Here is a 285,306-nt window from a genome sequence, read left to right on the forward strand (position 1 = left end):
CAGCCTGGAATCCCACCCACTGCCAGAACCTATCTACAGAGAAGAGGCTGCCTCCCCATCTTCTATCTCCTTTCCATCCCCAAATTTAACACCAGGCTTTGCTTTACACCAAGATCTGTATCTTAAGTCATTCCATGTCATCCCATTCCACTTACCACAAACACTGTCATAATCAAAGCATAAAAAGAAGGGAGAAATAGAAAGAGAGAGAGAGAGATCCCCCCAGCACGTATCTGTGACAGGAACCATTCATGTGCCTGTAGACCAGCAGAAAAGAACCCACCAGCTGAAGAAGGAACACAAAAATGGCAGCATGAGTGATTTTTAAGAACAAACAGGAGAGGAAAACCATGGCCACAATACAAGAAACCACTTTTCAAGCTACTGAAGACAGAATAAAACACAAGAATAGCTTCTCCTCTGGCCTCTGCCTGCAGCAGGCCAGCAACAAACTTGAACAAAACCCTGGTTGGTTTCCAGGTCTGATGCATTTAGGGAAGACGTGTGCTGTCCCTAAAAGACCCTGCCACTCCAGGCACAGCACACACTGCCACAGACACCCTTTGGCTCCCACAGTTACTAAATTTACTAAAAAGCCTAAGCAAAACTGCATTTCCCAGCAATAAAACCCCCTCTCTGATGGCATCACTGGAGATCCCACTTGTGCATTAATTCAGAGGCTGCCCATTACCTATTAATTATAGGACACTAATATGCAAATAATGACAATTAATTAAACCTTCACTTATTAATCTAATACAGTTTCTTCCTTGCTGTTCTCAAATACACCCCAGGCAAGCAGCTACAATTTTTTAACTATAAAAGTGGCAGTCTATGGGCTGACACTTCTTCAAAGAATGTCTTTAATATCAAAATAAAGTAAAACTGCCTTGTCTCCTGAGTGCAACTGCAGTAATTAGATGTTAAACCCAATCTCTCCCAGCCTGCTGGGCTGACGGAGATGCGATGTTTCCTTCCCAAAAACTTCATCCTTCTCCTAGGAGACTGCTTCTCCTCACTGAGCATATCTGGGCATACACAGTCCTGGCTTGGTATTTCTCTGGCTCTCACCCAAATCACCTTTATAGGAAACACAGAGCTCCTGGGAATCACAGAATCCTAGAATTTCACGTTGGAAGGGATCTTTAAAAGTCATCTAGTCCAACATCCCTGCCATGGGCAGGGACATCTTCAAGTACACCAGGTTCAGAGTCTGGCCTGCACTAATCTTGAATATTTTTGAGGATGGGCCACCCACCACTTCTCCAGGCAGCATTGGGAGGCACCATTGCATCCCTCTTCCTCCTCCTCATCCAACACCCACATCTTTGCACTGCTTCAGCACCCTGTGTTGCAGGGAGAAGGTGCCTCCTGAACCACAGCCTCCTCCTGAGATGCACCACCTCCCCTGACTGCCACGTGTCCTGCTGTGCTCATGTGTGTGCTCTACACCACACCTCGGACCTGCAACACAGCCCTGTGTCACACACATCTTTTATGGAAAATCCTTTCCTTAGGATTCTTCCTCCTGAGAAGCTGAGAGGCCTCAGGAACAAAATGTAAACAATGGTTATCTGCTGCTGTGGAATGCAACAGGTGCATCTGTGATTGGCCCATGTTCGTTGTTTCTAATGAATGGCCAATCACAGCCCAGCTGGCTCGGACAGAGAGCCGAGCCACAAACCTTTGTTATCATTCTTTCCTATTCTATTCTTAGCTAGCCTTCTGATGAAATCCTTTCTTCTATTCTTTTAGTATAGTTTTAATGTAATATATATCATAAAATAATAAATCAGCCTTCTGAAACATGGAGTCAGATCCTCATCTCTTCCCTCATCCTCGGACCCCTGTGAACACGGTCACAACCCTGAGACAATTTTCAAGAGCCACACTTACTGTCACCATGGCAAATCACCCTCTGGCTCGTGTTTTACCCCTTGCATTTCTTTTTCCTACCAGACAGGGCCCTCGTTTTTCCCAGGCAGTGTGTGCAGAGCCAGGGCACGGCAGGCAGGGCTGGGAGTGCTCTTCCTCACCGATGTCATCGTCTGCCAGCGTGAGGGATGGGGGCGCCTTGCTCTGCAGCTCCTGACGTGACTCAGAACAGCCTGGGAATTACACTTGGAACAAGTGATTAAAAGCCCTGACTTACTCCTCCACTACCACGCAGAGGCAACGCTCTCGGCAGCACCGATCAGAGCTGTGCCCTTCTAAAGGAGAGCAAAATGAGGAGAAACGGGAGCTGCTACTCCTCCAGACTGCTCCCTGGGTATGTGGAGGTGGGAATAAGGGCTTGGAAAGCCCTCAGAAGGGAATCACCAGCACGCATTTCATCACTCCCTGAACCCCAGCACAGACTCACCTCCTTGAAAAAATACTTCTCCACAATGCCAGCCTCCTCCAGGCCAGTCACTGCAGGCAGCAGCTCTTTGGAAAAAACAGAGGCACTGCAGTCATTTTGATATGCAGGTGCCCAGACCCGCAATCAGATGTTATATCTATCTCAAACATTAAAATAAGCAGCTTGGATTCTCTTGGTAGGGAGGGAATCCTGGTGGGAAGAAGGAAACAGGATTTCAGAGGAGGAAATGCAGAGCAAAGGAAGGGTTTGAAGGGGAAGGGAGGAGGCCCCTTGACCAGAAGCAAAAAACTACAGCAAAATAAACTTGCTCAGATGGTCTCCTGGGGATTTGTGGCCTGAAATTCCAGCCACCTCCACCCATGGACGAGAAAAGACCTGGAGCAGCAGAGACCTGGAAGATCCACCCTCAGCAGTCTGTGATCACAGGCATCAGCTGCCTTTACAAACCTCAATCACAAGGAGTATCTTGGCGAATTCCCCTCTATTTTTTTCTGAAAAGCTCCGTGCTGTTGCAGCCCCATATTCCCATGTGCTTCATAAATTTCCCAGAGCTTGGGAGAAAAGTATTGTCTCTGCCTTCCCCAGGTGGAAATAAGTGCTCAGGAATTCAATTAGCATGTAAGAATGCTCAAGCCTCTGTGCTTGAGTCTCCCACATGGAATTAACTTATGGGCTTCACAGCTGAGGACCAGGTAAACAAGAGATTCCAGCCCTTCATTTAGGTACCCACCAAAATCAATTCATATAAGGCAGCCTAGAGTGGCTTGGTCAAGGTCATGCATGGAGCCTGAGCAGAAATTAATTGTGAAGAACCCAAAGAAGATTTAAAAGGGAGAATAAAAGCACTTTTCTTCCCAGATCTGAATTACTTTGCATTAACCCAAGCCTGTTCTGAAGCACCAAGCCACCCATGGAGGAGCTGGACCTCAAGGCTTGCCCTTTGCTCATCATCAGAAATGAGCCCCAGCACAACACTGAGCTCCATCCTCCTGGCAGAACAGACTGAGCTGTGTGCTCCTGCCTTGGCTGCCAATTCCACAGCCCAAGCCCTCTCCTTCTGCAGCCATTCCCACCTCCCACCAGCTACACTGTACACAATCATGATACCACATGCCAGTGGGATCAGAGAATCCCAGAAGAATTCAGGTTGGAAAAGATCTCACAGACCATCCAGTCCAGCCTGTGCCTGTCCTCCACATTGTCACCAAAGTACTCAGTGTCACACCCAGGCATTCCTTGGACACCTCCAGGGATGGGGAGTCCAACACCTCCCTGGGCAGTCCCTCCCAATGTCTGACCACCCTTTTCATGAAGATGGACATTCCTTGGCCATAGTTAGGATGGTTGGATGGCCAGCAATCTAAGGCTTCCCATCTCCTTTTCACTGCCCCAAAACTCCCCCATTTACCTCTTCCCTTCCAGGTGATTGTCCCACCCATGCCAATTCCATCACTGCCTTCTATAAAGTTTTCAAGGATCAAAGTAACAAACTTTGGGGTTCCTTGTGTTTGAAAGGAAAGGGGAAAAATCCAAGCCATTTGTTTTTTTTTTAATTTGGCATTTTGTGCAAGTTTTATGAGGCAACTATCTAAAAGTATGGAAAATTAGTGTAAGTCAGGATCATTTCACTGCAGACCTTAACATCCTCCACCTCCTTAAGGACAGAGACATCAGAAGAACCACAGATACCGGTTTGGGCATTGCCTGGATGTTGTATCCTTACAATTCCCTGACCATATTAGAGAGAGGCCCACAGACCTTGCCAGGAGGGTACATTATCATGCTAGGCCAGCTACCACTGCTTCACTTTCAACATCAAAAACATTTTCTGCCCTAGAAAAGGAGAGAGATGCTCCACAAGCAAGGCAGTGGAAACACAAAACCTGGAGTGACCAGTTGTGGTCACACAGGCAGGCAGTGGCCAAAGGAGGGAAACACCCCAGTGTCCCTCCAGGGAACTGTCACCTCCTGGGATGAATTACAGCCCTCAACATCAACTTTTTGCCATTTGTCCTCACCTTACTTCCTCCCAAGCTGACCTGTTCTGCAGCAAGTGTGGAGATCAGCAGCATTCCCAGATGGAAGTAAGAGCTGACTGATGCCAGGATCCAGGAGGAATCACAGACAGGTGAGAGGTGGAAGTGGCATTTAAAGGTCCTCTAATTCAACACCCTGCCATGAACAGGGACATCTACAACCAGACCTTGTTGCTCAGAGCCCCATGCAATCTGGCCTTGAATGCCTCTAGGGATGGAGCACGCATTACCATCCCGGGCAACATGTGCCAGTGTTTCACCAGCCTCATTGCAAAAACCTTCATCATTTTGCCCACTTTAAACAGACCCTCTTTTAGTTTAGAACTGTTCTCTCTTGTCCTATTGCAACAGGCCCTGCTAAGAACTCTGTCCCCATCTTTCATGAAGACCCTTCAGGCACTGGAAGGGACTCTGGGGTCTCCCTGGAGAGAGGCTGAATGCTCCCAGTTCTCCCAGCTTTTCCCATGGCAGAGATACTCCATCTTATCCCAGTCCCCTGCAAGCCAAGGTGATCTCAGCAAGTTCCAGCCAGCACATGGGGCAGGCACACACTTTTACATTCCAACATGGATATAAAAGTGTGTGCAGGGTGCTTGTGTGTGCCTTTGTGCTTGTGAGAGCACAGACTGTGCAGCCACCTCCTCCCAGACTCACACCAGCACCTCCCCACCTCCTCCAATACCGAGCACAGCCCTGCTTGGTGTAAATCCAGGATGTGAATCCACACCAACTCCAACTCCTTCATCGCTCAGCCCCGTCCTTCTGCCTACCACAGAATGGGAAACAGCCTTGAAATAATGACTGTAATTACAGTTTGGTAGGTCTTAAAAGTAGCAGAGAAAGACAGCCCTCCTCTTCATGACATTCCCAGTATAACATGTCACAACAAACGGCCCAAGGGAAATATGTGGAGCTGGACGTAAATATTTTGATGTGCTTGTGATAAAGATTCTTGGTACTTACTGTCCACTGTTAAAAAATTGGGCTGCTCTCCATGCTTGCAGCTCTACCCAGGCATGCACCCTCATCTGCTGCACACCAAGGGTGAAAAATCCACCTGCTCCTAGGAGTATTTATGACTTTCCACTGAAAGAGGGCTATGTTCCTTTTCTGTTTCATTTAAAATAAAATAAAAAATTAGAGAGTGGACAGGCGGCTAGGAATTTCTGAGGTTTGACAGCCCATAATCAGAGATGAACTTGCCTGAAATAGAAGGAAACAAGAAGGAAACAAGCCCCTGAACTGCTCCCCATTCATTTTTAGCAAGCAAACCAGGTGAGCACAGCAACTGCTATTTAGCCTCTGAGTCACAGGAAACAGCACCAAGATGCTTTGCCAAAGCTTTGCAAGACAGTAAAAAAAATTAAATAAAAAAAAAAATCACACAAACTATTTGAGGCAGGTCTCAGAGCTTGCAAATTCCCTGTGAAATCCAGGCTTGGGATAATGAAGAGCCCCAGGGCTGAGGTCAGGCTGCTGCTGAGCACCTGCACTTAGCAATGCATCATTGACCGAATTCTGCTCGGGGCATCAAAGCCCCACAGACGTCACTGGCTGCACAGTCTGGCCCAGTAACCCGTAATTTCCCTGTAATCAGAAGCAACAGGGTGAGAGTTTGAGTGGCCATGCATAATGCATGTCCTCTGGCACGGCTCAGGGAGCGGGAGATGAGCACCACAGCTGGCAGCACCAGCCACAGCGCTGGAGAACAGGACACCCCAAAACCCACAGAACAGCTCCAAGTGCCCTCTAACACCCAAAAGGTTCCCCTCCCCTCCCTGCTCCCAGCTTTTTCCCCATTTTCCCCATGCAGCAGTCACACAAGGACGATTTCACTGTGGCTGGTACCTACCTGCTTGTGGGCATCTGCTGCTCCTCGGGCTGGGTGAGGGCTGAGCATACTGCTCAAACACATCACCCCCTCTCACAGAGTGTGGAAAAAGCCAGTTGAATAGTTTATCAGCTGTAAGCACCACTCACTTTCCAGGTATGACACACCCCACACTCAAAGTCCTTGGTAGTTTCACAGCACTCTGTGGAATTGCTCCCTTACAGGCTGTTGCTGATACTTTTCTTTCCATTCCCCCTACCAATCCACCATCAACTTCATCATCATCATCAGCCCAGACACCCTCATGCCATCCACCATCCAGAACACACCCCTAGACATCAAGTTCCAGCCCTTACCCCAGCTGTGACATCCCCATTCTTATCCCCACATGAAGGGAAGCTGGTTTTATTCTGCTTTTCCCTTTATTTTCCCTCATGTGTTCTTCCCCAGCCCTCTGATTCCTCATTTCCTGTACTCTTGGCCCTTCCCTAAAAATCCCAGTCAGTTTTAGACATCCTGGGAACCCCTAGGGCATCTTATAGCAAGTTCTACACAGTCCGAAAACACTCTTCTCCCCAAAACTGTAATAAACTCACTCCACCAAGGGCAACCAAGCCGTTCAGCTCACGTGGCTTTCCAGAAAGAGCCTTCCTCACCTGGACACCCACAGGTGGGTTTCATTCCAGGGCCAAGGTTCTACCAGGTCCCTTCCCCATGCAGAGTCACAACTCCACTGGCACAGAAACCAAACTGGGAGCACTTACCAGAGATTCACTCCTCTGTTTTTTATCAAAAAGGCACAGGACTGAGCCCAGAAATCATCCAGGTCCACCTGCCTGGGACACCAGCTACAATGCCAAATTTGGCCCCACCACGGTGAAGGAGAAACTCCTTCAAAAGGTTACTGTAAGCCAAGGATGTGGCAGCTGCAAGCAGCAGGAACCTTCTGCTGGAAAATGGCAGCCAATAAAACTCCCCAGAATGGTGGTTAGGTCCTTCCTGCTGCAGCTAAAAGATGTGGGTTTGTCTGGCAGGAGGGCTCTGCCCGATCACAGAATTATCAGCCTTTCATTTACCACCAGGGTGTCACCTTTAAATACACCTCCTTCAAGTGATCAGTGCTGAGCACAGCCCGTGCCATCACTGCTGGAAGAGGATCAAGTGAAATCATGACAGACCTACCAAAAAAAACCACGTGAATAGAGCACCTGGACAGCACTGGGTGCTCCCCAGCCCAACCTTGAGCCAGGACCAGCGCTCAGGGAGCAAGGAAAGAATCAAAATTTGAGGTTGCTGAAGCAGAGCAGACCAGACAGCCAACATCAAGTGATGTTTGCTACTGCAAATCTGCCAGCAAAGAAAGGGAAAGCCCACCTGACAGACACCTCAGGCTGTGAGGCTCAGCACATCCAGGGAAGGTCAGCAGACAGCGAGTGGGAGAGAGGAGGGCAGATGGAACAAACTGGGACCTACTGGAAAATGCCTGCAAGAACTGATTTCCTGCAGAAAACAGGGTCTCTAGCAACAATCCTCTTTGTGAAGACAGCTCCAAGTGCTGCTCAGGAGATATGGTTCCAAAAATTTCACTCCAAGTCGAGGTTTGCTGTTGGGAAGGAAGACTGGTGTATCTCTGCCCTTGCTCAGGCTACATCTCTCTGCTCAGAGGATGAGACACAAGAGCCTTCCCACACCACCAACAGCATCCTGCCTTTCTCTGGTCTGAACTTGTGCTACCTGGCAGCTATCACACACTTCTATCCAAGCTGCAGAAAGGGGTGGGTGAGCCCCATGCATCAGCTGGGGTGCAAGACCCTAAAACAATCTTGGTCAGACCCTGTGACATTGCCTGTGTGGTTTGTAGAAATAAATTGATGGGGACCCAAGGAGTTGAAGGGGATTTCAGAGGGGGAAAACCCAGTGACAGATCTACAGCTTGAATAAGCTTTACCAGGCTCTGCCACTGTCACCAGCCAAGGACCTTCTCCCAGGATGTGGGGCCACCACAAGCTCTTCCCATGCATGTTCCTCCCCACTCTCAAGAGCAGAGAGGTTTATAGACACAAACAAACACCTCTGGCTTGCCAGGAAACAAAATAGTTTTGGGAAGTGCACCACACCTCCAAAGACCCGTGTCCTTCACCCCACTCCATGTCCTGCCATGCCAGCACACCAACACACAAAATACAACCTCAAGCCCAAAAAACACACTATTACGTAAACCCTCCATCCCCTCCCTCCCCACACGCTGAGCAGATCACAGGCATCACTCTCCAGGGCATGCCTGGTACTGGGTTATAGGGGTTAAACTTTATGGCCTCAAAATCAACATTTTAAACCCAAAGGAGCAGGTGGAAGGGCGTGACAACATGCCATGCCCTAAGCTGCGTGCTCCTGCACTCAGAGAAGTATCACCTGAATTTTTACACAAACCCACCCGAGCCCCGCAGGTGCACCAAGGAAATTAAAGCAAAAACTGAGAAAGTGAAAATAAAACCTGAGAAAACTAAAATTAAACCTAAGAAAATTAAGATGCAAGCTACCTCCTGCGATATGACGGCTCCCTGGATCAGTTGCTGTACGTCCTCGGGAGTTTTTGGGGAGAACACCTCCACATCAGCAAACCAACAGTGCCGAAATGACTGACCCCCATCTTCTGCCTGCAGAACCTCCAGCTGGTGGGATTTTTTCCCTTTTTTTCCCTACAGCTGTTTGACTCAGAGGTCTGGCCAGACTCACAGCTCTCAAATTCGTTTAATAAATCATCTCCTAACCCCGCCCAGAAGCAAAAGGCAAATCTCTGTCTCCCAGGCACCTCCTGATTGGACTAACGTGCCTCTTGCTAATGACCCTGCGAGGAGTAGCACGGCTTGAGTGACGTGTTTATGAAGATAAATATTTTAACTTCACAGTTTAGCGCTGCAAACTCGTTCCAGACGGGGAGTCTCTTTAAGTTGGTTCCAGGAGAAAATGCCTCGATAATTAATTTTTTTTTTTAATTCTCCCCTTTTTTTTCTTTTTTTTCTTTTTTTTAAGCTATGAAGTATTAATTGCAGTGAAATACGTGGCGTATCTTTCAGGTGCAATTAGTGGCTGCTGGTGGATGGGAAAAAAACCTGGCTGGTGAAGCCCAGGGAAGGGATGGGAGTGATTTCTCCCCTCAGCAGAGGGAATGCAGCACTTTGCCCTATCTAATCTCACTATAGCAACGGGAAGACTTTGGCAACCCCGATCTTTACGGTTATTAAGATGGGAGCGGGAAGAGTCGGGAGCACAGTGCCGAGGGATGCTCGGCCAGGAGCCCGGCTGCCGAGGAAATAAAGCATCCTGTCTGGCTCGGGGGGATGCAGGGTCTGCCAAGCTCCCAGGGTGGGGCAGTAGCCCAAGGCTGGCTCCCCAAAACTTTTTTTTGCAGTGGCTTTTTATGCCAAAGAGCATTTTCATGCATCTTCTCATCACAGCCTGGAGAAGGACCTACAACTCCTGATGCATGGACCTGCTGGAGGAAGCCACAGAAATGCTCCAAGGGCTGGAGCCCCTCTACTCTGGAGCCAGGCTGGAGGTGTTCACCTGGAGAAGAGAGGTCCTTTTTCTCTCTTAGAGCACCTGCCAGTAGCTAAAAGAGGTTTATAGAAAAGAGTGGGACAAACCTCTTAGCAGGGCCTATGGCAATGATGATATTAAATTTAGAGAAGGTAGGTTTCAACTAGGTAGAAGGATTGAATTTTTACACTGAGGATGGGTGAAGCTCTGGCACAGGTTGCCCAGAGAAGTTGTGGCTGCTCCATCCCTGGAAGTGTTCAAGTTCAGGCTGGGTGGAGCTCTGAGCAACCTGGTCTATTTCAAGACATCTCTCCTCATTGCAGCGGGTTGGAGAAGATGATCTTCCAACCCTATTCCATCATTCCCTAATTCCACCAAGGATCTGAGAAGATGCTGCTCTTAGGACCAGGGGGTCAAGTCTGCATGCAGCTGCTGTCCTTCATGCCCAGATTCAGGCACAAGGACATGCCCAGACAGGATGGGGACAAGTAGGCTCCCCCATAGCTGCCACCCAGCCCAGGGCTGCCAGCAACCTGCCCCACTGCCATTTCCAGAGATTGCTCACTCTCAGTTCCCACCAGGATGATTCACACTCAAATGCAAAGGCACAAAGTGCTCAGATCAGTTTATTGCAAAATAGAACATCCTGGTGACTGTCTGGCCCAGAGCCACTCCAGTCCCAGGCTCCTAGACAGCGGGGACAGCCCCAGGGCTAACCTGGAGGCCACCAGCTCTGCCCACAGCTTGGTCCCCCCTGGACAGAGCAGAGAGCTGTGGGAGCTCTTCCCTATCAAAAAGGGATACTTCACTAAAACCTCATTAGTCCTGTGCCCTCCTAAAAGGGGACTTCAGACTGCTAGAATCTGAAAAAGAGACCCTACAGCTCACTGACCAACCCTGAGTACCTCCCACCCCTTCTGCTGCACCCACTCACCATGACAGGCTACTGACTCGGGGGGGCTGCCTGGGGACCCTCCAAGGCTCAGCTGCTTCCACTGCCATCCACACTGCCAGTGAAATAACACCAAGAATCCATTACAAACTTCCAAGGCAGCGTGAGTCAGTCTTTTTGGTGGCAGAAGTTGTTTGTCTCCAGCTCTGCTCTTCTTGGCACCTCAAAGTCCTGGGATCACGTTCCTCCCACAGCTTCCTCCACTATCAATTTCCACACAAATTGAGCTATTTCCTTCCTTCCAGCAGCCTGATTAGCCCAAGGTTTCTTCACCAGGTTCTGAAGAACTGCCCCACAACCCAGCCCTAGCAGAGGTGCATGCCCCCAGCTCACAGCAGCTGGGACAGCCCTTGGTGCTCCGTGATACCTTCTACTCCCCAGCCAGAGAACTGGAACTTTCCCCACCACCAAAGTCCCCAGCTGACAGTTCCAGCCACATTCCTCGTGATCCCAGTGCTAACTCCTCCAGGGTTTTGCCAGCATTACAACATAAAGCAGGCAACTGGGCCAACTCCAGACAGAACTAGATGCTGCTGGTCATTTTTTCCAAGGAAAAGAAAGAGAGGAAACCCCCACTTAGCTCTGTTGGGTGAAAAACATCAAGGCAGGCAGTGTTAAAATACCATTATGAATGAAGAAGCAGCAGGAAAAAAAATGCTAGATTAGACAAAGCAATTTGATTCCCATTTAAGAAAAACTTTGATCCCCACCCAGCAGCCAGCTCCTCAAAAGGTGAATATTGACCAGCTTCCATGGAGCTCTTCAGATGGTGAATATTGACCAAATTACATGGAGCTCTGCTGATAGCCACCTATACATCCAACCCCTCAGGACTTTCCTGAGTGTACAAAAGAGGTTTTCCTCGCTTCTATTTTTTATTTTTGACTGGGCTGGAAAGCACTTCAGTGAAAACACACAGTGCCCTTGGTGCACATTAAAACCAAAAGCTCTCAAAGATAAATGTCAAGATTTTAATAATTTGACCTTATCTGGCCAAAACCAGCATGCTGCCACCCTCCCCGTGTCCCCTCCATCCGGGTAGGGATCAGGGCTGCCAGGCCACGTCCCAGCAGTGGGAATGCTGCTGGATAGAGAGCAGAGGTGGTAAATCAAGAGACAGTGTATCATCCCAGGGCCCGTTCCAGCCTCAGACACCCGCCAGCAGCAGGGACCAGCAGCCTCTTTATCTTGTCACCGGTGACTAAGAGCATCCCTGGCATGACGGTGCCACAAAAATACAGGTGACAGGAAATGGCCCTTTTCCAAGGAGGGACAGATCCTTTATTACATCCTGTTTATCTCCCACATTACTGAGGGGAAAGCCACGAAGCATGCGATCCTTTCAGGTTCTCTGAATCCACTTAGATTTTATCTCTGGAGCTGGAGCTTTCCAGGAATGAAATAGCTGCAAGACACAATGTGGATGAAACGAAATCAAATGGAGAGTCTCCAACATGAAAGGCAAACTAAAAGGATGACAGCACTAGTTATACGGAAGGAGAAATAAGGAGGAAAGGAAATTAAAAGCAATTAAAGGGAATTAATTAGAAGGTATGATGGAGCTCTGAAAGAGGAAAAACAGCTATGCAGAGTTCACTAAATACCCCCAAACTTTTAATTGTCACACTTGGAACTGCAAACCCTGGAGGTTCAAAACCCCCCTGGCAGTTTCCAAACGAAAAAAATTCCCATGGCTTAAACAAATTACTTCTTTGCCTCTAAGTCTGAATGGCAGACAAGATTCTGAGCTTCTACTCCAAACCATGAAGACAGAAGTTCATTCTGCTCCCTTCTTCAGTCCACTGACCAGGGTGGACAGCCCACTCCATCGTCCAACACCAGAAGTTGGAACTTTAAGCAGAATGTTGATGCTGCAGTGCCAAGATTTGGGCTGAATCATTTGCATCTACCCAACATTCCTGGTAAGGTTTTCACAGGGCCCTGGGGGTTTTGGGGCCACCGTCTGTGCCTGAAGTCACCAGGAGGAGACTTGCTGCTGGGTTAGTCCTGGGGGAGACGGCTGGCACCTGGAGCATCTCACCTCTCATCAAAATGCACTGTCTGCACTTCCACTCAAACATAACAGTCCTTTCCACGGGACCACAGCATGGTTTGGGTTGGAAGGAACCTTACACATCACCTCAGCCATCAGCAGGGACACCTTCCACTGTCCTGGGTTGCCCCAAGGCTCATCCAGCCTGGCCTTGGACACTTCCAGGGACCCAGGAGCAACCACAGCTTCTCTGGGAAACCTGTGCCAGGGCCTCACCACCCAAAGAAGAATTTCTTCCCAATATTCCACCTAACTCTGCCCTCTGGCAGTTAAAAAACTTGATCATCCCCAGTTCTGAGCCAGAATGAGGTTCTAAATCAAAACATTCCCTTGCAAGGAGCTGCAGGGAGCAGGAGTCCCCTGTTTCTCCAGGCCTCCCCTTTGCCAACCACCTTGGTTTTAACCCTGAGAAGTGAGGAAGTTCCCTCTGGAGATCAAAAAGTCCCTTATTAAGGGAAAAGTGGTGACGGCTGGGAGGAGCAACAAGAGGTCGTAAAAAAAGCAGGCAGACAGTGTTTGTCTTGGCCTCCTGGACATGTATTATTTTCCTGGGATGCAAGCTCCAGCCCCACACTGGAGGCAAGGATGCATGAAACAGAGACGGGGCTGCCTTGCTAACATGGAGTTTGTTTCGGAAGAAACCCACCCGGCATTTCCGTGCAGGAAGGAGACAGTGGGGCTGCACAGCCTGGGCTCTGGAGGGGGCCTGGGAAGCACCGCCAGATTCTCCAGGCTTGGGGTACATGCACAGGGGCCAGGCAGCACCCCAAAAAACCCACACGGGGAGGCGGGCAAAGTTTAAAGCTCCCTGTGGTCTTCCCATGCTCTCCATCCATCCATCCATCCATCCATCCATCCATCCATGCATCCATCCATCCATCATCCATCCATCCATCCATCCATCCATCCATCCATCCATCCATCCATCCATCCATCCATCCATCTATCCATCCATCCATCCATCCATCCATCCATCTATCATCCATCATCCATCCATCATCCATCCATCCATCCATCCATCCATCCATCCATCCATCCATCCATCCATGGCAGATCATGTACAGGTCTCCAGGGACTGTGCCAAAGGCTCTGTCCCCATCCCCTGCACCAGCCCTGCCACCCCCTCTGCCTCAGCCACCACTCCACTGAGGTCTCCAGACACCCACAAAGCCCTGGCTCTGTTTAATTAAGTGACCTCACACTGATTTACACAACAATAACCTGGTTTCCTAACATACCAGCTTCAGGCAGCTCCCTCCAGTGACAGAACCACACCACTCCAAGGAAAGGGAGAACTTCATTATCAAGTACCCATTACAATTCAGAATTTTAAAAAATCTCCTTTATATTAAAGGCACAGCTAATGTGACACAAAAGTCAACTCATTTTCAATACAAACCTAGGAATGAATATTTTCTTCTTTTTTTTTTTCATTGCTTGGACTATTAAATGCTTTGAAGTTAATTGTAAGTATTTAGCTTTATACATCACTTGCTCAGAAAGTTACAAGCCTCCCAGGTCTCCCTGGTTTATTTGGGACCAGGGTTTGGAAGTCACAGCTGTCTCTAGCCCAACTTCCATTAGGGAGATTAATCTTCCCCGAGATGTGTCTTTGGGAAGGTCTGAATCACAGGGCTGGATCCTGCTCTTGGTTACAGAGATACAAGAATTGCAAGAAGGGGAGGAAAAACAAAGCTGGGCTGGACTGGCGAGCATCAAGCCTCCCGCTGTGGGACTGGACAAGGGCATTTGGGACTTTTGAGCAGAATGTTTATGCCCTATGCAGCAAAGCAGAGCCCTGTCCCAGTGCTGGATATGCCAGGCACTGGAGCAAGTTAGTAGAATTAACAGCAATAACCAAATTGTGCTTGGGAAAGTCAACAGAGCATCCACTGTTGGCCTTGCCTGTGCGATGGACGGAAAAGTTTTAGCTGCAGGTCCCTGGTGATGCTCAGGGAGACCCTCTTCCACTCTGGGGCGTGCCATGGGTGACATTCCTCACTCCTAAACTAGGGGAACCTCCTATTCCTCAGTGCCAAATTAACTCAAACAAAGCAGTGAGGGAACAGCCCATCCATGGCAAACGCCAGGCACAGCTGGGACAACCACGTTTAGAACAACCCTTTGCAAACAGCCTGCACCTCCTTCTCCTCTACCCCTACCAGCCCATCATCCACCCACAGGAGCAAAATAAAAGCTTTGGGCTTCTAGCTAAAAGAGAAGAGCATCAAACCAGGGTCTTGCCATCCACATTGAGAGCACAGGCAGCACCTACAAGGAAGAAATAAGTTTAAACCACCAGATCTCTGTCCAATTCCAACCAAATCCTGAAGAGTCACCAAATCACTCTTACATAACCCTACACACACAGGCACCAAAGGGACAAAAGGGAATGCCAGGCAGGGGAGGAAATGGAACAGCTTCAAGAGAAGGGCGGCAGTCACAGGGGACTTGGTACAAAGAGGTGTCAGTGTGCAGTGCCTCCTCCCTGGCTCTGCTGCCTGCAATATGCAGGGAAACACAAACCAAGAGCAGGTTTTGTGCTGGAGCAGAATCTGCTGGAAGATTTTCTCAGTGCATCTCAGAGGTAGGTAGTAGACTTTCAGCAATTGCCAACCTGAAAATCCAGGAGAAAGCCACGTGTGGTGAGGTTCTGATGCAGGTTAGTGCAAGGAGAGCATCACTGCTGTGGAACCAGGTGTGGAATGGGCTGGTGGTGTTCACACCCCTGCAGTAAGGTTTTGAGGAGAACAGCATTTGATTTGGGTTGGGTTCTCTGCCTGCTGAGTCAGGTTGCTTTGTGAATCAGCCCAATTCTTGCAGGGAGCCAGGGCAGGAACCCAAAAGATACAACTCAGCTGCACCTCTAGCTAACACCACAGGAGTCGGAGAGTGCAGGGAGATGCACACCTTTAATTTGGGGAACCTGCAATGGATCAACATCACTTTTTCCTTATCAAAGCAGCAGAAATTTCCAGCTTACAAATTAAAAGGCTTCAGCCTGTAAGCAATCAGCATACACTTCCCACTGCATAAGGCTATCATCACCAAAAAACGGTAAACCTCTTTTTTTAAAGCACAGAAATATTCTGCCTCGGCTCCACTGAGCTTGCAGGGCCCTGTATTTGATCCTCAGCTGAGACAGTTGCAAGTTAAGCTCTGAATGGCGGTGTTGCTGCTACAGGGATTGTGCAGCTAAATAATTCAGTAACCAATTACTGTGTAACAATATCCCTCCCCATCATCCCAGCGTCGATCCATCATCCCAGGCCAAGAGAGCCCAGCAGAAAGGAGGCAGTGAGAGGCCTCCTTGTGATGTAAACACATTGACTCGTGTATAATATACAACTTATTGATCAGAAGACAAGGTATACGGCACATTTTATTGCATGCTAAATGAGGGCTGTAATGAATTGCTGCTTGCCTCCAGGTCATTTGTTTGATTGCCACCTAAGCAAACTGGTGAGGGCGAAAGGTCCTGCCTCTGGGGCAGGTCCTCGGTGAAATGAGCTGCTGATCAAGAGAAACACGAGAAACAGAAAACAGGACAGTCTAATGCTCTTTCTGTGCACGAGGAACAGGGAAGCTGGTCTGTTCCCTCATCCCCAAAATGAACAATACACAGTTGTAGCTGATGCTTTCACCAAGAGCATCAGGGCCACTGCAGCCAACCAGGTCTTCAGCAAGGGCTCCCCAGCTCAGATTCACCCTGCTCAGTACCTGATCCTCCCAGCCTGTCACTGTGCCTGCACTGGCATCTGAAAACAAAAAAAAAATGGGATATGAAGAGCTGACTTCACATTTAAAGAGTCAGGGATACAGAGCACACATGGCCAGCTGCCCCCTGGCTATGAGACAAGGGCTGAACCTGTGCTGGGCATCACCAGAGCTCACCCAGCTTTTCCCCACCACCCTGGCTCTGCAGAGAAACACGCCTGGTTTTTAAAGATATCCCTCCTGCCTGCTCCGTTCCTCCTTTGTGTGGCTCTAAAGCTTTCTTCTGCGCAGCTATAAAAGGGTGTGAGAAAACTTGGAAAGGAAGCCCTGGGTGGTACAGACAACTGGAACAAGGAGCAATCTGTGCCCGGGGCAGGGGAGGGGGTGGCAGAGCCCACATGGTGCCAGGCTGAATGGCTGCCGGGGAGGAAATGACACACCACACTATCCTGCTTTTGTCCAGTGGCGAGACCAAAACGCTCCAGAGGAAAAAGAAAAACCAAAAAGGGATTATTCTGCCTTGTGCTCTCCCTCCCCTCGCCCCCCTGCCACCCCCAAGCAGGCTACAGGTGACTGCCTCCGCATCCTCGCTCCAGTGGACCGCGGGGCATCGTGATCTGAGCAGCATCTGGTTTGCTTTAGCATCAGGCTTATCCTCTCATGCTCCTCAGGTTTCTCCCTGCTTTTTAATTAGGAATCACGGCCACGAGGCCGCCCATTGCTGGGTCTGGCTGGGGCTGCAGAGCCCAGGTGCAGGAACAGCCCCTGCCCTGCTGCTCCCACCGGAGCTGCCAGGGAAATGCCGTGGGCAGGGGGGACAGGCAGCGTCCTCAGCCCTGCCTGTGGGCAAGGTGACACCCAGTTGAGGTGACCACACTGGTGGCCTCCCCAAACCCTGTCTCCCAAAGGGTTGTGGCTCCAGCAGAGTCCTGGCTGCACTCTCTGGAAAAATGAAGACTCAGAAACTTTTTGGCCTCGCTTTTCCAAGGTTAAGCTCAAAACTTGGGTGTTTTCCAATCCCTCCACTCTCAATTCTCCTGCTCCCATATGAGTGGTCCCTCCTTCACAACAGCTGTGGGATTTCCACAGTCCATCACTGGGATAATCCTGTCCCCAGTGACTTGTCTCCTCCTTCCGCACAACTGAGACTTGTCCTAGAGTCAGATCCTTCACAGCTGCAGCTCATGAACCATCTCCCAAATGCCCAAACAACTTCTGAAGCTTCACCCCACCATATCACATGGGTTTCTTTTCAATCTCTTCACTTTTTCCCAGCGTTTTGGTATCTCACCTATTGCGTCTTCCCTTGCAAAAGGACCAGAACTGACACTTTTTTACTTAGCCAGAACACTCCCTGTATCTGGGCCACCTGTCACTCCTCACTTCAAGCATAATGGAAACAAGCAAGAAACAAATCCATTTTCAGAAAAATGAAGAAGCCCACCCTGAAAGGGACAAAAATCTCTAATGTACATATTTATACTGATGGTACATCTCATACTGACGGTGCATCTCATTAAAAACAAAAACCCCAGAAGAACCCCAACTAAACAACTGTCCACAAACACAAGTTCTCCCCCTGCATCACATGAGCACGTCTAAAGGGAAATACCAGGAAGAAATTCCTCCCTGTGAGGGTGGGCAGGTCCTGGCACAGGGTGCCCAGAGCAGCTTGGCTGCCCCTGGATCCCAGGGAGTGTTCCCATGGATCCAAGGGCAGCCAAGGATTCCAGGCCAGGCTGGATGGGGCTTGGAGCAGCCGGGGACAGTGGAAGGCATCCCTGCCCTCCAGCTTGAGCTGGTATAAATCATCATAGCAGCCCTTCAGACCAGCTCTCACTCTTGCACCCACCAGTTCTCTGACTACAGGAGCTGTAAAACCTTCTGTCCATGCCACACCTGGCTGGGGCCCTCAGTGCTAGAAGCTGTAAACAACAAAAAGACCCCAAAATTAGCTATTGCAGCAGGCATATCCAGGGCATACTTTTCTTCTTCTGCATGCCAGAGTTTTTTCCTCTTTAAAGAAAACTCAGTGCTTCCCCTTTTATTCCTCTTTCAACTAACAACTTCCAAGCTTTAAAGTCAAAACAACAACAAAAAAACCCAGCTCTTCACCCCATCCTTAGTTTAGTATCAGGTGGAGGACAGTAGGCCTTGCAAAGCTGCACAGTGAGTTGGTTGATGGAAATAGTCTGGCTTTTTCCCATTCAATTAATTTTTGTAGGGTTGATGTGTAATCCCACCACAGCCACCAGCAAAGAGGAGGATGGGCAGGGGGCAAGCACATGGCTTGGGGATTTCAGTGCCTTCTCAGGTGTGAGTGAGCCCCAGTGAGCTACAGCCCTTCTGCAAACAAAAAACAGAGGCAGAGGAGGGTCAGAAATGGTGCAGGTGTCTCAGCTGACATTGCACCACCACAAGGTCACCTTGCTGAGTACACCTGGGTGAGGAACAACCTAAGAAAAGCCTGAAGATCTGCCACCTCTACATGGATCCAATCTTGAACAAGAAGGGCTTGAGCATGGAGGGCAAACCTCACACATGGGGCTCTGCCGTGCCCAGTCTGGGATGAGGAGGGTTCTCTTTTCCTTTTGCCCTCCATGAAGACTCACCTTGAGCACCTTCAGCTCCAAGGAAGAGCAAAACCTTGTGGTATTTTTGGGGTCCCCCATTGTGGGGAGGAAAGATGAATCTGACTCCACGTTTTTAGAAGGATTATTATATTGTATTGTATTGTATTGTATTGTATTGTATTATATATATTACATTACATTACATCATATCATATCGTATCGTATTATGCTATGCTAAAACTATACTAAAGAATAGAGAAAGGATACTTAGAGAAGGCTAAAAAGATAATAATAAAAAACTCAAGACTCTTTTCAGAGTCCTCATATAGCTGGATTGTGATTGGTCATTAAGTTAAAACAATTCACGTGAAACCCATGAAACAACCACCTGTTGGATAAACAATTTTCAAACCCCATTCCAAAGCAGCAAAACACAGGAGAAGCAAATGATATCATATTGTTTTCCTTCTTCTCTGAGGCTTCTCAGCTTCCCAGGAGAAGAATCCTGGGCAAGGAGATTTTTCAAAAAATATGATAGTGACAAAACCTGACCATGGTCACTGTGGAAAACACATCCAGGGGCAGCACCAGCACAGCCACCTATCACAACCTCCTCATCAGCACCCATCCCTCATCCACAGAGAAAAGCTGCTCCATGCAGATACACAACCTTGTTACATCCTTAATTAATCACTATTGATAACCAATCAGTGTGGCTGGCCAGCCAACCTGCCATGCCTGCAGCAGAGCCTCCTCCTGCTCAACTGATGAAGGACCTGACCTGGACGGGGCTGCACAGAGAGCTCTGCCTCTGGGGAGGGATGAGGAGAGCCCACGGGAAGGTGGGGAAAGCATAACCCTGGGGAGAACCCACAGGCACAGGGTCAGAGTGATGGAGACACTGGAGATGGGTGAGCAGGAGAGGACAACCCTGAGCATGAGGCACGGCAGTAGGAAGGAAGATTTACCCCTCTGGGTCACCTCAATCACCTGGGTGTCCCCAGGACATGACTCACCAGACACTCCTTAGTCAGCCCAGGCACCACCAGCCCCGGGGCCAGTGCGGAGCCCTGGGGAAGCACTGAAAGGAGCCGCCAGCCTCAGGGTGCACTGTCTGCACGTCTGCATGCTGGAAACCACTTTAAAACACCCCCCAACACCAATAAAAATGGTGTAAGAGCAAAGGGATGCAAACACACAACTGCAAATACACTGGGGGCAAACATCCCCCACCAAAACCTCCAAAGATGTCCCCATCCCCACAAGTTCATGGTGCAGCATCAGATGAGGCAGAGGGTGAAAAGAAAAGGTGTTCACCAGTATTCAGTGTGACAGAAAAAATGGTTTGTGGGTTGGGGTTTGGTGTTTTTTTTTGGTTTTTTTTTAAACCACACCTGCAGCTCATCCACCCATTTGTGCCCCTCCAGACTCATCCACACTCTCACCACTTGCAAGCTGCTTCCCAACAAGGACCAACTTTGTTACGAAAAAGTACAGGGCCTGAGGCAAAATTAGCTTTTTTTGTCTCCCAAACAGGCAATTATCTCTTGCACAACTATGCAAGTCTAAAACGAAGGAGAGGCAATATTAAGCTTCACTAAAATGGTGCCTTTAAAGTACAAATTGTTACAACATGTGAAAATAACATGGGGGAATTGCAGTCGTGGAAAATTTGGAGAACTTTTTATTTCTTTTTATTTTATAGTTTTCAAGGATACCAGGCTCCCAGTCGAGGTGACCCAAAAAAAAATCACTACTTTCAGCTGTGCTACACATAGCACCCCATTTTTAGACTATTTGAGAGGAGGTAAAGTGATCTGTTTCTCTGTTCCTCCTGAAGACCCACAGATATGTTCCTTTCAATATTTAAAGGGAGCTTATAAAAAGGATGGAAAGGGACTTTTCACATGGGCATGTAGTGATAGGTTTTAAAGTCAGAGTTTTAAATTTAGATTAGATGTTACAAAGAAATCCTTTCCTGAGAGGGTGGAGAGGCCCTGGCACAGGTTTCTCAGAGTAGCTGTGGCTGCTCTATCCCTGGAAGTTTCCAAGGCCAGGCTGGACAAGGCTTGGAGCAGCCTGGGATAGTGGAAGGTGTCCTGAATGAGCTTTGAGAATCTTGCCAACCCAAACCATTCTATAGAAGACCTTAAAAAAGGCATCAAAACATAACACAGACTGTGCTACAGGAGTATGTACATACATGTACAGACAAATCTGTTTAAATGGGATACTCAAGTTGCATCAGCATCACAAAAAATTAAGTTAACAAACTTTTTCAGATTTTGAAGAGGAAGCCTAAAACGGGTAATTTCTAACCTGATGCCATTAATTTACCTGTCCATGTTTGTTTAGTGAAGCCTGTCTGTCCTGGGTCATTTTAACCTTAAAACCTGAACATGGGAAATTAACACAGTGCAGTATTAATTATATGTTATGCAAGGAGTCATTTTACAGCCTAATAGTTTGAAACAGTTAAAAGAAACCCTGCTGTTTGCGTCCTGCTTACAATTCACATGGCAACTCTGTGCTTCCGATCTGCCTGCCCAAGAAGTGTTTATCTTCTGGTGGGGAAAACAAACAACTGCATATCAGACATCAATTTAATTAATCCAGGGTACCAGCCCTGCACCACAGAAGAACAGAATGAATTCCCTGACCTGGGAAGACCCACAAGGACCATCAAAGCCCCACTCCTGGCCCTGCAGGACAGCCCAAATTATCACCGTGCTTGGTCTACTTTGGGCAGGAGAGAAGATCAAGGTCCCCAGTACAGAATTCCAGCCTCAAAGAGAATCTCCAAAGTGGAAACATGCAAAGAAGAGGACAGCTCACAGAGGCCAGGCTGGCCAGTAACAGCACTGGCCACAAATCCCTGTGGAGTAACCTCAGTGACTTCCAACACTCACACTTCTCCTCTCCCCCATTTGATTCACAATCAGGATGCTCAGAAGCAACAGTGAATACCCCGAATGTGCTCTCCCACATCTCCTGGACTCCAGCCTGCTGAGCTGGCAGAGGTCACCATGCTCCTGCCCACCCTCTCCTCGGCGTCCCTTTGATCGCGCGCTCACCGCAGAGCAAGGCAACCCAAAAACAAAGGCCCCAGAGGGATCCATATTTCAAACCTGCCAGTGGCTCCTGCCTCGTGCCCCTGTGCCAAGGCACAACAGGCTCTACAGAAGGGCTCATCTCCGCGGCAGTCATGGAGTTCATCTCCTGCCAGTTAGCTTGAGGTTCCTGCATTTGCTAATGCTGATTTGGTTACTGCCATCAGACTGGATCGAGCATGCAAATCTTCAGGTCTCACGCTAGACAAAGCCTGGAGAAAGGAGAAGGCTGGAGCAAGCAAATATGTAAAAATAGGATTTCTTTATTAAAATGGAAAAGAAAAGGGGGGGGAGAGCAAGACGTAAACTTTTCTCCTCCCTCCCGACCTCCTCCTCTGATGTGTGCTCTGAAACATGATGCAATGAGAGGGCTCCCACAGCACTGGACAAGCTCCTGCCACCAGGAACAGAGTCCAAGAGGTCCCACAGGGCAAAGGCCAGCTGCAGACTGGTAGATATGGTGCTCATTAGTCAGAATGTCTGCAAAAGGCAGCAGCAGCAGGTTGAGAGGCTTCACTTTTCACTTTTCTTCAGTTTTCTCTCAGCCAATCAGTAACCCATAAGGCTACTTAGGGCTTGATTAGCAGGTCATGGGAGAAAATTCTGCCTTTTCTACTCTGCTCAGGGAACAACCCACCTGCAGAGCTGTCCCTAGCTCTGGGGTCCCCAGCACAGGAAGGACCTGGAGCTGCTGGAATGAGTCCAGAGGAGGCCATGGAGCTGCTGCCAGGGCTGGAGCCCCTCTGCTCTGGAGCCAGCCTGGCCCAGCTGGGGCTGTTCAGCTGCACCAGAGAAGCTCCAGGGACACCTCAGAGCCCCTGCCAGGGCCTCCAGGGGCTCCAGGAGAGCTGCACAGCCCCTGGGGACAAGGCAGGCAGGGACAGCACCCAGGCAATGGCTCCCACTGCCACAGGGCAGGCACAGATTTTGGCACATTGGGAATTAGGAATTGCTGGCTGGGAGGGTGGGCAGGCCCTGGCCCAGGGTGCCCAGAGCAGCTGTGGCTGCCCCTGGATCCCTGGCAGTGCCCCAGGCCAGGCTGGATGGGGCTGGGAGCAGCCTGGGACAGTGGGAGGTGTCCCTGCACATGGCAGGGGCTGGGGCCGGATGAGCTTTAAGGTCTGTCCCAGCCCAAACCATTCTATAACTTTCTAGACCATCACACACCCCACAACCCAAAGGAGACCATTTCTCTTGGCTGGCAAAGGCGACAACTTTCAGATAAGCTGTAGAGCTGCTGATTTTACCCACTGAAAGACACAAATAAAATGTCCACGTTATGTCCATAGGGGCGTCCAATAGTTTCCAACAAGGTTCACGCTATCTGTGGACCCAAATTTTCCCTGGAGCTACAAGCAGAAGAAGTAATCTTGCATTTAGGGTCCTGAACCATGGTGCAGCTTTGTTATTAAACAGGTGACAGTACCCTGAAGCCTGCGCGCAGCGTTTTATGTGCATGTGAGAGTTTACAGAGCATTTGTGTGTCATTTCTGATGAATGGCGCTGCATAAATGTTAGATCTTCAACCCACTGCTCTCACAAATACTATTTCTTCTCTTATTTATTTGTATTGCTGTAATTCATTCAGGTGCCAACCATGACTGAGGCTGTGCCATCAATATGCAGCCTGACAGCAGCAGCAGGAAACAACAGCAGCTGCACAGATCACGCAGGAGAACAGGAAGCATCCTGGCTGGTGCTGGTGGGGAATGGTTGGAAAGGCAGAGAATGTCCTCAAATCCCATGGAAAACCCCAGCAAAGCAAAAGCAAACGGAGCTTTCATGCACAGAGCACCAGTCTAAGTGTTTAATCAGAAGAGGCACATAGGCCCCACCTGTGGCACAACTTGGGGCCACCATGTCCTCTTTCAAATGGAGGTGTGTGTGCCACCAAAACACCTGGGCCATGAGGAACTACAGGCCAGCAGCTCAGGCCTCTGCAAAGCCAGTTCCAGAACCACAGAATTCCTTTTTTAAGGCTGGAAAAGCTCCCTAAAATTGAGTCCTAACGTTCCCCCAGCACTGGTAAGCCCAACACCAACCCATTGTGTCAGCAGCCATGTTCACATGGCTTCTAAATCCCTCCAGGCATGGGGACTCCACCACTGCCCTGGGCAGATTCTGTCAACATCTTCCAACTTTCCATGAAGAAATTTTCACTAATATGGAATCTAAACTGCCCTGGTGCAACTTGAGACCATCTCATCTTGTCCCTGTGGTTTGTCCTAGCTGTGACAGCCTCCCTAGCTGCCCTGGAGACCTGCTTTCCTGCAGGAGCAACGAACACACGCCCCAGTGCTGGTTTGTACGGACCAGCAGGATGAGATGCTATCAGCCCACAGCTCTCCTCTGCTCCAAAAGCAGCCCGAGGCAGCGTGCAAGCCCTGCTGCTGCTGCTGCTGCTGGGGAGCAGTGCAGCAGCTGCATTTGCAACACCCCAGCTCTGGCCTGGCAAGGTGTGGTGGCCCTGCAGTGTCCCTGGTGAAGCCAGCACCATGTCCAGAAGCAGGCTGATGTGGTCCAGCAGCACCCCTGGGGACGTGGGCCAGCTCATGCCAGTCACTGTGCCACCTCCTGTGTCCCTGCCAGATGTGGCACCTGCATGTGGACAGCCACCAAGCTGAAAAAGTGTCACCAGGGTGGGCAGGACCTCCCAGGCATGAAGGTCTGCCAGTATCCAGTGCTGCTCCCTAGGAATTGCACCACACTCGCAACAGCAGCAGAGCTGGCTCCTGGCTGTCCTTGCCACCTGGACAAGGTGGCAGTGCCACTCCACCCTTTTAGTTCCTTCTTCTGAGCTCTGTTCTTGGAGCATCCCCTCTTTGGTGCTGGAGAAGGAGCCAGCAGCCTGACAAGGACCACCACTCCCCACTCACCTGCTTCTTGCTCCTCCAAAAAACCCAAATGCAAAGAAATTTCAACCAAACAGGTTACAAAAATAAGCAAGGCATCTCAGAGACAGCAATGGAGAACTAATATCTCATTAAATGAAACAGATTAATGATAAGAGTGACTTGTTTCTTGAGCTGGTCATGGTGAGATAAAAAGCAAAGCAAAACCCGGATCCCTTTTCATAGAGTGCTGTAAAAAGAGTGGCACAGACTCAGCAGAGCTTAAAATACAAGGCAAGACACACTTTTCCCTCCAAACATACCTGATACTTCTTCTCTGCCCTTCTTTTTATCTCCCATACCACTCTGAAAATCCAAACTTCATTCATAACAGAACCAAACTACTTCCTTTTTTATTCTAATATTTTCTTGTTTTTTTAATAGGCGACCATCTGGGAGTGGGGGAGTAGAAAGGAAGCCCTGAAGCTTTTCAGACACAATAAATAAATTATAAAAAAAAAAAAAAGAAGTATGATTAAAACCAAAAAGCATAACAAACAAACCATGTTACCCAGAATAATGACTTCAGGGAAAAGCGCCAAAAAAATTGTATAAGCTTCTGAGCGTGGCAAGAGAAAAGAGAAGAGAGAGAGAAGAGAAGAGAAGAGAAGAGAAGAGAAGAGAAGAGAAGAGAAGAGAAGAGAAGAGAAGAGAAGAGAAGAGAAGAGAAGAGAAGAGAAGAGAATGAGAAGAGAAGAGAAGAGAAGAAGAGAAGAGAAGAGAAGAGAAGAGAAGAGAAGAGAAGAGAAGAGAAAGAGAGAGAAGAGAAGAGAAGAGAAGAGAAGAGAAGAGAAAAGTCCTCACTGCTGAGGAGAATGTGCCACTGCAATGGGACAGAGGCTGGGACTACAGGGATGCCCTGGGCAAGCCAGGAAAGAGAAGAGTTTCACAGAGACTTGGATCCCAAATTTGTCTTCAGGCACCTGATTTTGATAACTGCAAGCCCCAGTCTAGGCACTCTTAGACCTTTTTATTTTCAAATTTTAATTGCATCTGCTCCTCTCTGGTGAGAGCCCACCCGGAGTCAAGCTTGGGAATCCTCAGTGTATGAAGGACCTGGAGCTGCTGGAGGGAATCCAGAGGAGGCCACGGAGCTGCTGCCAGGGCTGGAGCCCTCTGCTCTGGAGCCAGCCTGGCACAGCTGGGGCTGTTCAGCTGCACCAGAGAAGCTCCAGGGACACCTCAGAGCCCCTGCCAGGGCCTCCAGGGGCTCCAGGAGAGCTGCACAGCCCCTGGGGACAAGGCAGGCAGGGACAGCACCCAGGCAATGGCTCCCACTGCCAGAGGGCAGGCACAGATTTTGGCACATTGGGAATTAGGAATTGCTGGCTGGGAGGGTGGGCAGGCCCTGGCCCAGGGTGCCCAGAGCAGGCTGTGGCTGCCCCTGGATCCCTGGCAGTGCCCCAGGCCAGGCTGGATGGGGCTTGGAGCAGCCTGGGATGGTTGAAGATGGCCCTGCTCATGAGGCTCCCTTGGGCCCGCTTCTCGAGCTTCTCCAGGTCCCTATGGATGGCATCCCATCACTCAGGCACGTCAGCCACACTCAGCTCAGTGTCATCTGCAACACAAACCCTCTGAGCTATTCCTGCTCTGCAGCTCATCATTTTTGGCAGCAGCATGCCATATTCTTCAGGGATGACAACAGGGGGGCACACAGGGTGGATGGCATTGCACAGAACAGATCTGATTTCTCTCTGGCAAGCAGGCAGCATGGACGGATGCACCCATTGCTCCTGTCCTAGCAGGGAAGCATTTTGGGGGGATTCTTGGCTCTCAGGGGTCTCCACCCTGATGCAGAGCATTAAAAGTAATGGGGGAAAGCTGTGGTGAGGAGGAGAGGGACTGTGTGCAGCACTGAGACAGGGCTGGCAGAAAATGGGGCAGCACAGGCAGCCACGCTCCTGAGACACTGACACTGCAGTAGGGAAGATAAATGACTGGCCCAAGGCCACGCAGCCAGGCAGTGTCCCCTCTACATGACTTTCAGTCCCTGCTCCAGCACAGGACTGCTGAGGGATCCTTCAACAAAATGCTATATTGGCTTCGAAATCGTGAGATTTATTTTACACCTGAACACACTCACACATATAAATGTTCTTTTTTTCCTGCCTCTTTCTCTTGCCTCTACGCAGACGCACCCAAGCACATCTTACAACCTCTCTGAATAACCAGAAAAAGTAAAAACTTTTTATTTCCCCACTAATGGAGAGAACTCACAGGGGTTAACTTGACTCCAGGAGCTGGGGCTTCACAATGAAGGAGGACGCTGTCAGCAGTCCCACCTGGCAAATCAGTGTCTGTATTTACAATTGTATGCCCAGAGACTTTGCAAATATTTCCTAGAAGCTATAAACCCCATCCCAACAATTGCAACGGGAGCAGGGATAAATTAGCTGAAGCCTGTCACTTGGTGAAGTCACGCTGGAGGAGATCCATCCAGGTAATCCATCTTTCTGCTGTGTTATACAATGACACAGTAATGGCCAGCCCAGAGGGATTTCCTTCAGGAAAACTCAACTGTTACTAAAATGGTAAGTTAATACCAAGCAAGAACTCAGCCGTCATTAGACCAAAGGATAGACATGACAGGGAATAAAATATTACAGTCCCCACTCAAATATTTTTATTTACAAGAGCATGGATAGACCTATCTGTAGGCTGCAAAGAGAGGAGGCTGGGATTAAAGGAGTAAAGGAAAAAAAAAAAGACCTGCACGCATCGATTTCATCTTTGCCATTTTTCCTAATAAATAGCCTGGCACGGCTGTGCTGATGGGTAGCTGGGGTGGAGGAGGGCACGCTGCCCAGCTCTCACAGGGACACAGGACACAAATCTGAGCTCAGGCTCTGCCCTTTTGTGTTGATTAAAAAAAAAAAAAACACCCTTAAGAAGAAAGGAAGAAAGCAAGAAAAGTTATGTGGCTAATAAAGGGCTCTATTGTGCCATCAATTTTTTAAGCTTTAATGATTTCGGGAGGAAGTTCAGCTCAGCAATCAATAGCACAATATGGGCAGGAGGGCTCGGAGGAAATTCAGCGCTGGAGCTGCGGCGAGGGCTGGCAGAAAGGGGGGCTCACAGGAAAGGGGGTTCCCCTCCTTCAGTGGGCAGGGGGCTCCCAGCACCGCGTACAGGAACCCTGTCCCCTCCTGTTTGCCCACGGGGTGTGAGCTCCCTCTCCTGCGGCACAGCAGCCAGGGGACAGCACGGACATTTGGGGATACCACAGCTGCTGCCACGGCAAGGGAGCTGGAAAAGCACCCACGCCAGCTGGGATGCTCACCCCACACCTGATGGGACTGAGCACACCCCAGGGATGCTCACAGCACACCAGGGACAGCCCAGGGACCATCACCCCACACTGTGCATATCCCAGGAATCTTCACCCCACACCCGGATGAGTACATCCCAGGGATGGTCACCGTACACTGAGCATATCCTAGGGATCATCACCCCACACTGAGCATATCCCAGGGATGGTCACCGTACACTGACCATATCCTAGGGATCATCACCCCACACTGAGCATATGCCAGGGATCATCATCCCACACTGAGAATATCACAGAAATTATCACCCCACACCAAGCACATGCCAGGGATCATCGCCCCACACTGAGCACATCCCAAGAATTATCACCCCACACTCCCCACAATGGGACTGAGCACATCCCAGGGATGGTCACCCCACACCAGGCACATCCCAGGGATCATCACCCCACACTCCCCACCCTACACTGAGCACATCCCAGGGATCATCACCCCACACAGAGCATATCCCAGGAATCTTCACCCCACACCGGGGCTGACTCTGGGTTCAGCACATCCCAGAGACGCTCACCCCACACCATGCCCCTCCCCGGGATGCTCATCCCACACTCCCCACAGCCGGGCTGTGCCCATCCCAGGGATACTCTCCTCCAGGCCCACCTGTCCCTGAATCCCACAGCCCGCGGCACACCGGCAGCCTCCCCCTACCCCGGGGAGCGCCGCTCCTGCCCGCAGCAGCAGCAGACGTACCGCATCGCCGAGGCTCGGTGCTGCCGCCGGGATGCGGGGCTCTCCGGGGGATGATCCCGCGCCGGGCAAACCTAAGAGACACGGTGATACAGCGTGAGGCTCTCCAGCATCAGCGGGGACAGCGCCTCGCCCGAGGTGTCACCCTGGACAGGAGCCACAGCCGCCTCCCAGCTCTCACAGGCACGGGCAGCAGCTGGGTAAAAACCGGGATAAAAACCCACGGAGAGCTTCCCAGCAATGGGGGGATCCCGAGACGTCGGGTGCCTGTCCCGCTGTGAGGTGCAGGGGAGAAAAGATGGGATGGGGTGGGACAGGACAGGATGGGACGGTTCGGGATCACCCCGCGCATCCCGTCCTTCAGCGCAAGGAAAAGTCGATTCCGCAAGTGGATCCCAAACGTCTGGGAGCGCTTCGCGGAGCGGGACCACACCGGCTGCACCCGCGGGCAGCGGGAACTCGGGCGAAAGTTTTGCCACGATCCAGGGGATAATAATAAAAATTATTAATAGTAATTAATCGGGAAAAAAATAATAGCAATTAATCAATAAAAACTAACGAGCGTTGGAGAAGAAGAAAGGGGGAATGTCCGACCTGGGAGCCGGGAGCGCCGGTGACAGCAGCGCTGCCTCTGCGTGATGCTGCCGCAGCTCGGGGACCCAGCGGGAGGACCGGGCACAGTCCCCTGGCACCGGGAGGGACGGAGGGAGGGACGGCAGGGGAGGGGAGATGGAGGAGGGGGGGCCGCCACCACCGCCTGCCCCCGCAGGAGGGTCCTGGCGGGGCTGGGGATGGAGGGACCCCCGGTCCGCCCCCGTCGGTGAAGGCAGCGGCTCCCACCCGGCAATTCCGGGAGGGAGGAAACAGAGCATTATTTTAAAACAGCAAACAAAACGGAAAATAAATAAATAAATAAATAAATAAATAAATAATCAGAACTTACTGTCTAAAACGAATCAGGAGGGAGGGATCCGCGGGCAGCGCAGCGAGGGGAGCATCGCCCCCGCCGTGGGACGGGACGCGACGGGGCGGGGCGGGGCAGCTCCGCGCACCTCGAGGGGGGCAGCGGCGGCGGATGGCGACGGACAGAGCACCGCGGCGGGCACGGCGGCACCGCCCGCCCCGTCCGGCGGCGCTGGCCCGCGGCTCGGGCGGCTCGGCGGCGGTGGCGAGCCGAGGGCCCGGATGTCGCTGGCCCCGCGCCGGGGGGGGCCACACGGGACGCAGCCGTGAGGGGAAGGGGGGGGGGGGGGGTCCTGCCCGCCCCGTCGGGGCGCCGGGCGCTGCCACGTGGGACCGCCGGGGGGGGGCGCCCCACCCTTCTGGCTCCCGCTCTCCGTCTCTGTCTCGCTGTCACCCCCCCCCCCCCCGCTCCCCCCCCCCGAGCCGGGCTTGACAGGTCCACGCGACCAAACAAACCGCGGCGGACGGGCGGGCGGCGCGGCCAATGGGAGCGCGCGACGGAGAGGAGCAGCCAATGGGAGCGCGCGCGGGGCGGGACCGCCTGAGGGGAGCGCGGCGGAGGCGCCGCCCCGGGGTCGGAGCGCCGCCCGCTGCCCTCGGGGTGCGGGGCTGGGGGTCGTGAGGCGTGGGATCGCAGGGAATGGCCTGGGTGGGAATGGGCCCGAGAGAGCATCCCCTCCTACCTCCTGCTATGGTCAGGGACACCTTCCACTGGCCCAGCTTGCTCCAAGCCCCGTCCGTTCTGGCCCTGGACACTTCAGGGATGGGGCAGTCACAGTTTCTCTAGGAAACCTGTGAGGCCAGGGGTTTACCACTAGCATCCTCCAGTTCTTCTCCCAGAGCTGCTCTTTATCCCCAGCCTGGATTCACCCCGGGAGTCACCTCGCCTCAAGTACAGCTTCGGCTCTTGAGCTTGTTAAACCTCAGAGATTCCCACGGCCGGGCTTCTCACGTCCCACACTGTTTGATGACTCCAGATGAATAAACCTAGCATAGTATTGTAAAAAAAAAAAGCCAATACATGGAGCATGGTGGTACTCCAGCATGGTCATCCTGCTGCGAGACCCCCATTCTCCCATTCACCCCCATTGTGGGTGAGCGCTTGGTGGAGTGGAGCACAGCTGATGGTATTGCTCTGTTCCTGCAGGGATCCAGCAGCTCTGGATCCTCTCTGCATCCCCCTCCTAATTGCCTCACTCTGCCTGCGTTCTCCAGTGAGAAAGAAAGCTTCCTGATGTGTTTGGTTTCCATGTTCAGGTGGATTGCAAGGTTCAAGTGCTGCCAGGTGCCATGAGTGTTGTTAGACAATCATCCCTCAAGCCAACCTGAGAAAACCTGTGGGTGATCCTTTATCACTCCTCAGCCTTTCAAGAATTGCGTGAGGGAAGAAAATATGATTTGAAGGGAAAATAGACAAAGAACACACCCAAATCCAGGAAATCCATTTTGAAATTTCAATCCATATTGAAATTTGGATATAAAGAAGCCCTCCTTATGCATCTAATGATCTTGGTCCCAAAATTGGTATTCTAAAAGACACCATTTTTTTTCTTTTGAATGGTTTTCTTTGGCAGGATGTTTTGGAAATTTGGGGTTTTGACTTCCTTCTATTTTTTTTTTTAAAGAGACCTAGCCAACAATCACAATTTGCTTTTTTATTTCATCTGCTCTCCTACCCTGTCATCAGGCTCCTGTGCTTTCCCACTGGGTCCCTGAGTGCAGTCGGCACGGTGCTGAGTCACAGAAGAGCATTGTCAGCTTAGACTCTGAGCAGGGAGGCTTCCCCCTCAGTATCAACTACTCAGGGAGAGCCTCCCTGTGTGCGTTCAGAACATTTCCAGCATATTTGCACTTTATTTTTTTAGGACTCTCATCAAAATGTTTCCAGTGAAACACCATTTGAGGATGTTCTTTAAGGGTTTGTTGTTCTGCAGTCCATCTGTTTCAGGTGGAGGAGCCCGGCATGGCAATCCAGCCTGGGATCTCTGCTGTAATACCCAGTAAAACCATTGCTAGCAGCTGATCCAGCCTGGGATCTGATTCTGAGTGCCTTAATTAGTCAAAAGTCCCCAGCTTTAGTCAAAATCCACCACTAGTAATGTGTTTTTAGATTTAAGGGGAAGGTTTAAATTAGGAGCAGTAGGAGCAGCTGCTGTGAATTTGCTTGTAGAGGAATGTGTGCTCCTAACAAAAAGCAGAGGCAGGATTTGCCATCTTTCTTATCCAGAGGAAAGATGACATCCAGCTACAAAGCCCTTCATAAGGGGCAGAGGGGATTTTCTGCCCCTCTCTGCCTCCTAGGAAACACTCCCAAGCTTCATCTCATTCTCTAGATCCAAACTTAGCACCTGATTATTTTTAAAACAACAAACTTGTATAAAACACACTGACAGGAGCAACGTGATGCTGCTGCCTGATCTCCCCGCTACATCTCCTGCCTTCAAAACCACGTGGAGGTGGAATCAAGAGTCCAAGCCCACTGCAGCCAAAAGCACCTTGGAGAGAGTGAGTGACACAAGAGTGAGATGTACTCAGGATTTCCTCATGCCTTTGTCTGGCAAACACTCACCAGCACAGCAGGGAAGAGGCTGGGAGGGATGGGAGCTTTGGATGGAGGTGTCATGAGGCAGAAAGTGATGCTTGTGTCTGCTTGTGGTTGTTTGCTCCTCCTGCCCAGCCACAGGCAAACCTGAGATGGGATGAAACCAGGGAAGATCCCAGCATGAGATTGGAAATGGATGAAATAGAAATATAACTTTTCCTGCTTCACTTTGCTTTTAGTTGTTTTTCAGGGTCCTGAGTGTATTAATTGGTATTAATTACCCTGACCAACTTCACCTCCACCCATTAGTCCAGAGGCTCTAAATAGCACCCACCACTCATTAGTCCAGAGGCTCTAATTAAGCTCTGAGCACTTTCCTGAGCTGTGTTGTTGTAGTACTTGGCTGTAGTCCTGCCTGGGATTCTGTCTTGGGTGAGCATCATACCCATGTTGTCCCCTTGTTCGCAGTCCCGCTCCTGCTCTTTCCAAGTGGATCCTGGATCCAGTTCATGTTCTTACCTTGCCTAGGATTCCTGGTAGTTCCTTTTTACCAGACCTGGCCCTGATGTTCCTCTTCAGATCCAGTGGGATGACATCCCTGCCTGTGCTGTGGTCATCCATGGCTCTTGGCTCGCCTTAGCATGGCAGGAAGCATCACTGAACCTGAATGCCCACAGCACCTGGGAGCCATAAGCGCACTGTTCCTAGACCACATTCCCTTCCTGGCTCTCCAGAGCACATCTTGTGTCTGTAGGACTCGGCTTGTGGGATCAGGAAGCTGTGGGCACCCCTCTCTTACTGCCATGTTTGGTCCATTTGTACTTGGTCAAGTACTCTCAGGAATTTCCCAGCAGATTTCTGATGTGTCAGGTTTATCCCCTCCTGAGAGCAGTAACTCAGCTCTGCTGGGAATGGCTCAGCTCCAGCACCCGCTTGTAATGTAATTGAGTGTGGAAATTGGCAGGAGAGGTAGGGAGCTACCTCATCTTCATGCACATAATCAATAGCAAATCATTACTTAAAAAGTAAAGTGGTTGATGGTGTTTCTGTAGGGCAAGACATGCCCTGCATTTTCAGTCTTTGATTCACAGCGCTTAGCATGCCATGAGATGGGGCTCGGCGAGTGACTCACATTGTAAAAGCTCTCCAGTTAGCTCCTGGTGCTCCCTCTCAGCAAGTGTGTCATGATTGCTTCAGCATGTCTGTGTCTGTTCTCCAACCCAGCTCCCAAAGCCTTCAAGGCCCTTTTAGGGATTTCCCTAAGTCCAGACGCTGGAGGGGTGGCACCAAAGCATGCACGAAGCTCCTGCCAGGATCAAGGCACTCTTACTCTGGATTAGGTCCAGCCTGCATGAAGCAGAGCATGATACAGTTCAGTCCACCTGCAGACCTGGGATGGCTGAGGGAGCTGGGCAGGGGCTGAGCCTGGAGCAAAGGAGGCTCAGGGGGGACCTTGTGGCTCTGCACAGCTCCTGACAGGAGAGGACAGCTGGGGAGGTCAGGCTCCACTCCCAGGGAACAGGGACAGGAGCAGAGGGAATAGTCTCAAGTTGCACGAAAAGTTTAGATTGAGTATTAGGGAAAATTTCTTCACTAAAAGATTTTCCAGACTTGGCACAACTGCCCAGGGCTGTGATGGCATCCCTGTCCCTGGAGGGATTTAAAAGCTGTGTTGAAGTGGCTCCTGGGGACATGGGGCAGTGGTGGCCTTGGCAGTGCTGGGGAAATGGTTGTACTTGATGGTCTTGGAGGTTGCTTCCAACCTGAATGATTCCATGATTCTCTGATAGGAAATCCACAGCTTGGGGAGCACAAGCTGTGGCAATCTACTCCATCTTGCAGGAGAAAGGAGCCTTGCTCCTGACTTCCACCACATATGAGGGAAAAACCGTTCCCTTATGAAGAGGGTAACATGCTGAAGCTGTGTTCTCTGTGTTAGTATTGTCACATCCATTGCAGATGCACCTTGGTGCTCCTGAATTGTCCTAAACACGAGCTGCCCATCAGGGTGCTCCTGCTCCAGGGAGGGATTCAGCCAAGGAATCCAATCATCCTTCTCTTACCGTTGCAAGTTGTTTGCTGTACTTCCATAACCTTGTCACTGATTTTAGTCTGGAGTTGCCCCTTCAAAAAGTGACAAAGGTTGGTAGGATTCTTTATTTAGACACTGAGAATGCAGGGAGTGTTCCTTCATTGTTGCTTCCTGTTCTCTCCTTGCACTGACAGCCAGCTGACTCTGCTTTGGTTCCCTGGAGCTACACTGGGGTTTCTGTAAGTTTGGGTGTGTCCTTGGACAAGAGGTGGAGCTGGGAGACCCTGGAACCAGGCTGCTTTGGCTGAGAGGAGGGCAGCACGGAGGAAGGGCAGCAGCTTACTTGGGGCTTGCAAGATCTGCAGGCAGCAATGGCCTAAGTTGCCCTCTCTGGGTTTGCAGCAGGACAGAGGTGCTGGCATGTGACCCTATCCCAGAATCTCAGGGTAGCTTGGGCTGGGAGGGACCTTAAAGCTCATGTCCCATGGGCAGGGACACCTTCCACTATCCCAGGTTGCTCCAAGCCCTGTCCAGCCTGGCCTTGGACACTTCCAGGGATGGGGCAACCACAGCTGCTCTGGGCACCCTGTGCCCGTGTCTCACCTCCCTCACAGTCAGGAATTTCTTCCAAATATCTAATCTAAACCTCCACTCTTTAGGACCATTAATCCTCCAGAGGACGCTGCTCGTTTTCTCTGGACCCCTAAACCAAAAGCAGTGACAGAGTTCCAGCTGAGCTCCGGGGGAGCGTGAAGGGTTACGGAGAGCTGTGCGGTGACAGGCGGTCCTGGGCAAGGCTGAGCACGTCCTGTGGAGGCCAGCCAGCAGGGCTGACCTGATCTAACAGGGAGCTGGCGCTGGATGCTTAACTTCAAATGGCCCAGGGACTGAACAGATGGCTCCTCTTTATTTGCATGCTACTTGGATTTGTGAGTCAAACAGAAGAATAACTTAATTTTTGACATTTGCTTCTCCTCAGAGCCCGGCACAATTTATGTTATACTGGCATTTGCGTGAAGGATGTTGCTTTAGGCACTAAACCCATCCTGGCTTTAACCCTAAAAGGAGCCAAATAGGCAGGAATCATATTCCTCCCCAGCTCTTTTGTAGGCTCTGCCAAGGGATATCACACTTACCCAGTGACCAAAGAATCAGCAGAAAACAGTCATTTGGGGCTTGTGGAAGGAAGGAGCAGGGTTGGAGTTAAACTGGACTGGAAAATATCTCATATGTAGGCCTGAAATGAGAAACTGTTTGTGGATGAGGTTTACCTCCTATTAAAAATACCCTTCAAGGCCTGTGCAGTTAGTCTTGAGCACAGGGGATAAATTTAGAAGAGTCTTGTTCCTGCTGACATAAACTTAAGTGAAAATAATATATATAGCCAGGGCACAACATCTGCAAGCCAATTAAAAACCTGGCAGATCGCACCCCAGATGACAGTTGCCATGACTAGTGTGTCTGCGTGCCACCCCTTGGAGAGGGAAAAAACAGATCCTTGGCTGTGCAGCATCTCTATACATCTTCCAATGCCCACAACAGCCAGTGGTGATTATTTGATAGCTGGAGCCCCAGCAGCATGTCCTCCTCGCCCTAACGCCTGTGCCTGCTGTCCCCAGTAATCCTTTGTGGCCACATATCTGATATTCATGGGTCTGACTGTAGGTCAGTTATAAAAGTCACAGGATAAGAGAATAAAGCTCATTTTCTGGCCTTATTGTAAAGACATGAGAGCCTGGGTAAGGATGTGTGTGCTTTGACCAATGAAAACACATTTTTTTCAAAGGCTGTATTTGAAATACTTAGCACAAAGAGATGGTCTTTGTTTTCTAGCAGGCAAAGTGCAGTTCTCCTTCACCTGTAATTTTAAACGAAATATCAAGTGCTGTTTTTGTGGATGGAAGATAAAGCAGGCAGAACAGGGAGACCCATACTCTTGAATTCTGGTGCTACAATACCTTTTCCAGACTGTTTGCAGCATCTCTTGCATTCACTGTGATCCCCCTCTTGTGGTTAGTCCAGTGCCTGCAAAATTTCCATGTCCATGCCTGTCAAGGCTCAGTGGCTTTGGGTTCCCTGGCCAGTGCAACTGAAATATGGTGGCTTCACAGTCAGCTGCCCCTCAGCTGGGCTGCTGTGGCCATCCTGCTGTGCTCAAGAGGACAACCCCAGTTGTGAGGCAAAGAGCATTGTCCCAAACCTCTCCCATAGACTGTTGCCCCAACAGCCTCAGTTTGTCAACCTGTTGAGAAGGTGCTGGCCTTGTGTAAGCTCTTGAGATGCTCCTGTTGGGAAGTAAAAGATGCTTTAAACCATATATGTGCAAGCAGACACATTTTCCTCTGCCACATGGACAGGCCATGAGCACGTAAAGGAAGGATTTAACAGCCCAGCTCATGGGCTGTAATGTGTTATTTTACAATAACTTGGTCCTGTCTGATGGCATGTTTCACAATTGGCCTGAGCCCTCAGTGCATAAAACATGCCCGGAGCACACAGCGACTGCAGCGTTGCTTGGATGCAAATAAATCTCCTGTATCATTCTCTCTACATCCCATGGGAAGCATGGATTGGATTTTAGATTGGATATTGGGGAAAATTTCTTCACTGTAAGGGTAGTCAGGCATTGGCACAGGCTGCCCAGGGCCGTAGTGGAGTCCTTATCCCTGAAGGGATTTCAAAGCCCTGTAGATGTGGCACTTGTGGCACTTGTGTGACAGTGCTGGGGGAGCGGTTGGACTAGACAAAGGGTCTTTTCCACTCTAAATGATTCTGTGATTCTGTGAAAAAGCTCCTTTTCAGTTCTGACCCTACTGGGTTGTTCAGCTTGAAAATTAGACTGACCCCAGCGTTCAGGTGGAAGTACTTGGGCTGGGAACCACGGCGTGGAGTTCTGATTCCCCTGAGTTAGCCCATCATCTCTCTTGTGTCTTCTGGGAGGCCAGAATCGTTGTGGATTGAATTCTGCTTTTGGCTATCAAGTGACTTTTCAAAGCCTGTTCTTCCCCCTTCCTTTGGTGCTACAAGGAGCTGGGACAGATGCTCTGTGCTCTAGGTCCTCTTTGGGATCCATCCTTGTCTGCAGGTCCCATCTACAGACATCCAGCAACAAGACCTCTTCAAATCTCCTCATAACTTTCCATCTCCTAGGTTGGTCTGGGTTTTTTTGTTTCAGAATCAAGATGCCCAGTGTTGAAATAGCCTGACTTTTCATGAGGGCTCTTTGTGAGATGTGACAAAAGCGTATCATGATTCTTTGTCATTTTCTCCATGGCTCTCATCGTGTGAGACTCTCCACAGCCCCAGGCCTGCACCAGACCCACACACAGCTGAAAAACAGCTCATAGCCGGAGGGCTGCTGTGATTAGGAGCAGCGGGGCTGTGCTGCGTGGGGAGAATAAGGAACTGCACTCCCTCTCGTGGCTGTGCTCTCCCCTACCTTTTCTTGCAGTAGAAGACCCTAAAACTTCACTCACAGAGCCAGTGCAATATCCCCAGCATATTCCAGAGCTAGCAGCACAACACAGCCCAGCATTCAAGGCGCTGGGAGTTCAGCTGAAAGTTTTGTCAAACTATTAATTGTTTGGGGAAAAAAAATAAAAACAGTTCATGCCAGATGTCTGCCTTAGGCTGAAGTTCTCTGGAAAGTTTCAGCCAAAGTATTATGTCCATTTCCAAGAATGAGGGGAAAGCACAGTGTTTTGCCCAGTTTTGAAAAGGAATAATTCCATGAAATTGTAATAACAGAGAAAAACCTCCATCTATTGAAGAAAGAGCATGCAATTTGGCCCTGCTGTCATAAAAGTGCCATTTGCTACTTCCAGGAAAGTTTGTTTAATTTTGAATTAGTTATAAACTCTGAAAATCATGGTTAGCATGTGCTCGACAGATCCAGTCACAGATTAACAGCTCTGTTCTCTGAGGACTGTCTGCAGCAGGCACGCTCCAACTCAGGCCTGAAAAGGCTAGAGTATGGAATGGCTGCTTCCAGCACTGGAAATAAGAACCAAGGAGGTCAGGAAAGCTGGGAAGAATAGAAGGTTCAGACATGAATGTTGTGATGGGGTCAGGAACAAGTAGGTGCTGTTGGAGGGCTCTTATGAGAGGGCTAACACCAGCTGGCCTAGGAAAAGATAATAATGAAAAAGCTGCTGTGACAGTTAGACCAGGCACCTTCTCCTGCTCCTCCATAAATGCTTCCCTTGGTGCAGAGAAAGGAAGGACAGGTTCCACCAGGTCAAAAAAGGTGATCCTGCCCCTGTGCCCCTGGGCTCAGGTGAGAGCCCACCTGCAGAGCTGCCCCAGCCCTGGCTCCAGCAGCACAAGGAGCTGGAGCTGCTGCAGCCAGTGCAGAGGAGGCCACGGAGCTGCTGCCAGGGCTGGAGCCCCTCTGCTCTGGAGCCAGCCTGGCCCAGCTGGGGCTGTTCAGCTGCACCAGAGAAGCTCCAGGGACACCTCAGAGCCCCTGCCAGGGCCTGCAGGGGCTCCAGGAGAGCTGCACAGCCCCTGGGGACAAGGCAGGCAGGGACAGCACCCAGGCAATGGCTCCCACTGCCAGAGGGCAGGCACAGATTTTGGCACATTGGGAATTAGGAATTGCTGGCTGGGAGGGTGGGCAGGCCCTGGCCCAGGGTGCCCAGAGCAGCTGTGGCTGCCCCTGGATCCCTGGCAGTGCCCCAGGCCAGGCTGGATGGGGCTGGGAGCAGCCTGGGACAGTGGGAGGTGTCCCTGCCCATGGCAGGGGGTCAAAGGAGGTGAGCTCTAACTCTTCCCAGTCAGAGCATTTAATGATTCTAAGATCCTATGCCCCCAACATTGGGTCACCTCCTGAGCTTAGCAACCTTCCCATGCAGGGAGAGTTTCTTCTCAGAGTTTGGTTGCCACGCCATCATCCCAAAGGCAATTTCAGAGGGAAAGCAGGAGTGCCTCAGGAGCATGTCTGGAATGCTTTGGTATGTGATGGAGATGTACTGACTGATCCAGGGTGTCCATGGGAGCATTTTCCATCCAGCAGCATGGCATTGCAGAGACTTGGGGCAAACTGACTGGAGCTCTGGGCTGCTCCTCCCGGCAGCCTGCCTCTGACATCTGAAGCTTGCACCGGGTGTCTGGACACAGCCCTGCAGCGTGCCCCGTGGACTCGAGTGCAGATGGCATCTGACTCCCTTGGCCTGCCAAGAAGATTGCCTTGCTTTATAACGCTGCCATCCAGATGCCAAAAACACACTTTTGCCATCCAGCGGAGGGAAGGTTGTTAAGAATGGAGGCATTGACACAACCTGCCTTTGGGGAAAATGGCACGGAGCAGCATCCCTAGTTCAAGAGGCTGTCTGAGTTTAGCAATAGTCTCTTGTTCCCAGGCTCTGAGCCAGGATAAATGGGCTGCAGTGTGCTTTGGGAAGGATGGTTTTGCCTCCAGGAGAAAAAGAGCTTAGCACAGCTCTGCTGGGAGTACCTCTTAAGCTCTTCCACACAAAGGGTTGGGTGCCAGTGCCTCAGATGGGCTTGTTGCTGGCCTTCCCTGGGTGTAGCATAAGCTGCTGTTAGCAGGTACAGTGAGAAGGGGATTGAGAACCAAGACGGGACCATGGGTTTAATTTGCTTTTATGAATTAGTCTGAGTGGATGCAATGGCCTCTCCATGATGGGAAGGAGAGGAAGGCAGAGATTAGGATGACTCCTGTCTCTGTGCTGCAAGATTTGCGTGTTCCTCACCATGCCAAGTATTTTAAAGCCTCACACGGTATCTGGGAACAATCAGAGAACAAAGAGCACCAGCCCTACTCCCTGCCCAGCCCCTGCTGCCCTGGATGCAGCCCTGCCCCTGAGTCTGGGTGGTGGATGAGGCAGGAGCCAGGCAAGGCCTGGCCTAATCAAGACGTCTTGGGAGCTTCTCCATGGGCTCCATCCAGCTGCTTTGTCCTGGAAACCTTCAGGTTTCAGGATTGTTTCCCCTGCAAGGGAATTGGAACAGGCACAAGAGCTGGAGTCTCATGGCCCACATGGTTCCCATCCCCACTGGAGAGGAGCATGGCTGTAGCTCAGAGCTGTGTGTGGCCGAAAAAAGGGTCTTTTCTGTTAACTGAGATGTTTGAGGCCATCTTTGGCCTTGCCTCAGCCACCACTCCATGACAAATCTCCTCTGAGCCTGTGTCATGCCCACCAGTCTCTGTCTCGGTACCTAAAGCATCTCACATGGCATTGGAGACCAACCTTTAGGTGGATGAGGTAAACCCTTGCTGTTCATGCACCTCTTGGTGTTCATGCAACCCTGATTGTCCTGGGATGGGCTATTTCTGCTGCTCAGCTCAGCATTAACTTTCCCAGGTGTTCTGTTCAGCCAGGTTTTCTGGATGAATGGACCATGGGAGAGTGGTGGGATGTTCAGTCACCCCTTCCCAGAGAGACTCCACAAGTCTCCAGGAGAGATGTCCCCAAAATCTGTGGCAGGGAGCAGAACAAGCTTCATTTCCCCACCCTGGATTTCAACCTTACCTGCACACAGAAACAAAATCTCCATTTCCTACTTGAGAAGCAGTAGGATGGAGACCAAAGATGATGTCTTTTAATGGTTTTTACCTAGAGCAGATTTTTGTATGTAAATTGCATACACTTTTAAAAATAAAGGGTAACAGCTTCTTGAAAGTCCTAGGCTTATTACACTCTACTAAATTTCCTTAATTACTGAGTTTGCAAATGTTACCAGAGCAGTGGAGCAGTCACACTCAAGGTGAAGCTCTGGTTTATTGAGGAACTGCTGCACCTTTTGACAGAAGCCAACTTCTCCACGGTTGGAGAGACTATTTATTCCATTTCCATTTTCTTGCCTAGCTCAGCTCAATGGCTTCTTCATCGAAGGCTCTGAAGAGAATAGGCCACTGAAACAAACAACAAAGTATGCTTTAAATAAGAAACATAACATGTATTAATCCTGCAGGGATAAAGAAAATGAGGTGTGAAAATCCACTAGTTCTAAAAATCTTGTTTGTGGTTGCTACATACATCTGTCAGTTGGGTCATGGACAACAAGACTTTCTTCATTTAAGTTGGTTTTAAAACAAAGTGGTGTTTTCTTTTCTATTTATCTGACACATTTAGGCGTCATCCCCAAAAGCTCTGGCTGGGAGCAGCCCATGTCCGTGATCTTTGACTCTCTCATCCTTCAAAGCAGGGTGGTCCCCTGCAAACTGCTTGCTGGGGTGTGGGTCTCACGGGTCCACGAGAATAAGTTTGAATAAACTCATTAATAACCCATTTGTCCACTGCATTAAAGTCCACTAAATTCTGTGATTTAGGGCAAATGGGTAAATACATATGCAACTTCCATTGTTCCATAATGCAAAACATTTATGTTTTAAAATGCTGAAAAATGGGTATTCATTTGTATGGTGACCAAAATATGTGTTTCTGTCCCAGAGTCATCACAAGACAGAGCTAGGAGAGATCTCAGCTGTTGACCTCATTAATTCCCTATACCCCAGACAAGCTTTGTGTAATTTTTTATTTTTTGCCCATTCTTCTTATTTGTTATTACTCATCTCTGGTGATGCATATTCCATGATCTCCACTTTGATGGCATACCTCCTACTAGCCAAAATGTACTGAAATATAATTAGCCTAGAAAAAAACAATTCTCATGGCAAAACAAGATTAAAAATAACGTTTTCTAACACGACTGCATTTTAAAATTTACTTAATTTGATTGAAACTGTTCTTGGCACCAGACCGCTTTATTTTTCACCTGGATCAGTTCAGTGATCTGCCTAGGACAATTGAAAAGCACAGGGTGATGTAGAGAGCAGTCAGGGTGGGAGAGAAACAATTCTTTCAGCTGGCATTGCTGAAAGGGAGACAGTCCCTGCTTTGAGCCATCCTGTTGCCGGTCCAGCGCGCCTGCTTTGCTCCCCTTCCCCTTCACCCAGCAGGCTGCCTGTCCTCACCAGCCAGTTAAAGCAGAGGAGAGCTGCCAGGGATGGGCTCAGGGTCTCCTGTTCTTGAAAAGTCACAGCAAAGCATTTTGCTTTTCATACACTCGTCTAACCCAACAGGAATAATTTGCGAAGGAATCCTGACTCTACTTGCTGTTCGGTTCATTATCTTTATGATCCTGTCCCTAAAAACACTTAATGGTTAATAAACCTTAAGGAAATACAATCTTACAGGCAAATGTTTTGGCTGAGCATCTGCTTCAATACTGGGAAGGGCTGGTCTTTTGTATCTTTAATTACCTTTTTGACCTTTTCAGAATACAGAGTTTTGCATTAGCCGCAGGACAGCTGCGCAGAATCGGTGACACTGAACCCCTGGCTACACGTCCCCCACAGATGCTCTTGCTCCACAGCTATTTTCATGCTAACCTTTCTGCAGGTTCTGTTATTCATCCTAGAAAGGCTCTTTAAAAGCCCCAAGGAAGTGTCCTGGCATTTCCAACATGTCCATAGGGAGGCCCAGCGGCAGTTTGGAAGAAATCTGAGTTTTGTGATGCCAGCTCTCCAGCCTGTGTCAAGATATGAGTGCAGAGCCTCATTTGCATAGATGCAAGTGCTTCAGAGGAGAGCTCAGCTTTGTGCTCCACATTTGTAGGAGACCCTCAGTCCCATGTGAGGTGATCTTTGTGGTCAAAGCTGGACTGCACCACAGGGGGAAGAGTTTCAAAGATCAGCCTAATGCCATCTTCGTCTGAGCTTGAGAATTCACAGCAGACACAGTGGGTAAATCTAATCCTGAGTGCAGCTCTGGCTGTGTGCTTAACTGATCAAATCATCATGGTCTGAGTGCTGTGACCATCTCAGCTGCCTGGGAGGAGATGAGGTGACCATGGGGATGATGAGACCATGGGGAGCACAGAGGTGTTCTTGTCCTCCAAGGACTGTGTGCTGCTCCCCCTCCTGCAGATTAATGCACAAGCCCACTCTTTCTTGCAGAACAGCTCCATGGGGAAGCTGCCCCTTTTTACTCATGAACCATGGGTCAGCACACCAATCTGGAGGTGCCTGAGGAGACCTTGAAGACCCTTCCCAACTTTGAGGAGATGAGCAACCTGGCAAGTTATTCTGGAGTGGGGCTTGTTCAGCTTCTTTCTCTATTTTGTATAAAATAATTAACTGGTGAGGAGAGAGAGACAGAGAGAGCATGTGAGTTTGCAGCTCATTGCCTAGGCATTAATTGAGAAGGAGAAGACCAAGTCCCTGCTCTTAGGACTGTTCAAGTTAAAGAGGAAACTGCCACAGCTCCACAGACTCTGCCCAAGGACCTTCTTTGTACACAAAGGAAACCAGAAGTTAAACCACGACTAATGAGGAGCAATGACTGTGGAATTTCTGGATCAACAGTGTCCTCCTTCATGTCTCTGCCCAGGGAGCAATGGAGCCTGAGGAACACGTATCTCAGCTGCAGACCTCCGGCCCTTAAATCTTTCTATGGACTGAATGTCAACAACACGGCCAAGCATTTTGAAAGTACTTTTGAAAGTACTTGCATTTTGAAAGTACTTCCTAGCTCAACATCTAAGAACAAAATAGGAAAATACTCGTTTCCATTAGTAAGCACCCAGCAGATTATCCCCACAAGTCAGGAAGGTGAGGAAGCAGGGAATTTCCTGGCACAGCACCTCCACAGCCACATGGGTTCAGGCAGAGAGCCTGCAGTGGTGCTGGCTCTGCCTTTCCCTGTGTTCCTTGGCTGCACTGTCTCTGGCAGGGTTGGCATTGTCTGTGTCCTCTTGAGCAGCAGCCTCGGGTTCAGGGGTTCAGCTGGTGGTGGTGAGGTGAAATGTGGATGCAGCTCTGTCCTGCAGGAAGGAGCTCAGGGATTTCTGCTGTTTCTGAATGGCAAAGCTGATGTCCAGGCAGTAGAAGGCATTTCACCAGCTGGAACACTAAATTAATTTCCTTCCTAGCTACCAATATCTGTTAAAGGCAGATGGGAATGGAGAGGGGAATACCCTCATTCCTGCCCAGTTTTAGAGTGAGAGGCCCTGGAGGAAATGTTTGCCCTTACTGTAGACATGATTTAGCTGGAGCTGCCTCCTGCCTTCCATCAATGATATGTCACTGCAATGCGAGCCCTTAGATAGAGGTGTGTTTATAGAGCCTTTGTTCTCGTGTTCACTGAATTGATCTCCATCTGAGAAAGTATCACTCACTGTCAGAATTAAAAAACAGCCCATGAAAAAGAAAAGGAGCAGCCTGACTTCAAAGGGCTGTGGTTCTTTTCTTGTGGCCTCTCCTAACCTGCATGCAGCTGAAAAACTTGTTTGACCCAATTCATTTCAGGCCTCCTTCCTCCCCTCCAACAGACAAAGACTCACAAACAATAAGCTCATTCAGGTGCAGGAGAGGGAGGGAAGCCCAGAGAGCCAGGCGAGGCTCCTGCTGCACACACCCTGTTCCCACAGATAAGCACAAAGCTGGAGGAGTGACAGGTTATCTCGAGCAGATCCAGCTACATGCAAGGTCTCCTTGAAGTCAGTGGTGTGTGTCTGTCGAGAGATGATATCTTTTATTCGGCCAACTGGTAGAGTCAGAAAAACTAGACAAGCTCTCTGGGGCCCAAAACCTTCTCCAGGCCAGAGAAGTATCTGGGTCACCTGAAGACAGGAGGTGCAAGAGATGTTGTAGGGTAGGACGAGGGTAGAGGTTGAGTACCTTTAGTGTCTGGTGGGTTGGCTTGGCATAAAGTGAGGTTTTATAATGACCTTCCAGTGCCTAACGGGACTCAGAGAGAGCTGCACAGCCCCTGGGGACAAGGCAGGCAGGGACAGCACCCAGGCAATGGCTCCCACTGCCAGAGGGCAGGCACAGATTTTGGCACATTGGGAATTAGGAATTGCTGGCTGGGAGGGTGGGCAGGCCCTGGCCCAGGGTGCCCAGAGCAGCTGTGGCTGCCCCTGGATCCCTGGCAGTGCCCCAGGCCAGGCTGGATGGGGCTGGGAGCAGCCTGGGACAGTGGGAGGTGTCCCTGCCATGGCAGGGGGTCAGTACTACACAGATGATGTTTAAGGCCCTTCCAACACAACCCATTCTGATATTCTGTGATGTTTAAGGGATTTTTTTTTTTTCTTTGAGGGGTACCGATTTAGCTTCTGACTCGTCTCATCTCTGACTGGCGTGTGGCCAAGGGTGGGACTGCAGCAGCAAACCCTCCCGTCAGTTCAGACTGCCTTGAAAAGGTCCTTCAAGGTCAGTGCCAGGCATTAACAGGGTGCCTGGCCTGGCAGCTGTGACCTTGGAGTTTCCAACACCTGATAACATGCTCAGGAGAGTTATCTCTGCAGCAGAGGTACCAAACCACTCCCAGGCAGGGCTGACTACAGCAGACAGCCCTTTCTTCCAGCAGGAACACAACCTCATACAGGGAAGATCTCTGGATGCTTTCCCCGCCTCTTTCTATTTTTAAATGTGCTCCAAGCTGAAATCTTCATTTTTTTCTCTTCAGTGATGCATGTGTCTGCATTTCCTTGAGCTGATATTCATCCCTTTCTCCCTTTTCTTTTCCAGGAGAAATGTCTTAACATTTGCCAAAAGTAACTATTGTTTTTGCAGTTTAGAAATGTGAATGTGTCACTAAAGCAATTATCTCTAAAACCTAACTAAACAGGCATAATGCTGCTTATTAGGAACTTTTCGCCTCTGAGCACTTTTCTCTTCGTTAATGAGTCACTGCAAAGCAAATTACCACTGGTGTCACTGTCTCAGTCCTGCTTCACTGCAGCTGGATGTGGCATTGCCTCGGTGAAGGCAGAGCTCAGCCACGGATCTGCCCTGTGTGAGGCAGAAGCTCTTTATTAAGTTCTTTATTAGGTGTTGATGATAAGATGCAAGAAGAGCAAATAAAACCTGCCACAGGGCAGCAGCAGCCTGGTGAGCATGGGTACCAATTTCCAGGTGCCTGAGAGGGTTTGGTGACTGGTCCAAAACAGCCAGGAACAGGCTGATAACATGTGCAGGATCTGGGTTTGGAGATTATACAGCTGGGAAGAGGGATAAGGGACAAAACCAGCATGGACACTGAACACCTTGAGCTTTGAGGTGCTTCCCCAAGGCTGTAAAATCTGCCTTGGCCCTGGTTTCCATCACTTGGTGACCAACACCAAGGAGATGCTCTGCGCTGTTACACACAGCATTAGTGAATGCAGCAGATACAACTCCAACCAGCCCAGTCCAGTAAATAACCATGCACAAAAAGCTGTTTGTGAACCTACTTCCTATGGCCTAGAAATGAGTTTATCTCAGTCGTGCTGAATCACCTAGCTAGACTTATTCAAGGAGGAGTCCTCAGAGATTTTCCATAGGTGGTCACACCTACAGGTAGAGCTCTTTGCAGGCATCAGTGAAGCTCTGCTAGGAGACAGCACCTTGAGTGATTTTAAGCTTTCACATCAAGGCCAGGTTGGGAGCAATCTGGTCTAGTGGAATATGCTGGTGCTCATTGCAGGACGGTTGGACTAGTTGATCTGTAAAGGTCTCTTCCCAAAACATTTGATAATTCCGTGAGCTCTGAGAGGCAAAAGGATTGATCACTGAATTCTCAATCACCAGCAGAGCTGTGGTTTCTGTGTCTGTGCTCTATATCTGTTTCCCTTTTGTTAGTGATCACTCATTAATGTGTTGAGATACCTGGCACTTCCTGTGGGCTTAGATCACATGTGAGGAGAGTTACTCAGCTGTGGTAGGATGTCATTAAGCTTCTCCAATTAGCTGTGCTGGCGCTCTCAGCTTCCTTATTTTCATAGAGTCATGGAATCCTGGAATTCTTTGGATCAGAAGGGACCTTTACAGGTCATCAAGTCCAACTCACCTGCCATGAGCAGGGATACCTTCCACTAGACCAGGTTGCTCAGGGTTTGTCTGTCTGTCATTCCTGTGTGTTCCTGTTTGCATGGTCATTGCACTAGAAAGGGCTGCAGAGCTAGGTGAGAGGAGCAATTCTCTCTTCTGATGGCATTTCCTTGGACAAGGGTTAGGAAGGTGATACACAGATTTATCTCTCCTGCCTAGAAGGTGGTGACAGTCCTTGTGTCTGTCACCTGAAGGTTTCCCTTGAGCCCCGATAATCTCAAGTGTTATAACTCATAACTATTACCAGGCACTTCCAGAATAGCCAGGGTAGGAAGACCTTCCCCAGCAAGCGCCCTGCTTGCTGCTCCCACCTCTCATGCTCCTGAAAGAGAAATAATCTCCTGCCAAGATCTTTCACTCTAGTGGCAGAAAGATTTGGGAAGGGAGGCTAATCCTGGCATTCATCTCCACAAGGCTTCAAACCCTCGAGCCTCATGTACAGCTCTGAAAGGTGTCTTTGAGCCAGTCCCAGCAGTGTGGTGCATTAGACTCCCTCAGAGCCAGCACACACATCCCTGGGCAGCCTGTGGGATGAGCAGTTTATCGTTTGTCCCTCTGTGAGCCTTTGCCCAAGGTCCAGATGATGACTCCTGGATCCCCACGCCCAGCTCAATCCCACGCCTGCTGCTCCGCTGTAGCCTTGCAATTCCTGAGCTATCTATCACGGCACATTTATTCTGACACCCCGTGAGTGCACAGGTTAGTGCTGCTCTGCCAGGCTCAGCACAGGCTTCTAAATATATTAGTGAAGGGGAAAGATCTGGGATGGCTTCCAATTTTAACCAAGGTCACATTGGCGAGTGCTGGTGTGCAGCACGAGGATATTATCCACAGCATCTTTCATTGAGCTGTGTTCCAGCTGCTATGTGCAGCATTCCTGTGCTGCAACAGAAGGAGATGGGAAAGCATGGCAGCAGCAAGGAACCTGGGATATAGCTAAAATTTTGCTGCAGGTGTGGTGTGCACTTGAGGATCTTTGCTCCTCTGGTTATTTTTCTACCAAAAAACCCCAAACGCAAACCGTGTTGCTTACCTGCCTCAAACTGTAGACTTCAGGCGTAATGTTTTTCAAAGAGCTCAGAGCTTTGGGCTCTTGGATTCATCCTAGCAGACAATTTTCCCATTAGGAGACAGCCAAATGCTCCAGGGAAACATACATTGCTGGAAACGGCACCTGCATTCCAGATTTACCCAAGTCTCTTGATGATGCATCCTAAGAAGAGCTCTCTTCCTAGCCACAAGAAAGGGCTGGGAAAGTTTAGGCAAGGCCAAGGACTGGAGGTGAGACACATCACAGAAGGAGGTTTGAAATCCCCCCTCTGGCAGCAGTGACTCTGCGACTCTCTCCATGGGAAACGGACGAGATCTGGACTTTTAATTGCAGCCCTGGATTGGAGGAGGAGACCCAGGAGGAGCAGAAAGGGTGAGGAGTAAAGAAGAGAGGTGCATAATTTGAGAGAGCAAGGAATGAGGCTGGAGGCTCCAGCTGAGGACACTGCTCAGCAGAGGCAGTTTATGAGCCTGGCAAAAACAGCATGAGGAGGTTTCCTTGTTGGCTTTTGGTGAGGCTCAGGAGCCCCTTAAGGCTGGGACAACTTCCCCGTTCCTGCAGGCAGGCAGTGAAGAGCCCTGTGCTCCCCTGTGAGTGAAGGGCAAAGTCTGGGGCAAAAAGGGACAGGTTGCCATAAATTCCATCCTTTCTGGGCTCAGTGACCAAGAGCTGTGCTGGGGTCTCACTTAACCCTGATAAATGTGGTGTTGGGAAGGATGCTGGGAACATCCTGGCAATGTGTTTTCCTATGATCATTCATCCACGGTGAGGCAGGAAATGGGCAAGAGTCAAATTTATTTTCTTAGAGAAACTCCATCTAGTGCCTAACTCCCCCTCTAAAGCTATTAGGTGCGTTTCAAGATGGTGAAGGGCTAGGAATCCCAAAGGTACCCTTATGCCTTAGATGCAAATAAAGCACCAGGCAGAAAACCAATAGCTTTTCTGTGTCTCAGCACGGGGAAGGCTGTCAGGGGAGGTTCCTGAAACGTGCATAAGGCAGAGCAGTGTCGTGGAGTCCCTTGGCCACGGGATGAGCAGCGGGCAGGCTGTGCAGCATCCAGCTGTGCCACGCTAATCTGCTTCTCTGAGGCCACACTTGGTTACTAATGTGGTTTGTCAGGAGAAAGGGCAATGTTTTATCTTTACTTGCCTCTATTTTTAGCTGCCTTGGGTCAGCAAAACCACTCAGACAGCAGCGCTGGGGGACCTGCATCTCCAGATCCAATTGTCCAGCTCTGAGCCATCCCCTACACGGAGAGCAGCCTGAAATCCATAATTTCTCCTTTCTCCCAGCTCATCCTGCTCCCACTCAGCAGTGCCCACCTCCTCCTGGTGGTCCCAGCTCGTGGCTGTGCTACACTGCCCCAGCCTGATGGTGTAGAGATCTCCAGAACTGGTGCTCCAGGTCTGCTCATGGCACAATCCTACAATTGTTCCGAGGTTTTGCACGTGAGCTGAGTGCCTGAGGTACTGAGGGGCACACCCCTGATGGGCTGTGTGCATCTTGCTCCTGCCCCTGCATTGGGATTCCCAGGCAGAGGAGTACCCCTGCTCTGTGAAACCCACAGGCTGTGAAACCCACAGGCTTTCCTCCATCATCTGAAGAACTTAATTGTTATTAACATGCTGCATTAAGTGCTGGGAGGGGTTGCAGAGGCTTTCTGTGGATTTGTCCCCAAGTTAGATTGCACCTGAAATGACTGTACGCCTTTGGAGCAGCAGATGTTCAGGATCAGTGCCTGCTCCAGTACTGCTCTGTGTTTCCAGTGCTGGCTGTAGGGCAAGGGATGTTGGTCTGCAGTTATCCTTCATTCCATTCCTGAACAGAGGTTTAAAAATCAATGTCACACGGTGCAGTCGGAGCAGGGTTGCATGGACTCTCTGAACGGAAGCATAGTTTTGGTCTAGAAATAAACTAGCAGTGTCTTGCAAAACTTCCAGGATTTCATGATCTGGACTGGAACAGAAATGCCACAGGCAGTGCTGCCAACCCTGAGCATTCAAATGCCATGAGTCAGCCCCCCCATCCTCCCTGACTCTTCCAAGAGTCTTTTCCTTTAAGGGTTTTTTTTAACAGTGAGGTTAAACTTGGTTCTATTTTCCAGGTTTCTCTGCTCCTCTTCTCCCCCGCCTTTTGGGGAGGCTGGAAACTTAACTGTTTTGGGAGCGAGGAGACTGTTTCTATAATGAAGAGGAAATGCAATTCTCTGAGCCCCTGGAGCGGGGCCCTGAGTAACGTTGTTATGTGGCTTTATGATAAATTTGGGAGATTTGGCAGCGCTTCAGTCTGGCTCCTTGTTTAATTGCCTGCAGATCCTGCCTTGTCATTAACACAAGAGGTCAAGGTACTGGCAGGAGTTCTGTGATTTGTGGAGGCATACTTAGCTTATAAAAACACCTCTGTCTTTGCCTCCCAGCGAGCTTTCCTTGTTCATCCAGCTGTTACTGTTGTTCTCCCCCTCTCCTGAGCTCCTTCAGCAGACTCTTCCTTGCCTTTGTGAGGTGCCTTATGCAATGCCTGTGCTCAAGCTCACTTCTGGCCAGCTACACACCCGCTGCAGCGGCATCTGGGCATCTGAAATGCTCATTAAACTTGGTATATTTTAATAATTGTGGTCCAGGAAATGTCTTCTTCCTCTAAGGAAATGGAGCAGAGAGGATGGCAAGGGAGCAGAGCCCAAGGAGCATCCAGCGAGATCTTTGGATAAAGAAGGAACATCTGCCAGGATACAGCACACATGCAACAAGCAGCACACGAGTCTACTGCATGACAGATATTTAGGTTGAAAAAGACCTTTAAAAGTGTTGCGTCCAACCCTTCACTCACTGCCAAGACCACCACTAAACCACATCCCCGAGTGCCACCTCTACACCTGTCCGGTCTTTCTCAGTTCTCCCTGAAAATCAGGGCTTGAGGAGGCTGACAATTCACTCAAAACCAGGATGTGCTCATTATTTATTGCTCTAAGCCCTGTATTACTCCTTTTGTCCACAAATACTTACTGCCATCTGACAACACAACAAGAAGATGTTACTCCAAAGGGACAGGACTTGGCTATGCAGCATCCAGCATTATTCTTATTTTATTACTAGATTGTTGAAGGGTTGATTTGCCTGGGCTTTAGGGTATCCTAGTACTTAAAGGGAAGTAATGAAAAATACGGAGAGAGATTTTTTTATGTGGGAAGATAGTGATAGGCAATTGGGAAAGGTTTTAAACTGAGGGATGTGATATTTAGATTAGCTATTAGGAGGAAATTATTCCCTGGGAGGGTGGGCAGGCCCTGGCCCAGGGTGCCCAGAGCAGCTGTGGCTGCCCCTGGATCCCTGGCAGTGCCCCAGGCCAGGCTGGATGGGGCTTGGAGCAGCCTGGGACAATGGGAGGTGTCCCTGCACATGGCAGGGGGTGGAGTGGGATGAGCTTTATGGTCCTTCAAGGTCCTTTCCAAGCCCAGCAGTTCAGGGTTCTGTACAGCTCCGTGTCCTGCTCTGCCCTGAAAGCGCCGCTCAGTCCCGCAGCCGCCCGTCGCTCCAACATTTCCAGCAGTGCTGCAGCCACAGCTTGCCAGCTCTGGAGGGGCTGCAGGGCCCGGGATGTTCCTCACAGGGCACCGTGTGGGCTGCAGCAGCCACAGGAGAGTGCAGGATCAGGGCTCAGTGTGGGATGAGGGATAGATGGATGGATGGGTGGGTGGATGGATGGATGGATGGATGGATGGATGGATGGATGGATGGATGGATGGATGGATGGATGGATGGATGGATGGACGGATGGACGGATGGATGCTGCGCGCAGTCTCTGGCACCCCTGTGTGGCCACCTGCACAAGCACAGCCCAGGCAAACACCTCAGCCTTCCCCGACAGCTGCTGCCTGGTCAGAAAAGCCCGGGAACCATTTCCAGGCGGTCTGGAGGGGATATTAAATCCTGGCTGGTGAGGCAGCAAGTCCCTGTGAAGAATAGGAGCCCTGTTATCCTCTGTGGAAGGCCAGGAGGACACCAGGAACCAAGAGAGCCACAGAATTGCTGAATCCAGGAATGGTTTGGGTTGGAAGGAACCCTAAAGTCCATGCAGTGCCACCCCCTGCCATGGCAGGGACACCTCCCACTGTCCCAGGCTGCTCCCAGCCCCATCCAGCCTGGCCTGGGGCACTGCCAGGGATCCAGGGGCAGCCACAGCTGCTCTGGGCACCCTGGGCCAGGGCCTGCCCACCCTCCCAGGGAATAATTTCTCCCCAAAAAAGAAGAGCTAAGGAAGGGACCAGCCCTTCCTGTTTCCTGTCCCTTTGGTGTTTACCTGGCTGTTGCGTTCCTACAGCTGGGGCAGGGAGAAGGAAAATAAGGATTTTGTTACTTTGATTGGCTCCCATCAGTGGAGATATAAACTGTACCTGCACAGAGAGCTTACAGTGGTGGCTGTAACTAGACTAAAATAGCAGAAAGCTGCTGTGCACAGCTGTGGATGCATAGCAGTGATGCTGTCAGCTGGGTTTAACCCTCTTGTCCATCCCTCCCCAAAATTACTTCCTTGGTAAAATGGCTGAGAAACCAAAATTAAGGAAAACTACAGCTGCAGTGCTGCAAGCTGGCTGCCCACAGCCAGGCCAGCACCAGGGAGCACAGCCAGAGCTGAGAACCCACCTTTATACAAAATCAGGAGATCCCTGAGGCCTTCCAGTCCTCTTCCAGTCCCTCCCATCAGCACATCCCAGCAGGCAAGCAGGACCCTACTCCCAAGGTTTGGAGGCAGCGTGTTCCAGCCCCATGCCTTCAGCAATGGACATGGAGCCCCTCCTTCCCCTCTCTTTCATCCGGCCTCCACCTTATCCTGCTGTTTAACACAGTCCTCATGTTATATTTGCTGACCAAGCTACCTTCCTATCTTAATTTCCATTCCTAGGGAACTCATGAAAGGTGGATTTTCCCCAACCCTAATTTTCTACCCCTCTTTGTGCTTCTTGGGGGAGGCAGAGAAGGACTTGGAGGGGTTGCCGAGGTGTTAGGGTTGGGAGCAGGACACTGATTCCTGTCCTCTTGACAAGTGCTGACCTGAGCCAAAGGCAGGCCCTGAGAACACTGGAATGCTCAGGGACACCTGGAGCATGTGCCACATCCAGCTGTGCCTTGTGTGTGGGCACCAGGTGAAGGACAGGGAGGTGGTGGCAAGAGCAAGAAGAGCCTGGACAGACTCTTCTCCAAGTGGTGGAGAGAGTAGATAAGAACCCCATAGCACAGAACAGGGGCCTTGGCCCAGATGCATTTGGAGAAAAAGAGCTCTGTGGGCTCAGTGTCACTGCAGTGCCACCAAATGCCATGCTCTGTGTGGCACCAGGGCCACTGACTCTCGGGTTTTGGTTGATAATTGCTGCCCTGAGATGTGCAGGGTGTCTCTGCTTCGGCCCGCGCAGCTGAAGAACGAGTCTGGACTCTTCACTTTTCAGTCTTGAGGTTGTTTATTAATTCTTATCTATAAAATTTTTCTTTCTGCCCAGCCGAGATCTGCTCAGCAGGGCAGCCACAGGCACTCTGTGTTGTCCTTTTATACTACAAACTACATATAACATATTTACACTTAATTCCCAATACCCATCACCTATGTTAGACAGTGCACTTCTACTCTAAACCAATCCCAAAGTGCCAACATCAGTGCAGAAAATGGAGAACAAGAGGAAGGAGGAAGGCTGGACACGCCCAGATTCCTCCATCTTGTCCCCATAACCCCCATACCAAAAATCCCAAAATCTGCATTATCACCCTGTGCATATATTTTATTACACTATTCAAGCCTGTGTGACTTTCACATCCTCATACAAAGTTGGCCACTTGCTCCAAGGGTCAAAATCGAACCCCCAGGTGCTGTGGGCAGCATGCCAGGGTCTCTGAGCCCCCCAGCAGGGTCCTCAGCAACTCTGGACACCCAGAGGGATGTGCTGACAACTGAGAGGGTGCTGTGGCCACTGAGAGGGTGTTGTGGCCATCAAGGGGGAGCTGTGGCCATTGAGGGGGCGCCTGAGCCCCGCAGAGCTGCCTGCGCACCACCCACCCCACCAGCATCCATCAGAGCACCAGCCTCATCAGCCACGGGCACATGGAGGCTCCTCGTTGAACACCCACGGCTCTCTGGCTTTGGGATGCTGTGTGGATGTCCAGGAGCACAGAGGAGAGCCTGGCACAGAGCAGGGCAGGGAGCTGGGCAGCTGCTCCAGCAGGGAGGCCAGCTCCACACAGACACGGCTCTGGAGTGTTTCCTGTGTGTGGAGCAGCTTCCTAGTGCCCCACCAGACCCTGGCTTTGGGGCAGAGTCCTGCACTTGGAAATTATTTGTCATTATTTGAAATAAGCTGCAGCCCCAATTACATCTCACAGCACTTTCCCCAGTGCTCAGGGAAGTGGAACAGGTTTTGAGCTGTGCCCACAAAGTCTGAGAGCAGAGAGGACACAATGACATATGGGTGTGGAGACAGGCTCTGGAGAACAAAACACTCATTACTTGCAGGGGAAGAATGAGACAGGATGTTGAGGAGCGAGTTAAAGCAAATTTTAAAGTATCTTCTTGCGAAGATGCAGCTATGGATCTTGTCACTGCAGTGTGTCTCTGCCTGACTCCAAGAAGGCTCTGAGCTGTGTTCCGGCAGGAGGGGTGGCCAGAGGAAAATGAGTTGGGAGCTGCATCCAATGCACACTCATGGCTGCTGGAAGCTTGGTCACTTCTTCATGTGCTGTTCCTGGCATTTTCCCAAGCAGTCCCCACTCCTGAAGGATTAGGAGGTGACACCTAATGTCACGTCAGTCCCCATGATGTCCCTGATGTGCCACCCTGAGCTCTGCGGCCCTTGCAGCCAGGCTGGTTCCTGGTCCACACTGGCTCTGACCACAGCGAGCCCCGCAGGGATCTCACAGGTTTGCCTTCACCCTCAGGGTGCCTTGGGCAGGGGAAGCCACCCCTGAACTGCTCTCAGGAGCTCAGGGCCCTGGATGGATCCTGGAATCTCAGTGGTGAACATCTCTGCAGTGATGAGAGCTGCCTCAGCATCCAGAATGGCCAGGCACCTCCAGCCTGCCATGGAGGTAGCTGGGAGTGGGGCAGGTGCAGGGGGATTTTCTGCTGATCTCCATCATCATCTGTGGGTTTTGCCTGCTGGCCATTCCCTTTCCCAAGATTTTCCCCAAAAGTAGTGCTACCTCTTAAAGCTCCAAGCAAGAAATCCTCAAACCTTCCTCTGACACCCTGTCAGGATGGTCTGACACTGAGGTGGCAAAGGGACCCACTTGTTTGTCACATTTCAGGTTACCTGGGAAAGGAACGTCCCCAGGGATGGCAGGGAACACACCAGAGTGGGCTGTGCTCCCACCCTGACCCCTCTCAGTGTCCTTCCCACTCTCATCCCATTATCAACAGCCTGGATGAGGGGATCAAACTGATCACCCTCAGTCAGTTTGTAGGTGACACCAAGCGGGGTGGGAGTGTTGGTGTGCTGGGGGCAGGAAGGCTCTGCAGAAGGGCCTGGACAGGCTGGATCCATGGGCTGAGGCCAGTGGGCTGAGGGCCAACAAGGCCACGTGCTGGGTGCTGCCCCTGGGTCACACCAATCCCATGGAATGCTCTGGAAAGCTGGGAAAGGCCCTGAGGGTGCTGGGGCCAGTGGATGAGCACAGGTGTGCCCAGGAGGCCAATGGCCCCTGGGCTGTCCCAGCCAGGCTGTGACACAGCCCCAGGGCAGGGCCTGTCCCTGTGCCGGCCCTGCTGAGGCAGCTCCAGTGCTGGGGACAGCTCTGGGCCCTCAGCACAAGAGAGACACCGAGGGGCTGGAGCGTGTCCAGGGCAGGGAACGGAGCTGGGAAGGGGCTGGAGCCCCAGGAGAGGCTGAGGGAGCTGGGCAGGGGCTGAGCCTGGAGCAAAGGAGGCTCAGGGGGGCCCTTGTGGCTCTGCACAGCTCCTGACAGGAGGGGACAGCTGGGGGGGTCGGGCTGTGCTCCAGGGAACAGGGACAGGAGCAGAGGAACGGCCTCAAGAGGCACCAGGAGAAGTTTAGATTGAGTATTAGGGAAAATTTCTTCACTGGAAGGATTTTCCAGGCTTGGCACAGCTGCCCAGGGCTGTGATGGCATCCCTGTCCCTGGAGGTGTTTAAAAGCTGTGTGGATGTGGCACTTGGGGACACGGGACAGTGGTGGCCTTGGCAGTGCTGGGGAAATGGTTGGACTCAATGGTCTCAGAAGGCTTTTCCAACCTAAATGATTCCATGATTCTACGATCTTCCCATGGGATATTCCGTAACACTGGGAGGCCCCATCCCCAGGGTGCTGTAGGGAAGGTTTGGGAGGTGTCATTGTGGGTTGATGTGGAAAGGATCCCTGGAGCCATCTGGCTGGAACTGGGAGCTGTGGGTGTGCAAGCAGGGATTGGGGGTGCAGGCAGGGGTTGGGGGGTGCAGGCAGGGATTCGGGGTGCAGGCAGGGGTTGGGGGGTGCAGGCAGGGATTTGGGGGTGCAAGAAGGGATTGGGGGTGCAGGCAGGGATTCGGGGTGCAGGCAGGGATTCGGGGGTGCAAGAAGGGATTGGGGGTGCAGGCAGGGATTGGGGGTGCAGGCAGGGGTTCGGGGGTGCAAGAAGGGATTGGGGGGTGCAGGCAGGGGTTGGGGGTGCAGGCAGGGATTGGGGGTGCAGGCAGGGGTTCATGATGGGGGCAGGCTCAGGTTTGGGGTGCAGGGAGGGGTTCATGGTTGCAGGCAGAGGTTCAGGGGTGCAGGCAGGGGCTGGGGAGGTGGGCAGCTGTTGAGGGGTAGAGCAGGTGTTTGGGGGGTGCAGTCAGGGGCTTGGAGGGCAGGCAGGGTCTTGGGGGACAGGCAGGGGTTTAGGGGACAGGCAGGGGTTTGGGGGGCTGTTAGGGGTTTGGAGGGCAGGTAGCAGTTTGAGGGGCCGTAAGGGGTTTAGGGTGCAGGCAGGGGTTTGGGGAATAGGTAGGGGTTGGGGAGCTGTTAGGGGTTTGAGGTTTGGAGGACTGTTAGGGGTTTGGGAGGCAAGCTATGGTTTGGGGTTTGGGGGGGCTAGCAGGGGTTTGAGGGGCAGGCTGGGGTTTGGGGTTTGGGGGACAGGCAGAGTTTGGGCTTTGGGCTTTGGGGGGCTGGAAGGGGTTTGAGGGGCAGGCTGGGGTTTGGGGTTTGCAGGGATTTTGGGTTTGGGGTTTGCAGGGGTTTGGAGTTTGGGGGCCTGGCAGGGTTTGGGGTCTGGGGGGAAGGCAGGGTTTAGGTTTGGGGAACTGGCAGGGTTTGGGTTTTGGGGGATTGGCAGGGGTTTGGGGTTTGGACTTTGGGGGGCTGGAAGGGGTTTGAGGGGCAGGCTGAGGTTTGGGGTTTGGGGGCTGTCCGGGGTTTAGGGTTTGCAGGGTTTGGGCTTTGGGGGCTGTCCTGGGTTTGGGGTTTGCAGGGGTTTGGGGGGATGGCAGGAGTTTGGGGTTTGGGGGGCTGGCAGAGGTTAGAGGAGCCGGCTGGGATTTGGAGTTTAGGGGCCCGGCAGAGTTTGGGCTTTGGGCTTTGGGGTCTGTCCGGGGTTTGGGGTTTGCAGGGTTTGGGGTTCGGGGTCTGTCCGGGGTTTGGGGTTTGCAGGGTTTGGGGTTCGGGTTCTGTCCGGGGTTTGGGGTTTTCAGGGTTTGGGGTTCGAGGTCTGTCCGGGGTTTGGGGTTTGCAGGGTTTGGGGTTCGGGGTCTGTCCGGGGTTTGGGGTTTGCAGGGTTTGGGGTTCGGGGTCTGTCCGGGGTTTGGGGTTTGCAGGGTTTGGGGTTCGGGGTCTGTCCGGGGTTTGGGGTTTGCAGGGTTTGGGGTTCGGGGTCTGTCCGGGGTTTGGGGTTTGCAGGGTTTGGGGTTCGGGGTCTGTCCGGGGTTGCGCGGTCGGGCCGAGGCGCTGCCTGCAGTTCCCGGCAGCCGCCACCAGAGGGAGGCAGAGCGTCACAGGCCTGCGGTACCGGGAGGGCGGGGCCGGGAATGGGAATCCTGGGATGGGAATACTGGGATGGGGATACTGGGATGGGGATACTGGGATGGGGGACAGGGATGGGGATACTGGGGTGGGGATACTGGGATGGGGGACAGGGATGGGGATACTGGGATGGGGATACTGGGATGGGGATACTGGGATGGGGATACTGGGATGGGGGACAGGGATGGGGGACAGGGATGGGGATATTGGGATGGGGATACTGGGAGGGGGACAGGGATGGGGATATGGGGTGGGGATACTGGGATCGGGATACTGGGATGGGAATCCTGGGATGGGGATACTGGGATGGGGATATTGGGATGGGGATACTGGGATGGGGGACAGGGATGGGGGACAGGGATGGGGATACTGGGATGGGGATACTGGGATGGGGATACTGGGATGGGGATATTGGGATGGGGATACTGGGATGGGGATACTGGGATGGGGGACAGGGACGGGGATACTGGGGTGGGGATACTGGGATGGGGATATTGGGATGGGGATATTGGGATGGGGATACTGGGATGGGGATACTGGGATGGGGGACAGGGACGGGGATACTGGGATGGGGATATTGGGTTGGGGATATTGGGATGGGGATACTGGGATGGGGATATTGGGATGGGGGACAGGGATGGGGATACTGGGATGGGGATACTGGGATGGGGATACTGGGATGGGGATACTGGGATGGGGGACAGGGATGGGGATATTGGGATGGGGATGTTGGGATGGGGATACTGGGATGGGGATATTGGGATGGGGATACTGGGATGGGGGACAGGGATGGGGGACAGGGATGGGGATACTGGGATGGGGATACTGGGATGGGGATACTGGGATGGGGATATTGGGATGGGGATATTGGGATGGGGGACAGGGATGGGGATACTGGGATGGGGGACAGGGATGGGGATACTGGGGTGGGGATAGTGGGATGGGGATACTGGGATGGGAATCCTGGGATGGGGATACTGGGATGGGGATACTGGGATGGGGATATTGGGATGGGGATATTGGGATGGGGGACAGGGACGGGGATACTGGGATGGGGATACTGGGATGGGGATATTGGGATGGGGATACTGGGATGGGGATACTGGGATGGGGATATTGGGATGGGGATACTGGGATGGGGATACTGGGATGGGGATACTGGGATGGAGGACAGGGATGGGGATACTGGGATGGGGATACTGGGATGGGGGACAGGGATGGGGATACTGGGATAGGAAAACAGGGGTAAGGACACTGAGATGGGTGTTTTGGAATGGGGGTACTGGGATGGGGTTATAACACTGAGGGAACAGGGGCAGGGTAGAGGGATGGGGAAACAGGATAGAGGATATTGGAATGGGGATGCTGGGATGGGGGAACTGGGAAGGGTTACCAGGATGGGGGAACTGGCATGGGGGTATTAATATGGGGGAACTGGGATTAGGAATTGCAGTGGGGGTATTGGGATGATGGCATTGGGATGAGGATACTGGGACAGAGGTGCTGGGATGAAGGAACTGGGATGGGAGTACTGGGATGGGGACACTGGAATAGTGGTGTTGTGTTGGGGGGACCAGTGGGAGGTGAGTACTAGGATGAAGGAGAACCAGGATGGAGGAAGGTGATGGGATGGAAGCTCACCAGGGTGCAGGAACACTGGGATGTGGTCTGGAATGGGAGTTCTGGGATGGGGGGAGCACCAGGGTGAAGGAGCACCAATATCATGGAAGGTATCCTGGAATGCACTGCAGGAACACCAGGATGGGGGGATTACAGAGCACCAGGATGTGGAATATCATGATGGGGAGGCTGCTGGGACGCAGGAGAATGTGGGTGGGGGGATCACCAGGTTGGAACAGCACCAGGCACAAGCCCACTTGCACCCCATCTGTAGCAAAGACTGCAGATGGAATAGCTGAGGCAGGACACAGGGATGGGCTGTGTGGGTGTGCTGTGGTGCCAGAGCCCTGTGAGCACCCTGTGGTCCCAGCTGCCTCTGCAAGGTGCCACAGGCTCTGCTCAGAGGGCAGCAAGCACCAAATACTCTGATTTAACAGAGTATTTTAACAGTTTTTTCTTGTCCTGTCTCTCCACTCGTGAGGGAGGCAGTTCTCCTCCTCTGCCCACCCCTGCACAAAGCACTTGCACAGCTGGACTGGGTTTGCCCAGGAGTGTCGGTTTCTCGGCTGTTTAGGTGACCTGGAAAGGCCCGGGGCGGCCTTGGGCAGCCCGCGCTTCAAAGCACGAGAAGAGGCTTCAGGTCTTTTCTCGGTCTCGGTGTTTATTAATTGTTTATCTAAAAGATTTTCTCTTGGCCTAACAGAGGTCTGCACAGCAGCCAGCCATGAGCACACTGAGAGCCCCCGGGGCGGTCACCTATTTTTATACTCAAAGTTACGTATACAATATTTATCAATTTTCCTCAATGCCTTTTACTTTTATTAACCAGTGCACTTTTAGTAATAACCAATCCCAAAGTGCCAACATCACCACAGAAAATAGAAGCCAAGAAGAAGAAGAAGAAAAACAAGACACGCCTCAATTCTTCTATCTTACTTCTTTAGACTCCCCTGTACAGAAATCTTAAACTGTGTTTTACACTAATTAACTTATCCCTTCACCATTTACCCCAGTGAAATCTTCTCATCCTCATACAGGTGTCGTCTCCCTTGTAAGATCAAAGTCTAGCCACCAAACACTTCTAGCAATATTCCAAGACTCCCGAGCCCCCCAAAGGTGGACTGCACATCAGTCCTGAAGTGCTGAGGTCCCACACAGGAGACCCTGCAGGATGAAGGTTGTCCTGGATGGGCTATGTGCAGGAGGTATGCTGAGAGAAAAGTCTAATTTTTAGGGAGCAATTATCTGTTTTGGCCCCTCCCTGGGATTACAGCGCCACAAGCCCTTGGGCAGCAAGTTGTTTGCTTCCAGCTCTGCTGTTTAATGGGTAATAAGTAAAATCCTCCCTTGGAGCTGTTAGAGCAGGAACTCACGGAATGGTTTGGGTTGGAAAAGAGCTTCAAAGATCACCAAGTTCAACCCCTGCCATGGCAGGGACACCTCCCACTGTCCCAGGCTGCTCCCAGCCCCATCCAGCCTGGCCTGGGACACTGCCAGGGATCCAGGGGCAGCCACAGCTGCTCTGGGCACCCTGGGCCAGGGCCTGCCCACCCTCCCAGCCAGCAATTCCTAATTCCCAATGTGCCAAAATCTGTGCCTGCCCTCTGGCCGTGGGAGCCATTGCCTGGGTGCTGTCCCTGCCTGCCTTGTCCCCAGGGGCTGTGCAGCTCTCCTGGAGCCCCTGGAGGCCCTGGCAGGGGCTCTGAGGTGTCCCTGGAGCTTCTCTGGTGCAGCTGAACAGCCCCAGCTGTGCCAGGCTGGCTCCAGAGCAGAGGGGCTCCAGCCCTGGGGCTGGGTGGTTTGAGCCTGAGATCTGCCTGTTCTGAATTCCTGAAGGACACACTCATTCAAGATCATTCAAAGACGGTTCAGTTCAATGCTGTAGTTAATGGCAACCACTTCTGATGGCGTTGGTTTGCTTGCAGGATTTTTTCTCTTCTATCTAGAATGTGTGTCAAATGTGATCTCACAGATATGCCAATTCTACATTTAATGGCACTTTTCATCCCATCTTCTCATGGACAGACTCATGGAGAAACAGGATTCCTCACTTAAAATAAAACATGCTTTTTGCCACTCTATACCCTACTCAGTTTTAACCACCTGAACACTGAACCTTGTTTATTTCCTATTTTTGCCCTTCCTGTTTTTCCATCCACCTCACTCATAGGCAGGGTAAACCTTAAACCTTGGGCTTCGGGCTTGCTCGGACTGAAAAGCATTTGGAACCAGCAGTGCAACAGTGCTTTTGTTAACACAGCCAGGGGGTCTGGGCTTTTGGGATTTGAAGGATTCAGCTGACTGGGAGCATCTCAAATCCTAAAGCTTGGTGAGGCCAAAGGGGCAGGGGGATCCCTGTCAGGCAAACACAGAGGAGGTGCCCCCAGTCACCCCCAGGACAGAAGTTTGCTCCATTCCCTGTGCTCCAGGCAGAGGTTGGGAATCTCCCAAGGAGGTTCCTGCCCTACCCAAGGCTGTGTGGTGCAGGCTGGAGTTGGGGTGCACAGCAGAGTCCCCTTCCCTCCCTGCTTTCAGGATGGCCACATGGTGGAGGTGGGCAAAAACCAGGGGGGCTGCAATAGGTGAGGTTGGAGAGGGAAAGTGAACCTTAGTGTGGACTGAGTGTGACTTTCCAATGTTTCCTTGGTTTGTGTTGGGCCCAGACATGTGTTTTGGGCTTGCAGAGCTTGATTTTGGTTTAGAAACTGAGGTATTTTAGAGATCTCTCTAAGATCCCTCCTCCTGGTCCTGGAGGTGCTCTGTCATCCCTGTGCCCAGGCAGGATGTCTCTGATGGCACAAAACATCAGTGTTTGGGCAACCAAGCAGAGCCATTTCCATTTGTGATGTTGGTCCCATTTTGGGTACAAACCAGCATCCCCAGGACTCGCATCTGAACAGCAAATGCCATTCTGCAGCACAGGAATGTTTGGGTTTGTGCTTAACCAAAGAGAGAGTCAATAAAGGGGCATTCCACCACACTTAACTCTGACTAGGAGGAAAAGGTTTATACACTAGACAGACCAAAAATCTTTTTTTTCTTTTTTTAAAATTTGTTTGTTTTGTTTTTTTTTAACAAAATGAGATTCCTCCCCCGACTCTCCCAAATCTATAGGGAAAATATCCTGATGTCCATTCTGCATGTAACTGCTGCCAGACGGAAGATGGGATGGGAATAATGGCAGCAACATCTGTAATGGAAAAGTGGAATATGGCAGGAATATGGTACTGGAATATGGCAGGAATATGGTTACTGCATGGCTGGAGATGCTGAGGGTTATGGTCTCTGAGAATCAGAGAATCCAGAATGGTTTGGGTTGGAAGGGACCCTAAGGTTCTCCGTGTTCCACCCCTGCCAAGGACAGGGACACCTTTCTCTAGACCAGATTGCTCCTCATCCAACCTGGCCCTGCAGAGACACTGCCCAATGGTCCAAGAAAAATTAATAAATTGTGTGTTTCAGCAGCATTCATGGAGAAATGTGTCTCCAGGTGAGTTTTCTGAGCACCCAGGAGAACACACCAGGAATTGTGTTTCTGCTGGGTGTCCTCGGGCCAGGTTCTGAACAGGAATAACCTCTGTGAGCAAACACATCCAAGGCAGGGACAAGTGAGGGGAACAAGACCTGCTCCTCTGAGTGCTTATTCAGACCTGACTCAGGTGTCTCTGAGGCTTGGCCGCTGCCAGCAAAGGCTCAGATGTGGGAAAAGGGCTGGAAGAGGAGGACACTGCTGTGTCAAGGTCACTGTTCTGAGAGGCTATTCTCACTGAGATCACAAGAATGCCTATAATTTATTCTCTGCGTGACAAACTATGGCACAAATCCTTTACAAAGCCAAGAAAATAGAAAATATCAGCTCTAGAGCTGATGTCTCAGAGGCAGAAATGCAGCTCTGTTTGACTATGCTTTATGTAAACTTTGCTGCCACGTTTCACCTGCTGTGAACTGCAGCAGGAGCCCAGGGCGTTTCCAAGGGTGATGCCTGCTTTGTTCCAAGCTGGAGCTGCCCTTGGATGGGGTGTGGGATGTGCTGCTGCTGGGGCAGGACAGGCAGCCAGCGCCCTTCTCTCGTCTCAGGCAGGTGGTGGTGCTAAAGGGAGGGAAGGGGATGGGGAAGGATGGGGCTGTGGGTCTCAAGGACGTGTGCTGGACATGGAGTTTGTGAGTCCAGTGGGAGCAGGGAGGAGCTCCTCAGTCTGGCTCTTGCTGGAGGTGTTGCTCTCCCAGTGACAGAAAGGGCTTCTGCTGCTCTGAGCATTTCAATATTCCCATTTTTATGAGGAGTAACACCAGAGAATCAGAGAGTCTCAGAATGGTTTGGGTTGGAAGGATCTTAAAGCTCATCTCATTCCACCTCTGCCATGGGCAGGGACACCTTCCACTATCCCAGGCTGCTCCCAGCCCCATCCAGCCTGGCCTGGGGCACTGCCAGGGATCCAGGGGCAGCCACAGCTGCTCTGGGCACCCTGGGCCAGGGCCTGCCCACCCTCACAGCCAGCAATTCCTTCCTGTATGTTCTCCCTTATATTTCTTCCTAGTATATTCCATATATTATGTGGGTGTGGTGTACAGCACCTCTGCCGTGCCCTTTGACCCCACAGGAATCAGGCAGCAAAAGGCAAAGACACAGAGAAACCACAATTTAATGCTGAAAATGGTTAACAGAAACCTCCTTATATGTTTTGAAAACATCTTATCTGCTTGTGGCCATTGTGTGTGTTACCTGGTCTCTGGGATTGCCAACACTGTGAGGGATCACAGAATTCCATTCTGCAGAGACCCCAAGGATCGCAAGGTCCAAACTTTCTTGGCAGAAGAAACATTCATTCCTACAAACCCACATCTATCAAAACCCAAAACTCTTCTCTGTCCAGACAGAATCCCTGGAAGTGTCCAAGGCTAGGTTAGACAGGGCTTGGAGCAACCTGGGCTAGGAAAAGGTGTCCTGCCCATGGCAGGGGGTTGGACTAAAAGAACTTTAAGGTCCTTTCTTAAGGAAAAGATTAACCTGGGGTTCTGTATCTTTTTTTAATAGATTTTTTTTTTTTCATTTTTCACGTGTGTTTTCTCCCCAGTCCCTCCAGTGGGACAGTGCCCTGGCAGGGTGGCCACGGCCCTGCCCCAGCCAGGGGTGCCACAAGGTTTGGTGCTTCCCTTTGCCCCTGAGCACGCCCAAATAATCCATCCAGGATTTCCGAGGCGCTGTCTGCAGGTGGATCTCTCCCAAGGTGAGCAGGAACAGGCTTGCTGAGCCAAGGCCAGCAGGGATGGTGTCCTCTGATGTCTTCTCTCCCACAGCCCACAGAGCCCCACCCTGTAATCCCCAAACAATGCCCACCGATTCACTAAAGCCCCAGCACACTGTTTCAGAAGCCTCTATTAAATGCACCTGAAAAAAAAAAAAAAAAAAAGAAGGAGAAACAACTTGATTAAAGACTGCAGATGATGAGGAATCCACCACAGCCCCAGGTCCCACACCCTTAATTTCCTTTGCTCTTAAATTCTTGCAACTAAATTTGTCCATCTTTCATTTCCTGCCATGCATACCTGTATTTCTTGATAATTTCTTGTTCAATTTAAATTGCTGTGTCCTGGAGAGAACAAATAGAAGATTTATTCAGTGTTTTTGCAGCAAAGTTAATTCCCCTTCTGAAATCAAATCCCTCTTAGGAGAGCACACCTTACTTGGGAGAGGGGACCAGACTTTTTTGTTCTTTAAAACTGTAGAAATTAATTTACCACCACCACACCTTGAAAATGTCATGGATTTTCTCATCTCCAGGACCTGCATGGATGATGGAATGAAGAGCAACTACTATTGCTCTAGCTGTCTGCACTTCAGCCCCTGTGAACGAAGCCCAGCTGGGGAATATGGGATTATTATGGAGAAATTAAACATTATCTGCTGGAAACTATATTATCTGGAATCCAAAAGCAGGCCTTTCATGAAAAGCAGTTTCTCTCTGCGGAGTGCACTTAATTGTGCTGCTAGTACTTTTTAATTAGTATAATTTGGAAATTGAGTTAAATTAGACATTTTATTTCAGCAGCAGAAGAAGGGGCACTGGAATATCTGCTGACTGAAGGGCTGTGCCTGCTCACTCTTGGTCTAGCTCCAAAGACCTGCTAATAATTATTCATAGGAGCCAAGCTGAGCAGGGATGAACTCAGCATCTTCCCAGGTTTTACTGTCACTTCTGAAACAAGGGAAATTTCCTCACTCAGTGCAGGGAGGAAACCATCTCCCTGTGTCCTTCCCCTGGGGAAAAACAGTTGAGTCCTGCTACACAGGAAAGCCAGGGTGCTGTGTGCTCAGCCCTGCCTGGGGGTCCCCAGCTGGGGTAGAGCACAGTCATACTACAGTGGCAGTTTAGAAAAGGAAGATTATTTTACAGAGCTAGCTCTGGAAAAATGCCTGCTTCATATTTTTTAAATCAAATTTGAAGGATTCTTTAGGGAAAATAATAGAAAATCAGAGAGCCATTAGCAAACCTGTGTGCAGTGCTGGGGACAAACATTTTAGTGGCAACAGGATGAGGGGTGAAGGTTTTAAACTAAAAGAGGATGGATTTAGATCAGATATAAAGTTGTTTTTACAGTGAGAATGGTGAGGGCCTGGCACAGGTTGCCCAGAGAGGTGGCAGATGTCCCATCTCCAGAACCCTTCAAGGCCAGGCTCCCCCAGCCCCAGTGCCCTGAGCCCTACACTCCAGCTCATGGGGGTGACAAGTGTCAGTCAGAGCGAGGTGAAATGACTTCTCATTATTTCTGTCATTTCTGGTGGCACACACAGAGTGTTTTGGGGCAAACAAATTGAAGGGTTTTTCCAGGCAAAGTCTGTGCTAGTGGGGATAACGTGTGCTGGGCAGGGCAGCTGGCACCTTCGCGTGGCTGGTTATTTGGGCAGCTGCAAATTTCCATCTGATGTGTGTCTGCTACCCTGTGTGTAGATATGAGGGTATCAGCATGTCTCTATTTTGTCCCAGCATGGTTAATATAAACCTGCCCAGCTCTGATTCCCAGAGGCCAGAGCATTATAAAATACCTGCCATGCGCCTGACGTGCCTGTGGTTTGATATTGTTATCTCTTTTTTTTTTTCTCCTATCAAAAAGCAAGAACCTGTCAAACCCTTTTTTTCCTAACAGCTTTTTCAGCAAGCAGGGAATGAAAACATTTCCCTTTCCTCCCCAGTCACCTTGCTGGGAAGGCAATAGGGTCAAAACTGGGGTGTCAGCCCTGGGCAGCTGCTGAGGAAGGGAGGGCAGGTGTATTTTTACACCTGCAGCACTGTGTATTTTTACCAAAACTATGTGATAAGAAGCAAAGCCCGTGTGAAGATAAGCTCACTTATTTTATTGGCAGACAAAGGATAAGTCCCGGGCTCCTGTCATTGCTCAGCCTGAGCTGCTGGCATGTGGAAACCACAAGTTTATGCGGTTAAGGACTATCATTTCACAGTGTGGAGATGCCCAGTGGGGAAAAGAGGATGAGAGACTCAGGTGCTCTGAGGCATCACATCTCTCTGGTGAAAGGAGAAGTGTGAGTCCATCTCCTTGGAGGAGCAGACCTTGAGCAACCCTGATGGCTTCTCCATTGCACATAATATATAAACTGTGGTTAGCTGACATTTTCCAAGGTGACAAAATGCACATTTTCCAAGCTCCCCCGTGGCTGATGGGTGCTGGAGTGCTGTTTGCTGCCAATCCTCCTTCCTTTTTAGTGGCTCTGCTGATAGGGGGAGAGAGGATGTGGCCAGGAAGGGAGGATCTCCACATCAGCAGGTGAGTCAGGGCCAGGGAAGGCATCATTAGAAGGTGCATGAGAGATAACAGAGGGTGCAGGCAGGTGACTGCAGAGGATGTGGGCTCCCAGGAGCAGGAGAAGCTGGAACCTGGGCTGCTGCCATCAGCAGGAGTGTGGTGAAGGCCTCCCTGATGGGCCCTTCCCACCAGGCTCTGGATTAACCCAAGTCCAGGCAGGGGAGCTGCCACAGCCCTGAAGCAGATGAGGCACAGGGCTGTAGTGTTACAGTCTGAGACATTTCTCATTTTCCCAGGGAAGGTTCTCTCCTGGGACATGTTCAAAGAGTCATTGCTGACCCGGGGCTGCTGTTATCCCTGCAAACACAGTGCTGGTTTACACCTGGAGAAGGCTCAGAAGGTGCTTTACCAGCAGGGCAAGAAGAGCTGTATCCACTTTAGGGGAAGAAAGGTGAAGCTAAGAATGGAAGGCTTTCATCTGCCATCACCAGTAGCCCAGATCATCCAGGCCCAAGACCATTGAGTCATCCTGCCTTTGCCCCTCTCCAGCCAAGGGCTGGGCTGCCAGCCCCAAGGCAGTACCAGCCCTCAGGTGCTGCAGCCATCCCAACTGTGGTGCCCAGCCTGCTCTCCTCAGCCTTTTTATGGTGAAAACTGTACCCAGGGCCAGAGCCCCTGCCCAAAGCTTGGCTTTCTAGCTACTACATCATTCCAGGCAGAATTCTGAGACTAGAAGTTGCTTAAAAATAAATATAACTACCTGTACACGGTATGATACTGAGCAATGAAATGGCCAAGGGCACAGACCCACAGAATAATGGAGAGGTTTGGGTTGAAAGTGACCTGTAAAGTTCATCCATTCCCACTCCCTGCCATGAGCAGGGACACCTTCCACTCTCCCAGGTTGCTCCAATCCCTGTCCAGCCTGGAACACCTCCAGGGATGGGGCAGCTACAGTTTCTCTGGGAAACCTGTGCGAGCCTCACCATCCTCATTGTGTAAACCTTCTTTATATATAATCTAAATCCACACATTTTTAGTTTAAAACCTTCACCCCTTGTCCTGTCACTACAGGCCTAACTAAAAAGTCTCACTTTTCTTCCAAGCCCCCTTTATTGAAAGATTGCAATAATTTTTCCTTGGAAAATCACATTAGAAAAATCTTTTGCTGTGGTCCTCCATCCAGCGTTCTGGATTTTGCACATCCCTAACCCAGTGAAATTCCCTTGCTTCTTCTCCCACCCCAACTATTAGCAATTCCTCCCCACTGCACCCCTCTAAGCAGCATCACAATCCTTCGATGCAATTAATATCCACAGTAAGGGATTATGGAAAAAAAATTCCATTTACAACCAGAGGAAGAGAGAGATTTCTGGGTTACTGTAATATTTTCCGGCCAGCCATGCCTCTGCCAAACATACCTGTCAATGTTTAATTTGAAATCCAGCACAACTGGAGTTATTAATGTCCCTGTCAGAGATGTTTTCTGTCACCCTGTGGAGGTGTCTGACAGGATCCATCCTGCCTGGTGTGGAAGGACATCCTTCATCACCACCCTAGGTCCCTGCTCTGCCAGCTCGCAGCTCAGCCTCCTCAGCAGCCTGACCTTTGCAAATCCTCGGGGCTAGAACCACGGTGATCCTTTAAATTGGTAATTTGTTCTTACCCGGGTGATCATACTTTGTATTTCCAAGGCCTCTTAAATCCAACGATGTAGCTGTGAATTAAATCAGTGGAGGAAAGTAATTAATTATGTCCAGGTAGTCTCATTATTCAACAGAATTATGTGAAATATGGGAAATTAAGGCTATTATTTTAAGCTACATGGGAGGTCAAGGAGAAAATCCAGCTGTTCTGAGTTGCAGCTTCTCACCTGTAGTATGGAAAGCAGCATCAGGGCAGGATTTCAGCATTTCTGAAGCAAATTATTGCTCACAAACCCTGATCTCCAGGAACCCAGACCTCTTCCAAATACCAGTGAATTTAGCCTTGACTTGCAAACAGCCTTGGCACCCATGGCTGTGCTGGATAAAAATGCCCTTCTAAAAATAACGGGGAAGTGGGGGAAGGAGCCTGTCCCCACATTCAGCATTTCAACACCAGCTTCACCAGCTTCCCCTCCCACCACAGCCAGGCATTGCTTCACCCGTGGGTGCCCTGCTCTGAAATGTAAATATAGAATATATCTGTATATATATTGATCTATATATATGTATATATATATATATATATATATATATATATATATACACATATGATTTTTTTTTTTTTTTTTTTGTACAGGAGAGAGTATTGACAGGCTAGTGCTGTCTCTTTTGTCATGAACAGCCTGCCTGGCCACATTCACACCCCATCACCTCTGCTTCTCTCCAGGTTTTCAGCCAGGCTGCCTCACACCTTGAGGTTTGGATGCAGCAGGGACTGCTGGAACTCCACATCCAATATCCCTGACCCCAGGGCAGAGACAGACATCTCCCTTGGGAAGGGGGACAGATGCTTGGGAAGGAGGGCAGAGCTGCTCACTCAGGCTCTGTCAGAATGGGAATAAAGACCTCGTCTGTCTCCAGTCCTCTGCTCCTACACTGGGTCCATTATTTGTGTTTTTAAAGGACGTCTATTTGCTTTCAATTCAACTGCAGCCCGACCATAATAAGGATCAGTCTAATTTCTGGCAGGAAGATTGTTGGCCAACTATTTTAAGTGTTTATTTTCCTGCAGAAGTCTCTGAGGGAGCATCTGAGCACTTAATGGCCACAGCCACTTCTTAGAAACCCACAGAGTTCATCACTGTGTCTCCATCCTGGCAGACACCTCCACCATCCCACCTGTGCTGGCAGGACTTGGGGAAAAAGAAATTAATTCTCATCTTTAGCTTAATTTTTCGGTACCTGTCTGTATGCAAAAATGAGAATTCCACAGAGGGGAGATATGATTTGAGCAGAAAACAGTACATTGAATTTTGCCTTCAGCTACTTTCTGTGAGGCCAAGACTTGCTCAAGGGGTAGAGAAGGGGCACCAAGCTACCAGCACAACCCAGCTACGAGCAAGGTACTTTGTCAATATTCTGTATTTCCCCTTGGAATCAGCAGACTCCCACCATTGCTAAGGCATTTTAAAGGCTATTGCCAGGGCAAGACTAGAGTTTGGCACAGCATTTTCTGAGTTGCAGCTTGTGCTCTCAAAATTCTTCGTGTCCCCAGCTGCTCTTTCCGCCTCTTGCTATTTTCCTGGGACAAAAGTCTTGAGGCTGGAGCGCTTCCCACTGGCAGAGACCCAACAGCTTCCACTGAATGAGGTAGGAGAGAGCTTCAGAAGAGCTCCTAACATCTTCCCAGAGATGCTCAGTGCTTCCCTGGGAGCAGCCCTGGGAGGATGCTGAGGCTGGATTTGTGTCCCAGCACCTTGTGAACTCCGTGCTCGGCAGCGTAGGGAGTGAGACAGCCTGCCTGAATTCCCTCTGCTAAGGCAATGCAGGGACTCCCCTGACACCTCACTACCTCCCTAAATGCATGCTTTTAATAAAGAGCCAATTTAATTTCCCAAACACTGAGTCATCTCGTGTTATTACCTGGCACATGGTACCCAGAACAGCAGCCACAGCATCTTTTCCTTGAAAGAAGGATGTTTCTATTCCCTCCTCCATCCCCAGCTTTTACAACTCCTCTCCTTTCTTTTTCTTTTCAAGCAGAAATCCTCTTCCTTTCCCAACTCCTTCCTGGGCTGTGACGGGATTAATCCAGAAGCAGGGATGAAAGGAGGAGGTAGGGATGAGCAGCTCAGAGGGGCTGAGGGGAGCAGGGCTGCTCCCGCATGGGGATGGGCTCGGCAGCTCCACTTTGCTCTTTGGACCTGGAGCCGCGCCAGCCCCTGGAGAAAAGTCCTCGGTCACCGGAAAGCTGCCCCTTCTTCCTGCTGGGACACGTGGATAATGAACGCCATGAGCAGCGTGGCCAGGGAGCCTCCAGCCCACGCGAGGTGGGAGCGCGACAGACGCGGCACTGCTCCAGAGTCTGGCACCACCCCGCTGTGGGTTTGCCTTTAGCCACCCTGCTGCCACCCCGATGTCACCCTGATGCCACCCTGGTGTCACCTCTTCACATCCCCCCACACCCCCTGGAGAAACAAACCCAGCTCCTTCTCACACTCCTACACACACTGTGCCCTGCAGGATGGGTCATTTCCCAAGAATCTCAGGCTGGAAGTCGTGTGTCCTGATCCAGAGTTCCTGATCCAGAGTCCCCAGTCCTGACACCTTCCAGCTTCCAGCAAGGATTCAGGCGAGTGCTTGGTGGCATTCTGTGACATTTTGTGATGTCCCTAAGCCTGTTGGGGCAGGAGTGAGGTGCAAGAAGATGTCCCAGCATGTGGGGCCAGAACCTGCCATGGGGTGCACAGAGAGGTCCCAGCATGTGGAGCCAGGAGCTGCTGTTCCCATCCAGGAGCTGGATTTCCACATGTCAGCGTGTTCACATGTTAATATTATGGGCTGGTGTTCTCTGCAGAGAGCGAGTTGCTCTAAATAACTATCTGAGAGGAATTGTTTTCAGGTTAAAGCTGACACCAGAATTCCAAAAAATTAGCATTAACACAACAGTAGGTCACACCTTTTATTCTCCCCCATACGGCAGGAGCGTCCCTGTGAAATCCTGGGCCTGGGGGCTCTTGGTTTAGGGGCTTGAGGGCTGGAGGGGATGTGGGGAGGCTGCGTGAGGAGATGAGCTGGGAAAAAAGGATGTGGGCAGAGCCGTTTTCTGCCCTGGTGAGCTCTGCAGCTCAGCCGTCACTGGAGAGATGCTATTGGCACTCAGATTAATAATTAAACCGTAGTATGATCATAGATAAAAATATGAAAATCTAGGCAGTCCCCCTTTGCTTAAAATACAACAAAATAAAAAGAATCTGGAGCTAAATTAACAATGTGCTCTCCCAATTACAGCCACCCTCCGGTGAATATCAGGTTGTCATGACAACCTGCCCAGCAAACGATAAGGCCCAAAATAAAGCACAGCAGGGAGAGAGATCTTTGGAATCCGATTTTGCTGTCAAAGTAGAATTAAGGTTTCTTCAGAGGCCAGCAATTCTGGTGAATTTATGGATGCAGTCCTTGCGTTGATGTTCGTTAACGTGATCCATTTATCCAGACGAGTGTGACGGTAGAACCAGACAGGGAGCAACAAAGAATCCATGGTTAGAAATAGTTAACCTCTTGAATACAACCCAGACCACAAGAAAAGGGGAATGATTGTTGGGTGAGTCTTTTCGAGAGCCTGGTGTGGTAAGCAGAAAGTGACTTAAATTGCTTGTAGGAACATTTCTGAGTGGCTTTGAGCACCTGGGTTGAAGGGATCCAGTGGACTAGACAGACGTTTAAAAGGTGCTTAAATTCTGGTTTTCACATTTCTTGTCCCAGAATTTTTTGTGTTTATATAGAAACACTTGGATTATCAGCCATGCACAAGGACTTTGGCAAGCTTGAGAAATGGGCCCATGCAAACTTCATGAAATTCAACATAGCCAAACGCAAGGTCCTCCATGAGGGTTAGAGTAATCCCAGGCATAAACACAGACTGGCTGGAGAATGGATTGAGGAAGCAGCCCTGGGAGAAGGAGCTGTGGATGAGAGCTGGACCTGCCCCAGGCTGAACCCCCTGCCCTGGGCTGATCCCCAGCGTGGGCAGCAGGGCAGGGGGATCCTGCCCCTGTGCCCCTGGGCTCAGGTGAGAGCCCACCTGCAGAGCTGCCCCAGCCCTGGCTCCAGCAGCACAAGGAGCTGGAGCTGCTGCAGCCAGTGCAGAGGAGGCCACGGAGCTGCTGCCAGGGCTGGAGCCCCTCTGCTCTGGAGCCAGCCTGGCCCAGCTGGGGCTGTTCAGCTGCACCAGAGAAGCTCCAGGAACACCTCAGAGCCCCTGCCAGGGCCTCCAGGGGCTCCAGGAGAGCTGCACAGCCCCTGGGGACAAGGCAGGCAGGGACAGCACCCAGGCAATGGCTCCCACTGCCAGAGGGCAGGCACAGATTTTGGCACATTGGGAATTAGGAATTGCTGGCTGGGAGGGTGGGCAGGCCCTGGCCCAGGGTGCCCAGAGCAGCTGTGGCTGCCCCTGGATCCCTGGCAGTGCCCCAGGCCAGGCTGGATGGGGCTGGGAGCAGCCTGGGACAGTGGGAGGTGTCCCTGCCATGGCAGGGGGTGGGACTGGATGATCTTAAGGTCCTTCCCACCCAAAGCATTCTGTGACTCTGTGAAACCCTTGCAGTCTCTTTCTCTTGAGCCCCATTTAACCCCCGCTCCTTGAAGCCCAGCTGGATGCTGCTTTGTCGTGAGGAGACGATTGCGGCTCTGAACTGACTCCCGATGGATGCAGGTGAGGACACGCGAGCTGGTGTTTGCCCCTGGCGCTGTTTTGGGTGGGTGAACACCGCCCCAAAGGCTGCTCTGAGCCCGGCTGGTCTCTCACCAGCCCCGCAGGGTTTGGGACTCGCTGGTTGAGGGTCCCAGGGTTTGGGCATCTGGGGGTTCCCTGCCAGATCCCCGGCGTGCAGGACACGGGGGTCCCTGGTCACATCCCGGGGCTGTGGGATCCGGAGGTCCCTGTCAGGTCCCGAAGGGGTGGATGCGGGAATCTCTGTGAGGGCCCGGGGTGCCGAGGGACCAGCCGATCCCCGCGGAGTGAGGGGTGCGGGGGGTCCCTGTCAGATTCAGGAGTCCGGGATCGAGGGAGTCCCTGTCAGATCCCCGGGGTGCGGGACTCCTAGATCCCTGTCACTTTATGGGATTGCGGGGTCCGGGCGGTCCCTGTCAAAGCCCGGCTTGCGGGATGGGGGAGTCTCCCTCGGAGCCCCGGCGGAGCAAGAGGCGGGAGGTCCCTGTCAGATCCCGGGAGTGGGAGGGTCCGGGGGTCCCTGCCGGATCCCGAGGTTGCGGGGTCCGGGAGGTTCCCGTCAGAGGCGTGGGGCTGCGGCACTCGGAGTGTCCCCGTCCGGTCCCCGCCGTGCGGCCCCCCCGCGGCGGGCAGGCCGCAGCCCCGGACTACATCTCCCGTCAGGGCCGGCGCGGGCCGCGGGCGGAGCGCGGCGCGTCACTGCCCGCCGCCCCGGCCCGTCCCTCTGCCGAGCCGGAGCCGGAGCCGGAGCGTCCTCCCGGGCGGCGCCCCCGGAGCCCCCCGCGCCCCCCGCAACCCCGCGCCGCGCCCATGACCCCCTCAGCGGGGCACTGACCGCGCCCGGCCCCGCACGGTAAGCGCGGCCCGGGGGGGACGTGACACAGCACCGGCCGGGGGGGAGCGAAGGGGGGCGGCGGGGGGAGCGCATCCCTGCTTTTGTCTCCCTCGGAAAGACGCGAACCCCGCGGGGGGGTGCGGGTCGTGCCGCCGATGGAGCCGGTTTCTGGGCACGTCTCGGTACTGGCGGTGTCGCGGCGGCCTCGCCCCGGGGGTGTCCCCCCCGCTCGATGACAGCCCGTGCGTGGCCGTAGGGCCCCCCCGGGTTGCGGCGCTCCCGGCGGAGAGCTCCGGGGCTGGGCTCGGGTGTGCTCGCCGTCTCTGGAAGCTTCCCGGGCGCTGCGTTCGGCCGGAGAAGGGCAGGGCTGCCCCCCAGCCGCGCCCCGGGCGAGCCCCCCGTGGGCAGCAGCGCGGGGAGCGCATCGTGTCCCCGCCGCAGCAGCCGCGCCATCGGCGGCCCCGCGGCGGCAGAGCCCGCACAGCGGCACCGCCGCACAAAGGTGCCCGCCGAGCATCCCCGCCGCTCCCCTGGGATGGTCCCGGCTGGGAGCGGCGCCCACCCCGCCGCAGGAGCGGCCCCCGGGCTGGGTGCGGGTGTAGCGGGCTCGGAGGGCTCGGCAGAGACCCGGTTTTGTTGTCGTTCTACGGTGATCGTTTTCCTGCAGAGTCACTCTGGCTGCACGTGCTCTCGGGGGCCGTGGTGGGTGACAGGAGGGGACAACAGATGCTGTGGCAGCGGAGCAGCCGGCAGCCGTGGGATGTTTTTTTGCCGCAGCTGCCCCCAGAAATGCTGGACGCTGGGGGCACAGTTGTTGATTGTCACTGGCCTCCCCGTGCCTCAAAACTCAGTCCTTGGAGTGGTTTTTCTATGGAATGAGACCAAGGTTCGCCTCCCGGGGCCATTCCCTGGGTCAGGCTTCTCTGGAAAGGTTGAGATTCCCACCCGTGAGATCCCACAGTGGATGGAGCAGCAATGCCATTAGGTTGGAAAGGGGCAGGTGCTGTTTCTCAGTGCCCCAGAACCTGTGTGCTTCCCTCAAATGGGCATTTCCACGTGCCCATGTGTGCCACATTCATTCCTTCTCCAGTAATCCACCCTGCTCTTCCTCCACCACTCAGGTGGGTGTGGGATGAAGGTTAAAATCACAGTTTCGTTAACAGAAATGGAAGAGATGGGAGGAAGCAGAAGAGAGATTGAGCTTCCAGGTTGTGTCTTTCAGTGCAAAGATGCCAAAATAAGAGCAGATCATTTCATAGTCCCTTCTCTACAAAACCTAGGAAGGCTTTTTGATGGTGGACCATCATCTGAGCATACACATTGTGGCGGGGGGGGGTGCCACACAGGATGGAGGAGGAACCCTCCTACTCTGCTGATGATTTACATGACCTTGACTAGCAAATATTCACACCTTGTCTCCAGGGAGTGGAAACAGCCATTCTGTTGTGTCCACCAACGTTATTTTTCCCTGTGAGTGTCACAAAGGCTTTTCTCTGCCATTGATGAGCCCAAGGTTCAAGAGCAAAACCTTGTGCTGCATTTGATCCCCTCAAGCCTTGGGTAAGATTTGTAGGCTGTGGTTGCCCTGCACTGTGTGTTATCTTTGGCACAGACGAGCAGTGACTGTTTTGGGAAGCTCAGGCTGTCCTTTTTTTTTTTTTTTTTTTAATCATTTATAAGGCCTCAGGTTGCTTTTAGAGCAGAGGAGCTGCAGTTGGGTGCTGCTGCAGGGAAGCAATTTGTCTCAGGTTATCTGGGGGGTGAAGCCCAGCACCTGACTGGATGAAAGACTGGAGAGAATTTGTGGAGATGAACTGAACTCCAGCTCTGCCTTTGTGATGCCATTTGGAAGAGGGGCTGAGGTACCTGAGGGGCTTGGCTGGTTTTGTTCCAGCCTGATCCACAAATGGCATGGGAATGGTCTCTGGAGGGTTCCTAAAAGCCATGAAAAATGGAATGCAAAGCATGGAAACATGCTTGATGGATGTTAGCCCTGCATCCAGACTGTGGAAGGAGAGATGGTGGGATGTTGGGCTTTGTCTCCAGAAGCCTCTTCTTCAGCACTTGATTTTGAATGAGGATAACAATACTCTCTTTGCCCTCTGGAGTACCTCATGTTGAGGTGAACTGGGTGATTGAGTTCATTCTGCTGTGATCTCCTGGTGAGGACGAATTGTGCTGTATTGACTTTCCCCTTCTTAACCAATTTGTGTGTGGCTCTCTCCCATTTCTCCTTGCGGCCATCGTTGCTCCTGCTTGGTTTTTCCCCATCAGGAAGGGTCTGAAATTGTGGTAGTTGTCACTGGTTGAGATTTTGCCCACAGGTCTCTGCAAAGCAGCAAGAAAACCCTTCTCAACCTAATTTAATTTCATGTTCTTGCTGCTCAGTTGAGCCTTGGGGTCCTGTGTGTTTGTGAGGAGTGAGGCTTAAAGTACAGCTAGACCTTGTTTTCTGTGGAAGCTGGGGCAGCTTTTTCAAGAGTTGTTTGAGAAACATTTAACATTCTTTCTTTATGTTCTGATGGAGTAATTAAATATCATCAATGATTTCACTGTTTTTCACTTTGGCAGAAGTGTTAAGACATTTATGTTACACTATTGTTAAGTTTCAGGGTTAACAGTTTGCCACTCTGTTAGGGCTATGATCAGGTTGGGGAAAGGACAACAGGAGACTGGAAGTGTTGAGGCTGCTGTTGAGTAATCTCCATAAATGCCTCGGGATGTTGTGAAACTCCTCGGAGAAGGGGCAGTTCTGCCACTTGAGGACAATTAGCAGATTACTGTGTCCTCTGAAATGAAGGGCTACTGTAGCCAACCAGTCATCTTCTGTTTGTTTGAGACTCTGGCTATTTTATTTTTATTTATTTACATACATTTTTGCATATGTGTATATATATTCACTTAACAACGTAGATGCCTTGCTGGTGATCCTGAGAGAAGTGTGTTTCCCCCTCAGTTCAGACTGAAATGGGAGCAACACTGGATGTTCTTAAAACTTTGGTGCGTTTAAGCTTCCCTGCTGAAGTGAGAGGTTTTGTTTCTTTCACGTCTGCCTTGAGCTGTGCCATGGTCACTGTTGGCTTGCTGGATTTTGCATTGTCATTGTGGTGCTGAAGTGCAGAGGTACCTCAGCAGTGGCCAGGAATGGGAGGTGATGCCTCTGTCATGGATGAATTGCAGAAAACTTATGATGGAAAATTAATAGATTTGAGACTTTTCTGCTTTGAGTTAGCTCTTGGAGAGTCCTCTCAGGCAGTCTGTGTGACACTGATATTTTAGGCACCCCAGGTTGGTTGGGAGCAGCCGTGTGCTCACTCCAGAAAGGCACTGCTCTGTCTCCTGTGCTGCACAAACACCCCTCAGCCTCCCTGTTCCCCAGGCATGCGGCAGTTGTGGTCCAGGAGAAGAAGAGCTTGGTTTCTGGGGTGGTGGGAGAACCTGTGGTGACAGAGCCAAACCTCTGCCTGTGCCATCTCTGCAGGACCAGTCCGGCCACACCTGTCGGCCAGGAACCTGCTGCAGGTGCATTTCACAACGTGCAGACATTTATCCAGGGCGTCTCCTCTGTGGCAGCTGGCTCAGCTTCATCTCCCTCCCCAGCCTGGCTGCATCCGTGCAGGGGGTGGGGTGGTGCTGGAAAACATCTGTATTCCCACCAGGATGGAGAGGGATATGGGTGGGGTAGCGTGGATGTGGTGGGGCTGTCCCTGGCATGGAGAGCAGGGCTGGGTGGCTCTGTGGTGTCCCCATCCCCTGTGTCACATCGTGCCTGGGTGACCTGAGGGTGCACGTGGCTGCCCACAAGCTTCTTCTTTCTCACCTGTGGTTGGAATGGGTCTGTTGGGTTTGCATGGCCAGGTTTAACAATGGGGGGAGCTACCAGGGTGGCTTCTGTGAGGAGCTGCCAGGAGCTTGCCCCATGTCCAGCCAGCTCCAGGACAGACCCCGTGGCCAAGTCCATCAGGAATTATGGTGATTCCTCTGTGATAACAGATTTAAGAAGAAAATAAAATGGTTGCCCGTCACTGGCAGTTGTTACTGTGGCCAGAGAGGAGTGGGGTGAGAACATGTGAGAGAACAGCTCTGCAGATGCCAAGCTCAGGCCAGGAGGAGGAGCAGGAGCTGCTCCAGGCACCCGAGCTGAGATTCCCCTGCAGCCCGCGGAGGGTGTGGGGATGCAGAGACGCACCTGCAGCCCCTGGAGGAGCCCACGCCAGAGCAGGGGGTGCCTGAGAGAGGCTGTGAGCCCCTGGGAAGCCAATGCTGGAACAGGGTCCTGGCAGGGATATGCTGATCTGTGGAAACAGGAGCTCATGCTAGGGCAGGTATCCTGATAGGACTTCAGGGGGAACCCATGCTGGAGCAGCCTGTCCCTGAAGGACTGCACCCCATGATCCACGTTGCAGCAGTTCATGGAGAATTGTTGCCCGCGGGATGGATTCACACTGGAGAACTTAATGTAGAACTGTCTCCTGTGGGAGGGACCCCACACTGGAGCAGGGTGAGGACTCTGGCTTCTCTCCCTCTGACTTCTCTCCCTGAGCAGTGGCAGGAACATCTTGTTCTGAGCTGGTCATAACCCTCATTCCTGTCTCCCTGCAACAGCAAGGGAGGAGGTAGAGCTGGGAAGGAGGAAGGAGTGAGGGTAAGGTGTTTTGAGATTTATTTTACTTGCCATTATTCTGCTCTTACTGTGTTGTTAATAGATTCAATTAATACTGCAAATTCAAGTCTGTTTTCCCCATGATGGGATTTGGGGAGGGATCCCTCACAGTCCTTATCTCAAGTCATGACCCTTTTGCTCTAATTTCTCTCCCCTGTCCAGCTGTGGAGGGGAGTGAGATATCTGCTTTGGTGTTTGCCTGGATTCCAACCAAAGTCAACCCGCTGCAATTGCCCTTAACACAAAAAAAAAAAAAAAAAAAAAAAAAAAAAAAAAAAAAAACCAAACAAAAACCCAAAAACCAAAAATAACCAACTTCTCCCTCCTTTGGGAGCAGGCTCAGCTCTCTGGGACTGGTTTGTACAGGCTGTTCCACCCTGGAGAGGCTTCACCACCACTGGAGCCTGCCCTGCACCAGAGCAGAAGCTACTGGGAGACGCAACTGCCACCAGCTTGCTTGCCCAGGCACCTGCAATGCAATTGCAATTAGCAGGGCTCATAATTATTTCTGAAAAATGCTTTTGAGCTCCTGAAATCCTGCAGGAGCTGTGTGGCTTGGCTGGCATTTACCAGGACCTTGGGAGAAGCTGGTGTTCACAACCAAGCTATTGCCAGTTGTGTTGGGTGGCTGCTGGCCTGGGACACGAGCAGTTGGGTTGGCATGGGAGGCTGTGGCACAGGAGGGTCCCTCACATCAGCTGTGCCATACCATACGTTGGGGATCTCACCCCATGAACCCCCAAATTAGTGTTGGGATGGTCTGCTGCCACGTCAAGCACTGATAGGGCAAGGGGGAATGGCTTTAAGCTGAAAGGTGGTAGATTTGGGTTGGATGTTAGGAGAAGATGCTTCTCAGTGAGGGTGCTGAGGTCCTGGCACAGGGTGCCCAGAGCAGCTGTGCCTGCCCCTGGATCCCTGGGAGTGTCCTAAGCCAGGCTGGATGGGGTTTGGAGCAGCCTGGGACAGTGGAAGGTGTCCTGCCCATGGCAGGAACCAGGTGGTCTTTAAGATTCTTTCCAACCCCAACCATTCTGGGATTCTGTGTTTCCATGAAATAAGCAGTTGTGACCCTGAGTTTTTCACATAATTTGATAAAATCTCTCAAGTCTATCTGTGCTACCACAGTGCTTTTGAGCTACAACAGAAATGCACTGCAGATGTTTCAGGGGTCTTGGCTGTGCCCAGCTTTGAGCACCTCTCTTGTGAAGCCAAAGCTTTGTGAGGTGACATGGAGCTGGTTTTGGGTGGAGCAGCCTTGGGTGAGCCTGGGGCTGGGGCAGCTTTGCAGAGGCTCACCTATGCCTGTGAGCTGCTCCTCCTCATGTGTGGTCCATGGGGACGTCATTTTGGGGCCAACCAGCTTCTGCAGGTGGCCTTGAAGTATGGCAGTGTCTGCAGAAACACTCCTTGGTGTTTGTTAGTCAGGGATTTTGCAGGAGTTAACCTGGAGTAAATTTTAAAGGATGTTTTCATCCTGCATAGAAGTGTGTGCTGCAGTCACTGGCAGGTGTATGGTGTAGTCTAGGTCCAGCCAGCCCAAAGCAGTAGTCTGCAAATCATGGAATCAGGATCACCAAGGTTGGAAAATAGTTCTAAGAGCACCAAAGCCAATCATCAATCCAGTACCACCACCATGTTCACTACCAAACCGTGTCCTCAAGTGCCACATCCACATGCTTTTGGAACACTTCTGGGAATGGGGACTACACCACTGCCCTGGGCAGCCCATGCCAGTGCCTAACCACCCTTTCAGTGGATAACATTTTCCCAATACCCAATTTAACTTCCCCTGGTGCAGCTTGAGCCCATGTCCTCCATCATGTCACTTATAACCTGGAAGAAGTGTCTGGCCCCCACCTGGCTGCACCCTCCTGTCAGGGAATTTTGGAGAGTGAGGATGTCCCTTCTGAGCCTCCTTTTCTCCAGGCTAAATGCTGCTTTGTTTTTGGGTGCTGCATTTCCCTGTATTACCCATCCAGAAGCAAATCCCCTGGGGCTAGAGGACTCCTGGGCGCCGTGTCCAACTGCAGTGAAGCCAGGGAGCATTTTAATAACATGTCATCAAAAATACCATGTTGTGTGTCTCAGCAGGAGAAGAAAAGGAAGCAGGAAGGGTTGTGGTTGTGCTGTGATTGTCAGCTGGAGGTTAATAACAATGTTTTATGTTTAAGAAGGTGTTTGCTTTGCACAGCGAGGGGAGAGAGGAGTGTATGCCTGAACCCACGGGAATTGTATTCCCTTAAATCAGGGCATATCGTTGATCCAGGGAATGTTTCTTCCCAGCCAGACGATCACCTTGGAGGTGTCTTTGTTTTTATTTTCCTTTGGCTTAGGAAGCTGGGCTGGTGATGGTGAAATTTGCAGCAGTAATTTTTGTAGCAGGAGGTTTTACAGGAGGACATAGAGGCTCGGGGGGTGCTTTGGGAAATGATTTCTGTATTTTTCTTGCCGTGTGCACCTTTCATCCTTGTAAGCAGATGAACCAGGTGAAGTTTTCAGGTTCCTGGCTGTGATGCCGGCAGTGGTCTCTAAAGGAAGAGGAGGCCCCAGGTGTGGATGAAGGCTGTGCTGAGGTGGTGGACAATTTTCTCTCCCAGCTTTTCCCCCTTCTTTTGAGATCAGCAGTTTCTCACACCCCGACAGCAGCACTGCAATGAAACACACACTTCTGGAAAGCTGTTGTGGTGGATGCTGAGTTCTCCATCTCATCCCTGCTCTGTCCATCCCTGTGCTAGCCAGGCACAGGCAGATGTGTGTTTTTCCTGCCTTTGCAGGTGCTCAGAGCAGCATCAGTCACGGGCAGGGCATCACAGCCCCGTGGAGTGTCAGCAGAGCCGCAGCATCCCTCCCTGCCAGGGTGCTCTTAGTGCCAAGATTCACCTCAGGGCACTGGTCCTCCCCCGATCCTGCATTTTGGAGCATCTGCAGAGCGCACATTGTTTTTCTCAAAATTGATTTTGAGAAAAAGCACTTGCTTCAGTTTTTGTTTTTTTTTTTTTGATAGATATATTTTTGTCACATAGGGTGAAAGATTCATTTATCGACTGCAGTCACTTTGAAGCTTCTCCCCTGTTTTTATGCTTGTTTTTTTTTTTTTTTTTTGAATGAGCAGAAATGAGGCTTATGCACTCAGACTTACTGTCACTTGCTGTTCTTCCAGAACCTTTTTTAATATCTAATATCAGCCAAATTTGACAGAGGAGGGCACATTTTGGAGATAAGAACTTACAGGCTGTAAGAAAGAGGGTAGAAAAGGGAAATGTAAATTCTTTCTTGTCTGCAAGGAGAGGCTGCATTAGTTGTAAACCTAAATAATGTCTGTTTGGGTGCAAGCAGGTTGGTTAATTCTTAAGTAAATTACCTTAGTAATTCACTACAGTTCATTTAAGGAAATAAACCAAATAATTTTCATCACAGGAAAGGAGGAGTTGGCTGCAGGGATGCTGCCAGGGAGGGTGTGTTTGGATGATGCTAGATAACTTTTAAAGGTCCCTCTCCTCTCTCCTCTCCTCTCCTCTCCTCTCCTCTCCTCTCCTCTCCTCTCCTCTCCTCTCCTCTCCTCTCCTCTCCTCTCCTCTCCTCTCCTCTCCTCTCCTCTCCTCTCCTCTCCTCTCCTCTCCTCTCCTCTCCTCTCCTCTCCTCTCCTCTCCTCTCCTCTCCTCTCCTCTCCTCTCCTCTCCTCTCCTCTCCTCTCCTCTCCTCTCCTCTCCTCTCCTCTCCTCTCCTCTCCTCTCCTCTCCTCTCCTCTCCTCTCCTCTCCTCTCCTCTCCTCTCCTCTCCTCTCCTCTCCTCTCCTCTCCTCTCCTCTCCTCTCCTCTCCTCTCCTCTCCTCTCCTCTCCTCTCCTCTCCTCTCCTCATCAGGTGTTACACTGTGACTGCTCCTGATAGTGATGTTCCATGTGTTATCACCTACAAGCTCACACAGAGTCCTTGCAGGCTGAGGTGTGGGTAAATTCTGTCCCCAAAAGCTTCCTTGGACACTTGCCAGGCTCAGCACAGTTTCCCATCAGGACTGAGGTCACGGCTGGCAGCATCACCTGGAGAGGATGAGGCAGCATTGCAGTGGCTTTTCAGCATCAGCCATGGTCCATGAGCTTGCCTTGGAGCTGGAGCTGCTGTTACAAGTGATTAGTGAGCTTCCAGTTCCCAGAGGAGCCAGGGATGGTGTTCTGCCCCTCTCTGCTGTTGTTCCCATTACAGCTGCAGCAGGAGGCTGCCTCTTCTGTCCCTTTCCCTTCTGCTGTCACTAAGTGCACTTTGATTTTTGTTTTTTTAAACTTTTTTTTTTTTTTTTTTTTTTTTTTACACCGGGGATTCTCTTCCTTTTTTGTCAGCTCAGAGAATGATTTTCCTTACGCTCTTCTCTATTTAGGGCTGTGGGGGAGGAAGTGACTCAGCCTTTCCCCCCACTCGGATTTGCAGAGTCATCCCTTGCTGGCTTTGCCGAGTTTTTCCTTGAGCGCCTCCAGTTACGCTGGCTTCATTCAGCAGGAGCATTCCCGCCTCATTCCGGCAGGGAAGGGCACAGAGGGGAAGGATGAGCCCTCAGCAGGACCTGTCCCTGTGCCAGGCACAGAGTGAAGCAGCGAGCAGGCCGTGCTGCCAGACCCGTGGCAGCTCCAGGTCTCCTGTCTGCTCCTTGGCCTTGCGGACGTCTGTGGAGGAAGGATCAGCCAAATGGAATTTTGAGGGCTGGCCTGGTCATATTGTAAAAAACGATGGAAAGTGATGTCATGGGCTCTCCCAGGAGGGGAGGTGGCTCGGGCGGTGCTGCTGGAGGATGCCCTGCTCGCCTGGGTGATGGTGGGCGGGGTGGGTGATGGATGGGTGGTGACACGGGCTCCGTGCAGGACCGCTGCCAGCTTGCCTTTCATGGCAGGGCTGAAACGGCTGCTAAATACCAGGGAGGACACACACTGCCTGCTCTGCTCTCCACAGGGCTTTCAGACACTGCTGCTCTGCAAGGAAGCCGATAAATCATCTGCCACTCCAAGTGATACCAGGCATTCTGGTGTCCCATGGATAAAAAACAAGTGCATTAGCTTTGGTTTAATTATTCTTCTACCCTGGAAGCCATCATTGCTCTGCTTCTTTCTAAAGGGGAGAAGGGCAGATAAAAATGAGATGAAACTCCCAAGCCATCTAGAATCGTACCACTCTGTTTCCAAATCAGATACTCAAAACCCTAAGAGCAATTTTGATCTTCTGAGGGAATTCCAGCATGCATTGCTTACTGCTTTGCTTTATAACACTAGGAAGTCTGGCATCAAAAATGAATATTTGTGTGGTGGTAAGGGTAGTGCTGGGAAGGACAAAGTTGGTCATCATCTAGAAATATTCCACTAACCTTTCTTGGGTTTAGACTTGATTGTGTTCATCTTTTTTCTCCTCTTTTAAGAAGTACAGCCACATCATGAACCTGTCCTCGCAGCATTCTGTGCTCTGCCTTAGGCCATATTAGCTGCCTTCTGAACATCTCTGTCTATTGATTAAAGCATTAGGAGGAATGTCAGCTTGGAATCAATGGGTTTGATTAGCCGATTATTTTAACAAAAAAAGAGGTGAGCTTTGATTAAAAGTACAGAGGGAACTGTAGTGACTGTTTTTTAATGTGCTGGAAGGGAAGTCAGAGCACATAACCAAATGAGAGCATTGGTCAGGATATTAATGAGGGGAGTTTGGAGGCTGAAGGTCAACTCTGGGCCTGACATCTTCTGCATGACCTAGGAATATGGAAAATTATTTGTATGTATTTAATGGGGGATGCTGGTTTTTAGCTAGTGAACTGTAGTGAGTGTAGGCACTTCATGGTTGCATGAGGCACACAGGAAACAGTGGAGTCTGTAGGATGCTATTCTTGTGTGAAGGTTGGGTTTAACTTGGATCAGTCAGTCAGTGGAGTAATTACATCCTGAAGTACTTAATGAATTCAGAGAATCATAAAATCCTGGAATGGTTTACGTGGAAAGGACCTTAATATCATCCAATTTGATCCCCTGCCATGGGCAGGGACACCTTCCACTGTCCCAGGCTGCTCCCAGCCCCATCCAGCCTGGCCTGGGGCACTGCCAGGGATCCAGGGGCAGCCACAGCTGCTCTGGGCACCCTGGGCCAGGGCCTGCCCACCCTCCCAGCCAGCAATTCCTAATTCCCAATGTGCCAAAATCTGTGCCTGCCCTCTGGCCGTGGGAGCCATTGCCTGGGTGCTGTCCCTGCCTGCCTTGTCCCCAGGGGCTGTGCAGCTCTCCTGGAGCCCCTGCAGGCCCTGGCAGGGGCTCTGAGGTGTCCCTGGAGCTTCTCTGGTGCAGCTGAACAGCCCCAGCTGTGCCAGGCTGGCTCCAGAGCAGAGGGGCTCCAGCCCTGGCAGCAGCTCCGTGGCCTCCTCTGCACTGGCTGCAGCAGCTCCAGCTCCTTGTGCTGCTGGGGACTCCAGATGCTCTGCAGGTGAGGTTTCACCTGAGCAGGGCAGAGCTTGGATTTTCTACAGCTGACAGGTGGGAAAAGCTTGCTGGTGTCAACACAGCTGTGTGGACTGCAAGCAGGAGGCTTCACAAAACCATCCTGCGCTGTTGTTGTTTGGGCTGTTCTGGGGATCTGTTGTGGGTTATAGGGGCAGGTGAGAGTATTGATGAGGTGTTCAGAGAGAAGCACCTTAGAAAAACAGTGTGGAGGCTCCAGTGAGGGATTTTCTGCCTCCACTGTTAAAAAAAAATAAATGTCTTTTGGAAGGTGGTGGTTGTACTCAAATCAGTGCAAGGAGGGAGACTGGAAAGCCCAAGCATAGGTGACTGGTTTCTGTGCTCTGGCCTGGAGGTTGGGCTCCAGTAATAAATGGCCAAATCAGAGAGTGGCAGATGATGGCACAGGTGGGGAGGAAGAGCCAAGAGCAGGTTGGAGCAGTGAGCACATCCTGCTCTTTGGTCTGCCCTTCCTGTTTGCTTCATCTGGGGTCAAACATGTGGATGTGATCTCAGTCCAGCCCACACTCTGGGCCTGCAGCTGTGGCTCTTTCAAGTCCTTGAGCCCCACCAGCATGGGCAGAGCTGATGGCAAACCATCCAGGAAGGAGGAGATGAGTAAAAAAAGCTTCAGTCTCCGTTTCTCCAGGGAAAAGTGCATGCATTCCCTGTTCAGCCCTCACTGCATGGGACCATCCTGTGCCTCCCAGAGCAGGCAGCTTTGCTCAATGGGATTGTCATGTACTTGAATTTCATGTCAGCCTGATTCCTCTCCTAAAGGTCAGCCTGACCTTGCTGTGTTATGAATTTTCTTCTGGTTTTCATTGAGCTTGAAGCATGTCTTTCTTGCTTTGTTGTGGAAGTCTGGGCTCAGGGAAGATCTCAATAGGTAAGATCTTGAAGTTATTCTGGGTTGATGTAAGCTCCTCTGGTCCATCCCTCTGCTCAGTGCAGAGCCAGCTTCTACATCAAACCTGCTCAGGGCCTCCTCCAGCTGGGTCCTGCTGCTGTTTCCCAGCTGCGCACCCAGATCTCACACTCAAGTTACATGTTGGCTGCTGAACCGCAGCTCAAAGCAAAGAAATTTTCCAGTATCCCATCAGAGTTTCCCAAGCTTCACCTACGGATGCGCAGACCTGGAGCGGAGCAGCTGCAGCTGTTTGCTGCTGGAGGAGGCTTTGTGCAGCTGGTGTTTCCCGTGCCCCGGGCATTCTGCTGCTGGCATTCTCAGCTCCTGGGGGGTGTCAGCGCTCCCGGGTGGAGCGGCAGCGCGTGTGTGTGCTGGGGAGGCTTATCGCCAGCTGACCTAATTATTGTAATCTTGCTCTTCCCTAGATAGTGCAGGTTTCCTTGGCTCTCAGGAGGCTTCACAGGTTTTTCCAAGCTGTTCTTTGATTTATTGTCTGTCTCCTAATAATAATGTTCTTTTGCTCAGGCTAGGTGAAGCCTGAGAGTAAGGGCTGTAGCCAGAGACAGTGTAATACTTGTGAATTGCTTTTCCTGCTCCAGTGGCCATCCTGCTGGGTTTGGTGGTCCCAGCCTGCCAGACTTTCCAGGCAGCCTTCCTGCAGGGATTTCTTTGCTACCATGGTCTCCATCACAGCTCCCTCCTCTTCCCCCTGCCCTGATTGTACACGTGCATCATCTTACTGCAGAAATCCTCTGGCTGCCAAAGTTAACAGGTGAAAACCATGCAGTGCCACTTTCTGCCCAGCTCTTGGATGCAGAGTTGTTGCCAGTCACTTTTTTTCTTTAGTTACCCATCCCATTCTGTCTGTTACCTCTTCCATTTTTTTGTTGCCTATCCCATTTTTTCTTCTTTTCTATCCCTTCTTTTATGTTGCCTGTCCCATTTTTGTGTCCCTTATCTCATTTGTGTTGTTCTTCCTGATCCCTTTTGTTTGTTTGTTTGTTTGTTTGTCTGTTTGTCTGTTTGTCTGTTTGTTTGTTTTGGGGTTTTGGTTGGTTTTGGGTTTGTTTTTGGATTTTTGGCCTATCATGATTTTTTTATTCTCTATCCCATTTTTTCTTCCTTTTGCTCTCCCCACTGTGCTTTCTCCCTTCTCTACTTGCCTCTTTTCCTGTTTATAATATGTTTATTTGGCTACAGGTATAGGTCAGGTGCCTTTTAGAGGTGCCAAATTCTTATTTTTTCCAGCAAGACAGGGATTTGCAGCATGTTAACAGGGTTTAACATGTACTTCAACATTAAAAATAGAAAGCCTAGGACAGAAAGAAAAAAAATTAAATCCAGCCCAACAACAAAACATTGCAACCTGGGAAAAATTTGCTCCATTGAGGCACTTGATTTTCTTCCTGTAAGCTGTAGCTGGGATTTTGGGGCTCAGAGCTACACGGCTGGGCAGAGAATAACCCACGTAACGCGGTGCCTCCTCGCAGGAGCAGGGCTTACTGCTAAGCTTCCCGGTTAAACCACCTGATGGGATCAGCAGAGGTTAGCAGCACCACAGGGGCTTGGTGGCAGAGGGCTTGGAAAACAACAAGTCAGCAGCACTGCCCTGAAAACCTGTTTTGTTTGGGGCTTTTTGTCCCCTCGCCCTGCGCGGCATCCGGCTGGACCTGAAAGGGAGCGGAGAGGATGGAGCGGGGCATCACACCAGGCTGTATCTGTTGGGGTTTCTGCACCCCTGGGTGTCATCTTGTGCACTGCCTGATAGTCTCTGGAGAGCAAAAATTTTCTCCTGCGGCAGAGCAGCCCGTGGAGGAGCTGGGACCAAGCCAAAGCAGAGGCGTTGCTGGGAGGTCAAAGCCTGAAAGGGCTGGCACTGGGCTTGTGCCTGGTGTGGCACCTTGCCAGCAGAACTGGGGCTGTACCAGTGCCCCTTCTTTGTGAGAGTGTGAGTTCCCATTTTCCTTATTTCCCTCTGTAGAAAGGGAGGTTCCTAACTTTCTAACTTTCAAGTGGATTGCAGTGACACTTTTAATTGCAAATCTTCTTTCCTGAAGCACTGCTGTGTCCTTTGGGTGGGTGCCCTAAGTTATCCTCAGATTCTCAGTGAATACTCTTCAACACCAGGCCATAAAACAGATAGTTAATGCTAACTCAATTTTTTTGTTAATTAGCCTGTAGAAAAATCATAGTGCTAAGGACAGTTGTGGGGAATAAGGGTGTTTTTGGCTGTGTTCAATGAGAATAGATATTTTTATTTGGTTGAAACAGGAAACAAAATAATGTCAAGTCCCATTTCAATCCAAAATGAAATGTGGTTTAAATTATTTTGCACTATAATGGCGAGTTGTGGAAATTCAGTGTACATCACCACAAAATAAAACAAAAAATCCTTTTTTCAAAAAATACAAAACTAAAAAAAAAAGTGAAACCATTTTTTCAGCGTTTCCTTCCCAAGTGGTTTGGCTGCAGTGACTTGACCAAAATTATTTAAAATTCATCAAGCTAAATCTGGGGTGATGGCAAACAAGTAATTTAAAAAAATTATTATTGTTGTTTTGTGATAGGTTCAGACTTTTGTTTCTTCAAGGGTGAATTTTTTTCCTCTGGGGACTGTGACAGAGGAGAAACATGACCCTTGTCCCACACTGGTCAAGGGGACAAGTGAGGCTTGAGTGCCAGGCATCACCTCTGGTTCCTGGTGCTGGCAGGCCTTTGGATATCATGGACATGTGGGAATGCTCATCATCATCAGAGTGTTCCCAGGGACCAGGGTCCTCAGGAAGCACTAGTACAAAGTTTCCCAGAGCAGCTGTGGCTGTTCCATTCCTGGAAATGTCCAAGGCCAGGCTGGATGGGGCTTGGAGCAATCTGCACTAGTGGAAGGTGTCCCTGCCCATGGCAGGGGTGACACTGGATGGCTTTTGAAGTCCCATCCAACCCAAACCATTCCATGGTTCTATGAAAGCTCTAGAAGGAGTGGGAAGAGCCTGCTCCAAACCCCAGAGTTATGTGTTTATCTTGGCATTCTTGGTGTCTTCCTCTGAAGCCTCCAAGTCCTGCACTACCTCAGCACTAGGAATGAGGTTTATTTTCTTTCATACTGTATAACTTATTGCAGAAGTGCCTTTTCACATCCCATTTGAAATTCTGCTGCTGAATTGTTGGGTCATAGAGACCCCTCAGATGAACATCCCTACCCTGTGCTGGCACCTAAGAGCTGGGAGTGGTGGGGCTTTACCTTCAAGGGCCCTTGATGTGAGATACCATCTGGGTGTATATCCCTAAGCAGCCTCTTGATTAATCAAATTCTCCCTTGTCTCTTTTCTTTCCTTTTTTTCCTTTTTCTTTTTTCCCTGCAAAGCAGTATAGTTTGAGCTCTCTATTTAATCTCTGAAGTCAAAGGTACATGAATAGCAGGCGTCCTGCTGTGGTGTTTCTGCTGAAGCTGCAGATGCTGCTCCCCTGTGCTGCACCTACAGCCCTCCCCCCATCATCCCGTTGCCCTGCTGCATCCTTTGAGTGGGTGCCCCAAGTTATCCTTCCTGTGAATTGTCCTTAACAAATAATTATTGCTTACTCTAGCTTTTTCTCTTAATTAGCATGTAGAGAAATCATGGTGCCAAGGATAATGGTGGGGGATGAGAGTATTTTTAGCTGGGTTCAATGAGAGACGGGAAACAAAATAATGTCAAGTCCCGTTTCAATCCTAAATGAAATGTCTTAAGTTACTTTGCACCATAATGGAGAGCTGTGGAAATTTAGTGTGTACTGTGAAAGAAAAGAGCAGTGTTTGTGTTTTACAAGAGAGGGAAATGAGGCAGGATGGAGGAGCTGGTGTCACACCAGTCACACGTGAAGTGCATGGCACATTTGGGTCTGTGGTGGATGAAACAGCTGGACACAAAGAGCAACTCAAGGGTATTTTGGAACAGATTTTATGTTCTTGTCCCCAGTACACCAGCAGCAATACTGGAACTCAGCAAGGCTTTCTTGCACTGCATGAAGAGAGCCTACAGGAAAGATGGAGAGAGTCTGTTGGAGTGACAGGACACAGAGGGATGGCTTCAAACTGACAGAGAATAGATTTAGATTAGATATTAGGAAAAAAGTAGGTGTTTAGGCCCTGGCACAGGTTGCACAGGGAATTTGTGTCTGGCCCATCCCAGGAAGTGTCCAGTGCCAGGTTGGATGAGGTTTGGAGCAGCCTTGGACTGTGGAAGGTGTCCCTGCCCATGGCAAGGGGGTAACTGGAAGATCCCTTCCCACCCAAAGCACTCTGTGATCCTGTGGTGTGAGACCTGGGGTTAGCAGAAGGGACTGGTGTCAGGGTCACTGACAGCAGGGAAGATTAGAGCACAGGGTTGGTAAATCCCAAAGCTGTCTTGATCAGGGCCAGTCCCAACTGTCCTTGCTGCTGGTGGAGGTAAACAGACCGGCCGAGCTCATGTTCATTTCAAAACAATTTACTTGTCATGTCTTGAAAGTACCTGTCCTCTGTTTGCTTTGTAATAACAAACCCCTCCCTGTCGTGCTCCTGCCTGCTAGGGCTCAGCCAGGTCCCCTGGGTGATAAGTGCAGCTGTGCAAGTGCTTGCAGCATCTTTACACCCTGGGAGTCAGCAGGCTGCTCTTCCCACCCCCATTGCTGGCTTCTTGTCATCCCTCACTCACTGCACTTCAAGGGGGAATAACCACAGGTGGAGTGGGGCCACCTGGAAAGGGAATTTTTGGAGATCTGTGGCAGCATTGCTGGTACAGAGCATCCAATAGAGTGATAGTTTGGGAGTGATTGCAAAAAAAAATGCACTTCAAGCCTCAGAAAGGAGGCTGGTGGCTGGCCAGTAGCTCCCAAAAATTCCTGTCTGGGGAGGTGCTTGGTATTTTTGGGCTGGTTCCCTAAGGCAGGCATTCTCCTGGTGAATTGATTCAAGCTGCCTCATCAGCTGCTGGAAGGAGCTAAAAGCTGGGGATGGATTTGAGAGGAGGGTTGAGCTGGTGGGCTGGGCTCATGCTGCTTGTACAAAGCAAAGCTTGGAGGGTCTGGTTTCCTCCTGTCCTGGGCTGGGCATTCCTGCTGCTCTGACTTTTGCCAGTGGGGTGGGGTCACACAGGGAGCCCATCCCTGCACACAGCAGCATCCCTGGGCAAGGTGAGACCTTTGGTGGGTGCTGTGGTGCCTGTGCTGCATCGTGGTCCTTGCTGGGACAGCTGCTGGGAGCCCAGTGTAAAACCTGGGTCTATCTAGGTATTACACTTGCTTTCCTAAGTGCAGTGGGAAATTATGTGGGATAACACGGCATGGACATCCTTGTAGCCTGAAAAATGGATATAGGGTTTGCAAGGGCATCTGGGAGGAAACTGTTTTGTGGAGAAATTATTGCCTGTGATGATGATGAGGTCCTGGCACAGGTTGCCAGAGCAGCTGTGGCTGCCCCTGGATCCCTGGAAGTGTCCAAGGCCAGGTTGGATGGAGCTTGGAGAACCTGGGACAATGGAAGGTGTCCCTGCTCATGACATGAATGAGATGACATTTAAGGGCCCTTCCAACCCAAACCATTCCATGATTCTGTGGTCTTCTCAAGGTGTGAGAGCTGCCTTAGATGATGCTCTTTGCATGTTAACCCATCCCAACCAGCAGGATACCCAAGGCTGGAAAGGATTGTTGCCTTTGGTTTTAGCAACAGGAGCCCACAGAAAATTTGCTTTTGATGGTGCAGAAGGTGGCTGATGTTGCAAAAAGCATGTTGCTTCCTCATTCCTCATCTTTCTCATCTTCCAGAGATGTTGAATTTGGGATTCACCAGAGGCTCTCCTGTCCCTATTCTTGTTGCACAGAAGAGGTTCATTTCCGAAAAAGAGGAAAGCTGTGATGAAGGGAAGCAGTTGGTTGGGATGGAGGTGAGAATCCTTAAAGATGGGAACCTCACGAGTTTTAACAAGGCCAAGTGCTGCACCTGGGTCAGGGCAGCGCCTGGGATCAACCCAGGCTGGGGCTGAGCAGAGGGAGCAGCCCTGGGAGAAGGAGCTGGGGGAGCTGTGGGTGAGAGCTGGGCCTGCCCCAGGCTGAACCCCCTGCCCTGGGCTGATCCCCAGCATGGGCAGCAGGGCAGGGGGATCCTGCCCCTGTGCCCCTGGGCTCAGGTGAGAGCCCACCTGCAGAGCTGCCCCAGCCCTGGCTCCAGCAGCACAAGGAGCTGGAGCTGCTGCAGGGAATCCAGAGGAGGCCACGGAGCTGCTGCCAGGGCTGGAGCCCCTCTGCTCTGGAGCCAGCCTGGCCCAGCTGGGGCTGTTCAGCTGCACCAGAGAAGCTCCAGGGACACCTCAGAGCCCCTGCCAGGGCCTCCAGGGGCTCCAGGAGAGCTGCACAGCCCCTGGGGACAAGGCAGGCAGGGACAGCACCCAGGCAATGGCTCCCACTGCCAGAGGGCAGGCACAGATTTTGGCACATTGGGAATTAGGAATTGCTGGCTGGGAGGGTGGGCAGGCCCTGGCCCAGGGTGCCCAGAGCAGCTGTGGCTGCCCCTGGATCCCTGGCAGTGCCCCAGGCCAGGCTGGATGGGGCTTGGAGCAACCTCATCAAGTGGGAGGTGTTATTGTTCATGACAGGGGGTTGGACTGGATGACTTTTAAAGGTTTGTTCCAGCCCAGACTGTTCTGTGATCCTGTGATTCCCAGGAGGAGAGGACCAGCTGGCTCCTCCTAGCATAAAATCCATCCGGGAGTGGCAGCTCCAGTGTTTTGGCTGGTGGCCAAGGTATGTTCTCTGAATGCTGCTACAAGCTGGTGTAGAGGCACAAAAATGCTTTTTGCCAGTGAGCCACGGGCATGATTTAATGGGGATTAAGCGGCCTCCGTGCCTGCCCTGCTACTGACCGGGGTGCACTGCTCCCACCCAGTCCCTCCTGTGGGCAGCCACCAGTGGGATGGATTACTTCAGCAGGTTGACATCTCAACTTAGAGTTGGATGTGTCTTTTAGGATTACAGAGCTTTTCGCAGCCCAAGTGCCTATTATATTGCCTGGGTGCCTGTAAAGAAAAGATTTGGTCCCGATAATGGTTTCCCTTTGGTTATTTACAAAGGATGATGCGTGGCGGCGGGCGCGGGTGCGCGAGTGACTGTGTATGGATGAGCTCATGGTTGTGGTGCTTTTATTTAGGATGTGGGCTGTGCTCTCTGCCTGCATGGAGAGTTTTGTACCCTGGCTGCTGCTTCCATGGCATCGTGGCTCATCTTACGGGGTGCCAGAAGAGCTGGGCACAAAACCAGGTGTTAGTTGCCTGAGGATTGCAGCCTGCCAGGTGAATGGCAGGAGGGCACACACAGGTGCATGGTGCACATGTGCAAGCTCATCTGGCAGGAAAACATCCTTGGTTCATATCTTCCAGCAAGATCCCTGCAGCCATCATGTCCTGCCCAGCTACCAGAGTGATGCTGTGTGCTCTCCAAGGAGAAACAGCGCAGCTCTGAAGAGAAGAGCATGTGTGAAATGCTCTTTCCTCAGATATTCATAATAGTTGTTCAATATTTTTACCTGCCAACATTTTCCTTGTGAAGGTGAAAAACAACAAGGGTAGCATGTAATGTGGGTTCTCATTCCATTAGCTTATAGTAGAAGCAGGGGAATATGGAAATCTATTATGTCTGCCTTAAGTCACAGATTGTGGCATGAACCATTGTAAAATAGGTTATAAAACTCAGGCTGTTCACAATTCAGGGGTTGGTGGTTGGAGGCTTTTTATGGCCTGTTTCAGATTGTATATCTAGAAATGCTGGTGCATTTGCATGTATTGAATTTGTATCAAAATCTGTGAGTGTTCCTTTCTGTTGTTGCTGCAGCCAGTGATGCCCCAGCAGCCTCCTTGTCCTGATATCCCCTGTAGTGGAGCATCCCACCACAGGGTGAGCCCATAAAAACCCACCTCCTCTCACTTGACGTTCAGACAGTACTTTTCTTAGTTGTGTGCTGTTTTTTCCTTTCCTTTTTTGATAGTATTTATCACAAGCCAAAGGTAATGTCTTCCCCCAGACAAGGAAGCCCATCTGGCGGAAAACCACTCCAACCTCATGCACAGATTTGACACACTAAAGGATTTTATGTTTCTAAAGGTGATGTGGCTTTGGTTTTGTTTAAAGAGAAGAAAAGGAAAAATACTCACTTTCCAACCACAAAGAGTTGCTTATTGCAGGGAAGCAAGCTACATAATAAATTGTTGTCTGGGTGAGAATAAGGATTTCTGGCTTTCTGGTTACTCCTCTCCCTGTCTTGTGGGATGAAGCTGGTTGTTTTGGGTTGGATTCTGCGGCACTTGTCTGTCCCTCTCTTTTTTTCCCTCCATTTATTTCTGTGTTTATTTTGATGGCTCTGTTTCAGTGCACCGTGGTGTTTGCCTGCTGTGTTCTGTGCCAGACTCATGAGTGGCACTGCAGTGTGACAGCTGGTGGGCTCCTGTCCTGTCACTGGGGCTTTTCTGCATCACCAGGTACCAGAAAGCAGACCTGAGACTGGAGGGATGATGAAATACATTAAATGCTCAGCCAGCTGTGAGTGCATCAGTATCTGAAAAGCCCAAGGCTGGCTCCAGCAGTAAACACTCATGTGTTTTTCAAAGGTGTTTACATTTTAATTAGAAAAGGGTCAGATCCAGGGTATAATAATTTACATTTCTGTGCTTGATGTTTTGATGTCTGGAAAGGTAGTGGTTTTGGAGCAGCAAATCCAAGACAGACGCATGATGCTTTGTGGAGATGCAGCAGTACCTGGGTACAGAGAGTCATGGTTCATCTCTGTTGCTTTTATTTTCCATAGTAACTGTTCCTGCGGGTGGCTGGGTACGAGAGCTGCCTGCCAGCAATAAAGATAAACTGCTCCTCTCATTCTCTGAGATGCTCTCACCGCTTGAGAAAGACGCATTGCTAATTACTTGTTGTTGGAAAAGGGCTGGATGAGGAGAGGCAAAATATTGCTGCAGAAGAGGCTCATTAAAAGGAGATGCTGGAAATCAAACCGTGCTGCTGGCGAGGAGTTCCAGCCCCAAACACAGACAGTCAAAGGTCCTCGTGCCTGTGCTGCTGTCAGAGCGTGAGCTGGTTGTTTGCAGAGTTGAGACACACGGAGAGTTTCACCTGACCCAGAGGTGCTGATAAGAAGCAGATAACAAGTAGAAGGGCTGTCCTGCACTATCAGCTCCTCCCTGCTCTGTATAGTCAAAGCATCTCTCTTGTTTGGGGCTGCAGGGACTTCCTCCTCCTGTGTGTGCTTCAGCAGCTGCTTTGGGAAGCCTGGCTTGGAGTCTCAGTGAGCAGGAAGTGTGAGGGAGGTGATGATGGAGGGTTTGACCGTGAGCTGTTCCTCCCTGCCCAGCCCCAGAGAGGCACTGAGCAGAAGAGGGTGTCACCTCAGCCTGGATATCCACCTCCACCTGCACAAGGGGATGTCCAGCATGGCTGTAGGGGACAGAAAACAGTGGGGTGGGTTTTGGAGCCTGCACAAGAGATGTGAAAGTTGTCATTGGTTGCTCATGAGAGAGGATGAGATGTGTGGGCCAGGGTTGGGGCCTTTCCCTGTGTCTCCCTGGGCATCAGTTTGGTTTGGTTTTATCATCATCCCATTCAGGCACAGACAAATCTGGGCTGCTGAGCTGTTCCTCAGTTTGTGTCCCAGGTGTCTCAGAGCAGAAGGGACCTGCTGGAGCACAGTCTGTTATAAATACTCAAGGGAGAACAAACACGAGAGGGATGCTGGATGTCCTGTCAAAGAACATTCTGGAAGCAGGTGGCTGCATTGATATGTCAAGAATTTGCACTGCAGCTGCCTTTTATAGGAAGCATCTCTTGTTCCTAGAAAACTGTGGGATGATAAATCCCATGTGGCAAGACAAAGGCTTTCAGGGATGTCAGGATATCTCTGTAGCCTGTCACAGCCTGTCTCTGCAGCAGCTGGCCTGCGATGGCATTTCTGAGAAATAAATATTCTCTGCATAAAGGATGCTCTGCATTCCTCCTGACTTCACTTTGGAGTCATGGAGGAATGGAGGATTGGCCTGGGATTTTCTTAGTGTTTAACTGAAGGATAATTAAAGAAGACACGTGAGTTTTCAATTAAATACCATCAGTCAGTCAGTCAGTCAAGCCTAAACAGCTGAGGCCATGTTAAGTGAAAGATGGGCTGGGCACTTGTCCTTTGTTGGGCTTTGGAGGTGGTTACACCTTTCAATAATTGAATTTCAGTTCAGGTGAGAGGAAGCCCTGTGCATGAAGTAGTTCTGCCTGAACTCTGTATTTTAGAGATTTTTTCCCAATTACCTTACCTAGGTGTTGGCAGTGGGTATTAGCTCCTGGCTGTGTAGTTGTCAAGAAAATTTGCTTACAACTTTCACCATTTTGGTTGTGTGTGACAGTGTGGTATTTCTGTTTCTCTTGCCTTTGGAAGCCACAACCCTCAAAGAAACTCATCAAGTGTGCAAGAGCACTTTAAGCTCTTAACATCCATCCCATGGAAGCAAAACACTTGCAAAAGCAATCTCTTTATTTTCTTTCCTTTGCTTGTGCTCAGTCACGTTGGACCGTGCATAGGAGCAAGGTGTGCTGTTGGTGTCCTAACAGCAGGTCAGGATGTGGGTTTGTCTGGATGAATTGAAGTGAGAACTGGCTTCCTCTTGGGTCACCCCAGCCCCCTACAGCTCTAGGCTGGTGCAGAGGGGCTGGAAAGCTGGAAAGGGCGCTGGGAATGCTGAGGCAGCTCCAGTGCTGGGGACAGCTCTGGGCCCTCAGCACAAGAGAGACACCGAGGGGCTGGAGCGTGTCCAGGGCAGGGAACGGAGCTGGGAAGGGGCTGGAGCCCCAGGAGAGGCTGAGGGAGCTGGGCAGGGGCTGAGCCTGGAGCAAAGGAGGCTCAGGGGGGCCCTTGTGGCTCTGCACAGCTCCTGACAGGAGGGGACAGCCGGGGGGGTCGGGCTGTGCTCCAGGGAACAGGGACAGGAGCAGAGGGAATGGCCTCAGGCTGGGCATGGGGAGGCTCAGGGTGGATACTGGGGAAAATCCCTCCATGGAAAGGCTTGATCAGAGCTTCCAGCAGAGCTTCCCAGAGCATTGGTGGAGTCCCCATACCTGGAAGGATTTAAAAGCCATGTGGATGTGGCACGTGGGGACATGGGTCAGTGGTGGCCTTGGCAGTGCCAGGGGAGGAATGGTCTTGGAGGGCTTTCCAATCTAAACAATTCCATGACTCAGTGGTTCTGTAAGAACTGTTTTAGGAAGATCTCTTTATGGTTGCAGTTTTGGTGTAATGTTTTTGCCCAGAAGCTTGTTTTGGGGGCTGGAGTCCCTTGGCATGGCTGGGACACAGGTGCGTCTCATCCCAGGGGACAGTCTGTGGGAAGCTGCCCTCTGTTCTGTCTTGGCGCTGCCAGGCTGCTGCAGTCCAGATTTTGGAGAGCTTTTGGCATGGAGGGGAATGGCTGGAGCCTCCTCCCTGGGGAGGATGTGCATGTGGGGCCCTCTCACCCATCCTCCAGTGACCTGATGGAAATGCATCCCTGTCCTGCATGTCTGTGGTCTTCACATCACAGACTCACCACTTCTTAAGTCATTGTGTTTGCAAGTTCCACTCTTCTGTTGCCTCCCAACCCAAAGCAGGTTTGTTCTCCGTTACTGTTCTTCACCTATCAAACTCACCACTTGTTTCCACAAGTTCAACAGGCCTGGAGCACCTTTGGGAAAAAGGGAATGAGCCTACAAGTGTCATAAAAAAATGCTTGTTGTTATTATTTGCTGATGAAGGATAAAACTGTATAATTGCTAAAAAAACTGTATAATCTTGCTAGAGCAAGAACCCCATTTAGATCACCCTTAATAACAGCTATTAATAATAATTATACATTACAGTAATGCTGATAATTACTAAGTTATAATAAGCAGTTTGCACATCTATTGACTTTTTCTGCTGATGATTCCTTCTTTTATGGTCACAGTAACGAGCACAACATGGGCTTTGTTAAATCATAGGGTTTTACAAGGATTTAAGTTGGAATAAATCTTCAAGATCCTATAGTTCTACCCCCTTGCCATGGACAGGGACATATTCCACTGCACCAGGTTGCTCCAAGTCTCATCCAACCTGGCCTTGAACACTTTCAGGGATAGGAAAGTTTTGGAAGTTAATTTTCAGACCCCCAAAACTTACAAACTTTGTGCTTTGGCAAAGTAGGGTGGAGGGAAGGGGGAAGTGATAAAAAAGAGCAAATTTGAGACTGATCTCTGTTTGTTGTGATTAAGGAATGTACCTGGTGTCTGGGAATCCTTTGTGGTAGGTGCTGAGCCAACACAGAGCCAAGGGATCACTGCTTCATCAAGAGCTCTCACCAGCATTTGTTTGCTCAGTGTGGGAAGATAGTAAATGCTTTGATGCTCAAGTGTGGGTTTTTCTTTGAAAACCTTTTTTGTATGTGTTTTGAGGGTGAGGTGAGGTGAGAAATTAGCTCCAGGCACAGATCGCCAGGAAGAGCAGGAGTTTTCTTCCTGTGGAGTGATGGTTTCTTTCAGAGAGAGGTGAAACTACCACAAGATGAATTTGTTTTAGAGTTTCCCAGTAGAGATCCACAAATGTCTCAGATATGTGGTTTGTGTTGTCTGAAATAGACAAAAACCCCTTTGGGCTTGGGTAACGTGTGGCCCAGTGAGATGGAGGATAACCTCTGACCCTGCTCACTCCATCCTGAGTGATGCCACCTGTGTCATTTGTCTCCTGCCTTGTGCCATCACACCCCTCCAGGACTCACGGGAGCCTCCTATTCTCTCAGCTCCTTCTTTAGCACTTCCTGTTTGATAATTGGTGCTTTCCTTTTTGTAATTGGTGCTAATTAGTGAGAAGGGGAGAAGCATGCCCTCCTCCAGGGCTCCACACTCTCTGGGGCTCCTTCTTTTTTTCTTTCTTCACTTTCTTCTTTTTTCTTTGTCCTTTTTAATATGGCATATGATTTTTGTTCAGGAGCTAATGTGTGATATTGGTCTACATAATGAGCCTTTTTGACAGTCTGGGCACATTTGGGAATAATTCCTTGAGCAGATGAAATCCTTAGGCCAGAACTGCTCATTCTCGGCAGTTTCCAAATGGTGCCACAATTGTTCAGAGGTGACAGAGGAGAAAATAGTTCAGGAGCTAGAAACTACATGAGCTGGGAGCAGATTTTTTTTCCCTCCCCTTCCCTTCTGGATGGCATGTGACTCACTCTGGATTTGCTTAGCGATTTTATGCTTGTCTCAAAGCAGACTGTAACTACCCATATTCCTGGTGAAGGAGAGGGAGAGGGATGAAGCTGTTGTGTCCTGCAGTGTGCTGGCAGCTCTCATGTCTCCTCCCTCCCAGCTGCAGGAAGGGAGAAATATAAGCTTGACCACAAGACATTGGGCCACAGCCTGTTTTTTCCCAAACATAGAATTTTTAAATACCCTGAGCTGGAGGGGACCCACCAGGATCACCCAGCCCAGCCCCTGCCCTGCACAGACCCCCAGCAATCCCACCCTGGGCATCCCTGGCAGCGCTGTCCAAAGGCTCCTGGAGCTCTGGCAGCCTCGGGGCTGTGCCCATCCCTGGGGAGCCTGGGCAGTGCCAGCACCCTCTGGGGAAGAGCCTTTCCCTGAGATCCAACCCAAACCTCCTGGAACAGCTCCAGCCATTCTCTCTGGGTCCTGTCCCTGTCATGGAGAGCAGAGCCCAGTGCTGTGCCTCGGGAGAAGCTGGTGATTTCCTTTCTTTACTGTGTTAGTCATTAAGCCCTGGAGAAGCCCTGGAGAAGGAAGGAGATGAGAATTATAAATCCCCTACATCTCCTGTAGAGGCAATTTTCTTCAGTGAGAGGTTTTAAAAGTGAATTCTGTTGTGATCTCTGTCTCACCTCCTCACTGGACCGTTTACACTCGCATCATTAGCTAAGCATTATTTACTGCCACTGCCCTAGAGAAGCTTTTCAGTTATCATCCTCTTCCTCAGACATGTCCATTACCCCCAGCTTCTCACCCATATCCAGAACAACTAGTGCTTTGGATTTATTAAATAAAGCATTTTAGTGTCACATTTTTTTTCCTCTCGTGCATATGTCTGGAGATTTTCAGTAATTTGGGTTTTAAGCAGGAGGCCAGGAAATATGTCTGTTGTCCTTAAATGCAGGAATATTGCATAAATGGAACATTTTTTGCATGCCTGGAAGCCCTAAAAGCAACCACCTAGGATTATTAGAAATTGTATTGTAAATGCAGGTGTACAGCAAAAAAAAATCCTGCACGTGGCAACCGATAGGCTTTGTCTGCTTGGGTTTTTGATAATTACTGGGAAATAACTCCTCGCTGTCCTTTTTATCCCGCTTCCTCAGGCTCCCTGTGTTCCTGGTGTGCCCCCTGAAGGGATGGAGAGCTCCTCAGTGGCATCGGCCTCCTCGGAGGCGGGGAGCAGCCGCTCCCAGGAGATCGAGGAGCTGGAGCGCTTCATCGACAGCTACGTCCTGGAGTACCAGGTGCAGGGGCTGCTCACCGACAAGACCGAGGGCGACGGCGAGAGCGAGAAAACGCAGTCCCACGTCTCACAGGTGGGTGAGAGGGACCGCCTCCCACTCACCGTGGGGTGGGAGAGGGGCTGGGGGCTCACAGAGTGTGTTCTCGGCTGACGTCACTTTTTCAGGGCTTGGATGTGGAGCAAGGTGTGATGGAATGCTGGGTTTGGGGCAGCTCACTTGTTTGGGGATGTATTGGAGGTTTCCAAGCTGCTGGTAGCAGTCTCCTGATGCTGGATTTGGTTTTTTGTGGTCTCAAGGTGCATTGAAACACATTGAAAGTGTTCCAGGCCAGGTTGGACAGGGCTTGGAGCAGATTGGCACAGTGAAAGGTGTCTCTGCCCATGGCAGGGGGTGGAATGGGATGGGGTTTAAGGTCCCTTCCAAGCCAAACTGTTCCATGATTCTACATGTGAAGGATCCCATCTTTATCTGGTATCAGCAGTGTTTGATCTGATCTGTCTGAACTCTGCAGGTTTGCTGGAGCTGAGGATCTGACCCAGAGCTCTGGACCTGTTTTATATAATCTCAATGTAAAGAAATTACCAAACAAAGGAACCTTTTTAACAATAGATTTTGGTGAAGAGGTCTTTTACAATTTGAGGATCAAAGCCCTTAGAAAGGGGAGAAAATATATTTAAAAATCTAGTGATTTTATTAACCCAAGGCTGGAAGGTGTCTGTGTTTGAAGTGACGCTTTGGAGGGGCTTCAGGTCAAACACGCAAGTTCTGCTTATTAATGTGTCAAGCTCAAAAGTAGTATTGAATCAGAAATAAAATAATAGACAAAGTCTTGTAACCTCTTCTAGCCTTTCCACTGCTCTGCCAGTAAGCTCAGGCTCCCTCTGCATTTTAAGGACAAAAATTTCTAATTCTCATGGCATACCATGTACGGTTTTTGCATTAAGATCCTTGATTGCAACAACAAAATCCATCTTCCAGTTGTGGAAATGGCATTTTAGCTTTCCTTCCTGGCTTGCCCTGGAAGAAAGGAGCTGCTGGATTTTTAATGTCAGTTCTGAGAGTGTTCTCTTTCAAGATGGCTGGGTTTTATTTTAAAGGAAAAATTTGTAATAATGAAAGATCTGAACATTAAATCTTTTAATTAAGCCAGTTACAGAGACAACTCAAATGAAGCAGCTAAATGAGGTTGTACCCCAGACCACTGATGCAGAAGTTTAATTAGGATTTATTGTGGAACTCCATCAAAATGCAACATTTTGTATTTCTAGGGCTGTATACTGGACAGAAAGTGAAGATGGGCTTTTACTTTAGGTCACTTGCATTTATCAAGCCATGTCTTAACGGATACACTAAGAAGGAATTATCTCAGGTCTCACAAAGGTTTTTTTCATTTTTTCACCTTTAAGAAATAATCAGGAGTTTTTATTTCTGATTTTCTCTTCCTGATCAGTTCTTAGCAAAGCAGGGAATAAACATATCCTGCACATATCCTGCAGCTGACTGGAGTAACCCTGGTGGAAGCCAGCCTGATGGAAGGTGGCACGTTCCCTCATTAATGAGAGCTAGAGGGAGAAAGATGGATTTAAGGGAAAGGCACTCAGCTGAGACCAAGGAAATTGTTTTTAACTGCAAGGCTCTGCCAGAAACTAAATCTTTAATGCTGGGCAAGTTACTTAATCTCTCTGCAGTTTGTTTCCTTATGGCTGTGATGTTTTCCCTGCCTGAGAGTGGATAAATCCATTCAGCCATGTGTGTGTGAGTTGCTTGGATGGTACCATATCCCTGGACAGCTGCTCTCCTTGCTGTGGGAAGGAAGGAAAAAATGGATTTAGGGAAGCTGAATCCATTGCCACTTCAGAGAATCCCAAAATTTGGATGTTCCCATGGTGGGGATGTCTCCAGCCTTGCTCCCACCAGGAAAAAAGAGGAAAATCAGAGGGAAAAGGTGATTTTATTTTGCTGTGGAGATAATGAGTGAGCTTGTACCTTGAGAGACCTTCCCAGGAATATGGTTGCACTCAAAATTGTTAGAGCAGATAGGGATACGTCTGATAAATAAAAGACTCTCAAGAGTGATGGCGTCATGAGCTGCCCAGGAGCCTCAGCAGAAGTGGCAGGAGAGTGATGGGCAGCTCTTTAATGAGGGGAGACTGAAATGCCCCCATCTGTGAGCTTGGATGGGCTCTCTGATGAGGGCAGGGATCGTGGGCAGTTGTAGTGAAGACTCTTATTTTGTGGTCTCATCCATACCTGTCAGGGAGCTCTGAGGTGGTTGTTTGCATGGAAATGACTTTTCATTTTCTTGGCACATCCTTGGTGATGGTACTAAGCCTTGAGTGTCTCTGGAGCAGCCAAGTGCTTCCAGCATGAAAGACCTCAGAGGTGGGGCTGGTCAGTCTCTACTCTGTTGAAGGAGTGACAAAAATGACTTTGTAATTAAGCAGCATCTTTGATGTTTGTCTAGTGAAAATTGGTTTTGGGCTTTTTTTCACCAGTATGATGCAGCCCTACATTTCTTTAGGGGAAAAAAAATAAGGCAACAAATGGCACAAAATTCAGTTATTTTTGTGGAGGCACCTTGCTGCCCAACCTTGGGGCAAGCTGGCCTAAGAGTCTGCTAATTTTCTATGGCCACCTATGGCAATGGCCAAACTCCAGGCAATGGCCTATAGCTTCCATACTAATTTTCTGTTCTGTTTAAAATGAAAACACAGCCCAGGGTGTGTATCTGTCCTTGAAGCAAGTAGAGTTGGGAACGAGGGTTGGGAAAAGCAGAAATTTTCCAGCTTTCCGTGGAAATGAGTGATAAGTCACCCTAGTGTGTATCACACACCTGGGGTTCCAAGCAGTGTCAGAGTCAGCAGGGAGGTATTGGGGCTGGATTTTATTGCAAAGCACCATATCAAATGCTTCCCTACAGTTGTTGCTGCTTCCTCCCTGTACCCACTGTCAGCGGGTGGAGCATTTCCAAGCCAAAGCCTTTGGGATCATCCTCAAAAAGGAGGGGGTGCCACACGTGTGCAGCGATGCCCGCGGCCGGACGGTGTTTTCTGTGCACTGTGGACTGACACAGCAGTTTTGCCCAGCCCAGCTATTATTTTACACAATCCCTTTTTTTATCCCTTTTGCAGTGGACGGCGGATTGTAGCGAGCAGCTTGATGGCAGCTGTTCCCCATCCCGAGGGAAGGGCTCGTCGTCCCACGAACATAACCAGGTAGGGTTTGTGTTTAGTTCCTCCTCCACAGAGCTTTGCCTTTATTTCTTGCACTGCCTCGCCTGGGAGGTGCTGCCAGCTGTCCCTCTCCCATGGAAGGGGAGATGTGTCCCTCTGCTTGGCATCTGAAAGCTCATTCCTGCCCAAACCATGGGAGGTGGGCAACATCCTGATGTGCGGATGGATGCTTTCATCAGGAGCTTAAAGGGGAAAAAATAAGGCGTGTCACATTTATTCCAGAAGACTTTCTTATTGTCACCTGTGTGAGGAAGCTGTTAGGAGCATCAGAGCTGACTTGGAAGGATGAGATGTGGCTGGAATAAGGGGTCTTTGTGTGTAGCTGGGCTGCTCTGTTGTGTGCTGCAGCACAAGGATGGTGTTGGAGGGAAGAGCATTACAGAGCTGAGAGGGTGAGCTGGCAGAAGAAGCAAAGTTGCACGTGCTGAGAGCCTGTGTGCAGACAGGAGCCAGGTGTGAGTCAATTTTGGTGCCTGAACATGGTGTGAACACAAGTGAGGAGTGTTTACCAGGCACTGCTGGAGGTGGCTGTCCCTCCTCATGTGAGTACCCCCATGGAAGAGAGTTTGGTTGGATGGGGGCTTGTGTTTGACCATTCTCATCTGGTTGACAAGCTGCTGTGTCACCATGAGACCATCAGCTCTGTGAGAGCAGCACTTGCTTGAGGAGATTTAGGCATCTGGGGGAAGGGGAAACAGCATTTCCAATTGCTGTGGCTGATGGATGTCCCACCCAGAGAAGTGGCTTCAAGTTGGTGGCTTTCATTCTCTTGCTCTGCTTGATGTCCTCCAGATGCAGTCTTGTGTGTGGATCCATGAGGGGGAATTTGGGAGCCCCTTGCAGGGTGTAAAAGAGGCTGTGCCAGTCTGAGCAGGGCAGGTTGCAGCTCTCATTTTGGGCACAGCTTTCTCCCGTGGAGCCATGCTGGAATTCTTGGCTGAGGGATGGGGGCTGAGGCATCCCATCCCTGCCCTGGCCCTGGGATGCTGGTAGCACCTCTACCAACACCTGCACCCAGCAAAGGCAGGCTGTTGTTTTGTAGGAGGGCGCGTGCTGGGCAGAGGCACTGCTTTGGATGAGCTCCTGAAGGTGCCAGATGGAATTGTGTATTTGATTTATTACAGCTGCAATCTGCTTCAAAATATTCAGCAGCAAAACCTCATCCAGGGTCCCTCCCAGCGCTGCAGACAGCTGCTGGATGTTCACTTGGGAGGCTGGCTGCTTCCATCGGGCTTCCTTGGGTGGATCAGGGGCTTTCCTTAGGGAAGGAAGGTCCCTGGCCCTTCTCCCAAGGGCTCTGCTGATGTGCCAGTGGCTGGTGGGGACAACAGGAGGATGCAGGAGTCATGCATGGGTGTTACTTTCCTGACAGCCTCCATCTGCCTGGTGCCATGCACTCTTTTGTTTCAGCTTACATGGTTTGTTTTTTTTTTTTTGTTTTCTTGCTATATTTTTTTCCCTGGGAATTAAATGTGTTTGATCTCCTCCTACAGGGAGCTCCTTTCCTACACACAAACAGCACTCGCTCATGCCCAAGCTGCTTACCCTGTGTTTGGGCTCTCTCCCAGCCTGCAGCAGAGCTAGTAATTATCTCTCTCCATGTTTGGCTTCCTTTAACTGTGAGTAACAAATTTTCCTTGGCACCAAAGAGGAGCTGCAAGCTATTGTTCCTCTGTCCAGGCAAGCATTTCTCTCACTGCCACTGATATGTGAGTTAAACACTGCTGGTGAGGACCAAGTGCAGTTTCTTACCATTCCTGGCTGTTTTCACATAAAAAAATCTTTTGATATTAAAAAAAAAAAAAAAAGCAATTACTATGATGCTTGTCCTGAATTAAAATTATCAATTGCTTTTCAAACCTGCTAAGGAAGAAGCCAGCTAATTATTTCCCAATGGAGGAAGGGGTTGTGTTTTGGGGGTGGTTTTTTTTGTTTTGTTTGGGGTTTGTTTGGTTTCAGGTTTTTTTGTTTGTTTGTTTGTTTGTTTGTTTGTTTGTTTTGGGTTTTTTTTTTTTTTTGTGATGGAGGTATTTTGTTGCAATTTTTTATGTATTTGAGAGACTTGGGCAGGAAATGGAATTCCTAATTTTCCTCCTGTGTTTCCAGCTGAGATCTCTGCATTGCCAGTCGTACTTGAAAAATACTTGGATGTTAGATTTCTGCTGGCTTCAGCTAATGTGAAAATGTGGGTTATATATCAGTGACCATGGTATGCCTCACGTGGCCATCAGAAAGGGCATTTATATGGAAATCTGGGTTAGTCCTAGAAATATATTCAGCATGTGGTTCATTTTCTGTGAAGACAGAGTAGTCCAGTCTTGCTTTTTCAGAAGTAATTGGCTTCCTAAAGGTTATGGGGAAACCTAGAGAGAAGATGACTTTCCCATGCCTGAAAAATCCCTCTATGCATCCCTGAGTACTTTGAAATTCTGGGTTATATGATCCAGCAAGGTAAAGAAAAATAAAAGAAAGATTTTTTTTGTGTGTGTGTGTGTGTGTGTTATGCATTTTTATATAGGATCTGTGTACATAAGCATCTACTGGTTGTTGTACAAGTGAGGGGGTTAGAGCAATTTCTGAATAATATACAGTACAAGGGTAAAAATGAAGTGTTTTTACCCTTCATTTTAAAGTGTTTTCACCTTCATTAAAAATGAAGGTAAAAACAGTCCAGGATATTCCTAAATTGCTGGTTTCTGATGTTGTTGGGTCTCTGGAAAAGAGCACCCAGACTTGTCCTGCTCTTGCACTACTTGGTGAGACCTGTATTAGCAGCTGTGTGAGACAGTGTCAGTTCCCATAGGCTGGCAGAAAGGCATCCCATAAAAAGCAGTGGCTTAAAAAGAGAGAAAATTCCCCCTGAAACCTCCTGGTCTTTCCAGTTCTTGGGCGGGTGACTGTGAGAAGATGGAGGAATCTCATGAGATACATTTTGTGAACTCATGTGCTGAGAAAATCCTGGTCTCACAATTACATTCAGCTCATCTGTAATTCTTGTTTCCTGCAGGGATCTCTCTGTTTGCTGCATGGTGTGGCCATGTTCCACTAAACCCCTGAAAGTTTGCCAGGTCTCACCACGTGTGGGCCTCTGGGGCAAAGACCAGGTACTCAAAATATTCTTTGAGCACCTTACTGCCTCTGCAAAGAGGAAGGTTTAGATAATGGAATAATTTTAAACTCTTTTATGTTTGGATTTTTTTTTTCTTCTCCAAAAAGAGCCAGTGGGAAGTTTTTATATAATACTTTATTTGCATTCCCCTTGTGAGGCTGTGGCAAGTAGGAAGCTCTTTGATATATTTCTGAGAGCAATTCATTAAGTAAAAAAATCTGGTATGGTGCATATTGAGGGATCCAGCAAAGCTCTTGGTACATGAAAGGCCTGGCAGGAGCTGCATCCCAGGCTCCCCTTATGTAAAAGGCATTAACAAAAACCAGAACAACTCTGCGGGTTTGTGCCATTTCTCCAGGCGGCGGGAGAGGGAGAGCTGAAAATCCTCCTTCCTGGCCAAGTCCCTCCCTCCCCCATGGTGGCTGGCTGTCACCCATCAGCACCAAGGAAAAACCTGTGTTTTTGGCAGGAAACAGGACGTGCTTGCATCCCATTGCTTGTGTCCGTGCCCCACCAGGTGCAGCAGGAGCTTGGCACAGGGTCTGAGCCCCCAGAGGCTTCTGCAGGTGATGGTTGTGTTGCTGATCTGCTGAGCAGTGAAGGAGCAGGCAGGGTGTGCAGATCACACCTGATGATCCCACACCTTGCTTGTAGCACCCTTGTCCTGTCCTCCCTGAGGAGCTGGTGGTGAAGGAGATGACTTTCCCTCCTGTTAAACCAGCAGGAACAGCAGCACATGGTGGCAGGGTGGGGTGGTGGGTTTGCACTCTTGGGCCTTGGCTGGAGTTCAGACTGCCTGGAGTAAAGAGCATCCCTAACTGTGCCAGCATAAGATTCTGACAAGGAGGGACATGGGGGAATGGCTTCCCACTGAGAAGGACAGGGTTAGGTGGGATATTGGGAAGGAATTCTTGGCTGTGAGGGTGGGCAGGCCCTTGCACAGGGTGCCCAGAGCAGCTGTGGCTGCCCCTGGGTCCCTGGAAGCATCCAAGGCCAGGCTGGACAGAGCTTGGAACAGTCTCATCTAGTGGAAGGTGTCCCTGCCCATGGCAGGGGATGGAATGAGATGAGCTCTAAGGTCTTGTCATTCCATGTCCATGTCCTGCAGTCACGGCTGGAAAAGCTGCCATGCTGCCAAAGCAAAGGCAATAGGAGGTGAGGGGCAATGTGTGAAGGCTGTCTCTTGTGTAACAGCAGATTGCAGTGCACAGAGGAGCTCAGTTTTAGTGGAGAGTGGGAAAATCAAATTATCTGTGCAGATTTTTTCTTTCACAGTTCCAGAAAATTTTCTTTTTCAGGCATCAGTGCTGCTTGACTTCCTGGGATCAGCCTCCAGGAGATCCTGCCTGGTGGATGCTGCAGAAGCAGGTGGGAAGGGATCATGGTCTGGGACAGGGGACATGTCACTGGGTCCAGATTAACTGAAGTTAGCAGTGAAGTTGTCCTGCTGGCTTAAATCCAGTGACATCAGCAGGCAGCTTGTAATGCCCCAAATTCTTGGCTGACCAGATAGGGCTGGAGAGACAGTGGATTGGCAGGGTCTCCTGACTAAATTCGAATTCATTTTCCCTGGACTGGTGGACAGCCTGTATCTCACTTGAGTTGCCTGTCCCTCGGTCCAGATCTGAAAGAAAACAAGAGGGATGACTCTGGAAAGCCTTTTAGAAATTACAGAATGTTAAGGGGATGGAATGGAGGTTAAAAATGACCCACCTGCCATAGGCAGGGACACCTTCCACCGGAACAGGTTGCTCAGGGCCTTATGTGCTATGAGCACTGCCAGGCTTGGGGCATCCACAGCCTCTCTGGGCAGCCTCAGCCAGTCTCACCACCCTCACAGTGAAAACATTCTTCCTAATATCCTGTCTAAATTTCCCCTCTGTCAATTTGTACCCATTACTCCCTGTCCTGTCACTATAGTTGTTGATGCAGAGTCCCTCTCCAGCTTCCCTTTAGACTTTCTTCAGATACTGGAAGGTGCTGTGAGGTCTGCACACAACCTTCTCTTCTCCAGGCTAAACAGTCCCAACTTTCTCAGCCTGTCTTTACAGGTGAGGGGCTCCAGTCCTTTTATCACCCTCATGGTCTCCTTTGGACTTGTTCCAACAGTTCCATGTTTTTGGGGAATACATTTGGAGTTCTCCATCTTATTGGCCTGCTCATATTGTAGGCCAGGGCCCGTTCGTACAATGAACTCAGCTGAGGTTGTCCACCATGCCGAGGATGTGTTGGGGCAGGTGGATGCTGGCTGATGCTGCAGACACTCATTTTGTGTTTCCAAAAGAGAAGGAGAAAGCAAGAGAAGGAGAAAGCAGAAGACTGGCTTTGCCAGTGAGTGCTTGTTGATGCATGCCTGTCTGATGGAGGAAGAAAGTAGGACTTTAGGTGGAGTGACCTGCCCATGGGCAAAGAGCAGCTCTAAGAAAACCACTCACTTTTCTGCCTGTAATTGCCGGGTGATGCCTCCTCATTTAGTGGATGCAGCCCTGCTCAGTTATGGTTGGAGAGGACTGCTGAGAAAGAAATCAAGTCCTTCAGCTAATGTGTAGGTGTAACTTTCCCTGGGACTTGGGTTTGGGCTTGGCCTCATGGAGCAGTAGTGCCTCGTGTGAAGCAGACACCTGCTTGGGTGTCAGGAGGGAGATGTTTCACTGCCTTGCTGCCTGCTCTGGAGAACTGCTGCTGCTAACTGAGGGTGGGAGAAGGTGTCTTCTGGGCCTGGTGTCACCAGTGACTCACAGGAGAGGACATGTTGTCACCCTCATTTTCTGTTTGGGTAAAGAAGACCAGAACCTGTCTGCCCATTGTAGAGCTTCCCACACTCTTATTTTTGTGAGATTTGATTTGCCTTTGAGGTCTCCATCTTTCCAGGTTTGGGTGAATAGGTCAGTCAGTGCTGGAGCTCTAGGCAGGGAAGGGATGACGTGAGCCATTTCTTCTGAGGCTGGGACAGGGCCTTGCTGATGGGTTTCCATAGCACATCTGGAGTTCTCAGGGCCGTTCTGAGAGCCTGCAGCCTTCCTCCTCTTCATCCGTGTGTGTAAATGAGCTATCTAGCAAATCCTTGGCTGGCATGGCTCTTCAGTGTTGTCCAAAAAACACAACCACACAGGCTTGGTCCTTTCCCAGGTAGTCCAGAAAGATCTTGTAAGCTTAACCTCCTACTTCCAAGTCCATCAGATCAAATCCTTTGGTCCTGTATTATGACACAAGAATGGATAAAACCTTAATTTCTCTGGTGGAAGAAGGTCTCAAAGTGATATTTGGTGTCCCTTCTGCAGATTGGAGAGGGTTGGGGAAGGTTCCTACCTGGGAAGGGAAGGAACGGAGCCAAAGGGGTTGGGGCTTCTGCATCCATTTTTATAACAGTTACTGATGTTCTTACACCATTATGTAATACTTTGAGGAGAAAGAAGCTAGCAAGTTTACCCTACTAAGATATTTAGAGTAATCTTATGGTTGGGGTTTTGTTGGGGTTTTTTTAAGGTGTATTTTGAGTTATTAAAGTAATTAAGCCTTTGGTTTTCCCTGTTAAAATTGGCGTGGTTTTTCTGGAGTAGGTCTAGGGAGGTACTTGGAGTGCAGTGCAAAAATTCTACATGATGGGAAGATTTGACAGCAGCATAAGTTGGGTGTGTGAAAACCTCCACTGCAAAAAAACCTCAAAAAGGGCCTTTTACACAATAGCTGTTTTCTGGTCTGACCAGGGGTAAGATCAAAGTTGAGGTACCATTTGAGGGACACCCCACAACTTGATCTAGGGATCTCCTGGGTGCAGATGTGAGACCCTTGTTATGCCGGGGGATATCTCAGAGGTTTTTGGGGGCCTGAGAACTCTGACAGCCTCCTGTTATTTTTCCTCTGGCCCACCAGAGGAAATTGAATATTGAATATTGAAATTTTTACATAGAATTGAACATGAATCCCATCCAGAATCCACTGATAACTTCAGGACACTTGGAACTTGTGCTGCTGCCAGGGTTGATCTGCATCTCCACCAGCACAGCCCACTTCACCCATACTTATCTTCACTGAGAGCAGCCACGTAGGTGATCACTGTGTTTCCATTTATGGCTTCTGCACTGGGGAAACTTATCTTCTTTTTCTGCAAATAGGATTTTCAGACTTGCACTGAAGCAGCAGAAGATATTAACTCTTGGGCTGGCAAAGGCAGCAGGATTAATTAGTTCATGCCTCAAAGAGCTCACTGCAAAGGTGAATTGCAGTGTAAGTGAAACATACGATTATTGCTAATTAAAATGCAAATGTTAGATTTGACAGCTAGTTTCCAAAGGAGGGCTGCTGGCAATGTGCACGAGCCTGGCTGTTCCTGAGAAGGTGCAGAGCTTGGCCAGAAGGAGTGGCATAGGTTGGAGCAGCTTCTGGAATCAGTCTCTGGAGGGATGGTGTTTTCCCCCCCAGTCCCAAAGTGTGGCTCACAGGTCCCATCTCCTGCTGGTGAGTGTGGACCAGAAATGATAGGTGGAGGAGCTCAAATAAGATCTCTGAGTAATTCTTCAAGGACTGTTTGGGGAACTGAGAGAGACTGGGAGACCCTTGGTGTTTGAAGGACACAGCAGAGTAATGTGGAATTGTGTCAGCAGGAGGCAAAGGGCAGAGATCTTTGTGCCATTACAGCTGTTTCTTCAGTGTTTGTCAGCCTTGGCAGCCAGTTCTGTTCCTGCAGCATGGTGGGTTTGTTTAGCAGGAGCTGCGTGTGGAACATACACAGGATGGAGGAAGAGCAGTGCCACATCTCACCAGCGCCAAGCCGTGGCTTTCTGCTGGACTCCAGCTGCCTCTGGAGTCTGGGAATGGGCTTTTATGGTCTTTCAATGATGCTGGTGAAGGGTTTTGCTGCTTGGGTGTTTTTTTAAAGAGCAATCATCACCTGCATGCTCTCACCCACTCCGTGAGCATCACCCATGAGATTGGTGTGAGCAGCCCAGTTCCCACAGAAAGTCTGCAGAGAGAGTCAATTTTAGCATGAAGGAGCTTTACTGCAGGACACAAAGCCTTCAGAAGTGTGTGGGACTGTTTTTGGGGGTTGTATTTTCATTCTGGAGATTTCAGTCCCCTTCAGTAAGGTACCAGTAAAAAGTTGTTAATCTATGGCAATTGGTCAGAAATTTGGGGGAAATACTGAGCTTGGCTGTGCTGGTGAGTTTGAACATGAGTGTATTCAGGCAGTTCTCAATTGGGACTGTTAGCATCTTCAGCAGACATTTCAACAGTTTTTAATGCAGCAATTTTATTTAAAAAACAATTTGGTTTTCCATATTAGTGTCAGTGCTTGATAAAGGTGAGGAAGGTAAACAGGGTGAAAGCCCCAGGCCATGAGTTAGAGCCAGGAGACAAGCTGGTTTATTAAAATCACCTCTGATTGTGATCTAATTGGTAACTGTGTGCTGTATCCAGTGGCTTTTCTTGGTGAGCATTGATGTATGGCAATACCAATATTCTTGTTTCTCACAACAGCTGCGTTTCTGGAATTTGCAACATCTTGGATTGTCTGCAGAAAACCACTCCTAAAAGATAGGTCTACTGAATATTAATGAACAATTTTTATTTTCAGTGTGTCTTTCCAAGCAAAAGGTGCATGTGCTGACCTGCAGCATTTGGCACAGAAATCTTGTGTGTGTATGTGAACAAGATGTTGAGTGTGGAGGATACAATTAATCCTTCAAACATCAAGCATGAGGGTGCATTTCTCCCAACCACCTTTTCAGCTGGTGCACATATTTCCCATGTCAAAGGAGGTATTTCTCACTTCTCAGGATCCTCCAAGGTTGGCTCTTCTCCAGGCCTTCCTGAAGTGATCTGCCTGACATCCACCACGGTTTTTATGCCTTCATGCCAATTTAACAACTCCTTTTGTGCCATTTGGTATTTCTCAGCCATTGGGAGATTTGGGTCAGGGTGTGGTAAGAAGGGAAGAAGAAGGTGCTTTAACTGTCAGTGGAAATAACCACAACCTTTCCTTTCATTTATCTACAACTTGAAAACCAGGTAATTGCCTCTTTTTAAGTCAATACCACAATGTATTTGAACTTGCATGAAACTTACTGGGTTGTAGGGTGCAGAATGTCCAGCTGGAGTGATGCAGAAACCAGCACTGGAGTGTTTTGCTTCCAATTCCTTGTGTTGGATGAACACTTCCATATTTCATGTGCATCAAGGTCCATGTTGGACCAGTGGGTAACATCACCTTAGATAGTTCAGATTCTGCTGTGCAGTTGTCTGCCTGCCTCATCCAAATCAGGTGGCAGTGGTGGAGCTGGGACCTGGTCTGTGGCCTGGACTTGGCTGTTGTGTTCAAAAGCAGTTTGAGTGGTAAATCCTTTTGATTTGAGGCTTTGAAGGCTGAGGTGGCTCTGCCCTTGCCTTAGCCCATGGCAGTGTCTGCAGGACCTCGTGTAGCCCCATGAGAACATCTGAGACATGAGAAACCCTCTTGAAGCTCTCAGCTCTCAACCAGTCCTAAAACACAGGCTTCCCTTTGTATTTCCCAGATTTCAGACTACTTGGAAGAGTTGAATATTCTGCACTTGGTGGTGTCATGGGGTTTTAATAATTTTAGGTGACTTCAGAAGTCTTTCCCCAGTCTCTGAGCAAAGCTTTTGGAGCAGTTGCCATGACAATATCCACCTTTCTCCCTAGAGACCCTGTGGGGTGTTTGGGTAGAGCTGGTCAGGTGAGTTATTCTGGTTTTCACATGAGTCATTATGCCTTGAGGGCTGAACAAGAAACCTGCAGTTTACTTGACAGCACAACAAGCAGAGAATAAAGGAGAACATCAGGCACAGCTCCTTAAGAGACAAAAATAGTTATTTGTGTAATGAGTCTCCTGTCGAACTGCAAGAGTCCTCAGCCATGTGAATAACTGGACGAACAGTGGGGAAACTGACTGAGAAGTTTATTTGGGCCTGGAAGGGGAATGGAATGGAATGGAATGGAATGGAATGGAATGGAATGGAATGGAATGGAATGGAATGGAATGGAATGGAATGGAATGGAATGGAATGGAATGGAATGTTTCAGCTGGGAGGTATCCAACCATTATCCAGTCCAACTGCATGCTCAATTCAGGGCTGATCAGAAGTTAAAGGGTGTTATTAAGGACATTGTCCAAATGCCCTTCAGCAACTTTACAGGATGTGGGGTTGGTGAATATGCACAGTTAATACTCATGAAGATAGAAAAGGTAAGTGTTATTTTTCCCCATGCATACACTAGAGCACTAGGGCCAGATCTTACCCTCATTAGAGATTCCCACAGTGTCATCCCTTTGCAATCTGTAAATAGAGCATGTTAAAGGAGTCAGAGGAAGCCCCACAGTCAGGATGCTGGTCATGGGCATGGTTTTGTAGGTGCAGGCACGAGTGGCCTGGGAGCTGGAGCCCCCCTGTTCCGTCAGGTCGGTGGTTTTGGAGCGTGTGGGATGGAGTGGCCCTTGACTAAAGCAACCTGTTTTGTTGTTTTCAGGAAGAGTGGGATCACAGCAGCAGTGGGAGCACAGGATCCCGGCTGGGGTCGAGCTCCAGGCAGGGCTCTGGATCCAGGTCTGGCAGCCACAGGAGAAGCAGCCAGTTCAGGCATTCAGCCAAGGTACACCTGGTGGAGGTGCTGGAGCTGTGTCCCCTGCTTGCTGCTTCTTGGAGGCATCCCCCTCACGCCTGTTTGTGGTTTGTGTCACACAAAGTGTGGGTGCATGTCAGCTGGGAAGGGCACTGCAGAGACCTGTTTAATTCACTCATGGTGTGTGACCCACTGAGGTGTGCTGGTTGCCTTAGCTTTGGGAAAGAAGTCCCTAGTCAGCTGGTTAAGTGCAAAGGAAATCAGGGGTTTTTTCAGTATTTGAAGTCTTGGAGTATTTCAGTTTTGAGAAATCAAGAGATGTCTGTAATTATTTGCTGTCAGGTCTTCATTAGAAGTTGAAGGATGAGTGCGCCGCACATTGATGGTGTTAAATGGTGACCTTAAGTCCAGCTGCTTTCTGTGTGAGCTGTCTGCAGGGCTGTATGGGAAGTCACCTTCCTACCCTGCAAAAGACTTTAAGAATTAACTTTTTATATGGGTATAGGTCCATCTACGCCTTGAACTGAGACAAGGGACAATTCCTGTTAGCTTCAGTCAGCCTATGCCCTGTCTTCTCTTGGAGTTGCTCTCCTTTATGCACATGTCAGCACCACTTGTGCCAGAAGTGGATGGCAGACTCTGAGGTTTGGAAGCAGTGGTCAAAGTCCTGGTCCATTCATCCATTTCATCCTCCTGAAGATCTTGAGGAAATAGCTTTTCTTCTGAGTCATGCTGTGGTGGGAGAGGACCCAGAGAACCAGGTTGTGTCTGGAAAGTGATGGTCCTTTCTGGTGGGGAATGAGACTCAACATATCCTTACCTCTTTGAGCAGGGGTAATACTGTCTTCCTCAAAATTTCTATATTTTTGCCTGTATTTTTCACATGACAACTTGCAGTTTTCAACAAGGAAGCCCTGAATTGGAGCCTTTTCAGACAGTTCAGTATCTATCTCATCTTTTTTTATTTTCTACCAAAGTGCAGCCAGGGGTTGTAGGCAGCTGAGAAGGAGGAAAAGTGGGGGAAGCTCCTCAAGCTCAGAACTGAAAAATGCTTAAGTAATACATAGCACAGGATAATCTCTGAATTTATAGCAGGGACCCAGGCGGCAACTTGGTGTTGTTCTGTGTGCAGTGATGATTTAACCTGGTTGCAGTTGTGCAGCAAAGGGCATGATTTCCTGCTTGTTTTCTGGAGGATGGTAATGAGGAGCAGCGAGAGGTGGGACGCTGAGCCGGGCTTTCTAAAGCTGCTGTGTGCATGCAAATGCTGACTTTGTGGGGAATTTGCTGAAGCTGCATGCATGGTAAACAGCCAGAGTCCACGTGGGCCCGTCCCTGTTTGTGTGGGCAGCTCCAGGGACTGGGCAGCAGTGGATGGAGGTCATGTGTGCTCACAGGGGCAGGAGGACAGAGGTTGTGGATGTACATTTAAACCAGATTGTGTGCAGGATCTGATTTACTGGATGTCTCATCTCTCAAGTACTGGTGTTACTCGTGAAAGCGTCTCTCTCAATTATCATTCCGAGTGAATTAATTAATTTTCAGCTGTACTAACTCCTTCTCAGTGAAAAAGATTATCTAAAGCTGAGGGTTGGGTCACTGGGAGCTTCATGTTAAAATTGCTGATGGTTATAATTGCAGTCCTGGGGGGACTGACAGCAAGTCACTGCTTTTCTTAAATACATGCCATTTTTAATCTTTTTTTATACCTGGATTTGAGAATTGGCTTTTTGAAGTCTTATTATTAAGTCTTGGCATTGTGCTGTGAGCATTTTAGTAAGCTCCCTGCAGCCCAGGGTTGCAAGGCTGCTCCCTGTCCTGTGAGCTGACACAGAGACTGGTTCTAAAGACAGGTCATAGAGGACCAGAAGGGTGTCTTGAAATGGCCACAGTGACTCAGGACTTAATGACAAGGTGTACTATCACTAGGCTCTTTTTGGCACCATTTTGTGGAGTCTGGCTGATGCTTGGAGTGTCTCCAAGAGGTTATGGGACATCTTCTAGGAGGACCAGGTCTGGGTGAGAGTGTCCAGCTGCTGCCTCGGACCTGCCTGACCTCCTCACCACCTGAAATGGATTTGTCTCTTCTTTGTGTATAAGCTGTGATAACCTGCACATGTGTGCTTCCATTATACTGCATTTGGATGCTTATAAGGATTTAAGAAACTAATTCCTCTCCTTAGTGGGAGAAAATCGTGCTTACATTTGCCTAAAATAAAAAGCTCATCTTCTTCTGTAACTTATCACGGGAGTTATGTATTTCTGGTGATTTGTTTCTGAGCAGAGACATGTCAACTTGCAGATCCCCAGGGGTTAAAATCATAATCCATAAACCCCTTGGAGGAGACTAAAAAGGGAGCAGTGTGTCTGTGTTTGGAGTTTCTGGTGTTTAAATTGGTTGTGCTGGAAATGACTGCAGAATGTAACCATCTGTTCACTAAGGACATGCGTCCTGACATTGGCTGGGAAAGTGTTGCTCAATTTGTGAGCAGATTGAGCTCTGGGACTTCATTAAGAAATGGTCACATTTTTTTGTGAGTTTATAATGTCTTGGTTAATATTAATAATACTTAAAAATGACAGAAGGTTTATGACGGGGAGAGATGGAATCCACATTCTCTAGCATGTATTTTGCCGGAGTGGGACCATTTGGACTGAGTTGCTTAAATAGTCTGAATATGTGCAAGATTATGAGTAATCTGAACAAGAAATGTTGAGGGGAAAATTGGTTAATATGGACTCCTAATTTGCAATGCATTCAATCCGTCCAGACTGAGTCAAGTCTGATTTCTTGAATGGTCTTAGAATGGCAAAATCCAACCTGCTTTACTTCACCTGTAAAGGGTGGAGGGGGCAGCCCTCTTTGTGCAGGGAGGGCATGTGAGGGTTGATGACTGTGAAGGGGCTTTGAGTAACACATGTGAGGTCTTTGCTTTCGATGATCGTGCTTTGGGTTGTCCATTTTGACAAAAGCAGCTACCTGCACAGGAAGATTCAAGGTGTCTCACATCTGGCTGGAGATTCCTTATAATGCCCATGGGGAAGGGCCCTGGGGGTGCTGGTGCCAGGGGCTGGACACGAGCCCAGGGTGCCCAGGGGGGCAGGAGGCCAATGGCCCCTGGGCTGTCCCAGCCAGGCTGTGACACAGCCCCAGGGCAGGGCCTGTCCCTGTGCCGGCCCTGCTGAGGCAGCTCCAGTGCTGGGGACAGCTCTGGGCCCTCAGCACAAGAGAGACACCGAGGGGCTGGAGCGTGTCCAGGGCAGGGAACGGAGCTGGGAAGGGGCTGGAGCCCCAGGAGAGGCTGAGGGAGCTGGTCAGGGGCTGAGCCTGGAGCAAAGGAGGCTCAGGGGGCCCTTGTGGCTCTGCACAGCTCCTGACAGGAGGGGACAGCCGGGGGGGTCGGGCTGTGCTCCAGGGAACAGGAACAGGAGCAGAGGGAACGGCCTCAGGCTGGGCATGGGCAGGCTCAGGGTGGACATGAGGAGGAGTTTTGTTATGAAAAGGATTGTTAAGCCTTGGAACAGGCTGCCCAGGGCATTGGTGGAGTCCCCACTCCTGGAAGTGTTCAAGGAACGCCTGGATATGGCACTCAGTGCTCTGGGCTGGGTGACAGGTGGGGATCAGGCACAGGTTGGACGCAGTCTTGGAGGTCATTTCCAACCTAAATGATTTTGTGAATCTCTGCCTGGCCCCTGGACTTTGGTGGATCGTGCTTGTCGACATGGGGCAGGAGGACAGGGCTGGAGTCAGAGCTGAGCTTGTGCATTTTCTGCTCTGTGTTGTGCACAGCTCTGTGTCCCCAAGGCTGACACTGTCACTCACTCCTTGCCTTCATGGTGCACTTGTGCAGCAGTTGAGGGGTCTCTGCATTGCATGGATTCACTCAGGAACACAGGATCCCTTGTGCAGAGCCAAGACACCTCCGTGGCTGGTGGGAGAGGCTGTGCCCTGGTCAGGATAGCTCCATGTGCCTCCTGACAAGTAACCACCTTTCCATCTCTCCTAGAATGGCAACAAGGAGAGCAGCCTTGACATGCTGGGCACAGACATCTGGGCTGCCAACACCTTTGACTCCTTCAGGTAAGCTGGTTTTAAATTGCTTTAAGGGAGGGTGGACTTTTAGGATGGACCATGCATTGTCTTAGCCCTTGCTGGTATGTCCATCCTGCTGGTACCCAGGCACCAGAGAATACCCTGGTAAGGCTGACATCACTGCTTCTCCTCCTCCCCATCCCCAATTAGCCTGTAGCACCAAGCACAGTCTATTTAAAGCATCCCGTGTGATTTGGAGCGGCCACTGGATGGGTTTGCAGTCCAAACACCTGAAACCAGTACCAGTACAATTACTTGTAGTCACCCCAGAACTGCACAGGCAAGACTTGAGTCAGCTCTGAGCTGCTGCTTTGGCATTTTACTCTCCCATTAGTTGGAGGAACCATTATGTGTTGGCTTCTTAACTGCTGGGAAGAACACTTCAGCTGCTGTCTCAGTGAAAGCAGCGAAATATCCTTCCTGTCCAGTTTTATGCATAATCTGCATAATCTTGAGTCACTGGAGCAGACAGGTTGTGCAGGACCAGAGAGAACATTATTTCATGGACCTGTTGCAATACCCTCTTGGTACAGAGAGTGAGTATATCTTGCAGGGTGTCTTCTGTATCAAAATTAGAGGCTTAGATCAAGCCCCAAGAGCTCCTCAGCATACCTAAAAAACAAGAAAAAATGAAAAGAGATGCATGAGTGTGAAGTTTGGAGGCTCACATCCACATGCTCTGCAGCAGGGAGTGATGCTTCCAGAAATGCCAGCTTTCCTTGTCTGCAGGCTCCAGTGTGCCCTCTGCTCTTCAGCTCAATGGTGTTTAATTAGTAGTGGACTTCCTTTCTCTGTTTTTCCCTGTTTTTCTCTCCTAGTGGTGCAACGTGGGACTTGCAGCCTGAAAAACTAGATTTCACCCAGTTTCACAGAAAGCTGCGAAACACCTCCAAACACCCATTGCCTCACATAGACAGAGAAGGGTGAGTGCTGTGTCTGCAATACTGTGCTCTCCAGGAAGGTCAATAACTTCTCCCTTGCTCTAGGAACTCTGGCTTGGTGGCACACCTCACACAGAGGACATGGGAAGAAGCACTGGACTGTTCAGAGAGTTTGAGAGTGCCATGATCAGTCTGTCTGGCTCCTCTGTCATCCAGTTCTGAGCTGGAGCAGAGTTCTTCTCTGTATTTTTGCATTGCCTGGTACATCTCAGTGTTTAAATAACTCTGGATCCAAGTCCTAGATCCTGGTGTTCTAAATTTAGACATCTCTGGATATTGGAGGAAAGATCCTGGCTTGGTGCTGACCTGGTTACAGTTCCTGTGAATGACACTGTTCTTCCCAGCAAGAGTTCAGGGAAGGAGAGAGCATCAATGTGTTTCATGAAACTGTGAAAACATTCAACAGCTCCCTTTGGTTGTGACAGCCTACACAGGTTTCCCTGGTATTTCTGGATTCCTTACTGGTTGTTGGTTGGTCAAACCAAGTAAATGTGTGCTGCACCAAGTGGCTCACCAGCGTTGCCCAGATGGGAATCACCATTTCCCTGCAGGTTCTCTGCAGATGGAGAAACAATCACTCCCACTCAGGAGGGTGCAGCCAGGTAGGAGCTGGGCTCTTCTGCCCTGTAACAAATGACAGGATAAGGGTAAAGGCCTCACATTGCATATGGGGATGTGTAGGTTGGATGTTAGGAACAGTTTCTTCATGGAAAGGGTTGTCCAGGCCTGGCACAGCTGCCCAGGGCAGGGATGGAGTTGCCATCCCTGAAGAGGTTTAAAAACCATATGGATGTGGCACTTGGGGAACACTGGTCAGTGGTGCCCTTGGCAGGGCCAAGGGAATGCTTGGACTTGGTGCTCCCAAAGGTCTTTTCCAACCATAACAATTCCATGATTCTATAGATTGAGTTTTAATTATGCTATCACTCAGAGCATAGAGGAAGGAAAAAATTAGAACAGGTCTAAAAGATGGGGTTGCAGCTGATGTTCCATCACTGCCATGTTGTTTGCACGAATGGAAATCTTCTCTTGGAGACATTTTTCTGCTGATAATTTGGTTTTGCCAAATTACTGGCCAGTGCCATGTGCCTGGTCTGTACATCTTGTTTAGAAGACAAGTTTAGAATTGTTATTAGAACAGTTGATTGGAAACAATTAGAAACATCCAGCCAGGCCAGAAATCCCATACCAGCCCAGGCTCAGCATCTGCTGTAGGCTCCTGTACCATACAGGGACAGGAAGACTCAGACAACCTTTTTTTCTGCTCTGTAAGGTATACTGCAGATTTATAAAGAGCAATTTTCAGAACATTTGGAGCAACACAACACTAAATTTCTAAGTCACAAAGTCTCTTAGTCAAGTTCAATCCGATTTTTTCATATGAATTTGAAAAATGGGATGAAGGGGCCCTCTGTAAAATAAGATATAATGTGCTTCCTCTGTAAAAAAAGATATAATATGCTCCATGGTTGATGGCACTTGCCAAGTGATCCTGTCAGTGACAGCTGCTGCAGGGAGGATGGAGCAGGGTTGTTGTTGTGTTTTTCCTCTGGTTCTTGATGTATTGTGAATGCCCACATTGCAAACAGGTAGAGGAGGCAGTGTGGAGGTGAGATATTTAATCACTCCTGAATGTTGCAGCTGTTAAAGTGGAGTAAAAATTATTGTATCTGCAGAAAAGTTAAGCAGATGCTATCAGCATAAAACAGTGCATGTTCCAAAATGCATGCCATGTAAGTAACCTGGCTAGGATAGAGGAAGCACAAAGAAAGACAAAATTGTTCTTATTTTTTTGATTTCTAAAGCTGACTGTATTGTGCATTCATCAGCTCTCCGTGGTGAATCTGTGCCGAGATTCAGCTTGCTGAGCCTCCATGAATCTCCACCTGCTAGCTAGGCATTTTCCCCTCCTGCTTGAATGGGAAGCTTTTTTAAAAAATTTAGCTGTGCAGTGAAAAAAATAATAGGGGGGAAAAAAGGGACTATGCTGTTCAGTGTGTGTTTTCAACATTAAAAGAACCATTTTATTCCTCAGTCTGATCAGTTGCCCAAGGCTGGCCATGGAGTTGCATCCAGTTGTGTGACCTCAAGTGACTTTTGGTTGGGTGAAGCGTTTTCCTCCAAGGAGACACCTGCTTTTACAGGGAGATGCTGTTTGGTGGCATGCTGAATAATCACAAGTGGAGCAGTTTAGAAAAAGCAGGGAGCTGTGCTGTGTTTCTGACCTGAATTCATCTGGATTTAATTTCCAGTGCTAGCTCTTGCTCTGCTTGTACTCTTCCAGATCAAACATCCTTTTGTAGCTGGTATTTTCTCTTCGTTCCAGGCATCTCCCAAGCACATGTATCACTTGAGTTTTTCAGGTGCTCTAAGGAATTTCCCTGTGGCCTCTTTGAAACGCAGCTGCCAGCACTGCCTGTGGTCCTGTAGCTGGGGCTCAGCCATGCTGTCTCCAGAGGAAAGCTGCCTTCTTCCCCCTAATCCCTGCCTCCTCTTCAGCCCCTGCCTTTTTGCCACAGTTCAGCATCAGAAATTCAGCCTGGGACAGTCCCCACCCTTTTCAGATGACCTTTTCCTACAATACACTTGTGTTCTGCACCTGCAGCTGGCATTCTTTGTACCCAGATGTGTGACATGATTTTTCTCATCTATATGAATATATAGATATAAATATTTTTTCAGATGTGTGCTTCTGTATGTGTATGCACACTAATTTTTTGCCTTTGTAAGTCAGTCAGAATTTCATCTATGATGGAAAGTCAATTATTGAGCACCTCTGATTTCCAGTAAATACAGAATCACAGAATGGTTTGGGTTGGAAAGGATCTTCAAGATCACCTAGTCCAGCCCCCCTGCCATGGTCAGAGATACCTTTTACTAAACCAGGGTTCTCAAGTTGATTAGGGTTAATTAAATTGCTTCCCTTCAGTTTGCTGGATTTTGAGCCTGGTACTTCAGCATGTGCCATTTTTCTTAATTTTTTTCTCCCATTTTCTCTAATTCCAAGATCTGTTTTTCTCTGACTTCTAGGCACTGATTACCTGAGTCTGCTGTTACCAAAGTCTCTGCTGTATCTTATTTAACAGTATCTTGCTTCTAACTGACAAAAAAAAATATTTTATCATTCTTGCATAATGAAGAAAGACCATCTCTGTTGTTTGTGAACATAGAAGGATGATAATTATTGACCATTTCTTTCTTTTTCTGTATCTTTCTTTGCGCCAAACTGGTAATTATCTTTGAATTGTTTTTTTCATTTCTTACTCCAAGAAAGTCCTTCAGCTGCCAATTCTATGTATGGTGTGTGAGTGCTTGACTTCTCATCCCAATTTCTTTGTCTTTCAAATTGTCTGTTTATATTTATATTGATTGCTGCTTCCTGTCTGAGGTGTGTGTTTGCTGATTTTCAACACCTTTCTCATCAGGGGAGCTGGAGCTCCCGTGGAGACCAGCAAATGAGCAGTGCTTCAAAGGAAACGTTTTTCATTACTCTCTTTGTGCTCTCATTTCTGCTGTCCAGGTGGGCTGTGCTTTCAGTTTGGCTTGGTCTGGGCTCAGGACTGCCTTTGGTTTTCTCACTGCTGCTACTACCCAAAGTGTTTGCAAGCTGTGGCAGATGGTGCAGGTGGAGAGGACTGAGCAAAGCGTTTAATTTTGTATTAACAGCTTTACGCCTGCGTGGGAGTGTTTTGGAGGCACATCACACTTGCTCCAGAGAGAGCCTCTTTGTTTCCATGAGAGGCCTTTGCAGCAACAACTGATATTCCCCTTGTGCTGTAATAGAAAATTAACTGTGTCTCCAGTGAGTTTTCACGTGCTTTTGTTTTGTTTTCCTCTTGCCACAGGCTTGGAAAGGGGAAGTACGAGGATGGTGACAGCATCAACCTGAACGACATAGAGAAAGTCCTTCCAGTGTGGCAGGTAGGTGATGAGGACACCTGCCCCTGCCATGGTGGGGACCAGCAGCAGAGCCTTCCCTGCCTTCTGTACCCTTAGGAAACCTCCTCAGGAGTGGGAGAGCTGCTGGGCTGTGGTCCCTTAGGGGTTGGAATGGAGATTTGTGTCTGTGGTTTCAGGTGTTGGTGCTGGGCAAGGGCAGTTAGCACACAGATTTTGTTGGGAGGTCATAACACTGAGGGCAGTATATACCTATGTATGTATAAATGTGGATGAACACAGGGCTCATATGTTGAAGAAAAGGATATTCTGTGAAGCATCAACCCCTCCTGACAGCTCCAAAATAAATTGCTGCCAGGAAGCCAGCAGTGCCTGTGTGCTGACCCAGGTATTGCCCCTTTGGGCAGTGCCCATGTTTACATGCAGTGATAATCCATGTGTGTGTTCTCTCCAGCCTGTTCTTTCCTCAGATCTCTCTTTGCAGTTTTGGCAGTTCTGGTTAAATGACCTCTGAAGCGTGGATGTTGTGGAATAGCAGGATGAGACCCTGCGGTTCAGAAGAGAGGTTGAAAAAGTCAATTTGTCAGCATCATACAGTCTTCCATTTTACAGAGCCCTAGTCCTCAAAGGAGCTGAGTTCCCTAAGTTAGGCAAGTTTCAGAGGATGCTCAGCGTGTTTTTGCTGAAACCTCTTTGCCTCTAGAGGCAAGGATGAAAACATCTCATGTGCTGTGTTAGTGTTACCCTTTTCAGTGCTGAGCCAAGAGCTCACCAAGTGTGGGAATTTTGAATGAATTAGAAATGAGACCTCTGAGTAGGTTTAGATGGTGTGATTTTTTTTTTTTAATATTTTACATAGGCAGGAAGGCTGAGTTTGGCTCGCATCTTCATTGCATGGTTCAGAAGGTCACAAGACCTCTAGTTACAAGACCTTTTAAGGATTTATTAACTAATAAACAATAAACTGCCAACAAGGATATTTATGTTTTTAACCTAACCCTTAAATATTTTGTCTTATGGACCTATGCTGCAGTGTGAGCTTTCTTAGCCAATCATGTTGTGATACACAAACCTACAGCACTGCATTCTAAACTCCTTGTTCACCTCTGTAACCACTTTTATTTTTCCTATGTCTTAAACTCTAAAGCTCTAAACTTTCTTCTACTTAGCTTAGCCTGTGTCTGCCTTAAACAATAAATCTACATTCTCGCTTTTAGTACTTGAGTTTGGGAGCCTTTTCCAAAGTCTCAAATCAAATCTTGTGTTTAATTCTAAGCTTTGGTTTACAGCCCCAAAGTTCTGAGAATTCCTTGCATTTCGGTTTCCAGCAGCCAGGCTTCTTGCTCCCACATCATGTGAGGAAGAGCTTTGCTCATCCTGCAGACCATGTGACAATCTGCCTTACTGTTTCTTTTGGGTGAACTATTTGGCACTGAGTGCATGAAGGAGTGGAGAAGGGCAGCTGACTTTGGCAGGGAGGAGCACTGCCTGCAGCTGCTTCCTGCTCAGTCTCTTCCATGTTTGGTATGTCTGGACTTTAGGTCACAGGGAAAAAACATCAGGTTCAGCTGATACAAACCCCATTAATTCTGCAAAATAAGGTTAGTTTCCCTGGGGGATAATTGGAAATGAAGAATCAAACCATCTTTGGTGCGAGGAGCTGATTACCTTCAAGAGGGTTTTAATCAACAGCTGTTAAATAAGCTAGGTCCTCCTGGTCTGGCTATCATTTCATCATGTCCTAAGAGTACATTGAATATAATGAATTCATTCCAATATATACATTAATATCTGGCTTAATTATTGGTGTGACATCTCAAAGCTGGAAGATCTAGTGGGAATGCTGGATGTGATGTTTTGTTCGTGCCTCAGGCAGACTCGTGCCGTGCTGCATTGATTTGCAGACATGCTTACCTTGGCATGTGCAGGCAGCCATATGTGTCTGTGGGAGCTAGGACCCAGGTGGCTCTGGGTGAGGGTTGATCTTGTTCAACATGGACAAGTGAAATACTTGCAGACAGCTGGCTTAATCCTGACATATCATCGTTAACTGGATTTGAATGCAGCCGTGCAATGCTGACAGTGAGTTTACTGCTCCGGATCCCTTGTTTTAAATGGCTCTGTGGAGCAGTGGAGGGGGGGCATAAGGGAAGATGTTCCTTTGTGTGAGCCTCTGAAAGGAAAATCCTTCACCCCGTGGGGTTGTTGCATTCATGGGTGTTGCATCCTGAGGAAGAGGCTTTTCAGGTTGGTGGTACATAAACTCCTGTTCTGGGTTTGAGAGCTCATGGGCTGCTTGCAGCAGGCAAGCACAGATGGAGGGGCCAATGTGAGCATCCTCCAGCTCCACTGGGGTAGTCTGAGCATCCTCCAGTGTGACTGAACCAGTCCAAGCACCCTCCAGCACAACTGGGGTGGTCCAAGCATCCTCCAGCACAATTCAGATGGAAGTGTTTAGCTGCTGGGTGTTCTTCAGCAGCCATGGAAAGGTTAAAAGCACCATGTTTGAGAGAGATAGGGAGCCTTGCTTGCAGGCTGCTTGGAGATTTGCATGCCTTTGGTGTTAAAGTGTGATAGACATAGGACATGAATCTTGAACTAATCTCCAGTGTACATCCAGGTCTGTATAGGTGTCTACAGAGACATGCAGAGATGTCCCTAATTAAGCAGAATATTGTGGTTGTCTGGGGGTTGAGCAGACTATTCTGGATATCTGGGTGTTAATATCCCCCTATTCATGAGTTTTTCTGCTGAAAACTATCAATAGTATTTTAACAAAATATTGCAGGGAAAGCCTATGAGTATTTGGCAATTAAAAGATGGAAAAATAAACAAAGCAAAATAGGTGACCTTTCCCCAGATCCTCCTCTTTTGTTTGGAATTCGTGCATCCCAGTCCTCAGGGATGCTCTCACAGCATGGTGTGCTCTGCCATCTCGTGGACATGCACAGGCTTCACAACTCCTTCTCCACAACTCGTAATTTGGAGCTTTCTCTTGGCCCATCCTTTCAAAATTCATCTGAGGTGCTTGTTTTTACTGGTGAACAGGTTTTTATTTTTGAAAGCTTTATGACCAGGAGCTCGTGAGGTCATTGCCTTGGCTCAGCTCATGAGCCATTACCTCTTCATCCTTCCTTACTCATAGGAGTCTGCAGTAGGATTTGGGCACTAATTCACCAAAATGCTGCCAAAAATTACTCTTTTGAAGGTAAGTGTTCTCCATTCATAAGACCTGCTTTTTACTGCACAGCAGGGAGCATCTGCAGCATAGGGAGGTGCAGCTCAGATGCAGAAAGAGTCTTTATCATCCTCTCCATTTCCACATCAGCTGTTTCGTTGAAGGAGACCACATAACCACCTTGGCATGATGAAGACGTCACAGGGAGGGCTGACTCAATGCCTTTTGCTTTTGCTCCCTTTGGCAGGCACTTGGGAAGTTGTTCAGGCTTGGATGTGTCACATGCAAGTGTTCTGGTCCCAGATTTAGTCTTCAGAGTCCTTGGCAAGCAAGCCCTTGGCAAAATGTACATTTACCAGAGAAAATGACCCAAGAGTTCATGTTCCACAAGATCATAGGATCATGGAGTGGCTTGGGTTGGAAGGGAACTTAAGGCTCATCCCTTTCCAACGCCCCTGCCATGGGCAAGGACACCTTCCACTCTCCCAGGTTGATCCAAGCCCTGTCCAGCCTGGCCTTGGACACTTCCAGGGATCCAGGGGCAGTCACAGCTTTTCTGAGCAAGATCCACCCTGCTCCTTCCTGTGGAACCTGCTGCAACTCACAAAGGACACAGGAGGCTGCATGTCACAGGGCTGTGCTGTAAATGCTGCTAGACACAAGCAGAGAGTTTTGGGATGTGTCCCAAGTGGTTTCTGGACTTGTGTACTGCAGAGTTTGGCTTTCAGTTTGCTGAACTCGTGCCTTTGGGATGGGCTTGTCCTCCTTTGAATGTGGGAATGTGCCTTCACTGCCCAACTGCTCCTTGTCTTGTGTTTTAGGAGGGGGAAATGTGGCACTTCTGAAAGGCATACTGGGCTTTATTGTTGTAATGGGATAAACTTGGAAGATGGCATTGATATCATTTGGTTTGGCATCTTACTGCCTTCAGCTCATCTCCTTCCGTTTCCTTACTGATTCTTGACCCTTTTTGTCATATGCTTGCAGTTACAATAAACTGCTTGTTTCTCTTCTGGCTGCAGTCGTCATCCAGCTTCCTTGTTGGAAGAGAAACAAGGGAGAAGCTCCTTAGGAGAAAGGCAGACTCCACGTTGTTCACATTCCTCTTAGTACTGCTGCGTTCCTGATTTTGTCCAAACAGGATTAGAAGCACCAGGATTCCTGATCCGGTTTGTAGTTCAGCCTATAGGTACTTAGGCAAACAGATTTGTTATTTAAACTCTTCCTTTTCACACATGCCTGTGTTTGAAAGCAAAAGCAAGCAAGCTGCAGGTTCTTCCTTTAGCCTTGATGTTGCGCTGCTTTTCTCCTGGTGCTGGAAAACCACCTGAATTGAGGGACCCACAGGCAGCTTTGCCCATTTTCCTTGGGACCTCTTTTCACGGACAAGTATTTTCAAGTCAGACCATACAGTTCATGTGAGTAAAGGTGGGACCTGTGCATGGGCTGGTCACTTGGCGTTCCTGCTCCAGGTGAGACATGGACACACTGGGACATGGATTGTTGCACCTCAGTGTAGGGCTCTAGGAAGGGCTGAATGATTCCCATCTGAGGTACCCATGTTCCTTCCCTGTCAGCTCTGTAGGGTGCAGAGATAGACCAGTTCTCATGTGGGTTTGGTCAGATATGGAAAGTTCCTAAAGAGAGATAAGCCAACCCAGGTGTCCAGGCGGAGAGGATAGGTTATGGGCAAGCAATCCCTTTGCTGTTGCTCTGCAGGCAAGGAGGTGAGATTGGTGTCCAGCACTGGTGTGAGGGCTTGTTCCTGGACCCTGCAGATCCCTGATCCTTCCAGGGAGGTGGTAGCAGGAGAACAGGTCTCTTTAGTGCCCTCAGACAGGTCTTTGATGGTGTGGTGTTGTTCACTATCACCATATGGAGCTGTCTCACCACCTCCTCTCTTGCCTGCTCCTTCTCCCCTGCAAGGCTTGGCAGTTCTCATTTACCCAGCATGTTAGGCAACCCAGGTTGCTCCTCTTTCCCAGCTCATGGCAGTGTGGCCCTTTCCTAACAGACTGCTCTGTGCTGGTGGATCTGGTATGGGCTGATCCCTCTGCCTGGCATCCCCTCCCACTGGGAGTGGCCTGGTCCATGTGGAGTGTGCCCCTTGTGCTCTGTGTCCCTGCTGTCACTCACAGGGCCTAACCCTCATGTCCTTTATGTGTCCCCCACGTATGAAAAGGTGGGGGTGCCTCCCTAGGAGCCCCAACATGGGGGATTACTTCTCCTGGCCCCCACGTCCTGCTGGAATCTGCCCAGTGTGTGGACACAGCGCGGCCTTCAGAGAAGGTTTCTTGCCTGACAAGCCCATGTCCCAAGGGTCTTTCCAATACAGTAACAGCTAAAACCACTGTGGAAAGTCCCTGTCAAAGAGCCAAGACTTACTTGAGTACAGGTCACAATGTATTGGGAGTCAGAGCTCTGCTCCTGAGTAGAAAGCTTTTGATTTGCCATGGCTTCCAGCAAGACACAGCCTTTCTGTGGTCCTTTTTTGGTTGCATTTAACCCAGCTGACAGTGACCATCACGTGGGGCAGAGAAGGCAAACTGCTGTGGTCACCTGTAGCCCCTCCAGCATCACTCCCATGCCAGACTTAAGGCCACTATTGCCAAGGAAGGCAGACAAGGCCATGGAGATCTCCAGAGCACTGCAGAGGTCCTGGAGCAAGGCCGTGAATGTCCCATGCAGGTCATCACCTCCCTGGTTCCCATGGGCCTGGGCTCTGTTGGCAGAGCACAGTCCCTATGATCCCTGAAGGTTACAAACCCTGAAGGTTTTATCACACTTGCAGGAAGGGGTAGATCTTCTAGTGGGTTTTTCAGATTATGGTGGTATTTCATACCACAGAATCAGAGAAACATTGAAGTTGGAAAAGACCCATGAGATCACTGAGTCCAACCATTCCCCCAGCACTACCAAGACCGCCACTGACCCATGTTCTCAAGAGCAACATCCACATGGCATTTAAATCCCTCCAGGGATTGGGAATAGAAATTCCACTACTGCCCTGGGCAGCCTGTGCCAAGGTCTGACAGCCCTTTCCGTTAAGAAATTTTTCCTAATATCCAATTTCCTAATACCATAGCCTTATTTTGAATAAGCCCGATAACCTTATTCAGTGCATAAACAAAATACTGGAGAAATGGCCAGGAAGTTTGGTATTTCCATTATTACTTTATTATTATTATTTTTATTTCCATCATTATCATTATTAAAATTGTTATTGTTGTTGTTATTTTATCATTATTGTTATTATTATTATCATTATTATGGCTCAGAGCAAGTTCCTGATTGTGGAAAATGATACAGGCTCTCTCTTCTCAGGGCTGGTGTTGCTCTTCTGGCTGTCAGGCAGATGTTGCTGTGCTGACTCACAATTCCTGACAGGTTCTTCCCACCCTGGTGGGCACAGAGATCCTGCTCTGTAGTGGCTCCTGGTGCTGCTGCTGGTCAGCTGCTCAGAATTAGGGCCAGGCTGCTGTGCTTGCCAGGGTAGGAGACATTGGGATGTTCTCACACCCCTGCTGGATTGGCTGGTCAGGGGTTTGGGTTAGGGATGAGCAGGGAGGGAAGGTGGGAGGGACAAGGGTGGTTAATGCAGCAGCTCTGGAGTTTGGCGGTGTTTGGTGGCCGCGGGGACAGACAGGGCTGGTGGCAGAGGGGAGCCTTGCAGCACTAGAGGGCACTGCGGCCTCGCTGCATGGCCCTGCAACGCTGCTCTGGGAAGAGCAAATGAGGCTTTTCCAAAGGCTTTTTGCAAGCAGAAACCCCACTCTGCAGTGTCTCTCACCCTCCTGTGCCAGGGCACGCTGCTCTTCATCCAGATGTATCTACCTCGGGCTCAGAGTTCATTTCCAGCCTGGGGAAACCTGCAGGTGTTTCTCTGCACCTGGAGCTGAATTTGGGTGAGCTGCATTTTGGATCTGAGCAGAATGAGGTGAAAACCAAAGGGGCGTGTGACCCTCTCAGCTACTAAAGCCTTGCGGGGAGCTGGTTCCTAGAGGTTAAACATGTCTCATCTAATGACTCCCTGGAAATCCCACCTTTGCCCACACAATCCTCAACTCCGTGTATCTCCCATGGGATGCTCCGGCGGGGCTCAGTCTGGCATGGTGCTCCTCGCACCAGAGCAGTTCCAGGTGTGCTGAGGGGCTCCCCCTTTCTCTGGAGGTGCTGCTGCCCTGTCAGGGGTGGGATGTTCTCCTGAACACCTACATTTCCACCTGTCCCTGTACCCCACCTACCTTGTTGTACCCACCCCAAGTTAAGGACATGCCAGCCTCAGAAGGAGGGAGATGGGCACCATGGGTTGCCCACTGCAGGACTGACTCTATTCCTTGGACCCCAGTTTGCCTGCCACTGGTTTGTACCACAAAATAAGATTAATGATGGGATGTGGGTGGCTTTGCAGCTTTTCCTCAGGCTGAGATGACAGAGGGATGGACACAAAGAGATGTTGGGACTAGGATGTTGGGCTTACCAATTGGAAGTGCTGGGTTTTGGGTTCATGACCAGGGACCACAAAGAAGTAGGAGTATGAGAGAGCTGTTCCTGGGAGGATGAGGAAGAAAGATGCTCTGTTTTGCTTTTAAGGAGTCCAGAAGTTTTAGTCCTGAGAACTGCAGCTTTCTGGGGAATTAACTGGTTTGGGCAAAGGGAGTTGTGCTGGGGTATAAATAACAGCTCAATAGGCATTTCATGCTCAAAAATGTCACCACATTATGCTCTGGCTTAAACACACCAGGGAGCTACTTGGATTTTTCCCAGCTTTACAGCTGACTTCCCTTTCAGAAAGGTTTGCTTTTATGCAGCTCTATAATATCCAAAGCAAACCTGTTTTGGTTTTTCCCAGTCATTTCTATAGACTCCAAAACACACCCCTTAAATCCTGCCTGAATTTTAACTTCTCAATAATGTTACATTTTCTTCTCCCTTTTTTTCTCAGGGGATTCATTAGAAAACTGAGAGGGTTTTTGCTGCACTCCCTTGAATTTGCTGAATATTTTCCTGCAACGTGGAAGTAATGTGGAGGAATGATTAAAGTTTTAAAACATTATTTAAAGTAGCTAAGAAAAAAAAAATCCAAATTCCTAAAGATCCCAAGTAAAAACTCAACTCGCCTTGGTCAAGCAGCTATTTCTGCTGGCTTGGCTATTTCTACATCCTAATCCCCTTCCCTGCTCTCTGTAAAAGAGATGAATTTTTAATAAAATGAAGGGAAGGAAGGAATTTTCTCTCTCTCAAAAAAAAAAGTAAGCATACCAGAGGACCAGAGAAGGGAGACGTGCATACATCCCCGTTGTCAGAGGGACCTGGAGAGCCTAGAAACACCTCGCTCTCTAAAAATCCTGCTAATGGGGGATGTCCTGGTCCCTGGTCCGACAAAATAGGAGTTTAATGTTTCCTGTCACATTTATAAATTTCTTTTTAACCAGAAGATGCTCCCCCACCCTTTTCTGCTGCCTTTCCTCTGATGTTGTGGGAATAGAAAGCAATACAATAAATGAGACCAGAAGTTCTTAAAATGCGAATTTCCTGCCCGGAGGCAGTAGGTAAGTGAATCCCATTCAGCTTGGAGGGATGTATATATAGCCATGGGTGTAAATATAGGTATTTAGTGGTAGGGTAAGTGTTTATTGCAACACAGGGTGGTTTGGTCATAGATTGTCATTTAAGTGGGAAATTTATTGCTGCACACGACGCCTGGATGTCTCTTCCACGGGGAAAATAAAGACTGTTTATGAAGGGATTAAATGGTGTCCTCACTGTGGTAGCAGACCAAGCTCTGTAACCCGGAGGTCCTTTTAGTCCTACATTTGTATTGTCCCTCATCTTATTATTTTAGAAGTACTTTTGGTGGTTGGTTTTATTCAAGGTCATGAAATGGTTTGGGTTGGAAGGGACCTTAAAGATTGTATTGTTCCAATTCCTCTGCCTTGGGCAGGGACAACTTCCACTAGACCAGTTTCCTCAGAGACCCATCCAACTTGGCCTTGGGACACTTCCAGGGATACTCCATTAACTTCCCTGCTGGCTCTGGAAATGGCTCAAATGTATACATGCTGGCATGGTCATTGAAAGAAAACTCTCTGGCCTCCTCAAAATGCCTTTGCTGGATGGTGGCCTTGATTGATTTCATTTGGCCGAACAGGAATAGCGAATGAAATGTGGTCTCCACACCTTTGACCGCACAACACTGCCCCTGTGTCCATGTCTCCCAGGGCTATTCCTCTTTATCCTTCTCCTGTTCCTCCTGTTGTGGAGAAACTCCTCATTGTTAGCTTGCTTTCTTTTTCATTCTTCTTTTTTTTTTTTTATTTTTTTAGTAATTCTTGTAATGTATGAGCAGAGAAACCACTGGAGAATGATAAAACTTCATTTCTTCCTGCTTTTGTGACCCACTTCATTATTTCGTTTCTTATTGTATATTCTTCTGAGGTGCCCTCTCCAAACGGAAAGAAAATATGTGAGGTTATAGGAGCTGTTTGTTTCCTTTGGCTGGGAAAAATAAGACTTTGGCTGGACAAAATAAGCAGGTATCACAGAAGATATGGATTGCTTCTGCTGGTTAGTTCTGGGGAAGGGACTGCTGATATTTGCTCCATCATGCATCTGTGAGCAATGACATTTCCTAAAGCATTTGGGCTATGTGTGTGCCTTCAGCTGGCCAGCCTTCCCCTTGGTGCTCTGCACAAATAAAATGTAAAAATACATATTCCTTAAGTTTAGGTTGCTGCACATTTTCTAGATGAGAATGAGAATATTTGGGGTCAGTAGTTACATGTACGTGGTTTGGAGGAGCAGCAGGAGAGATGAGGTACCTGTCTTGTTGTTCCCTAATTGTTCCAAAGCAATAATCCAGACCAAAGGCAGTTTTTAAGATTCAAGTGTGAAACACAGATTTGTCCTTGTAGTTCAAAGAAAAACATGAGTTCAGGATGATTCCCAGGTTTCCAGCCTGATGGCACTATCCCACCACTGCTGCTGGACTCCCTGGGCACACCACAGAATGACAACAGTGGCTGCTCTACTCCAGCCATTGGGCCTGTCGTTAATGGAAGTTTGGTTTTCCAAGATTTTCTTCTTGTTTGGGTTGTTCCCATCCCTCTTGCCCATGAAGCTTGTTCAGCCCTGCATCCAGGATCTCCCAGCTGCTTGGCAGGAGGGTATTGTAGGGGAGAGTTAGTTGTTCTCTCTCGTAATGAGCAACAGGACAAGAGGAAACAGCCTCAAGTTGCACCAAGGGAGGTTTAGTTGGATATTAGGGAAAAAAATTCTTAATGGAAAGGGTTGTTAAACAAGGAAATGGGTTCACCAGTGCAGTGGTAGAGTTCCTATCCCTGGAGGGATTTAAAAGCCATGTGGATGTGGCATCTGGAGACATGGATTAGTGGTGGGCTGGACAATGCTGGGGGAATGGTGGGGCTAGGTGATCTTAGAGAGGTCTTTACCAACCTAAATGGTTCTGTAATTGTATGAGGCTGTCTCTGGTGTAGACAGTGCCGGGAGACATCAGGGATGAAGAAGCTTCAGGATTGCCTGTGGTTGTAACAAGCAACTCAGCCTGAAGGGTATGGAGAACATGGGGACTAGGCAGGTGGCTGTGGATGGCGGCTCCTAGGTGCAACCAGCGTGCTAAAAGATCATCTCCTTGCATGCAGATCTTGATCTGGAAGCTCGGGGGTGTGATTTGATACCTGTATTGTTGTGATAAGGTTTCCAGTGGTGCTTTATTTTGCTGTCAGAGCAAAGCCAGCCCCGTGTCCCTCAGTGCTTCGGGAGGCGGCGCAGTCCCCGCGCTCCCTGAGCCGGCTGTGTCCCGGCACAACAGGTCACCACCCTGATAAGCACCAAGGCACGGAGTCAGGCTCACACCGAAATGGTGTTTCAGCCAGAAAGAGAAAAGGGGGTAAAAAAGGTACCCTGACCATCAGTATGTGAGTGGACACTTCGTGTCGTGTGATCACAATATCGGTTTTCTATTTTATTTTTTTTATGGTTGGCTTAACAATTAAAAGGCTACACTGCGCTTTGGTTTTTCCAGTCTGCTGCATCGTGTGACCCCGGTGACTCCGAGCTAAGCCTCGTTATATAATGGCGGGGTGTTTTTTTGGAAAACCTCCATTTAATCCTTTCAGAGCAGAATTTGCTGTTTTTGTTTTCTTTCATATCGTCGTCTTGTTTCCCCCCTCCGCCTACCCCTTCCCTGGCGGGCGCACGCTGGAGGCGTCAGTCTGGGAGCAGGGTCCTTTCTTCCCTTTTTTCTTTTTTTTTTTTTTTCAAATCTGCAGAGAAAGGAAAAAAAAAAAGGTTTATTTTCGTTTGCTTGGGTTACAGCGCCTTTCCCCACCGTCGGGGGGAAGGACTACGTGATGTGCAGCAGGTATTTTGTGAATGGAGCACAACCCTGTGACTCCCCGTCGCTTGACCGAAGGGGGAGGCAGGGGAAGGAGAAAGAAAAAAAAAAATAATAAAAACCACCACCCAGTGACTCCATCTGACTCGTTTTGGCTGGAAAACTTTTTCAGCGCCGTGGTTCTTAAGCCAGGAGGAAGCTTTCTTCTGGCCCAAGAACAATAAAGGGGTCAGCAGCCTGATCCTCCCTCCTACACCCTCTTCCTTCCATTGTGAGGGGTCTGTGCAAATATCCCAGGCTGTTTCTGCTGGGGCCTGAGGGACCTGAGCCACACATGTGACATTAAAGAGAGACTCCGCGAACTCAGTAATCCTGCGAAAAGGAAAAAAAAGAAGAAAGAGAAAACAAAATGAAATCTCAGAGGAGATCTATTTCTGGTGCAGTGTTACGCCTGGAGAAGTTACCAATGGGTGTTTCTCATGGTGGGGGGAAATCCGTCCCCTTACCCTGCCTAGGTGCTCCTTCCATGCCACAGCAGCATCTTCCCCACTTGCTCAACGTGTGGCCCAATCCATACCCAGGGAAGGTGAGCCCTCACGTCCCACCAGCCCTGCACCTCCTCCATTTCTTGGCTTCTCCAAGAGGGGGAATTTCTGCTGCTCCCATAGTGCAGGTGCAAGGCCTGTGTGCTGCAGGTGTGCAGTCTCCAGCAAGGATGGGTTTGAAGGAGGCCCAGCTGTTTGACGTGTTATGATTGTTCCAGAGATTCACCACCACCTGGCAGCACTCAGTTTTTCAAGCCAGCACTTTCAATGATTTTCTCCTCAGATGTATATAAAAAAACATGAAAGTCTGAACCAGCAATCTCTAGGGTAGAAGGTCTTCAGGGGGTGCTATGGGGCCACACCAATGTGCCCACCAGTCCTGTCTGTCATGAAGGGACGTCGTGCATCTCTCCAGGAAGGAGGTCATGCACTGGTCAGAGGGCTGCTAAGGTTTCTGTGGTATTTCTTTTGATTCCAGAGCAGTCACAAAACTTGCTGCCCATGCTGGCTTCTGCCACCATGAATAGTGATTGTCTTTTCAGGTAATATCTGCCAGACTAGATGGTATCTCCTCCCAAAGGAGAAGGTGGGACCTGTGGCCTTCTAAGAGAAGTCGAGTTCAATGCAGGAAGCCACATCATACACTGAAAACCTGATGCATTTGCCAGAGGGAGAGTGTATCATGCTCATCAAGTTGTAGGAACCCACCTTTTTTTTTTTTTTTTTTTTTTCCTTGACACAATTAACCATGTAGCAGCATGCTTGACCTGGCCTGGCCGTGTCCCAGGGCTTGGCACTGCATGGATGGATGGCGGTGGCGATCTCACCGCAAGGCAGTTCCAAGGCCGTTTTTATCTCCTCGCCGTGTCGATAACACTGTGCTGACCATGGCCAGGATTTCCTCGCACTGCAGAGCTTTCCTGAGGCTCAGCCCTGCGAGCGGCGGAGGAAGCAGCCACTGCGAGATTGCTCCTGGCCGCTGAGAACGCCGTGGCCGACTTCAAACGTACGTGCGACCTGACATGATCCGAGCAGCGCCGCCGCGGCTCCTCCGTCCTCTCGCGGGTGGAAACTCCTCTTCTCCTGCGAGAGCTGAAGCCAGACCAAACATGGTTATGAAAGCCTGTCAGAGGTGGGGGAGAGTTGTCCCATGTCTTGCCTGGAATTCTGAGGGAATGGCGAGAGCACTCACGGCCAGGGTGGAATTCAGGGCCTCGCCCCCACCCCTCTCGCAGTGCCGAAGTGTTGGGGCTACATGTGCTACACAGTTTCCTTTAGCTGAAAGGAAAACCATTTGTAGCTCCATTTTTAAGTGCTTAGGCAAACAGATTTGTTATTTAAACTCTTGTATTTTTTCACAAATGCCCACTTTTGAAGGTAAAAGCAAGAAAGGTGCAGGTTCTTCTTTCAGCCTTTTCTCCTTGTGCTGAAGCAGCTCTCTGATCTCTGCTGGCAGAGTCTAGCTCCAGGATTTTGGTGGTGCTTCCAAGTATAAGTGATCATTACATTGGCTTTGTTGACCTTAGTGGAGGGCAGGTGAAGTGTGGCAGAATTCCAAGATACAGCTCTGTTGCTTATATTCCAGAGAACCAATGCCCAGCTGCTCATGGCCAGCGAGGCCACAAAATTAAAGTGGCTCCAAGGGTTGCAAGTGTACCTAAGGCTGGGAACCTGCTAAGTTAGAGGTGGAGTTCTGGGACTACTTGATCATCCTGACATTCCTGTCTGAAGGAGAAGAAAACTGCCTTGTTTGGCTTCTACTTGCTGCATCTTTTCCTGACATGATTTGCATACAAGGCAGAGCATGAATTTATTCTGCAAGTCCTCAAATTCTGAGAGTTGTGGGTTCAGGAAGGGCAAGGCTGTAGTGCAGTAGCTGGTGGCTGTGCTCTTCTGGGAGATCTAAGGTAGTATTTCTGACATTAGGTTGTATTAAAACACAAAGTGTTTCTACAGAAGTCTTTCTGCATATGAAAATGAATGATTTAGTAGTCACCTAGAGTGATTTGCAGTTGGATGGAGGAATCCAGGCATCTTTCCCAGGCATCTTGCTTATCCAAAGGCACTTGGTTATTTGGTGCCTTGGCTATGTTTAGCACGGGTAAATCAGAAGTTGAAGTCCTGGTGGGAAGGACTGACTGTTCAGGAGCAGAGAGTAATGCAGCAGAGCATGGTTAGAAGTGAATTATTGGGGGACAGATACAGGATGAGAGTAGGACTTGGTGATGGTCCCTTAGTCCACTCTCAAGTCCTGGCAAGTTGGTCTGGAGCAGTCAAGTCCAGACTGCTCCTTGATGAGAGCAGTCCTGTTTCAGAAGAAATCCACAGAAAATCTCCGTCTTCTCTGTCCAGGTTTCTAATCTTTTGCTTTTCTGTTCTGCCAAAGACTTGCCTGTGATGACTGTTTGGAGTGGCTGCCTGTTTGCCAAGAGGGCTTTCACCCTACCAGACCTGCCTACCTACCCACAGCCACCAAGGTTCTACCATGGGTAGATGCAATCAAAACAAAGTTTAAAAGCTCATGTGAAAGGGCGTAGAATGACAAACCATATCCCCATCCTGCAATCCCTTCCAGCCCTTTGGAAGCTGTTTGGCATCTTGAAAGGCTCCCCATTGGGTGCTGCAGTTTGCTGGGGTGGTTTCATGGGTTTTGTGTTTCCACATCTCTCTTCTTCCTCTGTGTGGTCACCAAATATCTTTTCAGATCTTATCGTGTGCAGAAAGACACGTCCAGGGGACGGGTTCAGGGAGCATCCTGCCCTGGGAGGTGAGGGCTGAAGTAGCTGGGAGTTTCTGCTGGAGCTTTAAGGAGTCTCCCTGTGCTGGGAGCTGTGTACAGTAGGAACAGTCATCAGCCTCATCTTACGTGCGCCTCGTCTCACTGGTTAGGTTCGCTTCCCCCATGGAAACCGTCAAGAATTTCCGTTATTTCCTTTCCTGAGGCTTTGTTTGGGTGGGGATTTCTGGAAGGTATTTCACAGGCAGGTATAATTAAAGAAAGACATGCTTGCCTGGAGGCTTGACAAGGTTTCTTTAAAGCCAGGCCTTTAGCATAGTGGCAAAACAGAAACCGTTTGTTTCCCGGTCCAGTGGAGGGGAGGTCGAGGAAAAGGGGGAGCTAATCAGCTGGGAATCATCCCAGTTAAATGCTGCACACCAGAGTTAAGGCCCTTATCCAGCAAATCCTTGAAATATGTGCTTAATTTTAAGTCCCTCTGACTTCAATCTGTTTACTCTTGTGCTTAAGTTTAAGCATGTGCCTAAGTGCTCGGCTGGCTGCAGGCCAAGGCAAATAGCAGACTTAGGAGCAGAATCGCATAAAGTAAGTGCTTTGCTGGACTGAAGTTCCATGGGACAGCGGGTGCTGTGCAGGTCTGGGATGCTGGAAGGGGACAGTGCTGTGTATCCCAGCTCCATCAAGTGTTGGGCGCCACAGACCTGAGGCTGAGCTCATCATGCAGGGAGCATCCAAACAGTGCGGCCTCTAAACAGGCACCTGAATTTCAGCATCTGTTTCTCTGGAATGAAGGCATCAGCCTCACCTGTAGCCTTCTGTATATCACAGGCACAGTCTTGGGAAAGTGTGTAATTTATTTCCTCCCCGTTGAGAGAAAGGAGCATGTTAGTGGAGGAAAATATTCTTGATTTTATCATCAAAGAAGGAAGGAGAGCAGATTCTATGACCTGACTAATAAATCTTCATAGGAATTTGTGTGGCTGCATTAACACAACAAAAAAGACTCCTGTATTAGCAGAAGCTTTTATAATGCCTTTATCTTCTTCTTTCCTGTTCCAAGCTAATTCCTGAAAGCCTTCTTCTAATCCCCCGTTTTGCTCATCCAGCCTGGACTTCTTAGAATGGCAAGGGGTTTTTTTTCCTTCAGTTCTAATCTACAAATGACAGCACTTAAAGCTAATAACTGTAGCCGTGGCACGCACAAAAATGAAAAACTGCCATCAAGAAAACAAGACCTGTGTTTTTTTAAAACATCACTACCAGGGGTTAAGGGAAATGTGCAGCTGGAACAAATACAGCACTCATCTAACTTCCTCAATAACTCTGCCGGGGGAGCGGGCAGTTGCCAGACTGAGGAAGCGTGGTTAGCCATCGAGTCTTTGAATGCAGCTCCATTTCCCCCTCAAACCCATGGAATTTATATTAACCTCCAGCTTTTCTTAGCTGGTGGGAATTTTTTTTTTCTTTTATAATTCGCTTGAGTAAGAGCCTCACTTTTGTTGCTTTGGTTCACAGGAGGAGCAGAGGAGATGGTTCTGCTCCTCACACCGCGCTTCTGCTGGCAGGAGGCCAGGGATGTTAAATGAATAATTTCTGGCAGTGATAAGGAGAGAAAGGTTGAGGCTGCCAAGCACAGAGTCACAGATGTCTGATGACTTGGTTTTGGGAAGGGCAGGCTTGAGAGATCCTGGCTCACTGGGTTGTCTGCAATCCCAGCAGAGGTGCAGGCAGGAGGGAGGGCCCCATGTGCCTTTAGCATCTTGTACAGGGATGTAAATGAAGCAGGCAAGGAGCAGTGCCACAGAATCATAGGATGGCTTGGGTTGGAAGGGACTTCAGACACCATCTCATTCCAACATCCTGCCATGGGCAGAGACACCTTCCACTGGCCCAGCATGTTCCAAGACTGGTCCAGCCTCACCTGGAACTTCCAGGGGATCAGAGGCAGCCACAGCTACCCTGGGCACCCTGTGCCAGGGCCTCAGCACCCTCACAAAGGAAGAAATCCTTCCTAATATCTTACCTAAATCCACCCTTCTTTAGCTATGTGTGAATGCCAGTCAGGATGTCTATAACCACTTTTAGTGAGATACTTGTCTACCTAATTTAAGGCCACAGGAGATTTCCTCAGGTGAGCATGGAGTGTGGCTTGGGAGACCTCATTTTGCATCCTAGGGCTCCTGTAGGATCCCCCTGTGATTTCAGAGCTACTTTGGAGGCAGAGCATCTGTAGGATGCTTGTGGCTGTGGTGCTGATGGAGGTGGGCAGGAGTCTTGGGCAGAGAAAAGAACTGGCAGACATGGGGGATGTGCTGGTTCCCAAAAATACCATCTCTCTGGTAGCAAGCAGTTTGGTGCTTCCTTCCAGCTTTGTAATCACTTAGCGCATCTGCAGTTTTCCTGTCATGCCCTGTTCTGCTCACTGCCCATTCCAGTCTTGGTGGCCACTGTCTCAGACCCTTTCCAGCCTCTGGAGCTGAGCCCATCACAGGCCTGATTCTGCCAGCTGCAAAGGCATCAAGGAGATTAGAAAGCAGGTGAAAAAACTGTAGTGAGGAGGGGAAACATGACCCAGGACATCCCAGTGGGCAATGTCTTTGGTGCTGGTCACTTGACATATGAAAACATAACCAGGAGTTGTGTGGTTTCTTGAGTTTTGGTGCTGATTCCTAGGGAATCGTAGAATGGTTTAGGTTGGAAAAAAGATCATTGAGTCCAGCCATGCCCCCAGCACTGCCAAGGCCACCACTCACCCATGTCCCCCAGTGCCACATCCACACAGCTTTAAAACCCCTCCAAGGATGAGGGATCCACCACTGCCCTGGGCAACCCTCTTCCATGTTTGACAACCCTTTCCATGCAGAAGTTTTCCTAATATCCAACCTAATCTAATGTTTTTTGTCCCCACTTGGATCTTGTGAAGCACCTGAAGGTGCATCCTTGTGACCAATATGAAATGAATTGAAGAGGCTTCACCCAGCACCTGGTACTCACAAAAGCAGCTGTAAGTTATGCCTTCTCTGGCAGGAGAGCTGATGTATGAATGATGCCACAGTCTCTGGAGATGCCAGGTTTGAGATTTGGACTTTGCAAGGCTCGGGAGAACTGATATGGACATCCTGCTGCTTGTCCTCTATCAGTTTTAGATAGAAAACAGTTTTTGAGGATTCTTTTGTTGGTGGAGATGCCAGATGTGCTTCCAGTGTCACATTTGGACACTGCAGCTACAAACATGCTTTTCTTACTCATCTCTGTTTTACTGTTCAAAGTAGCCTGTGTCTCACAGAGGTCTGCAGGAGGTCCGTGAAAAATCACCAGTGCAGTTAATAGGTGATGTGATATTATTGGTACTCTGTGTCAAGTGCATCTTGTTTTCTGGGCTTTTCCCTGCATTACAGCCCATTACAGCAGGAGGAATCCTAGATCCTCAGTGCATAACAGGAAAATCCTGGGAGGGATCAGATGGATGCTCAAGGAGCAGTTTCTTCTCCCCAGGTACAAACTGCCCCTGAACTGGCAAGGAGCAAGCCAGTCCCTTGTGTTGCACAGCCCACACTCCCATGAAGGAGTGGGACTTTTCAAGGGAAGAGGAAGGCTTTTATGGGATTAAATTGGCATGTGCACATTGGGATATTTCCCAAGCAAGGGTGACAGACACATGGGATCCTCACATGATCTCTCTGGGCTGAGCTAGGCTAAGCAGCAGCTTCAGAGAGGAGAAAAGGCTTCTCTTGGAGGCATAGTTCTGAGGAAAGTACATTGGCTCTGTCTTCAGCCAACTGCAGACCGGAATATCTGTTGTGTGAGAACGTTTCCATCACAACACAAGGGATTTGGCAAAGGAAAGGAAAGGAGCAGGCTTTAGCCATGAAGGTCTGTGAGAAGTGCCCACTGGTGGGCCAAGAGGGGCTGCCACTACCATGACCATATTAAAGATGATGCCAAAGTTCCCTTTTGCTTTGATAGTGCAGCATATGGATCATAGGGATATGGATCATGTTTAAAAACAAAAAGCTTGTTGAATTATAAACTATTGCTTGCAATCTGATGGTGGTGAAAAACTTCATGCACTTGGAAGGTGTCCAGTGGGAAGTGCCAAGCACTGAGCACTGAGAAAGTTCTCCTGTTGCCTCTGGATCTAGCCATGGTGAAAGAAAAAAGAAGCCACCTGTTGTGTGCAAGGCTGTGAAGCTGTCACTTTATAAATAAGGTGTTTCATAACTGTTGCACTGTCCCAAATCCCAGGAGCTTACAGGATCTTGAAGCTCCTTTAGGCTGTCCAAAAGAAGATGAGCAGCGGCCTGGTTCTGGGGGATTGCACAGATGGGCATGGAGAACACACCCTTTTTGAATAGTAATGAAATGGAAATATTCTTGGATGTGGCCCACATCACCTGGGAGCAAAACTGAGGTTCAAGCATACCTGGCCAGAGGAGGCTCTACCAACGCTGAGCATAGCACAGAAAGTTTTGAGCTTAGAGGTTCCTAAACTCCCTGAGGCCCTATCAGGTGTGTTTATGGGTCCCCCTAAGGATTTATCCCAGTTCTGCCTGTGGGTCTCCTCCTTGTGAGGATGGAACAGTGGGGAGGTGTTGAGGGACCTCCTGCCATCCCACCTCACCTCATCTCAGCTGGAGAGACATGGTCAAACGGCATGCTGAGGTGCACAAATGGAGATGGTGGAAAAACCAGACTGGGGAACATGACACACATAGAGGAAATGTATATTTTAAAGAAAAGTGAGGTCCCAGGGGCACTGAAATATCTCAAAGTATAAGTATTCCAATGCTAACCTCATAACGGTCTTAAGGCCCAGGTGAAGCCATTCCTCCCTCACCCCCCAAGGTGGTGCCAGCCAAGGAAAATGTAAGAAAAGCTTTTCAGAGTAGTGCAACCCTTTCTCAGGATGAGCTTGGGCTACCTGGACAGACTGCAAACCAAACAGCACATGTGGTGCCTCCTGGTCACAAGTGATGTGGGCAGGATTTATTCCCAATATTAGCTGGAAAAGGCTCCTTTTTTCAAGGGAAAAGCAAACCCAGGTCATCAGTGCGATTTATTTTAGTGATTCTTTAAATAATCTGCATTTAAGGACTCCAAGCAATGGTGTGGTTATAACTATACTTACTGGATAAATGTATTTATTTATGGATGGGATGCTTTACTGCTGACAGTACAGTTTGTTTTTAAGCCTGACCAGGGTAGAGGAAATACATACAAATAAACAATAAACCTAAACAACACTAAAATAACATCAGTTAAAACAATTAGAGTTACTTCCACTCGCAAAGTATTGTTTCCATTTTGCTACAACATGGGAAAAAGCTCCATTTCCTAAGTCAGCTTGTAACTGATTTGGGATTTGCGGATTCTGGTAACAAAAGGGGATTTCTTTTGTCTGTTATTTATACTCTTCCTATGGCACCATGTGTCCGTGTCGTGTGTCTGGAGCACCCTGTCTCAGTGCTGCAGTGTCTCCAGCCTGTCCCATCTCCCTGCCTCAGCTGGGCCTGCTTGGGCTTCTCCTCCTGCTGTGTTTGCAGGGGCAGGTCCTCCTAGGAGACTTTGTCCTGGTTTTTAAAGTTTTATTATCTCTGAATTATGTATAATTCAGGAGCTCAGGGGCCAAGAGTTAAAAATAGACCCCGGAAAACGCGCTGTCAGTAATCAGCAGAAGGCGTCAGGGAAGGTTCAGGCCATGCCTTAATTGGGATGCTTTGCCTAATTATTCTAATGCTTTAATTGCATTTGCATCCTTCACCCCGCACAGGGAGTTCCATGCTGGGTTGTTCTGCCTTTCTCTGTGCGTTCTGTGCCATCCCAGAGCTGGCTGCAGAGGAATGAGGGGACAGCTTGGTTGCCACCAAGGATTTTGTGCCACCAAGGATTTTGTGCCACCAAGTATTTTCAATGCTGCCTTGCCTCTAGCTGTGTGTCTGCTCTCTGTCGGGAGGCAGTAACAAACACCAAGGAGAGGTGATGGGAAAAGAAGTGTCTGAATGATACTTCTTTGGGTCTAGGACTGCATGTGTGGAGCCTGTGGTTCATGGAAACACCCATTATTCTGTGAGAAGTGCACACCAGAGCAAGTGGGAATCCAAGAGTTTGTGTCCTTGGGGCCAACAGGGAAGGGCAGAGCCCTACAGGGAATACTGCAGGTGGTTTTAGTGATAGCTAAGGAGTGATGTTTAGCTGTGACCATCCAGATCACAGTCACAACCATCCCACCCATTTTTTTTTTGAAAAAGTCTCCACCATTGTGCCCATCACTGAGGCGTGTGTACTGCAACTGCACACTCAGCCTCTGCTGGCAATCTGTGGTTTATGATGTACACCCCAAAGATGCAGTTATCCAATAAATCCTCCAAACTGGGACATCTCTCATGGAATTACTTAGAATCACAGAACCACAGAATGGCCTGAGCTGGAGGGCACCCACAAGGATCACTGCAGTCCAACTCCTGGCCCTGCACAGGACGCATCCAAAAATCCCACCCTGTGCCTGACAATGTTATGCAAATGTTCCTGGAGCCTCTCTGGGGCACGTTGCACTATGCCATGATTCATCAGGCCAGCACATCCTACTGTTAGAGTCCGACAGAGCATCTCTTCTGCACTACAGAGCTTCATAGATCAGTGGTGGCAAAACCCAGAGAGTTTTGCTCCTTTTGTGGTTCCTGGATGGCTGGAAATTAGTTTCTTTGTCAGTCTTGTAGTTTAATTTAGCCTTGGCTCCAATCATTGAGGTTGAAGAAGGTGTCCACATGCAGAACCCACTTGTGCTGTGTTGTGGGTGAGGAAGGATGGTAGAACCATAAAGAGCCATAAAAGGGTTTGCCTGCCTTTTATCTTGTGTAGGGAGTATTTTGCAAAATTGTTGCACTTTCTGTTCCTTAGATGTTGACCATCAACTGCTTGCTTATTCAGAAGCAACTCTTATTGTAAGCACCTTACAGGAAAATATGAATAGCTTGCAATTTAAAGGAACAGATTTATCACTTGCATTTTAACAGAGAGGAAATAATTTCTGTGTGGCTTCCTGGCAGTGTTTTTGGTGTCCTTCCATGGCCTCCAGACCAGGTCAAGGCTTTGGTTTGTGCCTCGGCTCTCTCCTTCTAAGATGTAAAAAAAATCCCCTTGTGGGTGACAGACCAGAGCCATGGGAATTCCTGGAAGAGGAAGAGGAAAGTGGCTTCTGAGGAGAGAGCTCTGCTGGAAATACCCGCAGGACTTAGAGATACTCATATATCACTGAATCATGGATTCACAGAAGGATTTGGATTGGAAGGGACCATAAAGCTCATCTCTTTCCAACCCCTGCCATGGGCTGGGACACCTTCCATTGGAATCACCTCCAGCAGAAATGCCAGCCTTGCGTGGATAGAGGTGATGGGGATGCTGCCAGTGGCAACTTTGCCATGTTTTTCACATGCAAGGGGCTGGCTGGGATGGTTGTACTGAATATATTGTCACATTCAGCCCCATAGGCACCATGATTGTGGGACTGGCACAATAAAAGTTAAATATATCTGCAGATCTGTGCTGTTCTGGAGTTCCCTGCCCTGGACGATCCATCCTGTAGGCAGGTGAAAGCCTTGCTGCAGGATTTTGAAATTCACTGAGTGTGTTTCTGTGTTTCTGGAACCACAATGTATTTATCTTTTTATGCTCCCTCCAGCCTCGGAATTTCTGTTGTTCCCTTTGCACAGGCAGATGGGGCATCCTCAGTGATTCCAGCCGCACCTCACCCTTCCCACTCCCCCAGAAAATAAATCCCACCCTGAACTTTGTGTGCAATAAAACTGAGCAAAACTCCCAGCTCCTACCTCAGGCCTAATAACCTGTTTGTTCAGTTCAGGCCTTCTGCAACCATTTGTTTAAGATAAGCAAGGGCGGATGTTTCTTGAGGGCACAAAAGGCTCTTGAGATAAAGCTCCAGCGGGACTGATCCTGCGCTGTGGCTGGATCATTTCCTCCTCTCATCACCTGAGTGTTGTTTTTTTCCATCAGTCCAGTGCTTTTCTCAGCCTTCTATTCACTCTCAGGGTTTCGGTGTTGCTGTTTCCTATTCAGGTGTCTTCACCTGTTTAGGGATCACAGGCTGGGGTTGTTCCTGCTGCATGGGGAACATCTGTGGAAGAGGTGGAATAAGTTGTTATGAGTGAAGGCAGTTGCTTTGTGGGTTGAGGTTTCACATCTGAAAGTCAGGCTGTAAAACCACACGGATTAAGCAATGAATCCAAACCCCTAGAAGCCCCTGGAGCCTTGGTGAAACACCCACGAGTTCAGCCACCTCAGGCAACAAACAGCTGCACTTGGGAATGCAGCAGTGGAGGAGAGAAGGAGGAGGGAGGGTGCAGGTTGGTCCCAGATAGGGCTATCTCTTCTGTAATGCTTTTGATTTCAGAAGCCAGAGGAGTTGCTGTGATTTGCTGCCTCAGGGTGGTCACAGAAGAATCAGTGGCAGGAAAAAAGCTCAGCCTAATTCCTGCAATCGAATTGTGACTTGGGAGCTTTCCTGGAAGGGAGGCTGGGCCTGCCCCAGCCTGAACCCCCTGCCCTGGGCTGATCCCCAGCGTGGGCAGCAGGGCAGGGGGATCCTGCCCCTGTGCCCCTGGGCTCAGGTGAGAGCCCACCTGCAGAGCTGCCCCAGCCCTGGCTCCAGCAGCACAAGGAGCTGGAGCTGCTGCAGCCAGTGCAGAGGAGGCCACGGAGCTGCTGCCAGGGCTGGAGCCCCTCTGCTCTGGAGCCAGCCTGGCCCAGCTGGGGCTGTTCAGCTGCACCAGAGAAGCTCCAGGGACACCTCAGAGCCCCTGCCAGGGCCTCCAGGGGCTCCAGGAGAGCTGCACAGCCCCTGGGGACAAGGCAGGCAGGGACAGCACCCAGGCAACGGCTCCCACTGCCAGAGGGCAGGCACAGATTTTGGCACATTGGGAATTAGGAATTGCTGGCTGGGAGGGTGGGCAGGCCCTGGCCCAGGGTTTCCCATAGAAGAAGAACTTCCCATAGAAGTTGTGACTGCCCCATTCCTCGCAGATGGGTGGAACTAGATGGTCTTTAATGTCCCTTTCAACCCAAAGCATTCTAAGCTTTTACTAATTTACCATCCCCAGTAAATAAGGCAGAGATGGTGCTCTCCTCCAGCTTGTTCAGATGATCCTGCTGCAGAGGAGACATAAGAAAAATCATAGCAAAGTCATTGTTGTAGGAGGGTAACACTAAATCCAGCAATTTCCCTGCTCTGTTCCTGCCCCTCTTCCTCATGCCTCTCCCAAGCCAGTATCCCACAGATTACTGGGCTGGGGTGTGGGATGGGGTGGGATCAGCACAGGGATGTTGCTGGGGAGGGGCAGGCATCAGTGGGGAAAGAGGTGGAGGCTCTTGGGTTATAGCAGAATGTCAGTGAGGTCTTGAAAGCATTTTATTTGTTCTTTCTTTGAGCTTTGATGTAAATGTGCCTGGGGAGCAGCTTTTGGTATTCCCACAGGCAGATGGACAGGGATGAAGGTTGGACCTTCATTAGGAAGGGAAAGCACAAAAAGAGAGCACTGGCCTTCAGACCTGCTGCCTGTGTCCTCTGTTTGCAGCAATTCCAGTAGATGACAGATTTCCCTATCTGGCCATACCACAGTCACCTGAGCTTGCTGGACATCACCTTCTCCAAGAGTTGTTTTCCTCAAAAAATGTAAAAACGTGTATGCACGTCACACACAACACAGCTGATCTCCTGGGGACTGGCCCAGAGGGCAGACCATTCCTGAGCAGCCCTTCTTTTCCAGAGCTTTTGGCCCTTCTTGCTAGAGCGTGTATGTTTATGATTTAAATTGGAGCATGTGTGCATTAGAAGTCCCCTGGGCGTCTCAGGTTCTGCTCCAAGCTCCCCACCATGCAAACCACAGAGTGTTTGGCTCCAAAACTGAAAATTAGTCCTATTAGCAATTCTTCCAGTGACCATGGGCTCCTTGTACTTTGCTTTTCCCACACCCATTGCTTTCAGAACCAGCAGCACTGAAATGCTGGTTTGTTACCTTCTCCAGCCAGCTGTGAATAAATATCAAGATGGAAAGGAGACCAAATGTGATTTTGCTGCCATTGAGAAGTTGCAAACCTGCCTATGAAAACCATGGCCATCTGAGCATGGTGTTTCTGGCCAAAGCAGGAGAAAAACCCATTCCTCTTGTAGACCCACTGCAGAGCAGAGCGTGGTCTCCTGCCTTGAGAGACATTTTCCTTTGGCTCTGTTCAGGGATTTTGACTTCAGAAGAAGTGTGTCTGCTGAAGGATGGAAGAGCTGCATTTCAGATTCACCTTGTCCTCAGTGAGCTGGCTCTGCTCAAGGCACTTCCCAGGCTGTGCTGCATGACCCATGGTGGGCAGCAGGCTCGAGACAAGGGCTGTGTTATCAATATCAAAGGTCTCACCATGCCCTTGGGATTCTATCCCCACCCACTCATCACCTTTGGTCTTCTCCAGCCGCTCCGCCCTACTTGCAATTTGCTGATACTTCCTTTTGCATCAGCTCGCCGCACCAAAAAAAAAAAAAAAAAAGTCAACTTTTCTCCCTTCCAAATTTAGCTTTGTTTAGGCACCAAAATAGACAAGAGTAGGGATCAGTGACTGTTTTTTTCCAAAACATTGTCTCATGATGAGGACTGAGGAAGGGAACTGCTCAGCTGGAGAAAGGAGGTGTTTGATTTTCGTAGATGGGGACACGAAGTCCTCCTTTATTCAAGCACAGTCAGTCTCCAGGAGTGCTCCTTGGATTAGGAACTTCTTCCCATGTAATTAATTCATCTCTCATCCCGCTGACGTCAGCTGCTGGTGGGTAGAGGTCTGTGGAAGCACAGGGCTTCTCTGCAAGGAGGACATGCAGGAATGCACCACTGTATGTGTGGTTTCTAGTTGGAAAGAGCAGAAAGGCAGCTCCCTAGGGCTTTAATGAGGTCTTCACTAGAGGAAATTGGTCCTTGTGTGGAGTGGAGATAGTTTCATTTTTCTGAGGTAATTGTATTTGCACATGTGTCTGCAATGCAGCTTAAATTCTTAAAAATACCCAAGTGTTAGCCTGCTGTGGTAGTACAACATTTAGAAACAGCCTCACTAATTATTGTAATATTTTTAGCCTCATTTCCTAAACTAGCTGTGCTGGTGGGGTTGGACTCTGTGTGTCTCCTCCTTTCCTCATTTAGTTTGGTATCTGTTGGCCAATTTCAAGTAATTTTTTCAAAGAAACAGAGATCTCAGAGATATCGAGCTCTTCCTAGGCCTTCAGTGAAAATAAAGGATGGTGGAAGTGAGTGATGAGGAGCACTCAAACCACAGCCCTCAGCAGTGAAGCAGTTTCAGAATGAGCGCCGTGGTCTGGTGAAAGGTCCTTGCCAGTGGCAGGTGGGTTTAACTGGATGATCTTTAAGGTTCTTTCCAACCTGAACTGTTCTGGGATTCTGTGATTCTAAGCTACTATAGAATCATGGAATTCTAGGATATTCTGAGTTGGAAGCCACCCACCAGAATCACCCAGCCCAGCCCCTGCCCTGCAGAGACCCCCAGCAATCCCACCCTGTGCATCCCTGGCAGCGCTGTCCAAAGGCTCCTGGAGCTCTGGCAGCCTCGGGGCTGTGCCCATCCCTGGGGAGCCTGGGCAGTGCCAGCACCCTCTGGGGAAGAGCCTTTCCCTGATACCCAACCTAAACCTCCTGAAACAGCTCCAGCCATCTCTCTGGGTCCTGTCCCTGTCACGGAGAGCAGAGAGCAGAGCTGTGCCTCGGGAGGAGCTGCAGACCCCAGTGAGGTCTGGCCTCAGTCTCCTCTTGAGGCTGAACAAGCACAGTGCCCTCAGACACTTTTTCATGTGGCCCCTCCAGACCCCTCAGCATCATTGTAGCTCTCCTTTGGACCTTTTCTAACAGCTTTATATTTTGACTCAGTGAGTTCCTTATGGCTCGAAGCCTGGAGGAGAGAAGCTCTCTGAATGGGAAGGCTCCAGCTGCCGTGGGAGCTGTGGGGTTGCTGCAGCAGCAGTTCCTCCAGGCTTTTTGCAGTGCTCAGGATGGATGGTCACAATAAACCCTGTCTGTCCTCAACTTGGTGGTGCCTTCTCTGGCCTAAATTCATCATCCCCAGGAACCTTTCTCCTCCATTACATCTTCCCTGGAGAAACTCAAAATACTATTATCTCACTAACTGCTACTGAAATAAGCTGTTGTTTCCAAAGGCTCTTCATGCAAAGAGAGAGGGACTTTTTTCTGTAGTCAGTGTGTTATGTTGTCATGCCAGTGTCACAAAGCTGCTGCTGGATGAGGCACATCCCCACCCAGCCCTTGCCCTTGCCCAGGCTGCTCCCTCCTGGCCCCTTGCACGTGGTGATTCCCAGCAGTGGCTGGAGCTCCAGGCTGAGATAGATGGTGATGGAAATAAAAGGAGCAACTTTTACAGGGCTTTTATTGCCAGCTGGGGAAGGACAATACTGCATAAATAAAATTCATTATAGTTATGACAGCTCTGTGGTCCCTGGAAAATAAATAACACTTTGTACTTACGTAGGGCCTTTCATCCAGGAACTTCAGAGCTCTGTGTGAGCATTAACAAAGCCTCATCATGCCCATAGTAGGATAGTAAATAGAGCAGCCCCCTTATCAGATGAACAGACCACGTCAGAGTCGGCACCTTCAGTGGAAAGAGGGCACTGGAAAGGCAGCAGCTGGGGTAACACACAGCTCTGCCTCTGCCTTGTCTTGGAATCACAGAATCCTAGATTTCTTTGGGTTAGAAGGAAATTTAAGGTCATCTCATTCCAACCCCCCTGCCATGGGCAGGGACATCTTCTGATAGCCCAGGTGGCTCCCAGCCCCATCCAGCCTGGCCTTGGACACTGCCAGGGATCCAGGGGCAGCCACAGCTGCTCTGGGCACCCTGGGCCAGGGCCTCAGCACCCTCACATTAAAGACTTTCTCCCTAATTACTAGTAAAAAATTTCTGCTTCTAGTCTCATCTAAATCTGCCCTCCTTCATCTTGGGCTTGGGCTCATGATTTACCATCCTTGTCACCTCAGTTGTTTCCTGCAAGGTGGGTCTCTCCTGTCCCTGCTGCAGGGGTGGCACAGGCTGACTCATTCATAGTGGGCAGCCTCAGTGAGGCTTCTGATGTGGTTGTTCCCTTCCTACAGGGGTGAGGGCACAGCCCAGCAGACCTACCAGCTGTGGCTCCTACTGCTTTCCCCAGGTAGCCTCAAAATGATGCTGAGCACCTTCCTTTACAGAAATTTTTTCAGCTGGGTTTTGGTTTTTTCAGCAGCCCAGGGAAATTGGGTGGCGTAGTATGTCATGTGAGAAGTGGGTGAATTCCTTGTCCATCGTGTGTATGGGATTTATACAGATGTGGTCCAGCCATTTGCCCTCTGTGGTTTCTTCTGTACAGAAATTGCAGATAACCTCATTCCCTGCTCCTTGCCACAGCCCTGAGAGATGCATCACATCTGTGGATTTTCAGACCTGCTTTTGTGGGGTCTGGGATGTTGTAGGGATGTTTGGGGGAGCTGTTTCTTTTACCAGGCTCACATGCTGGGTATCCAGACCTGTCTCACTCTCACCCCTTCCATGCTGGTGCCTCCTGGGGCTCATGGCTGCTTTTCCCTCTGTTTTACAGGGTTACCATCCGTTGCCTCATGAAGCTGAAATCGCACACACCAAAAAACTGTTCAGAAGGAGGAGAAACGACCGGAGGTAGGTGAAACCTCCTCAGTGTTTGGGGGTTTTTTAAATCTTTTCTTCGTTGCACATCTTCCTCAACCACCTTGTAGTGAGTCTTTGGACAGTGCTGCTGTTCAGCAGTGTTAATGCATAAACTCTAATTTCAGCACTAACATCCTGAAAATATTTTGGGATGTGTCCCGCATTGTTCCAGGAGTGCCTTAAGCACCTTTTCTTCCCCTTGAATTTATTCCTGCATAGCCAGATCCCCCCACTTGTACTCAAAGAGACAGCTGGCAATCTCTTGTCTGTAAAAGCTCGAGCCCTTGGGATTTGCTTCCTCTTTTTCTATTAAAAATGAAAATGTGCTGAGTTTCAGGGCTGCCTGGAAAGTGGGTGTGGTTTGGTTCAGAGGGGGTCACAGCCAGCCTCAGGTGTCCGTGGGAGGGAGGGGATGTGCTGTGCAGGCAGCCAAATTCCTGTGGCATTGGTGATTTCAGTCCATTGAGTTAATTTAATCTAGTGAATTGGATATTTAATTGTGTAAAATGCATATTCAATTATATGAGGGAATCTAAAGTCCTTGATGGGAATCGTGACTATGGTTAAATGTGAAAAGAAGTGAGTAATAAGGGAGTTAGTTGTACATTCAGCTTTATTTCTGCTGACTTGTTCTGCTCCAGCTGAGACAACTCACCCAGGGCAATAAAGCAGTTCTAAAACCACGACTTTGAAAAATGATTGAACAGGAGAAAAAGTGTCCAGTGCTTTCCCCTGGAATGAACTGTAGTCTGTGCCTGAGTTGTCACAGGGGGCGTTTTTGGTGAAGTCCTGCAGACACCTTAGAGTGTGTCCTCAAATCTCACCATCACTTCTTGTATCATGAGCAGTTAGCATGTAGTTAACTCTGCGTGGTTTGATTTTCCTAAACTTGACTGAGGGACTAAAAAAAAGAACCAAAAAGAGTTTTCTCAGGCAACCTATAAACATCCTTCTGTGGGCAGAATGGCTTGTCAGCAGTAAACTCTGTTTCCTCTCCTTCTGAGGACTCCCTCCTTACACAATTCAAAAAGCCAATCTAATCTTGTTATTTGAGGTGGTGGGAAAAGGTGGTATTTCAGCTGGGTTGCAGCCCTGTGATCTCCAAAACATGGTTATAACCAAGTCTGCTGTGTTGCTGGACTGAGATAGGTGGGCTTCACTGGGGCACTGGGCTGAGCTCCTCTGAGGAACCACAGTGGATTTTAGGGGGTTCTCTTCCCATCTCCGGCCTTCTTCTGCCATACAAACAGTGCTTGATGCTTTGTGAGAGACCCTCGGGGCCAAAAGGCCTTCTGCCATGTCCATGAAGCCCCATGCCCAAGGCTGTGATGAGCCATGGAGCTGTATGTGGGTTCTTACCTCTCATCCAAAAATCTTGCCAGTTGGAAAGATGGGAGGGAACAGACAGATGTGCGTTTCTGTTCCTTTTTTCTGTCTGTTCCCTTCAGATAAACCATCAGCAGACAGAAGCATTCAGTCCTCCAGGGCATCCCTGCCTCCTGCACAGATGGCAAGGAGAGATAGCAAAAGAAAGTGCCTTGGGCTGGGGTTGGAAGATCACAGGGTCAGATACAGCCCTGGCCAACAGCACTGGGATAATGTCCTAGGAGAAGAGAAAAAAGCCTTAAAATCCAATTGATCCAGCATCATTTCCAAGGACACATGGGGTCATTTCAGCCCTAAGCAGTCACAAATGAAATAAAATGGAAAGAGCAGAGGGTATGCACTTCTGCCCAAGTCCTCCACAGTGCTATCAAATCTTAGCCAGAAAACCACATTTATTTCAATTTCTAAAAGCTGAGAGGCCTGAGCACAGGGAGCTGGAGTGAAAAAGCAGTTTTTAAAGTAATTATTTAAAAGGAAAAGGCATGGTTCCCATCCCCTTCCTTCACCTCTCCCTCCCCATGCCACTTGTTTTGCCGCTGGAGGTTTTCAGTGTCCCCTTGTCTCTGTGGTGCATTTGGGACCAGGAGGGGAGGTTTAGTCCTTTTTGTGTCACTTGAGTTGCTCCAAGAGAGCACTTGCTCCTTAAAATTGATTTCTAGCAGTGAGTTAGGTCTCAGAATGTTTATTTTATGTGGAAAGCATGGCAGAAGTAGGGGAAGAGAAGGGCATGAATAGGGGGGAGGGAAAGGGAATAAGGAAAAAAACAGATTTTATCAGAACACAGACTACAAAGCTGTGTACACTTTATTGCAGTGCTATTACCTTAATGTCCCAGGCATCACTCTGAGGCAGAAAAGCTCCATTCCAGAGCTGGTGGAGCCACACAGGTGATATAAAAATTCCTCAGGGTGAGGTTTTATTTTAGGCAAAACAGTCAGGAGTAATGGGATTTTTGTTTAAAACCTCATCTGGATATGGAGAGAGTCAAAATTGCAAGAGTATGGATGGAACATCAGAGTCAGTGAGGCTTAGAGGAAGCCTAGCAGGGCCATGTGGTGATGCATGGGGTGGGAAGGGGCTGGGAAGCAGCTCTGGATGCCTGGACCCAAGGGAGGAAGGTCTGGTTTCCTAGAGAGGAATTGGCAGCAGCCAGAGATGGAAGTGGGGCAGGCATGCCGTGGATTTGCAAGAAGACAGGAGGTTGTCCTGCTGGGTGTGGCCCCAAAGTCCTGGGCACACTGGGTCTGGTTTCCATGGGGCAGCCTTTCCTCTTCTCCTGGAGCTGGTGGGTCCTGGAGCAGCACCCTGGGCCCCACAGGTGATGCCTGAATGGGGTGCAGGGGTTCTTCCTGCCTCATCCAAGGCTGACAAATCCCTGGTGACCATGCTGGGCATCCTCCTGCAGGAGTCACCCTCACAAGTGGCCATCCAGCCTGGGTCAGCCCCCAGTGTGACCTCTGCTCCATGCACAGGTCCAGCTGACCTTGCCTGGCTGTAGGTGACCTTTGGGTTGGTTGGAGCTTTATATAGCACAGCTATTACATAAAAAAGCCAGTAAAGCAGATTGGTACCCAGAAATCTGTCCTTTTTATCCCAGCTGGTCTTGCAAATGGCACTGATTCCCTCCCAGAGCGTGTGTGGGCTACTCTGGCCTCCCTGGCAGTGACATTGAGATGGGGACAGCGTTGGGCTGGTGCAGCACCTTTTGTTTCACATGCAGAACAACCCTGGTGTCCGGCCCTGCTATAAATAGCACCTATCCCTGCTTCCTTCCCGTCACCTTTCCTCGGGAAATGCTGTCCCGTGGTGTGGAGGAGCACAGCTCACCTACCCTGAGGTCTCTGCCACACACCTTTGGCTCCCTTCAGGAGAAGCTACCCCAAGGGAGTGACCCACAGCTCTCTCCTTGTGCAATGTGCTGTGTTTTTATGTTCCCCAACCATTTTTTTTCCATTTTTGTGGGTGCCTTATCCTTCAAAGTGTTCAAGGCCAGGTTGGATGAGGCTCTGAGTAACCTGGCCTAGTAGAAGATGTCCCTGCTTCTGGATCTGAATGGTCTTCAAGGTCCCTTCCAAGCCAGATCATTTTGGGATCCTATGATTTTCCATGCATGCATGCTTTATTTGTTGCATAGGAAAGGCATGAAGAGTGAATTAGATGTCATTAAAAAAACTGGGCACATTTTCTATCACAGCAATCAACATCAGAGCCACATCTGCTGGAGGGTTTGGTTGCACACAGTGCTGTAAAAGCTACAGGAGGTGCTGGGACCCTTCCTGCAAAGAGCTTGTGATCGGAACTGTAGAGGTGTCACTCCCCACCTCTCCTGGCAGAAATCTTGCAGACAGTGTCCTCTCTGTTGGCGTAGAGCCAGGAGCTGTGACTGCCACCTCTTGATGAGGGTGGTGGAGGGCCATCTCTGCTTGCTGGGGTCATGGAAGGAGAGCAGCACAGACAGGTGTTTTCATACCATGCCCAAAGGCACCAAAGTCTGCTTAGTTTGACCTTCCAAGGGCTACCACCTCTAGGGAAGGATGGAGTTTTTCTGGGTGGTGGCACGACCTCTGCTGCAAGAAGAAAGATACTGTGGAATCTGGGGCACAACAGAGCCCACATTTCTCAAGTCCTCTCCTCAAACCTCTCCCAACCCAGTGCCTCCCTGCTAACACAGCACAAATTGTGTGGGATGTGATCTCCTTGGGCAGGTGGGCTCTGAGTTTGGCCCCTTGTTTTTCAAAAAGTTCCCAAACCCCTATTTTTTAAGCATTACAGGCTGACTTTGTGTTGCCCAAGGTTCCTCCAATTCCCTCGGCCTCCTGGTGTGATGTGTTTGGGATGGAGGGTAAAGCTGGGCAAATTCTTTGGCCTGGAAATGCATGGAAATACATGGACCCTGGCTTGTCCCAGCCTTGTAGGAATGATAAAGAACATTGCATGTTCAGATAGGCTTTACAGGGAATAGATGCAGTTGAAATATATGGAATTGCAGTCTTAGTTTGACCTTCCATGGGCAGCTACCTCTAGGGAAGGACAGAATTTTTCTGGGTGGTGTCACAACCTCTACTGCAAGAAGAAAGATACTGTGGAATGTGGGGCACCACAGAATCATTTCTCAAGTCGTCTCTGAGTTTGGCCCCTTGTTTTTCAAAAAGTTCCCAAACCCCCTATTTTTTAAGCATTACAAGCTGACTTTGTGTTGCCCAAGGTTCCTCCAATTCCCTCGGCCTCCTGATGTGATGTGTTTGGGATGTAATGTCCAGCTGGCCAAATTCTTTGGCCTGGAAGTGCATGAAAGTACATGGACAGTGGCTTGCCCCAGACTTGTAGGAATGATAAAGAACATTGCATGTTCAGATAGGCTTTACAGGGAATATATGGAGTTGAAATATATGGAATTGCAATAGGACAAGTGGGGTTGTACCTGCTTCTTGGTCTTCTGGTTAACAGTACTGAAGTGGTTTTGTGTCACTTGAGGAAGGGAACAGTTTTCCTAATAATCAGGAAAGGGTTTTTGAGGAAGTCTTAAAAAGTTTGCACCATTGAAATCACTTTGATCCAACATCTTGTTGGATTCAAAAGTCAGATCAGGCTGAGTAGCTTAGCAAAAGCAAATCCTTGGGTGTGCAGAGATGCTGGCTGGTAACTCATGGCTCTTTTGGTTCTCCTTGTCTGGGGCCAAGAACAGGAATGGATGGCAGAGAGAAGAACAACCCCATGTCCTAGAGAGAATGGAGTAAAAGCCCAAGAGTTAATCAATACCCTCTTCTCAAAAGGCCCCTGAACTCCTTTTTTCAGTAGAAAAAGTGGGAATCTCTTATGCTTCTTCTGTGCAGCTGATGTATCTTCAGGCTTTGAGTGACCAAAGCCACGAGGGGCTGCCCTGCGTGTCCCAGCCAGGATTGTTGGGGATCACAGCCAGCCTCAGGTAAAGGACCACCACCTTCAGCTGTGGCTGAGCTTTGTGTCATCTCCTCCTTCTCCTGTTGGAGGAGATTTTAAGAGGGGTGTTTCTGCACCTGGAGAATCCATCCTACATAAAACCCCTGTGTGGGGAGCTGCAACAGAAGGCCGCACAGCTCCTTGTGGCTTGTACATGGAGGGAAGGGTTGGGAGCAAAAAGGCTGAGGAGCTCTCCCCATGTCCTTTTAGCATGTCCCAAATACTTAAAGATTTCAAGAATTGCAGAAATGTCCCCAGGTTTTCTCTAGCATTGTCTGACTTTATTTACTTCCTTGCATTAACTCGGCTTTGCACTTAAATGATCAGGAAAAAACAGTCTGGATTATTTTTTTTCTGTGCGTATGTGTTTTCTGGACTTAATTAGATTCAGAGCTGAGGGAGGCAGAAATATCCTTCTTCCCTGGAGAGCCCCGGGTGGCTGTCAGGGACGGTTTCCTCTTCCTGAGGCAGGAGGGTTGTGTAAGCGCCGTGACCCTCCTGCTGCCGCCCACGCCGCGCGCGGGTTATCTGGGGTGAGCACACCCAGTGGGCATCCCTGTCCCAGCTCCCCACCAGGGTCTGCACTGCTGAGAAACCTCCTGGGGCTCCTCCCAGCCCAGCCAAGTGGGTCTTCACGGAGGTGGTTCTGCCTAGGAACAGCCCTGAGGATGGTCATGGTGGGCTCAGGGCCAGACAGGGAGCGTCCCATATCCGCTGGCGGCTCCACTGAGGAGCGTAGGCAAGCTGTGATATATTTCTTTTCCCATTATATTTAATTTTACAGATCCTCGGGGACACTCAACTACCTACAGTGATTAGTTCGACTGATTAAGCTGCTTTTCCTCTTGTGACAAACTCCTTTTGTGAAGGGTTTTCAATAGCCGCGCTGCTCAGGACATTGTTCCTGTACAATTTCCTTTCAAAACACCATAAAGGCACTCTGCTGCTTCACCCTGTCGTAAAGCACCCCAGGAATCAGCTTGGCCCAGATTGCTCCTCCAAGGGCAAGGTCTCCTCATTCAGGGGCACGATACAGGCTCAGGAGTTGCAGGACCATGTGGTGCCAGAGTGAGATGGAGCCATCAGCAAGGGGGATTTAAGATGAGATACAATGGAAAGCAAAAGTTTTCCGCCTTTTTTTTTTTCCCTTCTGTTCGTTGATGAGAGGATCCAGAGTCACCCAGGGAAGGGAAGGATAAATAAACTTGAGAGCTCAGAGAAGGAAATGCTGCTTCACACGTGTCAGCTGGTTCAGCCTTGCCTGGCAGAGGCTGGGGGCTGCAGATGCTGTCAAGGGTAAAAGATGCAGGGGTAGAAGGGCAGTTCCTGCTGAAGAAACATGCTGCTGTGACCAGCAAGTGGATAAAACTGGCCATTTCACCAAGACTGGAAGTCAGAGGAAGGTCAGATTGACAGCAAGAGAGTAAGAGATGGAGGGAACTGGAGGGAGGTGCAGCAGCACAAAGTCATTCCTCCCTCTGTTTGTAGTTACTCCCATGCCCTCTCATGAGGCTGTTGACTAGGACCTGTTGTCATTTGGATCTGGTTAGCCCAGCAGCTGCCCTCTAGGTAAGGTGGTGATGGAGCAGGGCAGAGATGGTATCAGGAAGGGTCAAGCAGGAGCCCTTTTGACCTGCACAGCCACACTGCCCAGATGTGGTGGCATCACCCTGCCCTCAGCCCTTCCCTCCAGGAGCTGAGGAGAAGGCTCTGCCAGGGGTCCCAGCACAGAGACCCCACTCCTGGGGAGGAGGTTGTTGAGAATAGAGCCTGCACTGGGCTCACCATTAAAGGAATAATCCTCAAATTATCAAAAAGCCACCTCCTGACACCAAATGGACATGCAGCTGGTGTGACTCCGCCACGCGTGGAGCTGCTGGGCAGCACTGCAGCTTCTTGTCAGGAGGGAACACTTGGAGGTGAGGTCTGGAGGTTCTTTGGCTCCATCAACACCTTTTGCTGCTTTTAACCATGGCTTAGTGAGCAGGACACAGCATGACAAAGGGCAGTGGCTTTAAACTGCCAGAGGGCAGGATTAGATTAGGTATTGAGAAGGAATTCTTGACTGTGACAGTGAACAGGCCCTGGCCCAGGGTGCCCAGAGCAGCTGTGGCTGCCCCTGGATCCCTGGCAGTGCCCCAGGCCAGGCTGGATGGGGCTGGGAGCAGCCTGGGACAGTGGGAGGTGTCCCTGCACATGGCAGGGGATGGAGCAAGATGAGCTTTAAGGTCTCTTCCAACTGAACCCATTCTAGGATTCTGTGATATTCCCGTGCAGTAATCTGAGCTCTGGTACCTACAGGGCACAGATGATTCAACAGCTCTGCAAAAGCCATCTGAAGTTCAGCCAAATTTATATCTAGCATCAGTCCTGGGTCAACTTATCTAAGAGCAAGTCACCTGCCCCAGCACCATCCCCAGAGCTGCATGTGTGGGGTCCTCCCATCATCCGAGTGGTCCATGTGAAACACCAGGAGCAGTGAGGTGGAGCAGCTGGTATTCAGCAACCACTGGGGAATTTGTTTTGCCTGTCACCCATGTCTCAAGCTGTGGCAGGCTGAGTAGAGGTTCTCTACATAGCTGTTCTCATTTCTGGTGTGTTGGCAGCACTGAGGCCTGATGTGTTGGGGGCATCAGTGAAAATATGCCCAGCCATGCTTCACCCCCGAGGGCAGGTGGTGTGGCCACCGTCCTGCTGTCAGAGCACACCACAGAAGGGGTGCTGTGCTCACAGCTCCTTTCCTGGTGCTGGCAACAGCCAAAAGGATTCTGCATTTTATGTGTGTGCAAGGACAAAGCACTGCTCTAAAAGTCATAGAGCTCTTCAGGCTCGACACCAGTGGCAAGAGAAAGATAAACCTCTGTGATTTTGGCAGGACGTGGTGCTCATGAGCAGGACATCAGGGGATGTGTGTCCATTGCTGTTCTCCATATCTGCTCTGTGTTCCTTGTGTGTCTAGCTAAATACCCATGCAGAGCGGTTAAAAGATACCCATCTAAGCAAATTTTATCCTTTCCTTTCATTGTTCCTTTTTTTCTAATGCCAGGACGCAGTGGCAGGAGCAAGCCGGTTGCATTTCCCAGCTGCAGGGTTGCCACCTCTCTATTGAATGGCTTTGTCATTACATAAAAACTCTAAACCACAAGACCTTTAATACCCTTTTTTTCTTCACAGTCTTGGTGACTGAAGTGACCCCTGTTCTGCAGACTAAATTTAATCCAAATAGCCAAGCTGCCAATAGACTTTTTGGCATCAGGAGGCTTTTGCAGGTTGTTTTTATCCATCTCTGCCACTGCTTGACAGATTTTATGTACCATCAGCAAAGCATGTTACTGTTATGAAACCTTGATAGAAATGTATGACCTGTTGAATAGGCTCAGGGTCTTATGATGTTGCTTCACCAAAAGCAAAATAATTGCTCCAGAAAAAAAAAAATCCAGGACTTTAGTGTTTGGCTGTGATTGAAGCTATGGTGGAGGTGGTTTTTATGAAAACTCAGTATTTTCTAGGTACCTTTTTACTGTGTGGTATCAGGGGCTGGTCTGGAGGTCAGTGAGTTGTTGTCACTGATGGCTCTTCTCAAGTGTGAAGGTTTGGAACAGCTTGGTCGGGTGGAAGGTGTCCCTGCCCATGGCAGGGGTGGAAAACTGCGGTCTTGAAAAGCACTTTCCAACCCACTTCCAAACCACTGTGTGATTCTGTAACTTTTGTGAGCATTTTGGAGTGAACAGGAGCTCATGGTGGCTCTACCACTGTGGAGAAGGTTAGAAGGGCATCCACTCTTGAATCCAAGGCTTGGCAGGGAACATGGGAGACCTCGTTCAGTGTTCACCTTTACCAGAGCCTGCTGGGCTTCTCCTCCATGATCACAGTGCTATTTCAGGTGTCCTAGCTTGTCTCAAACTCCATGCAAGGAGCTGTCAGACTCCAGACCTTATGATACCATCTCCAAAGTGGCTGGAAGCCAAACAAGATGCTGTGAGGCATCTCCAGTGTCACTGCCAGCTGGATCCTACCTTGTGTGTCCACGTTCACCAGATATGAACTGGAGGCCCAGCTTCCTATTATGCTCAGAGGGGATGTGTTCAATGAACTTTGAAGGATGCTTCTCCCCCACATAAGAAAAGTTGGCCTGTTCATCTTATAGAGAACATATTTCCTTGCTTTATTTTGCCTTCCTATGTTGACCAGAACCAAGGAAGTCAGAAAAACAAAGAGATGTGGGAGGAGTTGAGCCAAAACACCTCACTCTGGAGGGAGTCCTGGGACAAGGATTTTTTCTGGGCTTTCTTCAGCAAGAACAGATACTTGAGGCTGGGCATCCCAGTCTCAGTTGGGAATGAGACTTTGATTAGAAGGGCATGTAGGGGTAGGACAAAGAGGAATGAGTTCACACTGGCAGAGGGCAGGGTTGGATGGGCTATTGGGATGGAATTGTTCCCATTGAGGGTGGTGAGACCCTGGCAAAGGCTGCCAGAGCAGCTGTGGCTGCCCCTGGATCCCTGGAAACGTCCATGGCCAGGTTGGATGGGGCTTGGAGCACGCTGGGGTAGTGGAAGGTGTCCCTGCCCATGGCAGGGGGTGGAATGGGTTGATCTGTAAGGTCCCTTCCAACCCAAGCCCTAAGTTATATGGTGAAGTAAATACCTGCACCCTTGTTCTTTTTCTTACCTCTTTGTGACCAAATATAACTCAACACATCAGTCAAAAATCATACAGTGAATTAAAACGAGGCAGGTAAGATAGGAGAGGTATAACACTGACACTTCTGAGGTCTACCAGCCAAACTGGCTTGGTGCTGCTGAAGAGCAGGATTCCACAGCAGTCACTGGTCTCTCAGCACCTTGTGAGGTGTGGAGTAGCCTTTTCTTGCCCTTGTTTTTCTCATAAACAGGTGTCAGCAGAGCTGTTGTCATCACAGGTGGAAAGGTTTAGCCCTGAGCCCCTTAAGCCTACATCCCCTAGCTCACTGTCACATCAGTTGTCAACTTGCACCTTCTTCCAGAAGAGATAGCATCTTCTTTCTTCTGGCAGAGAGCTGGTGGGTGGATGTCCAGGTGATTCATCTGGTGTGTCCTAAGGTCTGAGGAGACCCCTGGAGTGGCCATCAGGGCTGGGGTGCTTCTTGGACATTTCAGGCAAAACATGAGCTGACCCAAGCCTTTGGAGTTGAGTGGGATTTTGGGAAATAGGTTGATGAGCTGTGCCTCAGCTGTGTTGTGAATGTTTATGTGTTCCCTTAGATTTGGTCCTAAGTTTAAAGATGAAATAAATGTATGTTCTGAGGTGTGTTATGGACACATGAAGTCATGGGAGGATTGGTAACTGGTTCTAAGGCAGTGTGATTTATAGTCCTATGTAAAGGACTTAGTTTAAAGCTATTTTTCTAGCTTGTGTTTGAAGGACATTACTAATTCGTTTTATGTGAAAATCTGCTCCTCTGGATTAATTTTTACTTAATTCTGTGTTCTCAGGCATCATCTTCTTTTCTGCTGATTCCTCTCATAAAAAAATGTCTTTCCCTGTGGTTTCCCTTCCTTAATCTTGCACTGAGAGTTTAAAGATACACATAATCAAGCTGTCCCAGCATTTTGTCTCACAAGATTTTTTTTCCCAATGGAACTTAACCAAAATAAGTCTCCACACTTCTTCCCACAAGCATCCCATTGGCAAGTCAAGAGGTTGGGATGCATCATCTTCAGGCCAGGTAGTTCTTGTACAGGAAAGATAAAGAGTATCCCAGCCATCACCCAGGAGTGTGACATGCAAGGTATTTGTTTGAAAACTCCTTACAATCAGCTGACAGCCCATATTCATGCAGCTTTCAGGCTGTCTTGAAGGGGTTGCACTACTTCCAGAGCCAGTCCATTCATGGCCAGCACTAAGGCCCCTCTCACAAAATAAAAATAGTCCCAGGAGCAGCTCTCACCCCAGGTTTGAAGATTTCAAGTTATACTGGGTGAAGGTGAACGTGTTTTACAGCTGGCATGAATGTGTCGGTTTTAAGGCTGTGAAATTTTGGAAGAGAATTAGAAACCCATTCCCAGAGGTCAACAGGACAAAGCTCTCCTGCTGAGCAAGTGAATAGAAATGAGTTCATAATTACAGAGTATAGTAGCTTTTTCACCGTCTTAATTGAGGTTTTTCAGAAAGGAAGAGAACTTAAAACAATACAGAAATGTCTTTTGTTCTTTCAGGGCCATTTGCTGAGGGCTTTGCAGTGAGAGGAGAGGATGTTTATTAAAAACAACAATATCAAGACGTTATTTTAGGGCCAAAGGGCCATTTCTAGCTGGAACAAAATTAAATGCTTGAGATGAACTGAAAATTAGCACTGAGCTAAATGATTTGCAGCGCATTGCTGAACTTCTGTTGGAACAGAAGAAACAGAGAGGAAAGGAAGGAATTGAAGAAGTTGAAACACTCCTTTCCTTCTCAGTAGGATTTCCAAATCAAATTAATTAGGTTGAACAGCACGTGGGTCTGAACCCTTGAAGCAGCATCTGGAAGTCAGGGGTTTATCCTCATCCTTATGCTCCTGTCTTCTCCATTCCCTCCTGGGAGCTGATGAGGCTTACTGGAGGGGACTTGGGGGTGCAGAGGGAGCACCCCAACCCCGACAGGGGTGTCACAGCCATCCCTGCTGAGCAGGCTCTGGGGGAGTGGAGCCAGCATAGTGGTACCTGTGAAAAGCTGACTCTTCTCCAAGAGAAGCAAATGCAGGAATGATTTTTTTTTTTTTTCCAAGCACAAAAGTGAGTCTGGTGGGATATTGTCTGCAATGGAAAATAGGAATACTAGTATTTAGATAGACCATAGTGTTCAGAATGTAATGATGCAAGAAACTCTTCTAAGCAGCTGAAAGCACCTAAGCAGAGATGTTAAAATAAGAGGTGCAGTTCTGTCTAATACTTAGAAAATTTGAACCAATGATGAAGGAACAGGTCATGTTTTCAGGAGCAAGTGCAATAAAGGGTGTATCTCCATAAGGAATCACAGAATAGTTTGGATGGGAAGGAACCTTGAAAATCACCTTGTTCCAACCCCATGCCATGGGCAGGGACACTTTCACTGTTCCAGGCTGCTCCAAGCCCCATCCAGCCTGGCCTTGGGCACTGCCAGGGATCCAGGGGCAGCCACAGCTGCTCTGGGCACCCTGGGCCAGGGCCTGCCCACCCTCACAGTCAATAATTTCTTCCTAATACCTAATTTAAATATCTTCTCCTTTGATTTAAAACCATTCCCCCTTGTCTTAATCATAGACTGTCAAAATAGAGGGATCCCATAAGGATCATCAAGTCCAACTCCCGGCTTCTCACAGAGCCACCTAAAACTAAACCACATGACTAAGAAAGCTGTACCAGCTGAAGCTGAGCATCCTCAAGAGCAAGATGAAGAGCTCCTTGTTGCAGTGCTGGTCCTTTGTGATAAGTCTCCTCAAGGAAACAAGTGTTCATAGTCATGGCAATCCCAGCTGTGGGTGCTTGCCCTGCCTGCCCGAGCAGAGCTGGCGGTGGCAGCGCCACAGCCAAGGGGCTGGCAGAAGGCAGGTTAGAGACAGATCATCATTTTGGTTTGATTTTCTGCAGTGTCACTGGGAGTTATTGCACTAAATTAGTTCTCAGGGCTGCAGGTCCCCAGAGGACAATACCAGCCCAGCAGTTTGTTCCTGGCAGGGCTCAGCTGGCCTGATGAATTGCAGCGTGCGAGCGGGGCGGGCATTTTGTCCGCATGTGCCGCTGGCTGTGCCTTCCAGCTGGGACATCACTCCCCTTATCTTGTGCTTGCCATGCCATCCTGCATCAGCAGAGTTCTTAACTTGCACTTAGATGCGCTGTTGGTGTGCTGGAGCTGGACAGAAGGGCCATAAGAGCAAGAGGAGAGAGAGGTGTGATGGGTGACACAAGGTCTCCTGGCTTGGTGACCAGCAGGGCACACCAGGAAGAGGGTGAGAGGAGCAAGCAATGCTGCTTCCCAGCTGTGCTCTCCCTTCTTAGTGGTTGGACTTGATGGTTATAAGGTTTCTTTCCCTTGTAAGTATTGAATGGCTGCAATAAAGTGTCTACAGAGCCTTGCCCAGGCTGAGCCCCCTACTTTCTAAGCCTTTCCTCATAGAAGAGATGCTCCAGAACACTCTGAGCAATTTTTGATTCTCCTTCTGGGACACCTTGGTCATCTTCACAGAATCCTAGAATAGCTTGGTTTGCGGGGAACTTTAAAGATCATCCTGTTCCACTCCCCTGCCATGGACAGGGATGCTTTCCACTATCCCAGGTTGCTCCAAGCCCCATCCAACCTGGCCTTGGACACTTCCAGGAATCCAGGGACAGCCAGAGCTGCTCTGGGAAACCTGTGCCATGGCCTCCCAACTCTCACAGGAGGAATTTCTTCCTACCATCTGATCTAAATCTTCCCTTTTTAAGTCTGAAACCATCCCCCCTTGTCCTATCCCTATCTGCCTGTGTAAAAAGTACAACAATATCAGTGTAAAGCACTAAGTACTGGAAGGCAGCAGTGAGGTCTCCCTGGAGCCTCTTTTCTCCAGGTGAACATCCCCAGTTTCCCCAGCCTGTCTCCAGACCTCAGAGCATCTTGGTGGCCTCTTCTGGACTCAGTCCTGTACAATCCAGCAGGTCAATGTCTTTGGTATTGCTTGTATTGGTGTTGCTTTGGTAGCTGGTGGTGTGATTTATTTATTTTTACCCAACATGTGAGGAAAGCCTTCATTGTGTGGGCAGGCATTGGGGTGTAGGATGGGTCACAGAGAAAGAATGCAAGAGCCAGACAGATGGACAATGAAACACCTCATCAGTGTTTCACCAACCTCAGGGTGCCTTTTGGCAGAGGACTGCTCTCAGCATCTCCCCTTTGGCTGTGAGGAAACCGAGGTGGAAAGGTGGAAGAAGTCTGTAGCTGGACCTTCCCCCACCACAGACCTTGCAGTGAGCCTTTGGCCACCAGATCCTGCTGTGAGTGAGCCCTGGCACCCGTGAGCCTGCCCTGCAGGGCTTCTCTCAGTGTCACACAGTGCAAAACACGGCTGGCTACGTGCTGCTATTTCAGCCAGCCAGAATTGAGGGAAGGAAATAGAGCGGCAGGTTCCTCTGCACTAGGAAACCGATCTGTTCTTGAAATGGCTTTCTCTTTGGTGGAGTGTTTCCGGCAGGCTCCTCGGCACTGGAAATGGATTTATCCATCTACACCTTGTTTTCCAGCGTGAGCTCGTGGAGGTGTTGCCAGCAGTTGGTTGCTGGAGTGAATAGAGGTGAAATAACTTGTTTCTTTCTATCCTCAAGTATAACTATGCCACCGTCTTGGAGTGAGCACCCAGGGCTTCGTGCTGCCAGATTGCTCCTCAAAGTGTCTGGCAACTGAGCTCAGAGACAAGGGCCAGCACAGGTTGGTACTTTCAGTGGGTATAAATGAAAGGATTTATGGCACACACTGTCTCATACAGTGCCATTCAATGAAACCTGGCCCATTTGAAGAAGCCCAGCAGCACTTCAGTGGTGTGGCCACATGGTTTGGGTGGTGACTTCCAGTTTTTGGCCGTGGCAAGGAGCCACCCTCTCAGCAGAAGGGCATCTTCACCCACTCCTTCTCCCTGCAAGCCCAAGCTGGGGACATTGGCCCCGGGGACCTGGGAGGGAGCAACAAGATGAAGCTCTGCAGGGCCTCCTGGCATGGTTAGTGTGTGAAGAAGTTGCCAGCTTAAGTTGTTTGGGCTCTTGTTGCAGAAACAATATTTCTGTCTGACCCCAGTTAGCAACTGATGTTTGCAAAATAAAGAAGGCAAGGCACTGGAAATACTTTCCATTCCAGTTCTTGTCTCAGCCCAAAATATTAGTATTAAAAATATTGCATCTATTATATGCAGCTAATATCTGTGCTGGCACATAAATCACCCAGAGATTTTTCATCTCCATATTAAAAAAAAAAAAAAAAAGTAACTGTGCTCTATTTTTGGTTATTTGTTAACTGTTTTGTTTCCATTTATTCCTACCACAGCCACAGCAGTCTGTCTCCAAGGGACCATCTGTGGGAAAGAGAGCCCTTAGATTGATTCAGAAGGTGTCGGGGTCATTGACAGGCATGAAGGCGCTGGGTCTCTGCTCTTTCTCTGATAATGTCTTTATTTAGCGTGACAGCCTCCAGGGCACGAGTGGACAACAGGCCTCTTTCTTTCATTTAAACTAACATTGCTCCAGCCATTCCCAGCATTGTGCAGATGCTATGGATCTTCCTGATTTCCTGGTTAAAGCTGGGGGTGCAGGTCCCCAGGCAGCAAGGGCCAGCAGCTACGTGACAGCAGAGCTGCAGAAGGTGGCCCAGATCTGTGCCTGCCCCCAGGCAGTGTGTTCCCGTCCAAACTGACAAGTGAAAACTCATCCAAGAGAAATTAAGCTTTGGGAGTGAATCAGACCCTGGCACAGCTTAGCAATTCTGTGGGAGTGTTAGGGGTAGCATGAGAGGGGACGCAGGAGTGGGGTCAGGAGCAGAGAGCTCTCTTGGTGAAGGTGACCCTGCTCATTGCAGAGGGGGTTGGCTAAATGACCTGTAAAAGGCCCCTTCCATCTCAAACCATCTGTAATTCTATGAATTCCTCTTTTGACAGTGGGACAGAGTTAAGCAAACATTCAGGAAACAGCTTAGGATTGTCACTGGGTTGCAATAAATCAATTTCTGGATCAATCCTGGCTCCCAGATCTCTACATTAAATGCTATAGGCTGCTGCATCTTGTTTAAAGAATTTATTTTAATGTGTTTGATAAAGGATTCTGGCACACCTAAGTCTGAAGCATCTCTGCAGCTTGGGTTGATGTTTTACTGGATCCCTGTGGCGGAAGTAATTGCTTGCCATTGACTTTGGGTCATCTAATATGTCTGGACAGCTGTTAGAAGATCCTGTCAAATCTTGCCTTAGCTCTTACAGGAAAGACATAAATTTCTTCACTAGAAAGCACTGGTATAAATAGGATATGGAAAAAAAAAACCCTAGGATGTCTCCTTGCTGCAGGTCAAAGAGGCAGAGGGGTCTAAAGGAAGACAGCTGAACACAAAGGCAGCAGGTGGGGGCTCATTGTACTATTTAGGATGTGTCTTGGGGGACAGACCACAGAGGATGGTGGTGGGCTGTGTCTGTGCATCTTGGCGTGGGTTTAAAGTTTATATCTCTTGGAGGATTATCAGATCTCGGGTTAACTGATCAGCCTGGGTGTATTTTTAAAGGAGGCAGCCTGGAGTCTGAAGTATAAGCTCTTTTATTGCAAAGTAGTAAAAGATGATTCCATATTCATTCAAGCCACATTCTTACCAGTAGTCCAGGATCCGTTTGTGTTTGGGAAACATTGTGTACTGTGGTCGTGTCTTAATTTAAACTGTTTTGTCTAAACTGGACGCAGTTCCTTGTCACTGTGTTTTCCGATGGCTTTTATGTAATTTTTGCAATCTTGTTTATGCTGAGAATCCAACAACGTAATTCCAAGTAATGTAGTTTTTGAAGAGAGTAAGTTCCAAGCAATTTCTACATGAAATCACAGCACTGATTTCTACACCAGCCACAGCAGTCAGCCTTGAAGTCCAGGAGGTGCCTTCCTAGCTGGTTGCCTGCTCTATGCAGCAAGGGCCTCTGTCTTGACATCCCTCATGATTTGTGGGAGATCCAGCAAAGCATTAAAAGAGCTGTTTCAGAGCTATCTCACATGCCATCTGCACTTGGGATATCTTTCCCAAGCTGCTGTTGCAAAACAGCTCCTTAAATTCCTCCTGAAGATTCATTTCCATGAAGCTTGGTAGAAAATAGCTGACTCAGGCAGCCCGTGCAGCCAAGCATTGCTGAGTGTGAGGGCTGTCCCTGGGCTTCAGCAGCAGTGAGGTTTGCTTTTCAGTGCTTGTGAGGCCATCCCAGGGGGTGTTGTGCCATGTCCCCTCAGCCCAGCAGTGCTCTCTCTGCTCCTGCAGCACAGTCTGCAGGCTGGTGGGCCTGTGAATGGGGTGGGATGAGTTGGTCATTCATCCATATGCTTGTGAGAGGGAATTTTGGATGTAAAGACACAGAATCACACTAAAGCAATAGTTCAGGTTCAAAGGGACCTTTAAAGCTCATCCAGTCCCATCCCCTGCCATGGTTAGGGACATCTTGCACTAGACCACAGTTGCTCAGAGCCCTGGCCAACCTGGCCTTGAGTGTTTCTGGGGATAGGGCATCCACCAACTCTCTGAGCAGCCTGTGCTGGTGTTTTACAACCATCATTGTGAAAGTCAGTGCTACCATGTTGCTTTATAGTGAGTCTAATTATGCTCTAGTGGACCAAAGGAAATCTTCTCCAGCAGATGTGGTGTCCAGGCCCAAAGGAAGGGTTGTCAGCAGTGATTGTACCTTGGGACCAAGGTGGTGACAAAGAGCATTGTGCCCGTCTAGGCAACTCACATGAGGGTTTCATAATGCTGTTCCCAGCAGCCAGAGACTCTGAGCCTCATCACAAACATCTCTCCCCTCACAGCATTGTTTTGGTTGGCTGTGCTTGTCTTCTGGCATTCGCTGTATGTTTGTAAAGATGCATACGTGTAAGACTCAAACTATGCGCTTCATCTCAGCTGTTCAAAGATGGTTTTAAATCTTGATCACCACCATTTTGACAGGTGGACTTTCTGCACTTCCAAGATGCCGTGTCTGTCCAGATGATGTGGGCTCAATCTAGCAGTTGGGGTGGTCTCTACCCCTGGTGACAGAAAGGCATGAAAGAAGTGTGAATAATTTCATTTTTGTTTTCAGGAGTGAACATGACATCTTGTTCCCTTCTCATCTGAGAAAAATGCAAACAAAAATGAAACTGGAGCCAAGTGAAACCAGTTTGAGAGAGAAAGCCAAAGGGAAAACACAACACAAATCCTGTGTTCTTCATCCTTGGAGCTTTTGGTTATTGCTTTCTGTGGGGTTTAGAGGTTTTTGATTAAATTGTGTGGAACCATCAAGCTTATTCAAGTGTTTCCCATTCTCAGCCATAGCAAGGATAGAAATGGCTGGGGTTGGGCTGTGATGCTCCCTGCATCAAAGCAGTGCTGAATTACCATTATCCATGCATGTGAAACATCATAGTGCCTTTCATGGAGGTAGTCTTGCTGAAGAGTACTTCTGGGGGAAGTCAGGCCTCTAAAATAGAAATTCAGACCTTTTTCCTCATTATATATCAGTAACAATATTCCCCAGACCTCTTGGTACCTACCTCTTGGTAGTTTAAGGTGCAATAAAATTCCATCCCATCCTAACTGGGATCCTTCAGTCCCTCCAGTTTGGACCACAACATCTCTTAAAGGCTCAAAGACAGTGATGATGGATGTTTCTGACCACAGCAGTACTGCCATGCCCAAATCTCTCCAGCAGTGCCTGCTTTGGGATACCAGTCCACTTGTTTGTGGTCTGGCTGGAATATGCTTAGTTCAGAAAGACTAGGCCTGGAGACATGGGTTTGATCAGGGATGTTTCAGGGGATTTTGCTTTTTCCTGCCCTTCCCCTCTTCAGGCTGAGTTTCCTGGGCAGCTAGCTAGTTCAGCCAGAAATAACCTACATGCTAAACTGAGAATTTTGCTCTTTTGGTGGTGACTCTAAGACAGGCCCTTCCTAATTTCCCTCGCTTAATGAAAAATTGTGTTAAGATTTTCAGAAAGAAGGTGGGAGAGGTGGCCTGACATCCCACAGTGATTCCAGTCCTCCATTTGCAGGAGAAGCTGCTGAGTTCCTTGGGGATGCTCTGCTCCCCCAGCCTTGAGGGGTGTCATGGATAAGAGGGATCTGGGGTTGTTGTGGGAATGGAAGGTCCCACAGAGTCCATTCCTGCAGTAGATCCTGGAAGTGTTCCAGACCAGGCTGGATGGGGCTTGGAGCACCCTGATGTGGTGTAAGGTGCCCCTTCCCATGGCAGGGAGGTGGAACTGAATGATATTTAAGGTCCCTTCCAAAGCAAACCATCCAATGATTCTGTGATCTTAATCCATCCTTTGCAACAGTGGTTGCTAATTAGTTGCAGGCATTTTAATAACAAAGCTGATCAAGAGATACTTCCAAGACTTAGCATTATATTCCTGATCCTCACACAGAGATGAGACCCTGCCCAAGCAGACATAAGGGTGCAGAGAAACTTACTGTCTGTCAAATGCAGTAAGGAATGTGTTCATTCAAGCACCAGAAGGATGCAAGGAGTGGAGAAAGTTACCTGAGTGTCTGCAAGTCCATTTTAGCTACTGATTACTGGCCCTGGCTGTGCCCACCAGGTATTCTGCTCTGCACAAAAGCAGGACTAAATCAGAATTTCTTCTCTGCAAGGAGCTTAAGGTGTCCTGGAGGGTTTGTGCCATGGGGAAGTTGACTGAGATTGCAGGCAAGTATCCAGGCAGGTTCTCCAAAGTAGGAACCAGCATTTGGACCTGGTCCCTCAGTCTCAGGATGGGATTTCAGTCTGTTTGGCCATACAAGGTCCTCTGTGTCATGGGGGTAAGTGTCTTAAGTGCCACTGGAAGTGTATAGAATCTTAGAATTGTTCAGGTGGGAAAAGACCTATTTGACCATTGAGTCTAACCATTCCCCCAGCTCTGCCTACCCACCACTGACCCATGTCCCCAGGTGCCACATCCACACAGCTTTTAAATCTCTCTAGGGATGGGGACTCCACCACTGCCCTGGGCAGCTGTTCCAGGTTGTGACATCCTTTTTGATTGAGGAATTTTCCCAATATCCAATCTAAACCTCATCTGGCACAGCTTGAGGCCATTTCCTCTTGTCCTGTCCCTTGTTCCCTAAGAAAAGAGCCCAATGCCCACCTGGCTGCATCCTCCTGTCAGAGCCAGAAGGTCCCTCCTGAGCCACCTGAGCTCCCTCAGCTGCCCCTCACGGGAGCAGTGCTCTTATGTGCCTGCTCACCTCTCAGTGTTTGTAGGAATTGCTCACCCAGATCTCTGTGCAGCCACCAGGAGAATGCAGCCGCACATTGTCCCCCAGCTCCCCATGTGCCAGACAAATGGTGGGGGCTCTCAAAAGACTCGTCTCACTCCTGGGGATGTGGGCAAGGCTGACAGGACAGAGCAACTGTGTTTTAGGCCACAGCTGTCCACGTGTCTAGAGTTATTTTCCCCAGACTTGTGCCTTCCTGCGCCTTTCCTTGGGAGCAAAGGATGTAGTAAAAACTTAGAGGAATTATGTATTTCTGAGCACGTAGGCTGGTAATCGCCGAGACAGCTGAAGGCTTACATTTGTTTGCGTAGGCTTCTCCGACAGAGCAGACATTTGTCAGATCTAAATTCTGTTGAAAGGTATCTCATTTAGTTAATTAAATAAAAAAATGGGTGGAGAAACAATAGCAGAAGCAATACCATCCTATTTCCAGCTTGGCAGCCCTGACTGTCTCCCCTTGGTTTTTAGTACTTTTGCAATGTCTTTGTGACTCTCAATGTCTCTTTAGTTTCCATTTTGTCTGATGGCCAAATCCCACTGAAGTCAGGGGGAGTTTTGAACTGAATTGGAATTTGGCCTTTGAAGTGAAAATAGTAATTTAATGTTAAATTGAGTCAAGAGATAAGAAACCATTGTACTGCCCAGATGCTTTTTCTTGTCGCTGAATTATGGTTCCCTGCAAGGCACTGCATCCTTATGGCTCAGGATCAGCAGAGGGGGACAGAGGGATGATTTCCCAATGACTGCAGCATTTTTCTGGGGTAAATTCTTGCAGTACTTGGAGGTGTTGCTGTGTAATTCAAGCTTCAGATTCCTCCCTTCAGCATCTCAGACATAAAAGCCTGGGTTGGGAGGTGCATTTGGGTGTTTCCCTGGCCTGGTTCCCTGGGTTTGACACGTCACCCGGAGGCACCATCTTGGGACATCACCTTAAGCTGCCATCTGAGCATCTACAGTGCTGCCCTTGAACAAGCATGAGGTTGTTTCCAACAACCCACAGTGGGAGTGTGGCTGGACACCAGGTCCCCGTTTTGTCCTTTCCTGGGGCTCTCTGTGTCCCCAGCACCTTGGTGACACCTGAGAGCAAACATGGGTTGTCCCAACCTCCCAGGCTTTGAGATGCTGTGCAGTCAAGTTTTAAGATGTGAGCCCTATTCTCCCTGCTTTGGCTCTTCTTTCCTGCAGATCCTATTTCTTCTTGGCTTTTCTTCTTCGCTGGGGTGTTGGGAAGATAAAAGCACACAGCGAGTCTTTGCCTGAAAGCTGGATGATTGTCTAGACCCCTGACTGCTGCCAAGTCACAGACATTGCTCCTTGTTTGCCATTCTCCTTCCTTTGCCTTTTATTTCTTGCAATTTTTTTCCCAAAACTGTAAACTCTGGTGTTTTCACCCTTTGGCCAGTGACTGCAGAGCTTTGGTCTGTGTTTGCTCTTCCCCTTGCCATGGGGACATCACCTTTTAGCTGTATCCTGGAGGTGTAGGGCTGCCTGCTCTCTCCCATCCTATTGCAACAGCCGCAAAATGAACAATCTTGCACATTCCACACTGGCTAAACTACATCGTTTTTTTTTAATCTTAAACCATTTTTTCATTCATAGCCCTTAAACATTAAGGGTTAGGTTTATAATATGTCTTTAGAAAAAAAAACTGTCCCTGTGTGCGTGTCTTGCAGGAGTTTATGGCCAAGTTTGGTTCCTAGCTCATTTCCAGACATTTTCCCTTGCTTCTGAAATTATAGCCATGTCTTTATGCAACTTCTGTAATTTCTGTGCAATATTTACAAATTAAATAAAGTAGCAAGCTGACTGGCCTATGAGCCAAGACTTGAAATGCAACCAAACATTAAACTCAGATGTCTGAGAGAAGAGCAAAACCACAGAAAGCAAAACTCTTGTATACTTGGGCCTGTGAGGCCTTACTACCAGATAAGGTTTTTAACTAACTTTTATTTTGACATTCCCCTTTTAATAAGCATTGCTCTTTACAAAGCGGTTTATGTGATTGCATTACTGAGAGGAAACAAAGAAATGCCAGGAAAACTTGATGTGGAGAATCTGTACTCATAAAATGCTTGTAGGCTCCAGCAAACAGGAAAGCTTTTCGCATCTCCGTTTTGGGTTTTTTTCCTTTTTTTTTTTTTTTTTTAATTCCCTGCCATTCAGTTTGCAAGGGGAAAAAAAAAGAAAAAGGAAAAAAAAAAAAAAAAAAAACAAACAAAAACTACAGACTGAATATCTCCGTCCTGCATTTGTTAAACATGAGCCCTCACTCTTTATGGTTAAAAGCCAGTTGGCCTCAGAAAATAGGTTTTGACTCCTGGGGATGCCAAGGAATACAGATTCCGTGGGCAGATGGCTTTGGCAGGCAGGGTTGGAGACTGCTGACCATTGAAATGTATTTGTGAATGGTTGCTTCCTTCATCCGAGCTCCCTTAGCTGAGCAGTGCCAGTGATGAAAATAAAACTAATTGCTGTGGGATGGGTTTAAAGTAAACACTGCTATTTATCCAGATTGGGGTGGAGGTTTGGGATAAGGAGTGAGGCTGACCACGGGTTTTATCATGGCTACAGAACCAATACAGAGACAAACCACTGTGATCACCACAGTGTTTAAAGTTGTTTCCTTGTTTTTGGGGGTGATACTGGGGAGATGTCCTGTGTCACCCTCTAGCACTGTTCCCAGCAGCCTTGTAAAGGCCAGGCATTAAAACACCCCATGGGCTCTCAGAGCCAAGACCAATAGCAAAGAGGCATCAGGCAGGGGATGCCAGCATGCTTAGGGTGGCCATGCTTAGGAGCCCTGGAGAAGGCAGCCAGTGCCAGGACCTTCTCCATCTTACGTGCATCCTGGCTGATGGCATTCTGGCTCTGCCTTCTCCACTGGGGACAAGCCACGCTGTAGCCTGTTTGGAAATCTGAGATGCCTGAGACTGCCAAAGCATTTCTTCCATTCAACTGTTGTTTTTTTGGGGATTTGCCATCTCGGCTACCGGTTACAGCCAGCACTCAGGGACTTGCTCATTCTTTCGGAGATGTTGTAGTCTCTCGAGTAAACCCTTTGGGGGCAGTTTCTCCTCTCGGTGGCTGTTGGGTTTCCATGTTATCCATCAGGAGCTCTGTACACACAGGTCTCTCTCTGGAGGTTGTGGTCCTGGATGCCATGCTCTCCATGCTGCCAAAGCCAATTTTGTTCCTCTTTTCATCCATGCGTGTGTCCTGTCCTGGTGTAGCAGTCCTGAAGGAGGTGTATAAAATAAGGCCAAACAAAACCATTTGGTGTGGGCAGATTACCAGTTTACTTAGTATCTTGCTTCTTAGTTATTTTTTTTTCTGCTTAGAAATCCTTGATACGCTTAAACTAGCTCACTGCAGACCCATGCAGCAGTGTGCCATGTTGGCAGGCAAGAGGAGAAAGTGATGCTGTAGGCCAGGTGTATCAGGAGCTCTAAAGCCTTCAGAAAAAAATATCTCCTGGCATTTCCTGCCTACCTGATTTGCTGCTGCTGTTTTTCTTGGTTAGTGTGGAAGTAACACAGAAACCTGAGAGAATTAACACAAAAACATGGGAGAATTTTTCCTGGGAACCAAAGTCGTGTTGTCCAACTTCACAAAAACTTTCACCTGAAATATGGCTGTCACTGAAAGAAATTTAGGGGCATGAGTTGTTAGATGACAAGAAACTGCCTCTCCATTTGTCGTCCCCTGCCAAGGGCCAAGCTGTATGGTGGAACAGATGTGTTGGCCCAACAGAACCATGAAGGAATGAGTGAACTTCCTTTGACTTTCTTCTACACTTTTTTGAAATACACTATCATTCAGTTTGCAAAATAATAACCAAACTAAACAACCAAACCAAAAAACCTATTTGATTTCCAGGTAACAGGGGTTAAAATTTTTTATTATATATTATTTTATTATATAATTTTTATTATATATTGTTTTATTGTATTTTTATAGTATATTATTATTTTATTATGGAAAAATAATGATAATGATAATGATAATAATGCTATATATTATTATAATTTATAATTCATTATTAATAACAATAATAACTTTTTGATAACTTAGTTTTAATAATAACTATTATTATATTATAAATTATTATTGTAATTATTATTATTAATAAATTATTATTATTATCATTATCATCATTATTATTATTATCATTATCATTACCATTATTATTGTTGTTGTTTTCAGTGGCCAGCTAACTTCCCAATTACTTCCTTTGACTTTCCAGGCGACAGCAGAGGCTTCCCAGCGGGAACAAGTCCCAGCAGCACACGGACCATCAGCAGGGTGGCACCAAGCATAACAGGGACCACCAGAAGCTCTACCAAGGAGGCCAGGCCCCTCACTCCTCGGGCAGGACGGGCCACCACGGCTACAGCCAGAACCGGAGATGGCACCACAACCAGAAGCACTCGCCCAACGACAAGGAGACGCACAGAAACGCCAAAGAGACTGAGAACCTGAGAATCGAGGAGAGCCCCGCGTGCACGGCGCACGTCCCCGCGGAGGCGCCGCGAGGCCCCGAGGCCGCCGAGAAGCAGCCCCAGCAGCAGGCCGAGCCCGAGACCAAGCGGAAAGACGGCGCCCACGAGCGCCCTGGGGACAGGCCCAAGATCAACCTGCTTCAGTCTTCTAAGGACAGGCTGAGGAGGAGGCTAAAAGAAAAGGTATTATTTCTTGGGTTGCTCTTTTTCTCAGGCCATCCTCCATAAAAAGGGTGGGGTGAGCTCAAGGGACCTTTCCATCAATGCTCCCAATTTACCATAATCCCCCAGTGTCAGCACTTCTCTTGAGGTGTCTTTGTGCTTCTTCAGGAGGCCTTTTATTGAAAGAATTGAGGCTCTGAGCTTGATTTCTTGAGTGAGGCTGCTACCAGCTTCAGTTGGACTGGAATCTCTCCCATTTTCCATGGGAGAAGGCTGGTGCACACATGAGCTCCCTCCTGGTCTGAAGAGCTCAATATTTTTCCAGAAAACATGTAAAAAAGGCAATTTGTCTCTGCAACTAAAGAGCTAAATCCCAAACTTTGACTCCTGAGTGCTGAATAGTTGGACTCCGCTGCTTTAAAGCTGATATCCGTTTATCTCTGCAATGAATTGAAATGCCCTTATCTCCCCCCTTCCTTCCAGCAACCCAACAATAACAAAACTATTGCATGCAAGTGACGGAGGAGAAATCCTTTTTGGAAACAATATTCAGCCACAGATTTCTGAGGAATTTGGAGATGATATCTCATTTGCCCCCTGTAAAACTCAAATTCTTTCTCTTGAGATTCTTTTGTCAGACTGTAAAAAGCGTCCATGGGGTTATCTCTAATGAGATTTCCAAAATACAGAGCAAAAATAACCTGAACACATACAATTCCATGGGAGTGCATGCTGGAAATGTATACCTTTGAATGCATGAGCATTTACTATTTCTGGATGTGGCATGAGGGGGAGTAAGAGATTTTGTTGGTTATTTTTATGTACTTTAAAGCAATCGAAGTGTAGTAGAGACTTTCAGAGTATTCATTTTAGTGCTCTTCTCAAAAATTTAGAGTCTTGTAAGACTAAAAATCTCATCAGCACCCACTCTTGGGTGGGTGTTGCCAACATAACCAGTCTCCTGATGGGAGGTTTGGACAACTCCCTTGGGGATTGGATTTGCTACAGGTTTGTATTATATAAGATTGAGCTGGAGGGCTAGAAGAGAAGACAAGAGCAAGCAGGATGCATGCCTAACACTGGGGGAAAAGGAGCAAATGCATAATAAAATGTTGAAAAGAATCAATCATTTCTGGGGTAATGATGGGAAGTGAAAAGTGTAACAGGCAAGAGATGGAAAAGTCAAGAATCTTTTCAATGCTGGGATCATGTGACTTCTTTGAGCTCAATTTACATAAGGAAGTGTATATATTAAAATATATTTGTATTTAGATATATCTATTTATATGTATATATTTTATATTAAATATGTATATGAAATATATTGTTATGGGATTGTTGTCTGAAGATTTTGCAAACATCAGTGCATTTTATAAAGAGAAACAAAAAAATGTCCATTATGATGACATCACAGACACCAAACTGGTCCAAGATGCCAAAGGCAGTCAGAGGTGATCAGACTTTGGCATCCTGGCTCAGGACCCTCAAAGACATCTCCTTGAGCTGAGGGGTGGGACTTTGGGATTGAGTGGTGTGGGAAATGGAGAAAGGGGACATTTCTGGGGCAGGATGCATGCGCTTATGCTTTCCAATGCTGATGTTATACCACTGTACTACTAAAAATTGCTTTGTCTTTTCTCTTTCTCTTTATGTCCTCCCAATCCCCTTACCCCTTTGCTCTTTGTGCAAGGACATGGGCTGATATATCTGTTTTTTCCTTGTGTAACAGACGCCTTGTCTTTCCCTTTTCACGGACCAGGACGAAGTAACGGTGGAAACCACCGACCCTGAAAAGAATAAAATGGACAAATTAATTGAAATTCTCAACAGCATGCGGAACAACAGCAGTGACGTTGACTCCAAGCTCACCACCTTCATGGAGGAGGCTCAGAACTCCACCAACTCTGAGGAGATGCTGGGGGAGATAGTCAAGACCATCTACCAGAAAGCAGTGACAGACCGCAGCTTTGCTTCCACAGCAGCCAAGCTCTGTGACAAAATGGCCCTTTTCATGGTGGAGGGAACCAAATTCCGGAGTCTGCTCCTCAACATGCTGCAGGTAACAAGATAAAGTTAGTTGTTCAGGTGCCTGGAGCATCATCTCAATTGGTCTTACCAGTTATTTGGAGCTGAGCTGTTACCAAATTCCTTTTGAACCCAATTGAAGAGTTCAAATTGCACCGGTTGTTTTGTCAGTGCACATCTTCAATAGTTACCATAGATAATGTGACACTGAGGGCATTATCAAGGTGCTCTTCATTCTCATTTCTTGAACTCTACAAGATCTGTGGCATCTCACACCAGGGCCTGTCTGGGTAATGAGTCAGCTGCTTGAGGCAGCATCCCCACAGCATGAAAAGAAATGAACTGGCTGGGAGGGTCTCTCAGTGTAGGCTGTTAGAGTGGAGGGTCCAACTCAGCACCAGCAGCACCAAGACAAATCTCTGATGGTCTTAGAGACCAGGCTGGTACCTGAACAGGCTTTAGGCTGCACTACCTGGCTTGATTCTAGTTTTCTGGTTGCAAACAGAACTGAAATAATTACATATTTTCTCATTATTCTGGGTGACTCGTTTATTGATATGTGAAGAACTGGTTGGTTGTTCTGCTCCAAAAGCATCAGTGACAGCAAAGTTGCAGAGGGGAGGAAAAAGCAGCGGCTCTGATCACTGGTCCATGAGGTTAATGGTTGGACTTGGTGGTCTTGGAGATCTTTTCCAGCCTGGATGATTCTATGATAATGTTGGATGATAGAAAAAAGGGCTATCCTCAAGTGCCCATGGCCTGCTGAGAGGAATGTGTTTTACTACAGTGCCACCATTAGATTGGGCAGTTGTTTTCTGGGAGGGTGTCACACGCACCTCCAACTTTCTGCCTCTGGAGACAGAGCTGAAGCCATGAATTTCCATCCTTAATTTAAGGTGCATTTCTGTGGGGCTGTTCCCTCATGCACCATCTGTGGGGACATGCAGAGCTCACTTTTCATTTCTCTGCTCTCCATACAAGTCTGTTGCTCGGGTCCACTCCAGTTTTTGACTCATATTCTCGTTCTTCTTGCTGCTCTTGTTGGAGATGCTCTTGTTGGATGCTGTGGCTGGCTGCCTGTACCTTGAGCTGGCATTGGGACAACACAGCAAGGAGGGAAATAAGGAGTAAAATAAAATAGTGAAAATCAATATCAGATAATTCCGCTCAGTGACTGGTCCAGCTCTGCTTCTGTCTTTGCTCTGCGTGCACATCAAGCACAACAACTCTCCCCATGTCCACTCCCCCCTGCAAAGCCCTTGGCCAGCATACACATCTGCCCGTTACCTCTACCAGGTGGTGATTTTTTCCAGATTAGTATTTCCAAAGGGAATATCCATCAGAATGAGGGAAATTGCAGACAGATTCAGTCCCAGAATTAGCAGCAAGGGGCTGGAGGGAGCTCTAAACCTGCTCTGCATCCCTTTCTTCCCATACCAGGTCACTCTTGCGTCTTTCCCTCTTAGGCTGAGCAATCTAAGAAATCCAGAATAAAGCCCAGGAATGATGGCCTGAGAGCAGCAAAGTGTTAGCCCACAATTGATGCTGATGGCAGTCCTGGGTTAGGGAGGACTCTTCCACCTTGCTTTATTCCCTTGCCCCAGCAATTCCACCCATGCAAACAGACCCAGTAAACTGATTTAAACTGCAGCATCCTGTGCAAGACTTGAGTGGCTTCCCATTCAGCTCTTCACAGCATGAATGCAGAATAAATAATATATCTCCTATCTCCAGAGAGACTCAAAGTGCTTCTCAGGAACGTGCTGCCAGTCCCAGTGTGATGGGGGCGTTGTGGAGAGCTGAAGTGCAAAGAGGGAGCAGGGTGTGCGGGTGACCGAGTTCATGTGCCAAGTCACAGAGAAATATGGAAAAGGGATTTGTTCAGCCCCAAACTGCACATCTTTTATAAATGTCTTCATGGGCAAAAGGTGACAGATCACTACAGGTCAAAAGCAAAGTGCTGTGTGAAATTGAATAATTTAACATTTCCTTTCTGATAGTAAAGGATTTTGACTTTCTGCAAGCACTGTTTCATTTTCCAAATGAAACAATCAGATGCACTCAAACTGATTCATAAATACTTGGGTCAAGCCCTAAACCAGGAATATTTTGAGGTATTCAGCTCTGATAGCCTTGGCTGGAGACAGAGCCAGGTATGAGACACAAAAGAGTCATTGCAGCTGCCTTGGTGTGAAATAAGGAGGTTGATTATCAATATCAATATGGTATGTTGGAACTGATACGATGTATTATCAGTATTAATAAGGCATTTTGGATGTTATGTCGTGTTACAGAGTAATGTGAATATCCCATTAGTGTATGATATATTAATGCATTGATATCAGTTATTATATATCCATATGTATACATACATATATATATATATGTATACATATATATATATATGTATATATATACACACACAGAGATCTATATATATCCATATGTATCCATATGTTACAATCACATTTTTATATGACTGATGACAGGACATTACCCAGCTACAGTCCTAGCCTTTCCACCATCAGATACTTTCCGTCAGCCATTTTTAGATAACTCGCCGTTAATTAAAAAAGAGAAATAAACCTTTATTAAAACGCTTGCTGCAGAGCAGGATTTGTGTCTCTCTAGCACCTTTCAGACTAATCTGATCCCCGGGCGTAAGGAGCTCGGCTTGCTGGGCACTGGCAAGCTGGGGAATTACTGTGCCGGGGTGTGATAAATCGGGATCAGTGTGATCCCTGCCCGTGCTGCTGGCGCCGGGGCTGCACCGCTCGCCCCCCCATCTGCTCCCAGCAGATGCTCCTGTTTTCTAGGGCCTTGTTTGTCCCTTTCCCTCGGGACTGCGATGGCAACAGCACATCCCCACCAGAGGAGCTCAGGAGTTGGTGCATGAGCCCCTTGAGGTGCCCTGCCAGCATGGGCATACCTATAGACAGCATCCCTACAGGACCTGTAGACACTGTCCCTGTACCCTGCTGGACCTTAAAACAAGGTGGTTTTTTTCCCCTACAAAACAGGCAGTAAACTGTCTTTTCAACATGGTTCTGCTTCTGTTTTCAGGTGTTGACAAGGTGCTCATGCTCAAGTGTTGCGCATGTTCACAGTTTATCTCAGTGTACTTGTTTTGATACCAAAAGAGATGTCAGTGCTGTAGCATGGGAATGTTGTCACATCATCCCCCTCCCTGCCAGCAGCTCCTCTGAAGAGCTTCCCTACAGCCAGCATGGTTCACTTCATCCCCTAAGGGGATCCATCAGGAAAACCCTGGTTTGAATTTATCCTTCACTCCATGTTTTGGTCCAGAATCTTGGCTGTCTTGAGTTTGGGTGCTGCCAACCTCTCAGGAATAGTGATGTGGAAAGGGGAGCCACGGGGTGGACAGGTGGTAGAGCTGCCATGTGGGAGCTTGGCACTGGGGAGATCATTTGGCATCTGAGTTGTCCAGCCCTGGCACAGGCTGCCCAGTGATGGATCACCATTCTGCAGGGATTTAAAAGCTCTGTGGGTGTGGCACCTTGGTGGCCTGGGTACTGCTGAGGAGTGGGTGGACTTGATGTTCTTAGAAGGCTTTTCCAGCCTAAACAGATCTGTGGTTCTGTGATTTGGGTTTTTGATTTTCTCCTCATTGAATTGGGTTTAGTCTTTTGGTAGCAAAAGCAGTTTTGAGCTATGTGACCCCTTGGGATGGACCTGGGTGAGCTGGGCCCAGGGAGCTTGGATGTCTGGGGACATGAAAGAACATCTTAGTGGACACATACACAAGCTATTCATGCCTCTAGAAATACCTTCTTATTTAATACATTGAAAGTATTTCTCCTTTGAGAGGCTTTTGCTTGTCATAGTTTCACTCACTGGCATGCCCAGGCTTTTTTTTTTTTCCTTTCTTTCCAGTAGGGGGGTGTTAAGCAATGTGCCACAAACCCTTCACATGTAACATAAGTTGGAGTACTCCTCTGCTGGAACAACCGTGCTCTTTATAGCAGAGCTGTGTCTGCATCTGAGCTATGCAGAGCCAAGTGTATTATTAGAGTGAGCATCACTGGGGCTGTAATTGTACACTGCTCCCCTTGGCAACCACGGCCAACAGCACATCAAACAGAAGGCTGATACCTTCTTTTAATAATAATGAAAAAAAACCCCACCAAAATCACAAAATGAACATCCCGACACAGAGCAGCAGAGCCTGCTGGCCTGCTGCCAGAGGAGTTCCATCCCTGCACATGGAGCTGCCTTGGTGCCAGAGGAGAAGGGCTGGTTCTGCAGGATGCCCTGTGGCTTACCCTGCTGCGTGCCCTGTTGGATGCCCTGTGGCGTATCCTAATGTATATCCCATTTCACACCCTAATGCATACCCTAAGGCACTCTGCATTTGATACGTCATAGGATACTCTGTGGCATACCCTAACGCATCCCAAAGTTTATACCCTCGTGCATACTCAGTGGTGTACCCTAGTGCATATCCTGTTGGATGCCCTGTGGCATTCCCTGGTGAATATCTTGTGGTACAGCCTAATGCACTTCCCCTGGCATATCCTATGGTGCATCCTAAACACAACCTATTACTTACCCTAATGCACTTCCCATGGTGTTTCCTATGGTATATCCTAATGCACACCCTGCTACATACCATAATGCACTTCCCATGGTGTTTCTTATGGTACATCCTGATGCACATCCTATTACATACCATAATGCACTCCCTATGGCATGCCCTATGGTACATCCTATTGCACACCCTGCTACATACCCTAATGCACTTCCCATGGCATATCCTATCCTAATGCACACCCTATTACATACCATAATGCATTCCCTATGGCATACCCTATGGTATACCCTAGTGCATACCCTATAGTATATGCTAAAGCATTCCCTGTGGTATATCCTAATGCATTCCTTAATACACATCCTATTGCACACCCAAATGCCTACTTTATGATTTACTTTACTGTATATGCTGTTGGATTCCCTGTGGCATACCCTAATGAATACTCTGTGGTATATCCTAAAGCATTTTCTATGGCATACCCTGATGAATACCCCATTTCCCACCCTAATGCTCCCCTGTTGCACACCCAAATGGGGGTTTTTTCCTTATTGCTACCCTGTTGCTCACCCCTGTTGCATATCCTGATACATTCCTAATGTTGCACACCCACACAGGGTTTCTTCATCATCTTACTGCAACCTCGTGATGCCCCAGAAATGGCCCTTCCTTGTTTCAGTGCTGTGCTTGGGTCTGGATGTAGAAATTTCATAGAAACACAGAACATCCTGATCCAGAAGGGACCCACAAGGATCACGGAGTCCAAGCCCTGACCCTGCACAGGCACCTCAGTGACCCCTGAGAATGTTGTCCAAACATTCCTGGAGCTCTGGCAGCCCTCAGGGCTGTGCCCATTCCCTGGGGGGCCTGGTCAGTGCCCCACCACCCTGTGGGGGAAGAACCTTTTCCCAATATCCAACCTAACTCTCCCTGGCACAGCTCCAGCCATTTCCACGGGTCCTATCCCTGGTCACACAGAGCAAAGATCAGTGCCTGACCCTACTGTGCACATTACAAGGGAATTGTAACTGCAGTGAGTCTCCCCTCAGTCTCTTCTCCAGGCTGAGCAAACCAAGTGCCCTCAGCCCCTCCTTGGATGGCTTCCCCTCTGGACCTTTGAGATGAGTAGTGGGGGTTTTGGCAGAGGTTTCACTTCAGTCTCAGTGCCCTTGGTTGGGTTTGAGATGATTGGTGTGACCATTTATAGAGGGGCTCAACCGTGAAGGTAACCAAAAATCCATTTATGTTGCTCCAGGTGGGGGATGGAAGAGGAGAATTTAGGTTGAAGCATTTCTTGGAATGTAGTCATTGTGGCATGAGGTACAGGGAACTGACTGATTTCCTCTAGTAAATGTGGGTGCAGTGTGAAGTGTTTGCAAAGCAGAGCATGAGGATTTGGGAGGAATGAGCTGAAGTTCTTCCTGTCCTGTAGCCTTTTTAGTCTGAGCAAACAACCTCCCAGCCCTTTCAGCACTGTAGGGCTCTGAGACACCGGGTGGATACTGTGGGAACTGGGGCATGGAAATTGGTTGGATTCAGTGATCTTAGAAGTCTTTCCCAACCCTAATGGTTCTATGATGTTTTGTGTTATTCTAAGTATTACATTAATGGTGAAGGCTGAAAGGCAGATTCTTTTTTTCCGTTCTCAACATGATTATTGGTGAGGAACAGTTTGTGGTTTGGCAGAAGTGGAGGCAGGAAGATCCAAGTGTGGCTGGAGAGTTTCGGACCTGTGTACCATGTCCAGCACTGACTGTAAAACCCCATCAGTCCTCTTTCTATGGCCGTTTTTAATATAATTTAATTACAGATGGTCCAATCTGTGCACATAAAACAGAGTGGTACCACTTGTCTCTGAAAGGACATTGCCCAACAGACATGAGCATGCTGCTTCACTGAGAGGTGGGGGAAAAAGGTCCCAGTGGCCCTGGAGCAGATCCTAAAGCCACACAAGTGTGTGCTCATGTGCCACAGCAGTGAGCTCAGCTCCACAGAGCAGCACTACATCCATCTCTAACATCTGTGCCTGAGCCAGCCTTGCAGCCTTTGGTTTCTGCTCCACAGGAGTTTGATGAGCTCTTCCCCCAGTGAGGTGGAGATTCAATGGGGAAAGCCTCCTTGGCTCGAGCTGCTCTCCATGGCTGACTGTGCAGACCAGGAACCTCTTGGTGGTGAACCTCAGAGTGGGTGCCAGCTCCTCAGGAGCCCAGCACAAGCACAGAAATAGCAAATTGTGCTGCACTTGTGTAGACGTCTTCATTTAGGGGTTTGCAGAAACTTGTAGAGCTTGGAGACCTTTCTTCCCTTACATTTCTGATACTGATAAACATCAAACTGTCCTGCTTTTGTAAATCACTGGGGGACTCCCCCAGCAAAAGTTTTGTGTAGCTTTGAAGAGATTTATTTTCTATACGCCCAGGCAATTCAAAGGCAGTTCTAAATTCATGCACACTCATATATCTATGCAGTGCTTGAAGGGGCATGGGGAACACAGCCCCGTGGGTGGCTCTGAGGAGCATCCCCAGCTGCTGCATCCTCCTGCTCTCAAGCTCAGAGGAAAATAGTGGAAAGGAGACACATTCCCTTTTTGCCCATGCTTGTGTCTCAGGAGACATTCTCCAATTTTTTACAGTGTATTTACTATTTTATTTTTATTCTTTATTATAGTACCATTTTTATCACTTGATTCTTGTATTCAGTTACTTCTTATTTTGCTCATATATAAAAATATATGCTTATTTCATAAATATTAATTATGCATGTTTTTATATATGTCTGCTAATGGTATATATTAACATTATATAACTTACAATAGCAGTATATAAATTACAATGTTAGTAACTTTTTTTTTTTTTTTTAATTCTTACTATGGTTTGTTTTGTTTTGTTTTGTTTTGTTTTGTTTTGTTTTGTTTGGGTTTTGTCCCCCTTCTTTTGCAGTCATCCAGGGCCAAGCGCAGGCTGTGCAAGTGTCGGCAGCAGGCAGGAGAGGGAGCCCGGGGAGCGGGCTGGAGCCAGCCTGCGCCTATTGGCAGGTGAAGGGCAGGGCTGGGCATCCCTTGGGGCTGGCCCTGCCTTTACCCCGAGCAGTAACCGAGCTGGGCTTGGCCCCGGGAGGCTCCGGGAGCCGCTGGCACACGGGTGCCGTGCGGGGCTGGGAGTTGCTGGAGAGCCCTGGATTAAATGTCCACGGCTGCGTGCTTCCAGCTTGCCACTGCTCCCGAGGGGAACGGTGGCTGCAGGAAGCACCCGGCTCCTCTGCGGGTTTTCCATGGCAAAGGGAATGTGGTGGGGGCCAGGGAGAGCCGGGCAGCACCTCCCTGCAGGGTGTTGGTGAGGTGAGCAAGGGGTTAATGGAGGTTTTAACGGAGTGCAAAAAAAGGGGCAGGTTTGCACTGATGGGGACAGGAGCTGTGCCACACAAGCACTAGGAGCTGGGGATATTGAGCCAGACCCTAAATTAAACAAGCAGTGGGTTTGCACTGCACATCAGCCCTCAGTCTGAGCACAGACGTGGATTTTGGGGGTCACGTTGAGTTGCAGCTGGAGGTGGCCACAAGGCCACTGACACAGCAGTGAGTGTCACAGGGGATGACAAGGAGAATGTCCCCAGTGCTGTGCAGGTCTCTGGGGTCTGCACTCTGCCCAATGCAGCCACGCTCATGGCTCTGCACAGGAAAGATGCTTCATTTAGACTAGCAGTGCATCGTGCAGTTGAGAGTTTGGTGGGAAGCAGGACTAATTTTCAAAAAAAAAATCCCTTCCAGTTTAAGGATTGGCATATTTGATATTAATTCAATGTGCTGGTAAGGTTTTATTCCTTACACTTTGCAGTGCTTGGTTGTGTTGTGCAAAAATAGCCATCACCTTTAGTCCATAAATTTATGTGTGGCTTCTCCTGGCTTCTTTCACCTTGAAGGGGCCAAGATTTCAAAGCCACCGTGGGGACCAGCCCATGCTCCAGCACATGATGGGACCCGGGGATGGTACTTGGTGTCTCAGTGTCTCTCCAGGCACTGGGTGCCCTGGGCATCCCCCAGTGAAGGTGGGACCCAGCAGAGGCTCCATCCTCTGGCTTGTGCGTGTTGGTGGTGAAGAGTGTCAGGAGCACCCCTGGCCAAACTGCTGCTGCCTGCTAAAAGAACAGCTGAGTTCAGAGAGAGGAACTGGGGTGGTGTGACCCATGCACAGCCTGTGCATGGGCTCAAGTGCAGAGCAGAGGCTGTTCTGGGCTCTAGGTGGAGACTGCAGACTGCTCAGCCTGCCTGCAGCCCTGGGACAGAGCCAGGCAGCAGCTCCTGCTGGGGTGGGCTCCTGGCTGCCCCCAGCCATCGCTGGTGGGTGAGGATGCTGGGGGTCCTGGTACAAAAAGCAGAAATAAAATAAAATAAAATAAAATAAAATAAAATAAAATAAAATAAAATAAAATAAAATAAAATAAAATAAAATAAAATAAAATAAAATAAAATAAAATAAAATAAAAACTCAAAATCCATGTATCTGTTGATGAGAGGTGAGGAAAGGAAGGGGAGCACTTCAGTGTTGAGACCTCCCCAGATCGGGCTGAGCTGGCATCAGCTCCTACTCGCTTGTTTACTCCCCAAAGGCTCAAACCCACGGGATGTGGGAGTATGTTCCTGTCAGCCCAGGGGCTCAGCTGGCCCAAGGCACCCTCCTCACAGACCATCTGCTGCTGCCTGCTCCAGCCCAAATCCAGCTCAAGCTGCTGAGCCACCCCAAGGTGGGGATTTTGGGATGCTGCGGGGTTGGAGGATCCCTCCTCCCCATACCCACAGACACTCTGCTCTGCCCAACCCTGCTCTCAGCTAGTTCCTCTCACCTCAGCTGGGATCAGGAGTTTTGGAGGCTCATTGGGGCCCTGTGATGCATCACCCTGCCTGGGACTCATCCCACAAACCCCACACCCCCATCATTTTGTCAGGGAATAAAGCATCCTGCTGACACAGGAGCACCGTGGAGAAGCAGCTGCCAGGGACATCACCTCCTGTGCCAGGCCCAGGGCAGGTGGGTGTGCCAGCAGCAGCCCAAAGATGGGATTTGGTTAGAAGGATGTTGGAGAGGGAAGCCCCGCTTTCTCTCCCTAGAGAAGGGGGAACATGAGCTAACATGCTGTGCCCATCCCTGGCTTTACTTGGACACAGGCCCATAGCATACAGAGGATGCTCTTGTGCTCACCAGCAGGAAAGCTCTTGTTTTAAGGTTTTCTAGCTGAGTCACAAGTTTCTGTACCCGATTCAGTTTCCAGCCAAGTGAGCCAGACTGCTGTGGTGGCACCCAGAGTGATGGTCCCGTGGGACCTGCAGCTTGAGCACCCTCAGCATCCTCCAGGCATGCTTAGGCTCAGGGTTTTTTCATTGCGGGGTATTTTGGTGTGTAGCTATGTGTCAGAGTCTGGATTTGGAGAATGAGTGCTTCCAAGAAAGTCCACATCCCCTTTTTGCCTCCCCTGTGGTGTTTGCACAGCCTCATCTTTTCCTGCTGCACACATTTAAACAAGAAAATGCAAAATGATGGTGGGAAGTGGCTTTGGTGGTTCATGAAAGCAGAGGAGCTACAGGACACTTGAGAGGTGGGGAATGAGGCTTGAGAATTATTTCAGGTCCTGTCCTACAGCTTGCCAGGCTTGATCCTGATGCAAAGCACAGCATCCAAGTCTTGGGGACAGCAGCAAACAATGCTTGGCTGGAGGACATTGCCCTGCCTTGACACATCCTCTGGTGTCATCAGCAGTGCTGCCAACCATGGGGTGTCCCCCATGCTCCTCCCCTCACTGAGCATCCCAAACAGTGCTTCCTTTTCCCCTCCCAGTGATAAATTCCTCCTCTTTTCTTGCTCCCTTTTTTGAAAATTACTCTTGCTCTAAATACTAATGTTTTATTAAACAGAGGATAAAACAAGCATCTCTAGCAGTGCTGGGAGTCCAAGCTCAGTGATAAAGCCAGGCTGCACCAGGTTTTGGAGCAACCTGGTGTAGTGGAAGGTTTCCCTGCCCATGGCAGGGAGGTTGGAACAAGATGGTCTTCAGGGCCCCTTCCAAACCAAACCATTCTGTGATAGCACTTCCAGTTCAGGAGCAGCAGGAACTGAAAGTGAGGACAGCAAGGGCAAAGTGTCCACCAGCTAAGGAGACAGTTTCAGACTGGAGAAATAAACCTTTCAATTTCTGCTTTGTTTTGAGTAAGGTGTGTTTGCTTTCATCTCTGACATTCCAGCCCATGCAATCCAGTGGTCTTACACAGTGATGCTCAGAGTCCGCCAACATGTAGCAAAATGCATCGAGGTAATCATGGACATCCCTTTAGAGATACAAAGGATGGAGGAATGGAGGGTGTTTGCAGGTTGATGTTGTTTTCTGCAGTCTGTAATCTTTCTGTAATTTTAGCTTTCCTGGCATGGATAGGCAGCCTCAGAGGCATTGTAGGGTGCTCAATACCTGTATGCTGCAGGGGATGAGCAAAAAATATTAATGTATCTTTGACATCCACTAAAAAAAAAAAAAAAAAAAACAGCCAAATACAACATTTCTTACAGCAAAAGCTCCCTGGCTGCATAGAATTTGTAAATATTAGCCTCTGAGAAAGATTTTCTCAGCTCCTTTGTGTAAATAACATTTTTTTAGCAGACTGGCACTTCACTTCAGGTCTCAGTTTTCAAGTGGTCACTCATGCCCCCCTCCCAGGGCTGGATTTCCAGCAGGAGGATCCAGCACTGGTACAGGATGCCCACGGGGTGCCTGGCAGTGGGGGAGACGTGGTGAAATGGAGGAGATAAGAAGGGTGACAGCCCCTGTGCTCTCCAGCGTGTCTGCTCAGCAAGGCTGAGTGCTGGGCCAGAGCCACCACCTCCCTGCAGACTAAACAGTTGCAATGTTTTCTCTCCCATGACCGAAAGAATTTAGTAAAGGGTCCTGGTATGAAACTTTACACGAACTCTGGGTGCCACGAATATCTCTGGCTGGGAGTCTGTTAACTCCTCCAGTTCCTTGATCATCCACACGGTTCAGTCCCAGGGCAGATGAAAGGAGACCCATCCCACCATGGATCTGGCCAGCTGCCTGCAGGACCCCCCGTGCTCTCCCACCCACTTAGTTCTTGTGCATCCATCTTTCTGGGGATTTCGTTGCTTTCTTTTAAAGGAGAGAGCCAAGAGCTCTGGCCACGATGGAGCTCTGGAGTCCTCCAGTTCAGGAAAGACACGGACCTGTTAGAGTGGGTGCAGGGGAGGATTCTCCCAGGGCTGGAGCCCCTCTGCTCTGGAGCCAGCCTGGCACAGCTGGGGCTGTTCAGCTGCACCAGAGAAGCTCCAGGGACACCTCAGAGCCCCTGCCAGGGCCTCCAGGGGCTCCAGGAGAGCTGCACAGCCCCTGGGGACAAGGCAGGCAGGGACAGCACCCAGGCAATGGCTCCCACTGCCAGAGGGCAGGCACAGATTTTGGCACATTGGGAATTAGGAATGGCTGGCTGGGAGGGTGGGCAGGCCCTGGCCCAGGGTGCCCAGAGCAGCTGTGGCTGCCCCTGGATCCCTGGGAGGGCCCCAGGCCAGGCTGGATGGGGCTTGGAGCAGCCTGGGACAGTGGGAGGTGGCAGGTGGGCTGGAAATAGATAACCTTTAAAATCCCTTTCCACCCTGATGCTATAATATCTCATGCCCCTGGGACCTGGTTGGAGCCATCTCTGTGCACCGATGTCCATCCAAAGGTTGTCCAGTTCCCTCTGCCCCCCATCTCAGGGACATCCACTTCAGGGAGTGGTTTTGGCCAGGGAGAAGCCCGTAAGGCTTCGTTCATCCTTTGGTCCTGGCCTGCAGAGAAGCAGAGGCCACGCCTCAGTGTCTTGCCCAGCTCAGCAGATGGGTGGGTGGTCCCAGTCCCACCTCAGGGTGAGCACCACCCAGAGGACACTTCCTAGGAGGGTCTCAGCATCCCACAGGAGAACATGCTGCTGCCAGCTACCAGGCACCCAGGAAAATCCCTGCATGGACTGAACTGATGAGAGCCAGGAGTGCCTGTGCAGTAAAGCTCCTGATGTCAAACAGGATTAGCTGCCTGCCTTTGCCTGCCCAGTTTCATTCATTCACAGGCAGGCTGGCCTTTCAATGGACACAGCTTCATTTCCAGTGCAGGTGGAATTCCTCCAGCTCTGGTGCCTGGACAAAGGAGCACCTTCCTCCACAGTCAGTTTTCCTCATCTTATAATATCCCTCTTTCCAAATTTGTCCTGTCCCCATAGATCCCTTATCACCTCCACCTTATAAAGAGGACGCATGGCAGGTGCAGAATTCAAAATAAGAAGAATGCATCCTGCTGGCAAAATCCAGCTGGTCCCTGCTGCATCCTCCTGGGCTGCAAGGCTGGGCATCTCCAGACATGGCATTTGCAAGCAGGATCCATCAATCAGACAAAATTGGGGTGCCATTCATCACCTCAGCCCGCTCTTGGGAGTGGAATGAGCATTTTCTCTGGAACAGAAAAGGTCTCTGAGCAGATTTGGGGATGGTGCTGGGCCTCAGACCCTGCCATATTGTGGAGAAGGGTTTGCAAATGCCCACCAAACAATGCCCATCCATGTGAAGTAGCCCAAAAATAGTATTTTGTGAGATTTCCTGAAACCATTATGCTTTACACTGAACTTGTGCTATGGCAAATGCAGCCTGTGGTATGGGGGATTCATACTAATACATTTTTCCATGAAGTGGGAGTATCAGCACTGCTGTGGATGCTGGGATGAGCAGGGATTTGCTGTTCTTGATCCTCTCTCTTCCCACCACCTCCTTGTAGTGAGGAGGGGATTGCTGGCCTAGGGGTAGGATGCTCCAGAGGACATGGATTCTTTGTCTTCTTTTCAGGGGAGGACTCTCATTGTCTCCAAAATTTCCCAAGTTATCCCAAGGTTTCCTGTGCGCACTCATGAAGACAAAGGGCACATTGCTGGCTCAAGATTCCCACAGTACTGGAACATGCAGGAATAAAATGAATGTAACAAGGAACTCCTGCACTGCTGCAGAAGAGCAAGGCTGCCAAGGGGGAGCTGCTTCCTCTGGGCACGGCACGGGGTGTCTGCAGGGCTGGATCAAACAGGCAACCCAGCAAGGGAATTAATTTGTTTCTTTGTGGTCCCTTGTCTCCCTTCCAGTCCTTCTCTGTGGGACTGAGAGATTGGCTTGTGATTCTCAGGCAGGTGATTAATTCTCCTTGTCTGTGTGTCCTGCAGATGGCAGGTCTGTCCCTTGCTCGCTGCATGGTAATGATGTTTTGCTGTGTCTGGGTTCATGGGATAACAGGTCTTTAAGGTGATGACAAACTGCTGTTACCCAGCTGAGCTGACACCCTGACACGTGTTTGGGAATGCAGAAAGGTGTGAGGTAGGAAGGACAGCAATAAAAATTAATTGATGAGGAAGACAGCTCTGTCACCTGGGTAGTGCTGGAGGAGGTGCTGGCCAACATCCAGGCCAAAATGGTGATTGTGGTTGGTTGTGTGCTGACCAGGCTGCTGAATTCACCCTCCTGGTCCCCTCAGAGCTTCCACCCAGACATTGCTCTGAGATCTCTAGCAACTGCGAGGTTTACAGCAAAACTTCTGTTTGCACATCCAGCATCATGCTCCCACCAGGGTGATTTCAGCCTCAGCTAAATCAATAATTAACTGCTTGTACCGCTGCAGCCCCTCAAGGACCTCAGAGACATCACTGGCTGAAGCCATGAGACACCCACGTTGGGTGGGTAATTGCTGCTGGTCCCAGATTAGGAGCCAAATGGAGAGGTCAGGGTGAGACCAGGGGGCAGGAGGTTCAAGTGACCACTCCTCTGGTCACCTCCAGGTGTTTGTAGGCATGAGAAGTATCCACAGCTACTCTTGGCTCTGGTCATCAGCTGCCTCAGTTACCCACACTGGGGAATGCAAAATTATGTTTCTTGTCCTGGGAGTTTGCCTAGTCCCTGCTTCAGAAAAACCAGTTTTCTGACCTTATTTTCCCCTTCATGCCCAAATCCTTCTGAGAGGAATAAGCACTGTGTGTCTGCCTGGTGGCTGCAGAATCTTTGTTGAATTGTTCTTGCCAAACTGGAATAATTCCATATCCCTGGAATTGTTCAAGGCAGATTGGACGGGCTTGGAGCAAGCTGGTCTGGTGGAAGATGTCCCTGTCTATGACAAGGGGTTGTAAAGAGATGAGTTTTAGGGCCCCTTCCGACCCAGACATCCTGTGATTCTATGAATTGTGCAGTGACATCTATGCAAGCTACAATCACCCAGTGGTCAGAAGATGTGGGGTGGGTGTCTGTGGGGTGGTGGTCACTGTCCTAGTGGCCTGGACCTTCACCATGAGCTGCATTTCAGGGCCCTCTGTGATTAAAAGGGATCCATTCACAGAGCTGTGGCCATCATGGAGCCAGGTCCACGCTGAAGGTCACTGGTAGGATTTCCTGCTTTTCCCAAAATGGCCAAAACATCCTGAGAAGATATTCTCAGATATCTGCATGTTCAAATGGTGCAGATCCAGCCTGGAGGAAGCGACGTAATGAAAGCCTGTGGGAGTGAAATGCCTCACGGCTGGGTGAAGCCAGGACCTCTGCAAGGCTGGGCACAAGGTGTCATCTGTAATTTAAAGGCTTTATCTGCTTTAAATGTCAATAACTCCTTTGTTGGAGTCATAATAATTGCCATGATCCGCATGTCTCAGTCACACACCCCAGAGCACTTCTCAGAGGAAGATGAGCAAATCCTTCCCGTTTGTTGCCGGATGGGAAATCAGGGTACAGAGGTGATTGGAGCCCACACAGGGCTGGAAATAAACCTCAGCCTCCTGTGCCGCTGTTCTCCAGGTTCTGCATGGAAGCTGTAGGCTCAGAGCAGGTTGTCTGTCATCACCCTGCTCTGCTCTGTCTTGTCTCCACGCTGGCAGCAGCGTGGGCAGGGATGGTGTGAGGGGATCTCAGTGAGGCTCTGTCCTTGGCTGCAGGCAGAGAGGCCAGGAGTGGGTGGCTGGAGGAAGAGCAGAGCCCATGGAAGAGCTGATGGTCTCATTTCGTGTCCCACCACCTCCAGCAGAGGAGTTTTTGTAGTGGTGTCCAGGAAGTGAGACTTTCCCAATGAAGCTGTGGTGGTACAGAGGAGCTCAGTGAGACCCCACAAATCCACAGGCAGAGATGTTTAATCACTCCCTGGTGCTGTCACAAGGTTCTCCAGCACCTCATGAGCTCCTTCCAAACAGCAGTGCTCCAAACCACTCGTCTCACTGGTTTATACTCCTCAGGAAGCAAAGCTGCACACCAGAACCTCCTCCAAACCAGGACCTAAATTCATGTAGTATTCAAATTCTAAGCAGTGAATAATGCAGGTGAGGTTAATTGTGCAAAATGTGATTTATGGAGCCCTTTCTAGGAAGGTCTGGGAAGGGAGCAGGCAGAGGCTGTGCTTCTCCAGGACAGCAATAAGGGACAGAGGCTGTCCAACCTCTATCCACCAATTCCCTCCTCCTACCTATTGGATTTGTCTTAGCCTTTTCCAAAGAGCCATTTAGGGCTCCAGCATTTCACATTGCCAGTAAGATCAACTATTTAGCACAGCCTATCTCAGCTTTTTATATAGCTCTTAGCACAGATATCTAAGCATCATATATTTCTTTTTGTGCAGTATTTCTGACTCAGTATTTCCTGCCTCCTTGACAATGACTGAGTAAACAGCAGAGCTGCCAGAGGAAGAGCCCTGTGTTTACAGAGCAACAAGCCCAAATGTGCCTTTATTTTTTAGCCCATCTCAGAAGGTGGCGATGCTTAAATTAACCCTCATTTTTATCCCTCACTAAGCTTTTGCCCTCAAACTTGCTGCTACCAGAATCAGCCATGGGTTGGTGGGCCCAGATCTGGGGAGAAGTTATTTGGAACGTGTCTTAAAAAAAGTGAGGCGAACTCCCAAGGGAAGAATTTTCAGCTGCAGCTGTCTGAGCTGGAGTGAGGGCTTAGATCCGATGGCAAAATGCTGCTTCTCATCCCACCTGACTCTGCTGCCCACCAAAAATGTTAGAGGAGGGATTTGCCTCCTCTCCCATGGCGTGGCCATTCCTCTTGGCTTGGTCCTAGTCTTGGGAAGGTCTCCTGTCCACTGTCATAGCCCAGTGTTAAACTGTGTCTACACTGGAATGAGGAGTGGGCTTTCACTTGGCTGCAAGAGTGAACACCCCCAGGAAAAAGGCATTTTGAGTGTCCACTGCTGGCAGAAGCCTCAGCCAGGCTTACAGAGGATCCAGCAGGGGATGTTAGAGGTTTTGCTGAGCCCTGGGCCATCTCTGTGATGTGTGTGAGCACAGGCCATGATGAACGTGCTCAGCCTTCAGATTTATGCCCCAACCCTGTCCTATATGAGAGCTCTTTAGAGGTCCTCTTGGCATCACCCCACTTCCCACATGGTTTCCCAATGAATTCTTCTCCCAAAGCAGTCAGAGAAGAAAGGCCAACCCTACCTGGTATAAATACATTTTATTTTAAACTATAGGCACTGAAGGAAGGTCATCCAGGAGACACACCCAGATTATCTACAGGCCAGAGCACCCCCAAATTAGTAATACAATTCATGTTTAAAAATACAGCCAAACTGATGAAAGATAATTTGCTTACTGCCCTGACATCACCACCTAAGCATGGGGCAAGCCAATCCACAGGTTATTTTTATATAACTCCGTGAGGCATTTCCAGAGCAAATAAAGTTCAGTGGGCAGGGCAGTGACCCGGCTGTCTGGTTCCAGAGCTTTTCAGCCCCCTCAAGGCTCGTCACCAGTGTGTGGAGGTCTGTGGGTCAGGGGACAGCTCCATAGGATGTGCCCCAGGCACACAGGACGTGGGGTTCCTCACCTCTCCCACGTGCTGGCTCTGGCTCATCCGTTGGGGTTGCGCTTTGGAGCTGCCCTCAGTGTTCTCAGAGGGTCACTGGGCCTGCTGTGGGCATGGCTGACCCACAGCTGGTGAGTCACACGTGTAACTCCATTAATTGAACAGCCCAGATGAGCCTTGGTGGCAGCAGTGGTCTCCTCAGACTCCCCAAGGCAGGTGGGGCCTCTCTGCACTCAGTGCACGCCATGGTACAGGTCACATCTGCAGTCTGAAGGACAAATTTAAGCACAGCACTTCCTGGACCACCCTTCTGCTGGGACACTGGAGTAGCACCACCCTGAGGCATGTGAATTTCTCAGGATGCTTCAGGACACCCCTGGCACTGCAAGTCCAGCTGCTGTGGAGGCTCCTGCCAAGCCCTACTCTGGCCTGTAGGCAAGTGTGGTCCAGAAAAATTCCTCCCACTGGCAAGATGTTCTCCCTGCTTTGTCAGAGGAATCAGTGTCACTGCCTTCCTTTTGAAGAGTATGTGCAAATCACCTCCTTTTGCAAAGTTTGACCCATCCTGAGTCCAAAAATGGAGCAAAATTATTCCCACTGCAGCATCACATTCTGTGTGGAAATGTCTGCAGTGCCTTCTGCATCCATCCCACATTCCATCCCCCTCTCCCATCCTTCATAGGGGTCCCTCAAAGTCTGCACAAGCTTTTCTGTGACTGGGGGTGGTGGGGGGCTACAGACACCTTTCTTTTACAAGGATCTGTTCATCTACAAAGGTGGGGAAGTGTTCATTGATGTCTCTGCATCAACCACGGGGTGACACAGAATGAAAAAAGGAGGGTGATGTGTGGTGGAATCCTTTCCTGCCCAGCTCCCATCCCAGGCCTTGGGATGAGTTTGGTTTGGTTTGCTGGTTGGTTTATGGAATTTCCAGGCAGTTGGTGGGTTTGATGATTTGGGGTTTTGTACAGAAAATTGTTTACAGAAAATACCTTTTTTTAAAAGACAGTGTTGAAGAGTTATTTTTGTTTCTTGCACAAGCACAGAGCAGAGCATGTTTGAAGCAGGAGAGGGAAGGAGCAGAGTTTCCTGCAGTGTTTTTTGTTCTTTCCCAGTAATCTGGGACTGCAGAGCCCGTGCAGTTATCCCAAGCTGCTAGGAATTTCACAGCATGCCCCAGGGATCCCAAAATACAGCACAGCTCCCCAGGTACACAAGTGTGGAGCTTTCAGGCCCAGGCAGCACAGGAGGTGCTGGAGGGCATCCAGGCTGGGAGAGGGAGGATGGGTTGGGGGCTGGAGCTGGCAGGGATGCTGCATGAGATGCTGGAGACAGTGCCAGGAGAGGGAGAGGAATCCAGGAAAAGCTCCAGGGTTCAAAGGAAACCTTCTGTGCTCTGTATGGGTGGATGGGGCAGATGAGGGGCATGGGATACTCTTGCCTGGGTTTTTAATTTATCATTAATCAGGATATCATGTCTCTGACTTTTTTTTTTTTTTTTTTTTTGCATTAAATTTCAATTTAAAAGTCCAGAACAAGTAATTGGGTAACCTTGGGGTGATAACCAGAGCCAGCAAATGACTCCTCTGTCACTGCCCAGGGACGGGCTGGTTAATGAAAGGATGAACTCTGCAAACTCTCTTGGAGAGTCTGGGGAGACCCAACAGGATTTGGCTGCGGGTTGACTCCGAAGTCGCAGACACAGTTGGGCAACTGACTTATGGAAATGGGTGTAGAGAGGAATTAGTCATCACTGCTTGGTTAATAAGTGCCTCAGCTATTTTACAAGTCTTTTTTCCTGCATATGCAAATACATATTTTATTTTTCCTTTTGTAATGAAACATATAAATAGCTCCTGCCTTGGATCTTCTGTGCATACAGTTGTGTCATGAAAATGATCATCGTGCTTTTGCCTGGCTTTATTTAGCAGCTGCTTCACTTAGCTTTGTTCTAAAAGGAAGATCTCCTGTGTGTTGTCCAGGGCAAGAGAGCAAACTTTGGTGTGGTGGCTTTTATATCTCCCCAGCTTTGCAGAGAGCAGCTGCAGGTCAGAGTATTTGCCACAGCAAAGCCCTTTGTCTCAGGCACTAGGAATAAACTGAGATGAGAAAGATAGAAGGTAATTTATTTAGTTGCTGGATTTCAAAGGTTATGCAACCTGCACTGGAAACACACAGTGTGGAGGAGGAACTTGTCCTCTTCTTCAGTATTCCCCTGCTTAGTGTCACCTAAATTTTAGTGTCAAGGAAAGGTCACTGTGGAGACCGGCAAGAAAAGTTGCGTGGGATGTCATGCAAGAACCTCTGCAGCATCTCTTAGAGCCCAAGGAAACCTTCTTGACTCTGAGCATGATGCACTCCTTTGTGCCATCCTCTGGAAGGGTTTTTGTAAGGTTTTCTGTGTTGGCTTGTGCTCTTTGCCATGTGTTTCCATCACACACATCCCTTTTCGTACCCCGCCTTTGGACAAACCCCTTCTTTCTCCCACCTGGAGGTCTGATGGGGAGGCAGCTATCTCCCTGTGTGCTTCCTCCTGATGATGCTGACCCATAAATTACGTCACTGGGATAATCCTTAGTCATAGCAACCATCAGCTCAGGCGCAGGGTGACCTTTTAATGCCAAGCCCAGGCTGCCCTGATCTTGTGGTCGGGCAGGGAGCCAGTCTCTGCCATTATTTTGTGAGATGCCAGAGAGCAGCCAGACCATTAGGATGCTCCTGGCCAGACACTGGGTCTGCTGAAGATACTGGAATGAATGGGCTGGGCAGGTCAACCTGGACCACCAAGCCCAGGATGGCCACCATCATTTCCCCTACATTTTGTTTAACCTGTCTGTTGCTGCTTTTTTTCAGTCCTGGTGGTGCTGGCTTCTTCCCTCCTCACCAAAAAAATCAAGCCATCCAAACCCAACACACCTGGAAAAGTGACCCTGTGTCTGTTGGGGGCACAGAAGGGTGCAGAGGGCAGACACTATCTCTGGTGCAAGCTGTGGCAGTTATTGCAGGAGTTGGTGATATTTCTGCAGTACCTGCTTTCTGGTGGCTTTGCTCTGTTGAAATTGCAGCCGCTCCGCGCGCATTGAGTAATCTCCCCACTGTTACTAAAGAGTCAGTCAGTCTGTCTGTCCTCCCCCCACCCCGAGTTTCAATTTCCTCCTAATTCCCTCTCTAGACAGCCATTGTCTCTGCCGTGGTGTTGCTGATGCAGCCTCTTGTCTCTGTGCCTCTTGCAGAAGGATTTCTCCATGCGGGAGGAGCTGCAGCAGCGGGACGTGGAGCGCTGGCTGGGGTTCATCACCTTCCTCTGCGAGGTCTTCGGCACCATGAGGAGCAGCACCGGGGAGCCCTTCCGAGTCCTCGTCTGCCCCATCTACACCTGCCTCAGGGAGGTAAATGCCTTCCCACTTGTCCTTCCCTCCCCACCAGGGAACAAGCTGTGCAGAGATACCCATGGTCCATGGAAAGGCTGTGGACGCTCCATCCCTGGAAATGCCCATGGACGGACTGGACAGGGTTTGGACCAAGCTGGGATAGTGGAAGGTGTCCCTGCCCATGGCAGAGTGTCAGAACTAGACAGAGGTTCTCTAAGGCCCTTCCAGCCCAAACCATTCTGGGATTCCATCTTTGCTTTATAATTCCTAGACGTTTGCTCTGCCGACGCTTCACACTTCAAAAGTACTTACATCTGCAGGCACTCTTGGCTGTTCCTGCATGCTGTCTTTCTGCTCGTTAAAGCACAATAATTAAAGCACACACTCCCTTTGTCCAGTGGCTAGGAAGGACCAAAGTTGGAATGGCAAACCAAGCACTGTAGTTTGTTAATCCCAGTGTTGTGGAAATCCCCACCTAAGCAGCTTAAGCAGCTTCATAAAGCAGGTGAAGCCACCCAAATAGATGAGACAGACCAAGGGGAGGAAGGAGGGGGACAAAGGAAGTCCCTAATGTCCTTAGACCCAACCCAGTGCAGCAGAAACCCAGCCCTGTCACCAGGGTGGGGGATTTTTCAGAACCTGATTTCCTGGTGAGCTCATTGTCAAGCTCCCCGTGGGTCAGAGTGGTGGCAGAAACCTAAGTGAGTACATACAGAAAAGACAACTCAAGTGTTAAATGTTCTATAGAGAAGGAAAGGGCTTCCCTCCATCCTGTTTTAAGGATAGCTTTGTCTCCTGCTGCTGCCTGTAGAAGATTTTCTCAGAAAAACCCTCCTTGTTGCCCAGGGTTGGAGCTGTGAATCTCAAATTGTCAGTAGTGCTTCTGTCAGGCCATAAATAACTCACTGTAAAATAAGTTCTCTGCTAGACCTCAGGCAAGGGAAGGATAAAGAAAGTGCTGGTGATGACTTTTTTTACATGCATGGGAAGTTTTCCTCTGAATGCAAACGCGCCATAAACATTTTGTCTGGGTGGTAGTACTGTGGGCAGAACTCACAGATGGTGACTGGAGCAGAGAGGAGCGCGGGCCTCATGATAAGGCAGACGTATCCAGAGGAGGAGATGGGAGAGGGACGCTAAGAATAGCCGAACTTCCCCAAAATCCCTGCCCACGGAGGTATGTGTCACCTTCTGGGGAAGATGTGACGTCTGGCAGAGCCCCCGTGCCCATCCGCTTCCCCTCGCAATCGTGACACAGCACAGCCCTGATTCCTCCAGAGCTTTTCCCTGCCCACTCCTGTCTGCCCTTGCCGTGCTGTCACTGTCCCTCCTGTCACCCCTCTGCTCTGTGGGGACGTGGTGGTGAGCTAGAGGTGTGCGGAAGGACATGAATTTCATATATCAAGGATATTTTTTGCTACAGGGCAGCTCCATAAAAAGATTCACTAATTATATCAAGATGTCATGCGTAAATTTGCTCTTAAAAATACATCTCTGTTCCTTAGCAGGACAGGTCTGTCCCTGTGGTGTTGTTTGTCACAGATGACTTTACTAGATGATCTTTAATAGCGAGATGATCTTTAGGTCCCTCCCAACCCAAGCTACTCTGTGATTTCTAAGAGGTCTCTTAGCTTAGCTGACATGGGTGAGCCTGACTCCTCTGGCTCCCCTGCCCCAAAATGCTTGCTCTGTGACTGCTCTCTCTGCAGTGCTTTGACCTTGATTCACCCCTCTTCCATGGCTCTGGAATGGGTTCTGCTGCCTTTTTTTTGTCACTGCCAGCTAATCCTGCTGCACAGGGCCAGCCCAGGGGAAAGGGTCACCGATTTATCAGCAGTGCCAGGCTCTGGTTGGCAGACGGTTGCCAGGGCCAAAGGTGGGCTCAGACACAGTCAAGGAGGTGGAGGTGTGCTTTTCCAGCTGCACCCCAGAGAGGACAGGGACATCTGCACAGGCTGGGCCTGCTGGGTGCTCTGTGAGAGTGTGGAAAGCCCCTAACTGTGCAAACTGTTCATCCCTTGGTGTTCCCCATGAGCCACATGGGCTGGTCTCCCAGCAGAGGAGGGGGTGTCACCATGGCCTTTAAAGTTTGGGACTCCCACATGCCTCAGGAGAGGTCCCCAAGGTGTAGTAGCACTCAACATGAGTTTTTTCCCCTTCTGCTGATCAGAACATACATCCTCAAGAAGAGTCTCAGCCCTTCATCCCTAATTTCTTTCATATTGATTATTCCCCGGCAAGCTCCCTCTGTGCTGCCCACAGTCCTGCACAGCCACTTCTGCCTCCATCCACCCATCCTTAAACCATAAATCATTAGCAGAGGCAAGATAACATCTCTGCCTCTGCCTGTACTTTCAGGTCGCTTGCTTTTTAGTTTCTCTCTTTTTTTTTCTCCTTTTTCCCTTTTCCTTTATAGCTGTGGCAGACTCAGCCAAAGGTCAGCGAGGCAGTGAGCAAGAGGAAGGGGAAAATTGCCTGATGACTGAGGCAGGAATGTCTGTTCCCTTCCCCCTGCAAAGCTTCCTCTCTCCAGCTCCTTTCCCCCCAAATAAAAGCTTATTCACACATCATTAGCTGGCTGGGAGGGGTGAGGGTGGCCACGAGGGCATCAGTGCTGGGTGGGGAGGAGCTGGGGACACGGCTGGGGCACTGAGTGACAATGCCAGCGCTATTTATTGATCGCTGTGGAGGGGTTGGTTTTGTGGGCTGGGAAAGAAAAGAAAAAAAAAAAAAAAAAAGACAAGTTCATTTCAGGTGAGGTTGGAGTGATAAGTGCTGGGGTTTGCTGGCTGATTGACCCAGGGCCCATCGCTGTCCTTTGGGAAGCAGGCAGGCCCTGTGCAGGCAAGGCAGTGGGTGTTTAACCATGGCAGAGGAAATGTGGGTCAGAGCTGCCACCTCACCCAGGCAGCCTTTTGGAATAGCTGTGCCCCTTGGCTCAAGCACAGTCCAGCCAAATTCCCCTCCCAGGGGGCTCTGCTGCATCCTCCTCCATCACTTAAGCCTGAAATGGGGGAGAAGGAAGGGACTGCCAATACATCCAACACTGTAATGGCATCTCCCAGGAGCAGAATCCCTACCAAATGAAAAAGTTTAATTTCCATAACGGTTTTGAGAGGTTTGGGGTGAGGTTTGTGCAGGCTGAGAGTGTGTCCTCAGAGCGAGGTCTAGCGAGGTCAGCGTTGGGATTTTAGGCAAAGAGAGGGTTTGCTAAGGGAAGCAAAAGGTGAATCCAGCTCTCATTAAAATGGTTTAATGGAGCACACTGTGTTTGGATGGTAGTTTGGACTAAAATACTTGCAGTGGGTGAGTGCGTATTTTACGTTGGAGAAGGGCAATGGATGCCCAAGGTTGGCCCAAAGATCAGTCCTGGAGACAACTGGGAAAAGGATGGAGAGCCCTTTGCAGATGAGAATGAGAGGACTATTGCAGCTCTCAGATCTGGAAAGCCTGGGAAAAGAATAACAAAGCAGAGATGTTAAATAGAAATAAAAGCGCTTTCCTCCTATTCTTCCCTCAGAGCTTCGGGGAATCGAGGGCGAGCTGGAAGAGGGCATTGTTCCTGGGATAAAGGCTTTCCCCAGGGATGGTTATGCTGCAGCCAGGGCACTGTGGGTTTGACCCTTGCCTACTTCCAGACCTGGCTGCTCTCACTTGGGAACAGTGAGAGACCTCAGGCAAGAGGTCTTGCAGGACCAGCATTCTTCCATGAGCCTTTTATTTGGTGAAAGCACTTTTGGCATTATTAGGAAGTTGTTCTGTCTCCTGTGCATGATGGTCTTAAGCAAGAGTGATGTCCCAGTCTCTCCTTCCAGCCCTACAAGCCCGCTTGACTATGGCCTCAGTTTATTTCACAAAAGCACTCTAAATTTGTCCATGAACATCTCCTTCCAGGATGGTGAGAAGTGAACATGCTGACATCTTTCCTGCTCCAAAGCCTCTGCCCCTTGTCCAAGCACCAAGGACCATGCTGAGCCATGCTCCAGCAATGCTTCATGTTGCATGTCTTCCAAAACCAACTAAAACCAAGAGAAGAGCCAAGGTGCTTTGGTTCTTGCAGCCTGGCCATATTTCTTCTTCTCTGTGGCCTTTGGCAGAGTCAGCAGAATGGAGAAAATGGGTGGTTAAGGCAAGGAAGCAGCAAATGTCAGCTGAACCATCAGAGCCCTGTGCGCAGTGCAAGAAGTGCCCCGTGGCTACTGAAGATGTGGACATAATAAATATTATTATTTGCCATCTATTGTTCACTGATTGTCACCACTTTTGCCTTCCCCAAGCACAGTTGGAGCTGTCTGTCCCTCATCCAGCTCTGTGCTCCCATGTCCGGGTGTCAGCAGGGTGGCCCTGGGCCGCCCCAGCTCGGTGCCCTCCCAGGTTCATCCCCTGGTGCTGCTGGGGAGGGGGAACATTAGGACTGGATCCTGAGGGGCCCAGCCCAGTTTTAGGTGACGTCTGAGGTCTGCAGGGAAGGAGGGATCACACCCAGTGTGGCTGTTGATGGGTGTTCTTGGGAGGTTTGCCTCCCCTGCTGTCTGTCTCATCCTCAGTGGAGGTTGTTGGGACACCAACCCAGGAGGTGCCCCTGGGGCTGGGAGCTGCCACCTCCCTGCCAGCCCCTGCCAGGAGCAGCCACTTCCAGCCCCGGTGGTTGGTGCCAAGTGCTGCTTTGGATGCATTTGTTTGTTCTTACAATGCCATTTAGCAGCCAGGTAACCTGAGCAGTTGCCTATGGCAGCAGAGCAGGGAGGTGGAAAAACTGGCTCGAGGGACTCAGGCTCAAGGTGATGCCATGCGGCAGTAATGCCACTGTGGTCTCCCAAGGCACCTCACCAGCTGGTGTCCCCCACAGGGAGGGCTCTCCCCCTCTCACTCCCCATAATAACCCCATGCCACCCATCACCCATGTCACTGTGCTCTTCTCCTGCACAGGGCTGATCTTTTGTTGCAAGTTGTAAGTTTCTTCTTGACATTTTGCTTCACCCCACTGAGGTCCCTCTCATTGGCAGCCCTTTGAATACATTTCAGTACATCCCAGACTTGCTGTCACTTTCAAACTTCATAAGATTGCACTCCTTATCTCCTCCAAGTCACAGATAAGGATGCTAAATAGGGCAGGTCCTGGGATAACAACTTGGTATTTGTTATTATTCCTGGCCTTCAGGCAGAGTTGGGTTGGAACCCAATGGCTACAACCCTCTGAGCCCAATCATCCAACCCATTTTTTACCCATCTGGTTGTCCTGGCTTGGAGACAAAGGGACTGGATATCAGGGGTGACAGGGAGCTGCCTTGGCACCATCCCACTCTGAGCCTTGGCTGGGGCAGGCTCAGAGCAAACCCCAGGAAGCAGCTCATCACAGAAAGGCTAATTAAACTGCAAAACTTTGTGCAGGAGGCTGCAGGACCAATTCATAGAGATCCCTCCAGCTTGAGAGGGTTGTTGCTTCTGAGGCTGTGTGCCCCAGGGGTATCCCCTTCAGAGGGATGCAGTCACTGGCCTGACCCAAGACAGATGATTTTGGGGTCTCAATAGCAGCCCTGGGGAGCCAGGGCAGCTCCCAGGCGCTGTGAATCAGCAGGGATCAGACCCAGCAGGCTGGCAGCAGGCAGGACAGTTGCTTCTCTGCAGGAGTTGTCTCCTACCTCCAGTCTGGTTGGCAGAGACAGTCCCATTTCAGCATCGTTTAAAATCTTGGCACGCTCCCATCGCTTCCCTGCCTTGGTACAGGCTGCTGACTGAAAGCCTCGGGGTGGTGGTGCAGGGAGGATAAATACTCCCTGTCTAATTGCCTTCCCCCTACGTCTGAGTCTGCGGTGCAGCGTGTAGACGGGTATCCACTCCCCTCCCTTCTCTCAGTGCCTGTTATCTCCTGGGGCCATGCTGCGTAATTTAGCAAAATATTCTAACACAGTAATTAACGTCTGAACTTCAAGAGGGCACTGCCTTTTCACTGTCTCCTTCAGAGGAAGAAAAAGGAAAACCTTCCCGGCTGCAGTCGGATGAGCGGGGAGGGTGGTGCTCTTTGGAAAAGAAAATTGTATCTTTTAACGTGGGTTGTGTTTTGTTAATCACTCTCACTTTTTAAAAAGCATCAGCCTTTTGAGTTTGAAAAAGGGTCTTTGACAGTATAATGAGATGCTAGGATTTTTAATATTACTCTCCGAGTCAGAGAGTGAAACAGAATTTTTGCTTTATCAAATGAGCAAAGGCACCTAGGGCCTTAGATCATGACCCCACACCACACTTCCACTGAGGAAGCTCCATGAGGCCAGATCTGAACAGAGAAAATATGTCTTTTACGAAGAAAGAGACTTATATCCTCACAGAAGTCCCCTTCTGGGGATGTATGTTCTGCAAAAAATCAAAGGTTTGGTCTCCGGTCCAGTGGGGCTGGAACAAACTGGGAAGTGTTTTGTGTGGGGAAAGGATGGAGGAGGAATGAGGAATGTGGGCATGGGAGGGAAGGGATTTCAGAGAATGAGTGAAAAGGGGGTACTGGGGCTCAGGGCCACTGGGAGGAAGGAGAAATGAGGGGAACAAATGGGCAGTTGTCTTGGGAGTCCAGGAGATGTGGAAGACATGGAAGGTCTGGGAGGAAGGTCTGGGATTTGGAGCAAGTGGGGCATGTTGATGTAAAGGGGATATGGACTTGCAGAGCCATGACAGGAGGCAGAGTGTAGAGAGCAAAGAGGAAGGGTGGATGCCTGTCTGTAGGACCACGCAGGGCAGGGGTGGATGTCCCTGTAACCTCTGTGCCTGCCATACATTAAAAAATAATTAGCCATGCAAAAAGCTCCCACATCCCCAGACCCCCATAGCTGTGCTGGCAAAAATGCTCCTATGAATGCAGCTTGTTTGGGAAAAAAAAACTATTTCCTTTAATCCTGGTCATTTTGATCCAAGGGCATAGTTAAGGTGGAGGAGGTCAGGTGTTATCTGGGAGCAGATGAGGACGGGCCGAACCAGGGAGGGCTGCCCAGTGTAAGCCCATCTGCCCTGTTGAGTATTGTATGTGCAGGAACATATTCTTGGAAAGCCACAGGACTCATTCAGTCCCAGCACCAAAACCGTGGTGTTGTATCTTAAATAGAGGAGGGAAAATGCCACCCTCGTTTCTCTGGGACCCGCGGAGAAGTCAGAGGAAGCAATTTGTGCAGATAAAGAAGTGAAGTCAGATACCATCTCACAGGATGGTCCCTCCTCCTCGCGTGGCTTTGTTTTTCTCCCTCGCCCTCCGTACCAGGCATTGTTAGTTCCCAAAAACCCTTTCAATGGGATGTAAACACAACTATTTGCGTCTGCCGCCGCCGCCGCTGCGCGCTCGCTGCCTGTGCAGAGCCAGGAAAGCGCAGAGCCTCCGGCCAGCCAGGGTGGAGCCCGCTGCAATCAAGCGCCATGGTCTCGCCGCTGTTTCTTTCCATGTTTTGTGTTTCCCCGGGACCCTTGGGATGAGATCACATCCTCCTCTCCCAGGGTTATTATGTCTTCGGACGGGCAGGATGAAGCCGGTCGTCTGGGTGGCTTGAACTCCCCGTGCACCCAGACCGGGTGGCTCTGCTCCATCTGTCCTGCTCACCTTCGGGTCCTGGAGGTCCACCTCCAGCCAGGGGATGTGTAACCACCAGGCTACTGTTGGATTGCAGCGTCTGGGTTGATGAGTGACCAAATTTTCTTCATCATTGTCTCCAGTAATTGCCTCTTAATGGTTTCCATCTTCTCAGGAATTTCTTCTGCCTGTTCCAGATCCGGGGAGAGAGAGTGTCGTGTTTCATGGTTTCCCTTGCCTACAGTGGAAAGGAGTAGGAGGAGTTTCCCACGACTGGGTACAGGATTTTGTTCCTCTGGCCTTAATTCAATTTGCTGTTAAGTATCTCTGAGTTCCTCAGGAGCCTGACAAGGAGGATAACCAACATTTTGGTTTACTCAATGCAATAAACAAACTAATCTCTTCTTACCATCCTCCCAGGGAGTCCTGGTTGTGTAGTAGGAGAACAGAAATCCCCCTCTGAGCTGAGGGGAGCACGTCAATGCCAAAGGAGTTGGTGCCACCAAAACTCATTTAGGTTGCCCAAAGTGTGTTAGAGAAAGTGTCTGCTATGGCCATGGCTCTGGTGCAGCCGTGCTGGGACAAGCAGTTCAGCACAGAGCTCCTTGCCCCCTGTGCCCCTTCATCTGGGCAGCTGCCTGTGGGATCAGCAGTGCCCTGTGCTGGTGAACTTTTCCTAAGGAAGCAGCAGGAGCTGCTGTCAGACATTCTCACCCAGGCCGAGACCATGACATCCCATCAGGAAACTGGGAGAAGAGTTCCCTGCATGAGACACGTGGTCTGGTGGCATCTTGTGCATCTTCTGTAGCTTTGAAGACTTCCCAGATCCCCAGAGATGTGTGAGCAGAAGGGAATGGGGAGAGAAGCACCATTGCTAGTGGAAGCAGCTGACACAGACTGCCTCTCACAGCTCAGCTGTGTTTTTAAATTCCAACAAATCACATTTTGGAGCATGGCAGAGCCTGTGCTTTATGCAGAGATCAGCACAGGCAGATCCATAAGGGAAAGGTTTCCCCCAAAACTTTGTGTTTGGGCAACCTCAGCATCAAATGGGTGAGCAGAAACTATTTCACCTATGCCTGTGAGCTTCTAGAAGTCTATTTCCATGTGCTCACTTGTTCCTTCCCCAGAGAAAGTCAGTCTCATCTGACTTCCCTCACTTCCAGAGGGGGACTCAGTACCCCTTTAGAGGGGGTGGTGCTGGCACAGCTTGTTGGTAGGCACAGGATGACTCAGCTGACCTTCTGATGTCCTGGGTCAAGGAACTGATGGTAGCAAATTGTAGAAATCCTGAAACTGGCCCTGCGGTGCTGCCTTTTGCAATCACTCATCCCCACAACCTTGTTTGTACTTTGCCTGTTCCCAAGTCTTGGCTGTTTTCACCATCCTGCGTCCTGAGGAGAAGTGGAGCTGTACCATTGCCTGTGTCTCAGAGAGGTGTGTGACTCTCCCCGTGCAGAGCCATGCAGTCCCATGGATCTCAGGCATCTTCCTTAAAGACTTGTGACAGTAGGTCAATAGGAGGCTGCTGGAAAGGCAGAAAATTGCTATTGATGTCTGTCTGCAGAGAGACCATGAAGCAGAATTGGCCTGGGCTCCCACCTAGCAGACCATGGGGATTCCCGGAGGTTTTGGGAGCTGGAGTTCCCCAGCTGTGGTCCATTAGAGCACTAAGGCTGCCTGCAGAGCTGTGTTAGCACCTAAACTGCACTGTCAGATATAGGGGATGGTCACAGAACCACGGAATGCTTTGGTATGGAAAGAGGATTTAAAGCTCATCCCATTCCACCCCCTGCCATGGTCAGGGACACTTTCCACTAGCCCAACTTGCTCCAAGCCCTGGGATAGGGGGCTCCAAGCTCCAAGTCCAGCCTGTCCTGGGACACTTCCAGGGATCCGGGGCAGCCACAGCTTCTCTGGGAAACCTGTGCCAGGGTCTCACTACCCTCATTTAAACAAGTCCTTTCATCTATTTAGTCTGAATCTCCCCTTTTTTAGATTAAAACTATCACCCCTTATCCTGTTGCTGCAGTTAACTTAGTCCTAAAAAAAGTTTTAAGACTAAAAACTTTGTTGTTATCTTTTTTATAAGCTCCCCTCATAAGGGGGTGTCCATGATGATCCCAACCACAGAGCTGGAACAGATCCATCTGTCAGAGGACCAAGTCCATCATGGCCCTTCCCAAGGCACTTTCTGGTTAAAAGCAGGACTGGGAAGCACCATCTCTCCCACACTTCCAGTACAGTTTGTCCACTCTGCTTAAGCTCCAAGTGGCACAAATAACTGATATTCCTGAAGGAAATGTGTCTCCCTTTTCCCCCTGGCCTTGCTCCACACCAGCAGCGAGCCGATTGCTGCGCCTGGGCCATGCGTCTGCAGCACGCTGGTTCCCCTCAGGTCATGCTCCACAGTCCCTGGGAGGGGGGAACACTGTGAGGCACCTCCTGGTGACCCAGGCATGTATGAAAAGCATACCTGTGGGCAGGCTCAGCCCCGAGGCTGCCGGGGTGTCCGTGCCTGTTGCCACTGGAGCCGTGAACCCGAGATGCCCGTCAGGGAGAGCGGCGCGTGGGCTGCGGTCAGCCCGGCATTCCCTGCCTCTCATCCCAGCCTCTCCCAGTGGCTCTGCGTGGATATTTTCCAGGTTTCTTGTGCTTTCACGCTGGAGTCATCACCGAAGCGTCATGAAACGCTGCATGCTAAGGGGTAGTTAGTGGCCAGCATTGCTTATGTGTCGTTTTGCAAGCGATATCGTACACAGTAATTAGCACTGTGCCTTGCAGGAGAAATATCATTGCATCTGGAAAGGATAATGCGTGTGTTGGGCTGCTCCCACCCCATCTCCTGGGGAGAGTTGCTGAAGAACACAATTAAACCTGCGTGGTTTAGTGATAAGGGGTGGTGGGACGGGTTCTCCTGTCCTCCTCGTGGTGTGGGCACCCCTGAGAATACCAAGTAAGCACTTCAGCTTCTCAGCAGGCCAGGTGATCTCAGAAAGCAGATAGTAAACCCAAGTATTTGGGGTGAGTCCCAGTGTGTTCACTTTGTGGTTTGCTCCTGGTGCCCTGCTCCCCATACACAAGCATCTCCTGCTGCTCAGCAGGACCAAGCTGGTGTGATGAGGCATAGCTGCAGTTTTAGGGCTCCTTTGGTCCTTCAGCTGTGGCTGTGTGTCCACCTCGTGTGGCTTATGATGCTTGCCTCTGCAGAGATGTAAAGAGAAGGCTCTGAGGCCATGGAGGCCGGGGGAGATGGGTCCCAATAGCACACCATGGATGCCAGTTTTGCTCAAGAGCCACCTTGCAAGGCACTGCAACTCACCACAGCACGCAGCACTTCCAGGAGCAGACCCTAAAACTTAGTTTGGGTTCCTTATGCAAATGTCTAGCACCCAGAGCCCACCTGGGCACGCTGGCTCTGCAGAGGACCTTGTCCAGTGCTCATGTCTCCAAGTGACACAGAATTTTGAATGAGAAGGTGCCTGATACCTCACAGCAGTCTGCAAGGCAGCGAGTCCAGCACCAGAAACAAAAGTGAGAAGCCTTTCGCAACTGAGTCTGGGTATTATATGACTGGCCGGGCAGATTCTGGCATGCAGCCTCCTCTCTTAGGAAATCAAGCAGACTCTTTGTCTGCTCTCCAGCAGGAACTGCTGCTTTCATTGCCCAGCTTAGCCCGATACAGGGGAAACCGGCTGGAGAGCAAAGGGAAGTTTTTCTCGCAGACAGCCCCAGCCTCCAGGGGATGATTACAGGTTAAACTGAGGAGCTCGAGAGTCCCAGCTCACCTGCCCTCTTGTCTGCCTCATGCTGCTCTTTCAGATCCCTCATCCACGTCCATCAGCTGGTTTGAGCCCTGTGGGAACCTGGTGGAGAGGGAAGGGATGGTGCCCACAGTGGGATTTGGGCAGAGGCACGCAGCAGGGAGGAGCAGCTATAAATAGTTAAATAAATAATAATTCCAATGTGGGAGTGCTCATTTAATGGGTATAGAGTGTTTACCTTAAAATATTTTAAGTAAATATGAATTAGAGTGCAAACAGTGAATGCAATTGGCTGGGTGGTCACACAAGTGCTGGGACTTTAGGGCTGTGATTTCTGTGGAGCTCTCAAAACATTTTCACTCTTTTTTCTCTTTTTTTTTTTTTTTTTTGCAGCCCTGGTCAGGTCTGACTCAGGGGTGACAGAGCTTTGGGAATCACTGTGCTCTGGCTGAAGGAACCACCCCAGTGCTTTGAGTGCCTGGTGCTCACATGGGGCACCATCAGTGGGCATGAAATACCCTTTGAGAAATACAAGCAAGTTGTCATTGATGGGTGAGGACATCCATGGTGGGACCCCAGGCAGCGCAATCCTTGCAGTCAACAAGGTTCAGTGCCCACACCAGGCTCCCTGATTTCCTCCTGCTCTGTCATGCAGGGCTCAGAGGCAGACAGTGCCTACAGCCCAGCATGCTGCAAACATGGTCAGCAACACACAGAGAAACAGTGGCACCGTTCTGATCCTGCAGGCTTCAGTCCATTGCACTGATGCAGGTGGCTGGCAGCCATCTGTGGCCATGGATTTGGGCTCTGGCTCTCCAGAGTAGCAGCAGATCTCCCTGCTGGGCTGTCCCTCATGCCCAGGGATGTCCTGGGCTTGGTGGGAGGCTGTGGGCCTCCCCAGCCTGCCTGTCTCAGGCAGAGGCTCACCTGTAGTGCCCCAGAACTGGTATCCCTTGGTAGCCTATGGAGCAATGGAGCATGTGGTATCTGGGTGGGCAAGGTGGGGCACATGGTGCCTTGGAGGGATGGAGCTGGTGGATCCTGGGTGGATGAGGTGCAGTGCATGGTACCTGGATGGACAAGGTGGAGCACATGGTGTTGCTATGGACAATGTGGAGAGCACATGGTGTCTCCATGGAGAAGGTGGAGAGCACATGGTGTCTGCATGGATAAGGTGGAGCACATGGTGTCTCCATGGACAAGGTGGAGAGCACATGGTGTCTCCATGGACAAGGTGGAGCACATGGTGTCTCCATGGACAAGGTGGAGAGCACATGGTGTCTCCATGGACAAGGTGGAGCACATGGTGTCTCCATGGACAATGTGGAGAGCACATGGTGTCTCCATGGACAAGGTGGAGCACATGGTGTCTCCATGGACAATGTGGAGAGCACATGGTGCCTGCATGGACAAGGTGGAGCACATGGTGTCTCCATGGACAAGGTGGAGAGCACATGGTGTCTCTATGGACAACGTGGAGCACATGGCTCCCTGATGGACACATTAGAGCACACCCATTCTCCTTGTTCAGCCAAGTCACATCAGATGAAGATGAGGTGTCCATGAGGGCAGTGTGAAGTTGGAGGTGCCTGCCCAGGGCCGGGGGTAGGATGTGTTCACTGTTTCATCACAGGTGAGACTGTTCCTCATTACCAAGTACCTGAGCACTTGACAGGGACATGTTCATCCTCACAAACACCTTCTGAGGTAGGGAGGCATGTCCCAGCCCTGTGTGTGGGAGCTAGGGTAGGGAAGTTGCAGCCTTTCCATGACCACATATCCTAGGCAGGGAGAAGGATCACTGAGGAGACCATGGCAGAGGAAGGGCTGGAGTCAATCCTAACTAGTTTCAAGCTTTCATTTTTGTGTTATGTTCTTTACTAAAGAACACCAAAAATAAGAAAGGTGTTGTTAAAAGGTATTGTCTGTTACTTTATTTGCAGCCCTGCTTCATGCCATGCTCATGAGCTAAATAGCCCAGGAGGGAATATCTGGACTACTGCCTGTTTATATTTTTCCCTAACTGATATTTTTTTTTCATTGTTAGTGTTGGGTTTAAAATAATCTCGTGTTTTCTTGTGAGGAATCCGAACCGTTTGTGAGAACTTATCTCAGAGCACATGGCTTGGGCTTAACTAACATTTTCCAAACAACTTAGGAGAAAGATAAACTGGGGGGTGGGGTAGAAAAAAAAACCTGTTGGATGATTTGAGAAACCCTGGCTGAAGCTTTGGCTAAGGAGAGGGACAGAGTGCTCAGTGAGATGCTGTGAACACCATCCTCAAAGCAAACAATCTGCTTTCTGCTGAAAACAGGAGACAAAGCTCTGAGAGCAGTGGTAGTTCCTTGTGTTGCCTCTTCTTTCCCCTATCTGTTTTCCAGCCAACGTGGAGCTGGTAAACAGACATTTATTTGTAGAGGGAAGGAAGCATGGAAAAACAAGAATGGGACAGAGAGATGGTAAGGCCTAGAGTCACAATTCTGATTTTAACTAATGGATGTGACTTTGGAGTAACATTTAGTTACCCTGAGCGATTTTTATATGGGCAGTTTTAATCAGTTCAACTGCTTTTAAAAAGTCTACTTCTCTCTAATGAATGTCAGATTATAGTGAAGCCAGTTTTCCCATCTTTTTTCTTTTGCTTAGTGATTACTGCACACAGGGATTAGCTCAGGGTCATCAGGGCTTGTACTTTGCAAAGTGATGGGGTGGAAGTAGCTGTGAGTGTTGCCAGTACCTGTAACTGTCATACAGATGAGAACAAAGGAAAATCCATATTTTTGTTCCCGTTTTGAGGATCCTTGCTCATGGTTTCAGTGTTTGTGGGGTGAGACATGCTGAGCTCCTACACTTTGCCATTGTCAGATGGAGCTGTTGACACTTGCTACACACCCTGAGTCTGAACCAAGACAGATGAGCATCATCCTGCACTGTCCTGTGCCATGCCCAACAAGATTTTGGGTTTTTCCTCAAAGCTACTCCTGCTTGCAAGCTTGTGTTTGTAGCTCGGAGTTCATGGAGAGAAGAGCAGGGTTGGATTTGGGCACCTGGAACTCCGTAGTTTCATTGGCACCCCTGCCCCTGCAGCACTGTGTAACCAGCCTAGAAGGAGCCATATTAATTACAGTGAATTGGATGTAGCTCAGACACTTTTGTGGCTGTCAGAAGTGTCCCCACGGGGATGGAGAGGTTCAGGGATGGGTGGCAGAGCCCTTCCTTTCCAAACAGCCACTCCTAGGTCTGTGCTACTCCAGTGTTGTTGACTGATGGCTGCATTTATTCCCTGTGCGTGTGAAATGAGTGTTTTCTCACTGCCTGCCGTGGGATAAAAAAAGCAATGTAACCTAAACAAAATCTATTATGAAAGTTGTTAATCTAAATTTTACCCCATGTTTTGTCACTGTTTATTTTAACTTTTTGTATGGACAATCTGTTTTCTTCCCTTCTTCTGATTTTGTGTCCTTTCTCCTGGAAGTGTCAAATGCCAAGCAGGACGAAGACATAGAAAGTTGTAAGGGAGGAGGAGGAGGAAGAAGATCATGCATTCCTCACTGTTTGTCTCTTCTGTCTTTTGCAGTTGTTGCAATCTCAGGATGTGAAGGAGGATGCCGTGCTTTGCTGCTCCATGGAGGTAGGGAAGCACCTCTACACCTGCCCTGATTTCATTGCTTTACCCCTTCCGTCCTTGCCCATGCATGTGTCAAGCAGCTGTTGGATGTTTCCAGACCCAACAGCTGTGTGGCCTCTGTGCATTTTGGAATGATCAGATGGATTGGGTTGGAAGGGACCTTTGGAGGTCATTTAGTCCAACCCATCTGCAATGATCTTGAACACTTTCCATTAGGTTGCTCCCAGCCCCATCCAGCCTGGCCTGGGGCACTGCCAGGGATCCAGGGGCAGCCACAGCTGCTCTGGGCACCCTGGGCCAGGGCCTGCCCACCCTCCCAGCCAGCAATTCCTAATCCCCAATGTGCCAAAATCTGTGCCTGCCCTCTGGCAGTGGGAGCCATTGCCTGGGTGCTGTCCCTGCCTGCCTTGTCCCCAGGGGCTGTGCAGCTCTCCTGGAGCCCCTGGAGGCCCTGGCAGGGGCTCTGAGGTGTCCCTGGAGCTTCTCTGGTGCAGCTGAACAGCCCCAGCTGGGCCAGGCTGGCTCCAGAGCAGAGGGGCTCCAGCCCTGGCAGCAGCTCCGTGGCCTCCTTTGGCCTCACTCCAGCAGGTCAATGTCGTTCTGTTCGGAGGAATCCAGAGCTGGATTCAGGATCCCAGGTGGGGTCTCACAAGAACAGTTCAGGTAGAAGACCAGTGTGATATGAGAGCCCTTGAGACTCTTGTCACTGGGCTCCTGATGCATGTAAATGGATGCAGAAGTTTGGTACCTGGGGTCCTGTCACAATATTATATCATCCTGGTTCCTTCAGATCTCACCCTCCATTCAGTTTTTAACACAGAAATGGCTGTATTGGAGCAAAAGCTGCCCCGTGACTCACTGTGCTCAGCAGCAGTTTTTCAGAGAAGGAAATGACTGGACATGGCACTCAGTGCTCTGGTCTGGCTGACACGGTGGTGATCAGGCACAAGTTGGACTCAAAGACCTTGGGGGCCTCTTCCAACCTAAGTGATTCTATGATTCCATGAATTATAGCAGAGTTCCTATTAGTTACTTTTTCTTGGGAAGTGATGGCCCCATGGGGACAGATTCCTTTCTTGCACAGAGCAGTTGAAGTTGCAGCTTGAATAGTTAAAATTCAGCAAAGCAGGTGAGGAGGCGGATTTGATTTTTAAGGTGAGGACTTTGGGGAGCTCTGCTTTAGGGAGCCTCCCACAGACTCATCACTGTCCACCCCAAACTTGGACCTTTTCTGTGGAACCTCCTAGGGCTTGTGCTACTCAATGGAGGCTCTCCAAGGAGTAATTGTTTTAGAAAAAGCCCTTGACTGTCTCCAGCAAAGCAGCACGACAGGTATAAATGCAGATCTCGGCAGGGCAGGATTTGTTATGCACACAGGCACGTTCTCCTTATTCAAGCTAATGACTGGGAGTCACTGGGAGCTCTGAATCAGCGAGTAAATGAAGGGCCAGGTAGAAGGCAGGAATACCACATCACAGCCTGCACTTTGTTTTGACAATAGCATGATTTTTAGGTGGGATTTTTTTTCTTTTTTTCAAAAGCAATCCGTCGCTGCTGCCTTTGAAGTCAGTGGGAGCTGAACCATTCACTCCTCCAGCAGCTTGGTGCAGATGCTTTTGAAAACCTCACCCTTCGTGTTCAGCTCTTGGAGCCTGCTGCTGAGTGGTTTTGGTTTTCTAAAGCCATGACGCCTTTAACCTTGCCTGCACCAGGAAGGGCAGAATCGAAGGGACGGGAGAGGTGTCTGTAAAAAGCCAGAGGGGTGTTTTAACATCACAGAGTGGTAGAATCCAATCTCAAGCTAGAAGGGACCCACGAGGATCAGTAATCCATGGCTGACCCCTTCTTCTCCCGACAGCTGCAGAGCACCGGCCGGCTGCTGGAGGAGCAGCTGCCCGAGATGATGACGGAGCTGCTGGCGATAGCGCGCGACAAGATGCTGTGTCCCTCCGAGTCCATGCTGACCAGGTCCCTGCTGCTGGAGGTCATCGAGCTGCACGCCAACAACTGGAACCCCCTGACGCCCACCATCACGCAGTACTACAACAAGACCATCCAAAAACTGACGGCTTGAGGGGCAGGGCAAGGTGGGGTGGTAAGGGACAAGAAGAAGAAGAAGAAGACATGCGCCTTGACAGGACCCGGCAAGAGCTTTTCTGATTTAAATCCCCCAGCAGACCAAACCCCAGCATGCTCGAGAATACATTCGTGGGGTGGGGAGGGAGCAGCATGTTTCTTTTTCAGCCGCCTCGCCAAGTGCCACCCCTCCTCCCTGCCGTGGTTTTGTTTTAGGGGTTTCTTTTTCTGAACTCATTGCTCAAGCAGCAGCAGCGCATCCCGCCGGGTTATTGTTTGGCTTTCGAAAGAAGACAGAGAATTTGGAAAAGGAGGGGAAAAAAAAATAATCTAAGTGGGGGCTAGTATTGTTTTCACGCCGTCCTCCTGCCTTGCCCTGGCCAACTGGCAGGAGACAGCACGCAGCAGATGTCTCGGGAGGACAAAGCCAGGCACACACTACACCAGACGCTCATAATTGATGGCTTTTGTCAAGCGGGGCTTGCGTTAGGTCCCCCCCTCCTTCTCTTGTTTTCGACTTTCTGTGTGTTCCCCCCACCTACCCGCCACCCCTTCAGAGGCAGATTGGAGAGCGGGACGACTTTCTTATTTGCACTGGGTTTCCTTTTCCTCGAGCGTTGGTAATTTCCTCTTATCTTATTGTATTGTTGGATGGACAGTTGTGAGCAGCTCGGGGACGGGGAGAGCAGCGCCTTCCCTTGAGCTGGGAAACAGTTTATGTGAAGATGCTGAAGCAGAAGGAGTGTTTTAAAGGAGTCCTAAAGCCACTGCAGAAGTTACATAGCCACCGTCATCTTGCCAGTAACCTCCTCGGTGGATTGAGAAACGTGTCCTTTGAGCTGGGGGCTCTAAAAACAGGGGATTCTGTGGCTCTTGCTGTTCAAGTCGCCGTTATTCCTCAGCCACTATAATCATTTAACTTTTTTTGTAATAATTTTTTTTTCCATTGAAGGAGTGCTTTATTGTTATTACTGTCATGGTTGTAATTATACATTTAAATCCAGGCCTGTTATAGTTGGGCCTAATAATGTACAGGGCAAGGGAGAAATGAAGGTTTGATGTTTTTTGGAGGCTGGTAAAGAAAAGACAAGCAGCATATAGCAAAAAAAACAAAAAAAGGAAAAAATAAGAGGGAAAAATAGGAGAAGCCAAAAATAGAAGTTTGAGCCTGGCTTCTAACTAGCTGAATATGCTATCCAGCGTTCCTAGGTGTGTGCAGTGTGCTGGAACAGCTCTGTCCCATGCTCGGTGTGAGTGGCACAGTGCCATTGAGGGATGGGGGACATGTCCAGACAGGCAGGGTGTGCTCGGGGATCCCCAGGGGGCTCCAGGATCCCCTCATGGCTCCTGGCTGGAGCATCCCAAGGGAGAGGACAGCTGTGGGGAGGTGGGGAGGTGCCACCCAGAGGGTGAGAGGCTGGTCTGGGGCAACACCTGAATCATGAAGAAGACACGGTGGGCTCCTATTTGCTGATCTAGCAACACTTTGACTTAGGAAATCCCTCCAGGTGGTTTTTCTAGTGAAACCTAGCGAGGATGCAGGCTGCCCCATCCTGCCTGCAGGAGCCAGGGAAGGCATGATGCCATCAGCTCATCCTGGCTTCTTCTCACTGTTCAATTTATTCCTTTTATGGTAAGAGAATTTATGCCACAGGGATGGCACACACAGACCCCAGACCAGGCAGGCTGAGCCTGAGCTCAGCAGCTCAAACCCGTTTTTCCAAGCAAAACATTGCATTTCTGGTGGCTTGTAAAGAAGAGAGATTTCACCCCGACCTCCTTGGATGTGCAGTATGTTCTTGGGTGCCTTATGAATGTGTTGGTCTGTCTGCGATGGGGAGGAAGCTTTTGCTGCAACATTTAAAGGGCAGAAATTTTCAGCAGAAAATGCATTGCAGTGGGGTGAGCATCGTGATGCTGCAGTTCAACATTACCTGAATTTCCGTCTGGTTGTCTGCTGATCCAGTTTTCATTCTGCACCTGGAGCAAGAAGAGCTGGAAAGAGGAGCTTCAGTTTTCCTGCCTGCCTAGAAAGCAGCAAAATGATTGCTGAGTTCACTAGAACTGCCTGGAAGAACTAACTTTTGCTTCACTTATTCGAGCCCAGGAGCTTCGCACAGTGAGGGCGCCTTGCGTTGGGTCAGCTTCATTAGTAGCAACGTGGTTTGATAGTGTTAATGAGCAGATGAACTTCATTAGGACGGCAAAGCCCATCAGTATTACAAGGCTCAGGGCTGTGCCCATCGCTCTTTGTTTTTTCTGCTCCCTGAATTCTCAAGGAGTGGAGGAGAAGGGGATATTACACCCATCACAGTGCACTCAGGCAGAGTGTCAGTCTTCTGGGAGAAGGCCTGAAAAATAGTTTTGTCTTGTTGTTTGGTCTTTTTTTTTTTTTTTTTTTTTTTTTTTTTAAGAACAGCAAAGTCCTATAGCAGGGACAGAAACCTGATGGTTTGGGGTGCCAGGGATCCTGCCAGCAGTGATCCAGACTGCCACTCTGGCCCCTGCAGCTTCTCACTCCCCACAGAATTTTTTCTTGGGATGTAGTGAAAGAAGAAAAAAGAAAATAAAAACACAGATAATTGGGGATTTTTTTTCTAAAAACTTGAATTTTTCACCCATCAGTGCATCAGGAGGCATTCAGAGTCAAAGTGTAAGCCACAGGGCAGTATTTATCCTAAAGCATTTCCCTACCCCTGCCTGCTGTGAGAGCTTATTCAATTTTCTCATTGTGGGGCAATCCTGAATCCCCCACTAACCAGGCTTGGCCCATGACTTTCCCTTCCAACACTGGAAATGAAGAACTTTCATGTGAAATCCGTCGTTTTGTAATGTCTTGCCATTTATCTCTGCTATTAGCATACGTTCATCCAGCCATTAACTGCTTTGATACATCAGTCACTCTGTTGATGTACAAGATTCAAAATATTGACCAAAAATGGGGGTTTCTCCCCAAAAATTACATGCTGCCAGTGGTATCTTTCTGAAGTCCATCATCAGGAACCCGGCAGACACATGACATCATTCACCAGGGTACTGTGTTGGGAAAAGAGGTACCATGAGGACATTTGATGGGCAGGATGGGGAACAGCGCTGGGGAAATTTTTGGGGTGAAAGCACCTGGGGATCCTGGAGTGTTTTCTTCTCTCTCTTTCATTTTTTTCTTTTTTTTTTTTTTTTTTTTTAATCTTTTGGCTTACTTTGCAAACGATCGCCAAAGAGCGTAATTCTCCAAAATGTATTTTTGGGTGCAAAGCCACCAGTTACATCTCTCTAAATCAGCCAGATTCCATCTTTGCTGTTCAGTAAAAGTATTTGTGTGGGGTTTTACTGCATTGTCCCCATACAACTACTGTCAGCAAAGGGGGAAAGCAAAGCCCTCGGGCCAAATGTGTGTGGGGCCAAACCTCAGGGTGGTGTGGAGGCTGCAGCAGCATCACCTCTGTGCCCATTTCCCTGGGATGCAGAGCAGGTTTGCTGACACCCTGCCAGGCTCCCCAGGTTATTATTCACCTCAAAATTCCTGGTAAAAAAATCTTTCCAAACTGGTGAGTTTTGCTACGCAGAAAGTGACTTGCTTGGTTTCCCCATGAGGGATTCCACTGCTGTTCAGAGAAGTCTCGTGTATATGGAGGTGAAACAAAAATGGGGAGAAAAAAAAGTAGGAAAAAAGAAAAAGTAAGTGATTTGCTTGGTTCCCCTCTTCCCCTGAAGGAGATTAATTAGTATCTATTCTTGGCATGATTGATGGCTTTGAAAGAAAACTTGTCAGAATAACTTACGATTTATTTTCGTGCTTATTTTTATAACACCCCTCATTTGGAAATCTCTCAAAATCTTAAATATGATTTTTTTTTTTAATTTCTCTGCTGGGTATTTTATGGCTTTACACTAATTTTGCTCTTCTTGGTGATAGCTATTAAGCAGTCCTGGTGATATTTTCAGTATTTTTTCAGAAGAAATTATACTAAGGGTTGCTAAGTCCGCTGTCTATAGCCAAGGGAGCTGCGGTGTCCTGCAGAACACAGAGTTAATGCTAGCAAATTTTTTTTTTATGTATTTATTTGCATTTGAAAAAGCAACATTTTTAATTTAATCATATTTGTTAAACTAAGCGCTTTAAAAAATTTTTAAAAATCAAAAAAAAAAAGGAAAAAGGTTTTGGGGAGAGTAAAGACTAGATATTCATACTTAGAGAAATCACAAACTCATCATTTTCAGCATTTCAGAGACTGTTAAAACAAGGGAGCTCATAACTCTTTGTGGCAATTCAGTCTTTGTTTATAGAACATCCAGATCCACTGTATGCTATAAAATGCCTCATCTGAGTAATAAATGTTTAAAGCTTGACATTTCCCCATCTCTTTGTGGGTACGGGGTGTCGCTCCTCCTGCTCTGGGAGGGACCATCCTTTGGTTCAGGCTGCGGCTGGTGGGAGCAGAATGTCCCTGGTGGTGGGACACAGCTCAGGGGGGCTCTGTGGGGCTGGCTCAGTGCTCCTGGCACTGCTCACGTCCTGTTGCTCCTCCTGTGGGGCTGGGTGTCTGGCCTCTCATGTCGCTCCTGTGGGAGTGGTGCAGAGGGCTGGGAGCTCCATGGGTGATGGATTGAGCCTGGCTCCTGATCTGCCTCCTCAGCTGCCCATTCCCTGCTCCCCATCCTCTGCCCAAGGTGAATTTCCCTCCTCTTTGTGTCCTACCTCAGCTGGGTCTGCTGGAGAACCCCCAGTTTAATCACATGCCTTCCACCCAGTGCTGCAGCAACAAGGGCTCGCCAACCACTGCTGCCTGTTAAAAATAATCCTTGAAAATGATTCTTAAGAGGTTTGTCACAGATTCACAGAATATTCTGACTGGGAAGGGACCCACAGGGACCATCAGGTCCAGCTCTCCAGTGAGTGGCCCAGACAGGGAGGAAGCCATTACCAGCACTGTGCTCTGACCAACTGAGCCAATCTCGGAAAAAAACCTGGTTTCTTCCAAGATTCTCAAGCCCAAGACAATTAATTTTTGGCTAACTGAAGTGCCTGTGCCTCTTTTCCTGGTCCGAGGGAGATAAAAAGAGAGGGGAAAACCAGATGGAGGTGAAACAAGGAGTAGAAACACCACCAGCATCCCACAGGGACATTCATGTTGCTCCCCACACCTCTAATCCCCACATTCCCCCTCCATTTCCCTGATGCCAGAGGGAAAGTCAGAGGCTCACAGGACACAGCTGAGCACCAGAGATGCCCAAACTGCCCCAGGAGTCAGCTCCTCCCAGAGCCAATGTTTGCTCCAGAGAGCAGGGCTCTGTGGGAAGCTCCCTGCCTTGCCCATCGTCAGTGGAGGTGTCTCGATTCCACAGTGATGCCCATCCCCTGCACATCTCACTTTGGCCTGCTGTTTTAAGCAGTGATGGGCTTGCAACTGACCCTCAGGAAGCTGGATTCTTCAAGAATATTTAGAATTTAGATCAGATATTGGGAAGAAATTCTTGGCTATGAGGGTGGTGAGGCCCAGGGTGAGGCCCAGAGCAGCTGTGGCTGCCCCTGGATCCCTGGCAGTGCCCAAGGCCAGGCTGGACATCAGGGCTTGAAGCAGCCTGGGACAGTGCAAAGGTGTCCCTGCCCATGGCAAGAGTGTTTAGGGGGTGTTTCGGGTCCCTTCCAGCCCAAACCCTTCTGTGATTCTATGAAATAGCCTATCTGACCTTGTGCCACCCTTTCCTCCCCTAAACATCCCCATCATGAGCCCCCACCTGCAGCCAGACCTTCAGCCCCATCTACAGTACAGCCAGACCCTGTGGAGTTTGGCCTGTTCATAATCAGGGGTTTGAGCATCTGGACCAGCTCTGGGAAGAGTTTATCAGCGCTGGGAGCAGACAAGCCAAGAGCAGAGAGGATCCCTGGGGCCCCTGGGACTACCAAGACGCATTAAATGAGAAAATAACCTGCAGTAACACAAGATTGGGAGCAGATGGATGGGCATCACTACAGAGCCGGAGCTTTCAAGATGCAGGAGTATTTCTGTGAATTCCTCATGTCTGCCAAAAACCCAGACAGCAGCAAATAAAGACTCCGTGGATCAGAGTAAGATTGCTTGGCTTCCCTAAAACATGGCAAACCTGGAAACAGTCAGGATGCAGGATGTTCTCCTCTTGCAGCAGCTCCGTATCTCTGTTGAGTTTTAAGGGCAGTTTTTAAATGGTCCTGCTGGTGGCAAAATGGGCAGCAAAATAAGCAACCTAAGTGTAACTGCATTGGTGCTCTGTGTGCCAGCTGAACTGCAGCTGAAGTGATTATTGCTTGCGATGCAAGGAAAACAGTGATATTAAAACAATAATGCTCATTACAAGGCTGTGGCCTGTTCCTTTTGTATCCTGCACTGTGATCCCCAGTTACAAAGCTGGAGACTTGTGTGGCTGCATAGATGTGACTGCTGAGCATAGCTTGGTGTCTGTCCTGCTCCCCAGGATTTGTCTGGACTCCTAGAGAAAGATTTCTGCAGGAAATGTTTCATCCTTGGGCTGCAAATTACTGATGTGAGCATTTCCAGGGAAGCAAACCCTGCCTGCACCTCTTGGAGGGTCACTGTGGTTTTCCTTGCTGATACAGGTGACTGTGGGGTCTCGAGGATGGATGCTCCCAGAAATGGATGTTTGCCTTTGTCTGCCCAGAGCCAATGTGAAAAAAATGCAAAGTCCCTCTCTAGAGAAATGCCAGGATTTCAGCATTGCATTCTGTCCTAAATCATCCCGGTTTTTCACCAAAGTGCTCTGTTTCAATGTATGTTGTGTTGCTGTAGCAATAGCATTTAAACAAATTGGTTTTTATTAGCTCAGACCTTTTCAATAACTTCCCACAGAGCTTTCCCATCAGAAGTTTCCACGGTCTGATGGGAGAAATCACCTTTGCCACGGTCCTGGGCTTGCCTCAGCCTCTGCTGCTCTCCTCCCAGCCCTGCCAGGGTGAATGCATCAGCATTTCTGTCCCCTCCATCACTCTTGGTGTCCAAATGCCTGACATGGGTGGCCTTGCAGCCAAAACATCAAATTGGACATCAGGAATGATTTCTCCATGGAAAGGGGGGTCAGGCATGGAAATGGGGGTGCCCAGGGAGGAGGTGGAGTCCCCGTCCATGGAAGTGTCCCAGGAATGAGTTGACATGCCACTCTTAGCTGGGGGACAAGGTGGGGATTGGTCATAGGTTGGACTCACTGATCTTGGAAGGCTTTCCCAACCTCAGTGGTCCTGGGAAGATGGGAAGGACTGCACAGACCCTGCTGGTGACCCTGCAGCAGTCCCTGGTGTGGAGCTGTGAGCAGAAACCAGGTCTTGGAGCAGATCCCTGCAGCTGGTGGAAGTGTGGGAACAGCTCTCTGAGGAGCTGGGCATCTGTGTGAGGGTCTGCATGGGCAGCAGGGGCCATGGAATCACAGAATCACAGAATCACTGAGTGGTTTGTGTTGGAAGGGACCTTAAAGATCACCTCATTCCATCCTCCTGCCCGGGCAGGCCAAGACAGTGGCCCGTGAGATTCCATGGCACCCAGGACCTATGCAAAGTCCAGGTGGGTGGCTATGAAGACCATTTGCCATTTCCACACCTCTACAGGCAGCACCAAGCCTGGCTTTTGTTTGGAGGGTGCTTCAGAGTACAGATGGAGCAGTCAGGTTTCCCAATCCAAGGGACAGATCCTTGCTGCTCTTGCTTCACTCAGGCCCCAGGGAGGAGTTCCTTCTGGCTGGTCCTGTGGGTGGAGGTGGGCAGCAAGCAGTGCTCTTTTACCTTTAAAGCTAACAGCAGTGAGCTCTGCAGGAGCCTGAGCTTGCTTGGCACAGAACCCTGTGCCCTGGCATCGTTCATGCAGAGCCAGGGTGCCCTGCACAGGTGGGCCATGGAGCACCAGGGCAGTGCCAGCTGAGATGGGCTTCCCTACCTCCCATCCATCAAACACTGCCAAGGTATCTGGCACTGGGAATTGGTTGTTTTGGGCTTTTTTTCTTCCTGGGATAAAACCCTGAAGTCAATCCTGATCAGCATTTACTTCTCCCTGCCTTGATCCTAGAATCATGGAATTTCAGAACGATTTGGGTTGGAAGAAACCTTAAAGGTTATCTCATTCCACCCCCTGCCATGGGCAGGGACACCTTCCACTATCCCAAACCCCATCCACCCTGGCCTTGTACATTTCCAGGAATTAGCAACGTTCAAGCTCAGAAAGCAATTTCAAATAGACTCTTTTTTTTTAATATATAATTTAAAATGTTGAGGTCCAAAAGAGGTCAGTTTTCAAAGCAAGCCTGGGTAGATGAGGGTGGGAGGAGAAGCTGCACCGGGGGATGGGTTATCCAAAACCTGTCTGGTGGTAATTACACATGTCGGCTGATGAAAAACTGGTTTGAGGGCAAACACCGTAAAAATATTGCTGTGGGGAGAGAAAGACGACAGGGATTGTGAAATCCAGCCGGCAGATTGTTTTACAGCAAAGGTAACTTCTCTCCCCAGGGCTGGATTTTACGACCTCTGTGAGGAACCAACCCCCAGTTAGCAGGGCTGCTCTGCTCTTCTTTTCAAGCACAAAAAATGCAGGGTATTTGTTAGAAACCATGGGTTTGGGCTGATTTCCTAGAGATAAATGCAGTCTTGTTTTGGGGGGAGCTGTGAAGTGTTTGGGGCAGGGATTGTTTTGCATGTGGTGACTGCAATTAGCTTTTACAATCATCCCACTGTATATATTCTTTATATAAAATTGCATTTACATTGGGTTTTTTTGAGCACTTGAGGGGTGCTGCGGGGGCTCACTGCTCTCCCAAGGGGACTAAACCCAAATAACCCAGTGCTGCTGCCTAAGTTCTGCTTTTCAGCTGAATTTACACATTTCTTTCTCCATTTGCTCTCTGTCCTGTAATTTATATTTCCCTTTGCTCCCTCTGTGTTTGCAGGCAGGTTTCCAGCTCTGTGCTGTCACTTTTGGCCACATCAGCTCCCTTCCCACAGCTGAGGATGTCTCCTGCTTGGGGAAGATGAGCTGTCCTTCTGCCAGTCATGTTTTTGGGAGCTGGTGACCATCCTGGGTCCCTGCAGTTCACATTTGAGTCGCCTGCACCTTGTGCAAGGGTTTTCTCCCTTTGTTAGCACTTTCTGCACTATAGAATCACAGAATGTTTTGGGTTGGAAGGGACCTTCAAGGTTATCCTGCTCCGCCCCCTGCTATGGGCAGGTATGGTTTCCACCATCCCAGCGTGCTCCAAGCCCTGTCCAGCCTGGCCTGGAACACTTCCAGAGGTGGGGAATCCACAAACCTCCATTTTCCCTGGGGTGCACTGGATTTTCATCCCAAAATCCCCCTGGGAATCACTCCCATCCATGGCAGGGAGCCTCATCTCCTCTGTGCTCCCCACCCCTCTCTGCACAGCCCCTTCTCTCCCAGTTCCTCCCCTAATTACCCTCCTATCCACCTCTAATTGCTCCCGTGGTGCTGGATTTGAGTGACACTCCCCAAGGGAAGCAGTGGGGTAAGAAATGTCCCTTGGAGCCCTGTCCCAGCCCGGGGTGGCCCTGCCCGGACAGGGATGGGGACAGCCAGCCCCGCGGTGTGGTGATTCCCAAGGGGAATGGTCTCCTGAGGGTCTGGCACATTTGTCCTCGTGCTTTTTGTCCCACCTGCAGGTGGGCAGGAGATTCCGGGGACATCCAGGGGCTCACCTCCAGGGCACAGTGCTGGAGCCCATTTTCTGGTGGGAATTGTCAGGACAGAGTTAGAAGTAGGTTGGACTTTATCTACAACTTGAACTGAGGCTGAACCCGGCCCTGTTTTGTTTTAGTCTTTCAAAGTTCAGTGGAGTTCACAGTGAGGGAGGCGAGTGGGGGGCACTGGATAATTTTATTTTAACTTGGTCTTTCTGTGATTTCACTGTGGTTTGACTGCCTCCTCAGACTGGAAAGGCTCTGCTCATGGTGTTCCTAGTCTGAGGTGCTGATGTGGTGGCTTGGATGCTGCCACAGGATTTATCCCATTTCAGGTTGGATTTATCCCATTTCAGGTTGGATTTAACCCATTTCAGGTTGGATTTTGTCCATTTCAGGTGTTTGCAGCTGGGGAAGTGCAGGGCTGACCAAGCAGCTCAACCCAGCCCAGCCAAGGGTGAGATGACAATGGGGAAATCTGGGAGTCAGATTGCAGAATGACCACAGCACTCTGCACTGGAGATGCTCCCAGGGATTTTGGCCATGTTTTTGTCCCATGCCAACCACCTGGGCTACCAGACAACCTTCCACCACTTCTCCTAATCTTTATTTTTCCTGTGCCCACCCCATAGTGGAGATGAATTTGCCAGCCTGGACGCACAGGCTATGGGGCCCGTGAGCCAGGGCTGTGCTCCCTGTCCCTGACCCCAGGGGTTGTGCAAGCTGCTGGCCCCATGCAGAGGTGTGTGGGTGTGCAGGGAGCACGTACGGGGCTCTGCACCCCACTCTGGGGTCACTGCAGCCCCCTTGGGCCTGGGGAGGTTTCACCTGAGCCCACGGCAGAGCTGCACAGGCACAAGTGCCTCTGCATCCCTCCACGACCAGTGGTGCTTCTCAATGAGCTGAACATGGACAGATACATGGATTTTCGCCTCCTAAATTACTCAAGAGTTTGTGGAAACCCCACCAGATTTTTAACAAAGATGCCTCCTAGATCACTGACAAATCTGGGGAATGCGCAGGGCAGACTGATTTCCTGGAATGGGACCCACTGGAGGAAAAGTCCCTCCAGGCTGGCTTCTAACTATGACACATTTGATAGCCATTCAAGGAGTACTGGGAAACTTGTCATTGGTCTCTGTGAGGCCTCAGACAGAGTTTCATCATCAGTTCTGACTGCTCTGTGAAATAAAACTGGCTCATGTGTACAGCAGCCCCACAACCTCTGTGGTTGATGCTGGACGTATCGCGGGGTGATCTTTTTCCCCCCCTGCAAGGTTTTATACCAGGGTGCAAAGTGACTTTACCCCTGTTGCGCCTTGTTTTCTTTCCTGCTGGCAGGGCAACCTGCCTTGTCCCACGGAGGGTGGCACGGGCTGTGGGTGTGCCCGAGCTGCCACCACTGTCAATGAACTTTGGCACCTCCAACCACGGGGAGCCCGGCGTGCCAGAGGGAGGGATGGGTGCCTGGCGTCCCGGAGATCAGATTGCCCCAGGGGATTTGCTGGGAGTCCCATGATGAGCCTGGAAGGGAGCCCAGGCACCGGGGCACCGCCGTGCTTTCCACCCAGCGCGCCCAGCCGGGTCCCCGCAGGACAGCTGGTGGCCTTTGTCCCCTGCTGTCACCCTCGTGCGTGCAAACCGCAACCCCACCTCAGCCCCAGGTCTGGGTGGGGTGAGCTGAACCCACCAGGAGGGGTGTGAACCCCCCAGCTCTGCAGGGAATGGTGGCAGATGGCAGTGGCCATTCACTCACATCACTGGAGTGAATCCCTCCTGTGTCTGCAGCTCCCAGGGCACCATCCCCCTGCATTCACCAGGCTCACCCCAGGACAGCTCCCTTGGAGTGGGGTTTTTTCAGGACAGCTCTGGATCTTCACCTGTGGCTCATTTCCCTGTGCTTCTCCAGATGCAGGAGATGTTCTGTTCACTCCCAGTGAGCTGCAGCTTGGCCACCAGCATCGTCCATCCTGCTCATCCTCCTGGGCTCATCCCAGCTCCCCACGGTCTCTCCGAGCTCGTTTTCGCCTCCAAGGTGCCCAGTGGGATCTCAGCACCGGCTGTTTTGGGGGCAATGAGGAATCCAGGGCTGCAGAGGTGTTTTTTCACGTCACCCATCCCACCCCAGTCCCTGTGAGCTGTTCCTTGGAGCCCTTTCCCAAGAGCTCTGCCTCCAGGAAATGCTGTTATCAGCTGCCTGCATCAGCTGCTCCACTTGGAGCTCCCGGGGCGCCCGGTCCCAATCCAATTTCTGCTGGGAGGAGATAAGACAGTGGAAGGAGATAAGGGTCAGGCAGCAGGCTGGTCACCCTGACTCACAGGTGTCAGAGCAGCAGTTTCAGCCCTGAAATGGATGGGTGGGTACAGCAGGGGCAGCCAGGGCTCCCCAGCCTTTTGGGGGTACCAGGAGTGCAGCACCTGGGGGAGATTGAGGTGGGGAATTCACTGTGCACAACCCAAACTGGGCATTCACAACAATGTACAAGGAGAGGGGTCAGGTTCAGGACTAGGGGGGCTTTGCACGGCTCAGTTCTCATTCCTGTGCAGGGTGGGGGGTTCCTCCCTCTCCTCCCCAAAAGCACAACCTCACACCCCTTTCCCCACACTCCCCCTTGGCACCCACCTCCTCCCCTGCTTTCAATATCAAAAATTGCCAGATTGGTGACAGAAACAGAAAGACATGATGGTCAGAGACCACCGGGTTATCCTCCCAGCTGGCCAGGGCAACTGACTGGCGAATGCCTTTAATTAAAGCTAAATGGTTAATAGGGAGCTGAGCAAAGGTCTCCCTGCTGGCTGCCAGCACAGGTGCCAGTGGAAATCGTGCTGAGGGCTGGAGAGCTCGGTGTCGAAACAGCCAGACTGCACCTTGTCTCCCTGCCAGGGCCCTGGCATTGCCACAGGACCTCACTCCCAAATTCTGCTGGCCCTGGTGCCCCTGGACTGTGCCTTGAGGGGGGACATCCCCATGGGCACCCCTGGACCCCTGTGCAAGGGGGCTCTTGTCTCTGACCTGCAGTTTTGGTGGGAAGGGGGTTTTATTTGTTGTATTTTGACTGTTGCCCATTTGAGGTGGGGGTGGAGAAAAATGAAGAATTACCCAACACAGAGCAGTTTCCCAAGGTTGAGAAGCAGGAGGTTGGGAGTAATAATTAATCGGCAGCGGCTGGCGTGGGCTCTGCTCACCTCAAACAACCTGGTCTAAGGGTCACTGCACAGAGGTGTCTGCAGCTCAGAGCAGAACAGACCTTGGCCTGGCCTGAGGGAGGAGGAAAGAGGGGGGAAAAAAGAGACAGGAGGTGAAACAGGGATGGAAACACCACCAGCATCCCACAGGGACATTCATGTTGCTCCCCACACCTCTAATTCCCTGATGCCAGAGGGAAAGTCAGGGGCTCACAGGACACAGCTGAGCACCAGAGATGTCCAGCTTTATCTACAGCTTGAGCTGAGGCTGAACTCGGCCCTGAACTCTCCAGGGGTCACCCAGAGCCAATGTTTGCTCCAGAGAGCAGGGCTCTGTGGGAAGCTCCCTGCCTTGCCCATCGTCAGTGGAGGTGTCTCGATTCCACAGTGATGCCCATCCCCTGCACACCTCACTTTGGCCTGCTGTTTTAAGCAGTGATGGGCTTGAAACTGACCCTCAGGAAGCTGGATTCTTCAAGAATATTTAGAATTTAGATCAGATATTGGGAAGAAATTCTTGGCTGTGAGGGTGGTGAGGCCCAGGGTGAGGCCCAGAGCAGCTGTGGCTGCCCCTGGATCCCTGGAAGACCAGGTTGGATGGGGCTTGGAACAACCTGGGATGGTGGAAGGTGTCCCTGCCCATGTCAGGGGGTGAAATGTGAATGTCTTTAATGTCCCTTCCAACCCAAACCACTCTGTGTTTCTCTGATCATCACCCTTGACGAAGCAGACATCATTAAACACTCATGAAAACACAACTAAATGCATTTCAGTACGTATTTTATTCTCAAATGGCCTGGGTTAAAACATGTGAGAGAGTAAATGGAGCTCTTTGACCAAAACCTCTGCAATATGTGCAGAATTTTCAAGCAGAAAATAAATGTGCTGTGTTGTTCTTGCATTTAAAACACCCTCAGCAGACATGCAGCTCCTCCTCAAAATTCACTGCTCTGCCACACTGATCCCAGCCGGGTCCTCAACTGGAAAAAACATTCCCGGCCATTCCTGAGGAGATTTGTGCTCTGCCGGGGGGTCTGATGTCCCCTGTCTGCAAGGGAAACCCACTGTGCACTCATGGCTGATGCTTATCTCACTGGAAATGCCGTTCCTGGAATTCCAGGGTCCTCCTTATCTTCAGCAGAACCAACTGCATCCTCGGATTTAATTGCAATAAATAGCACAAAATATCAAAATGTATTCCATATATCAAAATGTATCAGTGGGGGAAATACCTCATCATTTCAGAATGGATGAAAATGAGGTGTACTCGCCCCATTTTCATTTAGTGCCTGGCAAGGCTGCTCTCTGCCCAGCACAAATCTGAATTTCCATGGGATCCTGTGAGCTGGGACTGGACCAGTCCAGGGCTCCAAAACCACAGAGACCTCAGAGGAAACCCAAATTTCGGTGGGTGTTTGCACCCTTCTGGGAATGGTTATCCTCAAAGAGATCCAAATGATGGCTGGGAAGTTGGGAACCCCTGGGATGGTCCATGTCAGATCCCCCAAGCCCTTTGTGGCCCTGTTCCAGTCTGGTGCTGCGAAAAGCTCCTTGCACATCCCTCCCTCACCCCTGAGAGCCACGGAGAGCTGGCAGATGGCTGGGGCACAGCTATCACACTCTGGAATAATGGGAAGAAAAAAGATTTGCTAATAAGCAACATTGACCCCAATAGGTGGTGTCTAATTAACCTTTATAGATATAGATATATATAGATATATAGATATATATATAAGATATAGATGATATAGATATAGATATAGATATAGATATAGATATAGATATAGATATAGATATAGAAAAGATAATGACTTAATAATCAAGGTGATCAACTAGCAAATCCTCCAGGGAGTCTGGAGGATGGTGTGTGTAGTGCTTAGATAATCAAAAGATAGCTCAAAATGAAAGCTTGAAGGACCTGGTGCTGTTTAGTCTATGGAATTGAAGAATGGACAAAGGGATAAATCATAAAAATTATGTAAATCAAAAAACACAGCCACCGAGGGAAAGGAAATAAACCCTTCATTATCACAAAAGAAGGGCTGAGAAGTCGTGGGCTTAACCTGCAGGAAGGAAGATGCAGCCTGGGTGACAGACAGATAATAAAGGCCTGGGAAAAATTGCCTGAGAAAAACATAATAACGCTGCACTTGAGATTTCTAAGAACAGGCTGGGAAAACATCAATTGCAGGTAGTTTGAGGATGTCTGGATTGCCCTTGGGATTAGCAGGGAGTTAACTGATTTTAAGTGCTCTCTTCCAGCACCATTTTCTATAAATTCAGTTTATTATACTTGCTCCGCTGGGTTGTGCTTTGAAGTTTAAAGAAATATCCCACTTTGGTGTTTCTCTCAGACCAGTCCTCCTGTAGGGATGAAATCTTCCCCTCCAACAAGGACAACAAACACCCAATAAGCCTGGAGGAGGGATCACTGATAGCAAAACCCAGGGATGTGGCAGACATCACTCCAGATATTCCATGTCCAGCTCTGGACAGGTGGGAGCCCCGTTCCCAAAATGTTTTCTTGCAGGGAGATGTGGGCCAGCCTTGAGCAGATCTGTTCCCGTGAGATGCTGTGTGTCTGCTGATACCAGGCCTGGCATAAAGACCAGCCCAAACACGATAAATCCGTTTTGAAGTTCCTCACACTTAATCTCCGGGAACAGATAAAATTATGGGAAAATGGCGGTAAAGAAAAAGCAGGCAGAGCTTTGCACCCCAGAGATTATTTAGAGAATAATGGGGAAAAGCCACGAGAAAAAGCTGGGCCTGGAGAGCCTCTGTTTGGGAAGATCCCAAAAATGAATGAGGTTTTAAGGAGGGGTTACGAGAGGAGGGTGAGCAGGGAGTGGTTGGGAGGAATTTTAATTAACATCAACGTTCACAAAGTTATTTAATAGGGTCCAAAAAAACATCTGAGAGCAATGAAAGCTGAAACCAGCGTTTTCAGAGCAAACAGAGGCAAGTGTGGGGCTGGGGGAGCAGGGCTGGGGCATGGGGGGCACCTGGAGAGGTGGGAGGTTCTGGGGGCAGAAAAATGATTTTGGGAGGATGGCAGAGTGGAGGAGAGCTGAGCATCCCTGAGAGGCTCCCGGGGATGTGCAGAGTGCAGGGACAGCCCAGGTGACATCTGGGGAGGTAGAAAACCAGCAGCATCAGAAACTGAGGCTCCTTTGCGACCCAGAAACCCCCCTGAGGCGCTGGGGGCACTGAGAGGCTGCTCTCTGGATTAAACACCTTCTGAAAGGGGTGCCCTTCCAGAAATCCAAGAGTCTGACCTTGGTGACGGCATCAGGACAGCCCCAGGTGTGTGTCCCCATGGTGGGGACAGCCCCAGGTGTGTGTCCCCATGGTGGGGACAGCCCCAGATGTATGTCCTGAGGATGGGACAGCCCCAGATTTGTGTCCTGAGGATGGGACAGCCATAGGTGTGTGTCCTCAGGATGGGGACAGCCCCAGGTGTGTGTCCCGACATTAGGGACAGCCCCAGGTGTGTGTCCCCATGGTGGGGACAGCCCCAGATGTGTGTCCTGAGGATGGGACAGCCATAGGTGTGTGTCCCCAGGATGGGGACAGTCCCAGGTGTGTGTCTCCATGGTGGGCACAGCCCCAGGTGTGTGTCCCCAGGATGGGGACAGTCCCAGGTGTGTGTCCCGACATTAGGGACAGCCCCAGGTGTGTATCCCCATGGTGGGGACAGTCCCAGGTGTGTGTCCTGAGGACAGGGACAGCCCCAGGTGTGTGTCCCCAGGCTGGGGACATCTCCAGGTGTGTGTCCCATGGTGGCACAGCCCCAGCTCTGTGTCCCCAGGCCGGGACAGCCGCAGCCGGGTGCAGGGGCTCACAGAGCCAGGGCCCATCCCCAGGAGCAGTTTCTCAGTTTCTTTCCCCGTGTCGCTGCCGAGGATCGGGCCGGGATGCGCCAGCCCGGGCGCGGCCGCAGAGGGGCGGGAGCGGCGGCTCAGCCCGGCCCTGCCCGGACTTGTCCATGGGGCTGCTGAGAGCGGTGACATAATTACAGTTTCAATCGCAGATTAATAAGAACTGGGTTACTGGGTTTTTTTTTTTTTTTTTCTTTTTTCCTTTTTTCCTTTTTTTTTTTTTTTTTTTTTTTTTTTCCCCAGCAAGGCGAGGCATGCCTGGACGGGAAGGGCGTTGAGCTCCCGCTGGCTGGAGCAGAGGGCGCCGTGCCCTCTTTGATGTCTCCTCTTGTGGAGGTGCTGCAAACTCTGGCCCTGCTGTCCCGGCTGCAGCTCCCCTGCCCGGGCCGTGCTCCCCTTCAGCTTCTTCCTTCTCCAGGACCTTCATACTCCGGGGAGTGCAAATGGAGAATCTGAATTAAATCCTCTGAATTAAACTCTGCTGGTGGAGGAAAATCACTCCAGATGCCACCAAAGGCACAGGGGCTGGTAACTGGGAGGGAAGGGAAACTGAGGCAGAAGCAGCTTGGCCAAGGCCATTCGGAAGGTCTCTGTGACCTGTCAAGCTCAGGGATGCACCTGGAATGCTGCAGCAGCTGGGAGAGGTGGCAGAGTGAGGCCAGCATCACCTGTGGAGCACTGAGCAGCTGTGAGATGAGAGAGAGGGATGGCATCCATGGCCACATACCAAAATCCAAGCTTAAAGTCCAGGTTTTAGAGTTCTGGAGCATTAGAAAAAAACCCTAGGGTTTTTAGACACTGAGGGAGTGCTTAAGGCAAAGCCAGATAGGGGCAGAAATTTGTTGCGTCGGGGAATGATGGATATATAAGGAAATTTCTATCAATTTCCTCCCCCAACACTCAGTCCCACACAGCCTACCTGGACCAGCTGAATCTCTCACTTTATTCAGGTTTGGATGCTTCAGTGCCTGATGGAGGATCTTTAGCACACCTTGGGTATGTCACAGCTGGGGTTGTCCCTCAGCTGCTCCCAGCAGGATCCCAGGGCCCAGCCAAGCCCTGCCAACCTTTTTTTTAAAAATTAAAAAAAGAATCACCCACATCCTCAGCTGACTTCAAAGCCATGATAACTCCTAATAACATTTTTTTCCCCCTCACTTATCTAGGCTCAAGTCTTCATCCTGCACTTGTCAAAGTTCTCCTGCATTCAGAGGACTGGAGAGTTGTGCTTTCCACTCTCTTACACAACTCCTGGAGCTCACAAAGTGCTTCTGAGACTCTTGTGCCCACTTGGGAGACACCAAGCAGAGCCCACAAGTGGGAGCCTTTCATAGAGCCTTTCATGGAGCTTCAGAAAGCAGATGAGACTTTGGGACAGACATGTGTGACCAGGACCTGCTGCTGCTCCTTGTGGTTTCCTGCTCGCCGTGTTGCCCAACTCCATTTTCAGGTTCCTTTCAGACATTCCTCAAGTTCTGTTTTACCCTTTTCCGGTGCCCCTGAGGTTGTTCTGCTGGGCTGTTCATCTCCCCTGCAAGGGGATGGGTGTATCTGGAGCTGCTGAGCTCTGAGCACCAGAATCCCTCTGGCTCCATCTCCCTGGGTTTCCCCAAGCCACGAGCAGGTCCGTATCTGAGATTGGTTTCCTCCAACAAATCCGGTCCCTATCTAGGGATCTGCTTTCCTGCAACAAAAATATGCCCCAGGTGAGAAATTTGCCTCCTGAACTCGGTGTGACCTCCAAGAGCTGAAAGACTTTGGATTAGGAGTATTGAGCTTGACTGTGCTGAAAATCAATCCAACCCCGGAGCCTGGCTGCTGCCAAGAGTGGTGATGCATCTCTGCAAAAAAATTAAAAAGTCCCAAGAAAAGTTATTTTTGTAGTATACACACTAAAATGCCAGTGCTGTCCCAGTCTAGCAGGCTCTCTCAGGCTTGAGGCCTCCAGGGAATGATCCCAGTTATGGATTGAGCTCCCATTTCTTCTCTCCATGGGCAGCAGACAGAGCTGGCAGCTCCCCCAACTAGGGATGCTGCAGCATTAATGCTTCAACTGCAGCTTCAACTCTGGGAACTTTTGTCCCCAGAAAACACCCTAGAAGAAAAAAGAAAGAGCCTGAAGGGTTAAAACAGCGCAGAGAGTTTTACGAGGCCAGGCTGCAGATGTTGTAGGCAGGGAGATGAAAGCAAACCCTCCTGCCCGGCTGTGGAGGCTGCGAGCCCCGAGCAGCCCCTGGGATGGAGGCAATTCCATCCCTCCCCTGCCTCCAGCCCCTCTGCACGCTGGCTGCTGGCTGGAAGTGGTTCTGCTGGTGAGCCCACGTCGCTGCACGAGGCCTCTCCATCCCACTGCTCGCTCTTGATCAATTATTAAAACCAGAAAATTCTCCAACCATGAAATTCATCCCAGCTTCCCCATGGCGTGCTGGGCTGGAAGAACCAAACCGCAGGGCCTGAGCTTCCAGGGAAGAAGGGGATGCCGCTTCCAGCAGGGCATTTTGTGGGGCTGGACCATCTCCATGGGTTTGGTTTTGTTTGTCCCAGTGTCCCCCCATGGCTCCTGCAGCCCCCTAGGAGAGCAATGTGCCCACTGCTCTGCAGACCCCACCACCCAGCTCCCATCAGGTTTCCCTTCTTTCACCTTCATCAGATCTTCATCTTTCACTGGACCCCTTTTACATCCACCTTCATTTTCTAGTTTCCTCATGTCAGCCTTGGCTTACCTTGCTGATGAGAGGCCAAACTTATTTTCAGTCCCATTTTTCCACTGGGGATTGGCTCTAAACTGAGCTAATAGGCTTTGGTAGCTGTGGTGCTGGGCCCCAGTTGTGCCCCTTCACTGGCTGGAGGTTGGAGCCAGAGCTGTCCTGTTCCTTCCTTTGCATCATGCCTTGTGCAAAACAGATATCTTTGGGGTTAGAATGTGTTTTTTCCTATTTTAAGCATATTCATGCTGACATTCTCATCTGGGCAGCTGCAGGGAATAACAAGAGACCCCCCTCAGCCCTGACACAACAACTCCCTGGAGGTCTTTGGTGGTCCAGCTCCAAACCCAGAGCACGGATATGCCTCAGAATAACTTACATATTTGCTACAGGGCAGAGGATATAAATACATCCATGGTAATGCCAGCCCTATGCATCGCCTCGACAGCAAAATTAGTACTTGGTTCCTTGCAATATGTGGGATTTTTTTTCCCTTTTTCCCATGCGTGTTGTAACCCTGGTAACCGACAGCACCCGCACCGACCACGTCTGACTCGCGCTGCTTTGTTCCTGTCTGGTACAAAAAAAGGCTGCAAACACTCCACCACGCTGAGAGCTAGTGAAACCACCCAGATCTGACTCTCAGAGCTGATCTCAAACCCTGAGGGCCCCCAATGGCCCTCCCTTCAGCCCTGAGCCTGCTCAGACGCAAGGGATGGAGCCAAGAGCACTGAGCCTGCCCAGGACAGCTGAGCTCAAAGGGGCTCAGTGCCTCTTCAGAGCTCCCACACCCTCCCAATGGTGCCCACAGACTGAGCTGTGGGTGAGGCTGCAAGGGGACCCTTAACCTCTTTTTTTCCACCCCAAATATAGATATGTCACATTGCAGATGGCACTGGGCACACACAGGCTGGGGACAGGAATGCCAATGTCCCTCTGCACAGGCTGTCTCAAACACTGAAGGAGGGCTGTGCTGCTGCTCAGCACTGCTTTCCCTTGCTCACCAGCCCAGGGAGCACCCCAAAAGCCCAGACACCAAAGCACCAGCCCAGACAAAGCCCACCCTTGTTGCCACCACAGGGTCCTGGAAGAGGCTCAGTCGCAGCACAGCTCGAGCTGCTCTGCTGCAGGACAGATCTGCTCATTCAGGTCCTCTCCCTCCACACAGCCTTTGTCCTTTGTGGAAGTGGGAGCTCAATTCACGCTCAGAGTTCCACCACATTTTCAGACTTCCACTTTGCCACCAGGTTCAAGAGACATTTAGAATTGTGGAATCCTCAAGGCTGGAAAAGACCTCCAAGGCCATCAAGTCCAGCCTTGTGTGCAGCTGACAGTGTGAGAGCATTGGAGCCTCTTGGCTTTCAGAAACCAGAGTGTCTGAAAAATAACCCAAGGGGATGGTCAGACTCATCACCAGGAGCACTTTGGCAGTTTATGGTGGTGATCCATAGCAAGACAAGGGGAAGCATCCTGTGCTTTTCCACTGAAGCTGATGACAAGGACCTTGGCTGGCAAACATTACACAGCAGCAACTTCCCCATTAACCACAGCAGCCACCACAGCCTCACAAGCATTGTGGGGGCTTATTCATTTCATCTTTACACAGAACGTTGTGCAGTGAGCTGCTGGAGGGGCTGGGGGTGCTCCTCTGCCTCCTCTGGGCTGAGCAGGGCTCCTGCCAAAGCCTGGGGACACAGATAGGTCACAGGGGACAGACCTCCCCAGCCTTGGCCAGCCCTGGCTTTGCTTCCACCCTCCAGCACATCCCCTCTCCCTGCTCCTTGTTGCAAAATTACAAAAATGTCTGGCCCAAAAAAGCCCGTGTGTGTCCATGCTACTGTCTGGATAAATGGCATGGGAGTATCTCCATCTTCACTTCTTGCCCTGAATATTTCTCACAACTGGCTGTCCCAGCCCATTTTAATCCCCTCCCTCAAACCACCAGAGGTGTGCTCCCACCCTGGTATCTTCTTTCCAACGTGTGCCCAATAAAACAATTGAATTTTTAAATGCATGTAGACAACGCAAAGGAAATGCTTGTATGGATGTGTCTTGTTAATTCCTCTTAAGTCAATTTTTCTCCAGTTTGCCTCCACAAGGCCTTTCAGACCAGAGGATAGGTAGACTGACAGACAGATAGATAGATAGATAGATAGATAGATAGATAGATAGATAGATAGATAGATGAAAGAAAAAAAGAAAGAGAGAAAAAGAGAAAGAGAGAAAGAGAGAAAGAGAGAAAGAGAGAAAGAGAGAAAGAGAGAAAGAGAGAAAGAGAGAAAGAGAGAAAGAGAGAAAGAGAGAAAGAGAGAAAGAAAGAAAGAAAGAAAGAAAGAAAGAAAGAAAGAAAGAAAGAAAGAAAGAAAGAAAGAAAGAAAGAAAGAAAGAAAGAAAGAAAGAAAGAAAGAAAGAAAGAAAGAAAGAAAGAAAGAAAGAAAGAAAGAAAGAAAGAAAGAAAGAAAGAAAGAAAGAAAGAAAGAAAGAAAGAAAGAAAGAAATAGGTAGTAGGTAGGTAGGTAGATAGATACATACATACATGCATACATACATACATACATAATGGATAAATGGATAGATAGATACATAGATTGATAGATGATGGATAGATTGATTGATTGATTGATTGACAGATAGAGACAAATACCCAGCTGAGTTACCTTTTGCAAGCTGAGGTAAAATCCACTGGGGCCACTTTACACCAGTGAAAACACAACCAGCACAAAGAATCAGTTTTCCATGGATTTGAGCTGCCTGGAGCAGCCAGCCCACAAGCACCACAGTGTCCTGAGGGCTGCAGGGGCAGAAGGAGCATCTCCTGGCCATGGGATCATGGCTCTGCACCACCTGCAAATGGCCTTCCCATGTGGAAAACCAGGAAAGGTGGAATTTCACCACCTTCCCTTGCAGTACGTCAGCAGCTGACACTTTGGCAATATCTCACGTGTGATTTAGGAGAAAAATTGCATTGTTTGACCCTTCTTTATTGCACTCCTCAGTTACTGCTCAACAACACTGGGGAAAAAGGCCGCACTGTGCTGCAATTTAGGATGTTGCGGTGTATTGTCAGAAGATTTAGCACTTTTGGTGCTGGAGCCATGGTCCAAAGCAAAAATACTGTTAACGAGACCAGACCGATTTCAGCCGTCCCAAATTTCCAGAGAAATTCTTCTCTAAGAAGGAGAGGACGGAGACGTGTCCTGCCATCCGCTGGGAAATCTGGACTCCAGACTGTCTCAACCACCTCATGTCTGAGCCTCTTAAGCAGATGGGATTTCTCTAAGGTGATTTCCAAGGAGGGAAGAGTGGGATCCACAGATAAGCTGCACAGAGCACGATGACAGGTGAGGTCCCAGGGCCACCACTGCTCTGCTGAGGATGCCCATGGAGCTGGGGTGTGCCTGAATTCGGGTGCTGGAGGCTTGAAGCAAGAAGGACATTATCATGTTGCTGTCCAGGACTGACTTGGACACCAGCATTTTCATTTTGGAGGGAGCTGGCTTTGTCCTTGTCCACAGCTCCTTCATCTGTGTTTCTGCCCAGACCAGGTTTGTACCAGGTCAGCACTTTGCTCTGTGTGGCTGCAGCTTTTCCCGGCCCTGAAGATGGAATTACAGAACTGCCAAACTCTTGGCAAGGGGAAATTCCTCCCTGCTTAACCTCTAGTCTCTGTTTTAACCTCCCGCTCACCCCACGTCCACCAGCCCCAGAGCTGAACGAGTGAATGGGGACACACACGAGCTGGTGCTCAGCATCCTTCTGTCATGTTCTTTTTTATTTTCTTGTTGAATGAGGGATAAAATTAGCTCAGCAGGAGGTGAGGGCTGGAACATTTCAGCTAAAACTGTCATGGTATTGAAAAGTCAGAGTTTTGCTGATTATTTCTCAGCTTTCTTACTGTGAACAGCCTTGCCTAGCCTTTTGTTTTGACAGATGAGTGCAAGCAAAGATATCACAGAATAAAGCAATCTGCCAGGCTTTTCAGGTCACTCTCCAGATGATTTTAATATTTGACCTGGAAAGGCACATCCAGCTGAAGATCCAGCCAGGGGAAATGACACAGGGTGAGGGTAAAGGGGGTTGTGGAGGATATCCCAGACCCTCCTCACTGCACCCTGCAAAAGGCACAGGAGCCCACCAGCACTGCACCCATCACGGGCACACCTCCACAGAGAGACTCTGGCTTTGTTGGATCACTTTCCCTCTTTGAATTTTCATAGAACAACAGAAAAGTTTACAGCTCATCCAGTCCCACCCCCGCCATGGCAGGGACACCTCCCACTGTCCCAGGCTGCTCCCAGCCCCATCCAGCCTGGCCTGGGGCACTGCCAGGGATCCAGGGGCAGCCACAGCTGCTCTGGGCACCCTGGGCCAGGGCCTGCCCACCCTCCCAGCCAGCAATTCCTAATTCCCAATGTGCCAAAATCTGTGCCTGCCCTCTGGCAGTGGGAGCCATTGCCTGGGTGCTGTCCCTGCCTGCCTTGTCCCCAGGGGCTGTGCAGCTCTCCTGGAGCCCCTGGAGGCCCTGGCAGGGGCTCTGAGGTGTCCCTGGAGCTTCTCTGGTGCAGCTGAACAGCCCCAGCTGGGCCAGGCTGGCTCCAGAGCAGAGGGGCTCCAGCCCTGGGAGTAATTCTGTATTTCGGAAAGCTGCTGCAAAGAGTTTGATTATGGGCACAGTACTTTCAACTTTCCCTTTCAGGATGAGCAGCTTCTTGTAACCTCTGCACCTCACAAGTGGGATTCCTGGAAAACAGGAAGGTTAAATGATTTGGTCAAATCTCATGGGCTAATGTGCAAGGACAAAAATCAGATCTTAATTCAAGGGACAAAGCCATCTATCTAAGCTACAATTTGGTTTCAGGGCCTTAACCACCAGGATACAGTGTGTACCTCATGGAACAAGGTGAAAACACACAAGAACACCTCTGTAGTGCAGAGTTCTGTGGCTGTCCATGTGTCTCAGTTGGTGCCACACCTCAGCTTAAAGCTATCATCTCACCTCTTCTGGCTTCAGACCCTGCAGCCCAAATTGGAGGTGGGAGAAGCACAAGTGAACCAAATATTCCCAATCTCTTGGTTAATCCAGAGTAAAACCCACCCAGCTGTGGCTGCCCCTTCCCTGGAAATGATCCAGGCCAGGTTGGATGGGGCTTGGAGCAACCTAGGATAATGGAAGGTGTGCCTACCCATGGCAGGCTGTTGGAACTTAACTTCCCTTGCAAACAAAATAATTTCATGATTTTTTTTCCTGATTTTTGTGATTTTTGGACAGCCAGCTGCAACCCCAGCATGACCCTGTGCCTGGTCATGTGCCTGGATTTGGACTGATCTTTCCAACCCCAGGTCCCAGACCTGCTCACCCAGATCAGTGCTACCCAACTCAAGGGCAATAATCAAGGGGTTTTGTGAGGCACTGGTCTGCTCCATCCTTGACCTGCAGTGCCTTTGAGGTGATCCTGGAGCTCCTGGTGGATGCCATCCCTGCCAGCTTGGCCCGTGCACCACGCAGGTGCCACGTCATTATTGGGCAGCTCACATTTGGTGGCTCAGATCTGAAATGAGCCAAACTGCAGCACAGATGGGATTGTTTGGGAGGGCTCCTGTCCTCCTGGGCCTGTCTTAGTGCACAGCAAGTGACACAGGAGGGGTGCCTCCATCCCGCCTCAGCTTCCCATGCTGATTCCCGCCTGGAGGATGAGGAGAGAGCCTGGAAACTGAAACAGGCCCACAACCAAAATCCCTTTAGGAGCTGGTTCATGCGTTCAGTGCTGTGGACCCAGCTGAAGGCACAGGCCATTTGGAGGCACCCAAAGGCTGTGTGGCAGCAAATCCCTCTGGGGAGGGCACACCTGGGCAGAACAGGGGGCACAGCCCCGAGCTGGTGCTCTCTGACCTGCTGAGGGGTCACATTCCTGGGGTCCATCCCTGCCCTTCCGTAGGGTGGGAGCTCACAGGCCCATCTGGACATTCCTCTGGTCCATTTTCTTCAGCCTCCAGGACTCTGGAGGTTCCCACTCAAGGTGCTGCTCCAGGGAAGGCAGGAACAATCTCTGGGGATTTATCCCTGGCACAGCATGTGTGCAAGGAGGGAATGCCTAAAGGAAGGGTGAGGGGGCAAAAGGAGCAACCACCTTTATTTCCAGAGGCGTGGCAGATGAAACGGGTAGGAAATAGCCAAGGAAAACCCAAGGACTGCCTTCCTCCGGATAATTTCCTCCTCACCACAGGGCAGCCTGTGTCCCAGCAGAGCACAGGCTTGGCCCAGTCTTTGTGAGACAGGGACAGGAGCTGTGTCCCCAGCACGGGGGTTCATTCAGGCTGAAATTAGGAGAAATAGGAACAGCAGCAAAAACAACCCAGGAGATTTTGGGCAGCCAGTGCACCCAAACTGAGCAGCCAAAAGCTGAACCAGGCCAGGGGAGCCCCAGGCTCAGGACCATCCCACCCAGTGTTACCCACCCCAGAGGGGCCCCAGGGTGGGTGCTGCGGGCGCTCCCACCCCTGACCCCACACAGCACCCACTCAGTGCAGCACTTCTCCATCCACACCCCCAAAAAAGCCACTTGGCACAGTTTGGGATCAAGTGTACATTTTTATTTTTTAATGGAACATAGACTCCTTTAGAAAAAGAAACATTCAGCTGGATGATAACACCCATAGAAAAAACAGCAATCTTGTGTTCTCTTTTTTTTTTTTTTTTTTAATTTGGCATTTGTTATCTGCATTTATATTAAAGCAAAGTGCATCTTTCTTACTTTTTTCTCGTTTATACACATTGCACAATACATAAATAATGATGCTTATAAAACGTCTTTATATTTACAAGTAATAATATATTTATATATAACATAAAATACAATTTTTTTCTTTAATAAATCTCAGGGTTTTTTTAAGGAGTCCTTTCTTTTGTGTGGGTGTTTTTCCAAAGCACTACAATGCTAAAGTTCCAAGAAGAATGCTCTCTTGTTCAATTAAACCTTTATATTTAGAAAAATAGCTTATGTTAAGGTCTAAACATGCTCATTGAGCTAAGAACAGTGTAAAAGTATCATACTCGTGTATGAATTCAAGAAGAAATGAAAGCACAACTGCATTTCCAGATAAGATGGTACCTGGATAACCTGATCTTAGCAGGTTATGACACACCGACTGTTGTGAACACTTTTTCTCTTGTTTTTCCCCACTTGTTTTTCTTTAGTTGTAATTTCTAAATTGGTTTTTTTTTTTTTTTTTAGGTTTAGAATTCTGTCACTTCTCATCTCAGCTCAAATGATCAAAGGGTGGGCCATGCCCGGAGTCCCCTCCACTGTTGTTCTCTCCCCTTTACATCAATCCACGATCATAACAAACATAGAAAAAGCAGTGGAACAACGAACACAGTGACAAGACACGAACCCAGCAACAAGAGAAACACGGGAGGTCGGTAAAGGACCTGTCTGGGAAGGTTTCTGCACCATCCTTCGGCGGCAACGCGGGGTCAGCACTGCTGGGGAAGGGTCTCGGTGTCACCGTCACTGGGAAGGAAGGTGGTGCCTACAGAAACACAGTCATCTCCTTGTGCTGTCCAAAGGAAGGAGGTGTAACATAGAGCTAGTGGCTTTCAAATCCATCGATCCCCATTGGATAATCCTTTTTGAGAGGCGTGAAGTAATTATCTCGTGTGATCTATCCCCAACTGCACCCTTCTCTCGCCCTTCTGAGAGTTATTGGTCATTCACACTTTTAAAAAATAGATATATTTATCAAAATACCCCAAAGGCAAAAACAACAACAACAAAAAAAAACAAACAACAACAACAAAAAATCATCTTTCATAAGCTATTTCTCAAAACGAAGAAGGGCGAACAACAAAAACAAAAACGAAACAAAAAAACAACAAAAATAAAGTCTGCATGAAAAGCAAGCACTCAGAAGGAAGTAATAGCAGCAAAGTAGTATAGATGTCATGAGTTCACTCTGTCTCGAGTCATCGGTTGTTGAAAATAACCTCCAACCAGCAGGGGCAACTGCTGATGAATTGTCTGGTGTAGCACTGGCCCCAGCCCTTCACAAAGCTGATCTGCACGGTGAATCCCGTCCACGGCTGCTGCGTGAACTCGTGGTCGTTGGGTCTCTGCAAGGTGTACGCCTTCTCGTAGTCGAAAGCCTTGATGGAGAACCCTGGGAACACTTTGTGAACCAGCAACGTCCTGGAGTCGGGGTTGTCCAGTGTGGCCGACTTGATGAAGATGGGGTAACTGCTGCGGTTGTACACCCACACGCCGTCCACTTCCTTGGTGAGCTGGATGCCGTAGCCGATCTTGCTGCGCACCTTCTGCACCAGCTGGCTCTTGTTGTCCGAGTTGAGCTGCCCGAGGCAGAAACCATTCCCCTGAGGTAGATCATAGAAGATGTCCAGGGAGGGCTCTTGGACAGAGTACAGCCGACCCACGCGTGTCTTCTCTTCCCAGTATGCCACCACACACCAGTGTGACCTATCCCCTGGCTCCTGAAGAACTTGAGAATCTGCAGGGGCAAAAGAAAAAGGAGGGATTCAGCAACAAGGGAATCACCACAAGCCAAAAGCAACACGGAACCAGCAGGACCTTGCCTGCCCACATCTTCATGATCCTCTCCACGCATACATCAACGTCCACGGTGCACCCACTACTTCCAAAAAAACATTCCCAGGTTTGGAACTCGGAACTCTGAACTTGGAAATGGCACTCCTGTGTCACTTCAGTGCCTAGTTCTGGCTGGATTTACAGTTCCAGTGACAATGACACAGCCACCCTCACCCAAACCAGCACCAGGACCCCCTCCAGTGCCAACAGGAGAGGTGAGATGCTTGTGCCACCAAGCACCTGAACTCCCTGATGCTCACCTACTGAACGATGGATTTATTTCCATAAATGACAATGTACTGTGCACAGACGCTGAAAAAAACTGAGCTGCTGCTAAGAAAACCACACTGAAAGCCATCCCATGGGACCAGAGGGGATGAGAACTGGACTGCTCTGGTGTGTGGGGCTTTTCCCTGCCTGCAGGGCCTGGGTGATGGGCAGTATGGGGACAGAAAATGCCCCCTAACCTCTGGCAAGCACCAAAAGACAGAGGGAACCAAAAAATCTCACACAGGTTAACGAAAAAGTCCTAAAAACTTGCAAAAAAAAAGGCAGAAATTCATTTGTGCAGCCCTTTTCTCAACTCCCTTTCCCATAATTACCCCACGCAGCACGGCAATGATGTAGGAGGAAAAAGCAAGGCAGGGGGAGGGAAAAAACGTGAGAAAGCCCCTTTTCCTGAGGAGGATCCCGAGCAGCCTGGCGCTGCTCGCCGGGTAATTCCTCCCAGCCTCAGCAGGCATGTTAAGACCTGGGAACTATTCATCTCTATAATAGTATTTAAAAAAAAAAAAAAAAAATCAAGCTGGGAATGCAAGTTAGTGAGCGCTACCAAAATAATCCCCTGAACTATGAGAGAAGCTGGTGGAGCTGGGATGGTGGGTGACCCAGCAGCCAAAAACTCTTCTTGCAGCCCCCTCCAACCCCTCCCTCCCCATGGCTGCCCGCTCTCTCTGTTTTTTGCTGTTGATAAGCCCATTTTCCCAGTTTTCCTCCCATCTCGTTCAAGCCCTGCGCTGTGCTTTTAAGAGAGACAAAAAAAAAAAAAAAAAAAGCCCAGCCACACACTTTTAATTTCCTCATTTCTATGCCAGCGAGGAAAATATTTCTCCAGTTGCTGGAGGCAGCTACTAAAAATGGGCCTGACTGTGGATGTCTCAAAATAGAGACCCTCATTCCCAGGTTAAACCAGGGATGGGGGTTCTGGTCATGCTGGGGTGGTCCCTGGGACAGCATTTATTGAGGTGCACCCCAGTTTGTCTTTCCACTCCCTTTTTGGTGCTTCACAAGACTCTGTTGTGGGTAATTTTATGTCCTGCTGAAACCTGGGGCTCAGGAGGGGCAGGGAGGGCAGTTTGGGTTACTTCCTCCCCACTAACACAGATGGGGTGCCATCCATGCAGAAGTGCATCCAGAGGGGCAAGAAACACCCCCAGGATGGAGATTCCATCCCCTGCCAGGGAGAGGGAAGAATCTGGGAGGGTTGTTCTGGATCCAGGGGAAGGATGCTCCTCACTCCAAAGGGGGATCTCTGTTAACCACCCACTACCTCCCTCCTCACTATCAGACTGCCAGTGATGTTCAGAGCCTTTTGGGCTTTGTTTCAGAGCAGCTGGGGAAATTTTTGAGGCAGTGTACCCCTAGTGAAATTCCTACATTGATTCAAACATTAAACCATTCCTTTTAGGAGGTGGCAGGGGGGAAAAAATAACTTTTTCACCCAGTGCTTGTGCTTGCATTAGTGAAGACCATGTAACAACTAGTTCACTGCTGCTTACAGAGAGCTATTTAATTGCTAGAGCATTTAGGGAAAATAAAAAATAATTAAAAAAAAAAAAAGAAAAAATAGAAAACTGCCTTGGCGATGAATGAACGGACCTTTATGGAGGGCTGGGAGTTCATGAATGAATCCCACTTGGGTTTCTGAATGACATGGGGTGACCAGACCTCAAGGACGAATCTTAGGTAATCCGGGATGTTGGAGTTTTTTTTAAGGAGCTGATGCCAGCACAGAGGATAAATATGCCAGAGCCTCTTCCGTTTGCGGGCTTCAGCTGTTGACTGCATCTCTAGTCAGAAATCCATGAGAACACAAGGGCTCAGCTCGGACAAATGGGCTCAGGCCTCCCTGCCAGCCACCCCCAAAGCTGCTTTCTGCAGTTGTGGGACCCCAGAGGAGCCCCCCTGCTCCCACCCTCCTCCCTGGTGCTGGCGTCCGCCAGGAAAAGGGGTGGGAAAAGCCACCAGAGGCATCCCTCTGGCAGGAGAGGAGGTGGCAGGAGAGAAGGAAAAAGTGACTCAAGAGATGCTTCCTACAGTGACAGACTCCTTTTTTAAAATTTTTTTTTCCCCCAAAAGGCTTTTTTTGGTGGCAATAAAAAAAAACGGATCTGTGCAAACGAAGCAAACAGTAGAATTAAGCTCAAAACCACCCTGCTGGGCTCACCCCGTGCAACCTGGGGTCATGGCAGGCACCCACCACCCAAACTGCCTTCTCTGCCTGCTGCAAGCTCACACAAAACCCCAGATCCCAGGAAAACTCACAGCCACATCCTCCCCAACACGTCCCCCTGTGCCACAGCCCACAGACGGCTGCAAGCCCTTTGGGATGCCTGTTTTGAGTTAAAAGCATCGCTTTTACGAGCTCCTCGGTGCAAACACATCCCCTCCTAAATGCCTGGAAAACTCCCAGCAAACTGGGAGTGTTCCCATGTCCCAGCAAACAATGATAATGTTTAATGCTGTAAACATCTGCGCCATTATTTCGTTATTAAGGGTCCCTCCGTTTGCTGCTATCGCTGGGTTGTTAGGATTTTCCATGGTTTCCATCACAGCCTGCCTTGGGGCTCCAGCAGGCTCCCCCTGGCGCGTTGTGCAAGCTCATTGTGAGAAAATAATAGTATAGGAACCACTGCAAATAAAGTGAGTGTGCCCTGAGGAATCTGGGGAATTGGTGGTGTTGATCACTCACAGCCAGGTCTGCAGAGCACACATTAGCCCCTGACAGAGGGGAGAAACCAAGGCAGTGCCCCAGAACCCCTGGGGTAACATCTTTTGTCATTCTGGTGCAGATGTTTCATCACCAGTGATGCCCCAGCACAACCATACTACACCATATCCCATCCCCAATGGAAAACTCCTCTCTTCTTTTTTCCCATATTTTTTACACCTTCCTGGATTTCCCTGAGGGCCTGCCCCAGTTTTGCCAATGCATCCATTGTCCTCCATGAAAGCATCATCCCAGGTAAATCTCAGCTCCCCAACCAGCACAAGAGGCTGTGAGGTTCCCCATCACTTGCCTTGACCTCCAAAACCATCATGTCCTGCCTCAACTCTCCCAATAAAAGCCAATAAAAGCCAGGATTTCTCCACAATGGGGAGAAATGCTGTCTGTGGGCTCAGGGCAGGATCCTGCTGAAAATGCTTCAAAATCCAGCAGGATGGGATCCCAAAGCAATACTCCCCCAAAAACCTGACAGCTGCAGAAACAACAGTGGGTAAAGTAAAGGATAAATCCACATTAAAGGATATACCCACAACAGCGGGTATGGGACGTTCACACCACAGAAACACCCAAATTTGTCAAGTCCCACACTTGGCTCTCTCCCAAGCTATGGCAGAAGGACTCACATCCCCCCTTGCTTGGAAATTTCTGGTGTGGCTTTTCTCTCCATCACATGGTGAGTTTTAATTTGATGAAAGCATGTCATCCATACTTTTTCTCTCCAAGCTCCAGCAGTTTTATTAGGAGTTTGGGAGGGAGAAGTTCTCTATTTTTAATTCACAGAGAACCAAAGCATGTTAGAAAAATTGAATTAAAAAAAATAATAATATACTACAACAACACAGCTCCTGTCCTGGGGGTGTTTTAGATCTGTGTTGTCCTTCAGATCTCAGCCTTGTCCCAATGCCAGGTTCATGGATGTAAAGGGGATCTAGACTGGGGATCTTTGAGATTTGTTCTGTTATTTTAGCTAAAGGTTTTCCTGCAGTCAACCAACCTTGAAAGAAAAGAGCAAGTTTAGCACACATTGAGCTATCTGACCCACCAGCATTGCTCCCAGCTGACCACATCAAGGGTGTCAAAATTATCACCAGTATCTGTGGCAACAACTCAAAGCTGAAAAGAGGAATAAAATGGCCTTACTGATGAGGATTTTAAATGCCTGTCATTGGATCTTTCATCAATGACATCAGGTTTAGAGGCAAATTAAACTATCCAAATGTAGAAGTATTCAGAACTATGTATGTACACTTTTTGTAATATATGTACATATACATTTATTTTTCCAAAAACCAGTTTTGGTTCTGAGCATCTTCTCATGCTCTTCCTAAAGTTCTCACCATCTCACCCCCTCCTCTCCCTCATTCTTGGGTCTGGATTTCCCATCAAACACTAACCCTGGCACAATATTCACCATAGTACCATTTACCCTGAACTGCTGACAAAAGTCCTCTCACTTTAAAAAAGGGTTTTGTTTGGAAGGGACTTTAAAGATCCTTTAAAGACTTTAAAAGTTGTCCCATGGGCAGGGACAACTTTTGCTAGCACAGGCTGCTCCCAGCCCCATCCAGCCTGGCCTGGGGCACTGCCAGGGATCCAGGGGCAGCCACAGCTGCTCTGGGCACCCTGGGCCAGGGCCTGCCCACCCTCCCAGCCAGCAATTCCTAATTCCCAATGTGCCAAAATCTGTGCCTGCCCTCTGGCAGTGGGAGCCATTGCCTGGGTGCTGTCCCTGCCTGCCTTGTCCCCAGGGGCTGTGCAGCTCTCCTGGAGCCCCTGGAGGCCCTGGCAGGGGCTCTGAGGTGTCCCTGGAGCTTCTCTGGTGCAGCTGAACAGCCCCAGCTGTGCCAGGCTGGCTCCAGAGCAGAGGGGCTCCAGCCCTGGCAGCAGCTCCGTGGCCTCCTCTGGATTCCCTGCAGCAGCTCCAGCTCCTTGTGCTGCTGGAGAGGCCTGCAGAGAGCCCTGCCTGGCTTTCCAGGACACAGCTTTGTGCTGGAAAATAAATGCCCTGGGCACTGCCAAGGAGCAGATGCACACACAGAGAGTCCTTCCTCCTTTATCCACCAGCACACACGGAGGGCATTCGTGCTTAAAAAAAAAATTGGCTGGGCTGGTGTCAGCACAACGTGTCTGGCCAGGCCGGGGCTGAGGCTGAGAGTGAGCTCAGCGCGTCTCGAGCCCGATAATCCCCGCTGGCTGACCTCAGGTGGCATCTGTGTGTCCAGGACAGGGCCCTGGCCCTCGGCTTCCCCTGCTCCTGGATGTGCAAGAGACCGAGACACAAAACCCAGAGCTTTAAATGCTCTTCTGGAGGGTCCTCAGCACTTGCCCTGTGGCAGTCTTACCCCTCTGTTACTGGCAAGTGCTGATTTTGTAGGATCTCAGGAAAAACAACGCCCTGACCCCTCAGTTGAGAAGTGAAAGGCATTACACCAAGGTGAGGAGAACACAGAGCATAGTGTGCTCACTAAAACAAAGAAAAATGGGCACCCAGAAGGGTAATCCAATTTCCTTTCTACTCCCTCAAGTGACTTACAGGGTGAAAAACAGAACAAAACAAAAAAAAAAAACCACCCAAACCCACCAAGTAGATAAACAAACAAATGAACAAAACAATGAAAAATACCTAAAAGCCAGATTTCCAGGTACATTCAGCAAAAGCAAAGGGGAAAAAAATTCTAAATTAAAGGATAAATCCACATTAAAGGATATATCCTGCTGCAGAAAAGGGGCTTTGTGCCTTTAACAAAGTTTGTGGAGACTCCACCCACAGCAGTGTTTGCCCCAAACCTTTTGTACCTCCCAGCACACAAGGGCCAGACAGCTTCCCCTCCACCAGGAGCCCCTGCTTTTGATGGCTGGGACGGCTCCTGAAAGCCTAATTTCCAGCGTGGTGCTGTGCTAAGCTCCCGCTTCTTGCAGGAGAAATAAACCCTCACCCTCGGCAGGGATGGCAGCTTGGGGTCCCTCAGGCTCCCAGCACAAGAGCCCCAAGAGCTGAGACAGTCCATCACATCAACACCTACTTAGGGAGCCTTTAATCTGCGGATTATTGACATGATAGACCATAACATCTCTTCAGGAGCCATTACAGCCCATCGTGTCAGTAGGTACTTATGCAGCCCTTAATCCCCGGATTGACAGGCTAGACCATAAATTTGTGTCTGTGTCTAATTAGACGGCTCTTATTGCTCAGCATATATGGTAGTCATGCAGGCTAAAGAGCCTTAAGATTACTTTTTTAATTTATTAGCGAGTTGTCCAATCAATCACTCAAATGGCTCCTTGTTCCTTGCAAAATCAGTCAACCTTGCACGAAAATAAATGTTAAGTTTCACCGCAAGATTTCAATTTGCTGGTATTTACTAAGATTGAGCCTGATGAGGTCAAGCAGGATAAAATATGGCAGAAGCCATCAGGGGAAGGAGTCTCATATTTCCCCATTTTTCTTGTGCTTTTGGTTCAGGTTTGTATTAAGTGTGACCTGAAAGTTTGGGAGGGCTTTGCTCAGTCCCCAGGTGACCCAAACAAAATTTGCCACCGCCTTCCCCACAGCTGGGAACCCCCATTGTGAAATCAGGACACACAGGAGGGCAGGTGAGATGGAGGGTAGGGATGATTCACCCCTGAGGACATCCCCTCAGCTTCCCAGCCCAGCTTGGGGTGCCCTGAGTCAGCCGTGCCCCAGCCTGGAGCCCAGCCCTGACCCTTCTGGGGTTAATTCAGCAAGAACATAAAAGTGAGAAGGAAGGAAAGAAGGAAGGAAAGAAAGAGAAAAAGAAAAGAGAGAGAGAGAGAGAGAGAAAGACAGAGAGAAAGAGAGAAAGAAAGAGAGAAAGAAAGAGAGAAAGAAAGAGAGAAAGAAAGAGAGAAAGAAAGAGAGAAAGAAAGAGAGAAAGAAAGAGAGAAAGAAAGAGAGAAAGAAAGAAAGAAAGAAAGAAAGAAAGAAAGAAAGAAAGAAAGAAAGAAAGAAAGAAAGAAAGAAAGAAAGAAAGTTTCTGCCATTTTTTCCTAATTTTCTCCTATTTTCCTCCAATTTTCCTCCAATTTTTCCCTATTTTTTTTTCAATTTTTTCTCCAACTTTTCCCTAATTTTCCCCCTATTTTTGCCATTTTTTTCTAATTTTTCTCCATTTTTCCCCCTATTTTTTCTCCTAATTTTTTCCGAAGAGAAAATTTCAGGGTGCCTGGGAATAAATAGTTTGGGGTTTTTTTTTAGTGCCAGGTAGGGTGAAAGTTTCTGCTGTGAGAAAAAAAAGAAAAGAAAAGAAAAAGAAAAGAAAAGAAAAGAAAAGAAAAGAAAAGAAAAGAAAAGAAAAGAAAAGAAAAGAAAAGAAAAGAAAAGAAAAGAAAAGAAAAGAAAAGAAAAGAAAAGAAAAGAAAAGAAAAGAGAAAAGAAAAAAGCCCTGCAAGCATGTTGTTGCAGACTTACAGGGGCTCAAGAGCAAACACCACTGTGGCAGATGGCAAGGCTGGACCAGGAGTAATGTCCAAAAATATTAAAAAATATATTATAAATTATGGGGTGATGCATGTCCCCTGCATTTACAGGACGGCAGAGAAAGAACCTGAGTGAAACTGCCAAGTTCATGGAGTCCACCAAACCAGAAATTTTATTCATAAACATCCTATTAGTCACTGCTACTGTCTAATTACGGTGATTAATCAATTACCACGGCTAAAAACGACTCCAGAAGTGAAGAGCCCTTTTCTTGTGACCATTCTCCTTAAAAGCCAGGCAAGGCTGGAGCTACAAGGTGGTGGGGTGGGGGGGGGAAAATATGCAGGCACACACCAAAAATGCCTGTCTGCCTGTCTCCAGTGGTTAGAGGAGCCAGCTGACTCCAGTTTCCTCCGTACCAGGCTTCAGGCCTCATCAGCCATGCAAATTATAGAGTACCGTGCTGTCTGAAGGCCGAATTTCGACTCAGCTCAGAGAAAAGCCTTAGAGGAAGGGTGGGGATGAAGAAGCCAGCCAAATCCATTCATAATATTTACAGTAAATGGGCCTCTTTGCTGTTGTTTAGTATACAGTCAGCCTAATTATTTTTGAAGTTTTAATTTAAAGAGCCTTCTTTATCTGCCTCTCCTCCTGCACCCCTCAAAGGTGTGGGAAAGCTGTTCCCTTGTTTCAAAAAAGCAGTAGGACGGGAATCCCTTCCCCAAGCTCCAGCTCGACGGTTGGGTGGGACAAAGGGATGCGGCAAGGGCTGAGACCCTTCCAGAGCCAACAAAATCCATGGGGTTTTTGGGACTCCCAGGCCATCCAAAGGGGTGCACAGATCCATGTGGAACCCCCCAGAAATCCTGTTTTGTTGCTGTTCTGTGCTGGTGGGAGGTGGTGCAGGTGCTCCACTGCCCTGTGCATTCTCCAACCTTCTCCCCTTCCTTGAGGCAACCCGAAATAATCTCACTTTTGTAACAAATCAGCCAAGAGAGCCGTCTGGAGAGCACAGCCCGTGAGATGCTGCCCTGGGAGCTCCAGGTGACTTAGGGCTGGTCCCAGAGAGGAGCAGCCACCTCCTCCATGCTTCAGCCCCAGCTAGCAGGACACACCTCTTCCCCACCCAAACCCAACCCAGATCCCAGCCAGAAACCTTCTGAGAAAGAGAAACCAGCACACAAAGGGCTCCTGACTTTACTGCAATGCAAATCAGACCTGGGGACGAGCTTGCCAAGAATCTCTCTCCTGGCTCTGGCTGTGCTGGAGGCTCCTGTGGCAGCATCCTGCCCTTCTCCCTTCTGGGATAAATCACACCATGGATGCTGGAGCCACCAGAGGCCACTGCCAGCCATGGGGTACCAGCCCCTCTAATGCAGCTGGGGGTTAGAGGATGACCTTAAAAAGCTTTTGCAGTGAAAAATAAAGCAGGCTTCACTGTTGCAAGGCAGGAAAGGTCATCCAGCACCCTGGGATGCCCTGGGGAGAGCAGGGATACATCCCCCAGGAAAGCCACAGCTCTCCACCAACAACGTGTAGCCATGTGGGCTACACATTAAAAACCTTGTTAAGGCCTTAATAAAAACTGAAGTAGAGCAGTCTAGGATTTCCAAAGGGATACCCAATACCCAGATGTGTGTTAGGATTTTTTTCCCTCCCCAACTGCATTACACACATACACACAACACAGCATCATTGCTGCTCTTATTCCAACACTGAAAAAAAACCCCAACCCTCTCCCTGCAGCACACTGACCCAGAATTCTCCCCTAAAGACTGAAAACAGACGTAAATATATGTTTCTCCCCACACCAAAAAAATAAAAAAAACCCACGTCTCCCAGCAACTTTTCCCAGAGCAGCATCTCCCTCGCAGGGATGTAAACCCATGGAAAAAGCAGAGTAGGAACAAAAGTCCTTTTCACGTTTGTCGTGCCCCGCTCCATAACAATTATGAAAACTGTTTAGCTGGGCTGGCATTTGGAGCATTTACTGCATTCCTGCCAATAAATTCCAGTCCCGGATCCGATGGAAAAGGCTCCCTCCCTCCCCTTTCCCCTCCCTCCCTTGCCTTCATTCCTCCTGGCTTTCTTTACAACCTAATACCCTGTCGATGCGGGGCCAGGGCCTACTTAGGGGGAAAAAAAAACACCCAGCGCCAGACTGGAGACAGCAGGCAGACTGAAAAAGTTAATCATTACTTCTGTCTGCCTTCATAATCTAATCACGCCTATTCCTAAGAGCAGGCGGCGGAGCACGCCGTACATGGAATATGTACATCCCCGCCCAGGGATGGACGGACACACGGACACACGGACAGCACCAGCCACGGCCCGGGCAGGGGGCAATCAAGGGATGGACAGACAGGACGGATGGCGTTGGGAAGGAGTTCACAAGCCTGGCCATGCACACGCACACACACACCCCTCCCCTCGCCTCTCACTTTGCTCTGGATTAATAACGCGCAGCAATTATAGAGAATATTATATTCATTAAGTAATTAACCCTCCCGGCGCTCCGGCGGAGCTGGCACCCCCTTCCCGCAGACAGAGGCCAGCAGAGGTTTGCCCCGGGCAGGTCGGCAGCACACAGGTTAAGAAAAAGCCCCAAAAGCTCCTCGTGGCTCATCTCACCCCAGTTCTGGTGGCCAAGTCCTGAGAGGGGACCTGCTGTGACCAGGGTGGCATCACCAACAGCCAGCAGCATCCTCCCATGGGCACAAAATTTGGGGGATTTGGGATGTCACAACAACCACCAGCATCCTCCTATGGGTAGAAAACTCAGGAGACTTGGAGTGTCACCAACAACCAGCAGCATCCTCTCACAGGCACAAAACTCAGGGGATTTGGGGTGTCACCAACAACCAGCAGCATCCTCTCACAGGCACAAAACTCAGGGGATTTGGGGTGTCACAACAACCACCAGCATCCTCCTCTGGGTACAAAACTCAGGAGACTTGGGGTGTCACCAACAGCCATCAGCATCCTCCCACAGGGACAAAGCCCATGGGAATTGAGCATCACTGGGATGCAGCAGCATCCTCCCATGGGGCTGAAGCCCAGAGGATTTGGGCATCACTGAAACGCAGGAGCATCCTCACACAGGGATAAAGCCCAGGGAATCTGGGGCTTGGCAAGCCCAGCAGCACACCAGCTTCTCCAGAAAATAACTGCAGTGCAACTCTCAGGTGAGCCAAGGCTTCATGCTCTTGACACCCAGGATACATTTTCCATGCTTGGCTGTGACAAAGAACAGTAAAACTACAGGCCTCCGCTTATGATTTATGGGTTTGTTCCTTATCATGAGCTAAAAAGTCTCAGACTGGCTTCCAAAGAAAATGAATTCATCAGTTCAAACACAGTGATGTAACTTCAGGCTCCCAGCTCCTTTTCCAAATAAAACTCCTGTTACTTGATTCCTGCTCAAAGAATGATTTTACGGAGTTATTGACTCCATCCGCTCTGCCTGGGAAGGTGCTGCCGGAGCCCAGCCACGAGGTCACTGACAGCCTCATCCCATGGCTTAGTTTCTTGACTATTTTGCCATTTTTTCTGCTTTTCTACTCAAAACCTCAATTTGCACACCAAACGCTCAGCTCCTCTGGCATTATTTTGCATCACCCACCATGGAGGGGGCTCCTCCTCAGCAGTGACACCTGGTAATTTTTATCACCCATAAATTCGACCCACAGCCTTCCATCACCAAAAATCACTGGATCCACAGCCAACCTCTCCACTTGCAAAAGTGACAGATGTCTGAATTTCCACCACCTTCCTAACAGCCACAAAGTCACCTTTGTTGATGAAGTTCTGGCTTCTATGAACAAAATCTCTCTAACCTGTGTAAGCATTACATAGAATCCTACACAAATATGGAACACATTCAGTACACAATGAATATATTGAACCTATATATCCATAGAATAGATACATAATATGTTGACTGTATCTTATATAATTATATAAATAATACATGGAATAAATTATCTCTATACATATTCAACCTACACACAGAGATTGAATAGATTTTGCTCATTATTTAACCATATACAGCCTCGCTTATTACGTACATCTCTAAGATACATATTTACAACTAAGGTTCAGGGCCTGAGCGATACTGAATTACTCCTTTAATGGCAACATTTGCCTTTCCACATGCTCAGGGAAAAGTCACAGGAGCCAGGACTTTGCCCCAAAGCTGGCTGACCAAACCCAGCATCCCAACAGGGATCCCAGGTGATGGCTGAGGGAGGGTGAGGAAGGACCACGGAGCCTGGCACTGTTCCCCACACATGGGAGCATCACCAAGAGCATCACCAGGACCTCCTGCAACCAGCCCATGGTGCTCCAGCACTGCCAGCACAGCCCAGCCAGCAGGGCTGAAGCCAGAAGGATTTTTTTGTGTAGTGAGGTTAAAAGGGTAGAGAAGGGCTGAGCCAGCTCTTACAGGGTGGTTTTTTTTTTGTTTTTTTTTTTGTTGGGTTGGTTTTTTTTTTTTTTTTTTTTTTTTTTTTTTTTTTTTTTTTTTGGTTTTTTTTTTTGGTTTTTTTTTTTTTCCCCTTGCAAGTTAAAACCAAGATAATGACACTGGGTGGGGACCAATTTGAAGGGCTGAGCAGCCAAACCAAAATTAGTCTCCCGGCCAAGAGCTTCCTAGGCCTCACAGTTTGGGGAAGGAAGCTGAGAAAAAGCATGAAAATAAAATAAAAAAAATTCCTTGGGAAGCTGGACCGTCGCGCTCAAGCAAAGGTGACCCTGCTAGTCAAATATTTTTCAACATAATAAAAATAAAATCAAGTACTGGACCAGCCCCCTTGGAAAAGCAGGGCCTATGAGATGGTGTTTTATCCCTCTTTTTTCTCTTTTTCTTTCTTTTCCCTCCCCTGGCACTTTCTTTCCTTTCACTAATAACTATGTTTTCTTGCATTTTTTTCTTGGCGCTTTCCTCATAAAAGACTGATGTAATTTCCTGTCTTGTCCCAATGTTTCCTGTTAATTAACAGGGTGAAAGTTATCATCACGCATTTAAATGGCAACCCAAAAGAAGGGAGGGAAAAAAAAAACAGGGGAGGAAAAAAAAGCAAAAAGAAAAGAAAAAAGAAATGAGAGTTTGCTGTCTTCTAGCAAGCATCACATCACATTCCCAGCAGCCCAAAAATACCCTGGAAAAAGCTTTTTGGAACTGATGGCTTGAGCCCATGGGCAAAGACCCCCTGAAGGGTGGCAGCAGGTCTGTACACAGGGGATCCAAGCCTGGATGGGGATGGAAAATCCCTACAATGCTTGCCCAGAAAAGCTCTTTTCTTGCATTAAGAAGGAAAATAAAAGAAGAAGGGAAACAAGAAGATGGAAAACAGGAAGAAGAAAGAAAAGAAGCAGAAGAAGAAAAAGAAGGGAAAAAAGTCAAGGGGGAAAAGAGAAAAAGGAGAAGAAGAAAGAGAAGAAGGAGGAAATGAAGGAGGAGGAGAAAAAGGAGAAAGAAGAAGGAGAAAAAGAACGAGAAGAAGGAGAAAAAGAAGGAGAAGAAAGAGAAGAAAAAGTAGGAGAAGAAGGAGAAAAAGAAGAAAAAGGAGAAAAAGAAGGAGAAGAAGAAGGAGAAGGAGAAGAAGAAGGAGAAGAAGGAGAAGGAGAAGAAGAAGGAGAAAAAGAAGGAGAAGAAGGTGAAGGAAAACAGAAGAAAAAAGAGGGAAAATGGGAAAAGAAAATGGAAGAATAAAGGTCAAAAAAGAAAGAGAAATAAAGTAAAATAACTTGTAGAGAAAGAGGCAGACAGCAACACCCAAGATGTTGCATTAATTAAAAGAAGTTGAAGAATAGAGGAAGGGAAAAAAAAAAAAGAAAAAAAAAAAAAAAAAAGACAAACCCAGGGGCTAATCCAAAGACAGCAGGCGGAAATCCTGTGAGCTGCCGAGCTCCTTGCTTGCCTGCCCTGAGCCCCGTGCAGGATCAGGCTCCTCCGTGCCCTCTGTTCCTCAACAGCAGCCGTGACGCAGCCGGTACCCCGGCGGCACCGCGGCCACGCCGGCGGCGGGCGAAAACAAAGCGATTTAGGCAAAAAGCGAGGGTGGCTAGAACAGAGACTGTGCCTCAGCGGTTAATAATATCCCAGCGCTGAAAATAAACTGGGAAGGAAGCTCCTTTGTGACAGTAGGCAGGCAGCCAGGCTGCGGCGTGGGTCATTCACGCCGGCGGGGGACGGCAGAGGGGTTGGCACCCACCCGCCACCCTGCTGGAGCACAGCGAGGGCTGGGGACAGGGATCCTACACTCAGCTTTCCCCTGGGCACCCTAAAATGCCCTGCACCCCATTGTAAGCCAGCAGGGAGGGTTAGGGTGCTGGCCACAGTGGCTGGAAACAGGCATCCCCCATGGCCATGGCAGGGAAATGCGCGTGGCTAGTGTTACTAGTTCCTTTAGTGTAAGCGATACCCACTGGCAGACAGTGGGCATGGAAACGATGCAGCCACATCCCTGCCAGCCCGGGGCTGCTCCTCTACGAGTGTTTTTGTCCCACCGAGTTTTAAATGTCCCCAGTGATCAAGTTGCTCAGCAGGACAGCTACTGCGAGCGGAGCGCGGTTTGAACTGACACTCAACTTCCAAAATTCCCCTTCCTAGCCCCATTCTTCCCTAAAAAGCGCCATGTTGTGGGATTAAAACACAAGTGACCCCATCACTCTTCCCACCACCATCCCCACTGTGATGGACTTGCTGATTCTGGGGTCTTTTGCATTTTGTCATCAGCTCTTCCAAAGGTGCCGTTGACTGGGAAAATCTACTGGCATCTGAAAAATAGGTTTAATGAAGCTGTACAGGTATGGATTGAAATTATCTAATGGGGGCAGCACCTCTGCTATCATTTCTTTTTTAAAACACATTGTACAAGAGTATCTAGGAAAGGCTCAAGAGGCTCTAGAGCACTTAAAAGTAATTATTAAATGGATTCTATTTGCTTTGGAAGGATTTTAATTGGCGAAACGCCCGCAGCTGGGAGGAGGATCCCAGCTGTGTCCCAGGGGGGGTCCCCACAGGGTGAGAACCCCCTTAGGAAAAAAAAAAAAAAAAAAAAAAGAAGAAGAAAAAAGCCCTCACGGGGCTTGGAGGAACCGGAGCGGGTGGCCAAGCCAAGAGCCCGGGGTCAGTGCCAAGCACCAGCTCCCTCCTCCCAGTCGGCCACGGTCAGATGATGTGCGAGGCGAGCCGGGAGGCTCCTAGTCTGGCAGGCAGCCTGCTCTGCTCCAGAGGCTCCAGTGCTGTCATCCTGGCATTAACCCCTGATAACCTTGTCCTTTCCAGGACGGGACTGTGGCTTTTAGGTAAGCAGGGAGCAGGGGGTCATGTCTCCCAGCAAGGCTGGGAAGGAAAGGGTGCGACGCCCCGCGACGCTCAAAGCGAATTAAAAAATACCGAAACGACGTAAGCTCAAAAATAAACCAAAAATAAGTGACTTAAAGAAAAAAAAAATTCCCAAGCAATTGTTTATCCCTGGGACAAATATACAATCCTAGTTCCACAGGAAGATGTCTCAATTTCAGATTATAATAGGATGCCAATTTGTAAATAAAGGCATTTCACAGGAGGTTATAAACTCCGTAGGGGAGGGAGGTGGAAGTAGGGGGAACGGGAAAACACAGGCAGGGCTCTGGCGGAGAAACAGCACAGGATCCTGTTTACATGGGCAAGGGGAGAGCGACGGGAAGCCGCTTTGGGGGGCAAATATCTCCGGATTTGGACAAGGTGCTTCTTCCCCGTCGAGCAGATACCAGCAGGGATCAGAGGCATAGTGAAACATTCCCGGCCTGTCCGCAATTTTAGAATGAAATGTCAATCAGCCAAGAGGTCCCTTGAACCAGACAAGGTCCCACAGCACAGAGAGCCAGAGGAGGGAACGATGCCAATGCTCTTCCAGCCTGGGGAAGTCTTTTCCCTGAGTTTTTGGTGTGGAGTTGGGAGGGAGAAACTGAGTCTGTGCCTGCTGCAGAAGAGCCTTGTTTCCCAGCCTCAAGGCTTGCAGAACCTTGATCCAGCACCCGCCAAGAACTCAACAGCCACTGCCTCTTGAAGAGCCTGAGGTGCTTCCAGAGTTTGGGCAAATCAGCAGAATTAGGCCAAAATCTGGATAACCTCTCAGGTTTGGTATTTTAGGAGCAACCTCTATAAAAAAGCGGTGGATGTGGCGAAGACACAAGCCAGCTCAACTTGCTCTCCCTCTCTGAGGACAAGGTCTGGACTTCTTGAGAGCATTGCTTTGCCAGCAGGTCCAGCACCAACCCCACCAGCTCACTTCTACCCTTGGATCAAGGCTTCTCCATGGGTCATACAAGACCTTGGCTCCCACCAACCTGATGCCACCAAACCTTGGGCCAGCCACCTTCAGGCACTCCAGCCATGGCTTTGCTTGTTTGAAAGAAGCACAACCAAACACATCTGCTGAGAACAAGTCAGCTCAAAATACAGGAAAACCACCCTCTGTCTCCTATTTACGGGAATTATTTTTATCCCCAATGGGATATTTTTGCTCTTTAACCACACGGAGGACAGAAAGGATCTGGCTGGCAATACCTGAGCACAGCCGTGTCAGTGGGAGCAACCGTGAGCGAGGAGTCCTGACCTACCCACAGGCTGACCACCGACAAAAATAAAGATGATATAAGAAAATAAATAAAGCCAGGAGTACACAAGTGAGAGCCAGTGCCTTGGGGGAAGCAAGGGGTACATCAGGCAGAGAATAATGGGATGGCTGGGGAAGAGAGAGCAGAGGTGGGATGGGAAGGGGACACCAGCATGATGTGAAGGACTAACCAGGATTGCATTCCTGGGTCATGAAGAGAACAGAAAGAAGAGGGAGGGAGGGAAAGAGCAGCTCAGAGTGGTTATCACAAGGGGGAAACACTCCCTGTGCGTGCCCCAGCCATGCTGCTCCCCCGCCTCACGTCCTCCAGAGCCTCTGGTATCCATCAGCACAACTGCCGGCAGCCCCAGCACAGACAGAGCCCAGCAGAGGCTGATCTGAGGCTCCTCCCCACCAAAGGCTCCTCACAGAGAGCTGCAAGGATGCCCACTTTGAGGCCCTCCAATGCTCCCCTTGCCACCATCCTCTCCCCATGCATTCCCCTGCCAGAGTGGCCGTGAACCCCAGGCTGGCCTCATTCCCGAGTTCTCAATGCTGAGAGTGATCTTCCTTGCCAAATCCTGCTCTTTAAGACATCAGAGCAGGGCTGCCGATGCTGCTGCTACACCAGCACCCACCACACCCCACTAATGACCAAAGGCTGCAGTGCTGCAGGATCCCACCAGCACCACCACCAACCACCTGTGATGTCCTTTCCCCCACACGCCCACTCCAGTTTCCAAATTAGCAAAATAATTACTCTTTTTTTTCCCCCCCTTTTTTAAGCCATCCTTTTGCCAAGGAGCTGCAAATCCAACGCTGTACAGGTCTGGAGGGGAGGAGGGATGCTGGATTCTCCACCCAGCATCACCCATCCCTATCTGCCCAAACACAGATAAGACCAAGCCAAAGCTGGCCACGTACCCTGCCAATAACTCATTAAAGCCCTCTTCAAACACACTCTTGTCCTAACTAAAATATGCAGGAGGAGGTAGGAGAAAAAAGGAGGAGAAAGTGAGCTTTGGAGGATTGCTCCAAAGCGCGTTTATTTTCCTTTCTTGACTGGGTCTCTCCAGTTGGGAATTTTCAGCACTGCACTTCTGCGCGCGGAAGGGAGATGCCAGTAAATCAGAGCAAATTCAAAACAAATGCTCTTTCATGTGGAGGCATTCGGCTTTGTTTCAGGGCTTGGGTAGCTAACCATAACCCTTCAAGAGTCAACTCTCCTATCAGCTCCTCATTAAACTAAATGGCTACAATTACATTTGGGGAGGAAAAAAGAGTGGTTAATGATCGTAAAAAGGTTCTGTTTCCAGGCTTGGGGAGGGGGGGACCTTTGATAAGGGAGACAAGGAAAAAAAAAAACCAAATCCAATGAAATAACAGCAATAGAATAAGTTAAAAATGTACTTTCAGGTGGAAATGTGCTTTCATTTGGGAAGAAGCTCAATTAAGGAGCTAGGGGGTCCCCTTCCCGCAGCCTTTTGGGAGGCACCAGGAACAAGCCATGTTATTTCCTGCAGCCCAAGCCCCCACCTCCTGCCTTCCCTTCGGGAGCAGAGCTGCCAGACGAGATGTTATCAATAGGCTGAACCTTACAGAAAGCCCCCTTTTAAAAGCGAGTACTTCCTCTGCTTATTTCATGTGGTATCCTGTGGAACTGAACTCTCTCCTCCCCTCTGCAAAGGGTGTATTTCAGGAGGAAAAAGGAAAAAAAGAAAAAAAAAGATCTAACAACATCCTTATTGTGTTGTTTTGCTTCTTGTCTTTTTTCTTTCTACAGTCCCTTTTTTTTTTTTTTTTAATTCCCTGAAGCTATAGGCTCCAATGGTAAAAAAAAATTTAAAAAACACAAATCCTTCTGCCTCTAAAAAAAAAAAACCCAAACAGCAACAAGTTTTCCTGTTCCCTCTCCCCCCTTCGTTTGATTAATTCTCATTAGGGCCTTTGAACAAACAATATGCTCCCCTCTCAAATAACAGACAGGGTATATATTACACCCAAAGAAAAACAAACAAGGCTCACTTAAAGACATCACATCCACACCAAACGCAATTCCTGGAGAGAGGCAGGGGCAGATGCACGCGCGTGCAGCCGCCGCCGACCTCATTCCGAATTCCAGTTTCAGAGTGATGAATAAATCATAAATCAAGGAGACATCCCCACAAAGGCAAGCACCTTCAAACATCAGCCAGTACCTGCAGGTACATGGTTTCAGACACTTTAATCCTGGTAGAGACACTGAGGTGGCCAGTCTGGGGTGGAAGATGACGTGCTGGAGACATCACACCTTGGAAATGGGGTTGGGAGTTGGACTGGGTGACCTTCAAAGGTCCTTTCCAACCCAAACTGCTCTGTGTCTCTACACAAACTCCAAGAGGGGTGGAGAAAGTACCTAACAAGCCTCCATCCTCTAACAGCAACTGGAGGCTGAAGGAGATGGCAAATAGGAAAACAATGGAAATCACTGAATATATCAGGAAGGGGTACAAAAACATCATCAACTCTCTCTGCAACATCCTCTATAAAAACAGGCCATCTTTTTTTCCCCAGGCACCACGAGTCTTGTCCATCAGGTGTGGGATGCTGGTGACCTTACCAGGAGCAAAACCTGAGCAGGGCTCTCATCCCAGAGACAAGAGATTCCCCCCACCACCAAGTCAAGGATTTGACACCAAATCCTTCTTTAAGGTAGGACTGCACCTGTGCCCACCATAATCCACACACCTGAATGAATGGTCAACCATAATTGCTTAGCCTTCCCCTGCCTCAGTCCTTTTACCTCTTCCTGCCTTAGCCCAAAATGAATGGAGCATAAGGCTGGAATCCAAAGGAAGTACAGACACATGCAGGGATGGAGAACCTTGTCTGGGATTTCAACACATCCTCTGCACAACAGGTACACGGCTGCTACTGAAATTAAACCCAACTCCCGCTCTGAGCACACACTTCTCAGTGATGTGCATCCCCAAAACTCCTGCTCTGAGCACACACTTCACAGTGATGTGCATCCCCAAAACTCCCCCAGCATCACTTTGCCTTTTGTCAGGACCCCCAGCCAACGCGCCCCACGGCCAAGATCAAGGGCAGCAAGAGATGTCTTACCTGAGAGCCCCCCAGGGGCTAGACAATTAGTTCCCCCTGTTTCAGTGGAGGAAGGCACAGAGTCTGGACAATCTGCTGGAGCAGAGGAAGGAAAGGAGAAAAAAAAAAAAAAAAGTCAGTATATAGGTGGTTCTTTGCAGGCTCCCAGCATCGCCCCAAGCAGAACACACATTCCAAAGGGCTTAGCAGGAAGCGATTACTAATTGTCCGTGCAGAGACGGCAGTTCATCAAGAAGCATCCACCCTAACTCGTTGTCTCAGTCAAGGCTGCGCTTCATCACCAGCCAGCTCTGATTATAGACTGGCAGAAATTACAGGCTGGCTGCCACCTCTCTGGACAAGTCACCGGCTAAGGAGATCAAGGTTGTCGCCGTTCTGATGCAAGTGAGCTTCCAAAATGCTTAAACCATGGCTTTGTGCACCCAATTTAGCCAAAACCTGTAACTCACCGAAATGGGAACCGAAAGGGAAACGTCTCATTGCTGCCCTTCTGCACCTTTGTGGTGCCCTGCTCGAGTTCTGTCACCAGCAGCACCTGGCAGACCTTGTTGCCACCTCCTGGGCAACGGGACCCACTCCTCTGGGCACCACCAAAGGGCAGGGTAACACTGGCTGCTCCTCTAGAGGTTTCTCCCAATGCTCCTTCAGAGGTTTCTCCCAATCTCCAGCAGGTGCTGGAGGATCAAGGTTTGGACCCCTCTACCCTCAGCCTGCTCTTCCAGGTGACAAAAATCAGAACAACACTGATCCCTTGGTCCTACAGAACAACTTCAGCTTTTTGGTCACTACCAGGTGGGACCATAAGCTAAAGAACAAGCCTGAGAAGACCTGCGAAGTTCATGCAAACTTCTGGTCCTGAAGGACTTTGGGTTTCTCCAAATTTGGGTTCTCTATGCCCTGATTTTGCCCACATCGGTATCCCAAAGCAAGGCCATCAAAAGGAGATCTGAGATGATTTTCTCCCTACTGATAAAGCAATTCTGCCAGATCCCACCCCTGAAATACCAGTGAATAAGAAATTCCTGTCTGCATAACCTCATTTTATCAGAGTAAAGTAAAAGCCCTAACAGGAATATACAGTTTAACAGGATATACTTAATCAAACTGAAAACAATAGGGGAGACAGGAAATAGACTTACTTGTGAAATACTGTATATGATACGCTCTCTAAATGCCTTGTCGTGCTTTCTATGCTTTAAAGAATAGGGTTTTTACTTTTTTAACTCTTTCTAATCCAAACAGGAGATTTCCCCGCCATTCCCCTGTGACTGCTTCAACTGCTTGAGCTACAGATGCTTTCTGAACACAGGCTGGACCCCTCTGCCTGCCCTGGGCTCCCTGTGCCTGCAGCTGCAGCTCCCTGAGGAGTTCCTGGGGTAAGGGACATCGCTGTCTTGCTGTAGAGATCATACATGACCAGGTTCTCTATTACCACATCAGGCAGGACAGACTCCAAGCCAAACTCCAAACACACAACCCTAGCAATGGGGTGATGTGCTTCCATGCTTCTTCCCCAGCTCTCTTCCTATGTCCCATCACCCAGAGGACAATTCCCCCATCCATTAATCACCCTTGGAATTCTCTTTCCAAAACTCAGGGCTGGTGCAGCTCAACTCTAGACCAGCCAGGAGAGTCAGGTGTGGAATGAGCCAAAGGCAGAACCCTCATGGGGTGTCTGCCCTGTGCGTGGCTGGATTCATTGTTGGCCTCTCATCCTACCACCCGCAGATCTGCTGGGGCTCTCCTTAGGAGTGGACACTGGGCTGGTTTTACCCTCAGCACCAGAGAGGTCGAGGATCAGACATTTGTCCAGCCTGGGGCACACCAATCTCCTCCCAGCTCTGCCTTCCCACAGCACGGAACCATTGCAGAGACACACAATTATTCCCTGTGGCCACCAGCCCAACCTTGCAAGGTGTCAAATAGCTCCTGGGAGCTGCCAAACCTCCAGCTCCCCCGAAAGCTGACACCACAGCAGGGCATTCGGCCCCACAGCGACATCCCAGCGAGTTTCCGGCACTCTCACACACACCAGAACCACCAAGTCCAGTCACGCCACAGCACAACGGAGCCACTTGCAGCCCCTTGTCCCACTTAAAGCTGAGTCAAAATCTGCCTGGATTATTTGAGGGTGCTACTAGCCATCTCACTTTCAGCAGAGCTGCAAGCTCCAGCAGGGACATCAGGAATGCTGAGAGCCACACACCTCCATCATCCATCCCTGCCAACATCCTCTGTGAGGAAAGTTCTCTCCTTGATAAAGGTCCTCCTCATCCCTGGAGGTGTCCAAGACCAGGCTGGAGGTGGCTTGGAGCAACCTGTTCTAGTGGAAGGTGTCCCTGCCTTGGAGCGAGATGACTTTTAAGGTCACTCCAACCCCAACCATTATGGGATTCTATGAATGAGAAAGCCAAGCTGACCCACAGCCTTCCCTCAGGTAACTCAGCCATCAAGGGCAGATCTGTCTGTTCTATGACAAGTACACAAATACCAGATCTATCCTACCAACACAGCCTGATGTGACATTTCATTGCCTGCAGCAGAATCCCAGCTCCTTGTCCATCCCTGCTTTCCTACAGCATGCAATGCAGCCTGTCTCAGCCTCCATCACCTCCAGAGAAACTGATTTAATCCCCAATGGTTAAGGGTTTTAAACAAAAAGAGAAGAGAGATTTAGACAAGATTGAAGAGAGAAATGGTTAATGATGGCAGTGGTGAGGCACTGGCACGGGTTGCCCAGAGAGATGGCAGATCCTCCATCCCAGAAACATTCAAGGTCAGGCTGGATGGGATTGGAGCAACCTGGTCTAGTTGAAGATGCTCCCGCTCATTGCAGGAGGTTTGGACTAGATGGTCTTTAGGGACCCTTCCAACAGAAACTTTTTGGTTCTCTGATCTGGCAACCTCTGCGAGAGCTCACACCAGTCCAGGGTTATTATCTGCCTATCTCTCCATATGAAGCACAAGACACAGCACTAAACACTTAACTTTCACCACCACCATCATGATTGATGGAAAAGCAGAAGTTTCCTGCTGGATGCACATTCCCAGCTCCACTGTCACAGCCCAAACACAGGGACTGTCCCCACTCAAGGCCCCAGGTGAGAATACAGCTGATGGGCACCAGCCAGGTAAAAATTCCTCACACCTTCCCACAGTCCTCAACACGCAGCTGCCACGGGAGATGGCAGAGAGTCTGGGACAGGAAACCCTCAGTGCCCCTGCAGAGGAAATGCTGAGAAACCCTGAGCTTGCAGAACCCACCTGCCACCACAGACTTGCAGGCTCCGCCGGTGCCTGTCACAGCCCCGCCAGCCGGGGCTCAGCTGCCAAGTGCATTTTTCTTTCAAAAAGGAAAAAAAAGGAGGACTTTTTGGTGAGTAACCCAGTCGTTTCTGTGTTTCCGATGGGCAGCGTTAATCACTTCCTATTGGCCGACAGGAATAACTTTTCCTTTCGAAATGGCACATTCATGTTCTGCGGCTTTTCTGTTTACACACATTTTGCTACCTTATGTCAACACTTGCTAATGAATAAATATATCATTCGGCTAACTGAAAATGAGATCCTGGCAGAGGCAGATTGGATGTTTAAATCCTGCTACTAGATTTTATCCTAACATCTTTACAGGAAACCAAAACCAAGTTTAACCCTTCTCTCCTGCAGCTCCAATCCCCTTCGCATCCCATGCCAGGATCATCAATGAGTGCAGAGAAAAGCCATAAAGGCAAAAAAATAGGAACTTTTGGGGGAGCACTGCAGGGATGCAGCCAAAATTATGTGTAAGGCACAAAGCTTCATGACCCAGCAGACCCTCAGAGTTTATTACAGAACAACCCTTCTGCATCCCAGCACATGCTCTGGATGCCCAACCTGCTCCCTATGTCCCTCTTTCATTCATGAGCCCTTATCTCCTGTTTTTTTCACACCAAGGCAAGATAGTTCATGCTTTGCAACCCAATTGTTTGTTAAACAGCTTTGTTTATTTCCCAAAGGCAAAAAAAAACTCATTAGTGTTCCCAAGGAGTTTGAAGAGGGGGATAAGGACAGTCCAGCCTCTGAGGAGGCAGCTGGCAGGATGAGACCCCCACCACCGAACCAGAGCAGCCTCAAGGATGGGGTTTCTTTTAGCCCTGAGACCCTGCAGAAAGGTAATTTCTCAGACGCCGTTCTGTTGGCCAGAAAAACCCCAACCAAACCATCTTCAGGAATATCTGAGCATCCCCCCTTGCCGCCCTGCAGCGGTGCCAGGACCGCGGGACGCGACCGCAGGGACCACGGTGCTGCAGCCCACTCACTGCAGAGCCACTCATCCCCGGGAAGCCGGGAGCCGCTCCTGCCGAGCTCCCCGCGCTTCCGACTCTCCTCCCCGGCTCTCCTCCTCCTGCCAGCCTCATTTATCTCACACCCGGCGAGCTCGCTGCCAACCAAGAGTTTATGCAGACAACCGCAAGAGAGCCGGTGCCAGCCTCAAATGGGCTTCTCCCCTGGCACCCTGACATTCAATTACAGGCAACAGGCATGCACAGTGGTGCTAAGAAATTCAAGTTTTTAAAAGGTTAAAAAAATAACTTTTCAGACTCTTTTCCCATTTTTTTCCCCCCATCCTGATGAGGTAGGATTAGGCTCCTATAAAACTTAGAGAGATTTCTAACCAACCAGTCCATCTGTCGAGGTTCACTGGGATTCTCAGGCATCAGGGAGATGCTGTGCTGGATCCCAACCTAAATCCCTAAAAATTCACCCAGGGCTGCAGAAGCACTGCCATTTCCAACTGGAGTCTATGGTTTTCCTGGCTGACTCAAGCAGCGCAGGCCTGCACTGCACTGCAATCCCTTCTGAAGTTTACTGCCAGAGTTTTAAAGCCCTACTTTGTGCACAGAGTGGCTTAGATAAATTATATGTTAATTCTTACAAGGGTAGCAGGAGGCACAGAAGCACACAAGCAACCCAAAAGCAAAACGCATGACAAAGCCAGGAGACTCTTTCCCCGATAAAGGGGCTGTTATGCCATTTTTTTATCTCTTACACTTGCATTGAAAAAAGTCCACTTACCAGTTGGTTTGAGAAAATCCATTGGATATCTGGAGTAGGGTGGAGGGGGAGACTCTGGAATTAGAGAAGTACAGAGAAAATAAAGGCAGAGCCATGAGAAAGAAAAAAAAAAAAAAAGAAAAAAGATAGGAACTTATGATAACAGTGGCATTCTTTTAGCAAAACTGTTTGTCTTAGCTCTGGGGGTTGGAGGCAGGGCAGCGAGGCGGTGATTGCCTTGATATTTAGCTGTCAGATAAACAAAAGGGGCCGTCTGGCGCCAGTCTCCCTGCTATCTGCCGCTCGGGCTGTCTGATCGGGGCCTCCTTGGCTCGGCGGAGCCGCGGCAGCGCCGGGGCCGCCCGGCCCTTAATCCCCCGGCAGCGCTCGGGGACGGCGGGGAGGCAGCGCCGGGGGAGGGCAGGGGGTCCCGAGGTGGGGGCGTCGCCCCCTCCCCTAAATGCAAAAGGAAGTACATAAACCACGGCAAAGGAAAGTTTTTGTGCGTGTTCTGGGTTGTTTGTAGCGGGCCGGTTTTAGTTTGGTTTGGTTTATTTTTTCCTCCAGAAGGGAAAAAAAGTTTTGTAGGCCGGGAGGTGAGCTGGGCTACATCCACGTATGCCTGTATCTCCTCCATACATGCATCCCCTCCAACCCCTGCACAGCTCCAGCCCCTGGGTCCTCCCTTGCACTCTGCCATCCTCTCCATCCCCTGCACCCCATCCCCTCCATTCCCCCGTATCCCGTCCCTCCCCTGCACACCTCCAGCCCCCGCGCCGCTGCATCCCCTCCACCTCTCGCATGCCCTCCAGCACCCCTGAATCCCCTGCAGCCCCGTATGCCCGCCATTCCCCTGTATTCCCACATCCCTCCAAGCCCCGCACACCTCTGACCCCTCCATCCCCCGCATGACCCGCATCCCCTGGCATGCCCGCCGCCGTACCTAGCTCGCAGAGCCGGCTGAGGTGGTGCGGGTTGCAGCAGACGAGCTCGGAGTGAGCCTTGCCGTAGGATTCACAGCAACATAGCCGCTTCACTTCGGAGCAGTGGCGGAGGTCGGGCCAGCGGAACACCTTGCACAGCAGCACGGGCAGCGGGTACCAGTGCTGTCCCAGCCGCGAGTCGGCCTTGGCGGGCAGCAGCAGGCAGGGGGTCCGCGCCCCGCCGCGGGACTCCACGGCGTGCAGCAGCCCCTCCAGCTGCCGCTCCTTCAGCCGCTTCAGCACGGCGTGGGTCAGCGCCTTCAGTTCCGCCTCCGCGCCCGCCGCAGCCCGCCCGCCGCGGCCCGCCTTGCCCGGGCAGCACCCGCGCCCCCCGCCCAAGTGCGCCCGGGGCTCGGCCACCGCCGCCGCCGCGCCGGGCTCGCCCGCCGCCGCCTCCTCCTCCTCCTCGCCGCCGGGCGCGCGGCTCCGCCAGAGCCGCCGGACGAGCACCGAGCGTTTGGTCCTGAACATGCGGGACGAGAGGAGGGGCCCCCGGCTACAAAACGGGCATGTCGTCCGCCGAGCATGAAGGGGCCGGCAGGCGGGATGCGGCGGCGGCGGGGGACAGCGGCGGGGGGCAGCGGAGCCGAGGCGGGCTGTGGCATGCGCCAGTCTCCGCGCTGGGGCCGCGGGTCCCGCCGCCTCCCGCGGGGGGATGCGCCGGCCGCGCCTCCTCCCGCTGCGAGAAAATTTACAGAAAAATCGGATCGAGAAGAAAAAAATCAAAACTGAGAACAAGAATAAGAAGAAAAAAAAAAGGGGGATAAAATAAAGGTGGGGGGAAGGGAAGGGAGAGAGAGTCGCCGCTTGCTCCGGCGTTGCCCAAAAAAGCAAAGAAAAACGAAAAAATCCCCGTCTAGAGCCCGCGGCGCCCGTGGCGGGGGCAGGCGGGCGGGGGCTGCCGGCGCCGCGCCGCCGTGCGCGGGTGCGGAGCGCGGCCCGAGCCGCGGGGGAGCCTCGGCCGCCCCGGGGCCGCGGCACCCATCAACCCGCCACGCCGGGGAGCGGGCGCGGCGGCGGCGGGGATGCGGCGCAGGGCAGAGCCAGCAGGCAAAAAAGGAAAAAAGAGCGAGCCAAAAAGGCGTCTATAAAAAAAGGGTAAAAAAAAAAAAAGAAATTAAAAAAAAAATAAAAACCCCAAAACACCAACCCTAAGGTTTGGACGTCGGTTTAAGCATCTGTCACAAAAGAGGCGAACGAGCGCATCCAGAGTGTTGTATCCCTTTTAAAAAGCCCAGGTCGTCCTCATGTGGGGGTTTCGGGGTGGGCTTTTATTTTTTTTCCCCCTCCTTCTTTCCAAAGGTTTAATCCACACGGAGTCTTGATCCGGCTGCTACGAAGAGAAAGAAAGGAAATAAAAAAAAATAAAAAATAAAAAAATAAAAAAGGAGAAAAGTGGGGCTATGTCCCTTCCTTCCTGCCTTCCCCAGCAGCCGCGCCGGGCCGAGCCGGGCCCGCCGCTCCCGGCGGAGCTTACATGGGTGCGGGGGTGCCCGCCGGCCGCCGACCCTCTCCCTGCTGCCGGCGCCTCTGCCGCGGTGCCTTTTTTTTGCTCTTCACTCCTCCTTCCTGCCTTCCTTCCCCTCCTCCTCCTCCTCCTACTTCTCCTCCTCCTTTCGTGGGCTTTTCTATTTTTTTTTTTTTTCCTCCCCCTTTCCCCCTCCTCCCTCGCCCGCCCCTCCGCTCTCCGCAGTCAGCCGCCCGCCCTCCCCGCACCTCCGCCTTCCTTCCCGCGGCTGCGTGCGGGGGGAGCGGCGGCGGCGGCGCGGGGCGCGGCGGGAGCGGAGCCGGCGCGGTGCCTGCGCCCTCCCCCGGCCCCCCCGCACCGGCGGCGGCGGCGGCTTCGCAGTGCGCAGCGGCCCGGCCCGGCCCGGCCCCGGCCCCGTCACGTGGGCGTCTAGACACCGTGTCGCTCCGGGGGAAAAAAAAAAAAAAAAAAAACAAATATATCTATATATTATATTTATCTCCAACCGCCTTGCGCAAGAGGCGGCTCGGGTTGCGGAGAGGTTGTGGGTCCGTGTGTCCCCTCCCCAGCTCCCCCCGCTGTCCGTGTGTCCCCACCACCCCATCCCGATGCCTCCCTTCGTACCTGCTCCTGGGTGGGGGTGCGGGGAGAATGGGGTGTCCCCCCCCGCACCCCGCGGGGCACAGGGTGGGGAGCTCCCGGGGCTGGGGTGTGCCGGTGGTCGCTGTAAACATCGGAATGTTAGAGCAAAGCAGCGTAAAACATTAAAAAAACGACACGGCTCTGGGTACGGAACGAGGGCACATCACAAAATGCAGCGACAATAATAATGATGATGATGATAATAATAGTAATAATAATAATAGTAATAATAGTAATAATTTGTGCTTTTACAGCACCTGTCACCAGAAGGACAGGAAAATACACCACGGAGGCTCGGTGCGCTCCGCTTCCAAACGCGAAGCAGAAATGACGGGCATGTCGCGCTCCGGCACTCGCGTTACGGGCACTGCTGGCGGCAACAACCCCTGGCACCCTGAGCGCTCCGCAGATTCCCCCGTTCCAACCCCGGAGCGGCAGAGGCTGAGGAAAACCGAGCCGCCAAGAGGCTGCGCTCTCGCCCAGCCTTGGTGCGCTCTGCGGCCGCGCTGGGAAGTCCGGCCAGACTGCCTAGCGCCAGGCTTGGCAGGGCAGCGGAGCTCCCCAGGGGTCCCCGTCCTGCACGCACTCCCACGGAGGAGCGGCTCCCTTCTCGCAGAATAGCTGCGGGCGGATGAGGTGCTCTAAGGTCACTCTCCGAGGCAGTTGTCGTGTCGGAAGTAGGAGCTGGGGCTCTTAAATCATGGCTGCTATGAGCAAGCCCGGCTCAAATCCAAAGCCAAAGACAGGTCTGAAATGAATGCACCCGACTAAAAGTGACACCAGGTAGAGCACACGTCAAACTAACATCCCGCGCAGGCAGGGCATCCCTGGGGTGTGTGTCCTGGATCCCTGAATTTGGGGCAGGCAGGAGGGCAGGGATAATTTAAATGCCCAGTTCTGCCTATATTCACATGAGCAGGTCAGGGATGCGACAAACATGCCTGGCATTTGCAGAATCTGGATCTAAATTAGTCAGAAAGTGGCTAGATTTGGGGCAGGCTTATTAAATGTTAACCAGACTATACCTAGCCTGGTACAAAAATCTGCTCAAAATCCAGATAAATAGCTGGAAAAACACTGGGAAGGGGATGAATGCTGTTCGCTGGCATCAGAAAGAATAGTTTAGGAAGCCTCGTTACAAAGCTGGAGTCTGAGGAAGGCAATTGACTCCTTGCTTCACCTCCAAATAATTAAAGGTGGGAGGGGAGTCCAGGGCACAGCCCTCCAGTCTTCAGGTGACAGCAGGGGCCAGATCAGAACAGCATCACCATTTAGTTCTGCACATGCTAAAAAAGTCCCATTGCTTTTAAAATGGTGCCTTCTGCACCCTCAAAAATGGAATTTGGGTAGTATTTTTAGTTCAATGTCTTGTCCTACAGCCTGTGGAGTGACCTCACATACACTGAGACTGATTTCCTCACTTCCTCAGAGAACCTCAATCTCTTTTCCCTCTGATGTGTATAGCAAATCAGGAGGGGGGAAAAAATGTTCCTTCTCATTCCAATATTTGCTGGTGAAAGACATGTTGGACGTGCTCATTAATCCACACGTTATACTTTTTAATTTTTCAAAACTTGCCAGGCTGTTACAAATGAGATTAAAATCTCCTTTTTTAATTTTCCCCCTTGTAGCTCCCTTCCCTCAGCCCTGACAGCTAGGATTACTTTATTGTCATGAGGGAAGTGACAAAAAACACAGTGTGCCATGTGCTGGGAGGAGGTGGAGGACAGGAAGGGGGTCTAGGAGCTAATATGAATTTTTGGCCCTGCCGTAGGTTCTCTAGGTGACCCTGGGCACCTGCCTTTCCCTGTGAGTAGGGACCTGGGATTTGGCACCTCTGATTTCCCACAGGTACAGCTGGGCCATCCGCACTTGCCCACTTTTGTGATCTTTGCAGGTGAAAATTGTCCCAGAAGTGCTAAATATTAAATAACTGATAAAGAACTGCTTTCCAATTAACCCTGCAAACTTGTTTAAGCAGACCATATGTATGTGCCCATATGGAAAATACAGAAATAAACATAATGGAGCTGATAAGTATGGGAACGAGACCTGGGCTGAGGGGATGCTTGGAAATCAGGGTGATACCCACAGCCTGCCCTGCTCTGGATGCTTTGCTCAAGTGTCACCCTGGGCCAGAAACCTGTCCTGAAATGCAGGAAGGGCGCTGCTAATCCCTGAGGAGAAATAAAACATGTTCGAGTCACAGAATTCAGGAATTGTTTAGACTGGAAGGGACCTTAAAGCTCATTTCGTTCCACCTTGTCTGTCAGGGCTGGGACACCTTCCACCAGACCAAGTTGCTCCCGCCCTGTCCAGCCTGGCCTTGGACACTGCCAGGGATCCAGGGGCAGCCGCAGCTTCTCTGGGAAACCTGTGCCAGGGCCTGCCCACACTCACAGACAAGGATTTTTTCCTTCTACGTAACCTGAATCTCCCCTAATTTAGTGTAAAACCATCGCCCCTTGTCCCGTCACTCCAGGCCCTACTAAAAAGTCCCTCCCCGCGTTTCTCCTGAGCCCCTTGGGAGTGTTGAAAGGGCTCATGCGATGTGTTACATTTGTATAGCGTGTTTGCCGAGCGCTTTGCATCCCTCCTGCCAAACACATTAGGTCCTGGATGTAAAAACCCCGGCGAGCCCACCCTGCCCAGCCCCGGCGCTCCGTTCTCACGGGGGTTTCTGGGGACCTTTCCTGAACCCAGCTGGCTTTGAAGAGCCAAAGCCGGGTTAATTTGCATTGCAATTCAGCCTTTGACAGACAGTTGGAGCCAAGGCACTGTTAACCTAATTGTTTTGCTAACAGCACCGGGGTGTGAGACTCACCAAAGGCACTTCCAACAAAGGGGATAAAACCAGACTTGGGGAAGAAAAAAACCCCTTTTCCTGACATCATTACCGGGTACAAACAAACAGAGCTGATCCCTCTTCATACACTTTCCAGGCGAGGGTCAATAACAAACACACTTTGCTCTTTTGGGGGTATGTCTCTCCTTTTCACAGCAGTGAAAAGCCAGTCAGGGGAGGTAGCAGAGAGCAAGCCAGGCTGAAGTTAGGGGCAGAGGCAGCGCAGGCTGGCTCCTGGCACCCTCCCATCCTTTTGTGCACATTAGGAATAGCTAAGCTTGTGGCCCTGCTTCTATTTTTATGCATTATTTTGAGAGCAGAGCTCTCAAGCAATGTTCAAAGTCTGGGCTGTGAAGCCGTTTTGGCTGCAGCCAGTCTCCTTCCACTCCAGCAGCTCATGTCAAGAGAGCAGACTGAAGCTGTGAGCCCCAGGGTTTGCAAGGAAAAGCGTTCCTCAAGCACCCTCTCTGTGTGGCGAGTGGCACGGGGAGACAGGGATCCCGTGCCTGCTGCTGTCACACAGCCCTGCGAGCTGAAATCACCATTTCAGTGCTGGTGCTCCTGCCTGCTGGCAGACATTCCATGGCTGGTCTGTTGGAAAAGGATCCAGTAAATGTGGGTACAAGGGAGAAATTCACTGCACCCACCCCTGGGCTGCAGCAGCACAAGGAGCTGGAGCTGCTGCAGCCAGTGCAGAGGAGGCCACGGAGCTGCTGCCAGGGCTGGAGCCCCTCTGCTCTGGAGCCAGCCTGGCCCAGCTGGGGCTGTTCAGCTGCACCAGAGAAGCTCCAGGGACACCTCAGAGCCCCTGCCAGGGCCTCCAGGGGCTCCAGGAGAGCTGCACAGCCCCTGGGGACAAGGCAGGCAGGGACAGCACCCAGGCAATGGCTCCCACTGCCAGAGGGCAGGCACAGATTTTGGCACATTGGGAATTAGGAATTGCTGGCTGGGAGGGTGGGCAGGCCCTGGCCCAGGGTGCCCAGAGCAGCTGTGGCTGCCCCTGGATCCCTGGCAGTGCCCCAGGCCAGGCTGGATGGGGCTTGGAGCATGCTGGTCTAATGGCAGATGTCCCTGCCCATGAAAGAAGGGGTTTGAATGAGGTGGATTTTAAGCTCCCTTCCAGCCTACACCATTCTGTGAGAAAAAAGCCTGGTGAGATGAGATATTTCGTTGCCTGTACCAAGCCGTGGGGAAAAAACCATTCCCCTCTCGAGCCCTGGAGGTCGGGCCATCCAAATCAAATGTCCAATAGTGGTGTCCCTGGGGGGCTCATTCCAGCATGGGAATATTTGGATTCGTCAGGGCACTCACACATGCCCGACTCTGACTCTGTGCTTTGCTGGCTGAAATTTTGTTAGCTTTAGGAGTTGACCACACAGCTGTGGTAGTGTTTAGGTTTGGTAGCTAGAAAGGGGTTAAACACAGGGCAGCCTCCCTTATGCCAACATAAAGGAAATCATATATATAAGCGCATATTAAAACTCTATGTTTCCCCAGTTTTAGTAGGAGAATTTGCTGTTGGCCATGTAAGATGCTGGTGTAACTACACCCATCAAAGGGGGGTGTGGGTGGTGCAGGGATCAGGACCCGGGGGAAGGAAGAGTGAAGGTGCTGCTGCCAGAGGGAAAGTGCTGCTGGCAAAAGGATCTGGTGGCCCATGACCATGACAGGCCAGGGTGGGCCACGGGAGCAGTGCCTGCCCTCTCTGGTGGTCACTCTCTGACACACTCAGACCTGCCACCTCTGTGCCTCAAATAACCATGGCAGCAGAGCTGTGTCACCAGTGGGGCCAGCCCAGCTCCTGCTGAATGTCACCAGTGGGATTTGTGACCAGGAGGTGAGGGGGATTGAGGTCAGACAGTCTGGGACGGGATGATGCTGGAGCTGGGCAGGAGAGCACAGTGTCATTGGGGAGCACAGGCCAGGCAGAGGGGACACAGGAGGGAAGATGTGAAGTGGAGGAATGGAGACAGATACAATATTTTATTTTACAGATAAAGGAAAGCTTGACAATCCCTTTAGCTGGGACAGGCTATGGTGTGAAAAAGGCTTGCTTCTTCCTCCAGCAGTCCAGCTCAGAAATCTCAGTGCCTTTGGCGTTTGCCTGCTCCTAGCTCCTTAGGATACAGCAGGGTCTGACTCAATGTTAGTATAAAATATATTATGTTAATGCACCACCTTAGTTGCAACTCTTCGTTTGTATTGTACCTGTACTTCTGTGTTTCAGATGTCCAAATTAGGAATATAAGTTTTCAGATTTGTTTTGGTGTGTAAGCTCTCAGAAAGTGGATTTTTTCTCTTTGTAACTTTGAAGATAAGCACATGCAGACAGTACAGCTGGTACCCCTCTTTCAGTATTTCAGTTTCAGTAGTGTAAATCAAAATCCTCTTTATTTCAAGTTAGTGCATTTGCACAAACTGCAATGTTTTATTTGTAGTTACCTGTAGTTACCTATCGGCAACAACAGAGTGTATGGAAAGAGCTGGGGCTGACATGAGAAACTGGGGAATTTGTTACCCTATGATTTCTCCTCCTGACACCTCAGAGGAGACCAAGACTTTGGTTTCAGCCACATTTGCCTGCAGACTCACCCGTGGCAGGGAGATTGGAAACAGAGGATCTTCAAGATCCCTTCCAACCCAAACTACTCCGTGTTTCCACGATTCCAGGACCTCAGGGTGCTTCCCAAGTGAGGACCCACTGCCTCCTGGACTCTGGCATACACAAACATTGCAACACCAATGCCCAGGAGCGCTGGGGAAGGGTGGGGTGTCCATCACTTAAAAGCAGCATTTTAGCCCTAATGATATCAAGCCAATCCCTGAATTCTGGCCTTAGGAGGATTTATCAGCTCCTGAGAGATGGGCTACTCAGATGCAGCCACAAGGCAGGGATGTGCAAGGTGTCACTGCCCTGCAGATCCATTTAACAGCGGGAGGAGCCCACAACACCTTCACTAAAATCAAACAAAACCACCCCAAACCCTATTTGGCAGAAGGAAATAGTTATAAAAGGGATGGGAGAGTAGCAAGCAAAGCAAGAGGAAAAACTCCAGCTTCTGTATTTCCTATTGCTGGCAGGTAGGGGTGTAATTTTGGAGTTCCTTCCTTTTTAATGGGATAGGTCGTAACCTTACCATCATTTATGTGTCTCTCTGTATTTATTGCAGTGGCCTGGCCAGATGCACTGTGGAGCTGATTTCTCTCCCTTGAACATTACTCATGTCCTCACAGATGGCAACATAACAGCCTATGCTTTTCACAGACTCTAACAAGCAAAATTCCCAGTGACACTAGTGGGAATTTTGTCCCGTCAGAGACAGGGACTGGCCTGTTGTAAAAAGAAAATTCTCATGTTTATGGTGAGTTGATCAGCATCAGTGTTCCTCTTTCTGACCTACAGCTTGACATAAAAAAATAATCCAACTATCAGACATCTGCAATCAAGGACTTTATGAAGCCCTGACCTTTTACATGTGGATCATCACAGTTACACTGCTCTAAGGAACACAGTCTGGATTTCTCGTCCTCAAATCCAACACAAATACTCACTTAAAATAACAAAATTATTAGACGCACCTTCATATTGCAGCTCTCTGGGAGCATTATAGGTCTAGATTACAGTATTTTGGACTTAGATGTGTTATGCCTTTTTGGGATGTTTGAGAGAGAAGGGAGAAGTTGCATGCAAATAATTAAAAGATTCACCAAAATCAGGACAGCTGAGGCAAGCAACATCTTTTATCTGCAACGACTTAGCCACGAAATATCTGCATGGCTGAAAAAAAGAAAAGGTAGATGCTGTGCTAGGAGGACACAACTGAGAAGTGAAGCATCATTTTTCAGCAGTAATGATCCAGGTGGAGTAATTAACCGCTGGTTGTGGTGGATGTTTTGTCAATAATAATTGTGAAATGAGGTTTTGGTGGTATTCAGCAGATGAGCTCCAGCTGGTTTAAACCTGTACGAGTGCAGAGAGTCTTTCTGCCCCGAGTTACTCAGGTGGGTAGTCTAGACAGTAGGAATAGCTCTTCATACCCAATAATTTATGAATTAGTAGGGCCAGTGTATTAAAACAGACAATTGAAAAGTCTTCATTTGTCTAAATGTAGGGTTGGGATTCTTTAATAACTTTTTACAAATATTAAACCAAACAGAAATGCTTTCATGACAGTCTTGCACATGGCTTGGTTCCAGGAAAAGAAACCTGCTGGGAATTGATTTTTTTTTCCTCTGAAATTTCCAAGTGATGGAAATTGCTTGAGAATGGGAAAGTAGCTAGAGCTAAAAAAATAAAACTGAAACTCTGTCTGATAGTCACTACCTTCAGGATGAGAAAATTTCTTTCAACCTCATGTAAGGGAGTTTCAGGTAAACAAGAAATATAGGATTGGGCAGGAACTGACTTCCCTGATTTCACAATCCAAATTGCATAAAGCGAAGAAAAAAAAAGAAGTATTAGAAGTAAAGTGTAATTTAAAGATTGGATTTTCAAAAGCACATTACCCAAACCTGCACATTCATTTTATCTGGAGGGAAGAAGGCATGCCATCTGATAGCAATGATTAATCCAAAGGAGGCCCAGACTTGTTCTCTCCATTTAAGAAGAAAAATTACATATTCTGTGAGGAGGTAAAAACAGCTGTACTGACTGAGATACCTGTGGCTCTTCTAGAGATTGCAGAACATGGCTCTCCATCTCCCATTTTTGTTAATATTTGAGGGTTTTTTCAAAGACACAAAAGTAATTTTAGGTCTGAAATATCCAAAGTGTATTGGAGACATTCTTTTTTTTTTTAATTTATGATTTTTTGGGGGGTCTGCTGGCATCATTTAATGACACAAAGCCAAACCACCCAACACCAAATATGGAATAGAGAAGAAAACTGATTTACAGCAAAGGGGAAAAGTTCACTGTAAGAGGTCCTAGGCTAACTGTGCCTTCAAGTTCAGAGAAAGACCTTAGATATTAAAGTGTATCAATTACCATCAGCAAAATTAAAAAGGTTTTTATGTGTTTGCTGGTCCTAGGGAGGGTACTTAATTGTGACCTGGTCCCAGTGCTTTCCAACACTCACCTGTCTCCCAAATCACAGAGACAGGGAAGAGCACTTCACAAAGAATTAAAGGATGACTTTACAGCCACTGTTTAAAACCATAATTAACACGGCTTTAAAGCAAAAGTGAGACAATTACCACCTCCTAAAGCCCTCAAGAAATCCGAGCCGCCGACCTCCTGCCACACTTTCTGATATCACAGGCACCATAAACAGAGCTTTGCAAGAACCATCCCATTCACAGCCCTGACAGTTGTTGTCCTTAGTGCTAAGTATTATTATTATTATTATTATTATTATTATTATTATTATTATTATTATTACTCTCTCTGTTTATGGTGATGTGCTAGGAAGTGAGCAACTCGGGTTTCTCAAGACCTTACTGACTCCAACAAAGAGCAGCCTCACCTCCAAAGGTGCCTGTCAGAGGGGTTCAGAGCTCTCAGGGTTTCTCCACCAGCACTCGGTCGCTTGGGAAGATCTCAGGATCCTGGGATGGTTCAGGCTGGAAGGGATTTTAAAGCCCATCCAGTCCCACCCCCTGCCATGGGCAGGGACACCTTCCTCTAGATCAGGTTTCTCCAAGCTCCATCCAACCTGGCCTTGGACGCTTCCTATGATAAAAAGGACGGGCAGCAAGGTCCCAGCCTGCCGGGTCACAGCTGGAACACGGTGACACATTGTCCCCATCCCTGTGGCGAGCCCCAGGTTGGGTCTCAGGGCGTCATCTCCCTGTCACTCTGCAGAACAGCAGCTAAGGAAAATTGGTACTGCTCTCAAAGTGCCTTTAGTCCAGACTAGTCAAACCGTTCTGCAACATATTCATTACGGAAAAATGTGGTAAATTAGATCGAGCAAAGCCAGAGAGCTCTCTTAATTGCTCTGACTTACCGGGAACACAAAACTAGGCAGAGTCTCAGAAGAAAGGATTCATTTTCTGTACACCTGAACTATTTTAAGTGCTACCTCCCTGCCTGCAGAGTCCTGCTGCAAGTCACACCTCCTGTCCCAATCAGGGCTCTCACAGAGCACTGGCTGGGATGCAGCCCTGGGATGAAGGATGTGAGCCATGCCACAGCTCCGGAGCATCTTGCAGTTGAACAATGGGAAATATGTGGTAATATGCATAAAATCACAGAATTGTTTAGGTTGCCCAAGATCATTGAGTCCAACTATTGCCTCAGCACTGCCCAGATCACTGCTACCCCCTGTCCCCAAGTGCCACCTCCATACAGCTTTTAAACCCCTCCAGGATGGGGACTCCACCACTGCCCAGGGCAGCTGTGCCAGGGCTGGACAGCCCTTTCCATGGAGGGATTTTCCCCAATATCCAACTGAGCCTGCCCATGCCCAGCCTGAGGCCGTTCCCTCTGCTCCTGTCCCTGTTCCCTGGAGCACAGCCCGACCCCCCGGCTGTCCCCTCCTGTCAGGAGCTGTGCAGAGCCACAAGGGCCCCCCTGAGCCTCCTTTGCTCCAGGCTCAGCCCCTGCCCAGCTCCCTCAGCCTCTCCTGGGGCTCCAGCCCCTTCCCAGCTCCGTTCCCTGCCCTGGACACGCTCCAGCCCCTCGGTGTCTCTCTTGTGCTGAGGGCCCAGAGCTGTCCCCAGCACTGCAGGTGTCCCAGGAGTGCCAGCACAGGGGACATCACAGAACACATAAGAACTCCTCAGCCTGTGGTGCTGCCCCGCCCAGCCTCAGCCCTGGAGGTTCCCTGGGGCTGGGGATTCCCAGCTACTTCTTCCTCTTGGTTGTCATTGTCCTCATTCTCCTCTCCCTGCCATCCTTCACCCTTGGCACCTCCATGCTGCCCCATCCTGTGCCCTCTCTGTTCCACAACACCTTTTTCACCTGTGCCACCCCGTTCCTCAGTTTACCCCGCTGTGGCTGTGCTACTAACAGGTTTTCACCTCTCTGTGTTATTGCCCCAGTGCAGGTCAGCTCCTGGCAGTCAGCAGGAGCAGTTTCTCCCCTCCCAGACTCCAAGGGCACCCACTGCCAGGCAGAACTGAAATTTTTTTATTCACGGTTAACGTGTAATGCACAGTCTATCTGAAAACTGAGAAACAGCTAAGAGGGAGGAAACCATACAACAAACCTAATTTCTATCTCCCTACCCCCCAAAAAAGAGAAGAAAGTCTGTCATTAGATGACATGGTGTTAAAGGAATGCTGTAATGTACAGAAATCCCATGCCATTATCCATGCCCCTGAGGGCAGTGTGGATTTCTGCTCCAGCATCTGCCAAGTCACTTCATCTCTGCTCACCAGGCTGGGTAGGGAAAGCTCAATGCCTCAAACACCATCTGACACTGATTGAAAGCATTTATTTCACTATTGGCACTTGCCTGGCCTGGACCATGCATTAGAAGGCATTCACTTCACATATATTTTGATAGAAGAAAGTGAGATTTCTGGTCTAATATTTTCTTAGTATCTCCTGAGAGTCCCTGAGAGGAGACAAACCCCTTCAGAGTACAACTCCTTCTCCTGGACACCCATTGCAGTGTGGGTGATTCACCCACGTGGGAAGCCTGCTCAGCCCAGGAAATGCCCAGGGAGCTGGGTGGTCCAGGTGGGACAGGGGTAAGGCATGGGTGAGGGAACTGCAGCTCAGACAAGTTTGTTTTTGGGATCTCTGCTTTGGAACCCAACAGACGAGTCCATCCTGGGAGGTCTGCAGCTGCTCAGGGGAGATGGTGCCACTGCCCAGCTGGGAGCAGCTGCTTTCTTGGAGTCAGAATGGTTTTGGTTGGAAAGGACCTTGAAGAGCATCTCATTCCACCCCCTGCCATGGACCTTGAAAATTATCACATTCCACCCCCTGCTGAGGGTTGGGACATCTTCCATTAGACCAGGTTGCTCCCAGCCCCATCCAGCCTGGCCTGGGGCACTGCCAGGGATCCAGGGGCAGCCACAGCTGCTCTGGGCACCCTGGGCCAGGGCCTGCCCACCCTCCCAGCCAGCAATTCCTAATTCCCAATGTGCCAAAATCTGTGCCTGCCCTCTGGCAGTGGGAGCCATTGCCTGGGTGCTGTCCCTGCCTGCCTTGTCCCCAGGGGCTGTGCAGCTCTCCTGGAGCCCCTGGAGGCCCTGGCAGGGGCTCTGAGGTGTCCCTGGAGCTTCTCTGGTGCAGCTGAACAGCCCCAGCTGGGCCAGGCTGGCTCCAGAGCAGAGGGGCTCCAGCCCTGGCAGCAGCTCCGTGGCCTCCTCTGCACTGGCTGCAGCAGCTCCAGCTCCTTGTGCTGCTGGAGCCAGGGCTGGGGCAGCTCTGCAGGTGGGCTCTCACCTGAGCCCAGGGGCACAGGGGCAGGATCCCCCTGCCCTGCTGCCCACAATCCAGGCTATGCCCAGCCCATATTTCTGGCCACAGGTCCCACTGTCTGCAGCAGTGACAGAGCAGACATTTCTCTAAAAAGTGAGTGCATGACCCCATTGGATAGAGCACAAAGAATAATGTGCCATTTCACCATGAAATCATTCCAAGCTCTGAGCCCTGGCAGCTGAAGAAATCAGGATGACCTCTTGCAAAGAGCTGTGTCCTATTACCATCTCCCTCTCTCTGGGTCCAAGTCCCAGGAATCCTGACCTTTTTCTCCTGGCAACTCATTCTTTTTACAGTGGGAGTGGTACTGCAAAAGGTCTGTGTTTTTCTTCCTTTCTGATTCAAGAGTTTTAGTGATAGGAATAGAGGAGGCTGTGAGTTGTAGAGGTAGAAGGGACTGAGCTGTGGAGGGGAGTTGAAGAAGAACAGCAGAAATACAATGACATTCAATGCTCAAACACCAGAAACCCTAGGAGACCTGTTTCCTTCTTCCTACAGATTTGGGAGCCAAAGTTTCCTGCCTGGAAGCAATTTCCTGTGCCCCACTCTCTTTCATGTCTGCCTGCTCCCTCTCCACCACCATCTCCATTATTTGCCAGGAGATAAATCTTTCAGCCCCACTCAGGTGATCGGGTGAGCCACCGTGGTTTTGTGCTGGCAGGCATCACTGGGTGTCACCAGCCCCGTGTCTGATCTGCAGACGATTGCTAAAGCTTTTGAAACCCTTTACGATTCCCCATTGCTTCCTCTTCCCATTTCTACTTCCCTCTTCCTGCAGTTAACTGAGCGCTGCTCACCGAGAGCTGAACTTTCCAAACAAACGCATCCTTAATATTTAAATTGCTGTGCTGCAGGTAGCAGGGAGCTCCATATGGCACTGAGAAACCTACACCTCTGGAGCCAGGGCACAGCCGGACACGGCAGGTGGAGAGGTGAGGGTGAATGCTGTGCCCCAAGGACACGGCAGGGAGGATTGCCCTTGAGAGCAAAATAACTTGCGTCAGCCAG

At 49.5% G+C, this 285,306-nt stretch overlaps 2 protein-coding genes across 3 annotated transcripts; one reads left to right on the forward strand and one right to left on the reverse strand.

Moving 5' to 3' along the window:
- The first annotated feature begins 75,006 nt into the window (after positions 1-75,006).
- On the forward strand, positions 75,007-217,749 carry CTIF (cap binding complex dependent translation initiation factor). The gene is made up of 13 exons (XM_058824100.1): positions 75,007-75,090; positions 101,474-101,686; positions 104,746-104,807; positions 110,742-110,751; positions 119,542-119,615; positions 120,446-120,550; positions 124,414-124,489; positions 152,927-153,003; positions 177,529-177,967; positions 179,706-180,005; positions 200,599-200,754; positions 215,625-215,678; positions 217,534-217,749. Exons 2-13 carry the CDS (start codon positions 101,507-101,509, stop codon positions 217,747-217,749), a joined length of 1,749 nt encoding a protein of 582 aa, XP_058680083.1. The 5' UTR covers positions 75,007-75,090; positions 101,474-101,506.
- Positions 217,750-243,864: 26,115 nt separating this feature from the next.
- On the reverse strand, positions 243,865-271,716 carry SMAD7 (SMAD family member 7). Of its 2 annotated transcripts, none has more exons than XM_058823620.1 (4): positions 270,927-271,716; positions 270,005-270,058; positions 264,950-265,021; positions 243,865-245,695 (listed from the first exon to the last, which is right to left on the reverse strand). In XM_058823620.1, the coding sequence occupies exons 1-4, from the start codon at positions 271,435-271,437 to the stop codon at positions 245,157-245,159; spliced, it is 1,176 nt and encodes a 391-aa protein (XP_058679603.1). In that variant the 5' UTR covers positions 271,438-271,716; the 3' UTR covers positions 243,865-245,156. The 2 variants fall into 2 exon arrangements, with proteins under 2 accessions (XP_058679603.1, XP_058679602.1); XM_058823619.1 differs by having other exon boundaries at positions 264,950-265,024.
- Between the last annotated feature and the right edge of the window lie 13,590 nt (positions 271,717-285,306).

The sequence above is a fragment of the Ammospiza caudacuta genome, chromosome Z (genome assembly GCF_027887145.1).
Source record: "Ammospiza caudacuta isolate bAmmCau1 chromosome Z, bAmmCau1.pri, whole genome shotgun sequence".
Taxonomy (NCBI): domain Eukaryota; kingdom Metazoa; phylum Chordata; class Aves; order Passeriformes; family Passerellidae; genus Ammospiza; species Ammospiza caudacuta.

Excerpts from the sequence above, each read along its gene's own strand:
- CTIF (XM_058824100.1), top strand. The coding sequence starts at position 101,507 with ATGGAGAGCTCCTCAGTGGCATCGGCCTCCTCGGAGGCGGGGAGCAGC. Across the intron at positions 119,616-120,445 it reads AACACCTTTGACTCCTTCAG|TGGTGCAACGTGGGACTTGC; the intron begins GTAAGCTGGTTT and ends TTTCTCTCCTAG. Across the intron at positions 153,004-177,528 it reads AGGAGGAGAAACGACCGGAG|GCGACAGCAGAGGCTTCCCA; the intron begins GTAGGTGAAACC and ends TTGACTTTCCAG.
- SMAD7 (XM_058823619.1), bottom strand. The coding sequence starts at position 271,437 with ATGTTCAGGACCAAACGCTCGGTGCTCGTCCGGCGGCTCTGGCGGAGC. Across the intron at positions 270,059-270,926 it reads CAGCCGGCTCTGCGAGCTAG|AGTCTCCCCCTCCACCCTAC; the intron begins GTACGGCGGCGG and ends CTCTAATTCCAG. Across the intron at positions 265,025-270,004 it reads GGATTTTCTCAAACCAACTG|CAGATTGTCCAGACTCTGTG; the intron begins GTAAGTGGACTT and ends CCTCTGCTCCAG.